Source organism: Cololabis saira, chromosome 16 (genome assembly GCF_033807715.1).
Source record: "Cololabis saira isolate AMF1-May2022 chromosome 16, fColSai1.1, whole genome shotgun sequence".
Lineage (NCBI taxonomy): Eukaryota > Metazoa > Chordata > Actinopteri > Beloniformes > Belonidae > Cololabis > Cololabis saira.
The window spans coordinates 38,653,470-38,903,268 of record NC_084602.1 but is presented as its reverse complement, the minus strand read 5'-3'; the positions used below and the strand labels follow the sequence as shown (position 1 = coordinate 38,903,268).

The window sequence follows — 249,799 nt, the reverse complement described above, 5'->3', positions numbered from 1 at the left end:
AGAGATGCTAAATATAAATAGATATATGTGTTTTATTTATTTATTTATGTATTTCGCCTTAAAATAGCGCCGATGTCATTCAGTGCATCGTGTTTCAGTCTCTATGCAACACCGCATTGGAGAGCGGGAGCGTCTCCATGGAGACCGACTCCCTCTCCTCCGCCACCGCAGACACATCATCACATGAAACCCTCTATCATCACCATCCAATGTCGAAGAAATGTCAAATGTGACTCAAAAGGCGGTGAAAACCTTTTCTTTTTTATTTTTGGTAGCTAATTTAACCCTAGAGTCAAAGCAGCTGACTGGAGTCTATTATGTGGTGGACAAATCACGTCCTTAAGAAAAGGTCCAGTACAAGAGACAAATGCTCTCTGGTCCAGGGGCGTCTATGTGATATATGTGACCGCATCATCCAGCATCATCCAGCATCATCCAGCAGCCTGGATGAGCCACCAGTGCTGACCAGACCAAAATATATATCAAATAAAAATACATAAATAAATGCAGCTTTGGGGAGCAAATGAATGCTGCATTAAGGGGATGACATGGATGAAGTGCACACAGCTGCACGTACCTGACACCCTCGTTCCAGTGCTTTATTCCAGAGGTTTAGTCCGCTCATCGGTGCAGTAGTGTTGCCAGGCTCTTCTCCTTTGGCGCACTTCGGGCTTGTGGCTTTAAAACGGGTTGCCATGAGGCGGAAAGCACGCGAAATAGACCACAGATGTCAACTACGTGTGAAAGGAAAGTCAACAATAGACATTTTGCTTCCCACTTGGAATAAATATGTGGCATTCAGCCTGATTTGGATCTATTCTGCCCCTCGGGGTTAAATAGCTCTTTAATGGAGTATGCAGCTTTGCGCCTCAGACGGGGGTTTCTGTCTTAATGGCAACTTTGCAGGCGCACCCAGTCTGTGCAATGTAAGTTAAACTGACAGTCTTGATAAAAGACTTCAGTGAGATGAGAGTCTTGATGTGATGTCTTGTTCTTTTCATGCCACGTCTGCCTCAGTTAGATGAGTAATAATTAGGGAACTGATCTGGTTGTTATTGTTCTTGATGTTTCATCCCAGAGCGCCCGGAGACAAGAGCACATTATTTAGCTACAAATACATCTGTAATTTCATGAAGCGCTTCCTCCCAGAGAGCATTTCGGTTGTGGGCTACCGGGGAACAGAAAGGACAAAGGTCATGGGTCACTAATGGTTTCAGGGCTATGGGCTCCGAATGAGGGACAATTATAACCGTCCCATAATATACCAGTACTGGAGTTGAGGGGGGATGAGGGGGGATGAGGGGGGAAATAAAAACGGTCCAAATCATCCCCCCTGTAAAACTGCCATCCCTCCTTTCCATCCCTTATGTCATTTCATCAATGAATGTGGTTTTACTGATATTTCAACATTTAGAGTCATCACCAGAAAAATAGCTCCAGAAAAATAACTTATTTGACAATTCACCTGTTTCACGTAAATTTTCACTTGAAATAAGTAGAAAAATCTGCCAGTGAGACAGGATTTATCTTCTTATTACAAGCAAAAAAATCTTGTTCTACTGGCAGATTTTTCTACTTATTTTTAAGTGAAAATCTACTTGAAACAGGTGAAAATTGTTGTTTTTTCCAGTGATGAGTCTTGTTTTAAGTGTAATAAGATTTTTTTTTACTAAAATGAGACATTTTAACTAGAAATAAGACAAATATTCTTGTTAAGATTGTGAGTTTTTGCAGTGATCCATGTTACTTATCCTGTGAAGGACAGAGTCATATTGATAAGTTCAGAAAAGTGTTTTTTATTGTTGTGTTTTGATGTATTTGATGTAAGCCCAGTGGATATTTAAAGCTTACAGAAGGCTGCATTTAACTGCTGCTATGTCATTCCTGCAGTATTTCTGCAGCTGTTTTGGTCACTGCTATTATTTGTAATATATTACATTATTTGTAATCAGCACAAATTATCTGTCCCCATATGATAAAATCCACCATCCCCCCTGATTTCTTTTTACAACTCGAGTACTGAATATACCAGTACTATAAGGTACAAGTGGACTAACAAAAACCACCTTCAACAAACTGCCTTCTCTATCTTGAATTCTTACACAGCATTTCGGTAGAAAAAGTTAAACCAAACCTTTCAAACATATTTATTTCTCTCTGTACAACTGTGTTTCCATAAAAAATGGTGTCATTTTGTAATAATAATGAAAAAAAAAAACAATATTTCAAAATAATTTAAACACATTTAATCAAAAACAGTCTGAAGACAACATGTCAAATGTTTAAAACGAAACATTTTGTCTTTCTTTTTCTTTTTCAATAAGTGCCCGTATCAAGTTTGGAGAGAATCGAAAGCTAATCACGCTTTTTGGCAGCAGATTAATGACATGGGTGGATCTCACAGGTGCAGAGTCTCAGGTAAAGATGACAAGCAGTTAATCCCTTTAAGAATGACTGTGTTTTACCTTACTTAAGATACATTTGCAAAGTATCTGGAGCAGGGGTCGGGAACCCAAAATGTTGAAAGAGCCATATTGGACCAAAAACACAAAAAACAAATATGTCACAAAGAATGAAAAGTCTTGTATCAGCCTTAGAATGAAGGCAAATGGCGAAAGTCGAAATGTCGAGAAAAAAGTCGAAATGTCAAGGAAATAGTCAAAATATAGAGAAAAAAGTTGAAATGTCGAGAAAAAAGTCGAAATGTCGAGATCAATGTTGAAGTGCATTAAAAAAAAAAAGTCGAAATGTCGAAAAAAAAGTCGAAATGTCGAGATAAAAATCGAAATGTCAAGGAAATAGTCAAAATATAGAGAAAAAAGTCAAAATATAGAGAAAAAAGTTGAAATGTCGAGAAAAAAGTCGAAATGTCAAGATTAATGTTGAAGTACATTCAAAAAAAAGTCGAAATGCCGAGAAAAAAATCGAAATGTCGAGAAAAAAGTCAAAATGTCGAGAAAAAAGTTGAAATGTCGAGATTAAAAAGGAAAGGAAAAAGGAAGAAAAAAAGGAAAAAAAGAAGAAAAAAATGAAAAAAATGAAAAAAAGAAGAAAAAAAGAAGACAAAAAAGAGAAAAAAGGAAAAAAAGGAAAAAAAAGAGAAAAAAAAGAACAAAAAAAGGAAAAAAAAAGGTCAAACATTTTCTAAAAAGCTCCAGGAGCCACTAGGGCGGCGCTACAGAGCTGCATGCGGCTCTGGAGCCGCGGGTTGCCGACCCCTGATCTGGAGGTTTATCATAAGATTACAAGTGCTACAGATTTGAATAAATCTCTGTGTGCCAGGGACAAAGTGAACTCGCTCCAGGAGAGCTGTGAATCTGGAGTTTCAATATTGTTGAGTGAATGGTTTTACGGGCTTGGAAACACTCCTGCACCCACAAACATGAGTTGAAACTCGATCGTATAAAGATAAAAACCGTAATATCCGAACAAAACCCAAAGATGAGAGTCCCGATTATTTAACATGTGTTTATGAACGGATTTGAAAAATCCCTCCACAGAATCAAAAGAAAAAAACAGAGTTAAAACATACTGTCAATAAACAAATGTGTTTACGTGAAAGCGCTTTTAGTGAACAGCAAGACGAGAAAAGTGCGATATCAGTGGAGTTCATGTACTGAGACGAAGCAAATTTCTGCAAGTCATGGCTGAAAAGGGGGGGGGTCGTCTGCTTGGTTGCCATTTAAGGAACGTCTTGCTTATTTCAGCAAGACTTGCAAACCACAAATGTCCATGTTGTAATATGACGTAGCTTTGTAGAAAGAGTCTGACCTGGTTTACCAGCCGTCCCAAACCAATGAAAACATTGGGTGCATTATAAAGAAAAAACAAAAGAAGCACTCTATTAAATCTGAACGAGAAATCTGATAGTTTCCAAATGTTTCCATTAGAATTTCATGCTATTGCTTATTGCCAAATTTAAGATTTAAATTTCCAATGAACCCAAGTGGTTGCAAGATGTTCCAGTTAATATTTTGAACCGTGAAGCAACATTTTTGAAACAGGCTTCTGGCCCCCAAACCTCAAATGTATGCATCAGATACAAACGAGGGATTTCTGAATTACTGTATTTTCTGGACTATAAGCTGCTTTTTTTTTCATACCGTAGGTTTTCAACCATGTGGCTTATGCAAAGGCTTCGATTCTGTGGATTTTTCTTCCACCACTCGGGGCGCTCTAACCGGAATTAGAATCAAAACTAAGAAAAAATAAATGCAAAGAAGAATATGCTACTTCTTCTTTAGCAGATAGAAGTAGAAGCAGATTTCAAACACATAAATAGATAAATAAATACCGGTTATTTTCTCTTGATTCTGTCCCGTTTTAATCAGCAAAGTTGCTGCCGTGTTAAAAGATACTGTTAGGAAAGATCTATTTAGGTACAAACATGTACATCATTTACAGTTCAAAATCCTTCTGTACATTTAATAAAAATCTAATCTAACAACAGAAATATCTGCGGCTAAATATCTTTTTTTTAAATAGAGTGAATGCTGCTTGTATGCAGGTGCGGTTTGTATATCTTTTTTTAATTATTTTTTAAAAAAACAGAGTGAATGCGGCTTATATGCAGGTGCGTCTTATAGTCCAGAAAATACGGTATATTTCCTATTTTTTCTGCACGGTTTTTAAACATTTGCATGCTTGCATCATCGATATCGTCATCAGTCTGAGCTGTAATTGTGATTGTGATATTTTCAGTTTGGCTGTTTTGTGGTATTTTGTGACGAGAAAACAGCAAAGCAATTTATTGAGGAAAAAAATGATAACTGTAAAGCACAGGAGGAAGAGTTTCTTTGAAATGAAACTGAAAATGCTTCACTTAGAGGGGTCTGCAAAACTGGTACAGAAATTGAAGTCCACTGTAATCCCAGAAGCTCAGTCGTTGTGCTAAGGCTACCAGTTTTAAGTGCAAGTCTCCTCAAAGGCACGGATGACGCTGTCGTACGCCGGCGGCGGGGTTTGTGACGGGAGGAACCCTTTGAGCCCGTTGTTTCCCAGCCAGAAGGAGTTCCTCTTGCTCGGCACGAGGGCCGTGGAGTCGGACGAGTTCGAAGCCACCGTGTCGTCCGACATGGTCACCTGGGTGTCGTCCGGGATGTCCAGGCCGGGCCGGCTCTTCTTGTGCAGCGGGCGGAAGGTGGAGTTCTCGGAGGCGGGCTTGCTCCCCAGCGGGCCCACCGGCTCCAGGGAGGGCGTTCTGTAAACGCTCAGGAAGGTGCTCCTGTAGAGGCCCATCTGGCTGCCCGCGGGGTCGCGCGCTCCTGAGGCTCTGGCCTTCTTCTGGGAGCGCCGGGTGATCCTGGCCGTGGCCCGGCGCCTCGACACCCAGGTCAGCAGGATGTAGACCAGGGCGCCCAGCAGCAGCCCCACCAGCATGGAGAGACAGAAGGCCAGGATCATGTCACCTGGGGGGGGAGAAAGAAGGGGAAGTACTCCTGATTAATGATGACTCTCAGCTAAATTTACAATAGAGGGAATGCACATGACGTCACAGATGCGACTTCACAGTGGGTTTCTACAGTGGCCGAGACCCGCCATTGCTGAAAATAAAAGTAACGCTGCAAATAAAAACAAACGCTGCTGCAAATAAAAGAAACGCTACAAATATAAAGAAACCCCGCTGCAAATAAAATAATAAACGCCGCTGCAGGAGAAAGGAGAAGAAGAAGACGAAGAGGATGTAAGTGAAAAGGAAGAAATAAGAAGAGCGAGGAATAAGAAGAACAACGAACGAGAAAATAAGCGAAAAGGTTAGTGTTCAACGTCGCTACGTGTCATTTTTTTCGTCTTCTTCTCCTCTCACGTAAAAAACACTGTTGCATCAGCAAAAATAGTCCCCGGTAATTCACTTCCGTTGTGGCTTTTTTATTTGCGTCGTTTTTGAATTTTTTTTGCATGAGGGTTTCTTTATATTTTCAGCGTTTCTTTTTGTTTTCAGCGTTTATTTTATTTGCAGCGGCGTTTGTTTCTATTTGTAGCGTTACTTTTATTTTCAGCAATGGCGGGTCTCCCCCACCGTAGGTTTCGGCGTGTCAGCGTAAACTTCCAGTTTGAGCAACTGGAAAACATCTAAAATGGGAAAGAGCTGTTGTGCGATCGACTGTACTCATAGATTTAGCAAGAAATCGGAGTTATCGTTTTACAGACTGACGAAAAATAAGCTTAAGAGAGACAAATGGATCACTGCAATTCACAGAAACAACTGGATTCCAGACACCGGAACGTGGATTTGCGGTTCCCATTTTGTATCAGGTAATGTTGGATTTTTGGGTAGCTAACGTTAAACAGTCAAATCATAAAGTTCATCACTTTAATTTCGCCAACAAATCCTGCCTTAAAGTCGGACCAAGCGTCAAGACATTTGTAAGCCTTCAAGCTTTGCTTCGTGTATTTCCCCGGTGTAGAAATTAAGTACATATAAATATCAGGAAACTCGATTCGTGGCCAAATATTAATGTCCATGGACCACTGGTTCTTGGTAACTGTACCAAATATTAATGTCCATGGACCACTGGTTCTTGGTAACTGTACCAAATATTAATGTCCATGGACCACTGGTTCTTGGTAACTGTACCAAATATTAATGTCCATGGACCACTGGTTCTTGGTAACTGTACCAAATATTAATGTCCATGGACCACTGGTTCTTGGTAACTGTACCAAATATTAATGTCCATGGACCACTGGTTCTTGGTAACTGTACCAAATATTAATGTCCATGGACCACTGGTTCTTGGTAACTGTACCAAATATTAATGTCCATGGACCACTGGTTCTTGGGGTAACTGTACCAAATATTAATGTCCATGGACCACTGGTTCTTGGGGTAACTGTACCAAATATTAATGTCCATGGACCACTGGTTCTTGGGGTAACTGTACGGGTCACTGTCAAGTCCAACTGACGCTAATTTAAGCCGATAATCGGCTGTTATCCCGTCTTCTCCACTAGTTGCAGCCATTTTTGCTGATGTTTTGCCACACAGTGGTGGTCAGTAAGGGGGCTGGTCCAGTGGGGAAGTGACGTCAATGCAGACCCTCTATATACAAAGAAAAAGTTGTGTACCTGGCAGGTTTAAAAACCGCTAAAAAAATGCTTGCTCTTCGATGGAAACCACCACACGATCTACCAACATGTCACTGGTTTAATCTGTTTATTGACATTCTACATATGGAACTTTCCCAGGACATTAAAAATATGGACACATGCCATTGAAAAACTGAAAGAACTGAATATTGACTGCACATTTATCAATTATTATTATTTTTTGCTTTTCTTGTCTTGCTTGTTTTGTCCTGTTGTTGTGTTACTGAAAGCAGGCATTGTGACATAGAATTGTCAAATTGGTTTGATTCACCGCACGAATCGGCACAGATTACTTTTGTAATACTGTATTTGACCCGGTCTTTGTACATTTTGACCGTATTGAAACGCAATTCTTGCCATTGTAAGAATGAGATGAACCTGCTGGATCTACTGCCCTTACTTTTTAACAACTTGTACTTTTTGTTACTTTCTTATCATTTTATTTCATTTTATTTGTTATTTACTGTTTAATTATGTCTTGCCGCTTTTAACCCTTGTGCTGTCTTTGGGTCAAAATGGCCCAATTCTTCTATCCTTCTTTCCTCCTGCCATGCTCTCTCCTTCCTTCTTCCTTTCCTCTTTTCCTCCTTTTTTACCCTCCTTTACTCCTTTTTCTTCCTACCTCCCTTCCGTCATTCGTTCCTTTATTACCTTCTTTGCTTTTCCTTCCTTCTTTCCTTATTTTATCCATTCCTTCCTTCCTCCCTTCTTTCCTTCTTTTCTCCCTTCCTGCATTCCATCTTTTCTCCCTTCCTTACTCCCTTTTCTACTTCCTTCCTTCTTTTCTCCTTACTTCCTTCTTTCCTCCGTTACATCTTTTCTCCCTTCCTTACTCCCTTTCCTACTACCTTCCTTCCTTCCTTCCTTCCTTCCTTCCTTCCTTCCTTCCTTCCTTCCTTCCTTCCTTCCTTCCTTCCTTCCTTCCTTCCTTCCTTCCTTCCTTCCTTCCTTCCTTCCTTACTTACTTATTTTCTCCCTTCCTTACTCCCTTTCCTACTACCTTCCTTCCTTCCTTCCTTCCTTCCTTCCTTCCTTCCTTCCTTCCTTCCTTCCTTCCTTCCTTCCTTCCTTCCTTCCTTACTTCCTTCCTTCCTTCCTTCCTTACTTACTTATTTTCTCCCTTCCTTACTCCCTTTCCTACTTCCTTCCTTCTTTTCTCCTTTCTTCCTTCCTTCCTTCTTTCCTTCCTTCCATCTTTTCTCCCTTCCTCACTCCTTTTCCTACTTCCTTCCTTCTTTTCTCCTTCCTTTCATTCCTTCCTCCCTCCCTCCCTTCTTTCCTTTTCTCCCTTCTTTCCTTTCTCCTCCCTTCCTTCCATCTTTTCTCCCTTCCTTACTCCCTTTCCTCCTTCCTTCCTTCCTTCCTTCCTTCCTTCCTTCCTTCCTTCCTTCCTTCCTTCCTTCCTTCCTTCCTTCCTTCCGTCCTTCCGTCCTTCCTTCCTTCCTTCCTTCCTTCCTTCCTTCCTTCCTTCCTTCCTTCCTTCCTTCCTTCCTTCCTTCTTTCCTCCCTTCCATCTTTTCTCCCTTCCTTACTCCCTTTCCTACTTCCTTCCATAACTGTTCAATTTAATTGTATGCATCAACAAAATAATAAAAAACAGTTGATCACAGGGGGAAGTACTAAGGGAAATGTTTACAAGACGGGAGGAGGGATCTGTTGTCCTAAAAACGGGGGGAACTATTTCCTCCAGACGGTGTTTTAAGCTGCGTTTCACATCAGAAACACACTCTGTGCATGAACACAGTTGCCAGGTTTATTTAAGGGAAAACAAATCTCTTCTGGGGAATTGATTTGTTCAAGCCGCAAACAGCTATACTGGGAAGCGACGTTACATAAACCCTTACATCACCGTACCTGGTGTGTGGGTGCACTGGTCGTGTAGTATCTCTACGATAAAGAACAGGACCGACTGTGCTGCTGATGCGGCAGAGGAAGCGTAGCCATGGCTCTTTCCTTTTTATTATAATGCCAGTTCTCAAACGATACAGTTACAGCAAATATGTAATAAAGGACCCTTTATTGGGAAGATGTGGTCTGATTTGCATAATATCAGTGATTTTCTCAGACATTTGTTGTCAAAGTGGATTAAATCTCCACATATGCTGCTTTTTTTGGACATAATTATCATTACAAATACAGGTTTTCATCATCTCTATGACCCCAGTCACACCTCCGGGCCCATCGTGCTGTATGTGATTCGCACAAAGGCAGAACTGTACAGAGGTGTCAAGTAACAAAGTACAAATACTTAATTACCTTACTTAAGTAGAAATTTTGGTTATCTATACTTCACTGGAGTAATTATTTTTTAGACGACTTTTTACTTTTACTCCTTACATTTTCACACAATTATCTGTACTTTTTACTCTTTACATTTTAAAAACAGCCTCGTTACTCTATTTCATTTTGGCCTTTAATAAAAACTATCCAGTTAAATTGCTCCATCCGGATAGAGTGAATTTGGTTGTGGTTGTTTCAGATGTTCTTGTCCAGTTTTGTTCTTACATCCGTTCCCTCAGATTCCTGCAACTAAACTTGGATGTACATTCCAATAAAGGTTAGGATAAATGATAACATGAACATGAAGTTTGACTTTTTGCACCATTACAATACTTATAGGCAACTAGTCATCATATCTGCTGCTCTCTGAAACACATGTTAATGCTCAATAGTACACATATATGGATCTTTAATATATTTACATTATACTAAGATACATTCATTTTCAATGGCTTTTGTCCTTAATGGCTTTTTCCCCCTTACATTACTTTTACTTTTATACTTTAAGTAGTTTTGAAACCAGTACTTTTATACTTTTACTTGAGTAAAAAACTTGAGTTGATACTTCAACTTCTACAGGAGTATTTTTAAACTCTAGTATCTATACTTCTACCTGAGTAATGAATGTGAATACTGAAGACACCTCTGATCAGCTGTCAGAAAGACCGTCTGACAGCGGTGCTCAGGTCCACTGCATCAGGGATGCAGATGGGACCAAGACCGGCTGGACTGGGCACATTTTTTACTTTTATAGTTCACTTGGAGCACTGGAGGAGCCTCCGGCAGCTGAAGCTGGAGGCTTCATCGATCCAGCACCAACTAAATAAAGCAGTAAGTGACCAGACACGACTTCATTAGGCGCTTGCTGCCGACCGTCGACCCCAAAGGAGAGGTTCTGCAGAAGGCTTTGAAAAATCACACCATAGCTGGGAGGGAATTCATGAAAATCGACGATTTTCATGATTTTAAATCGTGCACTTGGTGACAAGTTTCTGATATTTGGCATGGTGTTAGTTATGGACATAAGGTTTTCAAAAACCACCGCAATAAATTGGGACGGCCCCCCTAGTGGCCGGTTTGCAGAAAATTCAAAATGAATCAATAAGCGAGGCGATAGAGGCAGCATTGTAGGTTTTAGTGAGTTTAAACATGCACAGCTGATGTTTTTTGTGTGTTATTTTAATTTTAATAAAATCCTATTCTTTCACTGTGACTTAGTTCTGAGGTTCTGTTCATCTTAAACCTGAATGAAGGCCACTTTCTCACCCAGTGAGATTATTGACACTACTGTCCAATAAACAGAAAATTACATTCCTTGGCGGTGAAAACATGGGTCTAGAGCCAAATATAATCTTTCTATGTGTCTTAATTCTAGAGATATGGAGTTTTTTGGGAAAAAAATGACCTTGAAAATTAAATTTGACCTTCAACATGACCTTGAAATAGGAAATGTATCTCAGAATTGAATTCTTAGCACCAAAAAAGTAGAGAAAGTGACAATATTCAACAATCTAGGACTAAGAGAAGCTGAGATATGACCTTTGGTCTTTTCGGCAGGAGCCATCTTGAATTTTCTGCAAACCGGCCACTAGGGGGACGTCCCAATTTGTTTGCGGTGGTTTTTGAAAACCTTATGTCCATACACACCATGCCAAATATCAAAAAACTTCCCGTCACCAAGTGCACGATCTTTATGATTTTTGACATTTTCCCTCCCAGCTATACCATGGGAGGGGAATATGGCGCCTTTGTGGGACACGACAGATGCACAGCAGGAGGGCGGAGGCGGGATGAAGAGGTGGAGGCGGGATGAAGAGGGCGTCTTTTTGGAGCAATCGCTGTTTGAAAATGCCTTTTGAAATATAGTTTTATTGTTTTCTTTAACCTCCTTACAAGTGTAAGATAGTAAAATAGCACCCCCTACCAGCTTCTTCTGAATAGGAAAGGAAGCAAATATGACCTAAGTTTGGTTTCACACTGTCTGGGAAAAAATGGGTCAGGGTGAATGCCTGTTTTCTTTGCATTTGCAATATTTTTGAGGAAGTTTATAGTGTGTATAATGTTCCGCAGCACATTTCCACATTAGAACAACTCAAAATCACACACACACACACACACACACACACACACACACACACACACACACACACACACACACACACACACACACACATACAGGCCTTTTATGTGTTGTCATTTTTTTGTCCTCATCTTCTTCTATTGTTCTTAACTTACTCAAATGGAATTTGAAATAATCTCCGCGTCCTGTACACAAATCAAAGCTGACATTAAAGTTGATTTGGACTTTTTGAGAGACTTTCTTAGCGCTATTAAAGTGTTTCTGATGAGTTTTACTCAAGAAGAGACTGAACTCCTGCAGCGATCTAATTCTAACAATGCAAGTTCTGTTACATTTCCAAACACCTTACTCAACATACATAGATATTATACATATATGTTATACAAATGTTTTCATTTAAGTTATTAGAAAATGAACTTGGGTTGTAATTCATATGGTTATTGTGATTCATAGGCAGCAGTAAGTATGATTACTTTTTTTTATTGATCTTTTGTTTTCAGTTTAAGTACAATTTTCTGGATTTTCTGGCTAAATAAGGCAAAATAAACCTTGAAAATATTAGTTAAAAAAACAACTTACCAAGATTAAATGATTTTAGTATTTCCAAAATGGGATGTGTTTCATTCTGTGCCATTTTCCCACCATGAGCCGGTGTTGCAGCCTATCCCACACCGACTCGCCCTGACACACAAACACTGAGCCTTTTCCAAGACTCTCTCCCTCTCCGTTCTACCCCCACCGTGTTTGCTGTGGCGGAAAAGTTGCTGTCAGGCTTCCTTCCCTCTCTGGCTTTTAAAATTAGCAAATGCGCTGCTTATCTGTGTGGGACACAACAGCGGGAAGCTGGGCCCGTTTCCTTTTGCATCACTTCCTCAGGATCAATACTGTTTAACAGAGGTCTTATTGGCCTCTTCTCATGCTGCAATCCACGCTCAAAGTGCATCAAATACACCTGGATGCACACTTTTTTTGTGGGAATATATTCGATTAAATGAAAGACTTGTTAAGGACTGCGGCCTTCCTTGTGATGTTAAAGCCTTGGAAACTTGACAATGTTCTGGACAAGCGTCTCTGTGACCGACCACCCAGATCAGAGTCTGCAGGGCATCAAGCTCCAAGACTCTGTGGGGATTTCCTCCTATTGTTTTTATGTTCCCTCCTCCTCAGAAAACCTCACAGCAATCCTCCAAAACTGAGCTGTTGCCACAACTTACAACTATTCTCTCTCTGTTAACACGCTGGTTTATGTAGTATGTCCCTTTATCCAAGTAAAAGTCTGGTCTAAAGGTTAAATCTAGTCAAAAACCCTTATGAGGTTGAAGAAGTAGTACATACGACGGAGTATTAGGGCCAAACTAAGACAAAAAGAATTGGAAATTACGAGAATAAATTCATTATATTATGAAAATAAAGTCGTAAAATTACGAGAATAAAGTGGTAAAATTCCGAGAATAAAGTCGTAATGTTGCGAGAATAAAGTAATAATATTATGAGAATAAAGTGGTAATAAAATAAAGTCGTAATAGAATAAAGTCGTAATATTATGAGAATAAAAGTGGTAATTTATGAGAACAGGAAGAGCATCTTCTCCCTGTGTTAAAATGAGGAATATCGAGCATCTTGTGAAGTTATATTTATATATTTATAATATATTACAACTTTATTCTCGTCATTTTTTTGTCTTAGTTTGGCCCTAATACTCCGTCGTAAGTACAGGACTGTCTCAGAAAATTAGAATATTGTGATAAAGTTCTTTATTTTCTGTAATGCAATTAAAAAAAACAAAAACGTCATAGATTCTGGATTCATTACAAATCAACTGAAATATTGCAAGCCTTTTATTATTTTAATATTGCTGATTATGGTTTACAGTTTAAGATTAAGATTCCCAGAATATTCTAATTTTTTTAGATAGGATATTTGAGTTTTCTTAAGCTGTAAACCATGATCAGCAATATTAAAATAATAAAAGGCTTGCAATATTTCAGTTGATTTGTAATGAATCCAGTATGTATGACATTTTTGTTTTTGTAATTGCATTACAGAAAATCACAATATCCTAATTTTCTGAGACAGTCCTGTATATTATGGGCTGTAGAAAAGACTACTGTTGAATTTAAACTGTTTTATTTATTACCAAAAAGAAATTAAGGGCCGTCCCAGATTTAAACCATAGCCTGCAAAAGTGACAAATGTCACACGTTGCTCACTAACTTTTCTTACTCTCAGATTTTTTTTACATCAATCACTTTGTGCAGAAACATAAATAAATAAATAGACCTTTGCTTTGAGAGTTGTTGCTGCAAGGAATTCTGGGATGGGATTAGCTCATTTCCTGTCATAGAGGATGCTGAAGTGTTTCCTATGTTGAGGGAGATGAGAATGGAAGTGAGAGCTGCTGCTTCTTTCCTTATCAGTTTAGAGAATTTGACGCCTGACGCTTAAAGACTTCCAGGTCACCAAAAGAAAGAAAGAAAGAAAGAAAGAAAGAAAGAAAGAAAGAAAGAAAGAAAGAAACAAAGTAAAGAAAGAAAGAAAGAAAGAAAGAAAGAAAGAAAGAAAGAAAGAAAGAAAGAAAGAAAGAAAGAAAGAAAGAAAGAAAGAAAGAAAGAAAGAAAGAAAGAAACAAATAAAGATGATTTACCTTGATCCTAAGGGAGGAGAGTTAGCAGAGGTGGGTAGTAACGAGTTACATTTACTCCGTTACATTTACTTGAGAACGTTTTGGGAAATGTTGTACTTTTAGGAGTAGTTTTGAATCACTATACTTTTCACTTTTACTTGAGTAGATTTGTGAAGAAGAAACTGTTCCTCTTACTCCGCTACATTAGGCTACGTTGAGCTGTTACTTTTCTTTTATCCCTTTTATCCGCGTACGCGTCAATCTCATGACATCACTGAGTGATTCTTTGGGAAAAATGTTAGTTTTTGCATGTTTTGTCACATTTACACAGACTCAAACACACACAGAGTTTCTATGAGTTCATGTTTGTTCTAGTTCTGCCTGGTTAAAAAAGAAAAGTACAAAGACTTGAAATTTTGTGCTACTTGTGCTTAATTTATTTTTTTATTCTGTTATTATTTTATTTATTTTATTATTTATTAAAGTACTTGAATTTACTTTAAGATTATTTTAATTTAAGCTATTTTTTATTAAAATGTATTTTATCATTTTACTGATTTAATTTGCCTGAAGATGATTATTTTGTACTTTTGTCTGTTTGAATGGTTGTGTTAAAAAAATAAATCAGACGTTACTCAACAGTTACTCAGTACTTGAGTAGTTTTTTCACCAAGTACTTTTTTACTTTTACTCAAGTAATTATTTGGATGACTACTTTTTACTTCAACTTGAGTCATATTATTCTGAAGTAACAGTACTTTTACTTGAGTAAAGTTTTTGGCTCCTCTACCCAGCTCTAGTTAGTAAAACGTCACATAAATCACAAGGACATAACAAGAAAGACCACCAGGTGGCGACAAAGCACATAAAATAAAATGGGATTTCTGTAGAAATAATAGAAGAGGCCCCGGTGACCCTGCGTGGGATTAAGGGGGACAGAAAAAGGGATGGATGGAAGAGTGGATGGGTACAGGTGCTCCTACTAAAGTTACATTTACATTGAATACAGCAATGTACTATGGGATGGGAGGTTTTTAAGTGATAGATTCAATCTGAGAAAAATGATTTCCATATTTTGTGTATTTGCAGTAATATTGACCGCACTTCTTTCTAAAAAGAACGACTAAACCCAAATGCAGAGGCCTGGACAGAACAGCTTTTTAGACACTTTGAGTCTTGCATCATTGTGGGGGAATTTGGGCCCATAGCGGTCCTGAACTGTAGCTGTAGGACGAATGAAATCATATCTGACTCCGTTTTAAGATACCGCCGAGCTCAGAATCAGAATCAGAATCAGAATCGCTTTAATCGCCAGGTTTGTCAGCACACACGAGGAATTTGTCTTCGGTTCACTTGGCTCTTGAAAAAAAAAAAAGAATGGAAACAAAAACATAAGCAAGAAAAATAATAAAAAATAAATACTTACTTAAATAAAAAAGTAAGATAAAAATAAAAATAAAGGAAAAAAATAAATAAAATTTAAAATAAATACAAAATCAACAACAAAATTAAATACAAAAAAATATAAATAAAATAATTTAAATACAATTTAAAAAAATGGATGACTCAGTGAAGGAAAATTCCCTTTGTCCCGTTGCTGGGCAACAAACCCGAACCATCAGCCCACCTGTTTCACGGTTGGCACGAAGTGCTAGTGATGACATGTGTGTGTTTGTTGTGGTGTGGTGCAGGATGACACAGATGAAACACCGCAAACATTCGCCATGGCAACCTCCAAAAACAAACTGTACTTCTGCAGTATTTGTCTAATAGTACTTCAAACTTGTTGCTGATATCTTTCCTCTTTGGTATTGTGTTGAGGCCCACCTGAAATATATATATTTTTATAAAAACAAAACAAAAAAACATTTTTTCACATCTTCTGATAATCAAGAAGATAATAATAATAATAATAATAATAATAATAATAATAATAATAATAATAATAATAATAATAATTATTATTATTATTATTATTATTATTATTATTATTATTATTATATTATTATATTATATATTATATTATTATAATTATAATAATAATAATAATTATTATTATTATTAGTAGTAGTAGTAGTAGTATATTATTAGTAGGAGTAGTAGTAATATATTAATAATTATTATTATTATTAATAATAATAATAATAATACATATCATTATATAATATAATATAAATACTACTACTACAACTAATACTACTAATAATAATTATTATAACTATTATTTATTATTTTTATTATTATTATTATTATTATTATTATTATCATCATCATCTTACTTTTATTATATATTATGAACAATAATAATAATAATAATAATAATAATATTATTATTATTATTATTATTATTATTATTATTATTATTATTATTATTATTATCCACCTTCCATGCTCTGCTGAGGAATTTTATGTTTAAATTTATGTGTCGACTCCATGAGTCAGAAAATTGTCTAAAATAACTGCACTCATTAACATCAAATGGAGTGATACAAGGTAAACATCTGGACTATGGAAACATTGGAACAGATGTGTGCATGTAATTTAATGTGTGACCTGTAATTTTTATGTATTTTTATGCATTTTATATGGAACCTTTTGAGTCTGTAATAAAGTATTCATATCATATCATGTCATAATCAGTTAAAAAAGTGACTTCAGACACGACCCGTGTCTAAAGAATAAGATAAAACTTTTGGAGGAGAGAGGACTTCCTGGCATCTCGCGGTGGGAGGAGGACACGCCGGATTCCTGCGCGTTTGTGCGAATAATGACTCCTTTTGTCCGTTAAATGAAGAGAAATGGAAGTATGCCACTCATTTCCGACCCCTCCACCCTCCTCCTCTCTGTTTCTGCCTCACGTCGCGGTTGAAACCCTTTCCTGCCTCATCCTTCCTCACGCCACCGTGCTTCATTTTCAGCGTTGCCATGGGCAACCGGGCAACAGACGCGCCGCGCAGGCGCAGACACTTCCTCTCATCTCCGTCTGATCTTCGTGCTCTGCAAAGCGGTAAGATGTCAAAATGCGACTTTAACTTCTGTTTTTATTTAGTTTTGCGTCCTGCATTGTTGAATTCAGTTCGTTAACTTCTTATTCTCCGACTTTGGACGCTTTCGTGACACTTTCTCGCCGGGTTTTCGTGGTGTTTGCGGTGACTTCCTCTCAGGTCTGGATGCTTTAACACCTGCCACCATTCAAACTAGTTTACACGTGGGCAACTTCGTTTAAAAAAGGGAAACTTAAGCATAAAACTACTTTTTAATGGTGTAATAAATAGAAAAATAATAGTTGCAAGTGGACGCTGTGCCTCCTTAAATTAGACATTTTAGTTCCCTTTTTTCATGCTGTCTTTTTTCAAGTGCAGTTTTAGTTTCAGGCAGAGTTTCTCTCTTTATTTGAGCACAAATGTATAAAATAACATGATAGTAGCCTACAGAGGTGTCTTCAGTATTCACATTCATTACTCAGGTAGAAGTATAGATACTAGAGTTTAAAAATACTCCTGTAGAAGTTGAAGTATCAACTCAAGTTTTTACTCAAGTAAAAGTATAAAAGTACTGGTTTCAAAACTACTTAAAGTATAATAGTAAAAGTAATGTAAGGGGGGAAAAAGGCCATTAAGGACAAAAGCCATTGAAAATGAATGCATCTTAGTATAATATAAATATATGAAAGAAGCATATATGTGTACTATTGAGCATTAACATGTGTTTCAGAGAGCAGCAGATATGATGACTAGTTGCCTATAAATATTGTAATGGTGCAAAAAGTCAAACTTCATGTTCATGTTATCATTTATCCTAACCTTTATTGGAATGTACATCCAAGTTTAGTTGCAGGAATCTGAGGGAACGGATGTAAGAACAAAACTGGACAAGAACATCTGAAACAACCACAACCAAATTCACTCTATCCGGATGGAGCAATTTAACTGGATAGTTTTTATTAAAGGCCGAAATGAAATAGAGTAACAAGGCTGTTTTTAAAATGTAAGGAGTAAAAAGTACAGATAATTGTGTGAAAATGTAAGGAGTAAAAGTAAAAAGGCGTCTGAAAAAGAATTACTCCAGTGAAGTATAGATAACCAAAATTTCTACTTAAATAAGGTAACAAAGTATTTGTACTTTGTTACTTGACACCTCTGGTAAATTATCACTTTTGCATATGTGTGCTGTTGCTTGCATGTTAATATGAACTATGACCCACTTGCTTCTGTTGATCTTTCTGTACCTGTATGTCTATAATTATATGTGTTTTCATGTCATTTCAGTTTGTAATTTAAATTTAAATTTAGTCCAAACCATCTTAAACAATCTTCCAGTTCGAAGCCAATTCGGAAGTTGCAAAAACGGCAGTTCACAGACTGACCACTAGAGGCTGCAAGGTGAGTTAATTTCTATTGGCCGTTAAAAAATAATAATTTTTTGAGCCCGATTCTAACAAACGATTTTGGTCTCCATAACTACATTTCTTATGCATGACAGTGATGGGGGGGAGGACTTAAATCTTTGTGTATATAAAGCCACACATGTATGTATAATATAGGGCCTGGATTTTGATTGGCAGTCAGCTCAGCCAATGGGCAGGCATCCTCACTTCCTCATCCGTCATCGTCAGGCTGTGAAGTTGCGGAGGCCATGGCCTCACGAATTCTGTTCAAAGATGCTCCAATAATCCCTGAGGAGAAATTATTTAGAGGTTTAGAGGGTCTCAAAAGAGATTTCAACCGTGAACACCAGATGATTCTCCGGAGGTCTAGAAATCTTCAGGTAAAAGTCTAAAGTCACAGATCGAACTAAACAGGCAGCACTTAGCGGTTCTTTAATCTTTATAACCTTGTGGGGGGCCATAAAGTCACGTCGAGGACCCTGGTGGGGCTCAAGGGGGTCAGTCCGTCCCAGAATCTGTCAGCAAAAGATATTTCTCTGTGCAAAATTGCAAAAACTGGACACTTCTGGTGTCAGATAAGTTCAGGTTTCAGCTTCCATGTGGAAAAATGGACATAATTGATATTTTGCATGAAAGAAATGTAGCTACTAAGCTTTGACTTTGTAAATAATCTGTAAAACAAATGGATGTAGCTGTCGGCCAGCTGCCAAACATATGCCCCATACACTGAGCTCCTCTTCCTCTTTTGCAGACTCTGAATGGAAGAACTCCCTCTATTGGACAGTGAACCTGCTTGTACCTGCGTGAAACCTGAGATCCAATTGGACCGGCCCCTGCGGTGAAGTTAGAAGAGACGGAGAGACGGAGGAAGGGAGGGAGGGAAGGAGGGGCGGAGGGGATGTCCCACTCGGGCCAGTTGTGAAGGATCTCTCGCTCTCGGCGTCAGTGACCCACCTTGCCGGACAGCTGCAGCAGACGACATGGCTTCTCCCCGGCACTTTGGCCGATCGTCTGTGGACATCGCCAATGTGATGCAGAAACTGCAGGGTAAGTGTCACTTTCCTGGCTCACGAGCAGAACATCCTCTCCTCCCGCGCTGCTTCACGCTGATATTCTGCTGATTCAAGGCTTGGCTGCATGCCCTTTTTTGAGGATTGCAAACATTTGCAAGACAGGATGCCTTCACATGCACGCCTGCATAGACGCCGGCCGGCACACAACTCAGTTCTCTTTTATCTGATTAATACTTTAATACTTATTAGACACACAAAATTGCAGTCATGCATTTTGTGATTAACTGACTTCTGTTCTCAAACTATTTTAGCCACAAAAAGCATTATAGAACCACATATTTCAGTGATTTGATTTAAAGTGCACATGTATCCTTTGTGTCCAGGTGCTTTTTTTCTTTCTCCCCCTCAAGATAGCACATAATCTCATTTAAAATAATCAGAAAATCTATCTTGGTTCCTGTAAAGTCTTGTGACCAAAGCACATAAAAGACATGACACATTGTTTGGCGGGCCAGACGACGTAATTAGGGAGGCAGCTCGGAGAGAAATGCTCTCCGGGAAACACACCTTCAGCAGAAATCCTGCAATTTTATATTAGTTTTTTCCGCTTATTAAGGATTTTGATATTTATTCTAAACCGAGTCGCGATGCAAGACTCAGAATCACAAGTGAGGCTCCACGAATGCACAGACGATGCTCAGAATAAAGATTAAAACCTGACACCCTTTGTGCCCTTGGCAAGAGAAAAGATCAATTGCAGCACTTTTTTCTTTTTTTATTTAGGTGTCTCCTCTTCATTACAAAAGCATCCGGCCACAACGATGACCATATTAGTCTAAACATGCATCTTCTGAGGAATTTAAGTGATGTTTCAGATAATCAGAGTACCTGGAAATATGACAACTGGTAGAGAGTTTCCAAAAATACAGTTATGAAAGCTGTGGTCGTGCCAGTTCTAGTTCCTGTTTCCTGTGAAGACCTAAAGTAATTCATGTGGATTTATTCTATATTATTTTTCAAATAGAGGTTGAAATCTTTATTTTATTCTATTTCAGTAATACAGATGAAGCTTCTGCCTTTTCTCTTGACCAATGCACAAGTGACATAATTCAGCGAAGTGTCCCCCTTGTGTTTCGTGACAGGAAGTGAACACCACAGAAGTTGGAGGTTTTTCTCTGATAATCAAACGCAACTTCCTGCTATTAAACGCGTTGCACAGCGTTACTTTTGACAGTCAGAATGTGTGGAGATGAGTTATTGACGTCAGCCAGCTCTGTGATCCTGTAAACATTGATTAGTTGTCTGCATGTGAGAGGCGATGCCACGACGCTCAGCAGAGTTTCTCTGTCTGATGATCGTGCAGCAACAGCGTATGACCTTAAACGCCCTCTTGGGCTGGAGCGAGTTACAGGCGTGTCCCACTCGAGGAGGCTGAGTTTCACTCATAACGAAACTGCCACTTGGTCTCTCCAGGACTTTCTAACGTTAGCTGGTTAATAGTGATGGACATGAGAACCGGACTCAGGCTGGAGGTCTTCCATGGTGCTAAAACCACTTTCTGAGTCACAATAAGTCAAATATTCCTTTAAATTAAATTGAAATTTGTTTTTGCAATCCCTCACCAGAAAGTCTGGAAATGCTTTTGAGTCGGGAATATATTATTGTACATGTTTTGGTGAAACCTTGTATCCCACTGGAGCTTTAAGCTTCTTTTTTTTTTTCTTATCTTGCACTTTATATATTTTTTTATTTAATTTTTAACTTATCTTGCAATTTATTTCTTAATTTGCACTTGATATTTATTTATTTATTTATTTTTTTTACTTATCTTGCAATTTATTTCTTATCTTGCACTTTATATTTTTAAAAATTTAAAAATTTAATTTTTTAACTTATTTTGCAATTTATTTCTTAATTTGCACTTTATATCTATTTATTTTTATTTATTTATTTGTTTATTTATTTTTTACTTATCTTGCTATTTATTTCTTATCTTGAACTTTATATATTTTTTTTTATTTAGTTATTTTTCTTTTTTTATTACTTATCTTGCACTTTATTTTATTATCTTGCACTTTATATTTATTTATTTATTTAAAACTTTAAAATTCTTTTTTTACTTATCTTGCAATTTATATAAGGACAAGTATCTGCGTTAAAGCGCCTGGAATTTTGTTGTTATGAAATATGAACAATTACAATAAAGAATAAAGAAAGAAAGAAGAAGATATAGATTTTATTTGCCACTTTTTCCTCATGATAATCAAGTGAAGAAATAGTCTTAAACTTGCTCCTCCTTTCCCTTCGTGTTGCTTCTTTCCTTTCATCTGCATCTTCTCCTTTTTGTCTTTGGGTTTTTCAGTCTCTTTCTAAGCATCAGTTGAGCTTTAACTGCTCTTGTATGGAAACAATGCTCCGTTGGACCCGGTGACTCATCATAGCGTTAGCTGGTTAATAGTGATGGACATGAGAACCGGACTCTGGCTGGAGGTCTTCCATGGTGCTAGGACCACTTTCTGATTCAGAATAAGTTCGAAACTGGATGTAGGAATACTAAACTACTGGTCCACAAAGACTTTAGGGATAATGTTGCCACCAACTCCAGTTTGGTCTTTCTAGAGGGGTTCTGTTTGTCCTGATAAGTTGTGGCTACAGCCACGGTGTGACGTCTAGTAGCGAGGGCATCCCTGATCCTCCTCTCACACAGTTTCTTTCCCTGGATCCTCCTCTTTAGCTGTTTCCTGTTCACTTATGTGCTCTTTCTCCTAATTTTCCCTCTGCACTCCCATTCATAACTGACTTATCTCCCTCCTTCAAACCTCTTTTCTTCTTTTCTAGCGACTCCTTCTGGTCACTGGTGATCATGGGGTCACTATAAATAAAAAACAATCATTTTTTTCATCCCTTGATGTGCATGTACTGAATTTTAAATCAATGTTCAGTAAAAACAACAGTATTAAAGCTTTGCATAGGGCTTTGAGTGACCAACTTTGCTCGCTGGAGCCTACAAATATTAAAATATTGTACTCAAATCTAACAGTTTTGTGTCCTAGATTTTTTTTGAAAGCGGCTCAACAAAACTTTTGCTGTCTTTTAGGCACCTCTATATGCGTAGAGGCAGATCCGGCCCAAGGCATAAAAGAACTAAGCAGCTGCTTAGGTCCCTGTGTCCACTAGGGGGCCCCCAATAGTTAAAAAACTAAAAACTAAAATAATTTTTTCATGTGTGAGTGATGATTCATACATTATCAAAGGTATGTTATTGTACGAAAACACGTGTTTACAGTAAATGGTTTATAAATGATCTATTTGATTATTTTGTTTCTTTTACTAGGCCTACACTATACATGAAGAGTATTAGGGCCAAAATAAAAATTATATTTTAGAGGAGGAAGATTTTTTTTCATTATGCACTTCGAGAAAAAAGTCAAAATGTCGAGAAAAAAGTCGAAAAGTCGAGATTAATGTTGAAGTAGAATTTCGAGAAAAAAGTCGAAATGTCGAGAAAAAAGTCAAAATTTCGTGAATAAAGTTGAAATGTGGAAAAAAAGGCGAAATTTCGACTTTATTGACGAAATTACGACTTTTTTCTTGAAATTGTATTTCAACATTAATCTCGACATTTCGACTTTTTTCTCAAAGTGCACAATAAAAAAAAATCTTCCACTCTCAATTAATGTTTTTTCCTCTTGCATGGCCCTAATACTCTTCCGTAGTATCACACTTAGTACTATATCACTTTAAATATTAAGTGTAAATCAACCCCAGGCCGCTCTTGTAGCTGAATTTGATCCCATTTCAGATTAAAAACCATAGCTGGGTAAAAACCTGCCAGACTGACAATAGGATGATGGAAACAACACTGCTGCAACTGTGACCTTTGACCTTTGACCTGTTGCTTCTCTGTGTGGCCAGTAGGGGCAGTTGCTGACTTTGCAAAATATTAATTGAAAGATTTTTCTGCAAGTTTGTTAATCTGTTGTTCTGCTTCCATGGTCTTAATCACTGTGGATTACAATCTAACTACAACAAAAACTTCTTACTTCTTACATCTAGTTTTACAAGTGTATTTGTAATGACAGGGAAGAACATGAAATACGTTTATAGTGGGTGTGTGAATGATCAATAATCAGTATTATTGGCAGTAATAGAGGGCCCCAAAATCACATTTTGCTTAGGGCCCCATGGAGGCTTGGGCGGGCCCTGCGTAGAGGTCGGAGGTCCCCGTTTGTGTAGTGGTTGCTTTTATTCAGGGCTGTAATCTCTCAATCCACTGGTCGATTTATTATTGATGCGACCAGGCTCGACCAAAATTCTGATTGGTCGATTCTTTAATTTAATTTAATTTAATTTAATTGAATCAGGAGGAAAGTACCAAGTTCTAATGGGGTGTTTTCAGAGCATACCTCTTTCACAGGTAACAGTCTATCTTTGGACACCCCCTTGTTTTTGATCTTTTGGATTAGCCCAACCCACTGACCAGAGACGGATAGATATAAAGTAGAAGATCCAGTGATTTGTTGAACTCTTATCATGTCAAATAAAAGAAAAAAGAATAAATAAAATAAAATAAAATAAAATAAAATAAAATAAAATAAAAAAATAAAATGAAATAAAATAAAATAACAATGAATAATAAATTAAAAGACGTCTGCAGTGTGGCCGAATTTCATAAAAATAGACAATGGAGAAAAAGTTGAATACAAACTTTGTAAGCTCCACATCAAACATGGCTGATCACCTGAACACGGTCCGTTGTGACGATACACCGTCGTCGTGTATCTTTTTACCTGTTTCTAGCTGTGGTGGGAGGATGTTGTTTTATTAAATATATATTCACATTGAAATTCTGGCATTTACCTGAGCCCCACCAAAATATGGGTTAGTTAGCCCGACTGTAGTAAAACTGGTGTCAGTCAATTATTATTAAAACATGACAAAACAATTGTTTTATATAAAAAATATTCCTCCTATTAATTTCCACAGGCTGTAGTGTCTAATTCATTTCTGTGCAAAAAATCACATCAAAAACGATTTAATATATTGCTAATCGAAGATGACCCCCCCATACACACACACACACACACACACACACACACACACACACACACACACACACACACACACACACACACACAAAAAAAGAAATATCCGAATAGTCAAACTTTAGTCGAAATTTGAGGGATTCAGTCAACCAACAATGTATTTGGTTGTTTACAGCCCTACTTTTATTACAATGTCGAAGATTTAATCTCATTCAGTCTCTTGCTCAGCCATTCTCACTTTCTCTTCCGTTGTGACTTCCTTTAGTCACTTCAGTGATGCCAACACCAGATCTGAGAGATACCAGATGTGTGACTTAGTGCCATAAAGGGATACGCAGCTGTCGCAAGAGATGACTAAGATATGATACTTTCAGTGGTTTTAACTGATAGTCTAGCAAGAGTGAAACAACAGTCAAATATTCCTTTAGATTAAATTGAAACTTGTTTTTGATATCCCTCACCAGAAAGTCTGGACACACTTTTGAGTCAGGAATATATTATTGTACATGTTTTGGTGAAACCTTGTAACCCACTGGAGCTTTAAGCTTTTTTTTTTTTCTTATCTTGTACTTTATATATTTTTACACTTTTTTTATTTAATTTTTTTTTTACTTATCTTGCAATTTATTTCTTATCTTGCACTTTATAATTATTTATTTTTATTTATTTATTTTTACTTATCTTGCAATTTATTTCTTATCTTGCACTTTATATTTATTTATTTTTCTTTTTTTTTTACTTATCTTGCACTTTATATTTATTTATTTATTTATTTTTAATTTTTAAATTCTTTTTGACTTATCTTGCAATTTATATAAGGACAAGTATCTGCGTTAAAGAACCTGGAATGTTGTTGTTATGAAATATGAACAATTGCAATAAAGAATAAAGAAAAGAAAGAAGAAGATATTTTATTTGCCACTTTTTCCTCATGATAATCAAGTGAAGAAATAGTCTTAAACTTGCTCCTCCTTTCCCATCGTGTTGCTTCTTTCCTTTCATCTGCATCCTCTCCCTTTTGTCTTTGGTTCAGTCTCTTTCTAAGCATCAGTTGAGCTTTATAAACTGCTCTTGTATGGAAACAATGCTCCGTTGGACCCGGTGACTCATCATAGCGCATGTTAAAAAGGTCCAAAGATACCAGCAGAAGTCCTTTAGGCAGCAGATTATCAAAACCAGCGTCATAAAAGAGAAGATTTTCCCTCTGCAGTGTCACCAACAGCTGAAGGACACAAGCTGGCGTCACTCTCACGTCTCTATGAACAGAGAGCCTGGTTTCTACTGGATGACTTTGAATACTAATTATAACAGAAAGCACTTGTATTTGTGATCCCATATTCATGATTTGTCTCAGTTTTTAATATTAGATGTTGGTAAATGCTCAGGTTGGAGGTTATTTCTCTCCCTGCTTGATGGTTTCTGGCCTGTCAGAACTGAACTATGGCTGCTCTTGAGTAAATGGAACAACAGCATGAGTGAGCTTTTACCGTTCTCCCAGGTGACCGCCCTGAGCCGATGAACGACTGCACCTTCATTACAGCATCGGCAGAGGTATCATCTCTGCTAAGATCCCTCTGAGTACTTCATTACTTAAGTGAATTGTTGATGCTTCAGTGGTTTGAAGTGTGATGTTTGTTGCTGGGCTTGTCCACTTCCAATTGCTACTTCAGTGCTAGTAGGACATCCTACTACATCAGGCTTAATTATATTATTGGACTGACACATGATGACTCAGAGACAGGAAATGGTTTCACATAAAGATTTCATGCACGTCAAACTAAATATATCCAGTTAATCTATTATAACCGATACCTCTGCAGCTAACTAGTTCAGGACTATGGACAGCTCCTTCATTACAACCTGAACCACTTGGATCTCAAGTGTATTAACACATGTGCTTTCATTTTTGGCGTATATGTTATTTGTCTCCTATTTTCTAAGTTTAGATTTTTAAAGTGTCTTAATATCAACACTCATTGACAGCTTTAAGAATGCTGAATGCTGTGGGAGATTTTTAGGCTATTAAAGAGGTACCAGTGGGTACAATTGCAGTCTAACCACAAAAAATATGAATGAATAAATAAAAAACAAAATAACTAAATACATAATAATAATAATAATAATAATTATTATTATTATTATAATAACAACACTAATAATTAATAATAATAATAATAACACTCATAATTTATAATAATAATACTAATTATTATTATTATTAGTGTTATAATAATAATAATAATAATAACACTCATAATTTATAATAATAATAATAATTATTATTATTATTAGTGTTGTTATAATAATAATAATTATTACAATAATAATAATAATTATTATTATTATTATAAATTATGAGTGTTATTATTATTAATTATTAGTGTTGTTATTATAGTAATAGTAGTAATAATAATAATTATTATTATAACAACACTAATAATAATAATAATAATAATAATAATAATAATAATAATAATAATAATAATAATAATATTTTTGGGGCTTCTTGCGTTTAGTTAAAATTGCTTTTGAGCTAATAAAAATATATATATATATTTTTTTATTTTCTTGCCAAAGGAAAGTTTTGAGTTACTGTTTTTGTAACAAAACCCATGTGTCATCAGTTCACTTATGTGTCCAGGCCCCAGTTTCCTCTGATGGAAACAAAAACACATCACTTCCTTTGCACCTGTGGACTTTTCCTAAGTTTGATTTATCTGAACTTGGGCGTTTAGAGTAGATCCAAACACTGGACAAATGCTTGGATTAGCAGAAGAGACATTGTAAAATGCTTTGTAGAACCTGGACAAGGTTAAAAAGGCATTTAAGAAGTGCAGACCAACTGTACCAAATACATTCTGAAATCATTAACAAACTTGCGTAGTCCTCTTAACCCTTGTGCTGTCTTTGGGTCAAGGGAGGGTGAAGAGAGAAAAGAGGGAAGGAAGGAAGGGAGAAAAGATGGAAGGAAGGAAAGAAGGAAGGAAGTAGGAAAGGGAGTAAGGAAGGGAGAAAAGATGGAAGGGAGGAAAGAAGGGAGAAAAGGAAAGAAGGGAAGGAGGAAGGAATGGAGAAAAGGAAAGAAAGAAGGCAAAGAAGGTCAAAAAGGAACGAATGACGAAAGGGAGGTAGGAAGAAAAAGGAGTAAAGGAGGGTAAAAAGGAGGAAAAGAGGAAAGGAAGAAGGAAGGAAAGAAGGGAGAAAATGAAAGAAGGGAAGGAGGAAGGAATGGAGAGAAGGAAAGAAAGAAGGGAAGGAAGAAGGAAGGAATGGAGAAAATAAGGAAAGAAGGAAGGAAGGAAGAAAAGATGGAAGGGAGGAAAGAAGGAAGTAAGGAAGTAGGAAAGGGAGTAAGGAAGGGAGGAAAGATGGAAGGGAGGAAAGAAGGAAGTAAGCAAGGAAGAAAAGATGGAAGGAAGGAATAGGAAAGGGAGTAAGGAAAGGAATGAAGGAAGGGAGAAAAGATGGAAGGAAGGAAAGAAGGAAGAAAGACAAAAAGAAGGCAAGAAGGAAGGAAGGAAGGAAGGAAGGAAGTAGGAAAGGGAGTAAGGAAGGGAGAAAAGATGGAAGGGAGGAAAGAAGGGAGAAAAGATGGAAGGAAGGAAAGAAGGAAGGAAAGAAGGAAGAAAAGGAAAGAAAGAAGGGAAGGAAGAAGGAAGGAATGGGTTTACTTTAGATCTCAAAAAAATGTCTTTGAAAAAGAATAAGTTTTACAAAAAATATATTTTGAATCCAACCCCTCTAAACTTAAAAGAATATAAAACATATAAAAATAAATATGTGAATATTTTACGTTCAACAAAAAAAACATATTTCTCAAAGAAACTGAAGGAATCAACAAATAACATAAAATCAACATGGAATTTTATTAATCAATTACTAAATAAAAGAAAGAAAACATCATCAGGTCTGGCTTCTCAGTTTCAAAATGGAGACATTTTAATTAGTGATCCATATGAAATCGCATGTGGTTTTAATAATTTTTTTGCAAATGTGGGTGCTTCTCTTTCTAATAAGATTGATAACACTGTGGGTAGTCCTTTGGATTTCTTAGAACAACAATATCCAGATAAGCTACAATTTGAACCACCACAAATACATGAAGTAAGGGATATCATAAAAAATTAAAAAAAAACACCTCTGCTGGCCATGATGAAATTAGTAGTTGGTAAAAGAGATATCTAGTTTCATACTCAAACCTCTCACTCATGTTTTAGGTCTATCCATGGAAACTGGTATTGTTCCAAAGGATTTAAAAAAAGCAAAAATTACACCTTTATTTAAAACTGTTGATTCAGGTAATTTTACAAATTATCGTCCTGTGTCTATCTTACCTTGTTTTTCTAAAATTTTGGAGAAATTAATTTATAATAGAATTTTAAAACATCTAGATGAGCACAACATACTATACGAGCATCAGTATGGATTTAGAAAAGGTCACTCCACCTATATGGCATTATTGCAACTCACAGACAAAGTACATACAGCTATAAATGATAACAAATTTGCACTTGGTATTTTTTTAGATCTCAGTAAAGCATTTGACACAGTTAATTATGACATTTTGTTAGCTAAAATGAAACATTATGGTTTCCAAGGAAATATACTAAAATGGTTTGCAAATTATATGAGTGAGAGGGAACAATATGTAGTTATAAATGGTTGTGTCTCAAATATAACTCAGATATCATGCGGTGTTCCGCAAGGATCTATCTTAGGACCCTTATTATTTCTTATTTACATAAATGATTTTTCATCAGTTTGTAAATTTTCTTTTCCCATTTTATTTGCTGATGATACCAATATGATTTTATCACATACTGATTTACATACTCTAATTAATAATACAAATGAAAAAATGATGAGAATCTCAAAATGGTTCCAACTCAACAAGCTTGCATTAAATATCAAAAAATCTAATTTTATCATATTTGCAGGTAGGGGTAGGAAATATCTTAAAGATTATATTAGAGTAGCAGTAGATGGAAATGAAATTTCCCAAGTCTCACATACTCGATTTTTAGGTATTTTGGTTGATGAGAAATTGAATTGGAAAAAACATATACATTTAATTCATAATAAAACTGTGAAGTCATTGGGCATCATCAGCAAACTGCGAAATCTTGTTAATATTTCTTGCTTATTAACTCTGTATTATTCTATGATTTATCCTTATTTGATTTATGGTAATATTGTTTGGGCAAATACATACCCTTCCAGTCTTCATCAACTTTATTTAATGCAAAAACGATTTGTAAGACTGGCAACTTTTTCTAACTCTACGGAACCCTCTACTCCTTTGTTCAGAAAACTCAAACTTCTTTCAGTATAAGACATAAATATTCATCAGATATGTGTGTTTTTATACAAACATATGTTTTTGCCTTTTTCTTTACCACTATCGTTTAGTAATTTTTTCACTTATAATTCTCAAATACATTCATATAATACTAGACAGGTTAATCATTTTCATCTTCCTTTTCATAAAACTAAACACGGCCAGTTTTCCCTCAGATATCGTGGTAACAGATATGGAACTCCAAATCTCACATTATCAAAAGCTCTGCTTCTCTAGAGATTTTTAAAAGAAATGTATCATCTCATTTAATTCACATTTAAAAAATGTCACAAGTTTTTTTTTTTTTTTGTTTGTTTTTTTTTTTGTGTGTGTTGATGATCTGTAACTATGTAGTCAAACCTTCTTTGTTTTTGTTTATAGTCTTCATCTTGTTGTTTTTGTTTTTTGATTTTTTGTAATTACTGTTTTACTTCCTAAATTGAGGGGAGGTCCGTTGCATAAGCCTGTTGGCTTTTTGACCTCTCCTGTCACATTTGTTTTACTATTTTGATTGCAAGTGTTAATTTTATTGTGTGCAAACTAATAAAATAAATTAAAAAAAAAAAATAATGGAGAAAATAAGGAAAGAAGGAAGGAAAAGTGTAGCCCACCTGGGTTTTAGAACTTAATGTTGTGGAACGGTGCAGTTCCATGGCCGACCAGAGGGTGGCGCGTCCGCTGTGAGTAAACGGTCAGCCTGTGTTCCCTCTCTTTTCGGCAGAAGTCATTGCCAAGAGCACACAGCTACAAACTGTCTGAGAACTCCCGGTAACGAATAAACACTCCTCACACCAGAAATTCACCATAATTCTCCTGGTACAGACTGTTAACAAGTTATTTGTTCGCCAGGGTGTTACATTGTGTGAGGATTCAGCTGGAATGGAGAGCCTCTGTTAGCAGGCCTTAGCTCTGGTAAGAAATGCTAATGCGCCATCTTGGCTATCAGGACTCCTTGTGACTGTTACTCTTGATTCATGAATAAAAACCAATTGGAGCTGTGATACTGTCGCCAAGAGTACGAGAGACTACACAGATACAGATACAGATCATTTTAGTGGTGATAAATGAGTGTAAAAAGATTGCTAATTACGTTGGCACCGAGCTAATCCCGCTAGCCGCGAGCTAATTGTGCACCGTCATGCTAAGGTTCACTTACACCAGGGCTCGGCAACCCGCGGCTCTTTAGCGGCTCCTGGAGCTTTTTCAAAAATGTTTGACCTTTTTTTTCCTTTTTTTTCTTTCTTTTTTTTCCTTATTTCTTCTTTTTTTTCTTCCTTTCTTCTTTTTTCTTCATTTTTTCCTTTTTTTCTCTTTTTTCTTCCCTTTTCCTTTCCTTTTTAATCTCAACATTTCAACTTTTTTCTCGAAATTTTGACTTGTTTCTCAAGATTGTACTTCAACATTAATGTTGACATTTTTACTTTTTTCTCAAAATTTTGACTTTTTTTCTCGACATTTCGACTTTTTTCTCGACATTTCGACTTTTTTCTCGACATTTCAACTTTTTTCTCGACATTTTGACTTTTTTCTCGAGATTGTACTTCAACATTAATCTTGACATTTTGACTTTTTTCTCAAAATTTTGACTTTCTTTCTCGACATTTCGACTTTTTTTCTCGACATTTTGACTTTTTTCTCGAGATTGTACTTCAACATTAATCTTGACATTTCGACTTTTTTCTCGACATTTCGACTTTTTTCTCGACATTTCGACTTTTTTCTCGAAGTGCATAATGAAAAAAAAAAATCTTCCCCCAGTTCTAACTAATATAGAAACATGCAGCATGTGTTGCCTTCATTCTAAGGCTGATACAAGACTTTTCATTTTTTGCGGCTCCAGACATATTAGTTTTTGGTGTTTTTGCTCCAAAATGGCTCTAAAACATTTTGGGTTGCCGACCCCTGACTTATACTATGCAGCTGTGATCCTGTAGCAGAGCAGTAACAGTGTTTTACACGATTAAAGGTGCCTTATATTTAATTGTTTGAGGTTAAAGTTATGTTACTGAAGGAGTATTGATTGATTACCTGTATTGTTAAGGATATTTAATGGTTTAAATATGCTTAAGTGAATACATAAGGGCTGTTTGATCCATCCTAACAGTTAAAAGAGGGCTGAATATTAAAGGGCCCATGTTTAATGAAAAATGTTACAATTACAGTGCTGTTAAAAGATAATAAATAGATTTAATGTGTTGAAAATATAAATAGTGAGTTTAAATATATTATATTTCATTTACATGTTGAACTGAATGTTGTGATTTGGTGTGCATGATTTGCAGCTAATTTACACTGGGATATCTTGTGTGATGTGATGTAATTCTATTCATTTTGCAATGATTAGACAGTGTATCTTTCATGATTGATATACTAAGAGAGGAAATGTTAATGATAGTGATGATTTAAGGAGATTGATAGAGAGAAAATTATATTATAACATGCATTCTTCGCTGTTTGCATAGATTGGTTTTTTACCCAGGCCGAGTCGATCAGGATCTGAACTAAATGTTCAGTGGCGAGCCAGTTTAAATTGAGGATTGACTGTGGAGGAACCAGCAACGCGGTGTGGCCAGCCGCAGGATCCGTCTGCAGAGCACAGCGTCGTCGATTCCTTTTTCATTAACAGACAGATAAGACTAACACTCAAAATCTACCCGGGTAGTTCGAACACAGACATCAAAGAACACACACTCATACACAAGAAGACCTAAATGCTTCTTTCCCTAAAGGAGCAGTACGCATTGGACATTGAACTCCTTATTTTGAAGGAACCTCTATTTTATTTTATTTATTTTTATGGGCCCATTTATTGTGCATTTGTGCACACTAGGAAGCCGGCTTAGCCGGCAGGTAGGGCTGGGCGATATGGACCAAAAGTCATATCTCGATATTTTCTAGCTAAATGGCGATACTCGATATATCTCGATATTTTTTCTGTGCCTTAATTGGGGTTTCCCCCAAAGCATTATAGCATAGCATCTCTGTTAGCATCTCTGTTAGCATCTCTGTTAGCTTCATTTTTTTCTGAGGCAAACCCTTAAAAAAACAGTCAGTTTTAATACAAAGCCTCGTGCCAAATGTCACACAGCTACCTTTGTTAACAGAGGTCTGCACAATATCAAAATGTATAAAACAAATGAAATAAAAATAAACTGCCTGCATATATAGAATAAAAATGCTTCTTGAATCAAATAAAACAAATATCCCTTTCCTGCATAACAATTAAATTAAATGCACTGTGCAATTAATACAATGTAGACAGTAACAGGCAGACTTTTCCACTGAGGTTGACAGTTGTGCAAATAACAAAACATTTGTGCAAATCTCAAATAAAACATTCAAGTCAATTTGTCACAAAATAAGCTATATCAAAATCATTAAAAAAAAAAAATGTAAATTTTATTTTTTTTTTTAAATCGATATAAACGATATTGTCTCGTACCATATCGTGTTTGAAAATATATCGATACATTAAAATCTCGATATATCGCCCAGCCCTACCGGCAGGGTTTGTTAACTCATCTTTATTATTTTGTGAACAATACATTGAATTCAAACCATTCCGTTGTGTGTGTGTGTGTGTGTGTGTGTGTGTGTGTGTGTGTGTGTGTGTGTGTTACTGATACTGGTTCAATAAATATAATCTATATACTTACCTTTGGTAACCAACCGTTACAAAAGCAAAGAAGGTAATAAAGGAACGAATGACGAAAGGCAGGTAGCAAGAAAAAGGAGTAAAGGAGGAAAAGGGGAAAGGAAGAAGGAAGGAGAGAGCAGGAGGAAAGAAGGATAGAAGAATTGGGTCATTTTGACCCAATGACAGCACAAGGGTTAAGCCTGCAGCGAGACCTTACTCAAATTATTTGAATGTATTGTTCATTTTGTTGATTCCAGAAGACTACTACAATTGTAGCATCTGGATTTGGAGGTTTAGCTTCATTTTGTTTCATCTTCGCAGAGCTAGTGGAGAAATCTTGGACCAGTTTTCTGCTGAATGCCACAGATTTTTGGTCAAATTGAGTTTTTGAAGTTATTTTAGAAACGCTGACTTCATGAAGTTGCACACGCTGTCATGATTCCACATGGATGTCATGACCCACGGTCTCTCATCAGCAGGTTTACAAGATACATTTTTTAGTTTAGTTTTCATTTCAGATAATTGCAAGTTTCAATTATTGTACTTAACCCTTGTATTGTCTTTGGGTCAAAATGACCTAATTCTCCTTCCTTCTTTCCTCCTGCTCTCTCCTTTCTTCTCCCTTCCTCTTTTGTCCCTTCCTTCCTTCCTTCCTTCCTTCCTTCCTTCCTTCCTTCCTTCCTTCCTTCCTTCCTTCCTTCCTTCCTTCCTTCCTTCCTTCCTTCCTTCCTTCCTTCTTTTTTCCCTTCCTTCCTTCTTTCCTCCTGCTCTCTCCTTCCTTCTTCCCTTCCTCTTTTCTCCCTTCCTTCCTCCTTTCCTTGTTTTCTCCCTTCCTTCCCTCCCTTCCTTACTTCCTTCCTTCCTTCCTTCCTTCCTTCTTTCCTCCCTTCCTTCTTTTCTCCCTTCCTTACTTCCTTCCTTCCTTCCTTCCTTCTTTTCTCCCTTCCTTTTCTCCCATCCTCCCTTCCTTCTTTTCTCCCTTCCTTCCTTCCTTCCTTCCTTCCTTCCTTCCTTCCTTCCTTCCTTCCTTCCTTCCTTCTTTCCTTCCTTCCTTCCTTCCTTCCTTCCTTCCTTCCTTCCTTCTTTCTCTCCTTCCTTCTTCCCTTCCTCTTTTCTCCCTTCCTTCCTCCTTTCCTTCCTTCCTTCCTTCCTTCCTTCCTTCCTTCCTTCCTTCCTTCCTTCCTTCTTTCTCTCCTTCCTTCTTCCCTTCCTCTATTCTCCCTTCCTTCCTTCCTTCCTTCCTTCCTTCCTTCCTTCCTTCCTTCCTTCCTTCCTTCTTTCTCTCCTTCCTTCTTCCCTTCCTCTTTTCTTCCTTCCTTCCTTCCTTCCTTCCTTCCTTCCTTCCTTCCTTCCTTCCTTCCTTCTTTCTCTCCTTCCTTCTTCCCTTCCTCTATTCTCCCTTCCTTCCTTCCTTCCTTCCTTCCTTCCTTCCTTCCTTCCTTCCTTCCTTCCTTCCTTCCTTCCTTCCTTCCTTCCTTCCTTCCTTCCTTCCTTCCTTCCTTCCTTCTTTCTCTCCTTCCTTCTTCCCTTCCTTCCTTCCTTCCTTCCTTCCTTCCTTCCTTCCTTCCTTCCTTCCTTCCTTCCTTCCTTTCTCTCCTTCCTTCTTCCCTTCCTCTTTTCTCCCTTCCTTCCTCCTTTCCTTATTTTCTCCCTTCCTTCCTTCCTTCTTTCTCTCCTTCCTTCTTCCCTTCCTCTATTCTCCCTTCCTTCCTTCCTTCCTTCCTTCCTTCCTTCCTTCCTTCCTTCCTTCCTTCCTTCCTTCCTTCCTTCCTTCTCTTCCTACTTCCTTGACCCAAAGCACAAGGGTTAAAAAGACTGAATTCAACATTCAAAGATCATTGTTCTCACGGTGTCATCAGTCATCAGTGTTTGAATCGGGCCACTAAAAGTTTGCTGTTTTCCTAAGAAAAGAGAGAAAAAACCATGTCCGACCAATCTGGGCCGTCTATTGAGGAGTAATAATAGAACGTCAACCTCAGGCTTATTTTTAGATGTCAGACAGGCTTTTAGTGCTGCGGTCTTGAAAGAATGAAAAGGACTTTTCTGCAGGAGACGATAAGGAATCAAGGACCGTGTTTACTATTATTCAGAGCAGCAGGGTGGTTCTGGTCCGAGACCAGCCCATTCTGCCCGATCCTAACTGAACAAATAAGCTGGTGATTGAGAGTTCTTCCGTGATCTCCAGCTCACAAAGGGAATCCCGGTGTGGGTGTGTCCACTCTAACGTCACAATGGCATGGACTCGGAGGGGGAGCAGGTGGTAGACGTCATTCAGCAGCCTCACAATTCATTATTAAAATTAGTTGCACTACATCTCGCTTTGTGCCCCAGCCTTTGTATGTTGTGCTGATCCAGTTAATCAATAGGCCTGTTGAGACTTCTTTAATTGGACCATGAACGCCCCTCTTCCCACCCCCAACTCCAGAAAAATGATTAGTTTTTGTTATTTTTCCTCTATTTTTTGTCCAAATATGTCATTAACTATGTTAATCTCAGAGGATTAGAGAAATCTTAAAGGCAAACACACACTGTTACAAATATTGTGCTTGATCTACTTAAAAAAAAATAAGTCCACTTTTTGCATGAGATTATTATGTAGATCAAGAAAGACTAGTCTTTGTATAAACTACTTAATTTTTTGTATGTAAATAATACATTTTGCAAGTACAGTCAACTTAATTGTGTAAAAGTTTACTTTATTTATCAAAATGAAGTTGACTTTACTTGCAAATGAATTTTGTACATACTAAAAATTAAGTAGTTTATACAAAGACTAGTTTTTGTTGATCTACATAAAAATCTTATGCGAAAAAGTTGCCTTAATTTTTAAAAGTAGATCAAGCAAGATATTTTTTACTGTGGTTTCTACTTAAACAAATAAAGCATGTTTCATCTAAATGTTGGTAAATCTGCCCAATAGATTATAATTGTTAAAGGAAAAGTAAATAGAACAAGATCATTGCTTGTTGTTTGTGTGTAAATGAAAAGATTACTGGGATTACAGAAATACTGCTTGTTAAGGAAAAAATGCACAATGTCTTGTTTTTTGAACAAATGCAGATTAAGTTCAAAACTAGATGTATTCATGTAAAGCCACAAACTTCATTTTGAATTTAATTTTTAATTTTACATGCACAACCCTTTTCCCTTCCTTCTCTCCCTTCCTCTTTTCTCCATTCTTCCTCCTTTCCTTATTTTATCCCTTCCTTCCATCCTTCTTCCTTCCTTCCTATCCTTCCTTCCTTCCTTCCTTCCTTCCTTCCTTCCTTCCTTCCTTCCTTCCTTCCTCTCCTTCCTTCTTTTTTCCCTTCCTTCCTTCTTTCCTCCTGCTCTCTCCTTCCTTCTTCCCTTCCTCTTTACTCCATTCCTTCCTCCTTTCCTTGTTTCCTTCCTTCCTCCTTCCTTCTTTTTCTCCCATCGTCCCTTCCTTATTTTATCCCTTCCTTCCATCCTTCCTTCCTTCTTTCCTTCTTCCTTTCCATCCTTCTTTCTTCTTCCTTCCTTTCTTCCTTCCTTCCTTCCTTCCTTCCTTCCTTCCTTCCTTCCTTCCTTCCTTCCTTCCTTCCTTCTTCCTTCCTTCCTTCCTTCCTTCCTTCCTTCCTTCCTTTTTTTCCCTTCCTTCCTTCTTCCCTTCCTCTTTTCTCCATTCCTTCCTCCTTTCCTTCCTTCCTTCCTTCCTTCCTTCCTTCCTTCCTTCCTTCCTTCCTTCCTTCCTTCCTTCCTTCCTTCCTTCCTTCCTTCCTTCCTTCCTTCCTTCTTTCCTTCCTTCCTTCCTTCCTTATTTTCTCCCTTCCTTCCATCCTTATTTCCTTCCTTCCTTTCTTCCTTCCTTCTTTTCTCCCTTCCTTCCTTCCTTCCTTCCTTCCTTCCTTCCTTCCTTCTTCCCTTCCTCTTTTCTCCTTCCTTCCTCCTTTCCTTGTTTCACTTAGATTTATTTTTTTTCAGTGTAGGTCAACACACACACACACACACACACACACACACACACACACACACACACTTAAGCTGAAATTGGGATAATGCAACTGAGGCTGTGACATCACCGCCTCCCGCCTGCTGATTGGCCGAGCCGCCCTCCCGGCTCAGCTGGCTCAGCCTGCGATGGTGTGATGATACGAGGCAGTGCAGCGGGGGCTGCACATCACACCGGCATGGCTGCTCTGGATCAGAAAAACACAGGGAGACGGAAAGACGGGATTGGAAATCACCCTTTCAATTAGTTTTTCTGCCTTGCCATCTGTGTGTGTGTGTGTGGGTGTGTGGGAGTGTGTGTGTGTGTGTGGGGGTGTGTGTGACGGCCAGGGAGGAGGGGACATTTTCATCACAGCCTCCAGCAGCTCTTTTGCTTCCACCAGGGAGACGCGGCTCCCAGATCTGTTCTGCTTCCTGCCGGAAAAAGCAGGGTGACCGAGCCGAGGACAGACGTGATCATTTTTTATTTCACCACCGTGGATCTTATTTCTTTTACGCACACACCTATGAGTAACTCATGACAAGCAAATGGATAGAGCTGGAGAGTGGGGCGAAGAATGGCTCACTATAAGGATGTTTCTGTCAGGAAGACTTCTATAAATCTGGTGACTGGATTTTTTCAGTATTTGCGTGGTAAGTAGGACAGCGTCAGTCTCTGGAGTCTACATGACATATGGTTTTCACATGGATACCTGCCGTGTCAGCTCGTTATTGTTATGAAGTTGTATATGTGCGCATCTGTATGTACATGCTACGCTTCGCTGGGCTTCCCCGGTGCAGCAGCGATGAAGGATTCGCCTGTGGGATGTTGACGGCTTTGCTGGCTGTACAGTGTTTGCATGTCTCCCTCTAACATGTGACCGCTGCTATATATCTGACTGCGATGCTTAAAAATGGCCAGCCTATGCGGCGTGCAGGACCAGCCGAGCAGCATGCATGACAGGGTGTCAGAAATCCGTCTTCAGCAGCACCAAAGCAAAAAGAAATGCTTTGTTATACGTGTTGCATAATGCATGAGGCATTGTGGATGAAAAGTATTAATAGACCACCAAAGAGAGCTGGGGGGCGGGGGGGGTCCGAACAATCACGCATGTCATTACTGAACACGGAGCCGGTTTGTGAGGTGCGTTGGCAGAAATTTTCTGTCCACTCATCCTCTGATCCCTTCATACGACCTTTCCTTTCGAGCAGTACAACAGTGGATGTGATACCTTTGAGGGCATCTATCACGATAATCATCGCTACAGTCGTACATGTCAACATGTGATGCTGCTTTACAACCTGACAGGACTAACTCGGCACATGTGAGTTTTAATAAACTAGTATTCTGGTTTGTAAAGGTTATGAGGAACAAAAGCTGCCGTTTCTTTTCTATATCTTGTATAAATTAGGAGTAATTTCTGGGAAATGTCCCAGATCTGATCAGGGGATCTCATCTCCATCTTTATGAAAATCACAAGTTCATTTTTCAGTGTGGCGCTCGGGCTCCGCTATCAACTGTCATGTCATGTGATCTGGCCAACAAGTGGCTGACGTGCTCTTTTTGTCTTTTCAGACGAGCAAGAAGCCGTGCAAAAGAGAACCTTCACAAAATGGATCAATTCTCACTTAGCAAAGGTAAGTGTGAGCTGCCGTCCACACCTTCACCACCGGAGCTTACGCCTCATTGGCTGTCGCCGGCGAGGACTGGGGGCTTATGGGATTTTATAAGATCTAAAAGCTAGAGGTCAGCAGATATGGGGGTTATTGAGGTTTGATGCAGATGTTTTAAAATCCGGGCAGCTGATTTATAATGTTGGGTTTACCGTCTTTCCTTATCTGAGGGATTAAATACATATTAAAGGCAGGGTACGCGATTTTCCAGATTAAATCACAATACCAACATTAAAGCTGCAAGCAGCGATGAACGGGCCCTCCACCCTTGTCCACGTTCAGGCTGCAGTGGAAGCTTGAATGACTATGTAGATTCTTCAGGCCTGGACATTTAGCGGATGAAACCACCCACAACTCTCTATATCAAACCATTCAAAAGTTATGGCAGAAAGTAGGAACTATCATATATGGACCAATCAGATGAAGGGGGGGCTAATTTGCAGTTTTGTTCAAGGACTCAAAACCGAGTCCAATGACACCACCCACGAGTTTTTATGTCAAACCATTCAAAAGTTATGGCAGAGAGTAGGAACTATCAAATATAGACCAATCAGATGAAGGGGGGGGGCGTGCTTTTCGGCGTCTAGCATCGCCACGGTAACGCTTTTGAAAGAGAAAAGTAATGCGCGTCGTCGCAGGATGGAGACGCACATTTTGATGTATAACACACCTGGGTGCACGTTACGGTTCGGGCCGTATTAACTGCCGAAGGAATGGCATAAATTGCGCCAAAATGACACGATTAATTCAAAATGTTCAAAATGGCCGACTTCCTGTTGGGTTTCGGCCATGGCGCCAAGAGACTTTTCTTTAAGTTGCGACATGATACAGGTGTGTACCGATTTTCGTGCATGTATGTCAAACCGTATTGTGGGGCTTTAGGCACAAAGTTTTCTAGGGGGCGCTGTTGAGCCATTAGGCCACGCCCATTAATGCAAACCATTAAATATAACATTTTTCACCAGGCCTGGCTTGGGTGCAAAATTTGGTGACTTTTGGGGCATGTTTAGGGGGAAAAATCGCCTTCCTTTCGTCGGAAGGAGGAAAAAAAATCCTACAGATACAAAAGGGCCTTTGCACTGCAAGTGCTCGGGCCCTAAAAACGCAGTTAGCTCCTCTCTACAATGTCCCTCCAACATTACCCTGAGAAGCGATTTATATAGTTTGTTATAGTTTAAGGAGGCCACTCCCACTTTATTTGCCTCCTGCATTCTGGGTGAGAAATCACATAGAATTGCTTACCCTGCCTTTAAGTCTGATCGTCAAGGGCAGGGTCTCGGCACAAAGTCACGAGAGTCCCGTGGAGTGAACTTAAGATATAATGGCAACATCATGCATTTAATAATAAAGGCTGTATGCCGATGGTCCCTCCTAATAATGGGCCAATTATCCTCAATAAAACATTATATGTACTGATTAATGGGAGATTGATTACTCTACCTCTAAACAAAATTTCATAAAAATGACATATCTAGTACAGTATATAGAAAAAATTATAAAATATTCAAAATGACAGGTAAATATTGTGTGCTTCAGCCTATCAAACTCAAGCGATTATAATTATATCACAGAGCTGTGTTGATGTTTAATATCTCATTTCCAACGACATGTCGCGCCTGAAACCGGAGACGAGGCGGTGACAGCGATGCTCTCTCATGACATTGGTACTGTAACTGAATTTATCCAGTTAACTGTGAATAACGACGTCGCTTACCCCGATTCGTCACGCTTCAAAATTAGCCCCGTCTTTAATGGAACGCGGTTTGTCTGTAATGAAAGTTTGCTGCTTCTAACGGTCGGAAGGGAAAAGGTTTGTGGCGCTCCTTCATTTCCGGCTAGTTTAGTTCTTGTGAGTAGGGATGGGCGGTATGGACTAGAAAATGTATCACGATAATTTCTGGCATTTATCCCGATAACGATAAAAATGGCGATTAAAGAAAATACCAATTCAACTTCACCTTTGTAACTATAAATCTATCACCACATTCAGTCTTTGGAGCCAAAACACTGCTCTAAAAGATACTAAATACTATTAAACGTCATCAATGGGAATTTATCGTTTTTTCTTTCTTTCTTTCTTTCTTTCTTTCTTTCTTTCTTTCTTTCTTTCTTTCTTTCTTTCTTTCTTTCTTTCTTTCTTTCTTTCTTTCTTTCTTTCTTTCTTTCTTTCTTTCTTTCTTTCTTTCTTTCAATCTTTCTTTCTTTCAATCTTTCTTTCTTTCTTTCTTTCTTTCTTTCTTTCTTTCTTGCACATTTCCTTCCTTCCTTCCTTCCTTCCTTCCTTCCTTCCTTCCTTCCTTCCTTCCTTCCTTCCTTCCTTCCTTCCTTCCTTCCTTCCTTCCTTCACGTACGTTGTGCGTTGATTCAACGCAGAACCATAAATCCGACTTTACACAAAAACGTCATCAACAGGAATTTATCGTTTTTACCGTGAGATACAAATTCTTACCGTGGGGAATTTTTTGAAGGTTTATCGTGAACGGTAAAATATCACCCATTCCTACTTGTGAGGCTGGAAGATCCGAGCAGAGGCTGCAGAGATACCCCAGACATGACAAAGCACTTTTGTGCAGGTTTCAAAGGTCTCACTAGGGGGCATTTAAATATTTAACAGCTTGTATACCACTAGTTGAGTCATTCTGGGTATTTAATGGTTTCATTGACAGAGTGATGCATTTGTTTAGCTTTCTTTATGTGCATTTGGTCGTGCATGAGTTAGTAGGCTTGTGCGTCGGTGTTTGGGCATTTGTGAACAGCGTGTGTGTGCTCCAGAGTGTGTATTTGTGGACAGGATGGGCAGGGACAGTGATGCAGTGTGCAGATGGAGAGCAAGAGGGTGAGGACAGATCCCTGCAGGCTGTCGTCTGCTCTCTGAATTTCGTGTGTCTAAATTGCAAAGCAATGAGAGGACGACAAAAACACATGCTCACACGCTGCTTTTGTTATCGCACAGCCGCCCTAACGAGAGCTAAATCGGGTCACTTGATAGATTCGTGCACTGCAGTAAACCGGGATCCTGACTGGAGCTGTTTCAGAATAATTAGCTGGTGATCTTAATATCACAGATGACGCAGCAGGGTGTGCGGATCTGTGACCGGGGCCTCAGATCTGGCACGGAGCGCCGGTTTAGACGGGCCTTTTGTTGGGCCTGGGCTCGCCCACAATAGTTCAGGGCCCGGCTTCTGAAACTTCAGAAGAATCTGAGTTATGTGGTGGGCCGACGTTGGCCTATTTTTCATTATTCATGCACTTCACTCGAGCTTACTCACTGTGCATACCAATAGGGAAGCCCGGTCTTACAGGAAAACAGGAGCAATGCATGCTGGTCCGTACGCGCAAGTTGAAATCTGGATCCGCCGGCTGGTTTGTGAATGGAGGCGTCCACGTGACATTACGATACACTGACATTTATGAATGATACGATGTGCACCGAATCATCAAAGCACCGTGAGGAATTGGACTGATGATTATTAGTCTATTATTATTATTATTCTTATTAAACATGGGAATGATTGATTTTTACGATTCCATTTTCGATTTGGTTCTTTATTGATTCTCATTTGGATAAATGGGTTAGGGTTTCGTGCTGTGTACGCAAATGTTTTAGTTTATTGGTAGTATTTGCAAGTTGCCCTGTTGTCGTCTTTCTTACTGAAATGTAACCGGACTTTCAACCGTTTGTATCGCTTGGGCGCCATGTTTGTTATTGACTGCTGACTTATACAACGTAACCATCGTGAGCTTTGCATAATAAGCTACGCAATGTAACCTATGTAATGTAAGCTCAGCAACGTCAGCTACGCTACGTGCGTGATGACATCATGCGTACGTACTGGAATCGAAAAGGGAATCGTTTGCAAGACTTGCAAACGATTCCAAGGAATTGAAACACAAGGAACCGGTTCTGAACAAGAACCGGATCTCGATTCCCATCCCCACTGATGTTAAAAACAAAACAAAAATCCTCTCACAATGTTATATAAGTTATATTTCAAGTATGTATTTTTAAAATGCAGCGTTAAGTTAGTAACTCATAATTAGCGCACATCTGTGTACGTTAAGCTGGGCATACAGTACACTGTGTGTTATTTCAAATGGTTTGATTCAGCCCCATCTCACACTGCACGACTAGATCGGTGAGTTCAAAAGTTCACAGCCCACGATTTATGTTCTCACACTGTACGACCCGATGCTCGGATGCGACCCGTCTGCTCACACTATACGATCATAATCCTCCCGTCGGACCTCTGTTACTGGAACTCGAGGCCGGTTTTGGGGCAGGGGTGGGCTGTGCCCACCCAAACGTGCGTCCTGCCCACCCAATCCAAGTTATGGGGATCCTTTATTTTTTTATAATTTTATTTTTTTATATATATAAAAAAAAATCACAAAATATCTGTACCGTTTCTGATTGCGTCGGCACTGTGCATCATTTTTAGACAACAATGAACGCATACCGCAAAAGTTGTGTCTCGGCGGAGGAACCTGACGTCCCAGCAAAATGAGCACAACAGTGTTCAGAGCAGCAGACAGAGACACACTGAAGGCTGATTTATGGTTCCGTGTTACACCAACGCAGAGCCTACGGCGTAGGTTACGCGGAGACGCGCACTGTACGCTGCGATCGCCGCGTACCGTACGCCGTAGGCTCTGTGTTGGTGTAACGCGGAACCATAAATCTGCCTTTAGCAATTTGGGCCATTCTGTGTGGCGATAAATGAAAAAATATTAGACAACGCCGTGATTGGACAAGGAATTGGCTGGGCAGACGTGGGAAATGCGGTCTTTTTTTTCTGCTATTAAAACATGATTTGTAATGTGAATTTGCAACACTTTAAACTACAAATAATAGTTTTTGACGTGACATCAGAGATTGCGCATGCTCTCTGTGAAAGGATGAGGCAAATCGGGTCGTAGCACGACCAGGATTTCAAACACGTTTGATTTTCTTGCGATCACACGATTTGTGATCGGGAGCTCGTCGTGAGGTGTTAATCTCTCGTCGTGAGGTGTTAATCTCTCGTCGTGAGGTGTTAATCTCTCGTCGTTACCCCACGTATACTGCACGAGGCACGACCAATGATTGGGTCGAAATCCGGCCCGATCCAAAAAATAGTCGCACGACTGGAAAATCGGCTCAAAACGAACCGATAATCGCACAGTGTCTGCCTGGCTTTACATGTTTCTAGATAACAACAATATATCGCCCGATATATCGTAATAACAGATTTTTACACATCAGAAATATCGATATCGGTCTTAAAAACCCCAATATTGATCAGAATATTGCTCAGACTCTAGCGATCTCCATAGGTTGAACATACCCGTCATCAAGTAGCAACATGTGTAACGGTGACATTTATATAAATCATCTTTGTATCTAATATGTATCTATATGTCAGTAAAACTTAGATATTGCAAAAATCTTGTTGACCAAGATAGCTTTCCTATCTTATTTTGTAAGAATGTGTTAAACAATACTAATCTAGCTTTTCTAGCTCTCATCCTAAATGTAACACGCGATGACGTCCGAGGCTAAAAAGCAAGCACTTGCGTTAGCGCTCCGATCAGACGCTGTTATTGTCCCGAGACGAAGGACTCGTGTTTCTGAGCGAAGGCTTGTCATTCCCTGCTGGCGCCTGAAGCCGAGTTATGGGGAGGGAAGAGGAGCTAGGAGGCCGTATCCAATTCCAATCCAATCCAATTTTATTTGTTAAGCAGCTTTAAAACAACCACAGCTGACCAGAATAAATAACAAGACAAACAGCTCAAGACATAAAATGTTAAATAAAATAAATAAAATAAGTTAAACGACATACCGGTAATATAAAGGTAACAGTCATACTATCAATCAATAAAATAGGATAAAATAAAAGATAAAAGAATAAAATAAAGAATAAAAGGATAAAATAAAGTCACCTGTCTTGCTAATTGTTAAAAGCCAAGGGTTTTGACAAGGGATTTAAAAACAGACAAAAGAGGAGGCCTGTCTGATTTGCTGATCGGGTGTTGTTACCCTGACAACGGGATTTGAGGAGTGGCACGGATCAAATGTGACCTGTCCAGTCTTCCTCCTCCCGTCCTGCTGTTGTAAGAACGTCGTTCTACGGCTCTTCAGTTTGCTAGGGAGTTTTTTCAGCAGCTGGCTAAATGTTAGGGCTGATTGTTAGCGTCCTCGGCTCTGAAGATGAGCAGCTTGAAGAGGACGACCTCCTTGTCTCGTCATCATCCCGTCGTTGTGTTTCCATCAGGTATCAGTTGTACCCAGTACTCAAGTTATAAAAAAAAAATCAGGGGAGGATGGTGGATTTTATCATATGGGGACAGATAATTTGTGCTGATTACAAATAATATAATATATTACAAATAATAGCACTGACCAAAAAACCTGCAGAAATACTGCAGGAATGACATAGCAGCAGTTAAATGCAGCCTTCTGTAAGCTTTAAATATCCACTGGGCTTACATCAAATACATCAAAACACAACAATAAAAAACACTTTTCTGAACTTATCAATATGACTCTGTCCTTCACAGGATAAGTAACATGGATCACTGCAAAAACTCACAATCTTGTCTAATTTTAGTAGAAAAATCTCATTACACTTAAAACAAGACTCATCACTGGAAAAAAATAACAATTTTCACCTGTTTCAAGTAGATTTTCACTTGAAATAAGTAGAAAAATCTGCCAGTGGAACAAGATTTTTTTGCTTGTAATGAGAAGATAAATCTTGTCCCACTGGCAGATTTTTCTACTTATTTCAAGCGAAAATTTACTTGAAACAGGTGAAAATGGTCAAATAAGTTATTTTTCTGGTGTTATTTTTCTGGTGATGACTCTAAATGTTGAAATAGCAGTAAAACCACATTCATTGATGAAATGACATAAGGGATGGAAAGGGGGGATGGCAGTTTTACAAGGGGGATGATTTGGACCGTTTTTATTTCAGGGGGGATGATTTGGACCGTTTTTATTTCAGGGGGGGATGCCAATCTCCCCTTATCCCCCCTCAACTCCAATACTGGTTTTACCCTCACAAGCGTGTTATTGATGGACCCAGCTCAACGCCCGCCCCAGTGTCGGTTAACGTAAAAAGGACAGACGTTATGCTAAATTGGGGTGTTAAACAGGAGGTCTCAAGCGATGTAAAATGGGTTATATTGAAAGGGAAGTCAGGACGAAGAGGAGACACCTTAATTTCCTCATCAGTCAGTCACACGTGTTACATGTAATGGTGATAAAAGCTTGTTTGCCGTCTTTAATACTGGCATCAATCATTCAGTTATTTTATGGGTGAAAGTGGCGATTATCTAGACAGGAACTTCCCTCGGCTGTCCCGCTTTCCTCTCAGCCTTTGTGCAGATTTCCTGTGATGTTTCTCTTTACGCAGCACATTTACATCTGACAGCTTTTTCCACTTTTCATGTGATTTTAGTAAATTACTTTTCCATGTTGCTCCCAGATTGTGTCAATATTATCAGTGTTTGGAAAAACCTCGGCGGCTGTGGGAAGAGCAGATAGCAGATATTAGTATCTGGTATCTTCCTGTTTGGCACAAGAAGAAAACGGAGTTCATGTTTAGCAGGACAGACGGTCACGGTTCGCACATCTTGCCCCAGATAGGCAGTCGACTGCGATCCTGCGATGGGAGATGTTGAGGTGTGAAGTGGCCTGAATGCAGCGGGGGGGTGGGGGGGCACAAGACCCCACAGGGACCTTTGCTTTTTAATTAAAGCTCCTCTCGGCGAAATAAACAAAACATTTAAGGGTCAGTCATGTGGAAACAAAGTTCACCCTCCATTAATTCTCAGGTTTTACATAATACATTTAGCGGATGACACCACCCACGACTCTCTATATCAAACCATTCAAAAGTTCTGGCAGAAAGTAGGAACTATCAAATATGGACCAATCAGATGAAGGGGGGGCGCGCTTTTTGGCGTCTAGCGTCGCCACGGTAACGCTTTTGACTGAGAAAAGTAATGCGCGTCGTCGCAGGATGGAGACGCACATTTTGATGTATAACACACCTGGGTGCACGTTACGGTTCGGGGCGTATTAACTGCCGAAGGAATGGCATAAATTGCGCCAAAATTACGCAATTAATCAAAATGTTCAAAATGGCCGACTTCCTGTTTGGTTTCGGCCATGGCGCCAAGAGACTTTTCTTTAAGTTGCGACATGATAAAGGTGGGTACCGATTTTCGTGCATGTACGTCAAACCGTATTGTGGGGCTTGAGGCACAAAGTTTTCTAGGGGGCGCTGTTGAGCCATTTTGCCACGCCCATTAATGCAAACCATTAAATATCAAATTTTTCACCAGGCCTGGCTTGGTGCAAAATTTGGTGACTTTTGGGGCACGTTTAGGGGGGCAAAAAGGCCCTAATTTCGTCAGAAGAAAAAAAAAGAAAGAAAGAAAAAATTCCTACAGATACAATAGGGCCTTTGCACTGTAAGTGCTCGGGCCCTAATAATAATAATAATAATAATAATAGTCTTAAAATGAGGTAAAAATGTTAAGAGAGTTTCAAAATGAAGGTTTCACCCATCTGAAACACGTGGCTCCAGGAGTCTTGTGTTTTATTCAGATTAAACAAACAGAAACTGCTGCTATGTGACAGAAGAGGGTTTTCTCCCGGCAACTCTTCCCGCTTGTTCAGTGCCTTTGTGCTGCGGTGAAGTTCGGCATTAACATGCTAATCGGTACTCTTGTTTTCCCTTTTTTTTTCCTCTAAGCGTTGCAGAGTCCAACTCCTGGTCGGATCCATGAATCATCTTTCGTACCGTAGAAAAGATTTAATCCAGACTCTTTTGAAATCGGTTCATAATTCCCGACAGAATCTTTAAGATCGCTGCTGATATCTGTCTTCCTCGGCGTTGCGTTAGCGTATGTTTGGACACATCGGACCAAAAAAACCTCTGCTTTTATAGTCAGTTACAGTCAGTTAGCCAATCAGAATCAGCCGGGTCCGCATCACGAACGAGTCTTTGTTGTCTGTCAATAACAAAAATGTCAAAAATGTTTATTCGTAATAAACCACACATATAAAGTATTTTCCAGTCTGCAGCGTTAACACATTTCTTACTTTAATTTGCTAATTCTTTTTGTCGGACTAGATTTTTTAGGTTTTTTAAATACCTAAAATATTAAAAACACCTAGATATTCTTGTCTGACAAAAAGAATTAGCAAATTAAATTGTAAAGGCCTTGGACAAAATGAACTGTATTACATCACATTTCTTACTTCTTTATTTAACAAAGTAATTGTGTGACGGGATTTCATCGTTGCTTCCTTGTTAAATAGACATATTTCTTGTCTGTAACAGTGTGATGTATTTTGATGGGCGGGGCCTAGCTGTAGGCCCCGCCCACTTCCACTGTATACCCGCCAAGTTAATCATTCCCCTAATTATTGATTGATTATTGATTATTGATCCAATATCTGCGTAGATGGACACGGTTAACCACCCCAGAAACTGATCAAACAGTCGGTTGCAGACGTAGAACAGCATTTAAGTTAGTCATCTGTGCAAATCTTAATTAATTTTTATTAACTTTTTTTTATTGGAAGTAGTTTCAGGAAATACAACAGTAGTACAGCAATTTAACAGAGAATACTTCCCATCTTTTTATATCCCTCCCACATTCGCACTCGCAACAGACCAAAGACAAGAAAAACAACCAAATATGAATAAAAAAGGGAAAAAATACATAAATAATAATAAGAAGAAGAACAAAAGAGAAAAAAAAGGAATTCATAATTAAAATAAAGGGAAGGCTCAGTCAACACATCAACACAGAGATGTCAAACACTCGATAAGACTTAAGAGACGTCTCAAGGTCCTTTTCAAATGAATGTAAGGAGCCATTGAGGGAAAATCTAAGCTTTTCAAGACTCATGACTAGTAAAACTTTTTTAAGGAGTATAACAGGGTGGTGAAGGCGAGGACATTCTGTATAACTCTAGAGGTAAAAGCCTGTAGGGGGCCCAGCAAATCTTAACCCTTGTGCTGTCTTCGGGTCAAGGAAGGAGGAAGAGAAGAAGGGACGAAAGAAGAAAGGAAGGGAGGAAAGAAGGAAGGGAGGGAGGGAGGGAGAAGGAAGGGAGAAAAGAAGCAAGGGAGGAAGAATGAAAAGAAGGAAAGAAAGAAAGAAAGAAGGAAGGGAGAAAAGAAGGATGGAAGGAAGGAAGGAAGGAAGGAAGGGAAAGAAGAAGGGAGGGAGAAAAGAAGGAAGAGAGGAAAGAAGGAAGTAAGGAAGAATGAAAAGAAGGAAAGAAAGAAGGAAGGAAGGGAGGAAAGAAGGAAGGAAGCAAGGGAGAAGGAAGGGAGAAAAGAAGGAAGGAAGGAAGAATGAAAAGAAGGAAGGAAGGGAGGAAGGAAGGAAAGAGGAAGGAAGGAAGGGAAAAAAGAAGGAAGGAAGAATGAAAAGAAGGAAAAAAAGAAGGAAGGAAGGAAGGAAGGGAGGGAGAAAAGAAGGAAGGAAGGCAGGAAGGAAGGAAGGCAGGAAAGAAGGAAGGGAGAAAAGAAGGAAGGAAGGAAGGAAGGAAGGAAGGAAGGAAGGAAGGGAAAGAAGAAGGGAGGGAGAAAAGAAGGAAGGAAGGAAGAATGAAAAGAAGGAAAGAAAGAAGGAAGGAAGGGAGGAAAGAAGGATGGAAGGAAGGAAGGAAGGAAGGAAGGAAGGAAGGAAGGAAGGAAGGAAGGGAAAGAAGAAGGGAGGGAGAAAAGAAGGAAGAGAGGAAGGAAGGAAGAATGAAAAGAAGGAAAGAAAGAAGGAAGGAAGGGAGGAAAGAAGGAAGGAAGGGAAAAAAGAAGGAAGGAAGAATGAAAAGAAGGAAAAAAAGAAGGAAGGAAGGAGAAAAGAAGGAAGGAAGGCAGGAAGGAAGGAAGGCAGGAAAGAAGGAAGGGAGAAAAGAAGGAAGGAAGGCAGAAAGGAAGGGAGGAAGGAAGGAAGGGAGGAAAGAAGGAAGGAAGGAAGAATGAAAAGAAGGGAGGAAGGAAGGAAAGAGGAAGGAAGGAAGGAAGGAAGGGAAAAAAGAAGGAAGGAAGGAAGGAAGGAAGGAAGGAAAGAGCAGGAGGAAAGAAGGAACAAGAGAATTAGGTCATTTTGACCCGAAGACAGCACAAGGGTTAACAAAATGACAAGTACTTTTCCATGCGACTATGTTGTTGTCGTTGCTTTAATGAGCTCGGCCGTCGTGTGGAGACGCGACGAGCAGACGAGAACGCTGTTAGGGTTAAACGAGCGCCGCTGCTCAGGACTGGGCACTCGGCCACCGGCCAGAGAAAGGCTGCAGGGAGGATAACAAGCCGGTTTCTCACCGACAGCATTTGGTTTCTCCTCCCTCCGCGGTTGCCAACATTTTCTCCCAGCGTTCAGCACCGGCATGTTTCTCATGTTCTGTTTCTGCATCTTTAAACCTTAGCACAAACCGGCGCTGGAGGTCAATGACCTTTTTGAAGACATCAAGGATGGGGTGAAGCTCCTGGCTCTGTTGGAGGTCCTGTCCGGCCAAAGACTCGTAAGTAATCTTTAAACATTAACTATATTTCATTTTGATTTTCATTTTATTCTTTATTTCATTCAAAAAATAAAACAAACAATTCAATACAAATACAAATACAAATGTTCATAAATTGTGAATGAAAAGGGAGCAGAAAGAAAAAAGAATCTTATCTGATCTGCCCCTTTTTCCAAAAAATAAATTCACAAATAACATAAATTAAAAACTAATTAAATAAAAAACTAAAATAAAATAAAATTACCGCCGTCTATGGGTATGTCAATTAAACTTAACTAACATATTTCATTATATTTACTTAATATACAGGCTTTAATTGTTCTTTTAAATGTAATATTTGATTTGGATTCTTTGTTTTCTTTATTCAGATTGTTCCATAAACTGATTCCTTTCACAGAAACACAACGTTCCATCAATTTAGTCCTGAATCTTGGTTTTTTAAAGATCTCTGATCTCTGATCCCTTTTAAGTTATACTTGCTTTTTCTCTTTTTTCAAATCTTTTCTGAATGTTGATTGGTAAAGTTTTTTTATGAGCTTTAAACATAATTTGCAGAATACTATAGTCTACTAGTTCATGAAATTTCAATAATTGTAACTGAAGGAATAATGGATTTGTTGGATCCCTATATCGTGTTTCTACTGATTATTCTTATGGCTCTTTTTTGCAGAATAAAAATTGACTGAATATAAATGTTTTACAGGCATTTCCCCAAACTTCAACACAGTAGGTCAGATATGGAACAATCAGAGTCATACAACTATAATGATAATATAGTTTTAATCATACCAACTATATATTTGTATGCTTGATATGTTGGACAGAAGCAGTCGACTCAAATGTCCTAATTCAAGGGGAGGAGACGCCTGATTTCAAATAGACACTAGGGATGGGCCGGTATGGACTAAAAAATGTATCACGATCATTTCTGGAATTTATCCCGATAACGATAAAAATGACGATAAAAAAAAATACCAATTCAACTCCATCTTTGTAACTATAAATCTATCACCAGCATTCAGTCTTTTGAGCCAAATCACTGCTCTAAAAGAATACTGAATGCTACTAAACGTCATCAATGGGAATTTATCTTTCTTTCTTTCTTTCTTTCTTTCTTTCTTTCTTTCTTTCTTTCTTTCTCTTCTTTCTTTCTTGTCTTTCTTTCTTTCTTTCTTTCTTTCTTTCCTTTCTTTCTTTCTTTCTTTCTTTCTTTCTTTCTTTCTTTCTTTCTTCTTTCTTTGCTCTTTCTGTCTCAGGCTCATATTCTTCCTTCCTTCCTTCCTTCCTTCCTTCCTTCCTTCCTTCCTTCCTTCCTTCCTTCCTTCCTTCCTTCCTTCCTTCCTTCCTGTCCTTCCTTCCTTCCTTCCATAAATCAGCTTTACACAAAAACATCATCAACGAGAATTTATCATTTTTTACCGCGAGATACAAATTCTTACCGTGGGGAATTTTTGGACGGTAAATTGTGAACGGTAAAATATCGCCCATTCCTAATAGACACGTGCAGATTTGCATGAATATGCAAATCAAGGCTGCATAAATGACTTCAAATCTGCGCTCAGGTTTCGATGCATTTGTCTATTTTTCAGAACGTGGTCAATTAAGTTTTTGATTGGACAGACTGGCCGGCTTATTTCATTTAGTCTTCCAGAGACGGAGACGGAGGTGGGTCGGGCAACTGTCAGACTATTTAATAGAAAAAACTTGATCAGGAAATTACCAAAAACATTACCCAAGAATTTCCGTCTTCCTGTCGTTTAGCAACGGATAAATATTTAGACGTTGCTAAACCACAAGAAGTTAGACGGTTTTTTCTTAGCTGGGTAATTTCCCCTGATTGATCAGAGACAAGAAAAACCACAACCTGACGGTCCTGGAAGTGAAAGGCAGCGAAGCCGCCCCTTTGGATGATCGTCACAGTTTTCACAAAAGCTTAAAAAGCTTTGCATCTTTAACGCCAGCAACTCTTTTATAAATTTATAACTCTTTTATAATAAATTTATAACATTTGTTTTCTTCATGCACGACCTTAAACTTCTCGGGTAGATTTATTTCGTAGGATGACAAACTTGGGAATCGTTTGAGAATGTTTGAGGCTGGTAAAGGTGCTGTTTTACAAAGATTATAACTCTTGAATTGTTGTGTGTTTTTTATATATCGTGTTTGATTGATTGTGTCTCTGTGATTGTAAGTGCTTGACTCTTTGTGCTGCTTCTTGTCCAGGTCGTCATTGTAAATGAGAAACTGTTCTCAACTGACTCACCTGGTTAAATAACGGTTAACCCTTGTGCTGTCTTTGGGTCAAGAGAGGAGGAAGGGAGAAAAGAAGGAATGAAGGAAGGGAGAAAAGAAGGAATGAAGGAAGAAAGGAGAAAAGAAGGAATGAAGGAAGTAAGGAAGAAAGGAGAAAAGAAGGAATGAAGGAAGGGAGAAAAGATGGAAGGAAGGGAGAAAGGAAGGAAGGAAAGAAGGAAGGAAGGAAGTAGGAAAGGAAGGAAGGAAGGGAGAAAGGAAGGAAGTAGGAAAGGGAGTAATGAAGGGAGAAAAGATGGAAGGGAGGAAAGAAGGAAGTAAGGAAGAAAGGAGAAAGAAAGAAGGAAGGAAGTAGGAAAGGGAGTAAGGAAGGGAGAAAAGATGGAAAGAAGGAAGTAAGGAAGAAATTAGAAAAGAAGGAAAAAAGGAAGGAAGTAGGAAAGGGAGTAAGGAAGGGAGAAAAGATGGAAGGAAGGAAAGAAGGAAGGAAGTAGGAAAGGGAGGAGAAAGGAAGGGAGAAAAGATGGAAGGAAGGGAGAAGGGAAAGGAAAGAAGGGAGAAAAGGAAAGAAGGGAGGGAGGAAGGAATGGTGAAAAGGAACGAAAGAAGGAAGGAAAAGCAAAGAAGGTAATAAAGGAACGAATGACAGAAGGGAGGTAGGAAGAAAAAGGAGTAAAGGAGGGTAAAAAAGGAGGAAAAGAGGAAAGGAAGAAGGAAGGAGAGAGCATGGCAGGAGGAAAGAAGGATTGGGCATTTTGACCCAAAGACAGCACAAGGGTTAAATAAAAATAAAATAAAATGGAAAAACCGCCCTCTGGTTTTTCACAATAAAAGCCTTTTTTCTCCCCGTCTGAAGCCGATGTGACAAGGCCGCCAGCTGAAGAGGATCCACTGGGTGTCCAACATCGGCAACGCACTCAAGTTCCTGGAGGGCAGGAAGGTAAGCAGGACGCATGCTTTTATTCTTTAACCCCAAACTTTAGTTAAAACGATTGTGGAACCTCCCCAGACTTTAATGACCCAGATGTTTCACCCGGTCACGGAGCAGGAGACCGATAGTTTGTCTTTCCTCCGTCTGGCTCCACCGAGTCTCGTGTTATTGCTGCGTCTTGTGTTATACGGCGTGACGTGCTGCTCCCCCCCCATCTTCAAGTTTTGTTTGACTGATAACTTAATTCAGCTCTAATTTAATAGTCAGCAAATCTATAAACTCTTGTGATTCATTGGACGTTATGTTGGACTTGCGGTAATTTATCTGAACTTTGATTCAGGCGGTTTATACATTTTAACCCTTGTACTGTCTTTTGGGTCAAAAATGACTCCTTCCTTCCTTCCTTCCTTCCTTCCTTCCTTCCTTCCTTCCTTCCTTCCTTCCTTCCTTCCTTCCTTCCTTCCTTCCTTCCTTCCTTCCTTCCTTCCTTCCTTCCTTCCTTCCTTCCTTCCTTCCTTCCTTCCTTCCTTCCTTCCTTCCTTCCTTCCTTCCTTCCATCTTTCCTTCCTTCTTTTCTCCCTTCCTTTTCTCCCATCCTCCCTTCCTTCTTTTCACTCTTCCTTCCTTCCTTCCTTCCTTCCTTCCTTCCTTCCTTCCTTCCTTCCTTCCTTCCTTCCTTCCTTCTTTTCTCCCCTCATACATTCTTTCCTTCTTTTCTCCCTTCTTTCCTTTCCTCCCTTCTTTCCTTTTCTCCATTCCTTCCTTCTTTTCTCCATTCCTTCCTTCCTTCCTTTCTTCCTCCCTTCCTTCCTTCCTTCCTTCCTTCCTTCCTTCCTTCCTTCCTTCCTTCCTTCCTTCCTTCCTTCCTTCCTTCCTTCCTTCCTTCCTTCCTTCCTTCCTTCCTTCCTTCCTTCCTTCCTTCCTTCCTTCCTTCCTTGACCCAAAGAAAGCACAAGGGTTAAATATTCTGAAGCATTTTTGTCGACGGAGATCCACCTTTCTCTTTCTTTTCACTGTCAGCTTCACTGGATTAATTTATTTAGAGGGGTTTTTGGCCAGACGTTCCTTTATACACTTCCTGTCACACTTTAATATTTCGCTGAGCTTTGATTGCGACTCACATCCACGCCGGCATCGGTTCCGATAAGCTTCTGTAGTTTCACAACATGTATTTCCGTCCAGAGTTGCATCAATATTTCTCAGAGATCTCGAGAGTCGGACTGATGTGCAAAGTCTCCTCCAGCGCATCCCAAAGACTCTGGCATCTTGTAATAAACCCGCGTCAACAGGGATGAAATAACCGGGTCGTTCAGCATCTTCAGGTGGTCCGTAGACCCCGTGATGTTGCTGAGTCTAGACCTGAGCAACGGCAGGGACCCCAGATCGTAGCACCACGGCTTCTCCCGCTGATGCACTGTAAAATCTGGACTCATCAGACCACGTTGATGCTCTCAAAGCAGATTGAAGCCTTTTTTTGTGATTATTGTCTCTGATAAGGTGTGGAAATGTTTTATTTTCACTATTAAACACAGCTCGGAGCTCTACTGTGTTTTTACAATCGTTTGAACGTTTTCCGACCACATTTCTACTAGGGCTGGGGATCGATTCAAATGTTTTGATTTTGAATCTTAAGATTCAGAATCGATTATCAAGATTTGATTCGATCCGATTCGATTCAATTCCGATATTGATTTGGGGTTAGTGTTATTAAAACTGTTTTTTGAGCTGTTGCATGAATGATATGACTGTAGTTCTGCAACATATTAATACTAGTATTATATTGAGATTCAACAGCAAGTATTGCAGCTAATGATGCTGTAAGGACCAATCACCTCCCAGAATGCTGATAGAACTGCTTTCAGAAACATCATGTGGGTTAGAATTACCAAACAGAGGAAAGGGAGGAAACAGAGACGGATGAGATCGGTCGTATTTTTTCCCACATTCCGTTTTTATTTGTTACATTTTCGTCTATTTTGGTTTTTAATTTTTGAGCATTTGGTTTTTAGCATTTTTTGCAAATGTAACCCCAAGACAGTATATAAAGTAATGAAATATAGACCATTTATGCAATTATAACCTAACACTTTAATGTTTTCATACCTTTAAACATATTTAAAGGCAAAAACATGGCACCAGTTATTCTCGTGTCCAACAAAACATTCCTTTTTTGGGGATAACCAAAAAAATAACCAAAAGTTGTAATGGAATGATGAAAAAAAAAAATACATAAATAAATAAAAGAAAAGAAAAAAAAAACCAAAAAAAAAAAAAAAAAAACATCTTTAGACATATGAATCGATTTTCAGGAATTGATATGAGAATCGATTTAGAATTGGGAAATCAATTTTTTCAACACAGGCCTAATTTCTACCTGGAAGGGGGTCGTTCCCAACTCTCCTCCCGGGTTTTTGAATAACGCTCTCAGCCCAGTTTTAACAGTTAAAGTCATCTCCTGCTATGTTTTTCTTCCCTTGATGTCAATAATTTGACCTTTTTGAGTCTCCTGACGGTTGTTTAAGACGTGAGAATCAGTCAAATAACCAGCTGAAACCTTCTCATCCAATGGGAGGCTCGGATTTGCTTATTTATATCCAGGTGGTGACTTTCTTTTTTTGAACTGGCAGCGTATAAAAGGATCTGTCTTTAATTTTACACACGCTTAACGTGAGCAGAGCAGACAGAAGTCGACTGTTCATCACTACTAAATGCCATTTTTCTGACTATTGGCTGGTGAGCTCCGTAAAACCTTCCCGCTGTTCCAGGAGACGGGATGTTTCCGATCGCATGATTAAATCCTCTGCCTCTGTGACCTACTTTCCCGTGGTTCCCTGTGACCCTCCACTTACGCTGTTGTGATCTCTCTCCCATCACGTGCCTCAGTCTGGGTACCGAGGATCTCCGGTCAGTCGCCGTGAAACCGGCCTGTGTGATCGTGTTGCTGAATGCAGCCCCTTCTGTTTGATGCACGTTGACAAACGCTGCGATGCTTCATGCTTTCTCCAAAGTTTTACCTCATTTTCTGCTGAACCACATTTGAATGCATCTCCGGTAGATTGCCGGACGCCGGCGTGTAGGGATGGGCGGTATGGACTAAAAAATGTATCACCATAATTTCTGGCATTTATCCCGATAACGATAAAAATGACGATTAAAAAAAAATACCAATTCAACTCCACCTTTGTAAATATAAATCTATCACCACATTCAGTCTTTGGAGCCCCCAAATCACTGCTCTAAAAGAATAATAAATACTACTAAACTACACCAATTAAATTGAATTGATAAAAACCAATTAAATGAGTTACACCTGTACTGCAAAACTGGAATGACTCAGATCCGCCATGTTTGTTACACAAAACACGTATCAACGGGAATTTATCTTTCTTTCTTTCTTTCTTTCTTTCTTTCTTTCTTTCTTTTATTTCTTTCTTTCTTTCTTTCTTTCTTTCTTTCTGGCTCATTTCTTTTTTTCTTTCTTTCTGGCTCCTTTCTTTCTTTCTTTCTTTCTTTCTTTCTTTCTTTCTGGCTCATTTCTTTCTTTCTTTCTTTCTTTCTGGTTCATTTCTTTCTTTCTTTCTTTCTGGCTCATTTCTTTCTTTCTTTCTGACTCATTTCTTTCTTTCTTTCTTTCTTTCTTTCTGGCTCATTTCCTTCCTTCCTTCCTTCATCCTTCGTCATCAACAGGAATTTATCGTTTTTACCGCGAGATGACAAATTCGCCCATTCCTACCGGCGTGTCTCTGCAGAGGCTTCTCTTAGCTCTGCTCTTCCTTCGGGGCTCAGTTTAGCGCTCATTTATTTTATTTTTACTCTGGTTGACTTTTCTCCATGGCTGCTTCCGCCTTCCACTAATGTCAAGCCCTCAAGCGCATCAAAGACTTGACTTTGATGACTTTATTGAAGGGAAAAAAAGACTTTCTGCACGTGGTTTGCTTTCCAGAGTCATTATTTGCTTCTGATTCTGTTTCAGATCAAACTTGTAAACATTCACGCCACTGACATCGCAGATGGGCGACCGTCCATCGTCCTCGGGTTGATCTGGACCATCATCCTCTACTTTCAGGTATAATAATTCATCTGAAGTCCTGACCGTTGTCCCACCTTGGTGGGGTTGTCTTGTCTTGGGTCTTTTTTGTCTTGTCATTTCCTGTTTTATTTTGAAAGAACTAACTCTCTTCTCATTTCAGGTCACTTGCCCTTCCTCATGTGTCACCGGTCTGATTGTCTTCCCTGATTCCCGATTGTGTTCACCTGCTCCTCATTTCCCTCAAATAGTCTGCATCTCCCCAGGGGTCCGTTTCACAAAGCAGGTTCAACAAACTCTGAGTCTAATCCTGAACTCTTAGTTGTTCTACTCTGAGATCGGAAACTCTGAGTTTTCGGTTCCAGAACAGCGGATTTGAGTTCATTTACTCAACTCTAAGTAGTTTCATCTGGAGTTAAGCGTGTGCGCCACAACTATAAAAAGCCAGCATTAATGGAGCCCTGATACAACAATTCACCATGGCAACCGGTGACAACAAAAGTCTTTCTGCCATTCAGTGTGAAGTCGCATCTGTGACGTCATGCGCATTCCCTCTATTAAAGACTCTGATAACCTGCGTCTGCATCCTGTGTATGAGCCTGGTTCTGACAATACACACTGACCAGGGAAGACGTAGACTATTTGAACACATGAGGGAAATGAGGAGCAGGAGAACACAATCTGGAATCAGGGAAGACAATCAGGGACTGGCTTTACTGCAGGTGTTTCAGTCAGAGGGCGGAGTTACGTCCTACGTCACACACTGTCTGATGCACGTTCTCGTTGTTAGCCGTGGAGCGTCAGCAACATGCTAGCGAGTCCCTAACATGAAAAGGTGTTTTATTTATAAAAGGTTTTCTTAACACAAAAGTTAAACCTGCGGTAGACACCATACTATGTTGTAGTGTAACCCAAACTAATTGTTTTATAGTCATTGTAATTCATAATTTACGTTAATTTAATCTCTATAGCTGGTATTTAAACTTTAAATGGGCATATTGGTGCAACAAAAAAAAAAAAAAAACTCATCAAATGCATCAATGCGTGTACTATAATTGTAGTCTGGTTACATTATAGTATATATTTCGCCCAATATTATAAAATGTCACAGTGTAAAATGTATTAGAGTAAGACTTAATAATAATAATAATGTACAGCAAAGGCAACTGTAGGTTACTGCATGTATTAATTGGGCAAACGGATGCATAATAATAATAATAATAATAATAATAATAATAATAGTACATGCAGACTAAAATGAGACTATGATGATCAGCTGTGTTCTCTTTTCCAAATGTGTGTGTGTCCCACCTATCATATTGTATGCATTTTAATAGAAAGAAGTTTGTGCAATAATTACACAAATGACTCCCATCAGGATATATTAATAATTCACCTTAAGTTAGCAGAGGAAAGACAGTTTCAAATCCTTTTGTGTATATTTATATAGGAATATACCCACATATGAAAAGCAACATAGAAGTAATGCATAAAGAATTAACATTACGGCATGATATGCAATCAACAGTTTATTTGAAACACATTGAAAAATAATAAGTGGGCACACAGACAAACAAACAACGTAGCATTATTCCTTGAGTGAACAAACTGGGGTACGAGGAGGAGAGACTTGGACTGAATAATTCTAAAAGCAGGCAATGTGTGAAAATTAACGTTAAGTCAAACTGGAAAAAGTCATAGGATAATTTGCACAAAAATAACATGGCATTATACCTTCGAGTGAACCTTCGAGTGAACAGACAGGACTCAGGAGGCAGACGATGATGTACCGAAGCTTACGACCTGATAATGCCATAAAATAAGTAAAAGCAAAAATGTTAACATTTGACAATCCTTGATGAAACTGTGATAAAGTTATTGGATGTTTTTTTCACGAAAGGGAAGTCACGGGCGCGCGTGTCAAGCGCTTGCTGAAGCGTGCACTGCTGCGTACAGTCAAACCACGCCCCAAACCACGCCCATATGACTGAAACACCTGCAGCAAAGGCAGTCCCAAGACAATCAGACCGGTGAAACATGAGGAAGGGCAAGTGACCTGAAACGAGAGGAGAGTTACTTCTTTCAAAATAAAACAGGAAATGACAAGACAAAAAACACCCAAGACAACTCCACCACGGTGTGACAACCGTGAACCTCCCTCCGGTCTGTTTCCAAAGGTCACCGTTCAGTTTCTTTCTCGTGTCTCCTAACTAGATCGAGGAGTTGACCAGCAACCTCCCGGCGCTGCAGGCGCTCTCCAACAGCAACTCCTCGCTAGAGAGTCTGGCCAACTCTGAGACAGGAAGCCCCCCCATGAAGAGGAAGGTGGTGAAGAAGTTTCAGGGCAACGCCAAGAAGGCTTTGCTCCGATGGGTCCAGTTCACCGCCGCCAAGTACGCCGCCTTTAAAACTTTAAATGCAGATCCAAATAAAGCATATTTATTTATTTATTAGTATTTTCTAAATTTGAACCGGTCTTTGTACGTTTTGACCGTGTAGAAATGTAATTCTCGCCATTGTAAGTAATGAGACGCGTACCTGCTGTACTTTTAACAACTTGTGCTTTTTATTATTTTAATTCTTTTCTTATCATTTTATTTGTTATTTACTGTTTAATTGTGTCTTGCTGCTTTTAACCCTTGTGCTGTCTTTGGGTCAAAATGACCTAATTCTCCTGTTCCTTCTTTCCTCCTGCTCTCTCCTTCCTTCTTCCCTTTCTCTTTTCTCCCTTCCTTCTTTCGATCCTTCCTTCTTTTCTCCCTTCCTTCCTTTTCTCCTTTTCTCCCTTCCTTCCTTCCTTCCTTCCTTCCTTCCTTCCTTCCTTCCTTCCTTCCTTCCTTCCTTCCTTCCTTCCTTCCTTCCTTCCTTCCTTCCTTCTTTCCTCCTGCTCTCTCCTTCCTTCTCCCTTCCTCTTTTCTCCCTTCCTTCTTTCCTTCCTTCTTTCCTCCATTCTTTCGATCCTTCCTTCCTTTTCTCCCTTCCTTCCTTCCTTCCTTCCTTCCTTCCTTCCTTCCTTCCTTCCTTCCTTCCTTCCTTCCTTCCTTCCTTCCTTCCTTCCTTCCTTCCTTCCTTCCTTCCTTCCTTCCCTCCTTCCTTCCTTCCTTCCTTCCTTCTTTTCTCCATTCCTTCCTTCCTTCCTTCTTTCTTTTTTCCCTTCCTTCCTTCCTTCCTTCCTTCCTTCCTTCCTTCCTTCCTTCCTTCCTTCCTTCCTTCCTTCCTTCCTTCCTTCCTTCCTTCCTTCCTTCCTTCTTTTCTCCCTTCCTTCCTTCCTTCCTCTTCCTTCCTTCCTTCCTTCCTTCCTTCCTTCCTTCCTTCCTTCCTTCCTTCCTTCCTTCCTTCTTCCCTTCCTCCTTCCTTGACCCAAAAACAGCACAAGGGTTAATGTTGACGTAAAGCACTTTGAATTACCTTATGTTAAATTGTGCCATACAAATAAACTTGCCTTGTCTTGCTTTTCTAGACATTTTTATTTGAATTTCTGTTTTCAGGCATCATGGGATTGAAGTGAGGGACTTCGGTTCCAGCTGGCGCGACGGCGTGGCCTTCCAGTCGGTGGTTCACGCCATCAGACCGGACCTGGTGGACATGGAGGCGGTGTGGAAGAGGAGCAACAGGGAGAACCTGGAGGAGGCCTTCGCGCTGGCGGAGAACGAGCTGGGCATCCCCCGCCTGCTGGACCCCGAAGGTGCCGCTGTTTTCCCGTTGGCCGTTCAAATGTTTGCACGTGGATGCGACATAACAGCACCGATTAATCAGATTATGGAAATAGGAGCTGGCGATGTTAAAACCTTGAACTTAGCTGTCAGAGGGAAGAGATGCGCGATGGAAAAGCCGACGCCTCCTTCCTTCCGGAGGATTTAAAGAGCAGCTGAGGGGAAGAGCAGCAGAAGCTGCAGTGGCTCTGCAGTCCTGTCTCCACCAGCAGAGTCGTGATGCTTTATTACACCCAGGGCTGCTGCCGAAAATCCTGCTTTCGCTGGAGCTTTGACCCCGATTTCTAAAATAAAAGCAGACGTGTATAATTAGCTGTCAGCCTCGGTAGATTTAAACTCTTATATGTATAAAAACGAAGACTGATCAGGCGGTGCAGCTCACCTGAAGATGTTTCTGCTGCTCTGCAGATGTGGACGTGGACAAGCCGGATGAGAAATCCATCATGACGTACGTGGCTCAGTTCCTCAAGCATTACCCGAACCCCCACCACTCCGAGGCCGACGGGCAGCAGGATGAGGTACGTATGAGCGTTTTATATGCAAAGAGCACGCAGGACAGTTATGTGTTAGAGGAAGTGTGTGAGTCTCAACACAGGATTGGAAATAATCATTATTCTCTATGTGTTATTAACGCTGAATAAGTTGCACGTCCTACAGAAGCACCTGGTATATTTCCGGTTGCAGAGATCGTCACCGACCGTAAACGCTGCTGCTGCCGAGCTGCAGATTAGTGATGCACCGAATGTTCGGTAACCGAAATTATTCGGCCCGAAAATAGCAAAAAAAACACTTTCGGTGTTCGGTGGAATAAGTGGGGAAAAAACCCAACAATTAATTGATTAGATGACGCAAAAGAAGTGAATAAAACAAAATTAAAAAAAAGAAAATCAATCCCTTTCCCATATATTGTATGGGAAAGGGATTGATTTTCTTTTTCTTTTGTTTTATTCACTTCTTTTGCCCTTTTTTTACAATACACTTTAATGCACTAAATGCATTTTTTTTTCAAGGCCTATGTTACAGTTTTTCAGCAGTTAGTTATAGGCCTAATGTAATTTATTTATTTAAATTTTTTTTATTTAAGTTAAGTTTTAATTTAAGTTTGGAATACTTAAAAATGCGGGGAAATTAAAAAATGTTCAGTTGTTTATGTTCAATAAATATTTCTACCTTGCAATTTTGTAAAAGATTTTATTCTTTGAAAAGCATGCCTAAAGCACATTTATTTGATTTATGCAATGGTGAAAAAATTGGCAAAATAAATGGAAAAACTGCGAAGAACCATGTTCGGTATGTTATTCGGTATTCGGCCAAGTGTTCATTATTATTTTCGGTTTCGGTCACAAATTTTCATTTCGGTGCATCACTCCTGCAGATCTCCATCTCCGAGCAGTCGCTGCATGAACACAGCCGTTTTGAAATCATCCACACGTTGCCTGATGTCATCACAGACTCATTTGATTTGTTTATTTTTTGTTTTTCCCCATTTGCTTATTTTTTCTCGTGCACATTAAGCTGCTACTCGGCACTATTCCAACTTTTGCATTGTCGGTACCAGGTGCTCCAGGTGAGACGTGAGGTCGCAGCGCCGCATGCTTTCTCCCTCATCTCTGTTCCTGTCTCTTTTCTTAATCCTCCTCCCTGCTGTTCTAACGCCTTTACGATGTCTCTGCATCCCCGTGTGCCCTCCTGCTCCTCTCTTGGATAGTTTGGCCCCCAAGATATAGAGCAGATGCTTGAGGTATGTTCAACTAAACCAAATAAATAAGAGGTTTAAACAAAAAAAACAACCATAGCTTCTTACCGGTGGCGGCTGGTGCTAAAAATTTTGGGGTGGTGGCGCAATTGACCTTGGCATGTAACGGGGTGTAACGGTACCCAGAAGTCACGGTTAGGTACAAGCTTAGTACAATAGGGAATAAAGAAAGGTAGAAAATAACATTTTGGTCCTTTTCATTTTTAAAAATGTAACCATCCAACAATGGCTTATTGGTCATAAGTTTTAGTGAAACAGTTACGGTAGTAATACAGGACTGTCTCAGAAAATTAGAATATTGTGAAAAGTTCTTTATTTTCTGTAAAAAAAAAAACTAAAATGTCATACATTCTGGATTCATTACAAATCAACTGAAATATTGCAAGCCTTTTATTATTTTAATATTGCTGATCATGGCTTACAGTTTAAGATTAAGATTCCCAGAATATTCTAATTTTTTGAGATAGGATATTTGAGTTTTCTTAAGCTGTAAGCCAGGATCAACAATATTAAAATAATAAAAGGCTTGCAATATTTCAGTTTATTTGTAATGAATCCAGAATGTATGACATTTTTGCATTACAGAAAATAAAGGACTTTATCACAATATTCTAATTTTCTAAGACAGTCCTGTAGGTAGTAATATAATAATAGAGTATTAGGGCCATGCAGGAGAAAAAATATGGTTTTTGTAGTTCAGTTTGATTTTTCTAAAAAAGATGGGGAATGAATTGTCCAATGACTTAGATTAAAAACAACAACTTACGAGTTCGTAACGATACTGATCGCTGATTCGTTGCTGATAACTGTGTTTCTGGGACGAACATGTCCCTTTACAAATCTAATTTAAACCAATTAAAATAAAATAAAAAACATTTTGGAACCAAATAAACATTTAATTACAATTGACAGTCACCCACAGACTGAAATGACACCTTCTTTTAATAATTATTTGCATCTTACATGTTTGTTTTGTTTTTTATTTTTTATTTTTCATACCTTGATTTGATGGGCGCTCTAGCGCCCCCTACTGACCGGCCGCCACTGCTTCTTACCCTGTTTTCTTCTACCTGAGTTTCTAAAACTTGTCTAAAAACCAATAATCTCTAACCATGTCTGCTTCTTTAGCACGAGGTTCCCATCTGCATGTTAATTAGGAGAGTAAAAGTAATTTAGGATTAGCGTCCAGACTAAGCCGCCTGTTCCCTGGATATGACAGAGAGAGGAGAGGAAGATGCTGCGGGAGCTCAAGGTGTTTCTGGACCAGCTGGAGAGGGACGTGCTGCGAGCCCAGGGCGCCGAGGGAAACCTGTCAGACAAGTATCAGGTAAAAGACGCCCGCAGATACCGCGTCTTAGCTTAGTTTATTGTTTTGCACAGTTTTAAAAATATACAGGAAATATCAAATATAAATACTATAGGTGGAGGAAGTGGCAAAAAACCCATGGGCTTATTTGAAGCCTCCACCGAAGATATTAAAATGTCATGTGTTATAAAGAACACAAGATTAACATACAAAAACAAAAAGTATAACTACATAAAAGTGATGGCAAACTAATAATGCAATATATAGATAATAAAGAATAAAGACAAAAAAATAAGTGTGTGTGAGTTAGGAATGGGCAATATTTTACTATATTTTACTAATTTATTTTACTAATATTTTATTTACTTTCATGATTTACCATCAAAAAAATTCCCCACGGTAAGAATTTGTCATCTCGCGGTAAAAACGATAAATTCCTGTTGATGATGTTTTTGTGTAAAACTGATTGAAGGAAGGAAGGAAGGAAGGAAGGAAGGAAGGAAGGAAGGAAGGAAGGAAGGAAGGAAGGAAGGAAGGAAGGAAGGAAGGAAGGAAGGAAGGAAGGAAGGAAGGAAGGAAGGAAGGAAGGAAGGAAGGAAGGAAGGAAGGAAGGAAGGAAGGAAGGAAGGAAGGAAGGAAGGAAGGAAGGAAGGAAGGAAGGAAGGAAGGAAGGAAGGAAGGAAGGAAGGAAGGAAGGAAGGAAGGAAGGAAGGAAGGAAGGAAGGAAGGAAGGAAGGAAGGAAGGAAGGAAGGAAGGAAGGAAGGAAGGAAGGAAGGAAGGAAGGAAGGAAGGAAGGAAGGAAGGAAGGAAGGAAGGAAGGAAGGAAGGAAGGAAGGAAGGAAGGAAGGAAGGAAGGAAGGAAGGAAGGAAGGAAGGAAGGAAGGAAGGAAGGAAGGAAGGAAGGAAGGAAGGAAGGAAGGAAGGAAGGAAGGAAGGAAGGAAGGAAGGAAGGAAGGAAGGAAGGAAGGAAGGAAGGAAGGAAGGAAGGAAGGAAGGAAGGAAGGAAGGAAGGAAGGAAGGAAGGAAGGAAGGAAGGAAGGAAGGAAGGAAGGAAGGAAGGAAGGAAGGAAGGAAGGAAGGAAGGAAGGAAGGAAGGAAGGAAGGAAGGAAGGAAGGAAGGAAGGAAGGAAGGAAGGAAGGAAGGAAGGAAGGAAGGAAGGAAGGAAGGAAGGAAGGAAGGAAGGAAGGAAGGAAGGAAGGAAGGAAGGAAGGAAGGAAGGAAGGAAGGAAGGAAGGAAGGAAGGAAGGAAGGAGCCTGAAAGAAAGATTTGACCTGAAAGAAAGAAATAAATAAATGAGCCTGAAAGAAAGAAAGAAAGAAATGAGCCTGAAAGAAATGAGAAAGAAAGAAAGAAAGAACGATAAATTCCCATTGATGACGTTTAGTAGTATTTAGTATTCTTTTAGAGCAGTGATTTGGCCCCAAAGACTGAATGTGGTGATAGATTTATAGTCAAAAAAGTGGAGTTGAATTGGTATTTTTTTTATCGTCATTTTTATCGTTATCGGGATAAATGCCAGAAATTATCATGATAAATGTTTTAGTTCATACCGCCCATCCCTAGTGTGAGTGTGCATGGGATATTGTTTTTACAACTTATATTACTTATATTGACTCCTGATCAAATAAGACGGTACATGTCACTATGAGTGAAACACAAAAAAGAACATGGATACATGTACAACAAAACACTGGGAAAACAGTTACAAAAAACAGTCAAGTTCCTTCAAACGTTTTTTGTAACATTTCAAAGAGGAAGAGCTCTTTGCCAAGTGGGAAATATCATTCCACAATTTAGTCCCTAAATCTCACCGAAAATTGACGTCTGCAAGTGAGAAATTTAGGAGGATCTGAGGATTGTCCAGTTGAATAAGAATGAACCTGTGAATGGTTTTTCCCTCGCAGGGGTTCAAAACCTTCAACGTCCAGTACGAGATGAAGAAGAAGCAGACGGACCCTCTGCTGCAGCCGGTCCACAAGGACGGGAAGCTGTCGGTGGACCAGGCTCTGGTCAAACAGGCCTGGGACCACGTCTCTGCCCGGGTAGGAGCTTCATTTAACCCTTCATGAGCATAGAACTAGCATAGTTTTACATTTCTGCATGCTATACTGCCATTTTATCCAGTATTTTTATTTGCTATGCATCAAAACAACCCATATAAGCCAATCCTTAATAATGTGTATGTTACAAGTCCATACTAAAAAGTGCAAATAACTACCTTTACAGTAATTTTACAGTAAATACTGGACTATAGAGCGCACCCGTATATATATATATATATATATATATATATATATATATATATATATACACATACATACATATATATATAGGCAGCACCTGCAAATTTTTAAAAGAAAAAAAAAAATTGTACATAAATAAGCCGCACTGGTCTATAAGCTGCAGGTGTCCCAATTGAAACATGAGATATTAACACGGTAAGAACTACATACATACTGCAAATGCCAAGAACAGTTTAATAACATTGCTTTTAACAGTAACAACGTTGGAATTAAACAGCCTGAAGGATTACTTCGTCGTTACTTTTTTTTTATTGACGATTTTTTTCCCCATTATGTGACAGTCTTGGGCAAACCGTAGTTTGTCAAAACAGTTTCATTGGTAAACTGTGACCTGTTCGGTAATTTCATTGGTCTGATATGACGAGTTTACTGGTAAATGTGTTGCCGGCGGGAAGCTAGTTAGCCTATGAAAATCCATAAATTAGCCACATCGTTGTAAAAGCCGCAGTCTCAAAAAAAAGTAGCGGCTTATATGGCGTAATTTACAGTACACGTATTTTTCTAAATACAGAAATCCCATAACTAGATTCCTTCAAAATTGTTAATTGAAAAAAGTAACACAGAATCCTTTCAAACCACAGGAAATGTATCTGGAATGAAATCATACTTTAGTTTTTGAGATAAATCATTTTATATATGGCGTTTAGATATTGCGTCTCATCCAGCGTTGAACTCAGCTTCGCTCACGATAAACCGTTATGTGTGTGTGTGGGTTGTATAGTGTGTGTGTGTGTGTGTGTGTGAATGAATGAATGAATGAATGAATTTTTATTTTTGTGTCATGTCCGAAGACCCATCCCTTTACGGGATTATAAGACACCAGAAACAGAAAATCATCAAATACACAATATCACACGCACTTAATTGGGAGCTGCACAATGAACACCGGAAAAACAAAAATAAATAAATAAATCAAAAACCAGAATGGATATTTTTAAATATATGTTACTTTTCTTCGTTTATCCCACGCTTTCTCCAAATAGTCAGCAAGTGCAAATAGTTTATGATCAAAAATCCATTTGAGTCTCTCAGCATCACTTACCCACATCAAATCCAGATTCTTACATCTATCAAATAATTTTTGACGCAGCTCATGATACAAAGGACAGAAAAATAAAAAATGGAACTCATTTTCAATATCATTAATATTACAGTAAGGACAAATCCTCTCTTCTTCTGGGACCCCTCGATAACGTCCTGTCTCAAGGTGCAGAGGCAAGATTCCACAACGGATTTGGGCACATAATGATCGTTGTCTTTTAGAGAGGGAGGCACAAACATACTTTTCACCGCTATAACAACTTTTTATCAAACAAAATATTCTTAATTTTGGTTTATACAGTATGTCCTGTGACCATTTGATCTGATAAGCATTAAACAAGGCTTCCTTAGCCCAAAAGACATTCACAACGCTCCCATTCTGAAATGCATGCAATGCGCCAATCCTCATAAATATACCCTCTACTTCACTTGCCCATGCACCTTTTATTGTAACATCCCATTTTAATATTTTCTTAGCAATTCTATTCTCTGGCATCTTCACTATTCTGTTCCATAAAGCTAACATAGCACCTTTCCAACGTACCTCACATGGCTCCCATCCCATATCTCCCATTATAGCTAGTATGGGCGCGAATTTATGAACCCCTAAAAAGTATCGGATTGCCCTAATCTGTACCCTTTGTCCTTTCATGTTTTCCTTTAAGCCCCATACTCCTGCCATATAATCAATAACAGGACAGACGCACGCCTGAAATAATTTGGAATAGGAAGCATATCCCAAATCGCCCAGCTTTTTAGTCTTTCCTATTACACCACCAAGTGCCCTACTTGCAGATTCAGCTAACAGAGATGTACCATATTCAAAATTTAGATGTTCATCCAAAATAAAACCTAAGTATTTGTAGTTTCCTACATACTCTAATTTTTGTGTGTGTGTGTGTGTGTGTGTGTGTGTGTGTGTGTGGGGGGGTTGTATAGTGAGTGTGTAGTGCGTGTGTGGTGTGTGGAGGTTGTCGCTGAGTAATCTTTCGTGAAAATCAAGAACAAGATCACAAATTCAAAGCGACTAGTTTCCCAGGGGAATGACGTCACCTCCCTTTTCGCAGGATTTTTGTGCAATTTTACTGAATTATTATGTGATTTTTGCAAACGATTTAATGGATTAAAACTCTGGGACACTAAATGCAGGATATGTACAGGATTGTCTCAGAAAATTAGAATATTGTGATTTTCTGTAATGCAATTACAAAAACAAAAATGTTATACATTCTGGATTAATTACAAATCAACTGAAATATTGCAAGCTTTTATTATTTTAATATTGCTGATCAAGTCCATACTAACTAAATACATTTTAAACTAAAACTAATTTTACAGTAAATACTGGACTATAGAGTGCACCCATATACAAGACTGTCTCAGAAAATTTGAATATTGTGATGAAGTCCTTTATTTTCTGTAATGCAAAAATGTCATTACAAATCATTACAAATCAACTGAAATATTGCAAGCCTTTTATTATTTTAATATTGCTGATCATGGCTTACAGCTTAAGAAAACTCAAATATCCTATCTCAAAAATTAGAATATTCTGGGAATCTTAATCTTAAACTGTAAACCATAATCAGCAATATTAAAATAATAAAAGGCTTGTAATATTTCAGTTGATTTGTAATGAATCCAGAATGTATGACATTTTTGTTTTTTTAATTGCATTACAGAAAATAAAGAACTTTATCACAATATTCTAATTTTCTGTAAGTGAAATTCTTCCTGTTTAACATGCAAAAAGAATTATTGCTCTGCTTTATTTGGTTGTAATTGCACATTACATTTTGAAAATCAATACGCAAACGGGAGCGCCGGCGCTCCAGCCGGTCTTAAAGAGTTAAACTACAGTCATCATTTAAATGTAAAAACCCAAAGGGTTCCTGTGTTTACTCAGCGTCGCTGGGTCAAGTGCAGAGTTGAATCATGTTGTTCAGGAGGACAGAGGCCGTGTTGTTCGGCGGAGAGCCTGCTCCTCCAGTTCAGACTGGCAGAAACACTCTTCTGTAGTCTGGCAGCTTGGAAACGTTTTGATCAGGATCCTCAGAGCTAAGATCTTCTCTGGGTGTCGTCTGCAGCTGCTGGACTGGCACATCCACTTGGACAAGTCTCTGCCCGGTCCTCTGGGGATGATCGGAGCCTGGCTCCACAGGGCGGAGATGGCCCTCAGGGAGGACATCCCTCTGCAGCACGCACACGAGGAGACGGCCAACGTCCTGCACAGGAAACTGCAGCAGCACAAGGTACGGTAGGCGGCCAGAGACCTACTCCGGATCTCTGGGTACCAAAGTTTGCAGCTGATTGTTTTTCCTCTGCAGGAGATATTAAAGAACCTGGAATCGCACCGACAGACCTTCCAGCAGATCCACAAGGACAGATCCGTTAACGGGGTACCGGTGCCGCCCGAGCAGCTCCAGGACATGGCTGAACGGTAGGAAACATGTGACCCCTGCAGGGCAAGCTCCGGTCCAGGATGGACAGCGCTTCACATTTTTTACTCCGTATTTTGAACTTGTCATTTATTCTCATTAATGCTCAAATATATCAAGAATAAAAATCACTTTGCATGTTTTTAAAAGTACACTAAAGTATTAAAAAAAACTAAATAGATAGATAGAAAAAAGATATAAGTTAATATTAATTAATTATTTAATTCATATTAATATGTTTAAAAAAAAGGAGATAAAAATGCATATATACCGGTATGCTTTAAGCTTTACCAAACTTGGTATTAATCATTAATATACATGCAGACAAGGGGGGAAAAAAACAACAAAAAATTGTTTTTGTTTATAACTGATAGATAGATAGAAAATTGATAAAAAATTGGGTTATTCATATGTTGATATTAATTAATTATTTAATTAATATGTTTAAAAAAAGAAAGAAGATTAAAATGCATATATATGCTTTAAGTTTTACCAAATTTGGTATTAACCATTAATATATATACGGACAAGGGAAAAAAATATTGTTTTTGTTCATTACTGATAAATAGATAGATAGAAAATAGATAAAAATGTGTTTATTAATATGTTAATATTAATTAATTATTGAATTACTATTAATATGTTTGAAAAATAAGAAAGAAGATTACAATGCATATATATGCAAGTTTTACCAAACTTGGTATTAAACATATCCAGACAAGGGAAAAAATTTGTTTATTGCATGAATGATGTAATTTTATGTCCACAATCTTAAAATGAAGGTTAAACATTTTCCTGTTTTTTTTTTTTATTATCTTCTGCAGTTTTTGTAAAAATTCAATAACAAAATTGAACATTTGAGCGTTTTTTTTATCTCTCCAGGTTCAACTTTGTGTCCACGTCGTCTTACGGACACTTGATAAAACTGGAATTCTGGGAAATGAAGTACCGACTGATGGCGTTTCTGGTTCTGGCCGAGTCGAAGCTGAAGTCGTGGATCATAAAGTACGGCAGACGGGACTCGGTGGAGCTCCTGCTGCAAGGCTACATCGTAAGTCCAGATCACGTATAGGTGGGGGGGGGGGCTGTTGGGACGCCGCCTCTGAGAACCCGTTTGCTTCTCTGTTCCAGACTTTCACCGAAGGCCACCGATTCTTTGAGCAGTACGAGATCATCTTCACAGCCCTCAAGCAAGCTGCAGAGGTTTATCTCAAGTCCGACAGCTCAAGTAAGAATCTGCTCGTTGTCCTTCCAGCTCGTACTGCTACTGTTTCATCTTTCAGTAAAACTCTTACCATGGATTTCATGTTACAGGGTCTAAGACCTGTAGCAAAGGTGAGTCTAAAACCAGTCTGACAGTCGCACCGGCTTCCACTCTGCCTGTTTCCTCCTCTAACTTTAACTCAAGATGCAGAAACTAAAAAAGTCATGCTGCTTTGTGCATGAAGGAGTAACACCAGCATGACTTTACGCCTCTAACGCTGCAACACGAGAGCGGACAGACCATAATAGTCCAGGGGCCAGAGCCCAAAATTTCACTTGTCAGTATTACTCAAGGTGACCAAACTTACTTATGATTTTTGAAAATATCCATGTCTGTAGATGATATTCTGGTATGATAACCTTCCTGAGTGGCAGCTGGATCAGAGTTATCAGCTCATGAAGTTCAGAAAATTACATTTTAGTTGCTGCTGCATATCCTGGTTTAGACTCATGTACAGGAAATCTGTCAATGTTTATATTGTCTTTGGTATCATTTTAAAAGGGACCTTTTAAGCATTCATTGAAGCTAACATGTGAATCTTTCTGACCAACGTAGAGGTCACTGCAGCTCTTTAAACTATAAACAACACACATTGTTACACAATTTTCGCCCAAATGATAAAATATCTTTTATCCCTGTGTCATCTAGGAACAACAGAGACACAAAATACAAAAACTGGAATACTCACAGAACCATAAGGATTCAGGAAATGTATAATATACCCCTATTATATCATTCTTACAGGTTATTGTGAGCCTTAAACTAGAAGAGCATCGTTAGGCTCCTATGAAACTATAACAGCCACTAGGCTGATGTCACAAACTGGTCTTTATCTGCAAATACACGACATAAAGGAACCACAATGAGATAAGGAACCAGCTTAGTTTTATAAACAACATTAGAGACACAAAATACAAAAAAAAACAAAAAAAAACTGGAATACTCACAGGACCATAAGGATTCAGAAAATGTATAAAACACCCAATTTAGAATCATCAATTAACCTGAAGGGGCTGGTAACTTCATGAGCTGATAACTATGATCCAGCTGCCACTCAGGACGGTTATCTTACCAAAATATAATCTATAGACATGGATCTTTTCAAAAAAAGTAAGTTTGGTCACCTTGAGTGGTGCTGATATCTGGTCTGGCCCATGGACCATAATCAAGCCCTCTCGTTTCACACGTCTCCCTGCTTTCTGTGTTCAGTCGATGAAGCCGAGGGGGTGAGTAAGTTCCTCCACGACACGACGGCTCAGTGGAAGAACCTGGCGTTGGAGGTGCGCAGCGTCCGCAGCATGCTGGAGGAGGTGATCTGCAACTGGGAGAAGTACAGCGGCACGGTGGCGGCGCTGCAGGCCTGGCTGGAGGACGCCGAGCAGATGCTCAACCAGTCGGAGGCCGCCAAGCGCGTGAGTGCAGGCACACACTTGTTATCTGCCATTTGCATGTGTTATATATTCGACATAGGACGCTAGATCAGTGGTTCCCAACCTTTCTGGGGTCTTGGACCCCCTGCAAATGTTTGGTCAACTCTGAGTTTAAAGAGAAGTCTTGTGACAAATACTTGATTTTGCTGCCCTGAAATCAGACAATTTTCGAGTGAAAAACTGAGCAGATTCACTGATGATCAGCAGTACTGGAGTTGAGGGGGGATGAGGGGGTATGGCATCCCCCCTGAAATAAAAACGGTCCAAATCATCCCCCCTGTAAAACTGCCATCCCCCCTTTCCATCCCTTATGTCATTTCATCAATGAATGTGGTTTTACTGCTATTTCAACATTTAGAGTCATCACCAGAAAAATAACACCAGAAAAATAACTTATTTGACAATTTTCTCCAGTTTCAAGTACATTTTCACTTGAAATAAGTAGAAAAATCTGCCAGTGGAACAAGATTTATCTTCTTATTTACAAGCAAAAAAATCTTTTCCACTGACAGATTTTTATACTTATTTCAAGTGAAAATCTACTTGAAACAGGTGAAAATTGTTGTTTTTTCCAGTGATGAGTCTTGTTTTAACTGTAATGAGATTTTTTTACTAAAATGAGACATTTTAACTAGAAATAAGACAAATATTCTCGTTAAGATTGTGAGTTTTTGCAGTGATCCATGTTACTTATCCTGTGAAGGACAGAGTCATATTGATAAGTTCAGAAAAGTGTTTTTTATTGTTGTGTTTTGATGTATTTGATGTAAGCCCAGTGGATATTTAAAGCTTACAGAAGGCTGCATTTAACTGCTGCTATGTCATTCCTGCAGTATTTCTGCAGGTGTTTTGGTCACTGCTATTATTTGTTATATATTATATTATTTGTAATCAGCACAAATTATCTGTCCCCATATGATCAAATCCACCATCCCCCTGATTTTTTTTTACAACTCGAGTACTGATGATCAGTGATGCCGCTGCACTTGTGCTGGTGTCATGGTTCAGTCTGACTGAACCTCTCCACATAAAGAACCCAGAGGCTGCTGAGCGCCCAATCTGTTCCTTTGAATCCCAACATGATATATTCTTCTTCGTAAAGTCTCTTTTTGCCGTCTGTTTTCTTTTCTGGCTCAAGGTCTGCTACGTTTGGAAAAAGCTGTCTTTTTTGTAATACAAGCCATCATCTACTTCTTTTCCTTTTCTTCTTGTGTTACTGTGCTTATTGTGTATTTTCTTTGTTTTGTTTTTTACATTATTGTAATTTCAAGCGCTAACTTGAACTTGCATGTTGATGAGCGTTCCCCAAACAGCTACCTGCAAATATTTCACAATAACAGCATTTATTGGTTATAATTGGACAAGTTTGCAGATCGTGTTACGTTTGTATGAACAGTGTCATGTTCAACAAGATTTCTTCTTAAAATACAACGAATGATGATTATGAAAGAGTAAAATAAGTTCAGGTAGTTTAGGTAGATAAAGGTCTCAGTCAAATTTGAATAAACTAATCTATTTCTATAAATGTCAGAGGATCTTTTTTTTTTAAATACATATTTTATTATCACTGACCCTTTGTAATTACACCACGGACCACTAGGGGTCACTGCGCTAGACGAGTAGACTAGACTAGTCAAAGCAGGTGCAGTTAAGCTCCCGTGGTTATTTGTTTCTGCACTTTTCTCCTTCAGGATTTCTTCCGGAACCTCTCTCACTGGATCCAGCAGCACATGGACATGAACGACGCCGGGAATTTTCTCATCGAGACGTGCGACGAAACCGTCTCCCGGGACCTGAAGCAGCAGCTTCTGCTGCTGAACGGGAGGTGGAGAGAGCTGTTTGTCAAAGTCAAACACGTACGCAAAATAATCCAACAGCATATTTCACCCAAACTGTTAGTTTATGACAGGGGTCGTCAACCCGCAGCTCTAGAGCCGCATGCGGCTCTTTAGCGCCGCCCTAGTGGCTCCCTGGAGCTTTTTCAAAAATGTTTGACCTTTTTATTCCTTTTTTCTTCTTTTTTTCTCTCTTCATTTTCTCTTTCTTTTGTTCTTTTTTTCTTTTTCTTCTTTTTTTCTTCATTTTTTATTTTTTCTCTTTTTTCTTCCTTTTTCCTTTCCTTTTTAATCTTGACATTTCGAATTTTTTCTCGACATTTCGATTTTTTTCTCAAAATTGTACTTCAACATTAATCTCGACATTTCAATTTTTTTCTCGAAATTTTGACTTTTTTCTCGACATTTCGACTTTTTTCTCGACATTTCCACTTTTTTCTCGACATTTCCACTTTTTTCTCAACATTTCCACTTTTTTCTCGAAATTTCGACTTTCGCCATTTGCCTTCATTCTAAGGCTGATACAAGACTTTTCATTTTTTGCGACTCCAGACATATTTTTTTTTGTGTTTTTGGTCCAATATGGCTCTAAAAAATTTTGGGTTGCCGATCCCTGGTTTATGATAATAACCACACAAAAAAATACTGACTTCTGTTTTATCGGCAGTATGCAAGAGCAGACGAGGTGGATAAACTGAGGCAGGACTACCAGGATGGGATTAACACCTTGAAGATATTCATGGATGCAACTAACGAGAAGATGACTGCTCCGGTCCAGGTGTCGTTCCTCAACGTCAGAGCCTTCGCTCAGGACGTGGAGGTGAAGAGTCTCCTCCGTTTATGATGTCGTCAGCCTCTGTTTCTGTTCTGTGTTGCATCACTTCACGTTTTCTAAACTTCCTGCAGGAAATTAAGCACAAATTTCCAGCGATGGAAGCGGCCTGCAAGGCGGCAAGCCGCACGGCCCAGCTGCTGAACAAAGACACGCCACAGGAGGAAATTTCACAAATGATGTCGGTGATGGCGTCCATCAAAGAGCAGCTGAGTAAGGTGTGTACCTGCCGAGGCGCCATCAGGATTAATGTTATTGTGAAAGTTAAAGGAAATGAAAAATGGCCCGGTTTCCATCAAGCATGAAACTGACTGCGTTTCCATGCATCAATAACCCTTTTAAAACCTGAATATTAGCAATAACCCGAATTTGCACGGGCATGTAAACACCAATAACCCCTTTGAATAACCTGAATTTGCTCATATTCGGGTTTTTAAAAACCTGAATATGACCCCTGGGTTACTACTTTTAAAACCCGAATATTGGGTCATGTAAACGCCTAATGGAATATCCCCATCAAACGGAACATGAATTTGTTTTCTGCACATGCTCTGTTCACAAGGAATCCTGGTCTTTTGAGTCCAGGAAGTTCTTATAAACACGGAGAAACAAGACCAGGAGGAGACTAATCACTTCATAAATGTAATGAAGGATATGAACATTTCTGCATTTGTAGACGGTAGAAAGTACCGGGATAGCAAGATTTACAAGAAAGTGAGCGAAAAGTTGGGCGAAGCAGCATTTGTTTTGGATTTGGTTACAGGAAGAAGAAGCGGAAATTACGGGAATTGCGTCATGATGTTCTCCATGCGTCACTGGTTTGATCCAGATATCCCAAATGATTAATTACCATGTAAACGGAATATTCTGAATGTTTCAGTAACCGGAATATTAGCAATAACCCAAATTTTGACTGCATGTAAACGTAGTCACTGACAGAGAACTGGCTCTGGGCCAGAAAACACGGTTCCAAGGTCGCACCAACTCTTTGTACGTAACCAACGTAACTGAGGTTTGCAGTGACGTAATGATGTGGCTCCTCTTATCACCCGAGCTGTCGAATAACAAACCGGTTCTCAGCTGGTTCCAAGTTGAACGACTTGTGAACCAGCACCAGCACCAGCACTGGAACCTGGTTTGGTGGAAAAGGGATACCATGCCTTTAAAATTGTAATAACTTATTTTTTGCTGCTTGTAGCACAAGCTCTGCGTAGTCATTACAGCTAATAGCACTCCTCTCCAACCAGTGTCACAGACTGATGCAATTTTTATTGTTCACGAGAGTCACTAAGTTCTTGTTATTGTTTTTTTTTTTTTAAACAAATGTCTGAATATATACATAAAAATAGAGACTAGACAGTGATGGGTGCAGTGTGTGCAGAGCGGTGACTGTGTTGTGGATTGTTAAGTGACTGTTGGAGGTTTCTGGTTCTGTAGGATTGTTGAGATGGTTTAGAGAGCACTGATCATAATTATTCGGGTTTTTCGATTTTATACATTTATTTCTTTTTTTTAAAACTTTATTTATAGTTTAGAAGTTTTTTTTTTTTTTTTAACAAAGACAGAAACAGGACATACAGGAGACAACAAATAACAAACAAACCACTACAACCAATAAAAAAAATGAAAAAAAAGACTGCCAGACAATTCAAAGAAAACAAAAAGCTATTTTGTTCAGACATAGCTGTTGCTAATACCATTATCTCCAGAGGTAAAGTTACATGAATGAGAGAATCCAATCCAACACCGTACTACACAATTACAGTATATAGCTAGATAAGACAGAGTTCCCATAGTTATCAGGTGATATGAAACTGTGTCAAGAAAGGTCCCCACGTTCTCTCAGATGTGTTTTGTGCGTTGGATTTGTGCAGACAGAGCTTTTCCATCTGTATAATGGACAACATTTCTTTCAGCCAGTGCGCAAAACAAGGTGGAGTGGTGGACTTCCACGTCAGAAGAATACGTTTCTTAACCACCACCATTTCTATCTGCAAATCCTTCTGCACGTTGCGTGGTAGCGCAATCGTCATGCTTTTTTTTAGTTAATGATGATTTTCTTTGTAAGAACTGTAATCAACCGAATGCTGCAGTGACATCATCAATATCAGAGACCAGAGGTTGCAGACTGGATGCTCTGTTAGCTGTTTTTTTATTTTTAGCTTCTTATTGGTTGTGATCTCCACAACATTGGGAATCGGGTCAAAAGCGATTCTCCAGTTATTGTTCTTTTAACGGTTATTTTTAATCGAGAGTCAGGAAAGTTGCTCTTTTTGGGAATTCTGTAAAACTTTCACACTCTGGACCAGAAGGTTTCCTCAGCCCGTTTCTTTTGTGGTCCATTGTAGGTTTTGAGGCGTGATTAAGATCAATATCCTCATGTAGAAGGGAAGCACTCTTCATATTTTGGTGTTAATTCCTCCTTTTCTCAGATAAAAGTTCCCATGACCCACAACTAAAATAAAAGTCCAGCTCATGATCGATCCAGCTTGTTGCTTAACTGTCGGAGATGTTATTGTGGAGGAAATGTAGGACATATTTCTTCAACCGAACCATTACTTACTCCCAAAAATACATCAGACTTGTTTAGAAGTCCATTTGCAAACATCTGATGCTGGATGTTGGATTGAAGATAAAGTAAATGTTGGCGTTTCATCAATCTAAGAAGATCACACTTGTGACTTAATCCTGTGCTAATACGCTTACTGGATAAAAGACAGTTTTTACCCACTGTAAAAGCGTCTTATTTGATCTTTAAAGTGATTGAGATGATCAGAGTGATGCCTGCAGCTCACTTTCCTCCTCATGCTGTGGTCTAAGGTGAGGGAGAGGTGTTTGCCTCTGCTGAGGGAGTCCCAGTCCCTCCTGCCTCCACTGGAGGAAATGGAGAAGAACATAACAGGCTTCTACCAGGCCCTGGAGAAGGCCAGCCACATCACCAGCAGCACCGACTCCGACGGGCCAACAGACTTCAAACAGAAGTGCCAGGTAAACCGCATCCGCATGATTACATTTAGTAAAAAAGGAAATAATTATAATTTCTTTTATTCTTTTCTTTTATGTTTCAAAAAATGATAATAAATGCCTGACATATTTAGAATTTATTAAAGGATAGCCCCTTGAGATGTAACTATAACATAACAGAGAAAAAAATAAAAATAAATAAATAGAAAAAAGGACAAAAAATACATAAATAAATTAAAAACATAGGCAATTTGTTTTAAGATGAGAATATACTTAAAACAATGAAAAGAGGTACGAGAACGCAAAAAGAGGAAGATTATTCCAATCTGATGAAGCTTTAAAATAAAATGATCTTTTCCCAACCTCTTTTAAAATTCTAGGAACAAAAAAAAAGGAAAGTTCATATGTCTGAGTGAGTATGGACAGTTATATAAAATCATGAGTTCTTTTAAATATGGAGGACAGTGAAAATAAACACATTTACAAAGGAACTGAAGCCAGTGAAACTGCCGTCTAGATTTGGGTTGAAACCCGTTCAATGAATCAAAAATAAAACAATGATGTTCTGAAAGGACAACGTAACACAAATCTACATAATGAATTAAACAATACAGTCAGAGGTTTAAGATGGGTATTTGTAGTATGAGTTGAGAAATTAACCTTTTTCTGACAGGAAGTGTGAAACAGTTGATTGAACGGTAAAATGAAGCGAAACAGCCATGTGCTTTTTTAACAGTATAATCACATCCCTTGCAGGAGCTGGCGACCTTCACCCACAGCTGCAAGAAGTGCCTGACAGTAATTGAGCGGAACCACCAGAGCATCCAGAAGATAATGAACAGCAGTAAAACGCTGCAGCACATGGACATGGGCCTCCTGCAGAAGAGAGTAGCAGACCTGCAGACCTCCTCACAGGTGAGACTCCTCTCAACCTCTCAACCGCTGCAGGTCCTCTGGACTGACCAGGGGGGCCGTGATGTTTAACGGCTGGTTCGTCTGCCTGTCCAGGGCATGATTAAGGAGTCCACGGAGTGGCGGAAGCACGTGGAGGCGAACAGCAGCCTCATGAAGCGCTTCGATGAGTCACGCCTGGAGCTGGAGAAGGTTCTTAAAATGGCTCAGAGCTGTCTGATGGAGAGAGGCAACCCGGAGGAGCTGCTGAAGAAGCACACGGTAGGAGCTTCATGCAGGATTATTATTTACTTTCTCCTAGATAGGGGGTCGGCAACCCGCGGCTCTTTAGCGCCGCCGTAGTGGCTCCCTGGAGCTTTTTCAAAATTGACCTTTTTTTTTCCTTTTTCTTCTTTTTTTCCTTTTTTTCTCTTTTTTTTCTCTTTTTTTATTTATTTTTTCTCTTTTTCCTATTTTTTAATTTTTTCCTTTTTTTCTCTCTTTTTCTTTTTTTCTTCTTTTTTCTTTTTTTTCTCTTTTTTTCTTTTTCAATTCCTTTTTAATCTCAAAATTTCAACTTTTTTCTCGAAATTTTGACTTTTTTCATGAGATTGTACTTCAACATTAATTTCAACATTCTGACTTTTTTCTCGACATTTCGACTTTTTTCTCCACACTTCGACTTTTTTCTCGAGATTGTACTTGAACATTAATTTCGACATTCTGACTTTTTTCTCAACATTTTGACTTTTTTCTCGACATTTCGACTTTTTTCTCGACATTTCGACTTTTTTCTCCACATTTCGACTTTTTTCTCGACATTTCGACTTTTTTCTTGAAGTGCATAATGAAAAAAAAAAATCTTCCCCCAGTTATAACTAATATAGAAACATGCAGCATGTGTTTCCTTCATTCTAAGGCTTATACAAGACTTTTCATTTTTTGCGGCTCCAGACATATTTGTTTTTGGTCCAATACGGCTCTTTCAACATTTTGGGTTGCCGACCAATGTCATAGATATTTGCTCCTGTACACATGCACACATGCTCCTGTAAGTTTCCTTCTTTCCTCACAATGAAATACATCTAGGTGAAATATTAAGCGTAACACAGGGACAACATTGAAGACATTTGTAAAAAAGGGAAAGATAATTGCAGGAAAGAAGAAGTGCATCAGGATGTTCTGAGATTAGACTTGAAACGTGTTATTTCCTGCAGGAATTCTTCGGGCAGCTCGACCAGCGGGTCCTGAACGCATTCCTGAAGGCCTGCGATGAGCTGACGGATATTCTGCCCGAGCAGGAGCAGCAGTCGCTGCAGGAGACCGTCAGGAAGCTGCACAAACACTGGAAGGTTGCTATAGTTACTCCAGTACATGTAGATGTTTGAACTGCAGATTAAAGTGGCTTTTGTGAATGAAAATTATGACTAAATACTGTTGTCAACGAACCTTTATCACCTGAGGAAAACAAGAGAAAAGCAACAAAAATGCTGGTCATGTGACGATAACGATAATTAAATATATAATGTAATATCGTAGAGGAATGAAAACGAGACTAAAATGTAGATTACAAAGTAAAAACTCTGCTAAAATGTGTCTTCATTTTCGTTGACCAAAACGAGACGAAACGTTCTACCAAAGATCCTTAATGTCCATGTTTTCAGTAGTTTCTCTGGTTTAATGTCCATGTTTTCAGTAGTTTCTCTGGTTTAATGTCCATGTTTTCAGTAGTTTCTCTGGTTTAATGTCCATGTTTTCAGTAGTTTCTCTGGTTTAATGTCCATGTTTTCAGTAGTTTCTCTGGTTTAATGTCCATGTTTTCAGTAGTTTCTCTGGTTTAATGTCCATGTTTTCAGTAGTTTCTCTGGTTTAATGTCCATGTTTTCAGTAGTTTCTCTGGTTTAATGTCCATGTTTTCAGTAGTTTCCTCTGGTTTAATGTCCATGTTTTCAGTAGTTTCTCTGGTTTAATGTCCATGTTTTCAGTAGTTTCTCTGGTTTAATGTCCATGTTTTCAGTAGTTTCTCTGGTTTAATGTCCATGTTTTCAGTAGTTTCTCTGGTTTAATGTCCATGTTTTCAGTAGTTTCTCTGGTTTAATGTCCATGTTTTCAGTAGTTTCTCTGGTTTAATGTCCATGTTTTCAGTAGTTTCTCTGGTTTAATGTCCATGTTTTCAGTAGTTTCTCTGGTTTAATGTCCATGTTTTCAGTAGTTTCCTCTGGTTTAATGTCCATGTTTTCAGTAGTTTCTCTGGTTTAATGTCCATGTTTTCAGTAGTTTCTCTGGTTTAATGTCCATGTTTTCAGTAGTTTCTCTGGTTTAATGTCCATGTTTTCAGTAGTTTCTGGTTTAATGTCCATGTTTTCAGTAGTTTCCTCTGGTTTAATGTCCATGTTTTCAGTAGTTTCTGGTTTAATGTCCATGTTTTCAGTAGTTTCTCTGGTTTAATGTCCATGTTTTCAGTAGTTTCTCTGGTTTAATGTCCATGTTTTCAGTAGTTTCTCTGGTTTAATGTCCATGTTTTCAGTAGTTTCTCTGGTTTAATGTCCATGTTTTCAGTAGTTTCTCTGGTTTAATGTCCATGTTTTCAGTAGTTTCTCTGGTTTAATGTCCATGTTTTCAGTAGTTTCTCTGGTTTAATGTCCATGTTTTCAGTAGTTTCTCTGGTTTAGTTCTGCTGGGTGACGTTAGTCCTCAATCCAGTCGCTGCAGCAGGAATCAGATCCAGAAGATGCAGCTGCAGAGTTAGAGGCTGATGCCGTTAACACAGAGCTCTAGTTAACGTCAATTAAAAACAAAGTTACATAGAGAAACGTGGGGATCTGCTCTGGGGGGGAGAAGAAGAAGAAGAAGATCCATCTTTGGATACACTTTCCTACATAGACGTGGAAAAGAAAACCCGATGTGTCGTCGGAAAAGAAAAAGACGGGGAGAAATGTGGAAAAATAAATATGTTGTAAACTCAAATTAGAGTCTTCTGTATCTGGAATTAATGTATTCTTGAGTCTATAAGGTAACAATAATATAATAATAAGATAACCTTGTTTGAATTGTAAATTGGCTTTGGCTAAATACAATCTTTGACTAAAACTAGACCAAAATGGACAATTCCGACTTAAATGCTCAGACTTTTAGTCGACTGAAACTTGACACGACTAAAAGGAGAATGAACGTGACTAAAATTACTAAAAACGAAAATGATAGCTTGACCCAAAGACTAGACTAAAACTAACATTGAAACAGGCTGACAAAAACAACACTAATGCAGATGCATTAATATGAAATCTTAAAACTGAACTTGTGATATTATTCCGATGCGTAGCTGTCGTTGAGTTGCACTTTCAGCAGATCAGACGAGCGTTTTGAGTTTAAAGCTGCGGTCTTTCCTTCCCCAGGACGTACAGACGGACGCCCCGTTTCACCTGCTGCACCTGAAGGTGGAGGTGGAGAGGAGCAAGCTGACGGCCGCCCTGCAGGAGTGCCAGGCCGAGGTGACCAGGGAGAACCGGCACCTGGCCGGCATCGGCAGCGAGCGGCTCGTCAGGGAGCACCGGGTGAGCATCGTGGGAAAAAACATAATAGCTGGGAGGGAATATGTAAAAAATCATAAAGATTGTGCACTTGGTGACAAGTTTTTGATATTGGCATGGTGTTAGGTTTGGACATAAGGTTTTCAAGCTTTTCCGCGGCACGCCGCTGAGTTTCCTTGATCCCGTCTCCATGATCTGTTGTCAGATCCCGTTTCCTAGGCAACCGGGCAACAGGATGCTCTCCTGATTCAGGACGGTCGAAGGAAGGAAGGAAGGAAGGGAGGAAGGGAGGGAGGAAGGGAGGAAGGAAGGGAAGAGGAAGGAAGGAAGGAAGGAAGGAAGGGAGGAAGGGAGGAAGGAAGGGAAGAGGAAGGAAGGAAGGGAAGAAGGAAGGAAGGTTAAAGGTCAAAACTTTTAAAACCTGAAAGGATTAAGGTCGCATGGTGTTAGTTATGGAAATAAGGTTTTCAAAAACCACTGCAAACAAATTGGGACGGCCCCCTAGTGGCCGGTTTGCAGAAGATTCCCGCTGAAAAGACCAAAGGTCATATCTCAGCTTCTCTTAGTCCTAGATTGTTGTATATTGTCACTTTCTCTACTTCTTTGGTGCTAGGAATTCAATTCTGAGATAAATTTCCTACGACCTGTCCAGGGTGTACCTGCCTCTCGCCTGAAAATTAGCTTGGATAGGCTCCAGCAGACCCCCGTGATCCTGCAAAAGGATATAGCGCAGGGGTCGGCAACCCGCGGCTCCAGAGCCGCATGCGGCTCTTTAGCGTCGCCCTAGTGGCTCCTGGAGCTTTTTCAAAAATGTTTGACCTTTTTTTTCTTTTTTTCCTTTCTTTTTCTTTTTTTCTTCTTTTTTCCTTTTTTTCTATTTTTTCTCTTTTTTTCTCTTTTTTCCTTTTTCTTTTTTTCCTTTTTTCTCTTTTTTTCTTCCTTTTTCCTTTCCTTTTTAATCTCGATATTTCGACTTTTCTCGAAATTTTGACTTTTTTTTCAACATTTCGACTTTTTTTCGACATTTTGACTTTTTTCTCGACATTTCGACTTTTTTCTCGAAATTTTGACTTTTTTCTCGAAATTTTGACTTTTTTTTCGACATTTCGACTTTTTTTCGACATTTCGACTTTTTTTTTCGACATTTCGACTTTTTACTCGAGTGCATAATGAAAAAAAAAAACTTCCCCCAGTTTTAACTAATATAGATACATGTAGCATGTGTTGCCTTCATTCTAAGGCTAATACAAGACTTTTCATATTTTGCGGCTCCAGACATGTTTTTTGTGTTTTTGGTGCAATATGGCTCTTTCAACATTTTGGGTTGCCGACCCCTGATATAGCGGGTATAGATAATGGATGGATGGATGAATCTCTTATTTCAAGGTCATGTTGAAGGTCAAATTTAATTTTCAAGGTCATTTTTTGTGCAAAAATCTCCATATCTCTAGAATTAAGTCACATAGAAAGATTAAATAGGGCTCTAGATCCCTATTTTCACTCCCAAGGAATGCAATTTTCTGTTTATTGGACAGGTCACTATCACTGTAGTGTCAATTTCATTGAGTGAGAACAGTGACTTCATTCATTCATTCATTCATTCATTCATTCAGTCTTAAGATGAACAGAACCTCAGAACTAAGTCACAGTGAAAGAATAGGATTTTATTAAAATAACACACATTTTGAATTTTTTGCAAACCGGCCACTAGGGGGGACATCCCAATTTGTTTGCAGTGGTTTTTGAAAACCTTATGTCCAAACCTAACACCATGCCAATATCAAAAACTTGTCACCAAGTGCACGATTTTCATGAATTCCCTCCCAGCTATAAAACGAGGCTGTTCCCGACGTCAGTGTGTCACCTTCACCTTCGTCTCGTCTAATCGCTCCTCAGGCTTTCTTCCGGGAGAAGGGCCCTCAGTCCCTGTGTGAGAAGAGGCTGCAGATGATAGAAGAGCACTGCCAGAAACTGCCCGAGGGCGACCCGGCGCTCCGGACCCTCGACGCCGCCAGGAAGGAGTTTGCTGATGTCCAGGAGGAGATCGAGGGAACGCACCAGAAGCTCATGCAGCACCCCGACAAGTGGAAGGAGTACAACAAAAGGTGCAGCAGCTTTAAGAAATGCCCCCACCGAGACCCTCCTGCAGGGACTCTGACGTGTTTTCTGTGTTTTCTTGACTTCAGACCAGCAACTGCTGCAATAATAATAACAGATTCTGCTTTTATTGCCACAAATTCTTTACATGCCTGAAGTTATTTTGCTCAGATTCTCTCCCTCATGTGAGACAGAGAGGAGTTGTAAGGAGGGTTTCTCTCAGTTGGCAGTACAAATGTTTCTCTAGATCAGTAGTTCTCAACCTTTTTGGGATCTTAGACCCCCTGCGATTTTTGTGATCAACTCTTAGGACCCCGTTGGCTCAGAGTCTGCTACGTTTAGAATAAGCGGCCCTTTTTTTTTAATACGAGCCATCATCGTCTACTTCTTTTCTTCTTATTTGTGTTGCTGTGCTTATTGTGTTTTTCTTTGCTTTTGTTTTTTAACATTATTGTAATTTCTTTCGAAAGTTAATGAGCATTCCCCCAAAAGCATTTTAAAGGTATTGTGACATCATTTTTAACATGCTTTTAACACTATTAAAAGTCTTGGCCAACATCCCTCAAATGTGTCTAAAAGAGTGTAACAAGAAAAACTTCACTCTTAGTACTCTTTTCCTGGCTTTTTATTACAGTGTTTTTTTGCGCCGTGAAAAATGCTTCCTTTCCCCCTTTCCTGTCAATCATTGCTCCGCTCCTCCTCCAAACCTCCTCCTCCTCCAGCCATACGCTCACAGCGGCGTCGGAGCGACAGGCGAAGCATGCACGGAAGAGCAGCAGGGAGAACCACAGCAAACAATCATAAAAATAAAGGCATGCAAGCAGCACTGTCCCCTTATCTTAAGTCCAGTCAGTGGCCGCGGGTCTTCTTAGCAGTTTTCCTCCGGTGATTAGAACAAAAGACGCTCTAAACAGCTCCGTGTTAAGCCTCATTTATGGTTCCGCGTTAAATCGACGCAGAGCCTACGCCGTAGGTTCTGCGTCGGTGTAACGCGGAACCATAAATCAGCCTTTATGGTGCGCTGGAGAGGAGGCAGGGAGCTGGGTGGAGGGGGCGGTGATTTAGCGGGCCGTTACGTAACGGCCCGCCACCAAACCACATGCGCCGTTTTTGCACAGTTATGCGGAAAATCCCAGAAAGCACACAATACACTGAATGTTAAAAGTTCGTTGTTTTTTGGGTGTAATTGATGTCAAGACACCCAACAAAACACAAAAAATCAAGAAAAATTTGTTTTTCATGTCACAATCCCTTTAAAGAAATGAATGGCGTGTATGCCCACTGAAACGCTGGGGGCTCTTAATTTGAAAAGGATGTTGATCGTGTTACATTTGCATTAACAGTGTCGGATGCAAGATTTCTTATTAAAATACAATAAATTACACTTGTAAAGAGTAAAAGAAGGTCATGTATTTTAGGTGGATAAAGGTCTCGGTCACATTTGAGTAAAATAATAATCTATTTCTATAAATGTCAGAGGATCTTTTTTAGAAATATATATTTTATCACGGACCCTTTGCAATTACACCCCGGACCACTAGGGGTTCACGGACCGCTGGTTGGGAATAACTCTAGATCACAAACTACAACTTGTGCTTTAATTTGATTTGATTTGATTTGATTTGATCTTTATTCATCTTGAACAAAACAATAAAATAAAAAAAAAAACACCATGCATCAACAACAATAAAACACAACCAGTTTTGTTCAAGAAGGGACAGGAAGAAGCAAATGCTTATCTAGTCCGGCCCCTTCTTGCAATATAAGAATATCCAATATATAAAAGAATAAAAATAGCAATAACAATAATAATACTAACTAGAAAATTTCATGAAATTTTGATATGGGCATGCCCTACCGCCCATTCGACCCCTCTTGCTGCTTTGGTTTGGGGCTGTAGTGGTTGTGTTTGGGGTGGTTCTATGTCAGTTTGAGGTGTTTACGCTTGTATTGCATTCATTCCTGTGCTCCCAATAGTTAAAAATGGGGCGCGCTTTTTGGCGTCTAGCGCCCCCCACGGTGACACTTTTGACTGAAAAAAGTAATGCCCATCGAGGCAACATGGAGACGCATCTAACGATGTATGCCATGCATCGGTGCACGTTGCGGTTCAGGCTACATGATAGACAATGACAATGGATAGGTTTTTTTTTTCACTGTGGTAAAAAATCCCATCCGAATGAATGGGGCCATTTGGCATGGATTTTGACATAAAATTTCCTTAAATCCCAGCTTCATGAAATTTGAATATGTTGACGGCCACAGCGTGCCGAGTCGGGGAACATTTGTACGATGTCTCTACGATAATCTGTCGCCTAGCAACAAGCGTCCAAAGTCAAATGGAAATTTAAAAAAAAAATGAAAGGTCAATATTGCAAAAATTTTAATAATTGGCATAATGAGCTTGTACGGCCCGTTAGTGCCAATCGGGCCGAGTGTTTGAAAGTTTGAACGATGTCTCTACGGTAAAGTTCGACCGAGCAATAAGCGTCTGAATTTTTGCCTTTTTTTTTGCTTTATGGCATCTAGCGTTGCCACGGTAACACTTTTGACTGAGAAAAGTAATGCCCATCGAGGCACGATGGAGACGCATCCAACGATATATGCCATGCATGGGTGCACGTTCCGGTTCGGGCAGCATTAACAGATTGTTTATTCACATGGTCCCCCATACAAATGCATTGGTTTTTGTTGCCATGGTAACAAGCCCCATAGGATAGAATGGGACAATTTGGCTTTAATATCTCAAAAGCTGTAAAAGACAGCGTAATGAGACCTCAGTATGTTGTAGTCCACATGAAGCTGAGTCTTTTAACGTTGGAACCAAGTCTCTGCGATACCGCGTTGCCGCGCAACAAGCATCCGAAGTTCCGTTAGCATCAAAATGAACAATGTGGAATATCTCAAAAACCGTAATAGCAAGCATGACGAGACTAAAATATGTTGCAGTACAAAGCGTCCCGGGTTGGTCAATGTTGTAATGATGTCTGTACGATAAACCGTTGCCTAGCAACAAGCGTCCAAAATAAAAGTGATTTTTTTTTTAAATTGAAAGTTAAATATCGCAAAAACCGTAATAACTAGCATGATGAAGTTGTATGGTCCTTTAAAGACTATCGGGCCGAGTGTTTCAAAGTTTGAACGATGTCTCTACGATAAAGTTCGGCCGAGCAATAAGCGCGGGAATTTTCGCCTTTTTTTTTGCTTTTTGGAAACTAGCGTTGCCACGGTAACCCCTATTACGGAGAAAAGTAATGCCCATCGAGGCAAGATGGAGACGCATCCAACGATGTATGGCATGCATGGGTGCACGTTGCGGTTCGGGCCGCATTAACGGACGAAAAAAAGTGCGGAATAAGAATAATAATAATAATAAGAAAAGGGAAACCTTTCTAGATACTAATTTAACGCCTTCATTTTTCAGGTTTTCTCGGCCGTGTTTCATTTTTTGGGGATTTTTTTTTTCCACAACAGAGCGGGGTCATGCTTTACACCCGCTGGTGTGCAGTGGGACCTTTGCGACTTTAGCATGTTAGCGAAACGCTAGCAACATTGCCTTTTGGGCCATTCTGGACGATTGCAATATGGTCATGCCACTACTTGGCATGCCCATAATAACAACAATAATACGTATATACCCTTCTTGACATATAAAAGTATATCAATATAAAAGTAATTAAAAGACAAGTGAGTCAATAATAAAAGTAGCTAAAAAGAAAGAAAAGCATCATGCAGAGAAGAAAAAAAGACAATGAAAAAAAATAAAATAAAAAATCCTGGTCATTATAACATCAACTTTTGGTAGTTCAGTATGAGAATCTGCTTATAGCAGCGTTTGAATAGCCTGATGTTCTTGCAGACCTTCACACTTTCATCAAGGTTGTTCCAGAGTGTTATACCATACACTGAAATGCACATCTTTTTCAATGTAGTATGAGCCATTGTCTGTTTAAAAGTGTGTTTATTCCGTAAATCATGAATACCATCTGTTTTCCTAAATAACGTTTGGATGTTTCCAGGTAAACTATTATTCCAGGCTTTAAACATGGTCTGTGCCGTTTTGAATTTCACCAAATCTGGAAACTTGAGCAAATAAGAATTTAAAAACAAATTATTCGTATGATCTAGGTATCCCGCTCCGTTTATTATTTAAAGCTGAGATTTCTCAATTACTAATCTGTGTCGGTTTTATCCATCCAAGTCCTTAAAACTTTGTCATAAAATTAGATTTTAAACTATTTTTAAATGTTAAAACACTTTTTTTTTTTAAACTTTAATTTTTATTGAAATTTTTCAAAAGAACAAACAAACAAACAAAACAATTACAACAGTTGCGGCTACATGTGTCTATTATTAAATTACAATAGATCCAAGAGAGAGATATATGAATAAGACAGATTTCAAGTATTCCCCACTGTGTCCCATCGGGTCCATTTCTCCCATTTAGTCAAAGAGACATTTTCCTTCATTCTAAGTCTATATGTCATTCTCTCCATGTTATGGACTTCTCTAGTGATTTCTACCCATTCATTCACAGCTGGTGGTTCAACCTTATACCATATTCTTGTTATTGTTTTTTTACATGTGACCAGTAGTATTTTTATTAAATATCTGTCTTTGACCAGGACATAATGATTCAAGTTCCCAAGGTACATAACACTACATTCTTTAGGTATTTCATAACCCAGGATGTTCTTAATTATATCGTGTACGTTTTCCCAAAATGAAAAAAATGTGTGTATGATTCGCTTCCCTTTCACCACATAAACGCCAACACGAGTGCTGGGAACATGTTTGTTTACTTTTTAATTTGGGAGTGATGAAAAAGCGGGTTAGGTTTTGCCACCCGAATTCTCGCCATATTCTCGAATTTGTAGTTGTGTGTTGTATTTCACACATACTCTGCCACTCCTCTACAGTAATGGTAGTCTTCAGTTCATTCTCCCACTTCTCCTTAATGTACAGTAGGGGTGTCACGGTACACACAAGTCACGGTTCGGTACGTACCTCGGTACAGGGGTCACGGTTCGGTACGGGTTCGGTACGGGTTCGGTACAACGGGAAAAAAAATACAAAAAGTCCCAAATGTATAAGACGAGTTTTTTCTTCCTTTATTTTGATCATAGCATTTGAAAGTTAAAGTTGTTCAATTGGCTACAAAACTAAAAAGCATCTCTTATTAAAGTGTAAAATAAATAGAATAAAACATTTAACTTGTGCATAAGTGTTTTTAATTTTACCACGGACTGGTTTATGTGAGCGCGGATGGGACATTGTAACGAGGCTCGAGCACTTTTAATAAATACTTGAACCCGGGCTCCTCTACTGCTGCACATGGGCAGAGCCGTCTGGGGGCGGAGCATTCTCCATGGGCCCTTATGATAGTCATTTTAACGTTCAACAACATCATCCTACCCATCAAACTACATTTATTCTCACTTTTAGTGAGCCACACACACACACACACACACACACACACACACACACACACACACACACACACACACACACACACACACACACGCCTGACAGCTGTCAATCACACGACTCTGAAAACTCAGATAGTCACGGATTGGCTCAGTTCCATCTTTAATACAATTTAAATACAAAAAAAACATAACTGGTCTAAATTACACAATCTATTTAGATAGATATAGACACAGCGGTCTATTAACATAATTTCTGAGCTCTATAACAGAGAATAGACTCGGCGGTCTCGTTGACAACAACACAAAGCTCATTCAAATAGGCAGCTGGTCAAGAAACTGATAAATAAATTATTTATGAAGGTTACACTCACTCACCAACGGTAGTTGACTCTTCCATAACCCAAAATAATCCAGGTAACGTGGAAAACGGGGTAACATTCAAAACTTTGTACAAATTTAGTCCTCTTTTAAACGCTAATCTCCTTCACTGTGACTGTTAAGGCTGATTTATGGTACCGCGTTACACCAACGCAGCGCCTACGGCGAAGGTTGCGCGTATGCGCGTAACCTCGCCGTAGACTGCGCCGTACCCTACGGCGTATGCTCTGCGTCGATTTAACGCAGAACCATAAATCAGGCTTTACAGCCGACCCGCTTTGGCTTGCGGCCGTGATGCGTTCAGGACAGTTGTAAATTAAGAATTAGAACATTTTATCGTTATTATAGCCTACAATTTATGATGATATATGAATTGCACATATATTTATTGATATGCACAGACTATCACACATTTAGGTCTGTAATGGACCGTGACTGTTGATATTTATAAGGGGAAAAAAAACGATGATTGATTTTTTTTAATTTTTTTTTAACTCAGTCAGACGTATTCGCCGTATGACTGCGTGCACCGAACCGTGACCCCCGTACCGTGACGGGACGGGACGAATACAAATACCGTTACACCCCTAATGTACAGAGTGGAGAAATCTTCTGAATCTCTTAAGTTTTGGTACAACACTGAAACTGCTTTCAGTTTGGTTCCATTGTATGTCTTGATCATTACATCAAGTACACCATTTAGGTTTTTTACAGATTGTATGTCCTTTATAAAGTAGTCACGTAGCTGTAGAAATCTGAAGTGGTCTCTATTTTCAAGGCCATAGTCCATTTTCAGCTCCTGGAAGCTCATTATGTGTCCATTCTTCATTAATTTACACATTGCTGTGAGCCCTTTCCTTACTCCAGTCTCTGAAGTTGAAGTCATTTACACCCGGCTTAAAGCCGTCATCATAAGCAAACCAGCTCAACAATTTCACATCTCTTTCTAATTTGTGCTGTCTGACGTAGTAAAACCAGATATTCAGTGTGTGTAGAGTTATTGGGTCCATCCCTTCTTGTAGTGACTTCATTAGTTTTAGATTGCCAATCAGGGCCTGGATTGGTGTATCTGTCACCACCTTCTCAATATCTTTCCACTTTGCATTATAGTCCTTGTCACACCACATAATGATTGGTCTTAATTGTGCTGCACGGTAATAATTATTTAATTTCAGAAGTCCCATGCCTCCTTTTTCTTTTCCCAATTGTAGTGAAGAATATTTTATCCGTGGTCTTTTACCATTCCATATGAATCTGGATATCATTTTATCCCAAATTTTAAACTTTTCCTGTGGGATCTTAAAGGTATTGTGACATCATTTTTAACATGCTTTTAACACTATTAAAAGTCTTGGCCAACATCCCTCAAATGTGTCTAAAAGAGTGTAACAAGAAAAACTTCACTCTAGTACTCCATTCCTGGCTTTTTATGACAGTGTTTTTTTGCGCTGTGAAAAACGCTTCCTTTCCCCCTTTCCTGTCAATCATTGCTCCGCTCCTCCTCCAAACCTCCTCCTCCTCCAGCCATACGCTCACAGCGGCGTCGGAGAGTTAAGCCGGGAGCGACAGGCGAAGCATGCACGGAAAAGCAGGAGGGCGAACCACAGCAACAACAATCATAAAAACAATCATAAAAATAAAGGCATGCAAGCAGCAGTGTCCCCTTATCTTAAGTCCAGTCAGTGGCCGCGGGTCTTCTTAGCAGTTTTCCTCCGGTGATTAGAACAAAAGAGGCTCTAAACAGCTCCGTGTTAAGCCTGATTTATGGTTCCGCGTTAAATCGACGCAGAGCCTACGCCGTAGGGTTCAGCGTACGGTGCGCGTCGCCGCGTAACCCTACGCCGTAGGCTCTGCGTCGGTGTAACGCGGAACCATAAATCAGCCTTTATGGTGCGCTGGAGAGGAGAGGAGGCAGGGAGCTGGGTGGAGGGGGCGGTGATTTAGCGGGCCGTTACGTAACGACCCGCCAGCAAACCACATGCGCCGTTTTTGCACAGTTATGCGGAAAATCCCAGAAAGCACACAATACACTGAATGTTAAAAGTTCGTTGTTTTTTGGGTGTAATTGATGTCAAGACACCCAACAAAACACAAAAAATCAAGAAAAATGTGTTTTTCATGTCACAATCCCTTTAACAGGCAGAGAGAGAAAGTTGTAAAGTAGTCTAGGAAAAATGTTTATTTTAATTACTTCAAATGTTAAAACACTTTTAACAAGAAGCTTCTTGGTGTCCTTTTTGAATTTTAATCTCCTCGATTGTGTGAACCAGGTACGCCGAACTTTCCTGCTGGCTGATATCGAAGGAGAGCCAGCTGAGGCTGCTGAGAACCCGGGCCAGCGACCCCAGGAAGTACGGCCAGGTGAAGTCCACCATCACGGTGAGTCGAGGCGTCGCTGCTCCCCGCCGTCTCTGCCGTCAGTAGACGACACAAAAAAAAACACTTTTACTTTCCTTATAGGAGCTGAGGAACGATGCAGAGCTGCAGGAGGGGAACCTGGGCTGGCTGAAAGCTCGTATGGCCACGCTGATGGAGATCTGCTCCGACAGCGATGCCCAGCGGCACGGCAGTGCGCTGAGAAAGCTCTCCTCCGATTTCAAAGGTCTCCTGGCTTCGCTCTCAGAGGTTGGTGTCGTTCTCACGTTGATGTAAGATGCCAGACGCAGTTCTGTCTGCTGATCCGCGGCCACACCACTGAGGTTCTTTGATCCCGTCTCCAGGATCTGTTGTCAGATCCCGTTTCCTAGGCAACCAGGCAACAAGATGCTCTCCTGATTCAGGACGGTCAAATCATTTGATCAGCAAACGACTTTAACCCTTGTGCTGTCTTCGCCTCAAGGAAGGAGGAAGAGAAGAAGGAAGGAAAGAAGGAAGGAAGGATGAAAAGAAGGAAAGAAGGAAGGAAGGAAGGAAATAAGGAAGGAAGAAGGAAAGAAAGAAGGAAGGGAAGAAGGAAGGAAAGAAGGATGGAAGGGAGGAAGGAAGGAAGAATGGAAGGAAGGAAGGGAGGGAAGAAGGAAGGGAGGGAAGAAGGAAGGGAGAAAACAAGGAAGGGAGAGAAGAGGAAGGAAGGAGGGAAGGAAGGGAGGAAGGGAGGGAAGAAGGAAGGGAGAAAACAGGGAAGGGAGTGAAGAGGAAGGAAGGAAGGGAGAAAACAGGGAAGGGAGTGAAGAGGAAGGAAGGATGGGAGAAAACAAGGAAAGAAGGAAGGAAGGGAGAAAAGAGGAAGGAAGGAAGGAAGGGAGGGAAGAAGGAAGGAAGGAAGGAAGGAAGGAAGGAAGGAAGGAAGGAAGGGAGAAAAGAGGAAGGAAGGAAGGAAGGAAGGAAGGAAGGAAGGAAGGAAGGAAGGAAGGAAGGAAGGAAGGAAGGAAGGAAGGAAGGAAGGAAGGAAGGAAGGAAGGAAGGAAGGAAGGAAGGAAGGAAGGAAGGAAGGAAGGAAGGAAGGAAGGAAGTACAAGGGTTAAAGGTCAAAACTTTTCAAACCTGGAAGGATTATGGTGAACCATCATCTTCCAGACAGAAAATCAACATCAGAATCAATAAAGTAAAGTAAAATAAAGAGGAATTAAGAAATCTACAGTAATTAGCTGTGAAGCATTAAGGAAACCACTTCCTGATGATGGTTGGAAAAACGATTTAGTTTGCAAGAGAATTTAAAGATTGGATTTCGAAACGATCTGAAAAGGGTCATGTGTTCTGATGAGTCCAGATTTGTGCTGTTCCAGAGAGGGGGGTGCACCCATCATGCTTAGCGGCTACTGTGCACGCCAGTGGTGGTGGTATTATGATACAGGGTTGCTTTAGTCGGTCAGGACTAAGTTAAGCAAAAGAAAGTCATCTAACAACCTGGTAAACTGTTTTTTCCTTTAAAAGACACATTTTTTTTCGCTGATGATTTGGTGTTTTCACTCGTAGACCAGCTACTAGTCCAGACCTGAACCCCACTGAGACTTGATTCTCCCGTCAATAATACAAGATCTTTGGGATAAATTAATGCAAATCTTGACAGAAAAATGAAGGTTTTGATACAGCAGGAACCTTTATTTTTTTTTTTTTTTTTGGAAGGAGACCCCGCCAAGACCTCATGAGACCTCATAAAAATCCTCATAAAATCATATAGGCGTACCAGTATAAAGAGCAAAACTGAATAAAGTCCTACAAGACCAGAGAATGCAGTTAAGACTTCAGAAAATGATTAAAGAAACCTTTTTTTTAGTGACTCATTACTTGATGCATAAATTCATAGTTTACTCTGATTAATGTCCACAGTATCTATAAATATCCAAAAGACAAAAAGGTCTAGCTGACCTCCAGGAAAAAGCTTAATACCCACAAATCTGGTCAGCATCGTTGTAATTTAAGCAACAATATCTTAAAACTAACCATATAGTTTAAAACAGTCTTTTAATTTTCTTGAATCAAGGCTTTTTTACTTTCTTAGAAATTTTTGCAGCGTTTTTACAGCGTTTGTCATTTTATACGCTAAAACTCTGATCTTTCTTTAGTTATTATATTCATACATGATGAATAATCTTTGATTGAGCAGCTTTTTAAATCGCCCTGCAACATTTGCACCTAACAAACGTCCTCTTTGTGTCTTACATAAGGGGGAGAAGATGGTGCTGGCCGTGGGCGACTGTGTCCAGTTCAGGGAGGAAGTCCAAACCACTCTGGACGACCTGGTTCTGGGGCAGAAAGAGGCCCAGGCTGAGGTCACCAGAATCCTGGACTGTCCAACTCCCAGAGAGGCCCAGCAAATGCTTCTCGTTCACCAGGTACCCTGACACGAACTCGAGTTGAGGGGGGATGAAATAAAAACGGTCCAAATCATCCCCCCTGTAAAACTGCCATCCCTCCTTTCCATCCCTTATGTCATTTCATCAATGAATGTGGTTTTACTGCTATTTCAACATTTAGAGTCATCACCAGAAAAATAACACCAGAAAAATAACTTATTTGACAATTTTCACTTCTTTCAAGTAAATTTTCACTTGAAATAAGTAGGAAAATCTGCCAGTGGAACCAGATTTATCTTCTCATTACAAGCAAAAAAATCTTGCTCCACTGGCAGATTTTTCTACTTATTTCAAGTGAAAATCTACTTGAAACAGGTGAAAATTGTTGTTTTTTCCAGTGATGAGTCTTGTTTTAAGTGTAATGAGATTGTTTTACTAAAATGAGACATTTTAACTAGAAATAAGACAAATATTCTTGTTAAGATTGTGAGTTTTTGCAGTGATCCATTTTACTTATCCTGTGAAGGACAGAGTCATATTGATAAGTTCAGAAAAGTGTTTTTTATTGTTGTGTTTTGATGTATTTGATGTAAGTCCAGTGGATATTTAAAGCTTACAGAAGGCTGCATTTAACTGCTGCTATGTCATTCCTGCAGTATTTCTGCAGCTGTTTTGGTCAGTGCTATTATTTGTAATATATTATATTATTTGTAATCAGCACAAATTATCTGTCCCCATATGATAAAATCCACCATCCCTCCTGATTTCTTTTTAACTCGAGTACTGACCCCGACACAAACACAGTCTATCTTACGATTTAGCTTCCCTCTGTGACTGAGAGCCAAATAATTTTGGAGTGCGTTTGATATCGATTTAAGTGTTTTATTTCCCGTCTTGTCCGAAGCAACATCTGAAGAGGCTGAAGCTGAAGAGGAAGGACGTCCAGCAGCTGATCACCAGAGGGCAGCAGCTCCAGGCCGAGGAGGGGCTGGGGGAGACTCTGCAGCAGGATCTGCAGAGTCTGGAGAACACAGTCAGCAAGATGGAGCAGAGCATGGACTCGCAGGAGCAGAGTCTGGAGGTGGGTGGCGCCGGCGCGAAACCTTTCACCTACGTGCAGCCAGTAACGTCTCACAGTGACACACTCAGGGTGAAACCTCTGCCAGGACCTAGACTTGTAGTCCAGACCGCCTAAACCGAGACCTAGACACTACCAAGACCAGAGAGTAACAAGACCAAGACTAGTTCGGCTCAAGACCGAGACCAAGACAAACCTAGTAATTTCCTCATCCTGCGTGATTGTAGAACATCATCCTGGTTCAGCTAGTTTCCATATGAGCTTGTATTCAACAGAGGTGTCAAGTAACAAAGTACAAATACTTCGTTACCCTACTTAAGTAGAAATTTTGGTTATCTATACTTCACTGGAGTAATTATTTTTCAGACCACTTTTTACTTTTACTCCTTACATTTTCACGCAATTATCTGTACTTTTTACTCCTAACATTTAAAAAAAAGGCTCGTTACTCTATTTCATTTTGGCCTTTAATAAAAACTATCCAGTTAAATTGCTCCATCCGGATAGAGTGAATTTGGTTGTGGTTGTTTCAGATGTTCTTGTCCAGTTTTGTTCTTACATCCGTTCCCTCAGATTCCTGCAACTAAACTTGGATGTACATTCCAATAAAGGTTAGGATAAATGATAACATGAACATGAAGTTTGTCTTTTTGCACCATTTCAATACTTATAGGCAACTAGTCATCATATCTGCTGCTCTCTGAAACACATGTTAATGCTCAATAGTACACATATATGGTTCTTTAATATATTTACATTATACTAAGATACATTCATTTTCAATAACTTTTGTCCTTAATGGCTTTTTTCCCCCTTACATTACTTTTACTTTTATACTTTAAGTAGTTTTGAAACCAGTGCTTTTATACTTTTACTTGAGTAAAAAACTTGAGTTGATACTTCAACTTCTACAGGAGTATTTTTAAACTCTAGTATCTATACTTCTACCTGAGTAATGAATGGGAATACTGAAGACACCTCTGGTATTCAACTGCAGCACAATAACACAGAGAAGTGGATGATGATGTTGAATTCACTATAAATGTTTCCATCCATCAGCTGAGATCGGATCTGTGTGGCGACTGCACTACCGCTATTTCTACACTATTGGAGGATTGACTCCAGTGCTTTTAAGGATTGACACGACTACTAACTAGTCCCAAGGTCCTCTAGCAGAATAACCAGCTCCAACACCCCCCTCCACCTCAGAAAAGGAGGGAATAGTAAATGTTACTGATTGAAATTGGACTAAATTAGAGATGAAACCTGAATTTTAAATATTAAAGATTGAAATGACATTATTTACCATTATAGTAATCAGATTACACCGTATATCAGCATCACTGAAATTGACCTGATGCTTAATCAATCACAACGATATGCAAATATTATTTATATATTTATTCAAACAAGGCCGTTATAAACACAAAACTGTAATTAAATACAGACACATGCAGATGCACCAAAACATTAAATCAGATGCAAAATACAAATAGTTTACAAAACTGTACATTAACAAGAGGAAGAACTGCTGATACCAGATTCTGTCACCTTGGTGCAACAACGTCTAAGTTATCCGAGTCCGAGACCTGAAGAGACCAAGACCACAAAAAAGTGGTCTCGAGAACTACAAGTCTACCAGAACCAGGATCAGGATAATTTTTCCATCATATTTCTGCTCCACGCTTAACCCTTGTACTGTCTTTGGGTCAAAATGACCCAATTCTTCCTTCCTTCTTTCCTCCTGCTCTCTCCTTCCTTCTCCCTTCCCTCTTTTCCTCCTTTTTTACCCTCCTTTACTCCTTTTTCTTCCTACCTCCCTTCCATCATTCCTTCCTTTATTACCTTCTTTGCTTTTCCTCCATTCTTTCCTTCCTTTCTCCCTTCCTTCCATCTTTTCTCCCTTCTTTCCTCCCTTCCTTACTCCCTTTCCTACTTCCTTCCTTCTTTCCTTCTTTTCTCCTTTCTTCTTTACTTCCTTCTTTCCTTCCTTCCATCTTTTCTCCCTTCCTTACTCCCTTTCCTATTTCCTTCCTTCCTTACTTCCTTCTTTCCTCCATTCCATCTTTTCTCCCTTCCTTACTCCCTTTCCTATTTCCTTACTCCCTTTCCTCCTTCTTTCCTTCCTTCCATCTTTTCTCCCTTCCTTCATTCGTTCTTTTCTCCCTTCTTTCCTCCCTTCCTTACTCCCTTTCCTACTTCCTTCCTTCTTTCCTTCTTTTCTCCTTTTCATTTCATTTATTCCGTTCATGGTATATCTTCTTACAATGTTGTACATAATTCCAAGAAGTACACATTATCACCATGACGAAAAGGAGCAGGAAGAAGAAAACTTATGTTACCTGCCCCTCTCTGTAAATACAATTACATTTACTTGCTGAACACCTATCTATCTATACATATATAAACAAGAAAACAAACAAAAATACCACTCTATCTATTTTTTCCTCTTTCTCCTTCTTCTTTTTTGTAGGCACTTATCTTTTCCTTTTTAAACATTTTCTTAAGCTGACACAAACTTGTGCAGCTTTTCAGTTCCTTGCTTTGTCTATGCCATATTTTTACACCTGTAACAGAAATACACATTTGTTTTATGTTTAGCCTTGCAAAAGTATGTTTGAAATCAAATTTATGTCTGTTATCCTCATCCTCCAATCTAAACAAATTTTGTAACTGTTCTGGTAATGATCTTTTTTTTGCTTTAAACATTTTTTTAAGGTTTGAAGTTCAACTATATCCACTATTTTCAATAAACCTGCCAAAATAAATAATCTGTTTGATGGTTCTCTGAAGCCGACCCTGTGAATGACTCTCACTGCTCTTTTCTGTAGCACAAACAGAGGAGAGATGTTACTTGCATAGGTATTACCCCACACTTCCACACAATAATTTAGATATGGCAAAATAAATGTACAATACAGAGTTCTTAGTGTGTTAGTATTCAAAATAAACTTAACCTTATTCAAAATATATATACTCTTCGCCACCTTGGCTTTTACATATGCTATATGGTTTTTCCATGTCAGCTTGTCGTCTAAAATAATACCCAAAAACCTAAACACGGACACTCTCTCAATGCTCTCTCCTGCAAATGAAAGTGAAATTTCATCCTTTTTTCGATTTGTAAAAACCATAAATTTAGTTTTTTTCAGATTTAACAAAAGCTTATTTTCGTCAAACCAACTTTTAAGTTTAACCATTTCATTGGTGATATTTTCAGCAATATGCCCCAAATCATCCCCAGAACAAAAAAAATTTGTATCATCTGCAAATAAAACAAACTGTAGAGTTTTTGAAACTTCACAAATATCATTAATGTATAAAATAAAAAGTTTAGGTCCCAAAACAGATCCTTGTGGGACTCCACATACTGTCCTCAGACATTCAGATTTATAACCCTCCAGCTTAACATATTGTTTTCTATTTTGTAAATAACTACTTAACCAATCCAAAGCAATTCCTCTCACACCATAATTATGTAGTTTTGAAATTAAAATGTCATGATTTATTGTATCAAACGCCTTTTTTAAATCGATAAAAACCCCAATTGTATATTTTTTGTTATCAAATGCTGTTGTTATTTCTTCCATTATTTTCGTTAGTGCCATTGCTGTGGATCGGTTAGTTCGAAACCCATACTGACTCTCATTCAGCAAGTGATTCTTTTCCAAAAAGATTCTTTCCTCCCTTCCATCTTTTCTCCCTTCCTTACTCCCTTTCCTACTTCCTTCCTTCTTTCCTTCTTTTCTCCTTTCTTCTTTACTTCCTTCTTTCCTCCATTCCATCTTTTCTCCCTTCCTTACTCCCTTTCCTATTTCCTTACTCCCTTTCCTATTTCCTTACTCCCTTTCCTCCTTCTTTCCTTCCTTCCATCTTTTCGCCCTTCCTTCATTCGTTCATTTCTCCCTTCACCCTCCCTTGACCCAAAGACAGCACAAGGGTTAAATAAATGACTGAATAATGTTCCCTATTATGGCTGTAATATATATGATGCCACAGTCTTAACTGAGTGTGCATTAGCGTTAGCATTAGCATGTGCACCTGACCTCACGACTTGTGTATTCATCCTGTTAAATCATCACTTTGGCTTCTTTTAGTGTTTTCTTCACTTCTTAAAAAGAAATATGTAGAACATCGAAGCAAAAAACATCAACTGAGCCACATTAAACGGGATTATAAAGACACAGGTTGCGTAACAGTGAACTTCACATGAACTTGCTCAAACGGGGCCTGAGATTATTTGTTGTGTTGAAATAAGTGGGAGAGAGAGAGAGGTTGAGAAAAAACAGGAACTCTATAAGCAGCGATTTTTTATTATAAATATAAATATATAAAAGGTTTATTCTTTCTAAAACATGATAATATAGCCCTAGAAGTTATTATTCTGTATTTTCTTTTGAGAAGAACGAAGAGTTTTAATTCTGTGACGTCACGTCCTGAATTAATTACAGTAATATAAGCTGTAGCTGCAATGTCAAAGTCACCGTCAGGATGTAGGTATTAAATTAAGATAAAAGCAGTTTCCTCGTCCCGTCCGAGTGGAAATGTTACGTCAGGAAAGCGCTGGAAGGTTGGAGCACTTCATCATGCATCAGCAGTAAATCTTTTAATAGATGAGCGATGTCGTCTGGGTTTGATTTCCATCCTTTAACGGACTCGGAAGACACGGGTACCGCCGTTAGACGGTCCAGTAAGACGACATTAACCCTGGTGCCCTTTGGGTCAAGGAAGGAGGAAGGGAAGAAGGAAGGAAGGAAGGAAGGAAGGAAGGAAGGAAGGAAGGAAGGAAGGAAGGAAGGAAGGAAGGAAGGAAGGAAGGAAGGAAGGAAGGAAGGAAGGAAGGAAGGAAGGAAGGGAAAAAAGAAGGAAGGAAGGAAGGAAGGAAGGAAGGGAGAAAAGAGGAAGGGAAGAAGGAAGGAAGGAAGGAAAGAAGGAAGGGAGAAAAGAGGAAGGGAAGAAGGAAGGAGAGAGCAGGAGGAAAGAAGGAAGGAAGGGAAAAAAGAGGAAGGAAGGAAGGAAGGAAGGAAGGAAAGAAGGAAGGGGGAAAAGAGGAAGGGAAGAAGGAAGGAGAGAGCAGGAGGAAAGAAGGAAGGAAGGGAAAAAAGAGGAAGGAAGGAAGGAAGGAAGGAAGGAAGGAAAGAAGGAAGGGAGAAAAGAGGAAGGGAAGAAGGAAGGAGAGAGCAGGAGGAAAGAAGGAAGGAAGGGGAAAAAGAGGAAGGGAAGAAGGAAGGAAGGAAGGAAAGAAGGAAGGGAAACGAAAAAATAAGGAAGGACGGAGGGAAGGGAAAAAAGGAGGAAGGAAAGAAGGAAGGAAGGAAAAAAAGAAAGAAGGAAGGAAGGAAAAAAAGAAAGAAGGAAGGAAGGAAGGGAGAAAACGAGGAAGGGAAGAGCAGGAGGAAGGAAGAGAGGGAAAAAGGAAGGAAGGAAGGAAGGAAGGAAGGAAGGAAGGAAGGAAGGAAGGAAGGAAGGAAGGAAGGGAGAAAAGAGGAAGGGAAGAAGGAAGGAAGGGAGGAAGGGAAGAAGGAAGGAAAGAGCAGAAGGAAGGAAGGGAGGGAAAAAGGAAGGAAGGAAGGAAGGAAGGGAGAAAAGAGGAAGGGAAAAAAGAAGGAAGGAAGGAAGGAAGGAAGGAAGGAAGGAAGGAAGGAAGGAAGGAAGGAAGGAAGGAAGGAGAATTAGGTCATTTTGAGAGACCTTCTTCAGGTCTCAGCAGGTTGAAAGTTTTCAGATCGGTCCAGACGGGAAGTGAAGTCCAGTTTTCTGTGGAAACTCAGCTCTGAGTGAGTCGTCTCCTCAGTGACTCACACTAAACGCTGACTCATCGCTGCGACCGCTCAGCCGTCAGTGACGGTGCATTTCATCCATGATGATGTGATCCGATTAGGAAGCGATGATTATCTGTAAATCCTGCCATTAGATGGTGATGATATCCCCGCTGTGACATTTACACTCGGCAGAAGCGCCTGCCACTGTGGAAAGGTCAGAATCAGCCGGCGGCTTTCTGAAGAAACCACTTGTTGATGTTTTAAATGTCAGCGTTCAAAGAAATCAAGTGGCTGGTTTTGTCATCTCCAGGTCACACTGGCGGCCTGGCAGGAGTACGACAGCCAGCAGGCAGCCGTCCACGAGTTCGTGCACAAGGCGACGTCCGTGATGGAGAGAGACCTGAACTTCAGCAGCCCGGAGAGTCTGGCGGTGGAACTGGACCTGGGGAGAGTGAGTTATCATTAAAAACATGACCTAATTCTCCTGTCCTTCTTTACTCCTGCTCTCTCCTTCTTTACTCCCTTCCTTCTTTCTTTACTCCCTTCTTTCTTTACTCCCTCTCTTCTTTACTCCCTTTCTTCTTTACCCCTTTCCTTCTTTCTTTCCTCCCTTCCTTCCTTCTTTTCTCCCCTCGTACATTCTTTCCTTGTTTTCTCCTTTCCTTTCTTCATTCTTTTTTCCCTTCTTTCCTTCCTTCCTTCTTTTCTCCCTTCCTTCCTTCTTTCCTTTCTTCCTTCCTTCCTTCTTTCCTCCCTTCTTTCCTTCCTTCCTTCTTTTCTCCCTTCCTTCCTTCTTTCCTCCCTTCTTTCCTTCCTTCCTTCTTTTCTCCCTTCCTTCCTTCTTTTCTCCCTTCCTTCCTTCCTTCCTTCCTTCCTTCCTTCCTTCCTTCCTTCCTTCCTTCCTTCCTTCCTTCCTTCCTTCCTTCCTTCCTTCCTTCCTTCCTTCCTTCCTTCCTTCTTTCCTCCCTTCTTTCCTTCCTTCATTCTTTTCTCCCTTCTTTCCTTCCTTCCTTCTTTTGTCCCTTCCTTCTTTTCACCCTTCCTTCCTTCTTTCCTTCCTTCTTTTCTCCCTTCCTTCCTTCTTTCCTCCCTTCCTTCCTTCTTTCCTCCCTTCCTTCCTTCTTTCCTCCCTTCCTTCCTTCTTTCCTTCCTCCCTTTTCTCCCTTCCTTCCTTCTTTTCTCCCTTCCTTCCTTCTTTTCTTTCTTCCTTCCTTCCTTCCTTCTTTTCTCCCTTCTTTTTCTTCCATCCTCCCTTCCTTCTTTTCTCCCTCCCTTCCTTCTTTTCTCCCTTCCTTCCTTCTTTTCTCCCTTCCTTCCTTCTTTTCTTTCTTCCTTCCTTCCTTCCTTCTTTTCTCCCTTCTTTTTCTTCCATCCTCCCTTCCTTCTTTTCTCCCTCCCTTCCTTCTTTTCTCCCTTCCTTCCTTCTTTTCTCCCTTCCTTCCTTCTTTTCTTTCTTCCTTCCTTCTTTTTCTCCCTTCCTTCTTTTCATCCTTCTTTTCTTCCTTCCTAAAATATTAAATATCTTTAACTGTTGATAGATGCTGCTGAAGCAGTGTGAGGCAGAAGTCTTGCACATGAACACGTTGTTGAAGAGAGCGACAGAAATCCAGCTCGGCCCTAAAAACAAGAGTCTGCTTCTGCAACAAGCCCGGTCCCTCAGCGAGCAGGTGGACACGGTGGAAGACGGCCTCAAACAAGAGTAAGACGATGGAGGAGGTCCAATTCCATCAGTAACGGATAAATCTGTCCATCCGGCAGAATAGGTAACTTCTCACGTTTAAATCTTCCCCCCAGCGTCAAGACTTTGGGAGAGATGAAGGATCAGTGGGATCGATTTGGAGCTGGATTTGAAACCTTTTCCTTGTGGATATCAGAGAAGGAGAAGCAGCTGGACGCCATGAAATGCTCCGCTCTGCCCCTCGAGGAGCAGATCACAAAAGTCAAGGTAGAGTAAACCGGAGCGGCACGCTAGATATCACGAAAGTGTGTTTCCTGAAACGCCAAAGAGATCAGCAACATCTTTCCTCCCCATTTCCATAGACCAGGGGTCGGCAACCCAAAATGTTGAAAGAGCCATATTAGACCAAAAACAAAAAACAAATATGTCTGGAGCCACAAAAAATGAGAAGTCTTGTTTAAACCTTAGAATGAAGGCCACACATGCTGCATGTATCTATATTAGTTATTACTTGGGGAAGATTTATTTTTTCATTATGCACAAAGTCGAAATGTTGAGAAAAAAGTCAAAATGTCGAGAAAAAAGTCAAAATTTTGAGGAAAAAAGTCACAATGTCGAGATTAAAAAGGAAAGGAAAAAGGAAGAAAAAAGGAAAAAAGAAAGAGAAAAAATAAAAAAAACAAGAAAAAAAGAGAAAAAAAGGGAAAAAAAAGGTCAAACATTTTTGAAAAATCTCCAAGAGCACGTAGGGCGGCGCTAAAGAGCCGCATGCGGCTCTAGAGCCGCGGGTGGCCGACCCCTGCCATAGAGGCTTTGCAGAGGAAGCTTTGTGAAGTCTTCTTCATCTCTGCTCCCCGTAGCCTCCCCGAGGTTCATTCCTCTCCTTTCCAGGGTGTAGCTCCACCTCTCTAGATTCTCCTCCACCTTTCTGCTCTCACTTTAGATCACAGTGTCATCTGCAAACAAACATCATAGTCCATGTAGATTCGTGCAAACAAGAAGGGGATGCAGTCCTACCTTCACCATGAACCCCTCGGTCACACCTACTCGACCCCTCACCACCGTCTTGTTTGTCCTGTTTGTAAAGTCTACCTAGTAAAGTCTAATCCTGTTATATTAGATGATGTCATTTTAAGTTATTTTGACTAAACATTCATCAATTATTGCTTCTTTTCATCGCGGCAGAGTTTTATGGGGTGGAGTTAGCATACCGTGAAACACCAAATAAAGGCCCGGGTGTTTATTTGCGTAAATCGCTCAAATCAACAGGCGTTTATTTGGGACCTGCGTTTATTAAATGCGTCTCTATTCAACCCAAATCTTATTGTGAGTCTTTTATCTAGCCAGCTAGCGCTACCCGCGAAAGGCTTCTCGTTGTCAGGTGTGGTCTGATACGACTCTTTTTCCATTACTCGTATAGTCTTCTGCGAATCACGCTGGTGTCTGGCACACTTGTGAAGTATCCAGGCTAAGGGAAGAAATATAAACTATATTTAACTTATATTGAACATCATATTTCTTGTGAGAAGCCGTGTTGCTGTCCATGGTGCTGAATGCGTTCTGTTCTCTTTGATACACGAGCCGCTCAACTTCATAACACGTCATCAGTGAGGTCACTCTGAAATTAAATAAATATTCACACACTTTTCAACTCGTTTAAGGTTATTTGTTTGTGTTTAGGTCAGCTATTTTTTACAGACCCAAAACATTTTTTTTTTGGCCACCAGAAAAACAATGTTTGACCCGGCCTTTATTTGGGACGGGCGTTTAATATGAAGAATATTTTGCTAGCCCCACCAGATAATTCTCTACCATTATTCAAAGTTTTACAATATCACCTCCTCCCTTTTTTAAGTTATTTTTGTGTTTTTCAACAAATGTTCACAGCTTTGTGCTACTTTTGACCAGAGGTGGGTAGAGGAGCCAAAAATTGTACTCAAGTAAAAGTACTGTTACTTCAGAATAACATGACTCAAGTAGAAGTAAAAAGTAGTCATCCAAATAATTACTTGAGTAAAAGTAAAAAAGTACAAAATAATCATTTTCAGGCAAATTAAATCAATAAAACAATGAAATAAATTAAAATTAATAAAAAATTAAAAATAGCTTAAATTGAAATAATCTTAAAGTAAATTCAAGTACTTTAATAAATAATAAAATAAATAAAATAACAGAATAAAAAAATAAATTAAGCACAAGTAGCACAAAATGTCAAGTCTTTGTACTTTTATTTTTTAACCAGGCAGAACCAGAACAAACATGAACTCATAGAAACTCTGTGTGTGTTTGAGTCTGTGTAAATGTGACAAAACATGAAAAAACAAACATTTTTCCCAAAGAATCACTCAGTGATGTCATGAGATTGACGCGTACGCGGATAAAAGGGATAAAAGAAAAGTATCAGCTCAACGTAGCCTAATGTAGCGGAGTAAGAGGAACAGTTTCTTCTTCACAAATCTACTCAAGTAAAAGTAAAAAGTATAGTGATTCAAAACTACTCCTAAAAGTTTCCCAAAACCTACTCAAGTAAATGTAACTCGTTACTTCCCACCTCTGCTTTTGACCTTTCTTACTTGTTACCGTGTGCACATTTCTGAAGTTCAGTAAACGCTTCATGGCAGGAAGTTATGTGTGGCTAATCCGGTTTGTGATGTCACAGTACCATTCAGTAAATGACGTTTGCCACAGACATAATAAAAAGATCTAATTTTCATGTCCAGGCTGTTGTGTCAGAGGTTCAGGACCGCGCCGAGGTTCTGTCTCAGCTGGAGTCGGACTCCCAGACGCTGGCCCAGTTCGTCTCCTCGGGGGAGGCGGCTCGCATCAAGGCCCGTCTGACCCAGATCGGCAGGTACTGGGAGGAGCTGAAGGAGAACGTGCAGCAGCTGGACGGGCAGCTGGAGGAAAGCTCTTCCCACCAGCAGAAGTTCAGGACGAGCCTGGAGGAGGTGAACACAGACTAATGTTGCTGAATTTAAATATTATGCAGTTTTTTAACGTAATTTTTCTTTTAGGCTCAAGCATCTCTGAGGGAGCTTCACGCAAAACTGGAGGATCCCGTCAAATCCTGCACCTCCTCATCCGAGACCTACAAAGCTCTTCAAATCCACACGGTATTAAGCTGTTATTTTTAATCAGTTTACTTCACGGCGGGTTATGCCCACTGAGTGGCAGAAAGACTGAGTGTCAGAAAGACTGAGTGGCAGCGTAAACTTTCAGTTTGAGCAACTGGAAAACACCTAAAATGGGAAAAAGCTGTTGTGCGATTGGAACTCATAGATTTAGCAAGAAATCAGAGTTATGGTTTTACAGACTGCCGAAAAATAAGCTTAAGAGAGACAAATGGATCACTGCAATTCCCAGAAACAACTGGATTCCAGGCACTGAATTGTGGATTTGCAGTTCCCATTTTGTATCAGGTAATGTTGGATTTTTGGGTAGCTAACGTTAAACGGTCAAATCATAAAGTTTGGTGTCCTCATCACTTTAATTTCTACAACAAATCCTGCCTTGAAGTCGGACCAAGCGTCAAGACTTTTGTAAGCCTTCAAGCTTTGCTTCGTGTATTTCCCCGGTGTAGAAATTAAGTACATATAAATATCAGGAAACTGGATTGGTGGCCAAATATTAATGTCCATGGACCACTGGTTCTTGGTAACTGTACCAAATATTAATGTCCATGGACCACTGGTTCTTGGTAACTGTACCAAATATTAATGTCCATGGACCACTGGTTCTTGGTAACTGTACCAAATATTAATGTCCATGGACCACTGGTTCTTGGTAACTGTACCAAATATTAATGTCCATGGACCACTGGTTCTTGGTAACTGTACCAAATATTAATGTCCATGGACCACTGGTTCTTGGTAACTGTACCAAATATTAATGTCCATGGACCACTGGTTCTTGGGGTAACTGTACCAAATATTAATGTCCATGGACCACTGGTTCTTGGGGTAACTGTACGGGTCACTGTCAAGTCCAACTGACGTTAATTTAAGCCGATAATCGGCTGTTATCCCGTCTTCTCCACTAGTTACAGCCATTTTTGCTGATGTTTTGCCACTCAGTGAGAGTAAAGGGGGCTGGTCCAGTGGGGAAGTGACGTCAATGCATTCCCTCTATACGTGAGCATCTTTGTAGGTCGGTCTTTTATTCACTGCGTCATGGCTCCGCAGGACGTCTGTCAGAGTCTGGAGCAGCTGAGGGGAACCTTGCTGACGCTGTCGGCCGGCGCCCGGCGACTCAGCGACAAGGAGCAAGCGGCGAGGACGGTGGCGGAGCTGAACGGCAGCTACGAACGCACCATGCAGGAGGCCAAGGACAAGCAGGGACACATGGAGAACCTGCTGTCTCTGTGGCAGAAGTACGAGTCCGAGACCCAGCAGTGACCTCAGCAAAGAAATAACTGTTTATATACGGGGACGGTAGATCTGACGGGTGTTTCTCATGTCTCAGGTATGAAAAACAGCTGTCCAACTTTGCTTCCTGCCTGGAGAGAAGCGAAGCTGCATCCAAACCCGAGAGTCAGTGGCTCCCGGCTGATAAAGCCAAACTACGCGCCGAGACGCAGGACTTACAGGTACGATTCATATCCACGTAAAGAACTACATCTTAGTTGTTTTCTTTTAACCCTTGTGCTGTCTGCGGGTCAAGGAAGGAGGAAGAGAAGAAGGGAGGAAAGAAGGAAGGAAGGAAGAATGAAAAGAAGGAAAGAAAGAAGGAAGGAAGGGAGAAAAGAAGGAAGGAAGGAAGGAAGGAAGGAAGGAAGGAAGGAAGGAAGGAAGGAAGGAAGGAAGGAAGGAAGGAAGGAAGGAAGGAAGGAAGGAAAAGAAGGAAAGAAAGAAGGAAGGAAGGGAGAAAAGAAGAAAGGAAGGAAGGAAGGAAAAACGGAAGGGAGAAAAGAGGAAGGGAAGAAGGAAGGAAGGAAGGGAGAAAAGAGGAAGGGAAGAAGGAAGGAGAGAGCAGGAGGAAAGAAGGAAGGGAAGGAAGGAAGGGAGAAAAGAGGAAGGGAAGAAGGAAGGAGAGAGCAGGAGGAAAGAAGGAAGGATGGGAAAAAAGAAGGAAGGAAGGAAAGAAGGAAGGGAAGAAGGAAGGAAGGGAAGAAGGAAGGAGAGAGCAGGAGGAAAGAAGGAAGGAAGGGAAAAAAGAAGCAAGGAAGGAAAGAAGGAAGGAAGGGAAAAAAGAAGGAAGGAAGGAAGGAAACAAGGAAGTAAGGGAGAAAAGAGGAAGGGAAGAAGGAAGGAGAGAGCAGGAGGAAAGAAGGAAGGATGGGAAAAAAGAAGGAAGGAAGGAAGGAAGGAAAGAAGGAAGGAAGGGAAGAAGGAAGGAAGGGAAGAAAGAAGGAGAGCAGGAGGAAAGAAGGAAGGAAGGGAAAAAAGAAGGAAGGAAGGAAGGGAAAAAGGAAGGAAGGAAGGAAGGAAACAAGGAAGTAAGGGAGAAAAGAGGAAGGGAAGAAGGAAGGAGAGAGCAGGAGGAAAGAAGGAAGGATGGGGAAAAAAGAAGGAAGGAAGGAAGGAAGGAAGGGAAGAAGGAAGGAAGGGAAGAAAGAAGGAGAGAGCAGGAGGAAAGAAGGAAGGAAGGGAAAAAAGAAAGAAGGAAGGAAGGAAAGAAGGAAGGAAGGAAGGAAGGAAGGGAAAAAGAAGGAAGGAAGGACAGAAGGAAGGAAACAAGGAAGTAAGGGAGAAAAGAGAAAGGGAAGAAGGAAGGAGAGAGCAGGAGGAAAGAAGGAAGGAAGGGAAAAAAGAAGGAAGGAAGGAAGGAAACAAGGAAGTAAGGGAGAAAAGAGGAAGGGAAGAAGGAAGGCGAGAGCAGGAGGAAAGAAGGACAGGAGAATTAGGTTATTTTGACCTGAAGACAGCACAAGGGTTAAAAGCAGTTACGTTTTTTTTTTTATGCTGTGTGTTTTTTATATATTGTGTTGATTGTTTATTTCACTGTGATTGTAAGTGCTTGACTCTTTGTGCTGCCTCTTGCACAGTTCCTCATTGTTTGTAAATGAGAAACTGTTCTCAACTGACCTACCTGGTTAAATAAAGTATTTGGTACTGTGGTTCTGGGTCCCAGGCCCTGCAGCCGGAGGTCCAGTCCCTGGAGAAGGCTCTTTCAGACCTGGTGTCTCTGGGAACGTCGCTGCATCCCACTGCCCCCGAGGAGAGAGTGGCTCAGCTGCAGGAGGAGCTCCACGGCCTTCATGACAGACTCCTCCTCCAACTGGAACTCCTCCCACAAAGGTACAGAAATGAAGTCATTTTATTTTAATTAGATAAGTAAATCCCGTAAAACAGGCTCATACAAGCAGATCTTCAAACAGTGTTGTTGAACTGTATCTCTAGGACGGGGGTCGGCAACCCGCGGCTCCAGACGCTCTTTAGCGCCGCCCTAGTGGCTCCTGGAGCTTTTTCAAAAATGTTTGACCTTTTTTTTTCTTTTTTTTCTTTCTTTTTTCTTCTTTTTTCTTTTTTCTCTTCTTTCCCCCTTCTCCCTCTTTTTTTCTCTTCTTTTTTTCTTCCTTTTTCCTTTCCTTTTTAATCTCAACATTTTGACTTTTTTCACAAAATTCTGAATATTTTCTCGACATTTCAACTTTTTTTCGACATTTCGACTTTTTCTCAACATTTCAACTTTTTTTCTCAAGATTGTACTTCAACATTAATCTTGACATTTCGACTTTTTTCTCGAAATTTCGACTTTTTTCTCGACATTTCGACTTTTGTCTCGAAGTGCATAATGAAGAAAAATATCTTCCCCCAGTTCTAACTAATATAGATACATGCAGCATGTGTTGCCTTCATTCTAAGACTTATACAAGACTTTTATACAAGATTTTTTGCCGGTTCCAGACATATTTGTTTTTTGTGTTTTTGGTTCAATACGGCTCTTTCAACATTTTGGGTTGCCGACCCCTGGGTTAGGATATATTGACATATACAGTGGGGCAAAAAAGTCTTTAATGAGCCACCAATTGTGCAAGTTCTCCCACTTAAAAAGATGAGAGGCCGGTAATTTTCATCATAGGTTCACTTCAACTATGAGAGACAGAATGGGGGGAAAGAATCCAGGAAATCACATTGTAGGATTTTTACTGAATCAATTGGTAAATTCCTCGGTAAAATAGGTATTTGTCATTGAAGATGAAACCTGGCTGGGTCTTTCAGCATGACAAACTCATCGCCTGGGCAACGAAGGGGTGGCTTCATAAGAAACATTTCAAGGTCCTGGAGGGGCCTGGCCAGTCTCCAGATCTCAAACCCATAGAAAATCTTTGGAGGGAGTTGAAAGTCCGTATTGCCCAGCGACAGCCCCAAAACATCACAGGAGATCTGCATGGAGGAAAGGGCCAAAATCCCAGCAACAGTGTGTGAAGACTTACAGAAAACATTTGACCTCTGTCTTTGCCAACAAAGGGTACTGTATATAACAAAGTATTGAGATGAACTTTTGTTATCGACCAAAATACTTATTTTCCACTATAATTTGCAAATACATTCTTTAAAAATCAAACATTGTGATTTTGCAGATTATTATTATTTTTTTTCATTTTGTCTCTCATAGTTGTACAGAAGAATATTAGGGCCAGGCAGGAGAAAAATAAAAATAATATTTTAGAGGAGGAAGATTTTTTTTTTAACATGCACTTAAAAATAAAAAAGTCGAAATGTCAAGAAAAAAATCAAAATGTCGAGGAAAAAGTCGAAATGTTGAGATTAATGTCGAAGTACAATTTTGAGAAAAAAGTCTAAATGTATTTCAACTTTATTCTCGAAATTCCGACTTTATTCACGAAATTTCAACTTTATACACGAAATTTCAACTTTATTCTTGAAATTGTATTTCAACATTAATGTCGACATTTCGACTTTTATCTAGAAATTGTATTTCAACATTAATGTCAACATTTCGACTTTTTTCTAGAAATTGTATTTCAACATTAATCTTGACATTTCGACTTTTTTCTCCAAATTTTGACTTTTTTCCTGAAGTGCACAATAAAAAAAAATCTTCCCTTCTCAAATATTTTTTTTCCTGCATGGCCCTAATACTCTTCCATATAGTTGAGATATACCTGTGATGGAAATTACAGGCCTCCCCCATCTTTTTAAGTGGGAGAACTTGTACAACTGGTGTCTGACTAAATACTTTTTTGCCCCACTGTATTTCATAAATGTCTCAAGAATTTTATGTCAACCCTCAAGTGTTTTTCTCCTGCAGAATTGAAGCGCTGCAGCAGCACCTTTCTCTGGTGGAGCAGTTCGACCAGGCTCTTCTCAAGTTCTCCCAGTGGAGCGAGGGCGTCCTCGCAAACATGCACTCGGCTTCCCAGATCCAGATAAGCGACCTGCAGTCCACAGCTGGACAAGTAAAGGTAGGAACTGAGCAACAGTGTTTGTTTGCATACAATACAGTAGTCCCTGGTTTTTCTCGGGGGTTTCGTTCCAAAAAGAACCCGTGATAGGTGAAATCCGCGAAGTAGCAACTTTTTTTTTTTACAATTATTATACAAGACTTCAAATTGCAGAGATCAGCACCGTACCACCGTGACCCGAGTAATTGGATTTAAACGGAAGAAAGTGATTATGAAAAAAAATACAATAAGTACAGTAGGACAAATTGCGACTGCCGCGTATTTCACTGCTCTTCTGACTAAAGCCTGAATTATGGTTCTGCGTTAAACCTACGCCGCAGGGTACGCGGCTACGCGGGAGTCTCTCCGTAGCCTACGCCGTAGCCTGACCTGCACCTCCCAAAAAATTTAACTACGCGTTGAGGCGACGCAGACCAAACGCAGACCGAGAGGGGTGTGATTGGTTTGCTTGGTAGCAATGCATTTACGGTTCTGGTTGGTGAAGCAGTCGTGAACTTTCAGCGCTCTTTTCTTCGTGTGTGTGTGATTTTTTAATTTTTTTTTTGGGTTGTTTTGGTTTTTTGCACAATAGTTGTCCTTATCTCTTTGATTCACTGTGACCGGAAAAGCCGGAAGCTAAACAAAGTATCAACTAGCGCTCTGGGGGGTACTGCACCGTGGCGAAATGGAGTGACGGAGATGTCCGAAGGGTTCACGACGGTTTCACAGCAACGGCGTAGGCTCTGCGTTGGTTTAACGCAGAACCTTAAATCAATTCAATTCAATTCAATTCAGTTTATTTGGGAAGGGACAGTGTACATTCATATACATTTAGAACTAAAAATGCAAATGCACCCAATTTTAGCTCTAGAGCTAGTTTCCATTGGCAGTCCCCCCTCAATCAGGCTTGAGCCACTGCATCCTGACTTTAGTCCGCTCTGTAGTGTCTTTTTCTACTAAAGCCCGTGGTGCAGGTGTGTTTTTTCAAGAGAAGAACATAGTTATGGGTAGTTATTGTCGCTCTTTTTTCTCCTGGGCAAAAAGATTCTTATAAACCGACATGCCACCATCGATTATATCTGAGACTGTAATGACCGATTCATCAAAGAGTCCCGTTCTTGAGCTGCTGCTGAAGCTCATTGGCCGTTCTCAGCTTGCTGCTAAGCAACCAAAGTTATTGACACAGGAAGTGAAGAAGCGGGGAGACTGTTTAGCCAATCAGAATGCAGAACACGATGCACAATGCAAATCCGTGAATCAGCGAGACGTGAAAGGTGAATTGTGTTATAGCGAGGGATTACTGTACTGCGTTTCTCCGGTTATACCTCATGGCTTTGCCCCTCATGCCCTCGACAGGAAACCCAGCTGGCCCTGCAGAAGCAGTCCAGCGTGAAACAGAGCTTGGAGCATCAGACGGAGAAGCTCTGTCGCTTCTGCGAGCCCGGCGACGCGCAGCTCCTCCGCAACCGGGCGGACAGCTGCCTGCAGCCGTACGTGGAGGCGCGGCGCATGGCCGAGCTGCAGCTGGAGTGCCTGGAGCGGCTGGAGAACTTCCTGCAGAGCCACGCGGCGGCTGGCGGCGTGCTGCGGGGCCTGAGGCAGACGGTGGAGAGCGCCGGCAGCTGGGACCGCGGGAGGGTGGAGGAGCTGCAGCAGGAGCTGGCCGCCGTCGTGCCGGACATAAACCAGCTGGAGAGCTTAGCCATCAGCCTGGACAGCGGCCTCTGCAAGGGCCACCTCCACATCGGCGGAGAGGAGGGTTCCCTCAAGTCGTGCCGCACGCTGGCCGATTCGCTCAGCGCCGAGCTGGACGCCGTCAGGAACCTGCTGGGCACCAAGCAGAGCGAGGCGGAGGCCCTGGGAGCTCTGTGGAGCTCCTTCCGGCAGCGCAAGGAGCAGCTGCTCAAGGCGGTGGAGGACATCGAGGAGAAGGCCGACCACCAGACCTTGAAGGAGCCCAGCCTGCACGCGCTGCAGCTCCGGTAAGTCCGGCCGGACGGATCCTACGATGTTAGTTAGTTAGTTTCAGTTTATTGTTCTTTCGGAAATTCTTTTTGCATCTGTGACAGTCAGAATACAGGGTCAAAAACAAAAAAACAGAACAATATACGAGACAATTCGGCATAGAACGACTACCGTATTGGCCTAAATATTAGACGACCCTGATTATAAGACGACCCCCTGTTTTTCAAGACTTAAGTTTGAAAAATACTTTTTGAACACCGAAACACAGAAAATCATTACAGTACATCTGAAAAAAAATTATTATAACAATATATTCGAGAGAAAAAGCCTGTTATTTTATCTCATTCAAATCATCATCTTGAAGTTTGCATCATAACTTCTCCTCAGCTGCCGGTTTACCTGCCGATCTTCCACCCACTTTTCTCCAGATTGTCGCTACGTTTCTCCATTTTCTGATTTTCTTCTCTTTTCTTTCTTACCGCTATTTTTTATTTTTCTTCTTCGTGACAGGGGTTGGCTTTGGCCTGGGGAGTTAAGTTCAGCCTTCGCTTTAAAGATATCTGGCGGCATCAAGCGTTGTGAATGAGTATAACGTCTAGACCCCGAATGTAAGACGACCCCCACTTTGTCAGTCTTATTTCAATGCAAAAAACACTGTCTTATATTCGGGCCAATACTGTAAGTGCAGTATAGTACAACACTATACAATAACATAGCTTAACACAATGAATAGAATCTTTGATCTTAAAGTGCTTTACACCAAACCTAGTAGATTATGAAATGAATAATGCATATATAATTTATTTAGCAGAGCTATACTAGAGGGTATAAAGGTCTTTGGGCCCGGGAGGTCCGCAGAGGCGGTACCCGGTACTTCCGTCCTGGTGGTAACAGCAGATATTCTGCATTGAGGGGATGAGATGTATCACTGCAGATTGCCCTCCCTTTCCCGTCACACGGGATTTACAGAGCTGTGACAAACTGACGTGTTGTTGGCCTACAATCTTGCTAGACACGTTGACAATCTTACTGAGTTTGTTCTTATTAACTATCGACTAGGGCTAGGTATCGATTCAAATGTCAAGAAACAATTCGATTCCGATTCTTAAGATTCAGAATCGATTATCACGCTTTGATTCGATACGATTCGATTCCGATATTGATTTGGGTTAGTTTTAATAAAACTTTTTTGAGCTATTATATGTTTGTGTAGTTATCTAACATATTAATAATAGTATTATATTGAGATTCAACAGCAAGTATTGGCAGCTAATGATGCTGTAAGGACCAATCAGCTCCCAGAATGCTGATAGAACTGAAACAGAAACATCGTGGGGCAAAATTATCAAACAGATCCAGGGCAGCAAACAGAGGACGAAAGAAATCGGTTTTAATTTTTTAATTTTTTAATTTTTAATTTATGAGAATTTGGTTTTTAGTATTTTATGCAAATGTGACCCCAAGACGGTATATAAAGCAAAGAAATATAGACAATTTATGCAATTATAACTGAAAACTTGAATGTTTTCATACCTTTAAACATATTTAAAGGCAAAAACATGGCACCAGTTGTTCTCATGTCCAACAAAACATTCCTTTTTTGGGCATAAACCTAAAAAATACCAAAAGTTGTAATGTAAGGATGAAGAAAAAAAAATTAAAAAAAATCGATCTTTAGACATATGAATCAATTTTTAGGAATTAACATGAGAATCGATTGAGAATCGATTGATCTTTTCAACACAGGCCTACTATCGACAGTGAAAAGAACCAAGCAGTAAAACAAAAAGTGAGAATACTCGTATTCATTGCAAACCTTTTTTATAGGTTAAATCTGTATTAGAGTCCCATGACAGTTTCCTGTCAATCACTGTCCCTAGATGTTTGTATTCATTTACAACTTAAATTGGATCACGACAGGTGAATATCTGCAGCGACGATATTTCCCGTTTTTGCTTGGCAGACTTCGGTTTTTCAACCAGCTGGAGGACGAGCTGCAGTCGCACCAGCACGAGGAGCAGTGGCTGCGGGACAAGGGGAAGCAGCTGGCGCAGCGCGACGCCGAGCTGGCCGGGGAGGTGCTGCGGGAGATCGGCCTGCTGGAGGACACGTGGGACGACACCAAAAGGCTCATCACAGAAAGGTACGAGAGGACCTGGAGCAGTCAGCTCCTGTTGTAGACTTTATTGGGTATTTGTTGGGTATCAAACTCCGCGTTTCCTCCATCAGACAGGAACAGTGTCACGGCCTCGCCGAGCTCATGAAGGAGTACCAGGTCCTGAAAACAGCCATCGGTGGAGTTATTGACAGCGCCGAACCTCTGGTGGACATCAGCTCTGTCCTCAAGGACCACGAGGAGACCAAGAAGTCCCTGACCAAGGTCTGAGAGGAGTTACTACTTTCTTCTTTTGTTTTTATAATTTAAACTGATCACGATGCAAATTTGTGAGAAATAATTTCTCAGGAATCGTTTTTTCCACTCTATCATTTGTCTTGGAGTTTACCGTATTTTCCGGACTATAAGTCGCTCCGGAGTACAAGTCGCACCAGACATAAAATGCATAGTAAAAAAGGAAAAAACATATATAAGTCCCACTGGAGTATAAGTCGCATTTTTGGGGGGAATTTATTTTATTAAATCCAACACCAAGAACAGACATGTCATCTTGAATTCAGATTCAGATTCAGATTGCTTTTATTTGCCATTTGTGTAAAACACATAGGAAATTGTCACGTTGGTAACAGTGTGCGCATTCAGAATATTATTTTCATGTATAAATAAATAAATCACAGACACAACTACACACTGAGAGAAGGAATAAACAAAAATAAAGTGCAGGTATATACAATAAATTGTAGTCCAGTTTTTGATTATTTTTGCCACTAAGAAAGGCAATTTAAAATAAAAATAGAATAGAGGCAACAAGACGCTGAATAATTGACACAACTGAGAACGTGCCTGGTATGTTAACATAACATATTAAGTAGTTATTCAGATATTATTCAGATATTTATAGCATAAATAACATTCTAAGTAGTTTACCAAACCATCCGTGTCTCTCCAAATAACTAAAATCCAATGAAATCTTCATCCTCGGTGTCACTTTTAAACAACTCCGCTAACTCCGGAGGTAGAAGATGCAGCTTCCTCTTCTTCGCTTACGTCAGACTCATCGTCAGTTGCAGTTCACCCTCTTGCGGTTTAGTGTGAAAATAACATGTGAAATGATATACCGATAATAATGTCTTAATAATTTCACACATAAAAAAAAAAAAAAAACGACTTATAGTCTGGAAAATACGGTACTTTACAACGGTTTGCTTGTCTCTGCAGCACGAGGTGGTGAAGGCGGAGATGAGCGGCAGGCAGCGGGAACTGGACCAGTTTTCTGGTAAAGGGAAGATGCTGGTGGTGGACCTGAAGAAGATCCCCGAGTGCGACGGTCAGGTGATCAAAAAAGACTTGGAGACAATCGTCGATCAGTGGCTGGATGTAAGTTTGGGTCCAAGAGCTTTTAAAATCTCCACCAATCTGGTGTAAAACGTGCAAAAATCCACAAAGACCATTTCAACTGATTCCATCTGCAGATGTCGGAGCGGGTGGACGGCAACATCGAGCGGCTCAGCCGCAGTCTGGGAGTGTGGGAAGACGTGCGGAAGATAAGCCAGGACGTTGAGAGCTGGACGAGCGGCTGCGTGATCGAACTACATGAAAACCTGAGCAACTTCAACGACAGCCAGAAGGTGTCGGCAAGACTGGCCGTCTTACAGGTACGATGCCCTGGAAACCTTCGTTGTGGTGCCGGAGCAACATACAAGACCTTAAAAAGGATTTAATTCTTGCTTGTTTTCTCATCACAGGCAGAAATAAGCGAGAAGGAGGAGAAACTTGAAACCCTGCAAAGCAAAGTGTCAGAGCTGAAGAAGTGCAGTGGAAGTCTGGAGACGCCGGCTAAATTACAGGTACGTAACCCTGGTACTGTCTTCGGGTCAAAATGACCTAATTCTCCTGTCCTTCCTTCCTTCCTTCCTTCCTTCCTTCCTTCCTTCTTTCCTCCTACTCTCTCCTTCCTTCTCCCTCCCTTCCTTCCTTCATTCCTTCCTTCCTTCCTTCCTTCCTTCCTTCCTTCCATCCTTCATTCCTTCCTTCCTTCCCTCTCCTTCCATCCTTCCTTCCTTCCTTCATTCTTTTTTCCCTTCCTTCCTTCCTTCCTTCTTTCCTCCCTTCTTTTCTTCATTCCTTCCTTCTTTCCTCCCTTCTTTCCTTCCTTCCTTCTTTCCTCCCTTCCTTCCTTCTTTTCTCCCTTCCTTCCTTCGTTCCTTCCTTCCATCCTCCCTTCTTTCCTTCCTTCCTTCTTTTCTCCCTTCCTTCCTTCTTTTCTCCCTTCCTTCCTTCCTTCCTTCCTTCCTTCCTTCCTTCCTTCCTTCCTTCCTTCCTTCCTTCCTTCCTTCCTTCCTTCTTTCCTCCCTTCTTTCCTTCCTTCCTTCTCTCCTCCCTTCCTTCCTTCTTTTCTCCCTTCCATCCTTCCTTCCTCCCTTATTCCCTTCCTTCCTTCTTTTCTCCCTTCCTTCCTTCCTTCCTTCCTTCCTTCCTTCCTTCCTTCCTTCCTTCCTTCCTTCCTTCCTTCCTTCCTTCCTTCCTTCCTTCCTCCCTTCTTTCCTTCCTTCCTTCTTTTCTCCCTTCCTTCCTTCTTTTCTCCCTTCCTTCCTTCCTTCCTTCCTTCCTTCCTTCCTTCCTTCCTTCCTTCCTTCCTTCCTTCCTTCCTTCCTTCCTTCCTTCCTTCTTTCCTCCCTTCTTTCCTTCCTTCCTTCTTTTCTCCCTTCCTTCCTTCTTTTCTCCCTTCCATCCTTCCTTCCTCCCTTCTTCCCTCCCTTCCTTCCTTCTTTTCTCCCTTCCTTCCTTCTTTTCTCCCTTCCTTCCTTCCTTCCTTCCTTCCTTCCTTCCTTCCTTCCTTCCTTCCTTCCTTCCTTCCTTCCTTCCTTCCTTCCTTCCTTCCATTCTTCTTCTTCTGATTTTCTTCATGACTTTTCTAAATGTTGCATGAGAGAAACCCAACACGCCACGCAAACACGAGTGTTTCCTCTGTCTCAGGTGCTGGAGAACGACCTCCGGAAGAAGATCTGCACCGTCAGAAAGCTTCACGATCAGGCCAGAGGAAACCTGGCGGACTTCAGCTCCCAGCATGCACAGCTGCAGGACTACATCTCCCAGATGTCTGCGTGGCTGAAGAGCATGGAGGAGTCTTTGGCTTCTGCTCCGGCCAGCTCCAACCCGGAGGACATCTGCAGAGTGAAGGTGCGGATTAAAAAGACCGGGTCCGCTTCTCTCCGGGGACGGATGGATGAGCTTTACGTATTTTTCTGATAGGATCTCCAGAAGGAGCTGCAGAATCAGCAGGGCAGCATCGACTCCACCAGGGAAAGCCTCAACAACCTGTGCAGGAAATACCCGTCGGAGGAGCTGGCGGGTCTGGGCTCGTCTCTCACCGACCTGATCAAGACGTACGAGTCGGTGAACCAGCTGTCGGCCCGGACGCTGAGCTCTCTGCAGAGCTGCCTCCAGCAGCAGTTCAATGGTGAGATTGCTGGGTGAATAATGGTGGAATCCTGTTTAATATCACTCCATCCATCCATACAACCATGCATCCATGCTTTCTATTTCCACTGACAAAGAACTGGCTCCGGCCCAGAAAAACCAGTTCCAAGGTAGCACCAGGTCTTTGCTGCTCTAGAGCAGGGGTCAGTAACTCGCATTTCCACTGTTTCTCTCTTTAGCGCCGCCCTAGTGGCTCCCTGGAGCTTTTTTTAAAAAATGTTTGACCTTTTTATTCCTTTTTTTTCTTATTTTTTCTATTTTTTTTCCTTTTTTTGTCTTTTTTTCTTCTTTTTTTCTTCCTTTTTCCTTTCCTTTTTAATCTCAACATTTCGACTTTTTTCTTGACATTTCGACTTTTTTCTTGACATTTCGACTTTTTTCTCGCCATTTCAACTTTTTTCTCGAAATTTTGACTTTTCTCTCGACATTTCGACTTTTTTCTCGTCATTTCGACTTTTTTCTCAACATTTCGACTGTTTTCTCGAAATTTTGACTTTTTTCTCGACATTTTGACTTTTTCCTTGAAATTTTGACTTTTTTCTCAACATTTTGACTTTTTTCTTGAAATTTTGACTTTTTTCTCGACATTTCGACATTTTTCCCAACATTTCTCCTTTCGCCATTTCCCTTCATTCTAAGGTTTATACGAGACTTTTCATTTTTTGCGGCTCCAGACATATTTGTTTTTGTGTTTTTGGTCCAATATGGCTCTTTCAACATTTTGGGTTGCCGAGCCCTGGTCTAGAGGAAAGAACCGCTTACGTAATTGGGGGGGGGGGGGGGGGGGGGGGGGAGTTATAAACGGCAATAGCAAGACCACGAGACGGCGGCATTTTCAAATAAGCGATGAATGAATCATGATGCAGCAAAGCAGCAGTTGTCTGAGGAGGAGACATCCTGTCTTTGAGAGATGTGTCCACGGAGCATGTTCAGGGGAAACTGGAGGCTGCTATAAGAACCAAGCCCATATTAGCCCGATTTTCAACGTAAACTAACTGAGGTTTGCAGTGACCTAATGACGTGGCTCCCATTAGCACCCGAGCTGTGGAAAAACAAACTGGTTCTCAGCTGGTTCCTAGTCGAACAAGTTGTGAACCAGCACCAGCACTGGTTTAGTTTTAGTTAGTTTTAGTTTATAATGGAACCAGAACCAGCCCTTTTCCACTGGTTTGGTGGAAAAGGGATAAGAGGCCAAATTTTACCACCCGGTAAAATGACTCCAAGGATCATTGGGTTAATCCAGGGGTCGGCAACCTGCGGCTCTATAGCCGCATGCGGCTCTTTAGCGCCGCCCTAGTGGCTCCTGGAGATTTTTCAGAAATGTTTGACCATTTTTTTAATTTTTTAATTTTGACTTTTTTCTCTAAATTTTGACTTTTTTCTCGAGATTGTACTTCAACTTTTTTCTCTACATTTTGACTTTTTTCTCGAAAATTTCGCCTTTTTTCTCGAAATTTTGACTTTTTTCTCTACATTTTGACTTTTTTCTCCTCGAAGTCCATAATAAAAAAAAATCTTCCCCCAGTTCTAACTATTATAGAAACATGCAGCATGTGTTGTCTTCATTCTAAGGCTGATACAAGACTTTTCATTTTTTGTGGCTCCAGACATATTTGTTGTTTGTGTTTTTGGTCCAATATGGCTCTAAAACATTTTGGGTTGCCGACCCCTGGGTTAATCCCACCACCACCAGGATACGGGACGAGGATTCATGAGTCCACGTCCCGTATCAAATGTGTTCTGTTCAGTGTGATTCAGTCTGGGTTTCTGTGACGCTTCACTTTCCTTCTGCATCCTCAGACCTCGTGCAGGACTTCCACGTCTGGCTCTCAGAACAAAGGGAGATAGTGAAAGAGTGCTCCGACCGATCGGGAGACGCTCAAATCGTGGACCGCAAACTACAGAAACTGAAGGTAACTTGATGGTAAAAGTAGAGTCCGTCATTTGATTTTACTCCTATACAGTACTGGAGTTGAGGGGGGATGAGGGGGGACGGCATCCCCCCCTGAAATAAAAACAGTCCAAATCATCCCCCCTGTAAAACTGCCATCCCTCCTTTCCATCCCTTATGTCATTTCATCAATGAATGTGGTTTTACTGCTATTTCAACATTTAGAGTCATCACCAGAAAAATAACACCAGAAAAATAACTTATTTGATAATTTTCACCTGTTTCAAGTAAATTTTCACTTGAAATAAGTAGGAAAATCTGCCAGTGGAACAAGATTTATCTTCTTATTACAAGCAATAAAATCTTGTTCCACTGGCAGGTTTTTCTACTTATTTTAAGTGAAAATCTACTTGAAACAGGTGAAAATTGTTCTTTTTTCCAGTCATGAATCTTGTTTTAAGTGTAATAAGATTTTTTTTACTAAAATGACAAATTTTAACTAGAAATAGGACAAATATTCTTATTTTGAGTTTTTGCAGTGATCCATTTTACTTATCCTGTGAAGGACAGAGTCATATTGATAAGTTCAGAAAAGTGTTTTTTATTGTTGTGTTTTGATGTATTTGATGTAAGCCCAGTGGATATTTAAAGCTTACAGAAGGCTGCATTTAACTGCTGCTATGTCATTCCTGCAGTATTTCTGCAGGTGTTTTGGTCAGTGCTATTATTTGTAATATATTATATTATTTGTAATCAGCACAAATTATCTGTCCCCATATGATAAAATCCACCATCCCCCCTGATTTCTTTTTACAACTCGAGTACTGCTCCTATAAATGATGATTATGGGATGTGAATGGTCTGTTAGGGGGCCATGGAGCGCGTGGAGGAGGGCGAGCTCCGTCTCACCCAGGTCTGCGAGGAGGGAGAGAAGCTGCTCCTCCACCTCCCCAAGGCCAGCGCGGGGCAGGTCCAGCAGCACCTGTCCTCCATCCAGCAGGACTGGGACGGCTTCGTGGAGCAGGTCCGGCAGAACCAGCAGATCCTGGAGGACAGCGCCGTGCTGGTCAAGGGGTGAGCAACGCGCAGGAGACACTTCTGCGGTGGCGAATCCACCATTTATACATGAAAAGGAAAAAGGAAACTGAAATGTACAAGTTTCAGTGTAACCTGCAAAGGTCCAAAAATTTGGAATGAGATTGATAGTTGCTATAAAAGAGTCTGGATCTCTCTCAATTTTTAAAAAGAGACTAAAACTAAAATTGTTATTAAATTATGCCTCTTATTAAAGTGTTTATGTACCAATACCTATCTTATCTTATCTCAAATAATATCTTTGTATCTAGGAAATCTGAGGAGATCTCAGGGTTTCATTGTGTGTTTTTTCTTTTTTAGGCTATACAGGACTGTCTCAGAAAATTAGAATATTGTGATAAAGTTCTTTATTTTCTGTAATGCAATTAAAAAAAACAAAAATGTCATACATTCTGGATTCATTACAAATCAACTGAAATATTGCAAGTCTTTTATTATTTTAATATTGCTGATTATTCCCAGAATATTCCCAGAATATTCAAATTTTTTGAGATAGGATATTTGAGTTTTCTTAAGCTGTAAGCCATGATCAGCAATATTAAAATAATAAAAGGCTTACAATATTTCAGTTGATTTGTAATGAATCCAGAATGTATGACATTTTTGTTTTTTTTAATTGCATTACAGAAAATCACAATATTCTAATTTTCTGAGACAGTCCTGTAAGGTTATTATATGTATATGTATTTTTATTTGTAAATTATAGTTGTTTTTCTGTGTGACTGGGCCCCTATTCATAAGCTACAGTAGCTTCTGGGGAGTCCCATTTTACAAACCTCAGTTGATTGATTATTATCTGTATTTGTGTTTTTTAATCATTTGTAAATAAACTCTAAACTCAAACATGTTTTTTTTAATCCCGTCCAGATTCGAGGGCCGCCTCAAGAAGCTCCGGTGGTGGTTGGAGAACATGGAGAAGAGACTGACGACGGATCTCATGGAAGCCAAACAGCACGGTCCGGAAAAGGCCGTGCTTGAGCAAGTGGAGGAATACCAGCAGGAAGTGCTCAAAGAAGGGTGATCCATGTTATTTTCTGTTCTGCCTCAGTGATCTTAACCTTTGTGCTGTCTTCGGGTCAAGGAAGGAAGGAAGGAAGGAAGGAAGGAGAGAGCAGGAGGAAAGAAGGACCAGAAGAATTAGGTCATTTTGACCCAAAGACACTACAAGGGTTAATGATAACGACCCCCAATTAGTATTGTTTTTGTCAGCCTATTTCAAATTTTGTTTCAGTCTAGTCTTTGGGTCAAGCTATCATTTTAGTTTTTATTCGTTTTAGTCACGTTTATTCTCCTTTCAGTCGTGTCAAGTTTCAGTCGACTAAAAGTCTGAGCATTTCAGTCTTATTTTAGTCAGAATTGTCCAGGACCATTTTAGTCTAGTTTTAGTCAAAGATTGTATTTAGCCAAACCCATTTTACAATTCAAACAAGGTTATCTTATTATTATATTATTGTTACCTTATAGACTCAAGAATACATTCATTCCAGATACAGAAGACTCTAATTTGAGTTTACAACATATTTATTTTTCCGCATTTCTCCCCGTCTTTTTCTTTTCCGACGACACATTGGGTTTTCTTTTCCACGTCTATGTAGGAAAGTGTATCCAAAGATGGTTCTTCTTCTTCTCCCCCCAGAGCAGATCCCTGCGTTTCTCTATGTAACTTAGTTTTTAATGTACGTTAACTAGAGCTCTGTGTTAACGGCATCAGCCTCTAACTCTGCAGCTGCATCTTCTAGATCTGATTCCTGCTGCAGAGACTGGGATTGAGGACTAACGTCACCAGCAGAACTAAACCAGAGAAACTACTGAAAACATGGACATTAAACCAGAGAAACTACTGAAAACATGGAGATTAAGGATCTTTGTACGAACATTTCATCTCGTTTTGGTCAACGAAAATGAAGACACATTTTAGTAGAGTTTTTATTTTGTAATCTACAATTTAGTTTCGTTTTTATTCCTCTACGATATTACATTACGGTATATATTTAATTATTGTTATCGTTACATGACCAGCATTTTCATTGCGTCTCGTTTTCCCAGGTGATAAAGGTTCATTGACGACGATATTTAGTCATAATTTTTGTTGACGAAAGCAACTTTACTTAGACCTCTCCCCTATTGTTGACAATCACCTATTTCCGCCCTCCTGCACTGATTTGACCTTTCGGACGTGGTGTTAACAAAACTTAAGGACCTTTACAACCAAGCGACTTTTATGTCCTTTTCAGAGCTCTCAAAAATTTTGACTTGCCTAATTCCCATCCCATAAGGCACTTGGTTCAGAATCAGAACCCCAAATTTCCCAGTCGGCCCCCAGAATCACTGATTTCGTCTCGTTCACATGAACAGCATTTTCGTTGCGTCCCGTTTCGTTTTCCTCAGGTGATAAAGGTTCATTGACGACGATATTTAGTCATAATCTTAGTTGACGAAAGCAACTTTACCCCTAATGACAAACCTGGTCTGACCTCCGTGCAGGGATTCATTCGAGCGGCTCTGCCAGGAGGGCCAGGCGCTGAACGAGGGCGGGCGAGGCGACGGCAGCGAGACCCGGGTCTCGGCTCAGCTGCAGTCTCAACACCAGGCGCTGCTGAGACACGTGAAGGAGCGTCTGCGCAGCTGCCAGCTCACGCTGCAGGAGCAGCAGGCCTTCGAGGAGACGCTGCAGGCCACCTGGGCCTGGCTCAACGCCGTCCAGGAGCGCCTGGCCTCCCTCAACAGCACCGTCGGCAACAAGGAGACCCTGGAGAAAAGGCTCGGCCTCGTTCAGGTCAGTCAGGAACACCGGGTTATTAGGGCCCGAGCACTTACAGTGCGAAGGCCCTATTGTATCTGTAGGAATTTTTGTCGTTATTCTTCGTCGTTCTTTTTTTCTTTCTTCTGGCGAAATGAGGGCCTTTTCCCCCCCTAAACGTGCCCCAAAAGTCACCAAATTTTGCACCAAGTCAGGCCTGGAGAAAAATGTGATATTTAATGGTTTGCATTAATGGGCGTGGCCTAATGGCTCAACAGCGCCCCCTAGAAAACTTTGTGCCTCAAGCCCCACAATACGGTTTGACGTACATGCACGAAAATCAGTACACACCTGTATCATGTCGCAACGTAAAGAAAAGTCTCTTGGCGTCATGGCTGAAACCAAACAGGAAGTCGGCCATTTTGAATTAATCGTGTCATTTTGGCAAAATTTATGCCATTTCTTCAGCCGCTTCAGAGCCCGAACCGTAACGTGCACCCAGATGTGTTATACATCAAAATGTGCGTCTCCATCCTCCGACACCACGCATTACTTTTCTCTTTCAAAAGTGTTACCGTGGCGACGCTAGACGCCAAAAAGAGCGCCCCCCCTTCATCTGATTGGTCCATATTTGATAGTTCCCCAAAAGTCACCAAATTTTGCATGCAAGCCAGGCCTGGCGATAAATTTGATATTTCATGGTTTGCATTAATGGTCGTGGCAAGATGGCTCAACAGCGCCCCCTAGAATACTTTTCTCTGCCATAATTTTTGAATGGTTTGACATAGAGAGTCGTGGGTGGTGTCATTTCTGATATGCTTATGGGGGGTGGTGGCCGTGAGTGCGAGGGCCCGTTCATCGCTGCTTGCAGCTTTGATTTGGTGTCGGCGCTACTTTCTGCACACGTGGGTGACCGTGCGCCCTGTGCTTTCCCTGAAGGAGATCCTGCTGATGAAGGGCGAGGGCGAGGTGAAGCTCAACATGACGGTGGGGAAAGGAGAGCAGGTGCTGAAGCACAACAGGATGGAGGGGCAGGAGGCCATTTGTTCGCAGCTCCAGAGCCTGAAGGACGCCTGGGCCAACATGCTGATGACGGCCATGAGCTGCCACAGGTGAGAAACGGAGACTCTAAAACTCAGCCTTGGCCACTTGATTAAACCGAAACCGCTGAGAGCAGCAAAATAATAGCTTTTTGTACAGACTGGTAATCTGCCCCAAAAAGATTAACACTGACCTTAAAGATGTTTTTGTCGACTCGAATCGTAAGAATGAATCATCCTTTGTGCCTTAAAATCATCATTCTTCCTTTGTTTCATCGTCATTCTGCATCGAGATGCCTCATGGATGTTCGGACCCTTTAGCAAGTTTAATTAAATCTACGGAAATCTGGATCATCTCTAAAGTCTTACTCTTGGTAACTTATGGCGCTTTTCCACTAGTACCTACTCAGCTCGACTCAACTCGGCCTGGTTTCTTTTCCATAACAATTCCACACCTGGAGCAGAAGTTGGAGGTTGGAGAAGCTGCTGTGACGTATTTGATTGTGGGATCTAAATGAAGAAGACAACAACACTAAAGATGTAGAACCTGGAGGAGATGATAGATGTGCTGCTGGGTCTGTGACTTGTGTTTGATATCAAGTTAAAAAATGAGAGTGAGAGAAACTTCAAGCAGCGACACTTTTTAATTTTTTTTAGTTGGTCTCGGCACTGCTGAAAAGTCCGCTGGTATCTGAGCAGCTATGAAGTGACAGAGCTCCTGGTAGATCTGGTCGTTCCTTATCTCCGTCTACATCCCTTTTTTAATTCTCTCCTAAGCACCAGGTTTATGAACATCTGACCCTCAGAGTTGGATCATGAAACAGACTTTTGCTGGTGGAATAAAATGAACAAGAATCTCCGTCAGAGTCTCTTTCTCTGATGTCACATCCTGACTCAGATGTCTGACTCCAACCCCCGACCAATCGGTGGCCTGTAGTGTGATGACGTCAGATACAGCCGACTCAGCCACTTAGAACCTTGTTCTAAGAATAGAATAGTTACAGAAAAGTATCTACTCGACACATTAGACCCCTAGAGGAAAAGCGGCAAACCGAGTGGAGGAGAGCCGAGCCGAGCTGAGTAGGTACTAGTGGAAAAGCGCCATTACACACTCAGTTTCAGTCCAGTTATTCACCTGGTTGGAAAGAACGTATTAAAGAGCATTTCATGGGTTTTTCCCACAACACCTGCAACACTACACAATAATAATAATAATACATTTTATTTGGTGGCGCCTTTCAAGTCACCCAAGTTCACCTTGCAAAGAATAAAAGCATAAAATAACAACATCAAGCATTATTCAAACCAAACAACGTCAACCAATATTATAGCCCAGGGATCGGCAACCTGCGGCTCTTTAGCGCCGCCCTAGTGGCTCCTGGAACTTTTTCAAAAATGTTTGACCTTTTTTTTCCCTTTTTTTCTTCTTTTTTCCTTTTTTTCTTCTTTTTTTCTTTTTTTCCTTTTTTTCTTTTTTTCTCTTTTTATTTCTTTTTTCTTCTTTTTTTCTTATTTTCCTTTTTTTCTTTTTTCTTCTCTTTTTCCTTGTTTTCTCTTTTTTTCTTCCTTTTTTCCCTTTTTTTCCTTTTTTCTCTTTTTATTTCTTCTTTTCTTCTTATTTTCCTTTTTTTCTTATTTTCCTTTTTTTCTTTTTTCTTCTCTTTTTCCTTTTTTCTCTTTTTTTCTTCCTTTTTCCTTTCCTTTTTAATCTCGACATTTCGACTTTTTCTCGAAATTTTGACTTTTTTCTCGAGATTGTACTTCAACATTAATCTTGACATTTCGACTTTTTCCTCGACATTTAGACTTTTCTCAACATTTCAACTTTTTTCTCAACATTTTGACTTTTTTCTCGAAGTGCATAATGAAAAAAAAATCTTCCCCCAGTTATAACTAATATATCTATTATATAACAACATATGCTAATAAAGCATGTGTTGCCTTCATTCTAAGTCTTATACAAGACTTTTCATTTTTTGCGGCTCCAGACATATTTGTTTTTTGTGTTTTTGGTCCAATATGGCCCCTGTTATAGCCAATATTATAGACAGTGTACAGTCAGAGGGAGTATGCCAGTTTGAAAAGGTCAGTTTTGAGTTTTACATTATTTATTAACACCATCTCATGACCCGTAGCCGCCTGGAGTGGACGGTGTCCCAGTGGAGCAGCTTCCAGGAGAATAAGAGCCAGCTGCAGCAGTGGATGGAGTCGCTGGAGCAGGAGTTAGGGATGACTCTGCCGCAGCAGCCGGGCCTCAAGGAAAAGTCTGCCTTGCTGGAGCGAGTGAGGGCCATCCAGGCCGACGTGGAGGGCCACGCCGCCGCTCTGTCGCGTCTCACGGACAAAGCGGTGGAGATGCACGAAAAGACCGGCGACCAGACGTTTGGACCCGAGTCGAGGGGGGAGCTCAACGCACACTTCACCGACATCACAGCTGTTGTCAAGGTGATTCTTTATTCAGTCACATCACTCTACAAACATTGAACACAAACATTATTGAAAAATAGTGACTGAAAAGGCACAGGCAGAAGCATAGTGCTTATATTAATACCTGTCCTACATAAAAAGAAACAAACAATAGCAAAACTAAACCAGAAAAGGAGGACCAATAAGGTTTACATATATAATAGTAAAGACCTTTTGTTTTTATATATATATGTGTATATATATATATATATATATATGTATATATATATATATATACATATATATATATATATATATAAATATCAGAGAACAGCAGCAAACAAAAACAAATAAATATTAACCTTTGTAGCTTTAAAAGATTGCTTTACAAATCTTTTTTTGTAAACTGAAAATGAGCTGCACATTTGTAAATCTAGGTTAGCGTTATTCCATAGTTTAACTCCCACAACAGATAAATAAACGTCTCCTTTTCTAGCTTTTTGTACAACAAATTTGAAAACATCACGCAAATTATATTTTGACTCATGTATTGAGAAAAACCGTTGTACACAGACAGGGAGTAACTTTAATCTAACTTTATACATTATTTGCATTATTTTATAATAAACCAAAGCATTACATTTCATAACATGGGATTTTATAAACAATGGATTTGTATGTTCATAATATCCCACCCTATTAATAAAACGTATGGCTGGTTTTTGTAAGAGGACTATAGCATTTACTGTTGTCTTATACGTCGAGCCCCAAACTCCCACACAATACGATATATAAGGTAGTATTAGTGAACAATACATTAAATGTAATGCTTTATGATTGAATATATTTCTGGACTTATACAGGATTGCTATTGACTTTGCAATCTTTTCTTTTATGTATCTAATATGTTGTTTCCATGTTAATTTACAATCAATAACAACCCCTAAGAAATTTATATCAAATACTGTAATATCCCCATAAATTTCTTTTCGGTTTCCAAAAACCATACATTTTTTTAATGTTAAGTGACAACCTATTAACGTCAAACCAAGTTTTAAGAATTTTTAATTTCCTTTCAATTGAATTCAGGCGTATTAAAAAGTGGATTTCTGTATCTTTATATTACATTGGTTGAATGTACGTTGTCTGTGCAGGGAAAAGTCCAGTCCATGCAGAACATCGTGTCGGAGCACGAGCAGTACCTGGATGCCGTGAGAGACTTCAACGACTGGCTGGTTTCAGCCCGAGAGGAGCTGCAGCGCTGGTCCGACCTGTCGGGAGACTCCGTCAACATCAAGCGGAAGCTCTCCAAAGTGCAGGTAGGAGGCTCCTCGCGCTGCCGGCGGCCCGTTCACACAACGCTGTCTGGATTTGATCAGTTTTTAGTCAGTTGTTTCACCAGTAGACGCAGCGATTGCAGCAATTTTATTGTGTTGTGCACTTTTAAAACAACCGCAGCTGACCAAACCGCTCCACAGAAGAATAAATACTGAGCCAGCGTGAATAAAAAGTCCTTTAAGTGAAACAAGAAAATGCTGCACAGGCAGGAATCCAAAATAACTCAAAAAGCCTCCAAGACGACGCAGAAGAAAAGAAAAATCTAAAGAGGTGCATCGTCAATTTTCTTTGGTATAAAGAGAGGAAGTCTTCCTGCAAGACAGCAAACCTTTGTACAGGGTTGAGATTACTTTACATGTTTTTCCTTCACAAGATTTAAAAAACACATCAATAACTTCATTATCAGTGTCAGTTTTTATTTCCTTCTCATAATAATCCCTAATTTGTCGGTATAGATATTGTTCATGTTCATCTAATCCAAATGTATCCCTTGACTTTTCAAAACTCTGCAGCTTCCCCCGTTCGACCATTGTACATATCGCTGTATATTTATTATTTTTCATTAAGTTTTACTCAACCTTCTGGGCCCCACCGGCCCCATTTTGTTATTGTCTTTAACACTGTAATATATAATTTGTGATGTTGTCAAGGAATGTCTGTGTTTTTCTTCAATAAAAATAAAGTAAAAAAGAGCCCCGTATGCTGAAGGTTGGGTAAAGTTTTTTTTGGTTTTAGGCAAGGCAAGTTTATTTGTGTAGCACAATTCAACACAAGGTAATTCAAAGTGCTTTACATCAACATTAAAAGCAGCAAGACACAATTAAACCAGTAAATAACAAATAAAATGTACGGAAGAGTATCAAGACAATGCAGGAGGATTTTTTTTTTTATTGTGCACTATAAGAAAAAAGTCGAAATGTCGAGATTAATGTTGAAATACAATTTCGAGAAAAAAGTCGAAATGTTGAAATACATTTATTTCAAGAATAAAGTTGAAATTTCGAGAATAAAGTCAAAATTTCAACTTTATTTACGAAATTTTGACTTTTTTCTCGAAATTGTACTTCAACATTAATCTCGACATTTCGACTTTTTTTTTAACATTTTGACTTTTTTCTCGAAGTGCATAATGAAAAAAAAATCTTCCTCCTCTAAAATATTATTTTTATTTCTCTCCTGCATGCCCTAATACTCTTACTAACTTTCTAAACCAATAAGCTACCTCATACTGTGCAATATTCCTCATCCATTATGTGCAATATTCTTCACTCATTTATGTGCATTATTCTCTTATTCATTCATTCATTTTCATAGTATATATATATTTATGTTTCCTGTTTCTTATTTTGTTGTTTACACAGTCTTTATTTACATAATCTTTGCATGTGTGCACTTTATGGAGGTGCTGCCTACAGTAATCTCATTGTACCATTATAATGATAATAAAGGCTTTCTATTCTATTTCTATTCTATTCTTCCATTAAAATAAAATTATAAGAAAAAAGAGGTAAAATAATAAAAAGCACAAGTTGTTAAAAAGTAAGGGCAGTAGAGTACAGCAGGTAAGTATTTTAATTTTAATGGTCCTTATTTCTGTTCTTCCCAGGAACTGCTAAACTCCAAACAGCGGGGCAGAGAGCGGCTGGGCCGAGTCCAGAGATGCGGCGCGGTGGCCAGAGACTACACCGGCTCGGGGGGCTACGAGGCCCTGGAGCGGGAGGAGGCCGGCCTGCTGTCGGCGTACGAGCAGTGGGAGCGCGGCGCGCTGCAGACCCGCGCTAGCCTGGAGACCACGCTCTCGCAGATCTGCAGCTCCGAGCAGGAGTTCGGCAGCCTGTCGGGCCAGCTGGAGCAGAACCTGCAGGACTTCAGCCGGCAGCTGCACGACTGGCGGCTGCGCCTGGGCCAGGCCGAGGCCCAAAACGATGGAGAGGACGCTGTCAAGGGCTGGCAGCTGGCAAAGGTAGATCCACTGGGTTTACTTCCCAAAATAAGTCATAGTGTGTCGGTGACGGCAGATTAGAGCAGTGTCTCCCAACCTGGGAGACACTTTGGCCCGGACCAAAATCATAATAACACAAAATCATAATAACACACCTAATGGAATACTTTAATCCAAGTCTGTATATATAATAATAAACCCACTTAGTATTTTAAAATGACCAAAAACGTATTATTATATCATTATTCAACATTTAATCATACTACTACTCCGACAGGTTGTTAAAGGAATTAGTTTTTTAAATTTTGCTCTCATATTAAGTACGGAAGAGTATTAGGGCCATGCAAGAGGAAAAAAAATTGAGACTGGAAGATTTTTTTTATTGTGCACTTCGAGAAAAAAGTCGAAATGTCCAGATTAATGTTGAAATACCATTTCGAGAAAAAAGTGGAAATTTCGTGAATAAAGTCGAAATTTCGACTTTTTTCTCCACATTTCAACTTTATTCACGAAATTTTGACTTTTTTCTCAACATTTCGACTTTTTTTCTCAACATTTCGACTTTTTTGTGCATAATGCATAATGAAATAAAAAATCTTCCTCCTCTAAAATATTATTTTTATTTTTCTCCTGCCCGGCCCTAATACTCTTCCATATATTAAGAGAGTCATTTTTCAGAAATTATTTTATGTCCTTGCAATTATTTTTTGTGTGTATTTTATACATTGGTGACACAAAATGAAGGCGAGAAAAACAAAGTCATCTGTATACAGGGTAAACCAAAGAGAAATGTATCAAAAAAACATAATTAATGTTAATTTTTTCAATTCAAGATTTGTAACGAATCACTTTACTCTTTTGGTACGAGTACGTACGGGTCGGGGGGCCGGCTGGTCGGCTGGTCTTAGACACAAGTAGGGGGGGGCAAGGAAAAAAGGTTGGGAACCAGTGGATTAGAGCATGTTAAACAGGTTTTCATCACTTCATTTGTGCTTTCCGTGCAGGACACTTTGGAGGAACTTGTCAAAGCCGAAGCAACGTCTGACAGTCTGAAAACCCAACTCAACGATCTGTGTCGGTTCTCTAGAGACATGGGCTCCCAGTCCGAGAGGGTGTCGGGCCTCATGAAGGATTACAACAGGTGAGGAAGCACAAAACACCTCACTGGATCTCAGGGTAGCGTATTTCAGACCCAGTCCTTTCAATGAATCAAATAAAACAAAATCAAACTTTATTTATACAGCACTTTTCATACAATTGTAACGCAAAGTGCTTTACATCATAAAATCAGCATTTAACATAGAAAAACACACACTTGTGGTTAAAAACACACATCTGGTCATTTTAAAACCTAATCATGAACATCAAAAATAAATAAATACCATGAAGCATAAGACTGAACTAATATGAGCTCTCTTTTGACTTTCTTTATCTCTCTGATTAATCAGATCTGAAAATCTTTTTAATCACCTGATGAGGAAAACATGATAAAGACATTTTTTAGGCATGATGTTGCTTGTTCTTCCAACTTGCTGTCGTAAGTTTTACAGTATTTGTTGTTACGCAGATGGGAGGACGCTCATCTCAAGACGAAGGACGTGGTGCTTCTTATCTTTTCATCATGACGCTCGCCATAATATCTGTGTCCTCTGACATGTTTTTAATATGTTTTGCAGCCCTAAGGGGGCCAAGTTAAATTTAATACTTTTTAAATTTTTTCAAAATTTAAGACCAAAAAGACAGTCAGACACTTTGAACCCAATGTAACAATGTGAATGCACAAACACTTGAAACGTACGCGGGCTGTAGCAAAAGCTACATGTTTTCCGCTCTGCATATGAGCAGCACTTTGATTCCTGTTGTGCCCCACTTAAAACGCTTACAGCAAATCTTTAAGCCTCGCTGTCATCTTGGGGCATCTTAGCTTTCAGTCGCCACGAGAAACTGCAATTTTCGAGCCGTTTGTCGCTAAATTTACATTTACTCATATTTGCTTACCTCGTCCTGAGACTACGTCGACTAAGAAATCCAGCACTGAGGTCAAGGTTGCCAGATGTGGCCGACAGGTTCCAGCCCAAACGCGATTTATTACGTTAAATTAATTTATTAAATTAATTAAATAATAAGTAAATTAGTAATACATTTCAAGTTATAGAAATTATAATAAATTATAAGCAAAGGAAGCTTCACAACACCAGGAAATAGCCAAAAGAAGTTCAGGCTCCAAACAAAGACTACAATTAATAATAATTTCTACTTTTCTCTGCCATAATGGCAACTTTTTTTTTTTTTTTATTACCTTGTCTGCACACATATTAATGGTTGAACTTTTTTGTTAATAATTTCTCCTAAATATTTATTAAAAACCAGGAAGAGCAGCCCAAATATTTTTCAGCTCAAAGTCAAATGAAGCCCAATTGGGCTTCATTGGACAACCCTGAGAACCTTGGATTGAGATTTAATTAAATTAAGACATTTAAAGGCTTTATTTTAGGAAAATGGAATTTAAGACTTTTTAAGGACCCCTGGACGCCCTGTAATATCTCTAAATGAATCAGAAATCACCAATACATGACTGCCTAGAACATGGGTCGGCAACCCAAAATGTTGAAAGAGCCATTTTGGACCAAAAACACAAAAAACAAATATGTCTGGAGACGCAAAAAATGAAAAGTCTTGTATAAGCCTTAGAATGAAGGCAAATGGCGAAAGGAGAAATGTCGAGAAAAAAGTCGAAATGTTGAGAAAAAAGTCAAAATGTCAAGAGAAAAGTCGAATTGTCGAGAAGAAAGTTAAAATTTCAATAAAAAAGTCAAAATGTCGAGAAAAAAGTCGAAATGTCGAGAAAAAAGTCGAAATGTCGAGAAAAAAGTCAAAATGTCAAGAAAAAAGTCAAAATGGAAAGGAAAAAGGAAGAAAAAAGAGAAAAAAAGAAGAAAAATAGAAAAAAGAAGAAAAAAGGAAAAAAAAGGTCAAACATTTTTGAAAAAGTTCCAGGACCCACTAGGGCGGCGCTAAAGAGCTCTAGAGCCGCGCGTTGCCGACTTCTGGCCTAGAACATGTGCATTTGTCTGTAATATGTAATAATGTAATATTTTGGTGCTGAACATTAAAGGTTTTTCCAGCGTCCCGTCAAATACGACCGAATTAATCAGTTTTTTTGTTGTTTCCGACCCGTTTCCTAGCCTGAGTCTCCAGGTTTCCAGGGAGTGCCAGAGCAAAGAGAAGCTGCTGGAGCAGGGATTTCGCTCGGCCTTCAGAGAGTTCCAGCAGTGGCTGGTCAACGCCAAGATCAACACCGCCAAGTGTTTCGACGAGCCACAAAACCTCAGCGAGGCCTCCTCCAGTCTGCAGAAGATTCAGGTGCAGGAAAAAAAAATAAAACTATTTCATAGCTATTAGTTGGTAGTAAATGAGGAGTTTTCTCACATATTTGAGTCTCCTTGAATCTTTTGCTCAGGAATTTCTCGGTGACAAGGGGCAAGGGCAGTCCAAGCTGAACGCCGTGGTCGTGAGCGGCGAGCGCGTCTGCGGCACCGCCTCTAAAGATAAAACCGACGCAACTCGGACGAAGACGAACACGGCTAAAGAAGACTGGAAAAACATCATGTCCAGTCTGCACAACCGAGAGACCAGTCTGCAAGTGAGTAGTGTGGTTTCTCATTTTACAATTCAAACAAGGTTATCTTATTATTATCAGGGCTGCACATAACTATTTTGGTCTGGTGCTCAGAGGAGCCCCTGGATATGTGACTTGGGCCTCCAAAAACGCGGTGACCCGTCTCGCCGGATCGATAAAAGAGGGATGCAGGAATAAGTTATAGGCGAAACGATATTTATTCACTTATAAAGATGAATTAACAAATTATGGTGCGTGTTAGTCTGTAGAGTCAGTATAAAAGTTACAGTTTTTATCAGCCAGATTGGGATGCTCATGGCATATTTTGCACCTAGGGTTGCCACCTTTCAGAAATAGAAATAAAGGACGCCCTGATTTCAGCAGCGTAGGAGCCCAAAAAAAGCCCCAAAACTTCTAAACTGCATAAAAATGTGTTTATTTTATATGAAAAAACGTGTTCTTTAATAGCATTGAACTTGCATGACTGTACAGACAGCCAACCATATAGCAGCTGAAATAGCCTCCTATGCTCTGTATGTCCACATCAGCCAAGGTGTAGAATATTGCTTCAGGTGAAGAATATGGTGTAAAAGTTAACTTATTTCAATAATTCAACTAGAATTTGGTGTAAAAGTTAACTTATTTCAATAATTCAACTAGAATATGGTGTAAAAGTTAATTTATTTCAATAATTCAACTAGAATATGGTGTAAAAGTTAACTTATTCCAATAATTCAACTAGAATATGGTGTAAAAGTTAATTTATTTCAATAATTCAACTAGAATATGGTGTAAAAGTTAATTTATTTCAATAATTCAACTAGAATATGGTGTAAAAGTTAACTTATTCCAATAATTCAACTAGAATATGGTGTAAAAGTTAATTTATTTCAATAATCAACTAGAATATGGTGTAAAAGTTAATTTATTTCAATAATTCAACTAGAATATGGTGTAAAAGTTAATTTATTTCAATAATTCAACTAGAATATGGTGTAAAAGTTAATTTATTTCAATAATTCAACTATAATATGGTGTAAAAGTTAATCTATTTCAATAATTCAACTAGAATATGGTGTAAAAGTTAATTTATTTCAATAATTCAACTATAATATGGTGTAAAAGTTAATCTATTTCAATAATTCAACTTAAAAGGTGAAACTAATATATTACCTAGTCTTATTACATGCAAAGCAAGATATGTTGAACCTTTATTTGTTATAATTTTGATGATGGAATTGTTTATTGATTTCATAAATTAATTTATTTTTTATTTGGGGTTTTCATAAACTGTGAGCCATAATCAGAGAGCAGCGTCTTGCTGGTGCAGGCACGCTGCTGCTGCACGCAGTGACGGACGCTGGCTGATTTATGGTTCCGCGTTGCACCAACGCAGAGCTTACGGGGTAGGATACGCGGGAGAGCGAACGTAGGGTACGCGTCGCCGCGTAACATCATGCAGCCACTTCTCGGCGAACACACGTTTTCTGTTCGATTCGGGTAGTGGTTTAGTTTGGCGTCTCTTTGTAGTTGGTGGTGGTGGAACGCCAAAATAATTACTTAATGGCGCTTGCTTCTTGGACATTTTGACGAGACGTGTCGGGTTTCTTCAGTAAAGCTGATCCTTACCTCTCTTCCTCACCGCTGCAACGAGCATGGAGGGGGAGTAAGGACGCGCTGTGTTTGGCCAGTACAAACTTTGAGTGGCAGTTCTGGGGAAAAGCTCTCCCAATAGATTTTTTAATATTAGTATTCTGGTCTGGCCACAACCAATAATATGAGCCCCAGCTGTTGGTACGCAAAAGCGCTTCGCAGCACAAGATTGACAGCGCACTGTGGATTTCGACGGCGCATGCGCTCTGGCGGCCCACTTATGTGCAGCTCTGATTATTATATTATTGTTACCTTATAGACTCAAGAATACATTCATTCCAGATACAGAAGACTCTAATTTGACTTTACAACATATTTATTTTTCCGCATTTCTCCTCGTCTTTTTCTATTTCAACGACACATTGAGTTTTCTTTTCCCCGTCTATGTACAGGGTTTCCGCGGGGTTTTAAAAAGTATTAAAAAGTGATAAATGAAAATTGCCAAATTAAAGGCCATTAAAAGTGTTAAATTCACTGTCAGAGGTATTTTTTTTTTAAATTGGTATTATTTTTTACCTTTTACATTTTAATCAGTCTATTTTATTGTCATTCACAAAGTGAAATAAATGTGAAACATCTGGTCAACATCAATGAGTCTATAAATCTGTTCTGTATAGTGTTCTATAGGTCAAAATCTGTATTAATGTTAAAAGGTCCGTGATTAACACTTAATGTTGTGACAGTTTTTAAAAAAAATCTGAAGGTAGTGAAAAAGGTATTAAATTGGTATTAAATTTAACATAAGGATTGCTGTATAAACCCTGATGTAGGAAAGTGGATCCAAAGGTGGATCTTCTTCTTCTTCTCCAGCCCCAGAGCAGATCCCTGTGTTTCTCTATGTAACTTTGTTTTTAACTGACGTTAACTAGAGCTCTGCGTTAACGGCATCAGCCTCTAACTCTGCAGCTGATTCTGGATCTGATTCCCCGCTGCAGCGACTGGATTGAGGACTAACGTCACCCAGCAGAACTAAACCAGAGGAACTACTGAAAACATGGACATTAAACCAGAGAAAACTAATGAAAACATGGACATTAAACCAGAGAAAACTAATGAAAACATGGACATTAAACCAGAGAAAACTAATGAAAACATGGACTTTAAACCAGAGAAACTACTGAAAACATGGACATTAAACCAGAGAAACTACTGAAAACATGGACATTAAACCAGAGAAACTACTGAAAACATGGACATTAAACCAGAGAAACTACTGAAAACATGGACATTAAACCAGAGAAACTACTGAAAACATGGACATTAAACCAGAGGAACTACTGAAAACATGGACTTTAAAGCAGAGAAACTACTGAAAACATGGACATTAAACCAGAGAAACTACTGAAAACATGGACATTAAACCAGAGAAACTACTGAAAACATGTCAGAAATCTTTGTCAGAACATTTCGTCTCGTTTTGGTCAATGAAAATGAAGACAAGTTTTTGCAGAGTTTTTATTTTTTAATCTACATTTTAGTCTCGTTTTTATTCGTCTAGGATATTGCATTATATATTTAATTATCGTTATTGTCCAGCATTTTCGTTGCGTCTCATTTCATTTTCCTCAGGTGATAAAAGTTCATTGACAACGATATTTAGTCATAATTTTCGTTGACGAAAGCAACTTTAAAAAGTGAGCTCCCCTGTCAAAGGATGATAGGAATCGCACGCCTGGCCTTTTATCAAGTTTTATTCCAAGGAAAGGTGTCGACTGTCTTCTCTTTTTCTTTCAGAACCTTCTTTCCCAGATGAAGGATTTCGAGGCGAGTGCGGAGCCGCTTCAGGAGTGCTTGAACGCCACGGAGCTGGCTGTGCAGGAGAGCAGCACCAGGCTTCACGATCTCACCGCCAAGAAGCTGGAGCTTCACAAGCTGCAGGTACTGACCCCTGACCCCTAACCCCGTCTGAGTGAGAGCTGGACCACCTCTGTCATCTGCATCATCATCCCAGCGCAGCGGTGTCGGCCTCACGCCAGCAGTGTGCTCCAGTCCACCACGTGTGCAGAATATGATGAGTTTTATTTCAGATAAGAGTATTCATGCCAGCTGAGTGACGCACAAATCTCTGCAACCTTGTGCAGCCTTGAATTTCAGTAGAGTGTGGTCTATTTTTAGCCCATCAGGGATGCTGCTCTCAGCAAAACACTTAAACATTATGAGAGTTCATGCACTTCTGAAACAGCTTCCCCCATAATCAGTGCAGACAAGATGTCAGACACTTTAAAGTGCTGTTTAGTATTAATTTTCATAAGTAGGGACCAGTCAGACCGTATAAGAGATTCCAGCCCCCCAAGTAGGGATGGGCGGTATGGACTAAAAAATGTATCACGATAATTTCTGGCATTTATCCCGATAACGATAAAAATGACGATAAAAAAATACCAATTCAACTCCACCTTTATAACTATAAATCTATCACCACATTCAGTCTTTGGAGCCCCCAAAACACTGCTCTAAAATATACTAAATACTACTAAACTACACCAATTAAATTTAATTGATAAAAAACAATTAAATGAGTTACACCTGTACTGCAAAACTGGAAAGACTCAGATCCGCCATGTTTGTTACACAAACACGTATCAACGGGAATTTATCTTTCTTTCTTTCTTTCTTTCTTTCTTTCTTTCTTTCTTTCTTTCTTTCTTTCTTTCTTTCTTGCTCATATCTTTCTGGCTCATTTCCTTCCTTCCTTCCTTCCTTGCTTCCTTCCTTCACGTACGTTGTGCGTGGATTTAACGCAGAACCATAATAAATCAGCTTTACACAAAAACGTCATCAGGAATTTATCGTTTTTACCGCGAGATGACAAATTCTTACCATGGGGAATTTTTTTGACGGTATATCGTGAACGGTAAAATATCGCCCATCCCTAGCCAGAACTGTAGGAAACTGTGACATCACAGACCCAGATCAGAGGAAAAGGACCCACCTTTGTGAGAGGATGTTTGTCCTGTATCTCGGTGGTGTTTCAAGGCTTATCCCAGGCCTCAGGACGTTATAGGAACTAAAAGCCACTATTTCAGGCTGAAGCTAGGTTTAAACACGGTTTCGGGCTGGAGACGGCATCAGAAAAGTCAGAGGTATGAATGCAACCATGCAGCTGCAACGCAGCGGTTCTGCAGGACTCGTCACGCTGCTGATGTGAGGCCGACTTCAGCAGACTCCTCATCGCTAAGCCTTTCACGTAGGATCCGCTTAGCGCTTCTGCTAACTGCGAGTACTTTCTGCTGCTCTTTGCTTCATAGAAGTCTGTTTAACTGTAAAAATATGAATTTGTTGTAGCTGTTAGAAAAGATGCTTTTAGAACACATGCATTGTTTTGTATAATCACCTGCACAACACTTGTCTCTTCCTGTCGCCAACCCACACCTCTAACGCCGCTGTTTAACTGTCTCTTATGTATCTGTGTGTCAGCTTGCATGCCTCTTTGATAAAACTGCTTTGCTCTTCCAGTCTGTGCTTGAGGATTTAGCCTCTCGCGAGGTTCAGCTGAACAGGCTGAAAGAGAAGGCCCAGCTGTTGTGGGACGAGCACTCGGCCGGCAAGGGTTTTGTGCACCGCGTTTCGCAGCTCTCTGCTCAGTACCTAGCTCTAACCAACCTGACCAAGGTAAAGTAAAGGCCAAACTAACGCTGTGCACTGGGGCTTATGTGGGTGGAGGGGGGGGGCACTAGACTGGATGGAGCTCCGACTTAACACTATTTACAGATACAATATAGTCGAGGTACTAACCCATCGTAATTACAAACTAATTTCTGTCTTTTGTAATTTATAGCCACGGAGCTCATACCAACTAATTACCTTATGGCACTTTTCCACTAGTACCTACTCGGCTCTACTCAACTCGGCCTGGTTTCTTTTCCATAACAATTCAGCACCTGGAGCAGAAGTAGGAGGTTGGAGCGAAGCTGCTGTGACGTATTTGATTGTTTGATCTAAACCAGGGGTGTCAAATGTGTGGCCCGCGAGAAGTTTCCAACGCAAAAAAACAAAATGTTAATTTACTAAAAAGGAAGGCATAAATAATTGCCATGAATCGCAGCATATCCGATAATATATTTAGTTTTAGTTTTTCGTTTTTTAGTTTAGTTTATTTATTTAGCAATATAAGACAAATATGAACAAGAAATTAAAAACAATGAAATAACATGCAAGGAAAGGAAGAAGCCTGATGGCTTATATAGAATCCTTTCCATATATGAATAAAAAACAAAACAAAGCTACACAAGGGAGAGTAAAAAAAACAAAAAAACACAAGAAAATGTAACTCAATTTCTTCTACAAATCCATCGTTATTCCACAAATAGAGCAGTTTTTGACATTTCTTAGTTTTTCTAGAATGCATTTGCCGATTTTATTTCTTTGTAGACGGTCGTTTAATTTTTTAACTGACTACTATTATATATTTTCACAGGAAAAATATCACTGCTAAAAAAGATGGTAGAAGATATTTATTCTGAGAATTTCAGTTTTGAATACAAGGTTAGTGACAAAGTAAAACAGTTTAAAAAAAAGGGCTGACTTTTTCGGCACACTGGCGTAAATATCCGCACCAATTTTTATAAATAAATACACTTAATTGTACTGGAAAAATCTCTAAATCACAAAGAAACACTGTAATAAGAAAGATTTCGCTTTTAATTAAATTTCCTATAAAAAAGCAAAATATAAAAAAAATCATACTTGTTTCTGTTTATCTTTTTAGAATTATATTAAAAGTATCTTACATAATTTGAAAAAAAAACGAGAAATTTCAAGAAAAGATCCTGAAGAAATATATTTTACATAATTAAAGTGTAAACAAAGTTCATATTTCCTTTCAAATTAACTAAACTGATATTGGATTAGATAACAATAATAAAAAAAAAAGAATTAGAAAAAAAAATGTTCGCACCGTTTTTTGTTATTTTGAGCGTGCAGCCCGCGAGAAAAAAATTGGTCAAATCCGGCCCGCCAAGCAAAATTAGTTTGACACCCCTGATCTAAACGAAGAAGACAACAACACTAAAGATATAGAACCTGGAGGAGATGATAGATGTGCTGCTGGGTCTGCGGCTTGTTTTTGATATCAAGTTAAAAAATGAGAGTGAGAGAAGCTTCAATCAGTGCTTTTTAATTTTTTTTTGTTTTTCTCGGCGCTGCTGAAAAGTCAGCTGGAGCCGTGAGCAGCTATGAAGTGACAGAGCTCCTGGTAGATCTGGTCGTTCCTTATCTCCGTCTAGATCCCTTTTTAATTCTCTCCTCAGCCACCAGGTTTATGGACATCTGCACCTCAGAATTGGATCACCAAACAGACTTCTGCTGCCGTTGCCTGTCGAATAAAATGAACAAGAAGCCGCCATCAGAGATGTCCACATACTGATTCAGACGTCTGACTCCAACCCCCCGACCAATCGGTGGCCTGTAGTGTGATGACATCACAGCCCGACTCAGCCGCTTAGAACCTCGGCAGAATAGCTACAGTAAAAGTGTCTACTCGGCACGTTAGACCCCTAGTGGGAAAGAACCAAACCGAGTGGAGTCGAGTCGGGCTGAGTAGGTACTAGTGGAAAAGCGCCATTAATGTCTTTTGTAAGAAGTTCATTAGACTTTGGTGAACTTGCATGCAGTGTGGGTTTGATCTCTAGCACGGGTGACGGTGGTCGTCTGAACGTATTCTGCCTCATGAACCTGCAGGAGAAGGCGTCCCGGATCGACCGGATCGTGACCGAGCACCAGCTCTTCTCCCAAGGGCTGAAGGAGCTGCAGAACTGGGTGGCCGACACCAGCCACATGCTGCAGTCGTACTGCGCCCCGACCGCTGACAAAAGTGTTCTCGATAGCAGGATGATCAAGCTGGAGGTACAGAGAAATCGCTCTTGAGTTTTCAACCTACTGCGGTGGATACACCCAGTACTGGAGTTGAGGGGGGATGCCCCCCCCCGAAATAAAAACGGTCCAAATCATCCCCCCTGTAAAACTGCCATCCCCCCTTTCCATCCCTTATGTCATTTCATCAATGAATGTGGTTTTACTGCTATTTCAACATTTAGAGTCATCACCAGAAAAATAACTTATTTGACAATTTTCACCTGTTTCAAGTAAATTTTCACTTGAAATAAGTAGGAAAATCTGCCAGTGGGACAAGATTTATCTTCTTATTACAAGCAAAAAAATCTTGTTCCACTGGCAGATTTTTCTACTTATTTTAAGTGAAAATCTACTTGAAACAGGTGAAAATTGTTGTTTTTTCCAGTGATGAGTCTTGTTTTAAGTGTAATGAGATTTCTTTTTACTAAAATGAGACATTTTAACTAGAAATAAGACAAATATTCTTGTTAAGATTGTGAGTTTTTGCAGTGATCCATGTTACTTATCCTGTGAAGGACAGAGTCATATTGATAAGTTCAGAAAAGTGTTTTTTATTGTTGTGTTTTGATGTATTTGATGTAAGCCCAGTGGATATTTAAAGCTTACAGAAGGCTGCATTTAACTGCTGCTATGTCATTCCTGCAGAATTTCTGCAGCTGTTTTGGTCACTGCTATTATTTGTAATATATTATATTATTTGTAATCAGCACAAATTATCTGTCCCCATATGATCAAATCCACCATCCCCCCTGATTTATTTTTTTACAACTCGAGTATTGGATACAGCAAATGTTGGACGGTGGTGAATGCATCTCTCTTGCGGCTTTAGGCTTTGCTGACTGCTCGTCAGGAGAAGGAGATCCAGCTGAAGATGCTGATCACCAGAGGAGAGTCGGTTCAGAGGAACACTTCGGCTGAGGGAGTGCCCGCCATCCAGAAACAAATACAGGAACTGAAAGACTCCTGGGATGCCCTGCACTCGGCCTCGATCCTGTGCAAAAGGTTTTACCCTTCTTAATAATTGCCACCTAACCGCTTCATAGCAGACATAGTTCGTCTATAACTTCGTAAAAACTATGGCTGCCTCTGTTCTTTGCTTGCTCCTTACACTTTAGCGATAACCACAATCACCGTTGACTGATATTGTGTTTGATGTTTTTTTTTTTTTTGTAATTTACTGTTTATTCAGTTTTTTTTCACAAATACATAAAACAAAGACAAACACAAGTGAACAGGGAGGACTACAGACAGATACTGACTAACAAAGCTATACACTGTACAGTATATAAAAGTGAGTATAACTATACACATGTTGTACACCACTGAATGTTAAACTATAAAGAAAACAGAAAAGCAGGGACAGAAAAAAGTATGCACACTGGCTTACTGTAGGATGTCCAAATAAGCCACCCAAATTTTCACATAGATATCCTCTTTGTTTATCATTCTATGGCACTTTCTAAGAGGCAATCTTGGACATCTCATTAAACCATTCCACCATGGATACAGGTACTTGTGTTTTCCAATGGCACAGTATTATCCTGCATCCAGTCATTAGAGCTGTTCGACACCATGAAGATTGGTGGGCATTTAGCCCGCTTCCCTGTGGTACCACACCCAAGAGACAGAGTAGAAGTTGGTGTACCAGAGCAGTGGTCAGCAAGTTGTTAATAAAAGACACGATCTCAGACCATAAGGAATCTATCATGGGGCATGAGTATAACATATGTAACAGAGTGCCACACTCAGTGTCGCATCTCCAACACACATCTGAGTTTCTAAGCCCCAACCTTGCCATTTTCGATGGGGTCCAATAAATCCTATTGATAATTGTATAGCGCATCAACCGTGTCTGCATTTCCCTTGAAACTTTGTACCATGACTTTATTGCTTCTTCCCACGTTTCATCTGATATAATTGTGTTTGATGTTTAAACTCAACAGTCAGCTGGAAGGTTCTCTGTCCCAGTGGACCAGTTACCAGGAGGACGTTCGCCAGTTCGTGGCCTGGATTGAGCGCATAGAGGAGAGCCTGGAATCCACTGACAAACAATGTCCGGAGATGAGAGACAAAACCGCGAATCTCAGCAAAGCAAAGGTGCCGCTCAACTATTCTATGATAACCCTAAGGGTGATAACCCCAACCTCGAGGGTGATAACCCTACTAGAACTCACAGTGAACAGTTGAGGCTGCATTTGGCCTCCAAGCCCAACAATGAGTTACTTCTGCTGCAGTAATAATATACAGAAACTTCACCGACGTTCATTGATGATGTCATTTTCCCTTTTGCTTCAGTTACTGTATGAGGAAGTGCTCAGCCACAACACCCTGCTGGACACCATCACCGCCAAGAGTGCAGGAATCACCGAGAATTACGTCACTCAGCTGGAGATCCAGGAACTTCAGGAGCATTACAACACGGTCAAAGACAATGCTTTGGTAACGAGCAATAATACAGTCTGTACTTCATAGTTTATTGATGTTTTGATGTATAGAGGGAATGCGCATGACGTCACAGATGCGACTTCACAGCGGGTTACGCCCACTGAGTGGCAGAAAGACTGAGTGGCAGAAAGACTGAGTGTCAGCGTAAACTTTCAGTTTGAGCAACTCGAAAAACAACAAAAATGGGAAAGAGCTGTTGTGCGATCGAACTCATAGATTTAGCAAGAAATCAGAGTTATCGTTTAACAGACTGCCGAAAAATAAGCTTAAGAGAGACAAATGGATCGCTGCAATTTGCAGAAACAACTGGATTCCAGACACCGAAACGTGGATTTGCAGTTCCCATTTTTTATTAGGTAATGTTGGATTTTTGGGTAGCTAACGTTAAACGGTCAAATCATAAAGTTCATCACTTTAATTGCGCCAACAAATCCTGCCTTGAAGTCGGACCAAGCGTCAAGACTTTTGTAAGCCTTCAAGCTTTGCTTCGTGTATTTCCACGGCGTAGAAATTAAGTACATATAAATATCAGGAAACTCGATTCATGGCCAAATATTAATGTCCATGGACCACTGGTTCTTGGTAACTGTACCAAATATTAATGTCCATGGACCACTGGTTCTTGGTAACTGTACCAAATATTAATGTCCATGGACCACTGGTTCTTGGTAACTGTACGGGTCACTGTCAAGTCCAACTGACGCTAATTTAAGCCGATAATCAGCTGTTATCCCGTCTTCTCCACTAGTTACAGCCATTTTTTCTGATGTTTTGCCACTCAGTGCGAGTAAGGTGGTGTGGTCCAGTGGAAAAGTGACGACAATACATACCCTCTATACTGAGAGCAATAAAGAGCAAATCAAGGAACATTAGTGGACATCAACCTCTGAGATCAGGAGTGATTCTGTGTCCTCATTGTGAAATTCCTCAGAGGGCAGTTGGCCGAGCGGAGGAGTCGGTCAAAGCCCACCAGGAGTATCAGCGAGGCCTTCGCGCGTTTGAGGATTGGCTGGAACAGGAACAGGAGAAGCTTGGCTGCTACACCCAACTGGAGGGAGACGTTGATATGCTGGAGGAGACTCTGCAAAAGCTGCAGGTTCGAACATAAAGTATCACTGTAGAAACGTTGTGGTGGGTGAGCAGTTGCCACTACATCGCAGCTGGTTAATTATTCAAGAGTTTGTAATATTACACAAAGTCTTACCATCGCCTTCGCACAGGGGGTCTTGATGATTTGCAATTACAGGCTGAGCCTACCGTTAGTTTTTAAACTGTAAAAAGTGGAGGGGACAAAAACATGAGTTTGAAAAGTGGGGGGGGCATGTCCCCCCTGTTCCCTGTGGAAATTGGTCCGTGGCACTCACGGTGTTTAGCGCAGCAACGGCGTGCTGCCACTCACTCGCTTTATTTTATACTATTTATTAGGGGTGTGAATCTCTCCCTTACAAGACGATGCGATACGTATCCGATATATGGGCTCCGATGCGATTCAGGGACGATACATTTTATAGACCAGACGATTCGATCCGATACGATTTGGTACAATTTCGATGCAATTCGATTTTGTGGAATTTGATGCAATGTCATGCGATTCGATACGATGCGATCTGATATATTAATACATTTTTCAAAACTTTTCATTAAAAAGCTCAAGCAAGTAACAAATTGATATTATCTCATAAAGGACTATGGGAAAACAAAATAAAAAATACCTTTGTAAAGAAAGGCGGATGTCTGGATGACAAATGAATCATGTCATGTTTATTATTCCAATACTAAACAGTAAACACCAACATGAATACAAATACAAAACTATAAACTACTGTACTATACATTCTGACATGGAATGGAAGTCTCTGTCTCACACACCTATTTCTATTTCCTATTTGGCAGGTACTTACTTTGTCAGGTGGAGAAATATGAAATATAAAGGTCTAGAAAATGAGGCTTAGCCCTCTTCTGGCTTCAGTACAGTGCAAAATTATTGTACTTTGCAAAGCTCCAAACTAACAATGAAAATCTCCTCAAAATTCCTCAACAATGCCACAAATCAGATCACAAAATTAAACTATAAAATGAGCCTGCTGTTATGTCAAAATCAATTTCATACCTTACAAATGGCCATAGTTTTGTCCAGTTTTCCTCCCTTTTTATAAAATCCAAACGTCTTCCAAACAAAAGATTTAAGATGTGTTCCTCCACTGTATATTTGTTCTCCGTTATCGTCTGCCATGATGCTCAATGCTGCAGCCAGCCTGTGTTTACGTTCGCTCATGTGTCGCACATTTTACAGCGTCATGCCGTGGTGATATGCGCGCGCCGGTGTCCTGCGCCGGAAGTAGGAAAGGAGCAGATCTCCAAGCTCCCAACCTGCCTAAATGCAACGCACTGTGGGCTTGTAGATCTGTATTTTTACCGCAGTTACTCGGTGCATCGATTCCCAACGCTAGGACCGAACCAACGTCCCGTTTATGCTTTATTTGGTCCGATACAGTTCAACGTGCACCGATGTAGTCGCATCGTTGGTGTTAAACACCGATTAACGATGCATATCGATATTTTTTGACACTCCTACTATTTATATACTATTTATACTTTTACTGTGACCACCAAATTATGTGGTTTTCCTGTCCTCCACCTCATCCACCACATCCTTATGTTTTTTTTTCTTGGTATATACATTTTATGTATTCTGATTATTTTTAGTTTTAACGTGTTTGAATAAATAATTAATTAAAAAAAAGAGTTTGGAGAGAGTCCACTCACATCTATGTGATTACAGGAGCTGCAGCTGCACTGCACCGAGGGCCAGGCTCTGCTCAACACCTTACTGGTGAGTCGGGAGCTGGTGGTTCCGTCGGGGGTTCCCCAGATGGAGGACCGAGGCCTGGAGACGCTCCAGCAGGAGTGGAGGCTGTACCAGGCCCGGCTGGCCGACACCCGCGCTCAGCTCAACAGCGCGCTGGCCAAACTCCGGCAGATGGAGCAGAAGTTCCAGCGTCTGGACAGCTGGCTGAAGGTCATGGAGACCAAGGCGCAGCTGCGGAGTCACCGGCGGTCGGACCGGGCCACTAAAGACGCGCAGCTACAGATGATTAAGGTTAGCGGGAAAAAGGGTACACTCTAGGACAGGGGTCGGCAACCCGCGGCTCCAGAGCCGCATGCGGCTCTTTAGCGCCGCCCTAGTGGCTCCTGGAGCTTTTTCAAAAAAGTTTGACCTTTTTTTTCCTTTTTTCCTTCTCTTTTGTCTCTTTATTTTCTCTTTTTTCTCCTTTTTTCCTTTTTTCCTTTTTTTTCTTTTTTCTTCTTTTTTCCTTTTTTTCTCTTTTTTTCCTTTCCTTTTTAATCTCGACATTTCTAAATTTTGACATTTTCCTCGACATTTCCACTTTTTTCTCAACATTTCCACTTTTTTCTTGACATTTGCACTTTTTTCTCGACATGTCCACTTTTTTCTAGAGATTGTACTTCAACATTAATCTCGATATTTCGACTTTTTTCTCAACATTTCCACTTTTTTCTCGACATTTTGACTTTTTTCTCGACATTTCGCCTTTCGCCATTTGCCTTCATTCTAAGGCTTACACAAGACTTTTCATTCTTTGTGGCTCCAGACATATTTGTTTTTTGTGTTTTTGGTCCAATATGGCTCTTTCAACAGTTGCCGACCCCTGCTCTAGGAAATGCTTTGCGTTTAGTCCTTTCCCATGCTTCTATTAGAGCCCTAAATAATCAAGCTCCCGTGTACATTGCTGAACTGCTGAGACCCTACTCTCCCTCACGTTCATTAAGGTCATCAGATCAAAAACTCTTGATGGTCCCCCGCACCCGTTTTAAAACGCGAGGTGACTGCTCTTTCCAGGCCAGTGCCCCTCGCCTCTGGAATGCACTTCCACTGACCTTACGCAGCATTGAGTCCACTGACAGTTTTAAGAGAGAACTTAAAACATATCTCTTTAGACAGGCTTTCCCCTGATGTTGATGTTTCCCTGGGCATCTGTGAAGTTACCTGTTGTTGTTGTGCTATTGTGTGTTTTATATTCTACCGCATTTTATCCCTGATGTAAAGCACTTTGTGATTGTATCTACGAAAAGTGCTATATAAATAAATTTTACTTACTTACTTACTTACTATGGCTCTGGTCATGACAATAATCCTTCTTCTACCAGAGCTGGCAGGAGGAGGTGCTGGTTTACCAGGAAGAGATGGAGGGCCTCACTCTCTTGGCTCAGCAGGTTCTGGATGAGACGCATATCAGCAGCCGGATCAGTACCAGAGCCACCCGGATCACAGCCCGCTACCACGCCCTGCTCCTGCATTTACTGGTAACATCACCTGTAACACAGTCTGAAAGTACAGTAATCTCTCGCTATAACGCGGTTCACCTTTCACGGTTTCGCTGATTCATGGATTTACATTGTGCATCGTGTTCTGCATTCTGATTGGCTAAACAGTCTCCCCGCTTCTTCACTTCCTGTGACAATAACGTTGGTCGCTTAGCAACAATGCTGAGAACGGCCAATGAGCTTCAGCAGCAGCTCAAGAACGGGACCCTTTGATGAATCATTCATTACAGTCTCAGATATAATCCATGATAGCATGTCGGTCGGTTTATAAGAATCTTTTTGCCCAGAAGAAAAAACGACCCATAACTACTTTCTTCTACCGAAAAAACACACCTGCACCGCAAGCTTTAGGAGAAAAAGACGCTACAGAGCGGAGTCAGGATGCAGCGTCAGTCAGAAGAGCAGCCAGTCACAATTTGTCCTACTGTAGTCTACTTGTATTTTTTTCATAATAATTTTTCATTTTCTCCCGTTCAAATCCAGATCTCTGCAATTTGAAGCCTTGTATATACAGGACTGTCTCACAAAATTAGAATATTGTGATTTAAGAAAACTCAAATATCCTATCTCAAAAAATTAGAATATTCTGGGAATCTTAATCTTAAACTGTAAACCATGATCAGCAATAATAAAATAATAAAAGGCTTGCAATATTTCAGTTGATTTGTAATGAATCCAGAATGTATGACATTTTAGTTTTTTTAATTGCATTACAGAAAATAAAGAACTTTATCACAATATTCTAATTTTCTGAGACAGTCCTGTAATTGATGGTGGCATGTTCGTTTATAAGAATCTTTTTGCCCAGAAGAAAAAAGAGCGACAACAACTACCCATAACTGTTGTTTGTCCTACTGTAGCCTACTTGTATTTTTTTCATAATCATTTTTCATTTTCTCCCGTTCAAATCCAGTTACTCGGGTCGCGGTGGGGCTGATCTCTGCAATTTGAAGCCTTTTATATAATTGTAAAAAAAAAAGGTTGCTACTTCGCGGATTTCACTTATCACTGGTTCTTTTTGGAACGTAACCCCCGAGGAAAACGAGGGATTACTGTAACACAATAATGCTGCGGTAGATATTGAGCCATTTTTGAGAGAGGTTAAACTAACGGCTGTTGATGGAGATGGTACCGCTTTAGGTTTACCTTGTGTCTCCGTCTCCTCGGGTCACTTTGCTTTTTCACCATTTTTTTACGTTGCAGGAGACGATCAAACAGCTCCAGGAGGAGGTGTCCTGCATCGAGGAAGCACAGTCTGTCTTCACCACCTTCTCCGACTGGCTCAGCACCACTCAGAACAACTTCAGCACCGTGGCTGTTAGCGTTGATATAGTGGACCGCTTCGCCATGGAACGGAAAATGAAGAAGCTGGAGGTATATTTTTAAATTAGTTTCGTTCACAGCATCAAACCAGCAATAAAGCTGCAGCATCAGCAGAGCTGGGTAGAGTAGCCAAAAATTGTACTCAAGTAAAAGTACTGTTACTTCAGAATAATATGACTCAAGTAGAAGTAAAAAGTATTCATCCAAATAATTACTTGAGTAAAAGTAAAAAATTACTTTGTGAAAAAACTACTCAAGTACTGAGTAACTGTTGAGTAACGTCTGATTTATTTTTCTAACACAACCATTCAAACAGACAAAAGTACAAAATAATCATCTTCAGGAAATTAAATCAATAAAATAATAAAATAAATTAAAATTAATAAAAAATAAAAAATAGCTTAAATTAAAATAAGCTTAAAGTAAATTCAAGTACTTTAATAAATAACAAAATAAATAAAATAACAGAATAAAAAAATAAATTAGGCACAAGTAGCACAAAATGTCAAGCCTTTGTACTTTTCTTTTTTAACCAGGCAGAACTAGAACAAACATGAACTCATAGAAACTCTGTGTGTGTTTGAGTCTGTGTAAATGTGACAAAACATGCAAAAACTAACATTTTTCCCAAAGAATCACTCAGTGATGTCATGAGATTGACGTGTACGTGGATAAAAGGGATAAAAGAAAAGTAACAGCTCAACGTAGCCTAATGTAGCGGAGGAAGAGGAACAGTTTCTTCTTCACAAATCTACTCAAGTAAAAGTAAAAAGTATAGTGATTCAAAACTACTCCTAAAAGTACAACATTTCCCAAAACTTACTCAAGTAAATGTAACGGAGTAAATGTAACTCGTTACTACCCACCTCTGTGCATCAGTCCGCTCTTAGCTGAACGCTTGATAATTATGATGACTTGTTGATTCAGGCTCTTCAGGGCGACATGGAGCAAGGCCACGTTTATCTGAAGACCATGAGGGAGAAGACGGAGCGAGCCATGGCCTTCCTGGAGGAGCGAGAAGCCGAGCAGCTGAAGGAGGAGGTGGACGGCCAGCTCTCCCAGCTCGAGGGCTTGATGGCAGCCCTGCGGACGGAGCTCAGCTCCCTGGAGAAATGCATCTCCCTCTCCAAAGACTTCATGGATAAATACAAGGGCCAGGCCCAGTGGGTGATGGAGACCAAGAACCTTTTAGCATCAACCGTGGAGCCTAAAGCTGAACTTTATCAGAAGAAAGCTCAGCTGGCAAAGTACAAGGTAAGTTGATATGTGTCAATTATTTTTCTATTGAAAAAGAAGAAATCAGCTGTTAGTTTTAATCTATAATGTGTTTGTCCCTTGTCCTCTGTGCAGACCATCCAACAAACGGTACAGTCTCACGAGTCAACAGTGAAATCTGTGATTGAGAAAGGAGGAGCGCTGCTGGATGTGATCAACGACCCCACAGTCAGTGAAAACATGAAGAGGTTACAGGCCGACTACCAAGACCTCTGTCTGGCAGCAAAGGTGAGCCAGTGCTTTCTGTCATTTAAGGTTTAGTTGTTGAACACATTTTGCGTAAGAGATAATTCAATGTGCTCTACATGAAAATATTGAAAGATTAAAGAGTTTCAAAGCATAATACATTAAAAGGAGATAGACATAAGTTAAAAAAGAATCAGACAGATGAAATGCAAGACATGAAAGTTAATGAAGGTTACAGTGCGTTGTGGGAGATTAATGAATGCAGCAGTAAATAAAAGTCAAATTTAAAGCCATCGAGAGTTTCAGCAGCCCTGATGCATTCTGGGAGTTTGTTCCACAGGTGAGGAGCAATAGGCTGCCTCATGATGTTTGGTTCTATCTGTGGGCACAGAAAGTAGGCGCGACCCTGACGACCTGAGAGTTCTGGTTAGTTCATCATGGACCAGGAGTTCAAGGATGGGTTTTGGTCCAAAACCATTCAGAGATTTATAACATTTATTCTGGGACGGAAAGGAAACCGGTGTAAAGATCTAAGAACTGGACTTATATGGTCCAGTCTCTTATTTTCAGTGAGGACTCGGGTCTCTTGGTCTCAAGCAAGGACTGAATTGGATAATAGTCTCCTGGTGAGATGGTTATATAGATTTGTGTGTCATCTGCGTAGTTACTTTTCATAATTTGAGCGAGTGAGATCATATACAGTAGATGTTAAAAAACAGAGGTCCCATACTTGAACCTTGAGGAACACCACATGTTATTCTCGTTATCTCAGATTTTGTAGTGACTTAAAGACACAAAATGTCTTTTAGATCAAACTTTAGTGGGAATAGATTATGACAAAGTGTAATATGTGATTTGTTTTTGTTCATTTGAAATTGTATTTAGCTTATTTTAAGACCCAGTAAGGGTCAGATCTCTATTTCATAATAATTTTGACACAACTGAAAGGAGGTAGAACAGTTTTTCTTCACATGAATGTGTTTTTTTCCACAGACACATGTCCAGAACCTGGTGGAGTGGGTGAAAGAGCACGAGGACTACAACGGGGAACTGCAGGAAGTTGAACGATGGCTGCTACAGATGTCCAGCCGGCTGGTGACCTCCGACTCCATGCAGACCAGCAGTATGGAGTCGGCTACTCAGCAGCTCGCCCGACACAAGGTGATCAACGTGTTTCATAAGTTATTTTCAACTTTGTGAAGTATTCTGCACCCGATTGGTAAAACAGTATCGTAACAGTGATAACTGTTAACCCTTGTGCTGTCTTTGGGTCAAGGAAGGAGGAAGGGAAGAAGGGAGGAAAGAAGGAAGGAAGGGAGAAAAGAAGGAAGGGACGGAGGAAAGAAGGAAGGAAGGGATAAAAGAAGGAAGGAAGAAAAGAAGGAAGGAAGGGAGAAAAGAAGGAAGGAAGGAAGGATAGGAGAAAAGAAGGAAGGAAGGGAGAAAAGAAGGAAGGGACGGAGGAAAGAAGGAAGGAAGGGAGAAAAGAAGGAAGGAAGGAAGGGATAAAAGAAGGAAGGAAGGGAGAAAAGAAGGGAGGAAGAGAGAAAGGAAGGAAGGAAGGAAGGAAGGAAAAAAAGAATGAAGGAAAGAAAGAATGAAGGAAAGAAAGGAGAAAACAAGGAAAGAATGTATGAGGGGAGAAAAGAAAGAAGTAAAGGAGTAAAGAAGGAAGGAAGGGATGAAAGAAGGAAGGAAGGAATAAAAGAAGGAAAGAAAGAAGGAAGGAAGGGAGAAAAGAAGGAAGGGAGAAAAGAAGGAAGGAAGGAAATAAGGAAGGAAGGGAGAAAAGAAGGAAGGAACGGAGAAAGGAAGGAAGGAAGGAAGGGATAAAAGAAGGAAGGAAGGGAGAAAAGAAGGAAGGAAGGAAGGAAGGGAGAAAAGAAGGAAGGAATGGAGAAAAGAAGGGAGGAAGAGAGAAAGGAAGGAAGGAAGGAAGGAAAAAAAGAATGAAGGAAAGAAAGGAGAAAAGAAGGAAAGAATGTACGAGGGGAGAAAAGAAAGAAGTAAAGGAGTAAAGAAGGAAGGAAGGGATGAAAGAAGGAAGGAAGGAAGAAAAGAAGGAACAGGAGAATTAGTTCATTTTGACCCAAAGACAGTACAAGGGTTAAACCAATTCCTATCAGACATCCAGCCCTACCTGCTGCTCCCAGTTCAACTGTTCTGGTCTGCCCTCATGTTTAGGCCATCATGGAGGAAATCTCCAGTTTTGAGGACCGTCTCACCAGCTTGAATCAGAAGGGAGAAGGTCTCGTCGCCAGCTGTACGGACCAAGTTCAGGTTAAGATCAGTCAGCAGGTCCAGGCTCACCAGCAGGGAACCAGAGACAGCTACTCTGCTATTTCCAACACTGCCCAACGTGTGAGTTACCAAACACATCAGAGCCTTTCCTGTTTGTCTGAAAGCTTCCCAGAGATTATTTTGGTTAATATTGGTGTTGTTGAACAGGTGTACCAGAGTCTGGACCGGGAGCTGCAGAAACACGTGAGCCACCAGGACACTCTGCAGCAGTGTCAGACCTGGCTCCTCACCGTCCAGGAGGAGCTGCAGCTCAACGACCAGGGGCCGTCCGGCCTGCAGGAGGCGCTCAAGCAGGTATTGATCCCTGCACAGTTACAATTGTTGAAATTTCATGAATTAGTAGACTATAGTATTCTACAAATTATGTTTAAAATAAAAAACTTTACCAATCAACATTCAGAAAAGATTTGAAAAAAGAGAAAGCAAGTATAACTTAAAAGGAACAGAGATTTTAAAAAAAAAAACAGATTCAGGACTAAATTGATGGAACGTTGTGTTTCTGTGAAAGGAATCAGTTTATGGAACAATCTGAATAAAGAAAACAAAGAATCCAAATCAAACATTACATTCAAAAGAACAATTAAAGCCAATATGTTAAGTAAATATAATGAAATATGTTAGTTAAGTTTGATTGACATACCCATAGACGGCGGTAATCTTATTTTTTTTTTTGTTGCAAAATTTGCAAACGATTCCAAGCAATTGAAACACTTCTGAACAAGAACCGGTTCTTGATTCCCATCCCTACTGCCCAGCCTCTGCTGGATTATTATCCCGCTTATTTTCCTATGATTTATTGTGATGAATGACTTTTGCACGCACAGGTGAAGCACTACCGAGCCCTGCAGGAGCAGGCGAGTACGTACCTGGACCTGGTGTGTTCTGTCTGCGACCTGTCCGACGACGCCGTGAGAGTAGCGGCTGCCGAGGTCCAGCAGATCAAACTCACGGTCAGCATCACTTCTACCTCCTTCATGTGACGATAAAAGACCAATTTCAAGTGCATACAATTAAAGGTTTTGGTTTTACGTGCCGGTGCAGATAGAAGAAAGGATGTCCAGCGCGCAGCAGCTTTCGGAGGGATGGAGAGAGATCAAGGAGCAGAAACAAGACCTGACCAGTTTGTTCCAGGACATGGAGCAGCAGCTTCTCAGTCTCTCCCGGCGACCGGCGGAGCTGGAGACCAAGATCGCTCAAAACATGCTCGTACAAGCCAAAGTGGGTACCGCCGTCACTACAGTTACTGCTAGGGATGTCCCGATCAAATGATCCCATTCATTTGATTTTGAGCATCTGCCGATACCAAGTCCCAATCTGATTTCATAACACATTAAAATAATGAACAAATGCAAAATAAACAGATCCAGGTAGTCCCCTACTTTTATTTTATTTACCTTATTTTATGATTTTGCACTTAAACAGTGAAGTAATAATAGTGCAACTATTAACTAGTAAAAATTTAGCTAGCAAACTAGCAAATTTAAACATAAATTTGAATTAAATAAGAACTGCAGCTCAACTTAAAATACCCAGAAGGCATGTAAACTAATAAGCAAATAAAAGTGGAATAGTATAAAGTAATGCCAGTAATGTGCTTTTTAGACTGTACTCTTACTTCTTACTGTCTTTTCTGGCTTAAAGAATAAAACGTTGGTGTTTGAAGGACCTACAGTCTTCCTCTCGGTAGCAGGGTGTCCATCACGCTTGTCTCTTTGATGCGCTGATCAAAATAATGAGCATAATATATATATGTATATATATGTGTGTGTGTATATATATATATATATATATATATATATATATATATCCGAGGCAGGAGAAAAATACAAATAATATTTTAGAGGAGGAAGATTTTTTTTTCATTATGCACTTCGAGAAAAAAGTCGAAATGTCGAGATTAATGTTGAAGTACAATTTCGAGAAAAAAGTCGAAATGTCGAGAAAAATGTCGAGATTAATGTTGAAGTATAATTTCGAGAAAAAAGTCGAAATGTCGAGAAAAAAGGCGAAATTTCGACTTTATTCACGAAATTTCGTCTTTTTTCTCGAAATTGTATTCAAACATTAATCACGACATTACGACTTTTTTCTCGAAGTACACAATAAAAAAAAATCTTCCACTCTCCAATTTTTTTTCTCTTGCATGGCCCTAATACTCTTCCGTAGATACCTGATCGGGATGCAACGTCCGATTTATTTACTTACTTTTTTTTAAAACTTTGTTTATTAAGATTTTCAATTTTTTATAAAGACAGGTACAAAAAAACTAAGACAAAAAACAAGATTATGGTCACCATCTAGGTAGAGGCAGAACATACATGAACTACAATATAACATGGTATGTACAATAAAGGAAGTGATACCCTCAACAAAATGTAAAGTCAGAGCACAGAGCATGATAACAACAAAACAAACAAGAAAAGAAAAGAAAAGAAAATACTAATAACAAGTAGGCACTATCACACATGACGCATGGAGATCAGAAGAAATTAAGCTTGGTGGTTTTTTAAATTGGTAGGCAGGATTCAATGATTATGGGAGCAACGTCCGATTTCCATCAAGTCTGAAACAACGTGATCGGATCGGGACATCCCTAGTTACTGCCATCCCTAAAATGAGCCGTGTACCGGTACATTTTCTCTGCATTAATGTTTGAACTGCAGCCTAATCCAGCGTGCTCGGACCCAGTTCTGAAAGCGTGTAGGAAGCCGGTTCGGTGCAGTGTTTGGGAATACTCAGGCGTGCTCTGCTTGTTTCTCAGGAATGCTGCCAGCAGCTGCAGTCCAAGCAGAACATCCTCACCAGGATGACGGAGACGGTGAGCCGGCTGACCGGCGGCCAGGAGTCTCCCGAACACGCAGATCTGGACCGGCTGAACCAGTCCTGGCTGGATCTGTGTCAGCAGGCCGACAAGCTGCAGGGCCAGAGGGACGGGGACCTGCAGAGGGCCAGAGAATACCACGACTGCATCGCCGCCGTGGAGCTGCTGTTCGAGCAGGTGTCCAAGGTGTGGGACAACCTGGCCAGGTGCGTTGGTACACCCTCGATTGCAGATGTAGGGCCCTACGAAATCCCTTTTATTTTTTCCCGAATTCCGTTTTATTTTCCCCAAAATTCCATTTTATTTTCCCACAAATTACGTTAAATTTTTCCCCAAATTACGTTTTATTTTTCCCCAAATTACGTTTTATTTTTTCCCAATTTCAGTTTTATTTTTCACCAAATTCCGTTTTATTTTTTACCAAATTCCATTTCATTTTTTCCAAAATTCCATTTTATTTTTTCCCAAATTACGTTAAATTGTTCCCCAAATTACGTTTTATTTTCCCCCAAATTACTTTTTATTTTTCCCAAAATTTTATTTAATTTTTCTCCAAATATCATTTCATTTTTTCCCAAATTCCATTTCATTTTTTCACTAATTCAGTTTTATTTTTCCCCAAATTCCGTTTTATTTTTCACCAAATTCCATTTCATTTTTCCCAAATTCCATTTTATTTTTCCCCAAATTACGTAAAATTTTTCCCCAAATTACGTTTTATTTTCCCCCAAATTACGTTTTATTTTTTCCCAAATTCAGTTTTATTTTTCCCCAAATTCTGTTTTATTTTTCACCAAATTCCATTTCATTTTTTCCCAAATTCCATTTTATTTTTTCCCAAATTCCATTTTATTTTTTCTCTAAATTCCGTTTTATTTTTCCCAAAATTAAATTTTATTTTTCTCCAAATTCTGTTTTATTTTTCCCCAAATTCCGTTTTATTTTTGTCCCAATTCCATTTTATTTTTTCCGAAATTACGTATTATTTTCCCCCAAATGACGTTTTATTTTTCCCCAAATTCCCTTTTATTTTTTCCCAAATTACATTTCATTTTTCCCCAAATTACGTTTTTTACGTTTAAATTTTTTGGAATTCCATTTTATTTCATTTTTTACTTTTTATTTTTATTTTACCACCGAATAAAACGTGTTTGTAATGTTAATGTATTAAAATAAAGACTACTTCGATGGAAATTAACATATTTATTGAGGCAACATAATATTGCACTTTGCCTCGATAGTTGGAAGTGGAATGCTTCTCAATATTCTCAGTAAAAACAAATAACATTACATACAAAAAAAAAATAAAGTGCTCAATTAGCTTTTAAAATCTTTTTTTAAATAATTGTATAATTTTCCGCGATATTCCATGTTAAAAAGTAGATTCAGTTTTTATTGCTCAATTCTGCGATTCCGTGATCGCGGAAATCATAGGACCCTACAGATGAATTGATCAGTGTGTTGTAGAGCCGCTTTTAACCGTGATTTGCTTTGCGTGGCGCAGAACGGACGCTGAGAGTTCGTCCCAGCATCTGGAGGCGCTGCGTAAACTAGCGGTGACGCTGGAGAAGCAGAAAGGTTCCCTGGACGAGCTGAAGGAGCAGAAGCAGAAGGTGATCCAGCACCTGAACCTGGACGACAGGGAGCTGGTGAAGGAGCAGATCAGCCACTTCGAGCAGCGCTGGTCTCAGATGCAGAACCTGGTGGAGAGGAAGATCCAGGACTCGGTGGTGACGCTGGAGGAGATGGGCCAGGTGATTGATTCATCTGCTGCTTTGGTAATGTCAGCATTTTAAATAAAAACAAGCTGAGGAATGTGGTCAAACTCTGCCAGAAAACAATTGGCATTAGCTTGAATGATCTGGATCATATCTATCAAGCCAGAGCCACTCAGAGGGCAAAGGCCATTTTGACGAACCCTCACCATCCTCTTCATGCTGAGTTTCAGCTTCTCCCGTCTAAGAGAAAGTTCACGTTTCCCTGTAGGGCCAAATCAAACAGATACCTCAAATCATTTAACCATCTGCGGTTACGTTTTTAATCCTTGTACTGTCTTTGGGTCAAAATGACTGAATTCTCCTATCCTTCTTTCCTCCTGCTCTCTCCTTCCTTCTTCCCTTCCTCTTTCCTTCCTTCCTTCCTTCCTTCCTTCCTTCCTTCCTTCCTTCCTTCCTTCCTTCCTTCCTTCCTTCCTTCCTTCCTTCCTTCTTTTTTCCCTTCCTTCTTCCTTTCCTCTTTTCTCCCTTCCTTCCATCCTTCCTTCTTTCCTCCCTTCCTTCTTTTTTTCCTTCTTTCCTTCTTTCCTCCCGCTCTCTCCTTCCTTCTTCCTTTCCTCCTTCCTTCCTTCCTTCCTTCCTTCCTTCCTTCCTTCCTTCCTTCCTTCCTTCCTTCCTTCCTTCCTTCTTTTTCCCTTCCTTCCTTCTTTCCTCCCGCTCTCTCCTTCCTTCTTCCTTTCCTCCTTCCTTCCTTCCTTCCTTCCTTCCTTCCTTCCTTCCTTCCTTCCTTCCTTCCTTCCTTCCTTCTTTCCTCCCTTCCTTCTTTTCTTCCTTCCTTCCTTTCTTCCTTCTTTTTCCCTTCCTTCCTTCTTTCCTCCTGCTCTCTCCTTCCTTCTTCCTTTCCTCTTTTCTCCCTTCCTTCCATCCTTCCTTCTTTCCTCCCTTCCTTCTTTTTTTCCTTCTTTCCTTCTTTCCTCCCGCTCTCTCCTTCCTTCTTCCTTTCCTCCTTCCTTCCTTCCTTCCTTCCTTCCTTCCTTCCTTCCTTCCTTCCTTCCTTCCTTCCTTCCTTCCTTCCTTCCTTCTTTTTCCCTTCCTTCCTTCTTTCCTCCCGCTCTCTCCTTCCTTCTTCCTTTCCTGTTTCCTTCCTTCCTTCTTTTCTCCCTTCCTTCTTTTTTCCCTTCTTTCCTTCCTTCCTTCCATCCTTTCTTCCTTCTTTTTCCTTTCCTTCCTTCTTTCCTCCCGCTCTCTCCTTCCTTCTTCCTTTCCTTCCTTCCTTCCTTCCTTCCTTCCTTCCTTCCTTCCTTCCTTCCTTCCTTCCTTCCTTCTTTTCATTCTTCCTTCCTTCTTTCCTCCCGCTCTCTCCTTCCTTCTTCCTTTCCTTCCCTCCTTCCTTCCTTCCTTCCTTCCTTCCTTCCTTCCTTCCTTCCTTCCTTCCTTCCTTCCTTCCTTCCTTCCTTCCTTCCTTCCTTCCTTCTTTTCATTCTTCCTTCCTTCTTTCCTCCTCCTTCCTTGACCCGAAGACAGCACAAGGGTTAAACAGCCTATAGGAGGAACAATCCACCAGTTTACTGTGATGACTGTATTTACTATATTTATTTTATTTATTGTATTGTGTGTTTTGAAGTGGGATATGTATGTTTTCCTGTTGTTGCAAACCAAATTGCCCTTCGGGGACATTAAAGATGTTCAAATGAAACCAGGTGGAGGCCCGGCTGCGGGAGGCCCGGGACTGGGCGGAGGAGCAGCAGCCGGCCCTGTCGGAGGCCATGAAGATGAGCCCGCCGCCCGAGCTGGCGCAGAGCTTCCTGTTCGACCACCTGAGCATCTGCAGCGAGCTGGAGGCCAAGCAGCTGCTGCTGGGCCAGGCCATGGCCGACTCCGACCGAGTGCTGGCCCGGCTGGGCCTCAGCGAGCGCCAGCACCTGCAGCAGCTCATCTCCCACACGCAGGCAGAGGTGGAGTCCCTGAGCGTCAAGGTGGTGCAGCGGCGGAAGCACCTGAGCAAGGCCTTCACGGAGAGGACGGCGTTCCTGATGGCGGTGGGCCAGTCCATCGGCTGGGTGCAGCAGAACGAGAAGAAGGCCCAGGCGGAGGAGTCCACCGCCCTGCTGCCCGACGACCTGGCCAAGCAGGTGCGTTACGCCCCGGAAAAAGGGAGATAAATCATCACCAGGGTTCCTACGGATGCTTGAAATCCTTAAAAAGTGCTTGAATTTCAATGTTGTGTTTTCAAGGCCTGAAAAGTGCTTGGATTTTAGTTTAAGTGCTTGAAATTATAAGTCTCTGTCTTTCACAAAATTGGGATCAGACTGTATAGTTTAGTTATTACAAGGAGAAATAAAATCAATAAGATGCCCCACCCTGTCTGGTGAAAAGATGCGGCCTGCTCACTCCTCAGGTTAAGGAGGAGACCTGAGCTCAGTGCAGGGCCCTCCCGGGGTTGGTAGAGGATGGCAATGCCCAGGACTGTCAGTAAGTAGGAGCACGGGGTGGTAAAAATGGGAAAAAAACCGGGATAAAAATATTTTTTAAAAATTAAAAAAAAAAAAAAAAAATCAATAAGATGAAACATAACAGCACAATACAATGTACATAAGTGTGATTAAAAAGCGGAAAAAATAATTATGAGTATATAAATATTCCTGTAGATATTTTACCCCAGCGATAAGGTGCTTGAAGAGTTTGAAAATTACCCTTGAAATTGCTTTAAAAGTGCTTGAATTTGACCTTGAAAAATGTTTAGGAACCTTGCATCACGAGAGTGTTGCAGTCTTTCCCAAACGAGAGCATTTACTCAAGTGCAGAACAATATTCACAATAATCACAGTTACAGAGGTTACATAATCATCTGACATTAACAAAACACTCTGAGACATATCTCATTTTGACTAAATGTAAATAATATCTAGTATTAGCTCAAGAACTTACAATGGAGTATTAGGGCCAAACTAAGACAACATTTTTCTTGAAAATGACGAGAATAAAGTCGCAACATTATGAGAATAAAGTCGTAAAATTACGAGAAAAAAGTTGTAATTTTATGACGATATATCGACATATCCACAAATAACTATAAATCAATATATATTAATAGATATAGATACACAAATACTGTACGTATAATCCAACTCAATATATCCGTATACATACCTACATATAAGATATCTATATCCATAATATTCAAAAGTCTATATATTTACATATATTGATAAATGTTCATATCATTTGTATGATTTTTATTATACTTTTAACTTGTCACACAGTTTTTAACTTGTTATCACGGCTCAAAAGACGGAGAACCCAAAAGCACAACACCAAACAGAGTATCAGAGTCCAAGAGGCTTTAATCAGGTCAAACGTAGGCAGGAGTCAAAATCCACGCAGATCAGGCAGACAAATCCAAAGGGAGCAGGCAAAAATAAAAAAAACAGGAATCAGGCAAAGTAGCAGGCAGGCAGAAACAGACAGACTCAGGAACGCTGGAAAGCTAGGCATGAACCCTAGACAATCTGGCAGCCGGCATGTGGAAGTGGGCCGGTATATAAAGGGGAACTGATGACCATGGAAACCAGGGGCCGGATTCACAAAACATTTTTAAGAAAAAAAATCTTCTTAAGTGTCATTTTTTTCTCAAGTTCAGTCTTAAGAAGAAAAAAGAGAAGAAGTCATATTCTCCAAAAAAGTATTTTCTCAGCTTTCTTCTTAAGTTTCTTCTTAAGAAAAAAACTTAAGAATAATATCACCTTTTTCAGCACATTTTAGACTAGAAGTTTAGACTAGTAGGTCATAGTTTGAGGATATACTTTGTAATTAATTACACAAAGAGCCTGTTAACTGTTTGTTAGCATGTTAGTTAGCGTGGTTAGTTAATTATTATTAATTTTCCCCAATAGTATTTTTTTTCAACACATTAATCTCATCTACCATAACATTGAAAAGTTCCTGCATCTCTTTTTCTCCTTCTCCATGTTTAGTGAGTGACTGACGGTTAAGACGCAAACTATCTGTATAAATGTTGTTTGTTGGTGCGTGCAATGCAATAACATATTTTAAGAAGTTCTTAAGTAGGAAAAATAAGAAATTCGTAAGAAAGGACAGTTCTTAAGACGGTTCTTAAGAAAATATTGAGGAATTGCACTTAAGAACTTTCTTAAGAACATATTGGTGAATCCGGCCCCTGGTGTGGAGATGGGCGGGGAAGCACAGGTGAGGGGAATGAGTAGATTGTCTGGCTGATGAGGGTGGCAGGATCTGGAATGACAGGAGAGTGAGTGATCATGTAAAAAAACATATCCCCAACTGAGAAACCATGACACTTGTATCAGATGAGAATATAACACTTTGAACTTGTCACACACTGTTTTTAACTTGTAGCAGATGAGAATATAACACGTTTAACTTGTCACAGGTGCGCACCTGCCGGAACATCCAGAGCAGCCTGAAGGCGTACCAGAGCGAGCTGACGTCGCTGTGGTCCCAGGGCCGCGACCTGATGAGGGACGCCAGCGACGAGGAGCGGAACGAGATCCTCACCAAGCTGCAGGAGCTGCAGAACATCTTCGACCGGACGCTGCACCGCTGCGGCCAGAAGCTCCAGGAGCTGGAGAAGGTGCTGGTCTCCAGGAAGTACTTCAAGATGGACCTAGAGAAGATATGCCAGTGGTTGAAGCAAGCCGACATCGTCACCTTCCCCGAGATAAATCTGATGGTGGGCGACGGCGAGCTGGAGGCGCAGCTGCTGAAGTACCAGCAGATAATCGAGCAGGCCATCGACTACGAGAACCTCCTGCTGGTGGTGCAGAGAAACGGCCAGGAAATCCTGCCCACGCTGAACGAGGTGGACCACTGCTTCCTGGACGAGAAGCTCAACTCGCTGCCGCAGCAGTACAACGGCATCCTGGCGCTGGCCAAGGAGAAGCGGGAGAAGATCCAGCAGGCCATCCTGGCCAGGAACGAGTACACCTCCTTCATCGACGTCACGCACAAGGCGCTGACGGAGCTGGAGGAGCAGTTCAACGGCCTGGAGGCGCAGCCCGCCGGCCTGCAGACGGAGGAGGTGCTCAGCCTGCAGGGCGACTACAAGGCCATCCAGGCCGACCTGAGCCACCTGGGGCTGGCGGTGAGCGAGCTCAACCAGAAGAAGGAAGGGTTCCGCAGCACGGGGCAGCCGTGGCGGCCCGAGGAGATGACCCAGCTCGCCAGCCTGTACAACGGGCTGAAGCGGCTGGTGGAGCAGAAGGTGGAGCACCTGGACGAGACCCTGGAGTCCTTCGAGGACCACAAGGCCATGGCCATGCAGATGGACTCGGAGCTGAAGGCCACCAAGGAGCAGCTGGTGAAGGTGAACGCCGAGACCCAGTCGGCCGAGGAGCGGCTGAAGAACTACCACGCCCTGGCCGGGAGTCTGCAGAGCGCCAACTCACACCTGTCCAGGCTGATGGAGCAGATGGACACGCTGGCGCCCCGCGTGGACCGGGCGGCCCACGACGCCTCCAAGGAGCAGGTGGTGCTGTGGCAGGAGGAGCTGCGCTCGCTGCAGTCGGCGGTGGGCGACCTGATTGAGGAGTGCGAGAACCGCTTCATCCAGAGCAAGGACTTCGAGACGGAGATGGAGAAGACGCTGGGCTGGCTGCAGCAGGTCCGGGACGAGCTGGACTGCGCCGTGATCGTGGACGTCCGGGTGGAGAAGGTGCAGGAGGAGATCCGGAAGCAGCAGATCATGCAGGAGGAGGTGCAGTCCAGGCTGAGGATCGTGGCGGCGCTCAGCAGCATGGAGAAGCAGGAGTTCCTCAGCGCCAACGAGCTGGTGCCGGTTCACCTGGACACCCGGCTGGAGGAGATGGCCAAGCTGCAGGCCGACGTCCAGAAGGCTCTGACCGGCAAACAGGTATGTCCACCTCACACCTCACACTTCATAATCTGACTTATCACTGGGCCTGCAGAGTATAGACTTCAATATACTGAAATCCCTCGTTTTTCGCGGGGGTTACGTTCCAAAAATAAGCTGTGATAAGTGAAATCCGCGAAGTAGCAACCTTTTTCTTTTTTACAGTTATTATACAAGGCTTCAAATTGCGGAGATCAGTACATCAGTACAGTAGGACAAATTGTGACTTGCGGGTATTTCACTGCTCTAATCTGTAGCGTCTTTTTCTTCTAAAGCCGCGGTGCAGGTGTGTTTTTTCGAGAGAAGAACATAGTTATGGGTAGTTGTAGGGCTGTGCGATTAATCGATTTTAAATCTAAATCGGATTTATTAATCAAGACGATGTTAAAAAAAGGAAAATCGGAAAATGGATTTTCCTTTTTTGCAGCTGGCTGCATTACAGACGGAGATCGTCTAGTCATCTTTGTTTGGTCAAGAAAATTGTAAATGTTGTCACTTTACTAAACTCAAGGAGGATTTACAGAATCTTTCAATTGCACTTCATTCCCAATAGGGAAATTTGTTTGCTATTGCTATTGCTTTTCTTTAAAAATAAAGAAACAATTTATTCCATTGTCTTTTGTAGTTTTACCAAAAGAATCCAAATCGAAAATCGGGTTTTCAGAGAAAAAAATCGGGATTTTATTTTTGTCAAAAATCGCCCAGCCCTAGGTCGTTGTTGTCACTCTTTTTTCTTCTGGGCAAAAAGATTCTTATAAACCGACATGCCGTCATGGATTATATCTGAGACTGTAATGAACGATTCATCAAAGGCTCCCATTCTTGAGCTGCTGCTGAAGCTCATTAGCCGTTCTCAGCTTGTTGCTAAGCAACCACAGGAAGTGATAAAGCGCAGACTATTTAGTTAATGCAAATCCGCAAAGCAGCGAGACGTGAAAGGTGAACCGCGTTATAGCGAGGGATTACTGTATCGCAGACGTCATATTCTGTCATCGACGTATCGCCACAAACACGTGGGTCACCAAAACAAGCAGTTCAAACTTTGCAGAATGAGACTGAAACTGCAACCTCCTCACATTCCAACAAAAAGCCCCCAAAAACAGTCATCGACAGTAAGTCATCACTTTAAATCTTCAGACGCTTCAGAACTTGGTGGCCGATCCGGTTCTCGATGCACCTGAAGGGGCTCGTCCCGTCGTCCTGTTGCTCATTAACTCAACTCAACTCAAACTTTAGTTATAGAGCAGTTTAAAATATCCGAGGTTGACCAAAGCAGTTTAAAAACAGCTGAATAAATATATAATACAAAGATAAAATAAGAATAAGATGAGTACAACTAGGCCTGCAGCGATGCGTCGATGGCGAAAATATCATCGTCATATTATGTCGTTGACGCATCGCCACAAACACCGGGAGCACCAAAACTGCGACCTCCTCACAGCCAACAAAGTTCTGCAAAAAGTCCAAAAAAATCAGCTCTAAGTCATGAAAAGAATGTGAATACTTTATATTTAGTCCCAAACACCTTTTGGAGTGGATACCAGACCAGCACCCTAGACATGTTGGAGCGTCTAAATAATAATAATAATATTTACAAAATATAATAAGCAAAATAATTGCAAAAACGAACATCAGATGATCAAATTATGGTCTGCATCAGCTCCTACATTTGATGTTTTCTGGTCATAACTCAGTTTACCAGCATTAAAAAAGTTAGCAAAAAATAAAGTGCCACCGGAAAATTATTCCTACCAAAAACCTGTTTTTTTTTTGATCCATCCACCATTAAAAGATTCCTTTATCTTTATGTAATAAAAATATTGAATTTAGTGTGAAACAGAGTACTGTTTTATCCAAATATGTTTTTTTTTACGTATTATATTTCGATAATATGCGATGCATTTTTTTTATCTTTTGTAACTTTTTACAGTAGAGATTTTTGTTGGACTGTAAGAGTAAACAACTTTTTATTTTGTATAATTTCATTCTATATTTTTATTTTTCTGTGCAAAACTGTTGTTTAATAAACTATATTTTTTAGGATTTTTTTATATTTTTTTGATACATTATGGTTTTTATTAATGGAATAACAGAAAAATAATCGTTAGATTAGTCGACTTATTGATAAAATAATTGCCCGATTAATCGTTTTTAGAATAATCGTTTACCCCCAGCCCTCCTAATCTCTGATGTAGTAATTGATGATGGGTTTTGCTGGGTTCAGATAACTCTAGAGGAAGCGCTGGTGCTGTGCCAGAAGTACCACTTCAGGATGCAGTCGGCGTGCGAGTGGCTGGAGGACGCCGTGTCGTTCCTGCAGCAGGCCGGCCTGGGCGTGGACGTGGAGAACTACGAGGAGTGTCTGCGGCAGCAGGCCGGCATCATGGCCACGGAGCAGGAGTTCCTCCTGCACCTGGAGGAGCTGCAGGCGCTGCTGCCGTCGCTGGAGACGCTGGTCAACCCCACGGCCCGCGAGCAGCTGCGGCTGAGCGTGGAGTCGGCCAAACACCGCGGCGTGGAGGTGCGGGACCAGCTGCAGTGTCACCAGGACGTCCTGCACAGGTGAGAGGGACGGGTCACGGGTCACGTGACAGCGATGCTCCCGCTTCACCGTCAGCTTTAGGGATGGGAATTGATACGATTTTTCTTATTCCGATTCCATTTTCGATTCTGTTTAACGATTCAATTCTTTATGGATTCTCTTATCGATACTCATTTGGAAAAAAGGAGAACAAACAGGCCGATTAGCATTAAGGGTGTAACGATACACTAATCTCACGATACGGTACGATACACGATATTGAGGTCACGATAACGATACGATATTATAGCAGTATTTTTTTAACAACCTTTAAGGAGGAACATATGACTAGAAAAAATTGTCTTTTATTTGAAATACACAAAATACAAAACAATGCTGTAGGGCTGAAACGATTCCTCGAATAATTCGATTACAAAACATTATCGAGGAATTTTCTTTGCCTCGAGGAATCGTTTAATTTTGCAGCTCAAAGCAGGTATTTCACCCGGAGTACATTTAATGCATTTCAATCCACGCTATATTCTTCTGGTCCGTTCTCCTATATGTTCCCCCTCTAACCCGGTACATACATAGGTTCCTCTAACCTATACTTTAACTTAAAACTTAACTAGCACTTAAAATGTGCTTGCAACACGTGGGAAAAACACCTAACCTTTTAAGTTATGTGTGTTATCAGATGTAATGGTATTTTTAGGTTAGAAATAAGAACATTTCTTGGTAAGATCCTTAGTTTTTTGAGTGAAGGCAGTGAATTTGTTCAGGGTTTTTAAATGCACAGCCATGAACCTACTGGATTATATAAGTTAGTCTTAGTAATATAAATTAACATCTAACATCTTATGCATATTTATAATTGCCCTTTAACTAAACAAAAATATTTTTTATCCGATTACTCGATTAATCGATGGAATTTTCAGTAGAATACTCGATTACTAAAATATTCGATAGCTGCAGCCCTACAATGCTGTGCGTTTGCCTATTGTTACAGTTTGTAATGCTTTGTAACTGTTTAAGTTTTAAAGAGAAAGCCAGGCCAACCATTTTCCACAAACTGAACTAAAAGTAAATGTCAGGTTTGCATTATGATCTTCAGTTTCATACAAGTACAAATATTTTGCCACAAACTGAATAGTTTCTCTCATGTATGACTTGACTTTTTTCTTTTCCAGAAATGTAACAACTAAAATAAAATAAATAAATAAAATTAAATAAATAAACTATGAAAAGTCCCAAACTCCAAATGCAACATGACTGTTATTTATCTTGTGACAGACCTAAGAGCTTCACCTGCTCCAGCCTGAGGCCGTAAGGTGAACCCCGTTATCGTTTCATCCTCCCACCTTTGGGGACGACACAATCTTTACATCATGAAAAAGATTGATTCATGTTCACCCTAGAAGTAAAAGTTCGGAGCTCAAAACCCCGAGTCCCGTGATGGGACCGCAAAATGGTACTAGTTTCTTCTGAGCGTAGTCAGATTTTGGTCCGCGGGTCGAGGTCGTCACGTGATCCCGCTGCACCAATAGGATGTTACTAGTAAACACAATATATTAATATTAATAACCCAATATCGCGCTACAGTTTGTCACCTCTACGACACGTGTCGTGACGTTTTTGTATCGCGAAATTTCGTGGCACGATATATTGTTACACTCCTAATTAGCATCAACTTTGTTTTATATCTTTGAACAAAAAAATACAAGTTTGGCCGCTGCTAGGTTGAGAAGATTCAATCCGGACTCCAGATCAAATACACTACATTCATTAAAAGTTATTGCATGCTGTGTATGCAAATGCTTTTGCATGTTGCTAGTGTTTCCTCCCTTTGTTAAAATGTCCATATTGCACGTATTGCAAGTCGCCCTGTTGTCATCCTTTTTGGTAAAATGTAACCAAACTTTCTAGCGTTTATGCCGCTTTGTCGTCATGTTTTACGCAACCTGTGTGGTGACGTCATTCGCGCCCACTGGAATTGATAAGGTAGTCGTTTGCAAAAAAGGCAAACAATTCCAAGGAATTTAAACACTGGGAACACTGGGTTTTCTAATCCCATCCCTATATCAGTGTATAGCTGTGTATATCTTCAGTTTCTTATTTCACCATGGATCAAACTTTGGGAAGCCTTCTTTATATTTCGGCATTATTTCCGCATAGATAAGAGTGAGTTTGATGCTCCTTAACAAGGTTGGTCCGCGGATCAACAGCAACCATCGGCGAGTCCTTGCTCCCGGTCTGCGGTGAGCAGCACTTTTGGTCATAATGTTTAAACTGTGTTTTGTGATTAATAAGCACCTGTTTTAATTATTTTGCGTTGCATCGATGTAGCAAATAAAATAGTTTGGACCATCCAGCTCTTCAACCATCACTTACGTGTTTCATATGAGCAGAGTTCAGGTAAAAATGGCAGTTAAATCAGCAAAATTGTTTGCTTGATGAAATATATTAATTCCTGATAAAATAAGTGTTTTAGTGCACCATCTGCATTGAGGCTTCTCGCTTCGGGAATCCCGGTCTGTGATTGGACGCTGCCTCGGCGTCCCTGCTGCTCATTTGCATAAAGTTGAGATTTTTCAACTTAAAATTGACACTCCGGACGCCTCCAGCGCTCCCAACGCCTCTCGCAGCGCGCTTTCTTTTTTTTTATTATTCAGAATCACACGAGCATTACAGCAACATAACACAAGCATACCAACATTATATCTCTACTGCGATCCATTGTTCTTTTTTTTCTTTTTCTTGCAAACAGAAAAAAGAACAAAAACATAAACATGGGGTGTTTTCATTCAGATAAAGAGAGAAAAAAAAAACTTTACGTAAAGACAAATGGGTAAATGAAATACATCTCAAACAAAAGCAGGGCGTCTCAGGGAAATATAACTTTTCCAATCTTCCCAGATTGCTTCAAATTTGGATTGTTGCAGCCTCATAGAGAACGTTACCCTCTTTTTTTTTTTTTTTTTTTCACATTATGCAATTTCACGTTGAATTATAACATATAAAGAGTATAACTCAAATAAAAAACAAAACAAAAAGCACAACACATTATAACCAGCCAGGGGGGATGAAATTATAACAGAAAGCCAAAACATTTACATACATTTATGGTTTTGATTGCTTTTGAATTGGTAGAAAACTTAATAGAGTCCAGATACTGATTTAATTCACAATGAAAAGTAAAAAAAGAGGGTTTTTTGTGTAAGAATTTGGATTTGTGGATGTGGAATTTTGCAAGGATAATCAACAAATTAATAATAAATGTTTCTTTTGGCTTTGTTCTAATCATAACATGGTCAAAAACACCAAACAACACATCCTTCCAAAATAATTTGAAATCAGTTTCAATTTTTTCAGACACAAAATTACACTTATCACTCCAAAAATTTTGAACAATGGGGCACAGCCAGAATATAGAGAACGTTATCCTCTCCATTACAAAGATATCGTAAATTATGTCGTACCAATCATCTAATGAAGGAGCATCTGACTTAAGCCACTTCTTGGTAATAGCTTTTCGCAGCTACACTTAGGCAAACCAGAGCGCTTTCGTATAAAATGAATGGCAGCCGGACGCCTGTGGCGCTTTCAGTTTGAATCCAGGGTAACACGTGACCTGTTTGTCCTGCAGCTGCGTGGCTCAGTGGAAGCAGTTCCAGGAGGCCAGGCAGACCGTCATCGAGCTGATGAACGAGGCTGAGAAGAAGCTCACCGAGTTCTCCACGGCGAAGGCGGGAACGGGCCAGGAGGCCGAGGAGAAGCTACGCGGTCAACGGGTACCACATCCTGCACGGCACCGTGTTTCCCCCGGTGAACCCTGATCCTAGCGGTCGTCTCATCTAACCACCGCTCTCCTTTCAGTCGCTGGTGTCGCTGGTGAGCGGCTTCCAGGAGAAGCTGAGCGGCCTGGAGGAGCAGGCGGCGCAGCTGGAGCTGGTGGGCAGCGACGCCAGCAAGGCCACCATCAGCCGCTCCATGACCACGGTGTGGCAGCGCTGGACGCGGCTGCGCAGCGTGGCGCGAGGACAGGAGCGCGTCCTGGAGGACACGGCGCAGGAGTGGAGGACTTTCAGGGAGAAGGTACAGGAGATATGTAATGTACTTTTTATTGCAGACCATTAGGCGCACCGTTTTATAAGGCGCATGATAAAACATATATAAAGCAAAACAAAACAATCTGGTAACTTTATTCAATTAATTCACAATAATTCAGGATATCGTTCAGTTGTAACTAAAACAGAAACATAAACTTACGTTTTAAATCATTGGTCATTAAATCATTAGTGTGAGGTTGGAACAACGTTGTATTCCAACATTTGATTATAATTAGATTATGATATAGATTTGAAAATTGGGTTTAATATAAAAGCCTAACGTTGACATCTAATTACAGTAAGGTAACGTTGACTAGATGTTGCCAGCGCTACATAATTAGCAACCTGACAGTGTCTGACGTTGCAACCCTTATCCTACCAATGAATGATTTTAACGTGTTTGAACGGTCGACCATCAATCAAGCAGAGCGGCTTTTTACCAAAATCACTAAAACATGTTAACAGATTTTTTTAACCACATTAAACTGGTTTGAGGTCATTAAGAACAACAAAATTCATACATAAGGCATCCCGGATTATAGGGTGCATTGTCGATTTTGGGGAAAATTTAAGGATTTTAAGTGTCTTTATAATGCGGAAAATAAAGTAATGTACTTTATTTATAAAGCACTTTTCAACAGCCTTTCAGTGTGCCAAAGTGCTTTACACCAAGTAATTAAAAGGAAGATAAATAAAATAAAAGTCTCATCACCCTACTGGGTGTTAAAACTAAAAATAGGTTTTTAGTCTAGATTTAAAATGCTGAAGTCAGAAATAAGCCCCATCTCGGCGGGGAGCACATTCCAGAGCCCAGTGTTTATATTCTGAACTCGAGACTTCCAGCAAAAGTTGATTAGTTGACCTCAGCGTTCCACTGAGATTACGGACAGTTAAAGGCTCAGATAAATACAAGGGAGCGAGGCCGTTAAAGCAGCACTATGTAACTTTTCCACCTTAATCTAATATTTCATCATCATCATTGTGATGGTACATCAACTTCCAGCAGGTTTAATGAACCTCTGTCATGGTCTGAGGGGTCTGTATCGCCTTCACTGGCACTATGTAACTTTGAGGTGGATGGTAGGAAAGAAAGCGGGAGAGTAACAAGCTAAATGCCCGGACAAAAAAAAAAAAAAAAAAAATTCCCGGACAAGAATAAACATTGGCCCGGGGTTCACTCGCTGGCGTGAGCTGAAAGACGAGGAGGGATGTCCGACAAGAGAGACAGAATTGTTATGATACAAATGTAAATGTAGTATTTTGTTAGTAAGTATGTTGGACTACTAGTTTATGACGAAGTCCCTCTAAAAAACGTGACAGGAAAAAGTTGCAGGAGAAACGCTGAAACAGGACCGGGGGGCGGGGGTGACTTCACTAATAAAACCAAGTTGAACTTAGTGATTTTCAACTTCGTCATATTATATTGTTTAGCCAAAAATAGATACATTACCTCTTCACTATCCATCCTGCAAACGACCGCTGAAAACAGAAAAGTAGTTTTGAAAGTCCGTCCTGTCTTATTTCATTCACTATCAAAACAAATGCAGCGACGGGGACAGGAGTTTTTCGGCAGTACGCGCTGGTGCTCATGGGAAATGTAGTGTTCTTTCTGGTAAAGCACTACCGCTTTGGTCCAAAGGAGCCGCCAAACTCAACAAAAGCTGAAAGTTACATTGTGCTGCTTTAAGAGCTTTAAAAAACGGAAATCAAAAGTTTAAGATAACTTCTTTAAAAGACAGGAAGCCAATGGAGGAAGTTAAGGACAGGAATGATGTGCACACGTCTGTTAGTGTTGGTTAAAAGACGGCAGCAGCAGCATTTTGCGCAAGTTGAAGGTGATTTAGAGAAGACTGAAATGTAGAAATGTAGCTCTGCAGTTACTATTTCTGTATTTTACGTAGATGGTGAAGGTCCGAGCCGTCTCTGATGAGCTCCAGAGTCGTTTCCCCGACAGCGCCATAGAAAAGGCGTCCAAAGCCACGTTGCAGTCCCTGCTGGACCAGCACGAGGTGCTGAGCCAGGACCTGGAGCGGGAACTGTCCTCCCTGGCGCTGCTGCGCCAGTACGCCCTCAGCCTGCTGCACGACGTGGAGGTGCCGTCGCCCACCAACGACCAGGAGGAGCTGCCCAGCCTGAAGGAGATCCGGGCCGTCCAGGACCAGATGGAAAGGTAGGAGGCCGAGCCGCTCCAGGTTCTGCTTTAACCCTTCATGCAGAGGTGTCTTCAGTATTCACATTCATTACTCAGGTAGAAGTATAGATACTAGAGTTTAAAAATACTCCTGTAGAAGTTGAAGTATCAACTCAAGCTTTTTACTCAAGTAAAAGTATAAAAGTACTGGGTTCAAAACTACTTAAAGTATAAAAGTAAAAGTAATGTAAGGGGGAAAAAAGCCATTGAAAATGAATGTATCTTAGTATAATGCAAATATATTAAAGAACCATATATGTGAACTATTGAGCATTAACATGTGTTAATATAAATATATTAAAGAACCATATATGTGTACTATTGAGCATTAACATGTGTTAATATAAATATATTAAAGAAGCATATATGTGTACTATTGAGCATTAACATGTGTTTCAGAGAGCAGGAGATATGATGACTAGTTGCCTATAAGTATTGTAATGGTGCAAAAAGTCAAACTTCAGAGGCATGTTATCATTTATCCTAACCTTTATTGGAATGTACATCCAAGTTTAGTTGCAGGAATCTGAGGGAACGGATGTAAGAACAAAACTGGACAAGAACATCTGAAACAACCACAACCAAATTCACTCTATCCGGATGGAGCAATTTAACTGGATAGTTTTTATTAAAGGCTGAAATGAAATAGAGTAACGAGGCTGTTTTTAAAATGTAAGGAGTAAAAAGTACAGATAATTGTGTGAAAATGTAAGGAGTAAAAGTAAAAAGTCGTCTGAAAAATAATTACTCCAGTGAAGTATAGATAACCAAAATTTGTACTTAAGTAAGGTAACAAAGTATTTGTACTTTGTTACTTGACACCTCTGCCTTCATGACCCACCATAGAGCAAGTCCATAAGCAGATTTCTACATGTCTGCATGTTAACCTGCCATTTTATGGAGTATTTTTATTTGCTATGCATCAAAACAACCCATATAAGCCAATCTTTAATAATCTGCATGTTAAAAGTCCATACAAACTAAATAAATTGCTAAAAAGTACACATATTTACACATATTTTTCTAAATACAGAAATCCTATAGTTGGATCCCTAAAAATTGTCAATGGAAAAAGTAACATAAGCCTTTCAAACCACAGGAAATTCATACTTTAGTTTTTGAGATATCATGTTATATATCGTGTTTAGATATCGCGTCTTTATCTGGCGTTGAGATCAGCTCCAAAACTTCGCTTACAGTAAATCGTTTCACAATACGTGTCTGTGTGGGCTTGTATAGTGTGTGTGGGTTGTCGCTGAGTAATCTTTCGTGAAAATCTCTGATTAAAAATCACAAACAAGAGAGCAAATTCATACCGACTAGTTTCCCGGGGGAATGACGTCAGCTCCCCTTTTGCGGGAAGTGGCCTGAAAAAATCCAACCTGACGACACGCTGACAACGTGATGATGTATCAACATACGACGAGCTGTGAACACGTACCGGATCTATAAATAAACCGCAATGTCAATTATGAAGATTTCCGCAATTTTACTGGATCATTATGTGATTTTTTCCAAAACGATTTAATGGATTAAAACTCTGGGACACTAAATGCAGGATATGTAAGTGAAACTCTTCCTGTTTAACATTCAGAAAGAAGTATTGCTCTTTTATTTGGTTGTAATCAGTGGCGGAGCCAGAAAAGAGACATTGGGTGTGCATCAGCAAAGACTGGGTGTGCCAAATTTATTTTCAACAAAACTGGATGTTACACCTTCACAAACATTCAAAAGCATGTATATCCAGCTTTATTAACAGTACAAAACCTATCCACACGTTGTGTGTGCTCTCATCAGTAATAAAAAACATATCCATGTTTGAGAGTACATGTGACGTGCTCTCAAATAAAATCAATAATATATAATACGTATAATAATATATATAATATAATAATAAGTAATAAAATAAGCACACTTTATGTGTGCCTAATGAAGCGGACATAGTGAAATATAACACTCATGCACTCGGTTGCAGGTGCCGCAACACATCGCCTGACGGAAGATTTTACATGTGGAAATAAGATTTTTTTATTTTGAACATCATGATTACATACCAATAGAATACAACATGTTAGTAAAACTATAACAAAAAAAAGATCTGTGGGTGGCACCGACACACCCGTGGCTACGCCACTGGTTGTAATTCTACATAAGTTTTGAAAATATGCAATATGCAAACGGGAGCTCTGGCGCTCCGGCTGGTCACAAAGGGTTAAAACAAAAACAAAAGACTTGAGGAGTTGAGGTGAATGGGTTTTCCCGTCGGCCCTCCAGCCTCCTGACGCAGTCCCGGACCAAGCGGGCTCAGACGGCCCAGGAGCTGAGGGAGCGGGAGGACGTGGAGAAGGAGCTCAGCGTGGTGAAGGCCTGGATCCAGGAGACCCGGGAGCTGCTGCTCAACCCCACGCCGGACATCGACTCCCTGCTGCAGGAGCTGGAGGTATCTAGTCCAGCTGAAATGGGGCGTTCACGTCTGAGGTGGACTGAACTAACGCCTGTCCTCGTTCTGAGTTTAGATCCTGCACGGGGATGTGATCACGTACCGCCAGAACGTGGACAAACTGGCGGAGCAGCAGCAGAGCAAGTACCTGGACCTGTACACCATCCTCCCCTCGGAGATCTCCATGCAGCTGGCCGAGGTCTCTCTGGCGCTGGGCGCCATCGAGGATCAGGTACGTCTGCAGGGATCGCAGCGTTTCCATCAGCCTGGGCCGATGAGTTCTCACCGTTTTATCATCCATGTTCCAGGTTCTCTCCAAGGAGAGGGAAAATCAGAAAACCAGAGAAATAAAGGAGGACTTCAGCTCCAGGATCCACGACATGTCGGAGAAGCTGAAGGCGATCTCCAATAAATTCAGGGAGAAATCTCCTGATGTGGATCATGCCAAAGAAGAGGTGAAGGTAGGCTCTCTATTTCTACCTCTGCATGCTTGACTATGTCTTTTCTTGACTTTGAAGTAGACTTGTAGTCAAGATAAGACGCCTAAACCGAGACCAAGACACTACCAAGACCAGAGAGTATCAAGACCGAGACAAGACCAAGACTAGTTCAGCTCAAGACCGAGACCAAAAACAAACCCAGTAATGTCCTGATCCTGCGTGATTGTATTCCATCATCCTGGTTCAGCTAGTTTCCATATGAGCTTGTTTTCAACTGCAGCTCAATAACACAGAGAAGTGGATGATGATGTTGAACTAACTATAAATGTTTCCATCCATCAGCTGAGATCAGATATGTGTGGCGACTGCACTACCGCTATTTCTACACTATTGGAGGATTGACTCCAGTGCTTTTAAGGATTGACACGACTACTAACTAGTCCCAAAGTCCTCTAGCAGAATAACCAGCTCCAACACCCCCCTCCACCTCAGAAAAGGAAGGAATAGTAAATATTACTGATTTAAATTGGACTGAATTTGGAGATGAAACCTGAATTTTAAATATTAAAGATACAATTATCGACTTGAAACTGCATTAATTACCATTATAGTAATCAGCTTTGGGTCAAAATGACCTAATTCTCCTGTTCCTTCTTTCCTCCTGCTCTCTCCTTCCTTCCTTCTTTTCTCCCTTCCTTCCTTCTTTTCTCCCTTCCTTCCTTCTTTTTTCCCTTCCTTCTTTCCTCCCTTCTTTCCTTCCTTCCTTCTTTTCTCCCTTCCTTCCTTCTTTTTTCCCTTCCTTCCTTCCTTCCTTCTTTTCTCCCTTCCTTCCTTCTTTCCTCCCTTCTTTCCTTCCTTCCTTCTTTTCTCCCTTCCTTCCTTCCTTTCTCCCTTCCTTCCTTCTTTTCTCCCTTCCTTCCTTCTTTTTTCCCTTCCTTCCTTCCTTCCTTCTTTTCTCCCTTCCTTCCTTCTTTCCTCCCTTCTTTCCTTCCTTCCTTCTTTTCTCCCTTCCTTCCTTCTTTTCTCCCTTCTTTCCTTCTTTTTTCCCTTCCTTCCTTCTTTCCTCCCTTCTTTCCTTCCTTCCTTCTTTTCTCCCTTCCTTCCTTCCTTTCTCCCTTCCTTCTTTTTTCCCTTCCTTCCTTCTTTCCTCCCTTCTTTCCTTCCTTCCTTCTTTCCTCCCTTCTTTCCTCCCTTCCTTCCTTTCTCCCTTCCTTCCTTCTTTCCGCCCTTCTTTCCTTCCTTCCTTCTTTTCATTCTTCCTTCCTTCCTTCTTTCCTCCCTTCTTCCCTTCCTTCCTTCCCTGACCCGAAGACAGCACAAGGCTTAAATCAGATAGAAAATACAAATAGTTTACAGAACTGTACATGAACCAGAGGAATAACTGCTGATCACCAGATTCTGTCACCTTGGTGCAACGGACTCTCAGTTTTCACATGGCTTTTATTTCAGAGTCTGCTGGACGACCTGGACTCCTGCGGCCGCAGCCTCTCGGAGCTGGACGTCGGCGTGCAGGAGTTCGGTCGCAGGAACCCGCTGCTGGCCAAGCAGCTCAGCGACGCCATCAGCAAGCTGTCGGAGATGCATCACCACACGTCGCGGCTGGCGGACTGCAGGAACAACTGGCTCAAGAAGGTGGGCTTGTTCTGCTCTTCGTCATGCTGCACATCTTTAACAAGAGCCGACGCTTACATGTGTCTTATCTGGGCTCTTCAGGCCGTCTGCTACTTAGACGAGTATAATGAGATGCTGGACTTCATTGTGAGGTGGTCTGAGAAAGCCAAGAGCCTGGTGAGGGCAAACATCATCTGGAACTCCACCGTCCACCTCCAGGAGCAGATACGGATGTACCAGGTCAGAGGGGGGCACTGGGATCAATACACCTCTTCATTTTCTTTGAGGAGTTATGTCTGTGGACATGAAGTTTCAAACAAGTTTCAAAAAATGATCTGGTCCAGACTTTAATCCTTTCAAGATTCAAGATTCTTTATTGTCATTGTTCATATTTCATAACGAAATTAACACCCAAAATGTTTATTTGAAGTGTTAATTATATATTGAAATGAAAAACACCTCCAATTTTGTTTTTAAGTGTCTTACTAGTTATGTTTCCTATCATTGTGAATACAGGACTGTCTCAGAAAATTAGAATATTGTGATAAAGTTCTTTATTTTCTGTAATGCAATTAAAAAAACTAAAATGTCATACATTCTGGATTCATTACAAATCAACTGAAATATTACAAGCCTTTTATTATTTTAATATTGCTGATTATGGTTTACAGTTTAAGATTAAGATTCCCAGAATATTCAAATTTTTTGAGATAGGATATTTGAGTTTTCTTAAGCTGTAAGCCATGATCAGTAATATTAAAATAATAAAAGGCTTGCAATATTTCAGTTGATTTGTAATGAATCCAGAATGGATGACATTTTTGTTTTTGTAATTGCATTACAGAAAATCACAATATTCTAATTTTCTGAGACAGTCCTGTATATTGAAATGAAAAAAACCTCCAATTTTGTATTTAAGTGTCTTACTAGTTATTTTTCCTATCATTGTGAATACATTAAGAAAGTTTATGTATATTTTATTTAGCTTTTTAAATTTTTTAGAATTTTTTAGGTTTGTATAAAACTTTTCTCCCCCCTTTTTTTTAAATATGAGGGGGGTACAGAGGTCTCAGAAAAAAACAGACGAACAGGGAACACAGTACAATTACGGTTTTATCACGTTATTTCCCAGTTTACAGGTCTTCTGGTGGGAGTTAACACAACGCCAAAGAGGAGAGATATAAGATAAGAGATAAGATAAACCTTTAATAGTCCCACAGAGGGGAAATTTGCAGTTAACAGTAATGAACTTAAGAATAGTTAATTGTTGTCGCTCATAAATGTGGGAAAGAAAACGGAAATAAAAAGACTGGGGGTTGTAAAGGTCATCTTCTCATCAGTGAGCATCTCATTGAGTTCAACTCAAGGTTAAACTGAGAAACATTTACTGCCTCACTTTTTATTACGGTACAATTAGAAAAAGACTGAAGAAGTAGAATATAATAATATTAATTATGTCCTGATCAGGCTGATTTCTTCAATAAATCTTCTTCACAGCTCATTCCCTTCTCCATTAAACGATAGCAGTTTAGTTATTTACCTTTCTCTCATCCACCCGGTTCCCCCCGTACTCAGGCCGTGCTCCGGGAGTCTCGGGAGCTGCACGGAGACCTGGAATCGATGGCGGAGAAGGTGGACCTTCTGTCCGAGGTGCTGCAGGTGGAGACCATGAGCCAGCAGGTCTGTGAACTCAGTCGGCACACGGACGAGCTTCAGCAGAGCATCAAGACTCAGCTGCAGAGCCTGCAGGACGCCGACAAGGTCGGGACTAAAGCAACGTTCTGCTGCTTGTTCGTAACGTCGCTGTGCTTCGAGTTTACAATTCACACTCTGGAATATGGACTTTATTTCTAGAGCATGGAGGCGTTGGAGTATGAAGTCAAGGCTCTACACGTGGCGCTGGAGCAGGTCCAGGCCATGCTGACGTCCCCAGAACTGGCCCGGCAGAGCCTGAAAGAGCAGCTGGCCCAGAGACAGGTAAGGAAGGAAGGAAGGAAGGAAGGAAGGAAGGAAGGAAGGAAGGAAGGAAGGAAGGAAGGAAGGAAGGAAGGAAGGAAGGAAGGAAGGAAGGAAGGAAGGAAGGAAGGAAGGAAGGAAGGAAGGAAGGAAGGAAGGAAGGAAGGAAGGAAGGAAGGGAGGGAGGGAGGGAGGGAGGGAGGGAGGGAGGAAGGAGGAGGAGAAAAGGAAGGAAGGAAGGGAGAAAAGAGGAAGGAAGGGAGAAAAGGAAGGAAGGAAGGGAGAAAAGAGGAAGGAAGGAAGGAAGGAGGAGGAGAAAAGGAAGGAAGGAAGGAAGGAAGGGAGGAAGGGAGGAAGGAGGAGGAGAACAAGGGAGGGAGGAAGGAAGGATGGGAGAAAAGGAAGGAAGGAAGGGAGAAAAGAGGAAGGAAGGGAGAAAAGGAAGGAAGGAAGGAGGAGGAGAAAAGGAAGGAAGGAAAGAAAGAAGGGAGAAAAGAGGAAGGGAGGAAGGAGGAGAAGAAGGAAGGAAGGAAGGGAGGGAGGAAGGAAGGAAGGAAGGGAGGAAGGAGGAGGAGAACAAGGGAGGGAGGAAGGAAGGAAGGGAGAAAAGAGGAAGGAAGGAAGGAAGGAGGAGGAGAAAAGGAAGGAAGGAAAGAAAGAAGGGAGAAAAGAGGAAGGGAGGAAGGAGGAGAAGAAGGAAGGAAGGAAGGAAGGAAGGAAGGAAGGAAGGAAGGAAGGAAGGAAGGAAGGAAGGAAGGAAGGAAGGAAGGAAGGAAGGAAGGAAGGAAGGAGAGAGCAGGAGGAAAGAAGGACAGGAGAATGAGGTCATTTTGACCCAAAGACAGTACAAGGGTTAATCAATAACCTGGACTGTGAGCTGATTGTGATGATTGTGATGATTGTGATTGTGATTGTGACGGTTACGCCTGAACGTCCCTTGGTTTTCTCAGCGTCTTCTGGCCGACATGGAGAGCTTCAAGCAGCAGGTGCAGGCCGTGCAGATGTGCCAGAGCGCTCTGCAGGTTCCAGAGGAGGTGATGCCCAACCTGGCCATCTGCCGCACGGCTCTCCGTCTGCAGCAGGAGGCGAGCCAGCTGCAGCACGTGGCCATACAGCAGTGCAACATCCTACAGGTGCAGTGGGAGGCACAGTGGGACCGTAGTGCAGGGGTCGGCAACCCGCGCCTCTTTAGCGCCGCCCTAGTGGCTCCTGGAGCTTTTTCAAAAATGTTTGACCTTTTTTTTCTTTTCTTTTTTCCCTTTTTCTTCCTTTTTCTCTTTTTTCTTTTTTTTCTTATTTTTTCCTTTTTTTCTCTTTTTTTCTTCCTTTTTCTTTTTTTAATCTCGACATTTCGACTTTTTTCTTGAAATTGTACGTCAACATTATTCTCGACATTTCAACTTTTTTCTCGACATTTTGACTTTTTTCTCAACATTTCGACTTTTTTTCTCGAGATTGTACTTCAACATTAATCTCGACATTTTGACTTTTTTCTCGAAATTTTGACTTTTTTCTCGACATTTCAACTTTTTTCTCGAAGTGCATAATGAAAAAAAAATCTTCCCCCAGTTATAACTAATATAGAAACATGCAGCATGTGTTGTCTTCATTCTAAGGCTGATACAAGACTTTTCATTTTTTGCGGCTCCAGACATATTTGTTTTTTTCCGTTTTTGGTCCAATATGGCTCTAAAACATTTTGGGTTGCCGACCCCTGTCCTAGTGGATCAAAGCAAAGCCGGGATCCAAATATGACAAAGTTACTTCCTTTTTTGAATCCAGGAGGCAGTGGTTCAGTACGAGCAATACGAACAGGAAGTGAGGGATCTTCAGAGGCTGATTGAGGAAGCACATCGGGTCATTCAGGACCGACCGATTCCGACCAATAACATCCAGGAGCTGCAGGCTCAGATCCTCCACCATGAGGTGAAACACCTTCACTCACTCTTTTAACCCATAAAACTCCAAACGCTTACGCTGCTTCCATGAATATGTAGAAACTGTGTAGAAATGATGCAACAATAAGTGTCTTATTATTATGTCCTTTTATCAGCATGACCTGAGCAATATGATGGAATTAGACAACAGCACTTCATATCTATTGTCAATAAAATACGTCACTGTTCAAAGTTTGTTTTTATGGATACAAATAAAAGGTTTAAAATAAACGCTTTGCAAATAAAATAAACGCTGCAAACAAAAAGAAACGCTGCTGCAAATAAAAGAAACGCTGCAAATAAAATAAAAAAACGACGCAAATAAAAAAGCCACAACGGAAGTGAATTACTGGGGACTATTTTTGCCGATGCACCGGTGTTGCACATTAAAAATTACACGTAGCGACGTTGAACACTAACCTTTTCACTTATTTTCTCGTTCGTTGTTCTTCTTATTCCTCGCTCTTCTTATTTCTTCCTTTTCACTTACGTCCTCTTCGTCTTCTTTTCCTCTCACGTAAAAAACACCGGTGCATCAGCAAAAATAGTCCCCGGTAATTCACTTCCGTTGTGGCTTTTTATTAACATGGTTTTTTTTTTTGCAGCAGCAGCAGCAGCGTTTCTTTATATTTGCAGCGTTTCTTTTATTTGCAGCGGTGTTTGTTTTTTTATTTTCAGCGTTTATTTTATTTGCAAAGCGCTTATTTTATTTGCAGCAGCGTTTCTTTTTATTTGCAGCGTTTCTTTAATTTTCCGTAATGGCGGGTCTCGGCCACCGTAAAAAAAAGATGGAAAAAGGCATTTTGTAAAGTGAAAAGATAAACACACTCCCATGAAGATGATACCTATAAAAACACCCCCCAAAAAATGACGCCTTTAAACTCACCCACATTAATCTCCATCCACATAAATACAAAGTTGACATGTGACTCTAATCAATCAGGAAACGCGATCAGCTCTGTGTTTAGTTCAGATTTATAATCTGTTTCATCATTTTGGTAAATAAGAATCACCTCTTGTGCAAGTTCCTTGTTAAAGACGTGATTAACGAACATCTTCGCGACCCGCTTCGTGCTTCGTTTCTGAACAGGAGCTCGCCCAGAAGATAAAAGGTTACCAGGAGCAAATCGCTTCGCTGAATTCAAAGTGCAAGATGCTGGCGGTGAAGGCGAAGCACGCCACCATGCTGCTGACGGTGAGCGACGCTGAGGGGCTTCCTGAGGGGCTGCAGGACATCGACGCCGACGCATCCAAGAAGTCTTCAGAGAAGCCTGTCATAGTAGGAGAACATCATCCGTTACATAACACTCTAGCTCCTACGAAGCTGCTGTCATTTACTCTAATCTGGCTTTTTAAATTCTCTCAGCTAAACACCTCGTCTCCCCGCTCACCTTGCACGTCTGCTTCTTGTTTTCTCTCTTCGCTTGCATGCGTGTCAGATGACGGCTGGCCGCTGTCACACTCTGCTGTCGCCTGTAACCGAGGAGTCGGGCGAGGACGGCACCAACAGTGAGCTTTCCTCTCCTCCTGTGTGCCGCTCTCCTTCTCCTGTCACTCACAGCGAAGCCGCTGTCTCCAAGGTATCTGCTGTCTGCCCTCCTTCACACTATTTCAGTTTCTCAAGTCTGCCTTAATTCCAGAAACCTCACAAATTCTGGTTCTGATTCCCTCTCCCTTAAAGTTATTCTATGCAACTTCTGAGAGCTAGCAAGATTTGAAAGTGGCACCTCCTCTAAGCCCCGCCCCCCGCCCCCACCCACGAGCGCTCCGTCCAAAGCCACGCCCCCACGAACGCGCATTATTAAACATTTTGGACAGCACATTTACAGCAAAACTACCCCATGTCTCATTCACCTGTAAGCAAGGCCGGTTTTAGGGGGGGGCAGGGGGGGGCGAATCCGTATCATTCGGACCGAATGGGCGGGGCTTAGAGGTGCCTCTTTCAAATCTTGCTAGCTTATCAGGGATCAGGGATTTGTTGCATAGAATACCTTTAATGCATGCGCTTGATAAATGTAATAATAATAATAATAATAACTAAAGCTGTGCAGAATATTTTCCTGGTGCTGCAACTTCGCCATGACTACAGAAGAGTATCAGGGCCATGCAGGAGAAAAAATATTTGAGAGAAGAGAGAAGAGATTTGAGAAGATTTTTTTTTTACTGTGCACTTGGAGAAAAAAGTGGAAATGTCGAGAAAAAAGTGGAAATGTCGAGAAAAAAGTCGAAATGTCGAGATTAATGTTGAAATACAATTTTGAGAAAAAAGTCAAAATGTCGAGATTAATGTTGAAATACAATTTCAAGAATAAAGTTGAAATTTCGCCTTTTTTCTCGACATTTCGACTTTTTTCTCAAAATTGTACGTCAACATTATTCTCGACTTTTCGACTTTTTCTCGACATTTCGACTTTTTTTTTCAACATTTTGACTTTTTTCTCAAAATTGTACGTCAACATTATTCTCGACATTTAATCTTTTTTTCTCGACATTTCGACTTTTTCTCGACTTTTCAACTTTTTTCTCAACATTTCGACTTTTTTCTCAACATTTTGACTTTTTTCTCAACATTTCGACTTTTTTCTCAAAATTGTACGTCAACATTATTCTCGACTTTTCAACTTTTTTCTCAATATTTCGACTTTTTTCTCGAAATTGTACGTCAACATTATTCTCGACATTTCAACTTTTTTTCTCGACATTTCAACTTTTTCTCAACATTTCAACTTTTTTCTCGACATTTCGACTTTTTTCTCGACATTTCGACTTTTTTCTCGAAATGCATAATGAAAAAAAATCTTGCTCCTCTTAAATATTATTTTTATTTTTCTCCTGCCTGGCCCTAATTCTCTTCCGTACCATGACCGATGTATTTTGTGTTTATTTTAATTTCTGAAGACGGGGCGTGGAAGGCTCACTCGAGCTCCGATCCAAGAGTTATACGATCCCACATTCGAGTCTGTGGCCCACCTAGATGATCTGCAGCGCTCGTGGGAGACTTTAAAGAATGTGGTACGTTTAAAAATAATAATAATAATAATTCGTGACCTTCATGGAACTTCAAACTGGAGTCTCATATTTTCTGATTCATGGACTTCCAGATCAGTGAGAAGCAAAGATCTCTGTACGAAGCTCTGGAGAAACAGCAGCATTACCAGGGTTCCCTCCAGTCCATCTCGTCTAAGATGGAGACGCTGGAGGCAAAACTCAGCGAGCCTGTCGCCGCGGACCGGAGTCCAGACAGCCACATGAAGCTGCATGAGGTGAGTCCTGACACAAATACCACTCAAATATCACTCAATGTTACAAAGTCCACGGATCCCCCCTCCCTCTCTTTTCTTATTTCTCTCTTTCTTCCTCCTTTTTATCTATTTATTTACTTTTCCTTTGTTTTTTGCATTTTTTTTTTGTTTTGCTTTGGCTTTTTTTCCTGTTTTTTTTCTCCCCTTTTTATTCATCTATTTTTTAATTTATACTGTTTAGCTTTAATACTTAAATATTACTTAAAATAGTTTTCATTTATTTGTCATTATTTTCGTTGAATTGTCTAATGTTCTGTTCTTGAATAAAAAAAAAAAACATCCTAGGAGGTAGACTGTATATCTTTTTTTATTCCTGTTCTGCTGTGCCTTACCCCCTTATAAAATATTAAAACAATGTTACAAAGTCCAATTTCATCATCTTTAAGAATAAAAATAAGAATTATAATTCAGAAAAGGCTTAAATTTATATTAATAAGGTTTTACTTTCTAATGTTTCATCAGCAAAGTCTTTAGGTGTCAATATTGATGAGAAACTTTGTTTTAAGAATCATTGCGAATTTGTGTGCATGAAGGTCCCAAAATCCTTGTGTATCATAAAAAAGGTTAAACCCTTTTTAAAAGTAAGCACTTTATTAACTTTGTACAACAGTTTAATTTATTCCCATATCTCTTATTGTAATTTTATTTGGGCTAACACTTATCCTTCTTTTTTACAACCTATTCATAGACTCCAATAATCTTTTGTAAGAATTGTTACTAACTCTCCATGTTTAACACCATCCACACCTCTGTTTAAAAAACTACAAATACTAACAATCTACGATGTGAATAAGTATCAAACAGGAATCCTGATATATAAAGTCATATGCTCTCCGTTAACTTTACCCAGACATAATTCATAATTACTTTTAGTTTAATTCTTATTATTATCATTCATACTCCACAAGAAGAAGGAATGATTTGCATATCCCCTTCTGTAGAACCACAGTTAAATTTTCATTTATGTATCAAGTTGTTGTGCTGTGGAACAATTTAAAACATCTAAGTGAAACATGCTCAACATTATCTGCAACCAAAAGAAAGCTGAAAAAAAGTTTATAGATTTTTAATATATCTGTGTTTTTCATTTACCATTATTCAAATATATTTCTAAGCTATTTAATTATATTCTGAAGTATCGTATAACTCTTGAGTTACCACAACAAAAATATGTGACATGTGTCAGGCTGCAGAGCGTTCTCAGACTCCACAACGCTCTCATTTGGGTGCAAAGCAGACAAACTGATGGATATTTATTGGCGATATGACGTTCCGACAGGTTGTTTATGCACGTTAATTCATGTATTTCTCATCTGATGGTTTGCAGGGCCTGCTGGAGGAGATCCAGAGCGTGCAGGGGGAGATCAACAGGCTGCAGACGAGCTTCACGGAGGACATGGCTGCCAACGCCGTGGACTCGGAGATGGCCGACAGGCTGGCGATGCAGTCGTCCCTGGCCGTGCTGGCGGAGAGGATGGCAACGATCCACATGAAGGCTTCAGGAAAGCAGCAGCTGCTAGAGGTTTGTCATCACGACGCTGCAGAGCTGCAGAAACGTAGTTTACTTCAGGCTTCACCTTTATTTCAGCATTTACCAGCTTAACGAGAATGCAGTGGTTTGAAAATAAAAATGAACACAAATTTATAACCAAAAAGTTGCTGCAAGAGATTGATACGATGAGACGCTACGGACAGATGTAATCGGTAAATATTGATCTGATCTGCTGCAGGAGCACGCCAGCGACCGCCTGGAGGGTCAGCGCCACGAACAGGCCATACAGATCTATCGTTTCCAGGCGGATGAATTAGACCAGTGGCTGGCCAGAGCCCGCGATGCGGTAACCGTCATCCTGGAACCTGAACCTGCAGAGGAGACGGAGGATGAAGATCAGCTGGATGAGTGTCAGGTGAGAGCTCCCCCTGCTGTCCACTCAGAATAACACACATGGTCTCGTTCGTCAATCTACAGAAGAGTATTAAGCCTGGATTATGGTTCTGCGTTAAACCAACGCAGAGCACACGCCGCTGCCGTGACGCCGTCGTGAACCCTTCGGACTTCTCTGTCACTCCATTTCGCCACGATGCAGTACCCCCCGTGACCGCTAGGCGGTGCGATCTTTTCCTGAATGGATTATCCGGTCACAGTGAATCAAAGAGATAAGGACAACTATTGTGCAAAAAAACAAAACAAAAAAAATCACACACACACGAAGAAAAGAGCATTGCGGCGCAACCTGCAGCGCACACTCGGCGTTGATTTAACGCAGATCCATAATCCAGCCTTTAGGGCCAGGCAGGAGAAAAATACAAATATTTTAGTGGAGGAAGATTTTTTTTTTCATTATGCACTTCGAGAAAAAAGTCGAAATGTTGAGAAAAAAGTCGAAATGTCGAGAATAATGTTGAAGTACAATTTTGAGAAAAAAGTCTAAATGTATTTCATCTTTATTCTCGAAATTTCGACTTTATTCACGGAATTTCGACTTTATTCACGAAATGTCGACCTTATACTTGAAATTGTATTTCAACATTAATCTTGATATTTCGAGTATTTCTCGAAATTGTATTTCAACATTATTCACGAAATTTCGACTTTATTCACGAAATTTCAACTTTATTCACGAAATCGTATTTCAACATTATTCACGAAATTTCGACTTTATTCACGAAATTTCGACTTTATTCTCGAAATCGTATTTCAACATTAATCTCGACATTTCGACTTTTTTCTCAAAGAGCACAATAAAAAAAAATCTTCCCCTCTCAAATATTTTTTCTCCTGCATGGCCCTAATTCTCTTCCGTATGAATCACTGTTTTCCTGATGAACCTTGATGGAGTATGAGGATAATAAATTGAATTGAACCCCTTCATCGTCTTTACAACACAGCAAAACTATGATTGTATTCAGTAAATCCGCGCCGTTACGACGGAGGTTTCAGCCAACCGGATTGTCAGGGAACTTCTGCAAAACCCGTTTCTGGACGTCCAGTCGCAGTTAAGCACGCTAATGCAAACCAAAAGCAGATTATTTATCTTATACATCTTATCTCTGCGTGTTTTCCTTCTCACATTACGTATGGATCATCACAGGGGGCGGGGGGGATTTCCAGAGAGTAAACAGGAGCATTAGCGGCGTTAGAGCTGGAGCGCTAAGCGACTGCAGCACTAGTCTTAAGAAGATTATGCAGAGGTGTCTGTGGGACGGGGGGGGCGGGGTGGATCATGGACAGAACCCGCTGTGGGATTGGTGCCGGCGGCAAAGCTGCTTGGATATCCAAGTGGGGGAATTGTAGAGTCCAGGAAGGAAGAAACAGGAGGGTGGCACAGTTAGATTAACCTGCTATGAGTGGCTATGCTATTAGAGCCAAACATTGGCCGATGGGTGGTGGGAAGTTGTTTGGACCTACGATGGTGTTCAGAGCAGGAGAAGCTGTTTTCAGTTTGACCAGGAAGACAGCCGGAAGGCATGGAGCGTGACGGATTAGTGGTAATATGGTGCACGGGAGGCGAGGATGGAAAGGTGGGCCAAGGATGAGAGTCGTCTCTGTCCGGTGGCCGGGGAGAGCTGCTAGAGCCGGGGGCTCGGCCCAGGCCGGGGGGTGGGACCCGTGCGGGGAGAAGAAGACACCATGTTTGAGTCTGCCGCTCTGCTCCTGCTGATGCAGAGCATGCTGCTGGAGATCGAGGAGAAGGTGCTGGCGCTGTCGGAGCTGACGCTGCGCAGCGAGAGCCTGCTGCTGGAGGGCCGGGCCGGCACCAGGGAGGAGGCCGAGCAGCTGGCCCAGAGGCTTCGCACCCTGAAGGGCGGCCTGATCGAGCTGCAGCGGATGCTGCAGGACAAGCAGAGCGGCATCCAGGTGAGACGGCTGCAGTCACTGACTACGTTTCCATGCATCAATAACCCATGTAAACACCAATAACCCCTTTGAATAACCTGAATTTGCTCAAATTCTGGTTTTTAAAAACCCCAATATGACCCCTGGGTTACTCCTTTTAAAACCCAAATATTTGGTCATCTAAACACCAAACGGAATATCCCCATCAAACAGAACATGAAGTTGTTTTCTGCGCATGCTCTGTTCACAAGGAATCCTGCGGTGCGTCCGAAATCCCGTACTAAACAGTATATACTAAAAAGTATACTTAGATTTGGCACACTTTTGAATAAATATGAGTAGTGTGCATTAATTCAGACGTACTATTAAGAGCGCACACGTCACTTCCTGCCGTAGGGAGGAAGTGCTGTGTAACAGCAGCAGTAGCAGCTCCGCTCCGCTATTTCCTGTTTATTCTGGCCGAAACAAGATGACATTATATAATATTATTATATACGAATATTATAATATTAATATTATGTAATAATATTATTATACTTAATATTATACTTATGACATATACGTATCACTTAGCAACCAAACACCGCTGCATTGCATTGTGGGAAGTTTCTGCTCGGCTAGTGTCCATCAATCCACACTCAAAAAATTCTCCAGAATGAGTATGGATAGCGCTACTATTGAGTACGTTCTAATGTTTCGGACGCAATTAAAAATCTCGCACACTCATTTTGCTACTCATTAGGGTGGAAGTATGCGATTTCGGACACAGCCCTGGTCTTTTGAGTCCAGGAAGTTTTTATAAACACAGAGAAACCAAGACCAGGAGGAGACTAATCACTTCATAAATGTAATGAAGAATATGAACATTTCTGCATTTGTAGACGGTAGAAAGAACCGGGATAGAGAGATTTACAAAAAGTTGCGTGAAGCAGCATTTGTTTCGAATTTGGATACAGGAAGAAGAAGCGGAAATGAGGGGAATTGCGTCATGACGTTCTCCGTGCGTTGCTGGTTTGATTACCATGTAAACGGAATATTCAGAATGTTTCAGTAACCGGAATATTAGCAATAACCCGAATTTTAACTGCATGTAAACGTAGTCACTCAGCCTCCTCAGACTGAAATCAGGGTGTAAATTCTGTCATATGTGTTTAATTCGCTCCCGAAGGGCTCGCTGCAGGAACCGGACGACAGCGAATCGGACTCCAGTCTCTCCCAGAGTCCCAGCGTGCAGGACTGGCTGGCCCAGGCCCGGACCACGCGCTCCCAGCAGCACCAGGACAGTCTCCAGCGGCAGAGGGTGAGGCTCGGGGGGGAGACATTATATCCTAAATATCGTCTTCAACGAACCTTTATCACCTGAGGAAAACAAGACGAGATGCAAGGAAAATGCTGGTCATGTGACGATAACCATAATTAAATATATAATGCAATATCGTAGAGTAATAAAAACCAGACTAAATTGTAGATTACAAAATAAAAAACTAAAAACTGCTAAAATGTGTCTTCATTTTTGTTGACCAAAACGAGACGAAATGTTCTAACAAAGATCCTTAATGTCCATATTTTCAGTAGTTTCTCTGGTTTAATGTCCATGTTTTCAGTAGTTTCTCTGGTTTAATGTCCATGTTTTCAGTAGTTTCTCTGGTTTAATGTCCATGTTTTCAGTAGTTTCTCTGGTTTAATGTCCATGTTTTCAGTAGTTTCTCTGGTTTAATGTCCATGTTTTCAGTAGTTTCTCTGGTTTAACGTCCATGTTTTCAGTAGTTTCTCTGGTTTAATGTCCATGTTTTCAGTAGTTTCTCTGGTTTAATGTCCATGTTTTCAGTAGTTTCTCTGGTTTAATGTCCATGTTTTCAGTAGTTTCTCTGGTTTAATGTCCATGTTTTCAGTAGTTTCTCTGGTTTAATGTCCATGTTTTCAGTAGTTTCTCTGGTTTAATGTCCATGTTTTCAGTAGTTTCTCTGGTTTAATGTCCATGTTTTCAGTAGTTTCTCTGGTTTAATGTCCATGTTTTCAGTAGTTTCTCTGGTTTAATGTCCATGTTTTCCGTAGTTTCTCTGGGTTAATGTCCATGTTTTCCGTAGTTTCTCTGGTTTAGTTCTGCTGGGTGACGTTAGTCCTCAATCCCAGTCGCTGCAGCAGGAATCAGATCCAGAAGATGCAGCTGCAGAATTAGAGGCTGATGCCGTTAACGCAGAGCTCTAGTTAACGTCAATTAAAAACAAAGTTACAGAGAGAAACGCAGGGATCTGCTCTGGGGCTGGAGAAGAAGAAGAAGAACCATCTTTGGATCCACTTACCTACATTGACCTGGAAAAGAAAACCCAATGTGTCGTCGGAAAAGTAAAAGATGGGGAGAAATGTGGAAAAATAAATATGTTGTAAACTCAAATTAGAGTCTTCTGTATCTGGAATGAATGTATTCTTGAGTCTATAAGGTAACAATAATATAATAATGAGATAACCTTGTTTGAATTGTAAAATGGGTTTGGCTAAATACAATCTTTGACTAAAACTAGACCAAAATGGACAATTCTGACTAAAATAAGACTAAAATGCTCAGACTTTTAGTCGACTGAAACTTGACACAACTAAAAGGAGAATGAACGTGACTAAAACTAATAAAAACTAAAATGATAGCTTGACCCAAAGACTAGACTAAAGCTAAAACTGAAACTGGCTGACAGAAACAACACTAGTGGCAACATTTGACCCGACGGCTGATGTTTCTCCTCTGTTTCTGCAGGAGCTGGAGGAGCAGCTGGCCGAGCAGAAGAAGCTGCTGCAGTCCGTCGCCAGCAGGGGAGAGGAGATCCTCATCCAGCAGGCGTCTCCCAGCAGCGGCAGGTACCACGTCACCCCACGCATGCACACTAGCTGAGCTCGGCCCCTGTAGTACACTGAAGTCGTGTATCGTCTCTCCTCAGCACCACGGAGCCCTTCTCTCCGGAGGCTCTGGCCGAGGCCGGACGGGAGCAGATGAGGCACCGATGGGAGAGTCTCCGGCGGGAGCTGAAAACCAAACTGCAGCTGCTGCAGAAAACCCTGGAGCAGGACCAGAAACAGCCGGTACGGCGTGGCAGCGGTACCGTCAGCCGGATCCGTGGCAGGAAAAGAGCTTATTTAAAGTCTTTCCCTCTTTTTTTTTGCAGGTTTTCTCCAGAGTTTCTCGCGTGACCTCCGCCGGGTCGCCGTTCAAAGGAGAGACCCGGGCGGATAAATCCTCCCTGAAGACCCTGTACAACAGCTTCAGACAGACCGTGGAGGATATGACCATTCAGGTTCTGGTGCTAATATAGACTTGTAGTCAAGACCGCCTTAACTAAGACCAAAACACTCCCAAGACCAGAGAGAATCAAGACCAAGACTAGTTCGGCTCCAGACCAAAACAAACCTAGTAAAGAGACACAGGTGCAGACAATCAGAACCGATGGGAAACAAGAACAAACAAGAACTCAAACACAAAGACAATGATATGCAAATATTATTCATATATTTATTCAAACAAGGCCATTATAAACACGAAACTGTAATTTAAATACAGACACATTTTTTTTCTTTTTTTCTTTAACCTTTATTTAACCAGGAAAAATCCCATTGAGATTAAAAACCTCTTTTCCAAGGGAGACCTGGCCAATATAGGCAGCAGCAATTACAACACATAGTTATAAATGACGGAAAACACCAACAGATAAAATACAATTAAAATAAAATTAAAAAAGCAAGCAAATCACAAAAAACAGGTACATGTAATGGAGTCGGCCTCAAGTATTTTCAATTTAGATTTAAAATTTCTCAGAGAAATTAACCCTGTTAGCCTCCAGTCATATTGTAATATGTTCCAGGCTGAAGGAGCAGAATAAACAAAGGCTCTTTTACCCAGTTCAGTACGGGCAAAAGGAACAGAGAGCAACAGGTCGTCTTGTGAACGTAGCAAGTAAGAACCAGGACTTCTCTGTCCAATCAAGGAGCAGATGTAAGAAGCAGCAGACCAAGCATTGCCTTATATATAAAAGTTTACCAATGACTGAGAAGACCATCCAACCCCAGAGTAGAACTCACAGTGATGTGTCAATGGTTTACAATTTGTAATGAACCTCAGGGAAGCAGAATATGCAGTATCGATCATATGAAGACATTTAGCAGAAGCATTCATGTACAGAATATCTCCATAATCTAGTACTGGTAAAAAGGTAGCAGCAACAAGTCGCTTCTCAGCATTAAAGGAAAAACACAGCTTATTTCGAAAGTAAAAACCCCAATTTTATCCTCAGTTTCTTCACAAGTTTCTCTATATGCTGCTTAAAAGTGAGGGAGTCATCGATCCAGACACCTAGGTATTTATATTCATTTCCCTCAAGAGTGGTCACTGAGGGGATAACCTGTGGCCTGATCCTAGAATCGGAGAAGAGCATAAGCTTCGTCTTATCTGCATTGAGAATGAGCTTCAGCTGACGTAATGAATGCTGGACAACAGCAAAGGCTTTCTGCAAGGATTCAATGGCCTTAAGCAGAGTAGATTCACAGCAATAAATAATTGTGTCATCAGCGTAGAAATATAAATTAGCATCTGTCAAATTTAGATCCAAGTCGTTGCAGATGCACCAAAACATTAAATCAGATGCCAAATACAAATAGTTTACAAAACTGTACATTAACCAGAGGGAGAACTGCTGATCACCAGATTCTGTCACCTTGGTGTGTAACGACATCTCAGTTATCAGAGACCGAGACCAAAGACTGTTGGGACTGTGACAAGACCAAAACCACAAAAAAGTGGTGTTGAGACCAGGACCGGTCTTGAAAACTACAAATCTAGCTAACTATAATATATATTTAAACGCTGGTGTAAAAGGAAAGGCTTCTGATGATCTTTGTGTGTCACAGCCCCGTGATGGAGGCGAGACGGCGGTGGCAGAGATGGAGCAGCAGCTGTACACAGCCGTGTCCTCCACCTCCTCCTGGCTGGACGGAGTGGAGAACAATGTGTTCTCCGGGCCGGTGCTGCTGGCGGAAAACGCCGAGACCCAGCTCCAGAATCAGGAGGTACAGTACGGCCGAGCCGAACCCACGCAGCTTCATCCGTCACCGCAGCTTCATCCAACCGGCTGTGATCCGCCGCAGGTCCTGGAGAGCGACGTGAGACACGTGACGGAGGAGGTGAAGTTCTGCCAGGCGCTGCTGTCCGGGTCGGCGGGCCTGGACCAACGGGACCGGCTGCTGCTGGAGGAAAACCTGCACTGCCTGACGGAGCGGCTGGGAGCTCTGGGCGGCGCTCTGGGCCAACGCTGCGACCACATGAGGACCAGAGCGCAGGAGCTCACCGCCTACCAGGTTCTCCTCACATTTGTAGTGATCTTGATTGGATTAGGGCCCGAGCATTTACTGTACAGTGTGAAGGCCCTATTGTATCTGTAGGAAATGGTTTTGTTTTTCTCATTCTCGTTTTTCTTCCGACGAAATCATGGCCTTTTTTCCCCCTAAACGTGCCCCAAAAGTCACCAAATTTTGCATGCAAGTCAGGCCTGGCGAAAAATTTGATATTTAATAGTTTGCATTAACAGCGCCCCCTCTGAAAAGTTTGTGCCTCAAGCCCCACAATACGGTTTGACGTACATGTACGGAAATCGGTACACACCTGTATCATGTCCCAACTTAAAGAAAACAGGAAGTCCGTCATTGTGAATTAATCGTGTCATTTTGGCACAATTTATGCCATTTCTTCGGGCGTTAATGCAGCCCGAACCGTAACGTGCACCCAGGTGTGTTATACATCAAAATGTGCGTGTCGATCCTGCAACGATGGGCATTACTTTTCTCAGTCAAAAGCATTACTGTGGCAACGATAGAAAAAGCGCGTCCCCCTTCTTCTGGTTGGTCCATAATTGATAGTTCCTACTTTCTGCCATAACTTTTGAATGGTTTGACATAAATAGTCGTGGGTGGTGTCATCGGACTCGGTTTTGAGTCCTTGACCGTAATTGGTGCAAATTAGCCCCGCCCCTTCTTCTGATTGGTCAATATTTGATAGTTCCTATTTTCTGACATAACTTTTGAATGGTTTGACATAGAGTCGTGGATGGTGTCATTTCTGATATGCTTATGATGATAAGCGATTATGAGTTGAGTTGAGTTTTATGTGAACAGCAAAGGCATTTTTTTATAGTATTATTGACCTAGGAATGTGGGTGGAACCCGGGGGGGGGGGGGGGGGGGGGGGCGGTGGCCATGAGTGCAAGGGCCCGTTCATCGCTGCTTGCAGCTTTAATTTGCTTTGTTTCATTAAAGCGCCGGTTTTTGCTGCTTAAATTGTTTCAGCTGGTAATTCTGACACTTTTTTAACATCTTTTTTAATGATGAGTATCCATGACAACGAAATAGACGATGAGAGGAAGGAGGAAGATGTTTAAACCGCGTTTTTCTCCAGCACAAACCTTCCTCACAACCTGTGTTTATCCGTATCATCGATGTTTCCCTCTCTAGATGTGAAAAGTTCTGTTACACTGCAAAAACTCAAAATCTCAACAAGAATATTTGTCTTATTTCTAGTTAAAATGTCTTATTTTTGGTAAAAAAAAATCTCATTACACTTAAAACAAGACTCATTACTGGAAAAAACGAACGATTTTTCACTTAAAATAAGTAGAAAAATCTTGTTCCACTGGCAGATTTTTCTACTTATTTCAAGTGAAAATCTACTTGAAACAGGTGAAAATTGTAGTTTTTTTCCAGTAATGAGTCTTGTTTTAAGTGTAATGAGATTTTTTGACTAAAAATGTGACATTTTAACTAGAAATAAGACATATATTCCTGGTAAGATTTTGAGTTTTTGCAGTGTAGGATCTGGGTCCGTTTAGGGTTCTGCTGGATCTGGGTTTGGTTCTGGTTCTCTTAGGATCTGGGTTAGGATTAGGATCCTGCAGATCTCTGGAGCTTTCTGCTGAACCTCTAACTTTTTAACCGTTTTTTATATTATATAAATAATATTTTCATACTGTAATACACCTCGTACTGCCGTCCCTTCGTATATTTCACCAAACATTTGTTTTCTGCCTCACACAGACGGAGCTGCAGCTCCTCCAGACGGCTCTGATCGAGACCAAGTGTCACATCCTGCAGGCGCTGGCCGGAGCGATGGACCGACCCGCCTCCAGGCAGCTGGAGGTAAGAGCACGCCACCTCAGGGGCAAACGGGGGACATAACGGGCCTGGACGTGGTTCTGAATCTGGTCCTGCTCCACCCAGGTCATCGTCGGCGCCGAGGACGGCCTGAAGGACTTCGAGCAGAGAATCTCGGACCTGAAGAGCAGGGGGGCGGCGCTGCAGGTGGACCAGGTCTCCACGGACAAGCTGCTGAAGCTGCAGGTAGACGACGCCGAGAAGCCTTTTCCATCATGACTAGAAATGCACTGATCACCAATCCCCAAAAGCAGGATCTGCCGATCCTGATATTGCCGATCACCAGTGTTCTGCTAGCCCAGGGGTCGGCAACCCAAAATGTTTTAGATCCATATTGGACCAAAAACACAAAAAACAAATATGTCTGGAGCCGCAAAAAATGAAAAGTCTTGTATAAGCCTTAGAATGAAGGCAACACATGCTGCATGTTTCTATATTAGTTATAACTGGGGGAAGATTTTATTTTTCATTATGCACTTTGAGAAAAAAGTTGAAATGACGTGAAAAAAGTCAAAAAGTCGAAATGTCAAGATTAATGTTGAAGTACAATCTTGAGAAAAAAGTCGAAATGTCGAGAAAAAAGTCAAAATTTCGAGAAAAAAGTCAATGTTGAGAAAAAAGTTGAAATCTCGAGAAAAAAAGTCGAAATTTCGAGAAAAAAGTCGAAATGTCGAGATTAAAAAGGAAAGGAAAAAGGAAGGAAAAAAGAGAAAAAAGGAAAAAAAGAAGAGAAAAACAAAGAAGAAAAAGAAGAAAAAAGAAAAAAAGGAAAAAAAAGAAGAAAAAAAGGTCAAACATTTTTGAAAAAGCTCCAGGAGCCACTAGGGCGGCGCTAAAGAGCCGCATGCGGCTCTGGAGCCGGGGGTTGCCGAACCCTGTGCTAGTTACTGAAAAATAGTAACTAGTCACCGTTACTAGTTACTTCATTAAAAAGTAACTCAGTTAGTAATTCATTTACTTAGACCAAAAAGTAATGAATTACTATGAAAAGTAACTTTTTAGTTATTTAAAAAAAAAAAAAAAAAACATTTTAAATGCTCCCATTAATGCCCCTCTTGCCTTCATTTCGGCATGGTACTGTATGGAGAATAATACAAACTTTTGATCAATTTGACAGTTTCAATTCATTTGCATTCACATCACTGAAATCTGACATGTAGTCCAGCTCTTCGAATGTCTTCTTCAGCTCATTTTCCATTTTTGTATATTCCTTATCCAAGTAGTTCAAAAAAGTTTTCCGTCCCATTTGCCGCCTGGGCTTGGTATCATGCTAATTAGCTGACTGAAAGCGGGTGACTCCACTGTAGAAATAAGTAGCATGTTTTCTACCAGATCCGTGCAATTGTTTTGTCAAGTTGGACCTGGCGTACAGACGTTCCTCGGGTAAACTCCACTGAAATGTTTTTGTCATTGTACTGCTCGGCAAAACCGAAATAATAGCAATATCTCCACGTTGCGAAACTCGCCTTGCTCTCTTGGCTCGCCATGACCGCTCATGTTTTTGAATGCACACACACGGGAAAAAAAGCTTCACTGTAGTTGGCCAGAAATAACGGAGTAACGGTAACAGTAATTGAGTTACTGAATTTAATTCTAATTTAATGCGTTAGAGTATTAGTTACCGCCAAAACTAACAGCGTTACTGTAACGTAATGTATAAACCTTAGTTTTCCTGTGGAAAAAGGAATTCAATCTTAAAATAAAAAAATGAATTATGAATTATTAAGCTTTGTGAAAGCTTTAGCGATAGCATCCGCCGCGTGTGAGGAAACTCTTCACACTAGAACTCCAAATTTCACTCGTGAAGCGACTGACACGATTGTCGTCTTACTCAAGGGATAGGGTTGGATGTGACTGTGTATAATCTGGTATAACTCCGGCGGACATTCATCAGTGAAATATTTACGATGCAGCAGCTCATGCCGCGGATACGAGCAGCTAACGACGTGTTTAAACCTGATCTCTTCTACAATAGAAATGATGATCAATATGAATTCATTACCTTACGATGTAGTTCTTTATTTTTCTTGCTCTAGTTGCTGTCGTTTATAGATCTCAGTTACAGGTGTTACAGGTAAGTTAGTGAGGTTGCTGCTCGCTCCTGTTCTTTCTCTGCCTTAGCAGCAGCCAACTTGGAAAACTCAATATACTCCTTTGCGTGAGAAACTTTCAAATGTCTTATCAGATTCGTTGTGTTTTAATTATTTTATAACATTCCTCCTCGGGGTATTTCCTTTGCACACACTTTGCAAACTGCAAATTTGTCGTCCTACGCCGATCAAAACCGATAGGGGCCTTATCAGCCAATACCGATCGGTTTCCGATCGATCGGTGCATCTCTAGTCATGACAGCAAACACACGAGGACATTGTTGTGTGTTTTCCTGCCAGGATTCGTACGAGTCCCTGGTGATGACGGTGGGGTCCAGGCGCAGCGGGCTGAACCAGAACATGGCCCTGAAGGAGCAGTACGAGCGGGCGCTGCAGGACCTCACCGACCTGGTCGACACGGCCAAGGACAAGATCGCCGCCGACCAGAGGATCGTGGCCAGCGCCGTGGAGGAGGTCCAGAACCACCTGGACAAGCACAAGGTTTATAGTTTATAGTTGTATTTGGATCCCCATTAGCTGCAGCAAAACTGCAGCTATTCTTCCTGGGGTCCGACACATAATATACAAATACATGACAAAAATTAAAAGCAAACCTAAAGAGGTAGCAAAGAAAAAGAAAAGAAACATAGAAAAGAAAAAAAGTTTTTAAAAAAAAGTAAATTCTACTACAAAATATATTCTAGATTTCTGTCAAATAAGACCAGTGCTCCTTTTGACACTCACATTAAAAATACAGTCATTCCGAAACATTTAGATATAATGCATTACAATACAAAATCATACCTTCTTTAAATAGCATCAACCAATTCAAACAATGTATAGTCATCGACAATGCGTTTAAGTTATAATCACTTATCGTAACTTGAACCCATGACCATTTTTAGTAAACCAATAGCCATTTAATAATAATTAAATAAGTTTTATATGTTTTTTATTTAAGAGATGTTTCTTTACTAATAATTTGAATTCTTTTATGCTAGTAGTTCGCTCAAAGTGTTTGGGAAGTAAGTTCCATTCATACATAGCTCTGTACATCACCGTTCTCTTACTATAGTGTGTTTTTGGCAGCGTCTCGTACTATAGCTGTGATTTTCTGAACTGTAACACAGTTTTCTGTGTAGAACTTGCGGGGTTTTGGATATGGATACATTTCTTATAAATATTAATAATGAATAAAGTAATCTTTCCCTTACCATTAACCAGCTGAGATGTTGTTCTGAAATCACAACCCAGGACAATGCGAGCTGCTCTATTTTGTACTATTTGAAGTTTATTGATCATGTGTGCTGTGGCGTTTGACCAGACCACTGGGCAGTAGTCAAGATTTGACAAGATTAAGGCTTGTATTATTAATTTAGTTGATTTCGGTGACAAATATGCCCTGCATCTAAATGACTGATCTAAATGACTGATCTAAATGACTGATCTAAATGAATGTCTGGTTCACGACTGAGCCATCGGCTCGTCGGGCCCCAGCCACGAGAGCAGAACTGACTTTGCTTGTTTGTCGTTTCTCTACAGGAGTTTTTCCAGGGTCTGGAGTCTCATATGATCCTGACGGAAACATACTTCAAGAAGATCAGCAGCCTGGTGCTTCCCAGAGAGAGTCAGGTCCTGGAGGAGACGCTTTCGGAGGCTCAGCGCGTCCTGAAGGAGGCGCACAGCCGCGGGGTGGAGCTGGAGTGCATCCTGGAGGTGAGAGAGGTCACATGCAGTGGTGGACAGTAACGGAGTAAATTTACTTGAGTACTGTACTTAAGTACATATCCAGAGGATTTGTACTTTACTTGAGTATTAGGTTTCTTTGGTACTTATTACTCTTACTTGAATACATTTCCAAGACAAATATTTTTACTTTTACTCAAGTAAATTTCTACGAAGGCTGAAAAGTACTCGTTACTTTCAGGTCTGCTCTTTTTTCTTCTTCCCTAAAATCCTATTGGACACAAGCTGTTTTTGTCAAAGGAGGAGACCTATCACAGTGCACGCTCTCCACTGGGATGTACGTAAAGCGGAAATACGTCAAGCCTCCCCCTGAGGGGGATCCAGACTTAGTTGGATGGTGCAGGTTCATTTGGTTTCAGTTCATGATTGTTAATAAACTCTGCATCATCTGCTGTCCTCTTATGATCCCATTCATTTGATTTGTTTTTGGTGTTTCTGCAGGTTTTATATAACATTGTGATTCTAAAAGCAGCACATCAGTGCAGCTGGTTTCAAAGAGTTAATTCTCAGAAACAAGAGTTAAATGATCCTTAAATTAATTTAGAAAAAATATAGTAATTTACTGATGTGGAAAATAAGAAATTTACTCTTACTCTTACTCTTACTTAAAGTAAATTTAAAAGCATTTACTTTTGGATACTTAAGTACCTTTAAAAGCAAGTACTTTTCTACTCTTACTCGAGTAATATTTTGACTGAGCTACTTTTACTTGTAACGGAGTAAATTTTGACCAGTAGTATTTGTACTCTTACTACGTCACTACGTCTCTGCAAACGTCAGTTACGTTGTTGCGTTTGCGTGAAAGTTGAAGCAACAACAATCTGGAAATCTGGATCATCTCTCAAGTCTTATTCTTGGTAACTTCAGTCCAGTTATTACCTGGTTGGGAGGAACGTATTAAAGTAGGGATACCCCGACACCATTTTTTTCACACCGAGTACGAGTATTTTAATTTGAGTACTTGCCGATACCGAGTACCCATATGATACTTCTACCACAAAAATAACTAAGCTACAAATGCAATGAAAAATGCAATGAATTGGAAGACAGGTTTTTTTTGCAACAGATAAATTCAATAAAAATAAATAAAATGAGTAGAATAACTATTTTAAATAAAAAATTATCTTTCTGTGTAAATAAAAAGTCTCCACACTGGCACTGTCTTCACTTAAAAAATATCAAACATATACCGTATTGGCCCGAATATAAGACTTTTTGAACACCAAATTCAATTTTTATACAGAAAATAATTACAGTACATCCGTTACACCATATTTCACAGCCGCTTTGCAATTGTTTGAAGCCTCATTTATCACCATCTGTTGGGACTCAGCCGGCTGGGCTTTCCTCCGCTGAGTCCCAACACGGCATTGTCCCTTGCCATTGTCTGTCGCTTTTGCAGAACCTGAGCTAATGTTGGCTGTTGTGTTCTTGCAGTAGCATTAGCAAACTCTGTATACTCAGCTTTATGATGCGTTTTGAGATGTTTTATAAAGTTGCTGGTATTAAACGACTCCTTTCCTCCTCTTGACACCTTAGCAGCACGTAGCTTGCAGTCTGTCTTGCTTTGTCGCCGTCCCTTATTTTGAAATATGTCAAATAAATAAATATGCAGAATAAAGGATTAGCAGAGCTTTACTTTATAAATGTTGTTTGTTTTTTTTCTCCTCCCAGACTTGGTGCCGCCTGGTGCAGGACTACCAGAGTCTGAACCGGCAGCTGGAGGCCGTCGAGGGATCCGTCCCTTCAGTCGCCCTCGTGGAAGAATCTGAGGACAGACTGAAGGACAGGATCTCCTTGTATCAGGTACGGAGACAGATCATTGGCTGAGATGCTGCTTCAGATCCACCAGGAGTTCGTTCGTTCGTTGGTTCGTTCGTTGGTTCGTTCGTTGGTTCGTTCGTTGGTTCGTTCGTTGGTTCGTTCGTTGGTTCGTTCGTTGGTTCGTTCGTTCGTTCGTTTTTATTTATTTCGAACATGTATTAAAAAAAAACAAGAAAAATAGATAAGAGAAACAATATATATTTATATTTCTTCTTAAATTGTTTTATGTTTGTACATTTGTACCAAATTCAAATCATTCCACAGTTTGATTCCACAAACTGATTCACAAAAACGTATTTTTGTTGTACGCACAAATAAAGATTTGAAGTTTAGGTTTCCCCTTAAATTCTAACCCCCTTCCCTCCCAATGAATCATTTCTGAATGTTATCCGGTAGCGAATGATTTTTTGCTTTAAACATTACTTGTGCAGATTGAAATGCCACTAGATCCATAAGTTTTAATACTCAGGAGTAGGAGTCAAACACCTTCTTCAGCCATAAGAGCTGTCTCTCTCTTTCCCCCTTGTTAAAGGGTCTGAAGGGCCGACTGGCCGAGCACCAGCACAAGCTGCACCAGGTGCTGGAGGAGGGAAAGCAGCTGCTGCTGGCGGTGAGCTGTCCCGCTCTGGAGAACCAGCTGGCCCTCCTGGGGGAACACTGGCTCAACAACACGGCCAAGATCAACAAGGAGCTGCAGCGGCTGGAGGCGATTCTGAAGCACTGGACCAGGTCAGCCCCGTCCGCCCGCACCTGCAGCTCAGCAGCGCTGGAAACGCTCCGGTATCTCAGACTAATGGGGGGTTTTAACGGCTGCAGGTATCAGAGGGAATACGCTGAGATCAGCGAGTGGCTGCAGTCGGCTCTGGAGCGGCTGGAGTTCTGGAACACGCAGGCGGTTCTGGTCCCGCAGGAGCTGGAGACCGTCAGAGACCACCTCTCCGCCTTCCTGGTGAGACCCTGCACACTTTAAGATTCAAACCTGTCCTGCAGGAAGCAGATGGCTGCATCTCATATAACGCAGCTTCCATCCTCCACATTCAATATAAAGACCTATAAAGTCATTTGGGCCAATTTCCAGTTTTTTGGAACGTAAAAGTAAAACGTGAAGCTGTTTTTGTCTGTTTTTCCTCTGTGGTGACCATTTATGTTAAAGTACGTGAAGTAAACTTCTCGATTGCATGTTAGAAGGTTGTTTTTTCTTTTTTCAAAGTAGAAAATCATCCAGGTATTTTAGCATCCTTCGTGTTTTTACTAAATTACTACCTACTTGCATCATCCCATCTGGTTAGGGAAGTGGACAAGGAGTATAAATGCTGAGAGAGGGGACGAATAACGCGATGCACCAAAGAAGAAACCGCTTCCAAATAAAACTAAGAGATAAAACAGAGAAACAAAGGAAAAGATCAACAGAAACAAACCAGAAAACAAGATCAGAAACGCCTCCACACTCATTTATTATAAATAAAACCTATTAGACAGTTAGTCTGCAGTGATCTTCCTCGATTTATGACCCATCTATAGTCTGTTTAGAGGTAAAAGAAAGCAAATGCAGAGTAAAGCTGGCTTAGAGGAGCACCGTCGTCCCACAATTCAAGCGGTGCGAAGGCCAGAGTCATAAAAGTATCTGTAGCTGGTGTTCTTAGTGCAGTGTCATCAGACTGAACTGGTTCTGATTCTTTCCCATCTCCGTCCGTCCCAGGAGTTTTCCAAAGAGGTGGAGGGCAAGACGTCCCTGAAGACGTCGGCGGTGTCCGAGGGCAACCAGCTGCTGCGTCTGAAGCGCGTGGACACGGTGGTGCTGCGCTCGGACCTGGCGCGCATCGACTCCCAGTGGACCGAGCTGCTCACGCGCATCCCGGCGGTGCAGGAGAAGCTGCACCAGGTACGGCCGCCTCGTCCTGCAGCCTGGACCTTAAATCAGCGGCTCGTTGGTCTGTTTATAACGCCCTGGTTCCGGTTCTGTGTCCTCCAGATCCAGATGGAGAAGCTGGCCTCTCGTCATGCCATATCTGAGCTGTTCAACTGGATAGCGCTGATGGAAAACGTGACTGAGGAGGACGAGGAAAACCTCAAGAGCGCCGTGGGGTCCAACGTGATTCAGGACTACCTGCAGAAATACAAGGTCTCCATTTCTTTCTTCTTTTTTTTTGCACATTTATGGCAATTTTCTTTTTTCCACAATATCTTTATTTGAGTTTTATAGCAGCACAAGATAATCACTGTACAAACAATCATGACATGTATATTCTAGCCATGGCCGTATGTCATTTCTTATTGATTAGCTGTCAAATATAGCAAAAACACAGCTTAAAACAAATCAATCACAATAAAAACACAGAATGAACAATATGCTTCTCTTGTTATTAGACAGATTATGAACACAATGTAATGGATTGTGAAATAATAGTAATGATAAGCTACGGGCTTAAAAGTAACAGGAAAAAAAAAATATATATATATATATATATATATATATATATATATATATATATATAAGGATAATAATATTGATAATAATAATAACTGTAATAGCGAAAAAAGACATTAACATTCACAATTTTGGAAATTACCATACCCACAGTTTAGGGCTGCACGATTAATCGTTAAAAAATCGCGATCTCGATTCATGCTTGAACGCGATCTCATTTCCAAATGACGACGATTTTATTAAAAAAAAAAAAAAAAAAAAATTTTTTTTTTTTTTTTTTTTTTTTTTTTTTAAAGATGGCTGCATAAAAAAAGGACTAGGCCTATGTTCTAGGTTGTTGTAGTCCTGTCATGGTCAACTATCATGTTGTCATGTTTGTTATATTTTGTTAATGATTGTGGATTACATTTGGAGAAACATCTACCTTTCTCATCACCTGACACATATTGCACATAAATATTGTTAAAATTGTTATTGTTAAAATTATCTAAAGACAAGAGAGATGTTTATTGTTTTTATGTTCAATGTCAGCTGTTACAGCAAAAAGCAGCCAGAGGAATAATTTGTTGCCTCAGAACTACAGGATCTGTTACAAGTCCCCTTTCTGAAAGGGTGTTCAACTCAGGGAGGAACAAATATTGTTCAAAATTGTTATTATTGTTTAAATTATTCAAAGGTTTGTGTAAAGAAGACAAGAGATGTTTATTGTTATTATATTTTTGTTAAGCTGTTGCAAAGTTAAAGTAATAAGTGCAATACATTTTATATTGGAAAAAAATCGTGAGAGAATCGTGATCTCAATTCTAAGCAAAAAAATCGCGATTCTCATTTTGTCCAGAATCGTGCAGCCCTACCACAGTTACAGTAGTCATTAATTCTTGACATATTCAATAAAGGGCTTCCATATACCTTCAAATACACGCTGTTTGGCTTTCAGAATATAAGTAATTCTTTATTTATGGCAATTTTTATCTTTTTTCTTGATGTCAGCGTTTTTGAAAAGTGCTTTTTAAACGCAGATCGTATAAAAGTTTTATCTGCGACTGATATTTACGATTGTGGACCTGCTGTTCCCCCGTTTCAGGGGTTCAGGGTGGATCTGAGCTGCAAGCAGCTGACGGTGGACTTTGTGAACCAGTCGGTCCTCCAGATCGGCGGCCAGGACGCCGAGAGCAAGCGCAGCGACAAAACGGACTTCGCCGAGCGCCTGGGAGCCATGAACCGGCGCTGGCAGATCCTGCAGGGCCGCATCAACGAGAGGGTGAGGAGGTCGCCGCGGCGCCGCGCGCTCAGGGAGCGCTGCGCAGAGCGCTAACGGCTCATTTATCATGCAATCCCCCCCCAGATCCAGTTCCTTGAGAGCCTGCTGGACATGTGGCTGGAGTACGAGAGCAGCGTTCAGGCCCTGAAGTCCTGGATGACAGCGCAGGAGGAACGGCTGAAGCGGAAACACCGGATAGAGGACCTGACCTCCGTGCAGAACGCGCTCAAGGACTGCCAGGTGAACAGGCGTCGCCTGCGTGCACTTTCACAACCTCACACTTCTGGGTTTATTTTAATCATCTCGGTTCTGCAGGAGATGGAGGAGTTGGTGAAGGAGAAAGAGAAAGAGCTGGAGCGGGTGGAGGAGCAGGGCTGCGCCCTCGTGCAGAACAAGACCGACGAGGCCTGCGCTATCGTCATGGAGACGCTCCAGGTCGTCAATCACACCTGGGCCAACCTGGACCACCTGGTGAGCAGCAGTTTCCTGGTTTGTTCTGGTCGGGTCTGAATGTCGCTGACGACACAATGCGTCTCCAGCTAAAGTTGCCTTCGTCAACGAAAATTATGACTAAATATCGTCGTCAATGAACCTTTTATCACCTGAGGAAAACGAGACGCAACGAAAATGCTGGCCATGTGACGATAACGTTAATTAAATATATAATGCAATATCGTAGACGAATAAAACCGAGATTAAAATGTAGATTACAAAATAAAAACTGCTAAAATGTGTCTTCATTTTCGTTGATCAAAACGAGACGAAATGTTCTAACAAAGACCCTGAATGTCCATGTTTTCAGTAGTTTCTGGTTTAATGTCCATGTTTTCAGTAGTTTCTCTGGTTTAATGTCCATGTTTTCAGTAGTTTCTCTGGTTTAATGTCCATGTTTTCAGTAGTTTCCTCTGGTTTAATGTCCATGTTTTCACTAGTTTCTCTGGTTTAATGTCCATGTTTTCAGTAGTTTCTCTGGTTTAATGTCCATGTTTTCAGTAGTTTCTCTGGTTTAATGTCCATGTTTTCAGTAGTTTCTCTGGTTTAATGTCCATGTTTTCAGTAGTTTCTCTGGTTTAATGTCCATGTTTTCAGTAGTTTCTCTGGTTTAATGTCCATGTTTTCAGTAGTTTCCTCTGGTTTAATGTCCATGTTTTCAGTAGTTTCTCTGGTTTAATCTCCATGTTTTCAGTAGTTTCTCTGGTTTAATGTCCATGTTTTCAGTAGTTTCTCTGGTTTAATGTCCATGTTTTCAGTAGTTTCTCTGGTTTAGTTCTGCTGGGTGACGTTAGTCCTCAATCCCAGTCGCTGCAGCAGGAATCAGATCCAGAAGATGCAGCTGCAGAGTTAGAGGCTGATGCCGTTAACGCAGAGCTCTAGTTAACGTACATTAAAAACAAAGTTACATAGAGAAACGCAGGGATCTGCTCTGGGGCTGGAGAAGAAGAAGATCCATCTTTGGATACACTTTCCTACATAGACGTGGAAAAGAAAACTCAATGTGTCGTCGAAAAAGAAAAAGACGGGGAGTCTTCTGTATCTGGAATGAATGTATTCTTGAGTCTATGAGGTAACAATAATATAATAATAAGATAACCTTGTTTGAATTGTAAAATGGGTTTGGCTAAATACAATCTTTGACTAAAATAAGATTAAAATGGACAATTCTGACTAAAATAAGACTAAAATGCTCAGACTTTTAGTCGACTGAAACTTGACACGACTAAAAGAAGAATGAACGTGACTAAACTAATAAAAAACTAATAAAAACTAAAATGATAGCTCGACCCAAAGACTGAAACTAAAATTGAAAGAGGCTGACAGGAACAAGCGTATCTCCGACAGATCGGCCAGCTGAAGATCAGCCTGACGTCGGTGCTGGACCAGTGGAGTCTGTACAAGCGAGCGTCGGAGGAGATCAACGGTTATCTGATGGAAGGGCGGTACTCGGTGTCCCGGTTCCGCCTCCTGACGGGCTCCCTGGAGGCCGCTCAGCTGCAAGTGCAGAACCTGCAGGTACTCGTCGTCCCGACATCCCCGGTCCGTCCGTCCCTCTGCTGCTTAATTACACACCGAGTTTATGCCTCTGAAGGATCTGCAGGAGGAGCTGGAGAAGCAGGAGAGCAGCGTGAGGCGGTTTGGGGCAATAACCCACCAGCTGCTGAAGGAGTGTCATCCCTCCGTGTCGGATTCTCTCAACAACGCCCTCAAGGATGTGAACGCCAGGCGAGTTTCATTTATTCATACCTGGGTGCAAATGATTGTTTTGCTTTTGCAAAACGTGTTTACAAAGTGAAAAACAAAGTGTTTAAACGCCCCGTTCCTGGAGGAGATGTGAGTGCAACTCAAAATGTGGCTCTTTAGCGCCGCCCTAGTGGCTCCTGGAGCTTTTGTCAAAAATGTTTGAATTTTTTTTTCCTTTTTTTCTTCTTTTTTTCCTTTTTTCTCTTTTTTTTCTTTTTTCTCTTTTCTTTTTTTCCTTTTTTTCCTTCTTTTTTCTTTTTTTTTCCTTTTTTCTCTTTTTCTTTTTTTTACTTTTTTTCTTCCTTTTTCCTTTCTTTTTTAATTCCTACATTTTGACTTTTTTCTCGACATTTCGACTTTTTTCTCGAGATTGTACTTTAACATTAATCTCGACATTCTGACTTTTTTCTTAAAATTTTGACTTTTTTCTCGACATTTCGACTTTTTTCTCGACATTTCGACTTTTTTCTCTTATAAGGCTTATACGAGACTTTTCATTTTTTGCGGCTCCAGACATATTGGTTTTTTGTGTTTTTGGTCCAATATGGCTCTTTCCATCAGGCATTATAAGGCGCAATATCGATAAACTAGTCTATTTTCATACATTAGGCGCATGATAAAACATATATAAAACAAAACAAGAGTCTGGTAACTTTATTTAACTGGTTCACAATAACCAGTCAGCTGTAACTAAAACAGAAAAATTTACATATTTTAAATCATTCGTCTTTCACAAATACAAAAATAAAAAGTGGAGGAGGTAAGCGTCGTACTACGTCCTGTTCTCTGATTGGTTCATCGTTGCCAGCGATAGACACGTGAAGTTAGTGTGAGGTTGAAACAACGTTGTATTCCAACATTTGATTATAACTGGATTATGCTACAGATTTGAAAATTGGGTTTACGCTGAAATCATAACGTTGAAATCTAATTATAGTAAGGTATGATGATGGATGCTTGCCAGCGCTACATAATTAGTTATCTAACGCTGTCTGATGTTGCAACCGTTATCCAACCAAAGGCCGACTTTAATGTGCACTTCCGGAATCAAATCTGCCAAAACATGTATCTCATGACAAAAAACACAAAGCCACAGTTAATGCAATACAAAATACTTCAGAAGACAAAAAATTTTTAAAATGGAATTCTCATCTGAAATATGTTCTGACTGCAGCATAAAACATCCAGACACTTACATCCACGCCATTTGGTACTGCACCCCTGCCCTGTTCAGCAATTCAGACAAATTCAGACAAATTCAAACAATAAATGAATCCTTGTAGCCCTAACTATCGCCAAGAAAACTATCCTCATGAACAGGAAATAAAAGAAAAAAATAAACATAGCACGATGGGAAAACTTCTCCATGGATTATCAACCCAACACTCTCCATCTGGTCGCCAATCTTCAACTTCTACACACCTGATTTGTCATCTGTCTTCATTTTTATTTATGTATTAATTTTGAATTTCCATTTCTGTTTTGCCTGACAACCAATGCCCCTCTTTCCATTGATGTTATATCTGAATTTCCATTTGACCTATTCTTTTTTTAATTTTTTTTTAGAAAAAACCCCAAAAAAACCAAAATCCCACTAAAACATTTTGGCAGATTTTTGAGCTCAGTGTTCCACATAAACCTGGTTCCAGATCAGTAAGCACAACAAAATTCATACATAAGGCTCCCCGGATTATACAGTAGGGTGCACTGCTGATTTTTGAGAAAATGTAACCCTTGTACTGTCTTTGGGTCAAGATGACCTAATTCTCCTGTTCCTTCTTTCCTCCTGCTCTCTCCTTCCTTCTCCCTTCTTTCTTTCTTTCCTCCCTTCCTTCCTTCTTTTCTCCCCTCGTACATTCTTTCCTTGTTTACTCCTTTCCTTCCTTCATTCTTTTTTCCCTTCGTTCCTTCTTTCCTCCCTTCTTTCCTTCCTTCCTTCTTTTCTCCCTTCCTCCCTTCCTTCCTTCTTCTCTCCATTCCTTCCTTCTTTCCTTCCTTCCTTCCTTCCTTCCTTCCTTCTTTTCTTTCTTCCTGCCTTCCTTCTTTCCACCCTTCCTTTTATTTTCTCCCTTCCTTCATTCCTTCTTTTCTTTTCTTTCTCCCTTCCATCCTTCTTTCCTCCCTTCTTCTCTTCCTCCTTCCTTGACCCGAAGACAGCACAAGGGTTAAGGATTTTAAGTGCCTTATAGTGCAGAAAATACAGTATATGTTTACCTGTTGAGTAAATAGAGTTGATTACTGAGTGAAACTGCATTGATAGTGGAGCGTGTCCTCTGACCCGTTTCCCCGGCCTGCAGGTGGAGCGGCCTGCTGGAGGAGATCACAGAGCGTCTGCGGAGCAGCAAAGCTCTGCTGCAGCTGTGGCAGCGCTACAAGGAGCTGCACGAGCAGAGCTGCAGCAGCATCGTGCTGCAGGAGGAGAGGGCCGACCAGCTGCTCAAGAGCACCTGCAGCAAGGACATGGCAGACGAGGAGGTGTCCCGCTGGATCCACGAGTGCAGCGTGAGTAACGCTGCACTGGTCCGGCTTTACTCGGAGGCAGGGATTCTCAACCTGGGGTCCGCGGACCCCTAGTGGTCCGGGGTGTAACTGGAAGGGGTCCGTGATAATAAAATATATACCATATTTTCTGGACTATAAGCAGCACCTGAATATAAGCCGCATCCGCTATATTTAAAAAAAAAAGATATGCAAGCCGCAGACATTTATGTTGTTAGATTAGATATTTACTACATGTACAGAAACAATTTGAACTGTAAATGATTTAGATGTTTGTACCTAAATAGATCCTTTCCTAACAGTGTCTTTTAACACGGCAGCAACTTTGCTGATTAAAACGGGACAGAACCAAGAGAAAATAACCGCTATTTATTTATCTATTTATCTGTTTGAAATCTGCTTCTACCTACTTCTATCTGCTAAAGAAGAAGTAGTGTATTCTTCTTTGCATTTATTTTGTCTTAGTTTTGATTCTAATTCCGGTTAGAGCGCCCAGAGCGGTGGAAGAAAAATCCACAGAATAGCTGCACCTTTGTATAAGCTGCACGGTTCAAAACCTATGAAAAAAGTAGCAGCTTATAGTCCAGAAAATACGGTATTTTGAAAAAAGATGCTCTGACATTTATAGAAATAGATTATTATTTTCTTCAAATGTGACCGAGACCTTTATCTGCCTAAACTACAGAGGATAACTTGACCTTCTTTTACTCTTTCACAATCATCATTCATTGTATTTTATTAAGAAATCTTGGCCCCATTTGCATTGTTGAAGTTACTGCAGGACACTATTATTACAGACGTAACTGCGGGATGGGAATTGATAAGATTTTTTCGATTCCGATTCTGCTTATCGATTTGATTCTTTATCGATTCTCATTTGGAAAAAAGGAGAAGAAACAATTTTAGTATCAACTTTGTTTTAATAAAACAAAGTTGATACTAAAATACTAAAAAGAAACAATTTTAGTATCAACTCTGTTTTAATAAAACAAAGTTGATACTAAAATTGTTTCTTTGTTTCAATTTCTTTGTTTCTCCGATCTTTTTTGTTCAAAGATATAAAACTTTTATATCTTTGAACAAAAAAAATATAAGTGAGGTCTTAAGATCCCCCAGCCTTGGGCTCCTCGATGGGGCCAGGGGGTCCCCACAAAATGATTTGTAATATACAGTAAAATAAATATTCTTCTGTAGAAATTAACGAAAAACAACAAATTATTTTGTAGCAATTACACAAGAATGTCCAGTAACATGTTCAACACTACAAACTTAGTCCCTGCTTGGTGACATTCATCTATTCTGGCCTGATACTCTTCCCTGCTGATGAAAGGAGAAGCTAGTGGTAGAAGCTCTTTAGCTTCTCCATAGATGAGCTGATCAACTGCAGCTGTGTCAGGAGCTCCGCTGTCCGCCGGAGCGCAGCTCTTCTAAAGCATGAATTATGGTTCCGCGTTAAATCGACGCAGAGCCCTCGGCGTAGGGTACGCGTCGACGCGCGCCGTACGGTGCATGTTGCCGCGTACCCTACGCCGTAGGCGCTGCGTTGGTGTAACGCGGAACCATAAATCAGCCTTACCACACGCTGGCTGACTCCGCGCTCCCAGCGCATCAGCCGGCCGAGTCCTAACAGTTTCCCCCCTTTGTTGAAATGTCAACATTGCAAGAATTGTCGCCCTGTTGTCATCCTTTTTGGTAAAATGTAACCAAACTTTCGAGCGTTTATGCCGCTTTGTCCCCCTGTTTTCCTGCTGGGCGCGAATGCGCACGTGGCGCAACGTGCTTGGTGACGTCATTCGCGCCCACTGGAATCGATAAGGGAATCGTTTGGGAAAAAGGCAAACGATTCCAAGGAATTGAAACACTGGGAACCAGTTCTCAACAAGAACCGGTTCTCGATTCCCATCCCTAGACGTAACACAATCCGTATCCTTATCGAATTATGAGCCCTCTAGCGTTTCAGTGGGTATACACCATTCATTTCCTTAAAATGCTTTTATTGTGAAATATTTACAGGAAGCTGTTGGGGGAACGCTCTTTAACTTGCAAAGTTCAAGTTAGTGTTAGAAATTGCAATAATGTTAGAAAAACTAAAACTAAGAAGAAGAACACGATAAACACAGTAACACAAAGAAGAAAAACAAAAGAAATTGACAACGATGGCTCGTATTAAATAAAAGGCTGCTTGTTCCGAACGTAGCGGACTCTGAGCCACCGGAAAAGAAAACAGACTGCAAAAATAGACTTTACAAAGAAGAATATATCATGTTGGGATTTACAGGAACTGATTCGGACCCTCAGCAGGGTTTTTATGTGGGGAGGTTCTGTCAGACCGAACCATGAAACTGCTCAGTTTTTCACTGGAAAATTGTCAGAGTTGAGATCAGCACAAAATAACACATGTGCCGCAAGTAAAAGTTCAACAAGTTCTCTTCAAGCTCAGAGTTGACCAAAAATTTGGTCTGGGACCCCAAAAAGGTTGAGAACCAGAGGTGTCTTCAGTATTCACATTCATTACCCAGGTAGAAGTATAGATACTAGAGTTTAAAAATACTCCTGTAGAAGTTGAAGTATCAACTCAAGTTTTTTACTCAAGTAAAAGTATAAAAGTACTGGGTTCAAAACTACTTAAAGTATAAAAGTAAAAGTAATGTAAGGGGAAAAAAGCCATTAAGGACAAAAGCCATTGAAAATGAATGTATCTTAGTATAATGCAAATATATTAAAGAAGCATATATGTGTACTATTGAGCATTAACATGTGTTTCAGAGAGCAGCAGATATGATGACTAGTTGCCTATAAGTATTGTAATGGTGCAAAAAGTCAAACTTCATGTTCATGTTATCATTTATCCTAACCTTTATTGGAATGTACATCCAAGTTTAGTTGCAGGAATCTGAGGGAACGGATGTAAGAACAAAACTGGACAAGAACATCTGAAACAACCACAACCAAATTCACTCTATCCGGATGGAGCAATTTAACTGGATAGTTTTTATTAAAGGCCCAAATGAAATAGAGTAACGAGGCTGTTTTTAAAATGTAAGGAGTAAAAAGTACAGATAATTGCGTGAAAATGTAAGGAGTAAAAGTAAAAAGTCGTCTGAAAAATAATTACTCCAGTGAAGTACAGATAATCAAAATTTCTACTTAAGTAAGGTAACGAAGTATTTGTACTTTGTTACTTGACACCTCTGTTGAGAACCACTGCTGCATTCTTATTTCAAATCTTTTTAATCCCCTCTGATGGGTGTTTTGCGTCAGGAGCTGCTGCGGTCTCAGGCTCCGGTGCAGGCCTCGCTTCAGATCCTGCAGGAACTGGGAGAGCAGCTGAAGCAGCAGGTGGACACATCTGCAGCATCTGCCATCCAGTCAGACCACCTCTCCCTCAGCCAGCGGCTGACGGCCGTGGAGCAGGCGCTGAACCGGCAGCTCACCACCCTGCAGGTAAGAGAGGACCGGGCATCTTCCTCTCCTCGTTTAGACTCGTCAGAGTGATTGAACACCCGTCTCCTCTGCACCAGACCGGAGTTCAGGACTACGAAACCTTTAACGAACAGCTGGAGTCGTTGGGCAGCTGGATAGTGGAGGCAGAGGAGGCTCTGAGGGTGCAGGACCCCAACGGCTGCACCGACCTCACCGTCATCCAGGACCGCATGGACGGACTCAAGGTTTTATCTCGGTTTCCTTTCTCCACTTACAGGACTGTCTCAGAAAATTAGAATATTTTGATAAAGTTCTTTATTTTCTGTAATGCAATTTAAAAAAAACAAAAATGTCATAAATTCTGGATTCATTACAAATCAACTGAAATATTGCAAGCCTTTTTTTATTTTAATATTGCTGATTATGGCTTACAGTTTAAGATTAAGATTCCCAGAATATTCACATTTTTTGAGATTTTGAGTTTTCTTAAACTGTAAACCATAATCAGCAATATTAAAATAATAAAAGGCTTGCAATATTTCAGTTGATTTGTAATGAATCCAGAATGTATGACATTTTTTGTTTTTGTAATTGTATTGCATAATAATAAACATAATTGCATTACAGAAAATCACAATATTCTAATTTTCTGAGACAGTCCTGTAGTTCAGTCCAAAAGCAAACGTGACATAAGACGCCCCCACTTCTTCTTATTTTGCAGAAGCTGATGCTGAAGTTCAGCAGCATGGCTCCTGAACTGGAGCGCCTGAACGAGCTCGGCTACCGGCTGCCCCTCAACGACTCGGAGATCAAACGCATGCAGAACCTGAACCGAGGCTGGTCCACGGCATCGGCCCAGACCACCGAGAGATTCAGGTAGGACTGAAGCTGCTCTCGTCAACCAAAATTATGACTAAATATCGTCCTCAAGGAACCTTTATCACCTGAGGAAAATGAGACGAGAAGCAACGAAAAGAATGGTCATGTGACGATAACGATGATTAAATATATAATGCAATATCATAGAGGAATAAAAACCAGACTAAAATGTAGATTACAAAAATGTGTCTTCATTTCCGTTGACCAAAACGAGACGAAATGTTCTAACAAAGATCCTTAAGTTCAAGTTCAAATCTATTTATAAAGCACTTTAAAAACAACAACAGCTGACCAAAGTGCTGGACAAGGGAAAGAAAAAAAAGAAAAACAAAACAGGACAACGTAAAACATATAAATGAAATACAACAATCAAGGTTAGTTAAAAGCTAGTGAGTAAAAAAGAGTTTTTTGATTTTTTTTTTTAAATATTTTTTTAAGGCTCTAGTGGCCCTTAATTCAAGTTGCAGACAGGAAGGGGGTAGAGAGAGAGAATGGGGATGACATGCAGCAAAGGTGCGCAGGCCAGGATTTAAACCTGCGACCACTGTAAGAGGACTGTAGCCTCAGTATATGAGCCACTTACTTAAACCACTGCACCACCGAGCGGCCCGTAAACATTTTTAAAAGTTTTAGGATCCTTAATGTCCATGTTTTCAGTAGTTTCTCTGGTTTAATGTCCATGTTTTCAGTAGTTTCTCTGGTTTAATGTCCATGTTTTCAGTAGTTTCTCTGGTTTAGTTCTGCTGGGTGACGTTAGTCCTCAATCCCAGTCGCTGCAGCGGGGAATCAGATCCAGAATCAGCTGCAGAGTTAAAGGCTGATGCCGTTAACGCAGAGCTCTAGTTAACGTCCATTAAAAACAAAGTTACATAGAGAAACACAGGGATCTGCTCTGGGGCTGGGAGGAGAAGAAGAAGAAGATCCATCTTTGGATACACTTTCCTACATAGACCTGGAAAAGAAAACAATGTGTCGTTGAAAATGAAAAAGATGTGGAGAAATGCGGAAAAAGAAATATGTTGTAAACTGAAAATAGATTCTTCTGTATATGGGATGAAGGTATTCTTGAGTCTATAAGGTAACAATAATATAATAATAAGATAACCTTGTTTGTAAAATGGGTTTGGCTAAATACAATCTTTGACTAAAACTAGACTAAAATGGTCCTGGACAATTCTGACTAAAATAAGACTAAAATGCTCAGACTTTTAGTCGACTGAAACTTGACACGACTAAAAGGAGAATGAACGTGACTAAAACTAATAAAAACTAAAATGATAGCTTGACCCAAAGACTAGACTAAAACCAAAATTGAAACAGGCTGACACAAACCACACTAGCTAGGACACAGCCACACACCGCCTGAGCAGCTCTCCGTCTCGCGTGACACGCCTTTTATTCAGTTAACTCTCTTCTCCACTTGCAGCAAGCTGCAGTCGTTCCTGCTGCAGCAGCAGACCTTCCTGGAGAAGTGCGAGACGTGGATGGAGTTCCTGGTCCAGACGGAGGAGAATCTGGCCGTGGAGATTTCCGGAAACTACCAGAGTTTGATGGAGCAGCAAAAAGGCCACGAGGTTCGAGCCCATTTTTGGATAAAACGACATGAAACAGCTGCTGATTTTATGTATTTACTGATGCCGAGTTTGACCCTGCAGCTGTTTCAGGCGGAGATGTTCAGCCGGCAGCAGATCCTCCACTCCATCATCAGCGACGGGCAGAGGATGTTGGAGCAGGGCCAGGTGGACGACAGGTGAACCCCGCGAGGCCTCCCATCAGCCTCATCTCGTTGTTTGTTTGTTTTTTCTTCTTCTTTTTATATTCAGAGGTACCAGCAATGACAGGCCAGAAGCCTATAAGCCAGTTTTCTCATCATTGTATGAAGCTTCTTTTTTTTTAAACATATACCCTATTGGCCCGAATGTGAGACAACCCTGATTATAAGACGACCCCCTCTTTTTCAAGACTTTTTTATTTGAAAAAAACCCTTTTTGAACACCAAATTCAATTTTTGTACAGAAAATAATTACAGTACATCTGAAACAAATGATTATAACAATATATAGAATATATATATATATATATATATATATAAAAAGCATGTTATTTTGCCTCATTCAAATCATCATCTTGAAGTTTGCATCATAACTTCTCCTCAGCTGCCGGTTTACCTGCCGATCTTCCACCCACTTTTCTCCAGATTGTCGCTACGTTTCTCCATTTTCTGTTATCTCTTCTCTTATTTTCTTCTCTTTTCTTTCTTACCACTATTTTTTATTTTTCTTCTTCGTGACAGGGGTTGGCTTTGGCCTGGGGAGTTAAGTTCAGCATTCGCTTTAAAGATATCTGGCGCCATCTAGCGTTGTGAATGGGTATAATGTCTAGACCCCGAATGTAAGACGACCGACCCCCACTTTTTCAGTCTTATTTCAATGCAAAAAACACCGTCTTATATTCGGGCCAATGAGGGGGATCAGGGGGTCAAAGTCTGAAATGAGAGAAACACAGGAAAACACACAACGGCACACAAGCCTTTGGAATCTGCAAGAGAGAAAACAAACAAACAGAAACGGGAACAGGCAGAGACACAAACAGCAACCAGTCCAGGGGCCTCATTTGTAAAGCTTGCTTGCGCACAAAACAGGGTTTGAAAGATGCGCACGCCACCTTTTACACAAAGGTTGGGATTTTAAAAAAAAAAAAACTTAACAGGAAAATGTGTGTATCTTTACGACAACCCTGACCCTCGCGCACAAACATTTTGAAGATCTGGGGAACTGGCGACGCAGGCGGTGAGGTGGTGAAATGAAGCCAGATTCATGTTTCCTACCTCGACAGAAAATACTACCGTACCATCCCTGTTTCTTTTATCTCAGTTTCTTCTTTTTCAAAGGCTTTTTCATGCAAATAGACGATTTAACAGCAGGAAGTCAGAAAGTTCACATAGATCTATGTGTACGATGCGTCGGCAGAAGAAAAAAACCCGTCAAATCACGCTTCCACATAGATATTGGCAGGTAGGATGATTTGACAGATGAAAATACCCTGTCAGATCACGCTCCCACATAGATACATGTTGATGTCTATGTGGAAGCGTGATCTGACGGGGTATTTTCATCTGTCAAATCATCAGCGGCAGCGGTCGGCTCCGCTCACTGCGCTGCAGAACGGAGCGATTCAGGAGATCCTTCATCCCCACAGCAAAAAGACTGAACTCCTCCTGAACTCAGTCACACACACACACTCACCTCTGTCACGACTGGACTATATTTTAGTTTGCACTTTATATGCTATTTTTAAACCTTATATTTCATGTTTATTTTAATATGAATGTGCTTTTATTGTCAGAGTGGAAGTGTGGTTGTTTTTTATGTTTTGATGAGCTGCTGGAAAGTTGAATTTCCCTTCGGGGATGAATAAAATTCTATCTATCTATGTATGTACGTACGTACGTACTTACCTACCTACCTACCTACCTACCCAACCGTGTGCTTGCACACGGTTTTATAAATCCGGATTTTTTTTTGCGCCCGCCATTTTCGGCTTTTGGGTTTACGTGCACTTTTAGTATGAATCCTACACTCTTTTATAAATGAGGCCCCAGGTCTCTAAAACTGAATCAAGACTAGTAGCCTCGTCTCGTGGTTAACACCTTTTGAGTCCATTTTCCTCCTGTAACGTTGCCCAAATGTCCCGCAGAGATGAGTTCAACATGAAGCTGACACTGCTGAGCAACCAGTGGCAGGGCGTGGTGCGGCGCGCTCAGCAGAGGCGCGGCATCATCGACGGCCTCATCCGCCAGTGGCAGCGCTACAGAGAGATGGTGGAGAAGCTGCGCAAATCGCTGACGGACGTTTCCCATCCAGCAAAGGTGCTGCAGGCGGGAGACCCGGTCCCTCTGCAGCAAGCTCGCTCCATGCTGGACGCCGTGCAGGTAAATACAGGTTCATCAGTTTATCTGAGGTGATGCTTTTTAAACACAGCCGAGGGAAAAGGCTCAACTTTTTCTCCGTGTCTGACGTTCCTGTTATGAACGCCCGACATTCAGGCATCTGGAAACTGTACATAAGGGTAGAGGGGGGGGCGATACGGCAAAAATATCATATCACAATTTTTTTTTTTTTTATATATATATAATATCACGATTTCGATTTTAGCACGATCTTAAATTGAAAAAATGAAAATAGACAATACATGTTGCTGAGGGTGATAACAATTTAAAGAGACTACTAAATTGGGTTTAGAGCCGTCCAACACTTTATTAACCCTTATGCTGTCTTCGGGTCAAGGAAGGAGGAAGGGAAGAAAGGAGGAAAGAAGGAAGGGAGAAAAGAAGGAAGGAAGGGAGGGAGAAAAGAAGGAAGGAAGGAAGGAAGGAAGGAAGGAAGGAAGGAAGGAAGGAAGGAAGGAAGGAAGGAAGGAAGGAAGGGAAAAAGGAAGGAAAGGAAAAGAAGGAAGGAAGGAAGGAAGGAAGGAAGGAAGGAAGGAAGGAAGGAAGGAAGGAAGGAAGGAAGGAAGGAAGGAAGGAAGGAAGGAAGGAAGGAAGGAAGGGAAAAAAGAATGCAGGAAGGAAAGGAGAAAACAAGGAAAGAATGTACGAGGGGAGAAAGGAAGGAAGGAAGGAAGGAAGGAAGGAAGGAAGGAAGGAAGGAAGGAAGGAAGGGAAAAAGGAAGGAAAGGAAAAGAAGGAAGGAAGGAAGGAAGGGAAAAAAGAATGCAGGAAGGAAAGGAGAAAACAAGGAAAGAATGTACGAGGGAAGGAAGGAAGGAAGGAAGGAAGGAAGGAAGGAAGGAAGGAAGGAAGGAAGGAAGGAAGGAAGGAAGGAAGGAAGGAAGGAAGGAAGGAAGGAAGGAGAAGTTGTTTCAATAACTGACGTTTTTGTCATTCCTATTATTTACATTCTGTTCAATATTCCAACTTTCTAGATAGCTGGTTTATGTAGAAAATCTTTCCTTCAAGCTCATTAAAGTAAAGATTTAAATGCACTCTGACAGCTGAATTAACTTTTATCTCTTTCCATCGCTTGCTTTACTTGTCAAATGTTTATGCTGTCTGTTTTAGTCTCACGCTGGTTCCTCTTCAGAGGATTAAACAGATTTGTCGTGTTACCACCCGACGTGCCAACGGTTTCCGTGCAAACTTTGTAAATTTCATTTGCTTGAGCTCGATTACTTGCAGAAAATCCAAACCAAACAAGGAGGCGGGTAGGAAAGCATAAAACTGCAATTTATAGAATGTGCGTAAGACGATCCCACAATCTCTGCAGTTTAAAAGATTATCTTCACATTTTAAACCTTCACGATCAAATAATGTCATATCACGCCCCCCCCCCTTCATAAGGGTGATGCAGACTTGTAAAGGTCCTGATACCGTTCCATATTTTGTGATGTCATGCAACGAGGGTCTTGTGTTTGGAGCTGCAGCCGCGGTAAATGTTGGCTCCTGTCAGCCGGGTGCAGGGTGTGTTGGGTGTCGTAGCGTCACAAATGCTCCTCGTCTTGTGTGCAGCTGAAGGAGAAGGTGCTGCAGCGTCAGCAGGGCAGCTACATCCTGACGGTGGAGGCGGGTCGGCAGCTGCTGCTGTCGGCGGACGGCCGGGCCGAGGCGGCGCTGCAGGCGGAGCTGACCGACATCCAGGAGCGCTGGAAACACGCCAGCAGCTCGCTGGACGAGCAGAAGAGCGAGCTGGCCACGCTGCTGAAGGTAAACGGAGACAAGTCAGAGGAGAACGGACGTCCTGCTTCCTAACGGTGTGTTGTAACGGTGTGTGTTGTGTGTGTTGTGTGTTGTCCAGGACTGGGAGAGGTGTGAGAGAGGAATCGGCGGATCTCTGGAGAAACTTCGAGCCTTCAAACGACAGCTCTCTCAAACGCTTCCTGATCACCATGAGGATCTGCAAACTGAGCAGATGCGCTGCCAGGTATCCATGTCCCATAATGCACTGGGACAAAGTCTTTGTTTGGGGATCCTTGGCCGAAATCGTGCAGAGTTATTCCTCACCTGGTTTACGTGGCGTTACAAACGGAAGCTTGACTTTTTTAATTTCATTTATTTATTTAGCTCAAATTGTTCTTAAAAACAGTGCATGGAGGGAACGAAGCCCGACGGGCTTGTACAGAGTTCCACTCCCATCAACAACTGTGATGAAATAACAAAGATAATGTACAACAGGGAACATGGATACAAGGTCTGGATTACATTAAAGATAAAGACATTGAAGGTTAAGACAGAATAAGATGTTTTTTTTAATAACTTTCTGAAGGAGGTAAAAGATAATGTTGACTTCAGCGACACATTCAAGTCATTCCAGAGTTTTGGATCTAAATGTAATATTACAGGAGCGCTGGATGACCAGATGTTCGATATGAATTAGATCAAAAGTAAAATGAAAAAGTAAAAAACTGCTGGAAAGTGACAGGAAGATCATGTTTTCTATTGATAAACTTATGCACAAACAAGCATGAGTGAAAAACATTAAGTTTATGAATGGATAATAGTGAATATTCCATAAAAAGAGGTGCAGATGGTTCGTGTCGACCAGACTGAGAGATCGTTCTTAAGAATCTTTTTTGGATTATCAGTAAATTGTTGAGAAAAGTTGGATAAATTGCATAACCGTTTTCTCCACGACAGGATCTGGAGAACACGTTTGAGGGCTGGACCGGAGATTTGGCCCATCTGGCGGTTCTGAGGGAGTCGCTCTCCTGCTACATCAGCGCCGACGACCTTTCTGTCCTGCAGGAGCGCGTGGAGCTTCTGCACCGACAGTGGGACGAGATCTGCCACCAGGTGAGTTTGCAGGGTCATGTGATGCATCCAGAGTGAGTGAATATCTGGACAGTTAAAGGAGCTTGAGGCTCCTTTTAAGAAATGAGACTCTCTAGCGCCACCCTTCACCACGACGGCCGTTGGGGGTACTGCAGCCAACAGTGAAGCCGGCACGGGAGAACGGGGAGAACGTGCATGCAGCGTCATGTGACGTCACATCCGCAGGAGAGCGGGAAATTCGGGACCGAATTTCAGCACATTTTGCAGCACACAGCCTGTTCAAGGCAAAGGAGAGATACACTAGAGGGCTCATTCTTTTGGGTTTGGAACGCTTCATCTGACATTATTACTAGAAAACTTAAAATGTATACAGATTTTTTTCATAAATCTTGCCACAATCCGGCCTCAAGCTCCTTTAAATGATCTCATGGCTCTGTGATGCAATAAGGAATAAGAGAACTGAGCAGACTACCAAAGAAAACGTGTTTGTAGGACACCTTGCTTTGTCTTTCAGGATTTCAGTGTTGACTCGTGTAAGGTAGCAACGAGGTGTTTTCCTGGAAAATAGCCCCAAAAAGATATGGGTCAATGACGAATAAGGATTTTCAACAGGTCAATTTTAAAATAATAAAAAAAAGAATATCTATTGCAGTAGTTCAAACATTAAGAATGTTGTGTACACATAACTTCATATAAAAAATTTTAATTGAATTTTTTGTCAAGATGAATTGGCACTAGCCTTAAAAAAGGTCATGTGGTGCAACCATGATTCGTATTAAAATAAATTAATTTCCTTAACATCTTGACATCTTTTTTTTTACAAGTTTTCATTATTATACAAAAATGGTTATTTTAATGGTTGCGCCACATGATATTTCATAAAATGAACATCATCAGTCAAACTTTGTTTGTATATTATGATGGAAATATAAATACAAATGTGTATAAATCTTATACACAACAAGACACTTCTGAAATCATGCCAGATAGGGAAGAAGATTGATTTAAATACATTTAGAGTGATTTCAAAAAAAGTTTTCAAAACTAGAGTCATGGTTGGACGGTCACACCACATGACATTTTGACGCTTAAAACAACAACAAAATCCCAAATATTTTTTTGTAAAATTCAAGTGAGTCCATATGTGGGACAGGTAGTTCATATATCTGGTATTTTTTTATCCATTTAAAACCTTTTTTGAATTGAAAAAAAATCTGTTTTTCAGAAAATATAGGCGTCACGTCATTGACCCATATGTAGCTTTGCCTTTACCTGAGGCAGAGACCTGCTGAAAGCGGTCTGCGACCCTCTTCTGGGTCCCAAACCACCAGTTGAGAATCAGTGCTGACGTGAGTCACGGCAGGGTAGCTCTGAAACCTCAGGTTTTCTCTGCAGAGTTGCATCCTGTTTGAAGAAGATAAAAGAGCCGTACAGGATGCACATACAGATGTGCTCGCCGAGCGGCGAGCTGATCTCTGTAGCGCGACTTCCTCCCGATACGGATTTGCTTTAGTTTTGAATGAATTTTGAGATGTTCCCGGTGAGTTTAATGCAGGTGACGTTACGTTTGTGCGTGTCGCCGCGCTTCTGCAGCTGTCGCTGCGCCGGCAGCAGGTGAGCGAGAAGCTGAACGAGTGGACCGTCTTCAGCGAGAAGTACAAGGAGCTCTGCGAGTGGCTCACCAACATGGAGAGCAAGGTGTCCCAGAACGGAGACATCAGCATCGAGGAGATGATCGAGAAGCTTCGCAAGGTAAATATCTGCTTTTTTTAAATTATTTTTGTATTATTATTATTATCATCATCATCATCATCATCATCATCATCATTATTATTATTATTTATTGTATATATAATGTTATTATATTATAGGATATATAAATTATATAATAATATATAATATAATATATATTATTATTATATATTATTATTGTTACATTATGTATTATTAGCTTTTTTTACTGCATGGTCCGTTTACTTGTTTTGCAGTTATTTCTTTTATATATATATATATTTTTTTTATTATCCATATTATTATTATTATTGTTATTATTATTATTATTATTATTATTATTATTATTATTATTATTATTATTATTATTAATGATTTTTTATTATGTAATATAATTTTATTATATATATATATATATATATATATATATATATATATATATATATATATATAAAACGTTTTGTGATTTTTTTGTGATATGATTTTTTCATTTTCATTATTATTATTATTTATTATTTGATATATAATATTATATTAATATATATATATATATATATATATATATATATATATATATATATATATATATATATTATATATATGATAAATTATACTATTTTTTATATTATTGTTATTATTATTATTATTATTATTATTATTATTATTTATTGTGTTATTTATTTATTTTATTCTTTTACTACGTGGCCCATTTACTTGTCTTGCAGCTGTAGTCTAAGTTTTTATATTTTCTGCGTGTCAGGACTACCAGGAGGAGATCACGGTTGCAGAGGAGAACAAGCAGCAGCTGCACCAGCTGGGCGAGCGTCTGGCCGTCGCCAGTCACCACGGCAAGGCCGCCGAAATCGAGCTGAAACTCAACAAGGTCAACGACCGCTGGCAGCACCTCCTGGACCTCGTCGGAGCGCGGTGAGGACCAGGAAAAAAACAGTGTTCGGCCTTTTCTTTCTTTCTCTTACACCGAGCCATCATCTGGAAACAGGGTGAAGAAGCTGCGGGAAACGCTGGTGGCCGTGCAGCAGCTGGACAAGAACATGAGCAGCCTCCGCTCCTGGCTGGCCCACATCGAGGCGGAGCTGTCCAAGCCCATCGCCTACGACTCCTGCGACTTCCAGGAGATCCAGAGGAAGCTGGACCTGCAGCAGGTGAGTAACTCCGCATCAGGACCGCAGCAAATCTCCCCGATCGTTGAGAGGCAAGGTGAATTTAATTATAAAGCACATTTCACATGACGAGCATGGACTCAATGTGCTCAAAATACATAAACAAACAAACAAAATTACAAGTTTACAATAACAGAAATAGATAACAAGTATGACAAGAGAAAAAACAATAATAACAACCATAATTCCATTTTAACAAAAGTGCGATCACTCAGCCAACCATGAGTTTACTCAAACGCCTGTGAAAAAAGGTATGTTTTTAGTCTACTTTTGAAAGAGGACTGTTGGAGCAGACTTTAGTTCCTGTGGAGAGGAATTCCAGAGAGTGTAGTAGTGACTGAAAGCACCATGAGCAGATCTAGTGTGAATTCTAGGTATGATGAGAGTCTTATTTGATGATCTAACCCAGGGGTCGGCAACCCAAAATGTTGAAAGAGCCATATTGGACCAAAAACACAAAAAACAAATATGTCTGGAGCCGCAAAAAATGAAGTCTTGTATCAGCCTTAGAATGAAGGAAACACATGCTGCATGTTTCTATATTAGTTAGAACTGGGGGAAGATTTTTTTTTCATTATGCACTTCGAGAAAAAAGTCGAAATGTCGAGATTAATGTTGAAGTACAATCTTGAGACAAAAGCCGAAATGTTGAGAAAAAGTTGAAATGTTGAGAAAAAAGTCAACATTTTGAGAAAAATCAGCATCTAACATAACACCCAAGATTTTGACAAGTTCACAAGGTTTTACTGACAGAGTAGTTAATGTTGCCCGATATTCCTCCCGCTGATCCGCGGCCTGCTCTTCCCCCGCCAGGAGCTCCAGCGCGACATCGAGAAGCACAGCACGGGCGTGGCGTCGGTGCTGAACCTGTGCGAGGTGCTGCTGCACGACTGCGACGCTTGCGCCACCGACGCCGAGTGCGACTCCATCCAGCAGGCGACGCGCAGCCTGGACCGCCGCTGGAGGAGCATCTGCGCCCTGTCCATGGAGCGGAGGCTGAAGTGAGTCGGCCGGCGGCTCTCCAGCCGCGAGCACCGTAAAAATGCTCCAGAATAACACCTTCTCTGTTTTTTCAGGATTGAGGAGACGTGGCGTCTGTGGCAGAAGTTTCTGGACGACTTTGCTCGCTTTGAGGAGTGGCTGGCCGCCTCCGAGAAGACGGCTGCTCTGGCCAACTCGTCCGGCGTGCTCTACACCGTCGCCAAGGAGGAACTGAAGAAGTTTGAGGTTCGCCGCATTTTTTTTTTGTGTGTTAGCAGTAGACTTGTAGTCAAGACTCCCTAAACCAAGACCAAGACTGACCAAGACCAGAGAGTATCAACACCCCCCTCCACCTCAGAAAAGTACTGAATAGTAAATGTTACTGATTTAAATTGGACTTAATTTGGAGATGAAACCTGAATTTTAAATATTTAAGATTTAAATTACATTATTTACCATTATAGTAATCAGATTACACCGTATATCAGCATCACTGAAATGAACCTGATGCTTAATCAATCACAACGATATGCAAATATTATTTACAGGACTGTCTCAGAAAATTAGAATATTGTGATAAAGTTCTTTATTTTCTGTAATGCAATTACAAAAACATTATGGTTTACAGTTTAAGATTAAGATTCCCAGAATATTCAAATTTTTTTGAGATAGGATATTTGTAAGCCATGATCAGCAATATTAAAATAACAAAAGGCTTGCAATATTTCAGTTGATTTGTAATGAATCCAGAATGTATGACATTTTTGTTTTTGTAATTGCATTACAGAAAATCACAATATTCAAATTTTCTGAGACAGTCCTGTATATATTTACTCAAACAAGGCTGTTATAAACACAAAACTGTAATTAAATACAGACACATGCAGATGAACCAAAACATTAAATCAAATGTAAAATACAAATAGTTTACAAAACTGTACATTAACAAGAGGAAGAACTGTTGATACCAGATTCTGTCACCTTGGTGCAACGACATCTGTTATCTGAGTCCGAGACAAGACCAGTAAAAAGTGACTGGTCTGGAGAACTACAAGTCTAGTTAGCGAAACAGTGCATGCAAAATGTTCACGTGAAAGACCTGAGAAACATGCGTGTATGTGCTGCTTAAGACCTTCCAGAGGCAAGTCCACGAGAGCCTTACCCAGCTGGAGATCATCAACAAGCAGTACCGGCGCCTGGCCCGGGAGAACCGCACCGACTCCTCGTGCCGCCTGAGGGAGATGTCCAACGACGCCAACCAGAGATGGGACGACCTGCAGAAGAGGGTGGCGTCCGTCCTGCGGAGGCTCAAGGTCGGTCCTTCACCTCACACTTCACGGTAACGTGTCTGGATGAAACTCAACGCCTCTGTTTCTGTTTCTGCTCTGCAGCACTTCATCTGCCAGAGGGAGGAGTTTGAAACGGCCCGCGACGGGATCCTGGTGTGGCTGACGGAGATGGACCTGCAGCTCACCAACATCGAGCATTTCTCCGAGTGCGACATCCAGGCCAAAGTCAAGCAGCTCCGGGTACGTCGGTCTCCCGAAGATTCAGATTTCTGTTTGAAATGCTTTAAAGTGAAGCTGCTCTCGTCAACGTATATATATATATATATATATATATATATATATATATATATATATATATATATATATATATATATATGACTTAATATCGTCATCATCATCATCATCATCATCATCATCATCATCCATCCATTCTTTCTTAAATCCATCCATCCAACCGTCCATCCATGCACTCATCCATCCATCCATCCATCATTTCTTACATCCATCCATCCATCCATCCATCCATCCTTTCATCCATCCATCCATCCTTTCTTTCATCCATCCATCCATCCTTTCTTTCATCCATCCATCCATCCATCCTTTCTTTCATCCATCCATCCATCCTTTCTTCCATCCATCCATCCATCCATCCATCCTTTCTTTCATCCATCCATCCATCCATCCATCCATCCATCCATCCATCCTTTCTTCCATCCATCCATCCATCCTTTCTTTCATCCATCCATCCTTTCTTTCATCCATCCATCCATCCTTTCTTCCATCCATCCATCCTTTCTTTCATCCATCCATCCATCCTTTCTTTCATCCATCCATCCATCCATCCATTATCCATCCTTTCTTCCATCCATCCATCCATCCATCCATCCATCCATTATCCATCCTTTCTTTCATCCATCCATCCATCCTTTCTTCCATCCATCCATCCATTATCCATCCTTTCTTCCATCCATCCATCCATCCATCCATCCCTTCTTTCTTCCATCCATCCATCCATTATCCATCCTTTCTTCCATCCATCCATCCATCCATCATTTCTTCCATCTATCCATCCATCCATCATCCATCCATCCATCCATCCATCCATCCATCCATCCATCCATCCATCCATCCATCCATCATCCATCCATCCATCCATCATTTCTTCCATCCATCCATCCATCGACTAAAATGAGACTAAAATGCTCAGACTTTTAGTCGACTGAAACTTGACACAACTAAAAGGAGAATGAACGTGACTAAAACTAATAAAAACTAAAATGATAGCTTGACCCAAAGACTAGACTCAAACTAAAATTGAAACAGGCTGACAGAAACAACAGTACTTGTTAGACAAAAAAAACAACCAAGAAAGAGAAAGAGCATTTTGTAACGTTGCAAAGTTTACGGTTGGATCCACTTAAGAGCTGCGTTTAGATTGAAGATTCCAGCTTTCATTATCACTGTATTTCCAAACAACGCGTGTTCTCGCGTGTGGCCCTGCAGTCGTTCCAGCAGGAGATTTCCCTGACGACGGCCCGGATCGAGCACATCTTCCACCAGGGCGAGGCCCTGATCGAGAAGAGCGAGCCGCTGGACGCCGCCGTCATCGAGGAGGAGCTGGAGGAGCTGCAGCGCTACTGCCAGGAAGTGTTCGGCCGCGTCGAGCGCTACTACAAGAAACTGATGCGTCTCCCGGTGAGAGTGCAGATCAAAAGATTGTTACGACCAGTACTCGAGTTTTACAAAAGAATCAGGGGGGTGGTGGATTTTATCATATGGGGACAGATAATTTGTGCTGATTACAAATAATATAATATATTACAAATAATAGCAGTGACCAAAACACCTGCAGAAATACTGCAGGAATGACATAGCAGCAGTTAAATGCAGCCTTCTGTAAGCTTTAAATATCCACTGGGCTTACATCAAATACATCAAAACACAACAATAAAAAACACTTCTCTGAACTTATCAATATGACTCTGTCCTTCACAGGATAAGTAACATGGATCACTGCAAAAACTCACAATCTTAACAAGAATATTTGTCTTATTTCTAGTTAAAATGTCTCATTTTAGTAAAAAGAATCTCATTACACTTAAAACAAGACTCATCACTGGAAAAAACAACAATTTTCACCTGTTTCAAGTAGATTTTCACTTGAAATAAGTAGAAAAATCTGCCAGTGGAACAAGATTTTTTTGCTTGTAATGAGAAGATAAATCTTGTCCCACTGGCAGATTTTCCTACTTACCGTATTGGCCCGAATATAAGACGACCCCCTCTTTTTCAAGACTCAAGTTTGAAAAAAGAGTTTTTAAACACCAAATTAAATTTTTATACAGAAAATAATGACAGTACATCTGAAACAAATGATTATAACAATATATTCGAGAGAAAAAGCATGTTATTTTGCCTCATTCAAATCATTATCTTGAAGTTTGCACCATAACTTCTCCTCAGCTGCCGGTTCACCTGCTGATCTTCCACCCACTTCTCCAGATTGTCGCTACATTTCTCCATTTTCTGTTATCTCTTCTCTTATTTTCTTCTCTTTTCTTTCTTACCGCTATATTTCTGCATTTGTTCTGCATTTGCTTTAAAGATATCTGGCGCCATCTAGCATTGTGAATGGGTATAATGTCTAGACCCCGAATGTAAGACGACCCCCACTTTTTCAGTCTTATTTCAATGCAAAAAACACCGTCTTATATTCGGGCCAATACGGTATTTCAAGTGAAAATTTACTTGAAACAGGTGAAAATTGTCAAATAAGTTATTTTTCTGGTGATGACTCTAAATGTTGAAATAGCAGTAAAACCACATTCATTGATGAAATGACATAAGGGATGGAAAGGAGGGATGGCAGTTTTACAGGGGGGATGATTTTGACCGTTTTTATTTCAGGGGGGGATACCATCCCCCCTCAACTCCAGTACTGGTTACGACCCGGGTCCAGGTCTGGTCCTCTGGGCTCATTCATGTCTCCGTCTCTGCAGCTGGCCGACGACGACACGGAGGTGTCGCTGTCGGACCGCGAGCTGGAGCTGGACGAGCCGGGGGATCTGTCCGGCCTGCCGTGGAACGAGCGCCTGGGCGACGGCTTCCTGTCGCCGCTGCCGTCCTCCGGCCGCTCGGCCTCGCTGGCGGCCCAGCTGAGGACGGAGCGCTCGGGCCGGGACACGCCCGCCAGCGTGGACTCCATCCCCCTGGAGTGGGACCACGACTACGACCTGAGCCGGGGGCTGGAGAGCGCCAGCCGGGCCCTGAGGGAGCAGACGGGCGAGGACGGGGACCTGCTGCAGCGGCCCGCGTCGGGACTGTCAGGTCGGTCGCCACGGATACACAACACTTTTACCATCAGTGATGAGAACGAGCACACGGTTACACTTCTGGTGTCAGGACTTAACCCTTGTGCTGTCTGCGGGTCAAGGAAGGAGGAAGGAAGGAAGGAAGGAAGGAAGGAAGGAAGGAAGGAAGGAAGGAAGGAAGGAAGGAAGGAAGGAAGGAAGGAAGGAAGGAAGGAAGGAAGGAAGGAAGGAAGGAAGGAAGGAAGGGAGGGAGGGAGGGAGGGAGGGAGGGAAAAAAGAAGGGAGGAAGGAAGGAAGGAAGGAAGAAAAGGAAGGAACGGAGAAAAGAAGGAAGGAAGGAAGAAAAGAAGGAAGGAAGGAAGGGAGAAAAGGAAGGAAGGAAGGAAGGGAAAAAAGAAGGGAGGAAGGAAGGAAGGAACAGAGAAAAGAAGGAAGGAAGGAAGGAAGGGAGAAAGAAAGAGGGAGGGAGGAAGGAAGGAAGGAAGGAAAGAAAAGGAAGGAAGGAAGGAAGGAAGAAAAGAAGGGAGGGAGGGAGAAAGGAAGGAAGGAAGGGAAAAAAGAAGGAAGGAAGGAAGGAAGGGAAAAAAGAAGGAAGGAAGGGAGGAAGGGAAAAAAGAAGGAAGGAAGGAAGGAAGGGAAAAAAGAAGGAAGGAAGGGAAAAAAGAAGGAAGTACAAGGGTTAATAAAACCCATCGGGTCCCAAAGAGCGATATAATGAAAAGTATAATTCATGTATAAAACCTGAGAATAGACAAAGGTTGGACTCAAAACGTTCACAGGAATGATGCAACCTTGTAAATGTACATTACCTGATTTTGACCTCTGACCCTTTGGAAAGCCAAATAGATGAATGAAAAGAGACAAGGAGGAAAGTGTGGAAGAAAATTGTGCCATTTTTTAGGAAACGGACTCTCTGCCGTTAGAAGATGCAGAACGATGCACCGGAGTTGTGAGAGGTCACCCAAGGGTCAACTCTTACTTCCACGACTGAATAACTGAACGCCCGGTGTCTTTGAGAGCCGCTGCTGAATGTGTTGCTGTACGATGTTTCTTGCAGATGTAGTGATCCCAGAGAGCCCCGAGGCCTTTCTTAAGCTAACAGAGCAAACACTGCGGTCGTCCACCGGTAGGCACCAGCCGGCCCCGGCACGCCGCGTGCTCGGGGCCGGAGATAACAGCCGCACGCTAACGATAGCACACCGTAGCGTCTGTGTTCACCGGCTTGGTTGATTTTTCTGTTGATTTTTTCTTGTCATGGGCACTTTGGACGCACCGTAACCCGAATCCTCCTAACACCGGGACGAAGGGTCAAGTCCATTTCTCAGAACAGAAATGGACTTCAGCCTGTCCCGCCCTCCTAATGACCTCCTTTTGTTTGCAGTGCGCTAACCTCTTTGGATTGTTTTAATGCCTTTAAATCTTAAAAAGCATGTTTGTTTGTTTGTTTGGTTTTTTGAGGATTGCAGATTTGTTTTTCTGTCAACACAGATAAAAAATAAAAAGCGAATGGAGGCTGCAGTTCCTGGTGCTGGCCACACGGGGGCGCTGCCACTTTAAAATCTGTGTTCAGGAAACCAATCTGCACTCCATCATACTTACTCTTCATGATTTTAAGTCTCTCAAAGGTGTTTCCTCCCGTCTGGGTTCATCCTGGTGTGTTGTGTCAACAGGAGACGCCGCCTCGGCAGAGTCCGGCCGCTTCCACCTGCAGACGGACGGCGGGCGTAGCCGCACGCCCACCGGCGCCGAGCTGGACAGCTCGTATATGGGCTACGTAAGTGGTGCTCACGCAAGCATTGCTGTCGTCTGCGTCTGCTGACGTTGGTGACCAACGCGTGTGTGTTTTTATGCAGATGCGGCTGCTGGGGGAGTGTCGCGGCAGCATCGACGCGGTGAAGAGGATGGGCTCGGAGCTGAAGGAGGAGGAGGACACGGGGCTGGCCGACCCCAGCAGCTCCGAGTCCCAGACGTCAGGTAACGCCAAAACCTGCAATTTCCTTCCTGTGTCGTCCCCTTCTGTCCTTTTCTTCACCGTGAAGCTGACAGGCACTTTTCCACTAGTACCTACTCAGCCCAACTCGACTCGCCTTGCCCTCATTTCTTTTCAATATCCAGATCAGAAGTAGGAGGTTGGAGAGAAGCTGCTGTGACGTATTTGATTGTGTATCTAAATTCAATTACTTTATTTGTTGAACAGGGACTGTACGTATTAATAAATACAAGTATAAATACGCATGGTTGTAGCCAGAGGCTAATTTCCACCATTCATCCCCGTGGCAATTTAATGCCAGACACAGAATCGGACACCAGAAGACAAAGGAGACGAGATATGACATCCATACCAACAAAACACAACAACACCAAAACCAACAAAACACAACATTAAAAGATACGACTGAGCTAGATAAAAATCATTAAGCAATAAAACATGTTCAATTGATAAGCCAGTAATTAAGTGAACGTAAAGTTAAAGTGCTGATAGCTTAAGTGCGAGAGTTTGTAAAGTGCTGATGCATTGCACATTTGCCCTATTGCATTTTTCTGGCACACACTGACATGTGTGTTCTACATGTTCTACACTAAAGATGTAGAACCTGGAGGAGATGATAGATGTGCTGCTGGATCTGTGGCTTGTGTTCCATATCAAGTTAAAAAATGAGTGAGAGAAGCTTCAAGCGGCAACGCTTTTTTTTTTTTTGTTTGTTTATCTCGGCGCTGCTGAAAAGTCAGCTGGAGCCGCGAGCAGCTATGAAGTGACAGAGCTCCTGGTGGATCTGATCGTTCCTTATCTCCGTCTAGATCCCTTTTTAATTCTCTCCTCAGCACCAGGTTTATGAACATCTGCACCTCAGAGTTGGATCACCAAACAGACTTCTGCTGCCGTTGCTGCTGGAATAAATTGAACAAGAAGCCGCGAGTCGCTCTTTTGCTGATTTTCGCCTCCTGACTCAGACGTCTGATGGCCACGCCCCCGACCAATTGGTGGCCTGTAGTGTGATGACGTCAAATGCAGCCCGACGAGAAAAAAAAAAAGAAAAAAAATGCAAAAATCTGACTCAGCCGCTTAGAACCTCGGCAGAGTAGATACAGAAAAAGTATCTACTCGGCACATTAGACCCCTAGTGGAGAAATACAAAAGCGAGGGGAGGCGAGGGGGGCTGAGTAGGTACTACCGTATTTTCCACACTATAAGGCGCACTGTATTATAAGGCGCACTAAATATCTGGTAAAATACCGTACTATAGTGGCTGGGGTTGAGTTAGGTATCTACCTGATAGAGCTGCGCTACAGGAAATGCTACAAAATCCTACAGCAAATGCAAAAAAAAAAAAAAGAAGAAAAGTACCGTATGTCAAACTTTATTAACAAAATAAAAACCAGCTTTGCTCCGTCTCGTCAAAGTCGTCATTATGTGAGTCAGCGTCGCTGCTGTTGTCTTGAACGTCTGTGACGATTCCTGATGTTTTTAGCGCCGTTACTTCGGCGACACCAACTACATTACCCACAATCCCCCTGACTACAGTAACAGAAATTACCGTAATGATCATATATAAGGCGCACTGACGGTTTTTGAGAAAATTAAAGGCTTTTAGGTGCGCCTTATAGTGCGGAAAATACGGTACTAGTGTAAAAGCGCCATTTGACGTTAGTTTTGACAGGACATGATGCCAGACCTGCCAGTCCGTTTCCCATACTGAACCACCGACACAGACCGAGACTCGTTTGAATTATTCACATAGATATGGAGTTCTGCTCTGATGAACCTCCAGCCGGTCGTCTCGTTAAGACCTTAACTACCCCGCCTTTATTTGAACATACGAACAGAGAGAATGACTTGGATGCTCTTCAGTTTGCGTACAGAACACTGCGCGGAGTCGAGGACGCCACTGTCACTTTATTAAAGCTGCTCTTTAAACACCTTATAGGGAAGGGAACACATGCTAGACCTTTAATACCATTCAACCCCACGTTTTCATAGAGAGGCTTTTAAAACACTTTGATTTAAGTTTTAACCTTGTCGGCTGTATTTTAGATGTTTTACCAACTAGAACACAGAGTGAGAGTGAATAACACTCCAAATGTTCCTCCACTGGTTCTCCACAAGGATGTGTTCTGTCACTTCTGTTCATCCTTTACACAAATATGTCACAGCAGAAGTGAGGATAGATTTACCGTATTTTCCGCACTATAAGGCACTTAAAATCCTTAATTTTTCTCAAAATTCGGCAGTGCGTCCTATAATCAGGTGCAAACTTTTGTATGAATTTTGTTGTGCTACTGACCGTGAACCACTTTTATGTTTTAGTCACTTTTGTTGCGACAAAGCAGCTCACTTTATTGATGGTCGGACCGTTCAGCTGACACGTTAAAGTCGGTCCTTGGTTGGTTCGGGTTGTAACGTCAGACAGCGTGAGACAAATAATTATGTAGCGCTGTAAGCAACCATCATCCAACATCTAGTCCATGTTACCTTACTATAATCAGACGTCTAGTCAATGATGAATTTAGAGTAAACCTAATTTTCAAATCTATATCATTATCATTTATAATCAAATGTTGGAATACAACGTTGTTCCAACCACACACTAACTTCAGGTATCTGCTATCGCTAGCAACGATTCGTGGAAGACGAATGATTTAAAATGTGAGTTTATTTTTCTGTTTTAGTTACAACTGAGTTATTGTGAATGAGTTGAATAAAGTTTGACTAACCAAACTGTTTTGTTTCGCTTTATATACGTTTTATCATGCACATTATGTATGAAAATAGACCCCTTCATTGATATTGCGCCTTATAATGCGGTGCAAAATACGGTATTTGGAAATACGCCGATGACTGTTGTCTGCTGAAGGACAATGAAACCTGTCGCGGTCACATACGTGACGTTGTCCGGTGGTGTGATGAATCCTTCCTGCAGATGAACCTCTCTAGAAGTAAAGACATGCTGATTGATTTTAGAAAACTCACTACTACAAAAGGTGGGATAGCTGAATGTGTTGATACGTACAAATATTTTATTTGTTATTGACAGTAAACTGACATTTGAGGCAAACTGTGAGGCATTTTTTCATATCAACAAAACACTGTTGACCCTTTTTTATCAAGCTTTTATTGATTGGGTTGTATCCTTCTGCACGGTGTCTTGGTTTGGAAATCTGTCTCTTAGAAATAAGAATAATCTGAACCAGATAGTGAATTGGTCCAGTAATATAACGAGAGAGCAGCTCCGCTGATGACATGCAAATTTACATGCCGTTAAAACACAACGACTCCCACTCTTGTCCGGAGGACATGAAAGCCTGGATGGCTTTAAACTTTTTAAATTTCAATGAAAATAAAACTGCGGTTCTAGTTTTTCATCTCAGTGCTGCCTGTGACTCATATCATATGACTCATAAGTACAGGCTGTCTGCTTGGATCTATTTTAAAAGACACCTCTCATACACTACACCAAAATGTCAAACCACTACAAAGTTGGATACAAGCACCCAACCAACCAATTATTTATAGACACAAATGAGCTTAAATTCAATCAACTGGTGGACTTCAAAACTGCACAGATTATGTTCAAAATCAACAAGAACATGCTGCCAGACTGTATTCAAAACATGTTTAATTTAAAACAAAGCCATTCCAACCTCAGAGGGGAGAGAGATACGGGGAATCAACAATCAGAACCAACACCAAACTGAGATGCTACAGTGGCAGCGGTGGATGTTTGGAATAAGTTAGAGAGGGATTTGAAATCAAGTAGAACCTTAACCTTATTTAAAAAAAACATTGAAAAGAAGGATGATTTCTCTATATCAAATTAATGAGCGGTGATGCTGCTATGTTGATTTGAGTATTCATTTAATTGGTGATTTGATTTTATTATTTAAGGATGAAGGAAACATGTAGACTGCACCTTTATTTTTTATTTCTTGAGGAATCTTTATTAGCCCCATGGAGGCAATTTGTTTTACTGGCAGTCTTTCTCTTACTTCTTGCTTTTATTTCATTAGTTTAAACAATCTTTTTGAGGGTAGGCAATGAATAAACTTTGCTTCAGCCTACGCCTTTTTCGGTCTAGAGGTTATTTGTACAGTATATTGGAAACTTTTTTGTAATTTTTTCTTTGAAAAGTGTATTCGTTTCCTTCATTTTTATTCTTTTTTTTTTGTGATGTCATGACCGAAATAAACTAAAAAAACAAAAAAAAAACACACGTTTTAAGCATAGTTTTATACCTACTGCTAAAACCCTCCTGAATAAATAGATATAAGGTTTTAGCCTTTTATGTTGTGATTATGGTTTATCATGTTGTATGATGCTACACCACCTTATTGCAAAGCAAATTTACCTTGGGGTACAATGAACTGAACTGAACTGAAGGCGGAGCAGCTTATCGCTGCACGAGCAATTTATGTGACATGAAAATGCATAAAAAACAACAGAAAATGTAATTAAATGAGGCTTTCCAGGCTTTTAACCGGTGGGATGCAATTTATTTTAATTCCTTCTGCCATCTTCTGCAACGCAGGCGTGATCGAGCGCTGGGAGCTGCTCCAGGCTCAGGACCTCAGCAAAGAGATGCGCAGCAAGCAGAACCAGCAGCAGTGGGACCAGCTGAACTCGGACCTGAACAACATCTGCACGTGGCTGGAGGAGACGGAGGACGAGCTGGAGCAGCAGCGGAAGCTGGACGTCTGCACGGACATCCAGGCCATCCAGCTCCGCATCAAGAAGCTCAAGGTAGCACTGGTTTATCTTTAGTTTCTTAGGTCGCCGCGGCCGTTTCTGACGCCTGTTTGTTGACAGGAGCTGCAGAAGGCGTACGACAAGCGCAAGCCCATCGTGCTCTCCATCAACCTGTGCAGCGCCGAGTTCCTGCAGTCGGACTCGGACGAGTCCCGGGGGCTACAAGCCCGACTCAAAGACATGAACAACCGCTGGGACAAACAGGGCGGCCTGCTGGACGAGTGGAGGTCTTCGCTACAGGAGGCTCTCATGCAGTGTCAGGTGAGCGCTGCTTAGTTTAGTTTAGTTTTTATTTAGCACATACAATAAAAATAACATCACACAAATAAGTGCAGTTAAAACTGCAAGGAGGAGCGAGAAAGCCAGTAGGCTTATGAGGAGCCCCCACCTAATAACATTTAACAATATAGTTATGAGGATACAAAATATAAAATGAAATACAAAATAATACATCATAAAAATTGCATGCAGAACATGAATGAAAATAAAAATTACTGTTGACCTATAAAGACATGATCATGAAAATATGAATATTATGCTGAACAAATGGCAACACAGAATATGAAGTACAAAAGAAACATTAATAGTGGGAAAAGCAAGAGCTTTCTTGGCTACACTGTTGAATTAAATGTTTTCTTGAGCGACTTTTGAAGATGGATATGGACCTACAATTGTTTGCAATCTGGTACCAACTATTCCAGACTTTGACACCTCTAAATCTACAAATCTATTAACAAAAATGGTGTTCTAGATTCCAGACATTTAGGCGGATGTAGGGCGAGGGCCTGCCGTGTTGAGTAAGAATGAAATTGAGAGTTTGTAGCAAAGAATGTCCTAAAGTGATCAGGAACATTTCACAATCCAGTTATAATTAAATGTTAAATATTTCCTTCCTGTTTATAATTTTTGTACATAGAAATTCCACATATGTCTATTTGTCTATTTTTCTATTGTTCATTTGTTTATTGTTCACCTTATACCATAGAGAGCGAAACTACCGGAGTCAAATTCCTTGTTGGACAATGTTCGAACCTGGCCATTAAAGCTGATTCTGATTCTGATTCTAAGGGAAAAATGCATATTTGGTAACTGTTGATGTCATAAATAGTAAGAATCTGGAGATTTTTAAATAAGGGAGCAGCTCAGGTGCTCTTGGTTGTTGATGAGCTGGAGCAGGAGATGATGCGTCCGTGTTCTGCAGGACTTCCACGAGACGAGCCACGGCCTGCTGCTCTGGCTGGAAAACATCGACCGCCGGAGGAACGAAGTGGTGCCCATCGACCCGATCCAGGACAGCGACACGCTGCACGAGCATCACAAGATCCTCACGGTACAGAGCAGCATATTTGAGTTTATCCTTCAGTCGACACATTAAAGTCTGTCCTTGGTTGGATTCGGGTTGTAACATCAGACAACGTTAGATAAATAATTATGCAGCGCTGCAAGCAACCATCATCCAACATCTAGTGAATGTTACCTTACTGTTAACGTCAAGTTAACGTACGTTTTTAGGCTAAAACACAATTTTCAAATCTACATCATAACCCAGTTATAATTAAATGCTGAAATACAACGTTGTTCCAACCTCACACTAACTCCAGGTATCTGCTATTGCTGGCAACGATGAACCAATCAGAGAACAGGACATAGTACGACGTTTACCTCCTCCACGTTTTATTTGAGGATTTGTGGAAGACGAATGATCGATGACAATGATATTTTTCTGTATTTGTCACAACTAAACGATATTCTGAATTATTGTGAACAAGTTGAATAAAGTTCAACTTACCAGACTGTTTTATTTCGCTTTATACACTTTTTATTGTGCGCCTTATAACCCAGTGCGCTTTATGTGTGAAAATAGACCTGTTTATCGATATTGCGCTTTATAATGCGGTGCGCCGAATGGTCTGCAAAATACGGTATTTTAGAATACGCAGATGACTGTTGTCCGTTTGCTGAAGGACAATGAAACCAGCATCTTTGAATGTATCCTTCAGAAACAACCTCTTCTTCTTTGTGTTTTTTTTTTGTGTGTTTACATCGTAACGTTTGACTCCCGGCAGAAAATCCGCCAGGAGCTGCTGGACTCCCAGCAGAAGGTGGCCTCGCTGCAGGACATGTCCCTCCAGTTGCTGGTCAACTCTCAGGGCAGCGACTGCCTGGAGGCCAAGGAGAAGGTCCACGTGATCGGGAACCGCCTCAAACTGCTGCTGAAGGAGGTGACGCGAGACCTCCGGGAGCTGGCTAAGATTCTGGACATCACCAGCAGCCAGCAGGTACCGCCTCCTCCACGCCCCCCCGTTCAAGGTCAACCTGCGACCCTGAATCAGAAACAGTTGGGACACGTCCATTTGTTGATATCACGGGTCGGCAACCCAAAATGTTGAAAGAGCCATATTGGACCAAAAACACAAAAAACAAATATGTCTGGAGCCGCAAAAAATGAAAAGTCTTGTATAAGCCTTAGAATGAAGGCAACACATGCTGTATGTATCTAACTGGGGATTTTTTTTTCATTATGCACTTCGAGAAAAAAGTGGAAATGTCGAGAAAAAAGTCGAAATTTAAAGATGAATTTTGAAGTACAATTTCGAGAAATAATTGAAATTTCGCAAAAAAAGTAGAAATGTCGAGATTCATGTTGAAGTACAATCTTGAGAAAAAAGTTGAAATGTCGAGAAAAAATTTGAAATGTCGAGAAAAAATTTGAAATGTTGAGAAAAAAGTCAAAATTTCGAGAAAAAAGTCGAAATGTCGAGAAAAAAGTCAAAATGTTGAGAAAAAAGTCGAAATGTTGAGAAAAAAGTCGAAATGTCGAGAAAAAAGTCGAAATGTCGAGAAAAAAGTCAAAATTTCGAGAAAAAAGTCGAAATGTCGAGAAAAAAGTCAAAATGTTGAGAAAAAAGTCAAAATGTTGAGAAAAAAGTCGAAATGTTGAGAAAAAAGTTGAAATGTCGAGAAAAAAGTCGAAATGTCGAGAAAAAAGTCAAAATTTCGAGAAAAAAGTCGAAATGTCGAGAAAAAAGTCAAAATGTTGAGAAAAAAGTCGAAATGTTGAGAAAAAAGTCGAAATGTCGAGAAAAAAGTCAAAATTTCGAGAAAAAGTCGAAATGTCGAGATAAAAAAGGAAAGAAAAAAGAGGAAAAAAAAGAAGAAAAAAAGGAAAAAAAGGTCAGACATTTTTGAAAAAGCTCCAGGAGCCACTAGGGCAGCGCTAAAGAGCCGCATGCGGCTCTAGAGCCGTGGGTTGCCGACCCCCGGTTGATATCCATCGGTTATTGGAGTTCAGACCAATAAGTTGGAACAGCTGATCATGATGACAAATGACAACTCAAACCTGAAGGGAAGGGGGTCCTCGGGTCCAGGACTGGGACGGATCCTCTTATAACATTTGAAGTACTGAGTAACTGTTGAGTAACGTCTGATTTATTTTTTTCAACACAACCATTGAAACAGACAAAAGTAAAAAATAATCATCTTCAGGCAAATTAAATCAATAAAATAATGAAATAAATTAAAAATAAAAATAAAAAATAGCTTAAATCAAAATAATCTTAAAGTAAATTCAAGTACTTTAATAAATAATAAAATAAATAAAATAACAGAATGAAAAATAAATTAAGCACAAGTAGCACAACATTTCAAGCCTTTGTACTTTTCTTTTTTAACCAGGCAGAACTAGAACAAACATGAACTCATAGAAACTCTGTGTGTGTTTGAGTCTGTGTAAATGTGACAAAACATGCAAAAACAAACATTTTACCAAAGAATCACCAGTGATGTCATGAGATTGACGCGTACGTGGATAAAAGGGATAAAAGAAAAGTAACAGCTCAACGTAGCCTAATGTAGCGGAGGAAGAGGAACAGTTTCTTCTTCACAAATCTACTCAAGTAAAAAGTATAGTGATTCAAAACTACTCCTAAAAGTACAACATTTCCCAAAACTTACTCAAGTAAATGTAACGGAGTAAATGTAACTTGTTACTACCCACCTCTGCTGGTGAGTGTATGCTGCTGTGAAGACCTTTTAAGACCTCGGCTAGAGATGTCAAGTGAATAAGAAGACGGTATGGACTACTAGTCCTGGCTTGACCCCTTTCCCACAAATCTGCCCGACTTTTTCTGATTAGAGGTTGAATTTTCAAATTCAGATGAAATTAAATCACTCGTCTCGTCAGCTGACGGTCAAACCGGCTCTCTGGGCATCCGATAACTCGTGCGTCTGTCTCCTACTTTGTAAATGTTTTCCTCACCAGGATCTGTCTTCCTGGTCATCTGCCGACGACCTGGACACGTCTGGTTCCCTCAGTCCTGTATCAGGAAGGAGCACGCCGAGCCGGCAGCGATCGGTAATGTTGACCCCCGCCTGCTCACGCCGCCCTTTGAGAACCGGGAGTTTGGTAAACCCCCCTGAAACCCCCCCGATGAAGGCCAGATTCACCCCCGTCATCCTCTGATCTGTCCTCATACCTCTCCAACCTCACCTGCCACACACCCGCCCTCATTTGGACTCTAAACCATTTTTCTCTTGTAGTATTTTGACACCTTTCCTCGACCCTAAACTTTCCTCCACGACTCCTCTCCTATTATTATTATTATTATTATTATTATTATTATTATTATTATTATTATTATTATTATTATTATTATTATTATTATTATTATTTCAGATCCCTGCTGTGTTGTCCTCAGATGTACTGGCTATGACGGAAATGCCGAAAGTAGAAAAGGATTGTGGGAAATGTAGTTGCTGTTAAAAAAGAAAAGATTTGGAAGATTCATAAAATGTAAATAAAGACATTTAAATGACAAATGTCATAAAGCCATATTTTGTTCACAATCGATCATAGAAAACACCAAATATTAACCCTTGTGCTGTCTTCAGGTCAAGGAAGGAGGAAGAGAAGAAGGGAGGAAAGAAGGAAGGGAGAATGAAAAGAAGGAAAGAAAGAAGGAAGGAAGGGAGAAAAGAAGGAAGGGAGGAAAGAAGGATGGAAGGAAGGGAGGAAAGAAGGAAGGGAGAAAACAAGGAAGGAAAGAAGGAAGGGAGAAAGGAAGGAAGGAAGGAATGGAGAAAACAAAGGAGGAAAGAAGGATGGAAGGAACGGAGGAAAGAAGGAAGGGAGAAAACAAGGAAGGAAGGAAGGAAAGAAGGATGGAAGGAAGAGAGAAAACAAGGAAGGAAGGAAGGAAGGAAGGAAGGAAGGAAGGAAGGAAGGAAGGAAGGAAGGAAGGAAGGAAGGAAGGAAGGAAGGAAGGAAGGAAGGAAGGAAGGAAGGAAGGAAGGAAGGAAGGAAGGAAGGAAGGAAGGAAGGAAGGAAGGAAGGAAGGAAGGAAGGAAGGAAGGAAGGGAGAAAAGAGGAAGGAACGAACGAACGAACGAACGAACGAGGTCATTTTGACCCAAAGACAGTACAAGGGTTAAAGTGAACGATATCAGCTAATCATCCGTTGGACGGATAGGAAAGAGATGCCGAAGTGTCGCATCTCCTCTTCTTTTATCGTCTCGTATCATAAACACCTCAGAAGTTAGTCGTGGGAGACGAATCTTTATTCCCCATGTAGGACATGAGGCCGTCTTTTATTTTTGTTTTTTCTACCCTGATGCATTCCAGACTCCTGGAATTTTTCAAATATGTAATTGTAAATCATGACATTTATAAAGTGTCTACACTGAAGATCTTCTTCTCTTTTTGGCTTCTTTTTATATCTAATCACGTCGCTGACCTTCTCCTGTTAAACCTGTTTACTTGAAAAGGTTCCTCGAGGTGTTGCTTGGCCTCTGGGTCTTTGGTGCTCACGTCCCAAATTTTCATGAAACGTTAAGATGTCTCACTTTTACGGAAACGTATTTCATTCACTTGAAAAAAAAAGCTGTTTTTCACTATAATTTTTCTGGTTTTTGTGGTATTTTTTTTTTCCACCCTGTTTTTTGGTGTAAAATTATATCTTAAATGGGGGCGGGGGGGCCAAAAAAATTTAAAGACCACGAAAAACAAAATACTATCCCGAAAAAGTGCAAAAAAATAACCTCCGAAAATGCAATACAATTTCAACATTTGATGTGTTTTCTGTGAACAATATATGGATTTATGAGGTTTGTAAATATTTGCTTTTGTTTTTTTAACATTTTAGGCTGAAACCAAACTTTTTTTGTTATTGGGGGGCGGGTTGGGGATGTAATGTTTTGCAATATTTTATTACAATTTATCAGATCAGTCCAAATAAGCACGTCACTGCTTATATCATGTTTTGTTTTTGTTTAGTTTTTTTTTTAATCTGCTAAATGTCACTGTTACCAAAGAGTTTCATGCATCACGTAGCTTCCGATCTGCAGTCACGTTGTCACATGTTGACGTCGTTCAAAGCGGCGCTGCACTTTGAAGAGCCACATTTCTTTATGATTGCAGGATGCAGAAATCTTTCACGCTCACGTATGATTTTGTTGCTGCTCTTCTCTCATTTTTGGGTTTTCTTTTCATCAGTAGTCTTTATTTGCCTGGACTGAAACATACTTTCTTTCTTTTACCCCTCCCCTCCCCTGTTCATTGCAAACAGCAACGGGGCAAATGTAGTCGGTCACAGCCCGGGCCGCCTGCGAGCAGTCCACCCCACAGGTACCGTTCTGTTGGTTTCTAGCACAACCCGGAAGATAATGGAACTCAGCCCGTGATGCGTTGGGAGGCCGGCGCACTACCGCCAACGCAGCCTTTTAAACAAGGCCATTCTCCGTTTGTAACGGCCGTGCCGGTTTAGCAGCTCATCAGAGTGAATTCCATCATCTTCTGTGAGTCTAGCTGCTCTGTGTAGGCTAACAGGCTAGGCTAGGTGGGGAGGCGAGCGGCCGGACGGTGCAAAGCCTCTCCTCCGTCAGTGTCCTTGGCTGCTTAATAATGCTAACCAGAGGACGTTTTTTCTCACGTGACTCAGGTACTTCTCTAACAACGCCTCGCTGTCGCTGAGCTCTCACACACTCACACACTCTCACACACTCCCCCCTTGTTTCTCTCAAGTGGCCGAGCCAGTAAATGTCTGCAATGAACAATGCGAAGGCTGCACTTTCCCTCCTTTTCTGGCGCTATCACTCACTATCTCGTGTGTGGCATTTCTTCTTCTCTGCTGCTGCTTTTTCACCGACTGTTCACCACCACCCTCACCCCCCGGCCAGTCACCTGTCAATCAACTTCTGTCAATCAACTTTCTGGAACAATTTGAGACTATTTTAACATCAGTTTGAGGCCCGTTTGTTCGTCCTTTTGTCATTTTAGACGTGTTTCAGGACCAGGACACACCATTTCCACCAAACTGTTAACTGTCACATCTGTTTAGATGAAAATCTATGACTTTTTGTAGAGATTTTTTTCACTAAAAGCATGTAGGGATATTTACGGAAGAGTATTAGGGCCAGGCAGGAGAAAAATAAAAATAATATTTTAGAGGAGGAAGATTTTTTTTGCATTATGCACTTCGAGAAAAAAGTCAAAATGTCGAGAAAAAAGTTGAAAAGTCGAGATTAATGTTGAAATAGAATTTCGAAAAAAAAGTCGAAATGTTGAGAAAAAAAGTCAAAATTTCGTGAATAAACTCGAAATGTTGAGAAAAAAGTCGAAATGTTGAGAAAAAAGTAGAAATGTCGAGAAAAAAGTAGAAATGTATAGAAAAAAGTCAAAATTTCGTGAATAAAGTCGAAATGTTGAGAAAAAAGTAGAAATGTCGAGAAAAAAGTAGAAATGTCGAGAAAAAAGTAGAAATGTCGAGAAAAAAGTCGAAATGTAGAGAAAAAAGTAGAAATTTCGTGAATAAAGTCGAAATGTAGAGAAAAAAGTAGAAATTTCGTGAATAAAGTCGAAATGTTGAGAAAAAAGACGAAATGTTGAGAAAAAAGACGAAATGTTGAGAAAAATAATTTCGACTTTATTCACGAAATTTCGACTTTTTTCTCGAAATTGTATTTCAACATTAATCTCGACATTTCAACTTTTTTCTCAACATTTCGTCTTTTTTCTCGAAGTGCACAATAAAAAAAAATCTCATTTTTTTTTCTCTTGCCTGGCCCTAATACTCTTCCGTAGATATTCCTATCAGACAACCCCATAAAAAAAAAAGTTCAGATAATTCAGATTAAAATATATGCAGAATGCATTGATATGCAAATAATTCAAAACCAACACAAAGATAATACTTCAAGGGCTGAAAATGCAAAAAAGTTGGGACTGAGGTGACGAAAGACAAAACACCTGTCGGAACGGCTCGCAGCTAATTGGGTTAATTGGCAACAGGTTTGCAACAGGGCTGGGATTTAAGAGCATCTCCGAGCTTCGCCGGCTCCTTGAAGGGACAGCGGGGAGGGAGGGGACGCTGAAAGATTGTGTGTTAATAGCTGAACAATGTCAAAAGTAAACTTTAGTTTGGTGATTTCATCGTCTTTGGTACCTGGTTGCATGAAAGTTAAGTGACAATCACTTATCAAAGGTGCAAAGTGTTGCTCTGTCCCACGTCTTTGAAGGCACCACAGATAGAAAGCGATGCTTCAAACATGCTTTTTAAACTGTGATTGAAGGCATTTAATGGTGAATCTGAATCTGAGACTCTTTTTGGAGCTTCTCAAGGCGAGTCACGGTGTCTCAAAGTTAATCAAAGCAGGAAAACCACACAGCAGTAAACATCCCTCATCCCAACGTCTTTCACATTTTTTGTCAGGAATCAACCGATACAAAAAAATGTCTGTTTCAAAATATGACATGATGTTTTTGTTATAGTTTCAATTTCACAAAAGTTTTGAAATACTTTTTTCACAGCATGCTAATTTATTTGGACACAGATTCCCTTTTCTTTCTCACCGTGTCTTTTAATCCTCGAGGCTTTAAGAGGACATTTTATTCTGAAGGTGACCAAATCAGTCATCTAAAATAACAAAAAAATCATTTACAGCCATTGTCACCGTTACATAACATACCAAACCAATCTGGGGGCGGGTTTTATGAAATGACTGACACAGGCGCGTCCAAGAGCCACTATTCAAAACAAAATGGCTGAAGAATTACTAATAACACTTTAAATGAATACGTTTTTTTACTGCTGAAAAGTATTTTATTCCTTTTTTTTATCTATGTCCTTTGGTACCGCCCATTTGTTTCAAAGAGGGGGAAAAAAATTAGGACGGCTGGCTGGGCGTAATTTTAAATATTATGCTCAGAACTGGGGTTAATTTTTCTAGCCTCAAGTTGATCAAACATTATGTTTATTAAATATTTTACTCTAATCAACAAAATGAAATAATTGGTTCTTCGTATAAACCGCAGCTCAGGAAGCTGTTTCTAATTGCTGTGCTCCTTTTTTGCCTCGGCATGCTTTGCATTTTTCTACTGGACACAAACTCTCCCAGTCTGATTGTTTTTATATATAAAAACCAAGAATATTTGAATCGGCTCAAACTTCCAGCATGTCTTTTTGCCTTTTGTCCTAACACCTTCTGCAAAGGAATGCCAGCACAGATGACGTGTATTTGTGTGGTGCAGTACTGCAGTATGTCTGCCTTGAACCCTGGTTTGTGACTGTCTTCGTGTTTTTATCCACCCAGCCTCAGTCAGCATGTAGATACCAGTACCAGCCGTTGTTTCACTGTCGCTTTCAGCTGTGTTTTTTTTGTTTTGGGCAATGTTTTTGTACTAAAGCGCTGCCCTACAGTTCCCCCACTGCTGAACTGAGATCTTATTTGGATTGAAAACAGAGGCGAGACCACGCCTAGACAATTCTCCATATGGAGAAGCATATTCAATTAGGAGAAATTGTTGAATTTGTTTACAGGATTAGACAAATTTGATTTAGTTGGCTCCTATTTTCGTAGCAAAGGAAAACGGTCTGGTCCATGAAAGGTTGGTGTTGTCAGAGTGGCAGTTTAGATGAGAGGGGGATTTTATGCTTCTGTGATTGACTAAATTGCACTAACGCCCACCCCTGTGCTTGGGTTTGTGAATATATGTGCAGGTCTCGCAGCGACGCTGGATCCGCTTCCTGCCCTTCTGACCCGGGGGCTCCGTCGGCTCGTAGGTTCGCGCGGCGCGTCCTCTGGGTGGCGCTGCCCCTCTGGCTCCTGCTGCTCCTGTTGGTGGTCTTCGCCTTCCTGCTGCCACTGTCAGAAGAGGACTACTGCACTCAGTCCAACAACTTTGCCCATTCCCTTTACCCGATGCTCAGCTACACTAACGGGCCGCCTCCCGTGTAGGCGCGCCCAACAATTGCACAAGTATTGGGATGGGAGTCCATGTTGGGAGCAGGAACGAACCTCCATCCATCGATCCTGCAGAAAGACAGCTGCCTTCTACGGTTACTCTCTTCGTGTGTAGCACATAGGACCAAGCATCCCACTATGTTACTCTATATAATACTGTTTCAATCATGAAGGACTTCGGGTGCAGCGGTTGAGAAGAACCGGCAGGTGTTGTTCCCGGTCGACACCTGCCGGGCGGACGAACCGTTCCGGGTGCGGAAGACTCGTAGTCGTCCGGAGGAAAAGCACCAAAGTTAAACGCTGAAGTTGAACCTGAGAATCTGCTTCTACGACAAACAAACACAAAAAAAATCCATTTAATATAACTTACATGGCAATTTATTTTTTTACTTGTATTTTGGCATGTGGTTTTAATCCCTTCTTTTATTTACTTATATCCACATTTGTGTCCGTGGCAAACATTTTTAACTTGAATTCCTTTTTGATTTCACTTAACTCTTTTTGAAGCCAAGTGTTTTAGAAAAAGATGCAAGAGTTGAACCTTTTAACATCAGCCATCTTTGGTCTTTATACATACTGCTGTTTTTATTTTTTAAAAGAGTATCTCATGTCTTTAAGGTTATCTTTTGAAATTCTGACATATAGAGCTATTGTATATTTTGTATGACCGTCAGTTGAGTATAAGATGTATAACAGTCTGGGATTATTTAACATGTGTAAATAATGAACAAAACTAATATGAGATGTGTATGTATGTATATGCAACCATCAAAAACAATGAATGCCAAATCCTCATTCTGAAATCTGTCTTTTTTTATTAGTGTTTTTTCCATATTAAATTGTGGAACATCATATATGAGCAATATATAGGATTTTTATGTCCACTTTGGAGGGAATACCGAGACAAAAAAGACAACTCCAATAGAAGAAAACGTACATCAGCTGTAAACGTTTGTACTTAAAATGGGGAAAGAAGGTGAACGGAAAGAGTGTACTTCTTTTTTTTATTTATCTTTTTTACAACCCCAAATCATCTGGGTAGTCGCAAACAACAAACAAACAACCACACATATTTAACGCACACATACAAGCAATTTATTTTCCTAATGAACATGTTTTGGCCCTGTTGAAAACAACCGAAGTACCCGGAGAAAAGCCAGTAATGTGAAGAATTGAACCAGCAATCGACATCAGAAAAGGTTCATGAAGAGGAATATAGGAAAGAGTTGAAAAACAAAAAACATTCTTAATTAGATTAGTATTTATTTGCAGACAGTACACATCATGATATTATTATATTTGAGTCGCGGAGTAATATTCGTGTTCCAGTAACCGAGTCGCTGCCATGTGGAAGTTCCCTTTTGGGATTCATCAATAATTACTTAATTAAATTGATATCTTCCTTTTTTAAAGCTTTGTATTTGTTTATTTATAGTCTTTAAATGTCAAAGGCGAAATCTAATTCTTTTACCACATTTCTGTGAATTTCGTCATGGTTTTTTTTTTTTTTTTTACACATTTCAGTCTTCTAGCTCTCGTTATC

The 249,799-nt window shown here is 40.6% G+C and overlaps 3 protein-coding genes across 5 annotated transcripts in view; 1 reads left to right on the top strand and 2 right to left on the bottom strand.

Moving 5' to 3' along the window:
- The window catches only part of LOC133462638 (tubby-related protein 4-like), a 36,348-nt gene extending 35,710 nt beyond the window's left edge, over positions 1-638 (bottom strand). For all 3 annotated transcript variants that reach the window (XM_061743975.1, XM_061743976.1, XM_061743973.1), the window contains exon 1: positions 578-638. The gene's annotated coding sequence lies outside the window, so the exon portion shown is untranslated. The remainder of the gene's footprint in view (positions 1-577) is intronic.
- Positions 639-4,492: 3,854 nt separating this feature from the next.
- myct1b (myc target 1b) lies at positions 4,493-12,162 on the bottom strand. Its single transcript, XM_061743985.1, has 2 exons — positions 12,029-12,162; positions 4,493-5,408 (listed from the first exon to the last, which is right to left on the bottom strand). Exons 1-2 carry the CDS (start codon positions 12,081-12,083, stop codon positions 4,906-4,908), a joined length of 558 nt encoding a protein of 185 aa, XP_061599969.1. The 5' UTR covers positions 12,084-12,162; the 3' UTR covers positions 4,493-4,905.
- A 45,665-nt stretch (positions 12,163-57,827) lies between these two features.
- syne1b (spectrin repeat containing, nuclear envelope 1b) lies at positions 57,828-249,051 on the top strand. Its single transcript, XM_061743971.1, has 142 exons — positions 57,828-57,894; positions 60,070-60,248; positions 61,344-61,540; positions 61,977-62,086; positions 63,277-63,309; positions 64,544-64,651; positions 66,538-66,675; positions 70,065-70,229; positions 70,305-70,417; positions 71,298-71,466; positions 71,547-71,643; positions 71,730-71,750; positions 72,889-73,091; positions 74,801-74,965; positions 75,612-75,764; positions 75,851-75,994; positions 78,597-78,764; positions 79,497-79,655; positions 79,749-79,913; positions 80,849-80,983; positions 83,027-83,185; positions 85,058-85,266; positions 93,336-93,444; positions 93,526-93,690; positions 95,673-95,840; positions 96,706-96,882; positions 102,952-103,092; positions 104,180-104,340; positions 104,436-104,586; positions 107,040-107,267; positions 107,334-107,432; positions 108,501-108,688; positions 108,781-108,904; positions 110,389-110,555; positions 112,534-112,687; positions 114,023-114,648; positions 116,595-116,774; positions 116,861-117,011; positions 117,966-118,124; positions 118,220-118,402; positions 118,493-118,594; positions 119,724-119,927; positions 120,000-120,207; positions 122,028-122,140; positions 122,987-123,192; positions 124,081-124,230; positions 125,698-125,989; positions 126,893-127,065; positions 129,129-129,438; positions 130,554-130,718; positions 132,344-132,700; positions 133,684-133,820; positions 135,865-136,042; positions 136,140-136,322; positions 139,686-139,829; positions 141,408-141,563; positions 143,631-143,795; positions 144,634-144,806; positions 145,748-145,901; positions 146,100-146,243; positions 147,181-147,345; positions 149,032-149,349; positions 150,420-150,575; positions 151,800-151,970; positions 152,847-153,173; positions 153,270-153,422; positions 154,374-154,541; positions 155,565-155,975; positions 156,506-156,631; positions 156,723-156,899; positions 158,443-158,708; positions 160,007-160,256; positions 161,918-162,349; positions 164,626-166,104; positions 168,329-168,666; positions 172,272-172,416; positions 172,502-172,720; positions 174,636-174,904; positions 177,200-177,365; positions 177,442-177,597; positions 177,674-177,826; positions 179,255-179,437; positions 179,519-179,656; positions 180,992-181,177; positions 181,271-181,393; positions 182,323-182,505; positions 183,155-183,298; positions 184,400-184,588; positions 184,749-184,889; positions 186,208-186,321; positions 186,411-186,572; positions 187,939-188,133; positions 188,342-188,518; positions 190,279-190,470; positions 191,618-191,749; positions 193,199-193,299; positions 193,380-193,521; positions 193,605-193,733; positions 195,340-195,498; positions 195,577-195,786; positions 197,515-197,616; positions 197,698-197,817; positions 200,022-200,222; positions 201,264-201,437; positions 203,142-203,273; positions 203,824-204,020; positions 204,108-204,240; positions 204,991-205,173; positions 205,264-205,413; positions 206,804-206,980; positions 207,065-207,220; positions 207,296-207,451; positions 208,820-208,990; positions 209,067-209,200; positions 211,516-211,720; positions 214,979-215,161; positions 215,239-215,385; positions 215,862-216,016; positions 217,446-217,593; positions 217,675-217,769; positions 219,716-219,950; positions 221,526-221,720; positions 221,812-221,937; positions 222,651-222,806; positions 224,379-224,537; positions 225,277-225,443; positions 225,517-225,679; positions 226,511-226,698; positions 226,774-226,924; positions 227,809-227,991; positions 228,070-228,207; positions 229,471-229,662; positions 230,967-231,294; positions 232,949-233,052; positions 233,132-233,252; positions 237,803-238,014; positions 238,081-238,281; positions 239,222-239,350; positions 240,087-240,299; positions 242,282-242,374; positions 244,584-244,642; positions 248,013-249,051. Exons 2-142 carry the CDS (start codon positions 60,169-60,171, stop codon positions 248,248-248,250), a joined length of 25,851 nt encoding a protein of 8,616 aa, XP_061599955.1. The 5' UTR covers positions 57,828-57,894; positions 60,070-60,168; the 3' UTR covers positions 248,251-249,051.
- Positions 249,052-249,799: the final 748 nt, after the last annotated feature.

Coding starts and splice junctions, on each gene's coding strand:
- myct1b (XM_061743985.1), bottom strand. CDS start 12,083: ATGGCACAGAATGAAACACATCCCATTTTGGAAATACTAAAATCATTT. Junction 5,409..12,028: donor ACTAAAATCATTTAATCTTG/GTAAGTTGTTTT, acceptor CTCCCCCCCCAG/GTGACATGATCCTGGCCTTC.
- syne1b (XM_061743971.1), top strand. CDS start 60,169: ATGAAGAGGAAGGTGGTGAAGAAGTTTCAGGGCAACGCCAAGAAGGCT. Junction 64,652..66,537: donor ACCTGTCAGACAAGTATCAG/GTAAAAGACGCC, acceptor TTTCCCTCGCAG/GGGTTCAAAACCTTCAACGT. Junction 238,282..239,221: donor AGGCTCTCATGCAGTGTCAG/GTGAGCGCTGCT, acceptor CGTGTTCTGCAG/GACTTCCACGAGACGAGCCA.